The sequence below is a fragment of the Nannobrachium achirus genome, assembly GCF_963921795.1.
Source record: "Nannobrachium achirus genome assembly, chromosome: 14".
Classification (NCBI taxonomy): Eukaryota; Metazoa; Chordata; class Actinopteri; order Myctophiformes; family Myctophidae; genus Nannobrachium; species Nannobrachium achirus.
Genome location: NC_137821.1, coordinates 41,070,751 through 41,345,355, shown reverse-complemented (window position 1 = coordinate 41,345,355; position 274,605 = coordinate 41,070,751). Strand labels below are relative to the sequence as shown.

At 43.6% G+C, this 274,605-nt stretch overlaps 8 protein-coding genes and 1 pseudogene across 10 annotated transcripts in view; 4 read left to right on the top strand and 5 right to left on the bottom strand.

The window, feature by feature from the left end:
- Positions 1 to 10,626, top strand: part of gal3st3 (galactose-3-O-sulfotransferase 3) — a gene marked incomplete at both ends in the record, with an annotated part of 14,414 nt that extends 3,788 nt beyond the window's left edge. The window contains 4 exons of the mRNA XM_080741623.1: positions 3,438 to 3,729; positions 8,130 to 8,573; positions 9,226 to 9,453; positions 10,234 to 10,626. Of these exons, the coding sequence (XP_080597749.1) occupies positions 3,438 to 3,729; positions 8,130 to 8,573; positions 9,226 to 9,453; positions 10,234 to 10,626 (1,357 nt within the window). The remainder of the gene's footprint in view (positions 1 to 3,437; positions 3,730 to 8,129; positions 8,574 to 9,225; positions 9,454 to 10,233) is intronic.
- Positions 10,627 to 51,864: 41,238 nt separating this feature from the next.
- On the top strand, positions 51,865 to 60,293 carry LOC308298059 (tripartite motif-containing protein 16-like; annotated as a pseudogene). The gene is made up of 4 exons: positions 51,865 to 53,223; positions 53,607 to 53,644; positions 55,343 to 55,395; positions 60,095 to 60,293. The product of its transcript is annotated as a tripartite motif-containing protein 16-like (transcript).
- Positions 60,294 to 68,102: 7,809 nt separating this feature from the next.
- rin1b (Ras and Rab interactor 1b) lies at positions 68,103 to 158,290 on the top strand (the record flags this gene model as incomplete). The annotated part of the gene is made up of 13 exons (XM_080741622.1): positions 68,103 to 68,320; positions 114,261 to 114,366; positions 117,545 to 117,694; positions 119,730 to 119,844; positions 120,281 to 120,353; positions 121,544 to 121,635; positions 123,586 to 123,752; positions 124,472 to 124,800; positions 127,025 to 127,551; positions 137,981 to 138,301; positions 148,820 to 148,951; positions 150,278 to 150,450; positions 157,967 to 158,290. The coding sequence occupies 13 exons, from the start codon at positions 68,103 to 68,105 to the stop codon at positions 158,288 to 158,290; spliced, it is 2,727 nt and encodes a 908-aa protein (XP_080597748.1).
- A 5,773-nt stretch (positions 158,291 to 164,063) lies between these two features.
- LOC308298391 (actin-related protein 2-B) lies at positions 164,064 to 176,324 on the bottom strand (the record flags this gene model as incomplete). The annotated part of the gene is made up of 9 exons (XM_080741983.1): positions 176,207 to 176,324; positions 174,927 to 175,037; positions 170,969 to 171,127; positions 170,426 to 170,555; positions 168,756 to 168,892; positions 167,242 to 167,391; positions 165,481 to 165,626; positions 164,879 to 165,011; positions 164,064 to 164,234 (listed from the first exon to the last, which is right to left on the bottom strand). Exons 1-9 carry the CDS (start codon positions 176,252 to 176,254, stop codon positions 164,064 to 164,066), a joined length of 1,185 nt encoding a protein of 394 aa, XP_080598109.1. The 5' UTR covers positions 176,255 to 176,324.
- Positions 176,325 to 178,993: 2,669 nt separating this feature from the next.
- On the bottom strand, positions 178,994 to 187,390 carry six7 (SIX homeobox 7; the record flags this gene model as incomplete). Its single annotated transcript, XM_080741865.1, has 3 exons — positions 178,994 to 179,192; positions 181,565 to 181,728; positions 186,977 to 187,390. 3 exons carry the CDS (start codon positions 187,388 to 187,390, stop codon positions 178,994 to 178,996), a joined length of 777 nt encoding a protein of 258 aa, XP_080597991.1.
- Positions 187,391 to 199,156: 11,766 nt separating this feature from the next.
- LOC308298057 (large ribosomal subunit protein mL65-like) lies at positions 199,157 to 205,620 on the bottom strand (the record flags this gene model as incomplete). The annotated part of the gene is given in 3 exon segments (XM_080741621.1): positions 199,157 to 199,750; positions 204,894 to 205,074; positions 205,076 to 205,620. Coding segments are annotated over 3 exon segments (1,320 nt in total).
- A 14,371-nt stretch (positions 205,621 to 219,991) lies between these two features.
- b4gat1 (beta-1,4-glucuronyltransferase 1) lies at positions 219,992 to 222,382 on the bottom strand (the record flags this gene model as incomplete). Its single annotated transcript, XM_080741929.1, has 3 exons — positions 219,992 to 220,201; positions 220,878 to 221,461; positions 221,851 to 222,382. The coding sequence occupies 3 exons, from the start codon at positions 222,380 to 222,382 to the stop codon at positions 220,010 to 220,012; spliced, it is 1,308 nt and encodes a 435-aa protein (XP_080598055.1). The 3' UTR covers positions 219,992 to 220,009.
- A 10,113-nt stretch (positions 222,383 to 232,495) lies between these two features.
- pfdn2 (prefoldin subunit 2) lies at positions 232,496 to 236,927 on the bottom strand. 2 transcript variants are annotated; one of them, XM_080741989.1, is made up of 4 exons: positions 236,837 to 236,927; positions 235,461 to 235,549; positions 234,823 to 234,946; positions 232,496 to 233,197 (listed from the first exon to the last, which is right to left on the bottom strand). In XM_080741989.1, the coding sequence occupies exons 1-4, from the start codon at positions 236,915 to 236,917 to the stop codon at positions 233,006 to 233,008; spliced, it is 486 nt and encodes a 161-aa protein (XP_080598115.1). In that variant the 5' UTR covers positions 236,918 to 236,927; the 3' UTR covers positions 232,496 to 233,005. The 2 variants fall into 2 exon arrangements, with proteins under 2 accessions (XP_080598115.1, XP_080598116.1); XM_080741990.1 differs by having other exon boundaries at positions 235,461 to 235,537; positions 236,837 to 236,918.
- A 932-nt stretch (positions 236,928 to 237,859) lies between these two features.
- nit1 (nitrilase 1) lies at positions 237,860 to 242,781 on the top strand. Its single transcript, XM_080741749.1, has 6 exons — positions 237,860 to 237,989; positions 238,743 to 238,979; positions 239,596 to 239,699; positions 240,039 to 240,175; positions 241,128 to 241,253; positions 241,773 to 242,781. Exons 1-6 carry the CDS (start codon positions 237,883 to 237,885, stop codon positions 242,043 to 242,045), a joined length of 984 nt encoding a protein of 327 aa, XP_080597875.1. The 5' UTR covers positions 237,860 to 237,882; the 3' UTR covers positions 242,046 to 242,781.
- Positions 242,782 to 274,605: the final 31,824 nt, after the last annotated feature.

Sequence of the window (274,605 nt, the reverse complement as noted above, 5' to 3'; positions counted from 1 at the left end):
GATAAAGTAGGGTGTTAATTTACGACAAAACACAAAAAGTTAAAATATGGAGATAGGTTAATAGTCAGTGGTTGTCCGGGGACCACTAGTGGTCCTTGGGGGGTTTCTGGGTGGTCCCCAGCTAAATGATGGAGAGTTGGTAACCAAATGGACCCTTATAGATCTTTATCTCTTGAGAGAGTAAAATGAAACCAAATGGACCCTTACGGTTCCATTTGGCTTCATTTTGAGAACAGGAGCGCTCGTCGTGCGGCGCGGGGCGGAACAAGCGGTCGATTTGATCCACAACAACGACAACGACAACGTAGCCTCGGCAGGAATGATAGCGCCTCACCCCACGGAGGTTAGGGTAGCATAGTTTTACAGAGGTTACGGTTAGGGTTAGGGTTAGAGTCAGCCATAGTAAGCTAATGGCTAAACACAGCCGAGCTAGGCTAGTAGATAAACAACGAAAGAGGTGTCGCAAACGAGTGACGTCAGGGACTTCACAAGTGAATGGCTGTTGTCGCCATCTCATGGTGAATACGCAGATTTACACAGGTGCGCTGATAAGAGACTATCAAGGTGAATTGATCCAGGTGGTGTTAGGGGTGTGTGGTGAACGACAAAACGAGCGCTCTTACCCCAATCTCACTGAGTTACCCAAACTGACTGTAACATATACATATGAAATTCATCCTCTGCATTTATATCAACTAGTAGCTGTGAGCAGCCATTGGATTCTATGGCACTCAGAGAGTTAAGAGTCCTTCCCAGGGACACACATCTGGCCTGGCCAGGAACCATAGCTGGTACACCTAGGAGCTCTGGTTCCTGAGGCTGCCTCACTAAACACTCAGCTATGGCCTCCACTTTATTGTAGTGAGGGGAGGGGGAATGTCCACTTTTCATCTACAACTAAAATAAATACATATCATTTTGGGGGTCCTTGACAAGAAAAGGTTTGAGAACCACTGACATAGTAGTCTCTCAAGAACAGACTAACTGAGCTCCAGTTAAGTGAAAATTACCTTTTCTTTGATGGCTGGCCAGATTGCTGACATAGAAACATAGGTTTTTCAAAAAACCTTAGAAGGATTCAAAAGACACTTATAGAATCGGGTAAAAATTTTAATTTTCACGATTTTTCAAAAATAGCAGATCTACAATGTGAGCTTGTAGATCTGCTATTTTTCAGTAGTTAAAGCATAAAATAATAATACACAATAATGTGTACCCGTTTTTAAAAATTCACTTGCTCCAGGTGAGGCTCGAACTCACAACCTCGGCATCACTCTACTGGTTACTGTCTTATAAGTACCGCGCGCTAACCGATTGCGCCACTGGAGCTTGTATTAAACAATCTCAAAACGTGTTCGTTCGTGCCGAGTTTCGGTCTTGCGGATCTGGTACTTTTGATGCTTTTGTGTGACGCTGTAGTAGGCCTATGATAAAGTAAAAATAAGCATAGCTGGCCTGGCCTCCTTCCTCAGCGTTTGAAACTAAAGTGCATCAAGCGGAAGTGACATACATTTCTGAGAAATAGAGTACAACTGTGTCTAATCAGGAAATACATTTCTCTCACAATTCATAATATTGCCATTTTTAACAATCAGTGAATAGAAAATCTTTAAATCATTAACAGCTTTTTTTTAATACAGTTTCCACAATCACAGTAGCCTAAAGTGATTTGATTTACAAAAAAACTATTCAGTAATAGTTCTTCATTCAATCCCTTAGGGAACTCTGTGTTTAGAATATGGATCCAATTAAGCCGGTCTCAATCCAATACCCGGTCTCTATAATCACCTCTTCTTAAGGGGTTGACTACTTAACTATTTATGTGAATTCATACAACATCAATCAATCAATCAATCAATCAATCAATCAATCTTTATTAGCGGACTCAGGTCCATAAAACAGGGTACAAGACATAAAGACATAAAACAGTGTACAAAAATCAATGTAAAATAAATAGTACATAACCTGGCCCACAGGAAAAACACACAGGCATTTTAGCCAGTGTACCCTTAGGGTCGTTTCATACCGTTATAAGGAGCCTAACTAATTTCGGTTCGGGAGGACGCCCCGACCCGAAATTATTTAGGTTTGGGGGGAGTTCATCCATACTTTCTTAACGGCTAGTGCCGAAGTTGCTTGTAAATATTGGAGGTCCGTGGCATGACAACGTTTGTGGCCGATGAATGAGCATTGCAGGGGGGATACAAATTTGACTTTCCCTCGCGCTGCACGCTGAATGACTGGAGGTCCAGTGAGTGAGTAGCAGCTCCAGCGGGGCCGGGGTCTCTTCTCTCTCTCACACTCACAAACGCTCGATCGAGCTCTGTAAAAACATGTAATCTACAAGCTCACATTATAGACTTGCCGCCTCCCTTGCTGGCAGTTGCTGCATGCATGTCATCACACAGTCACAACTCGTCGTGGAAAACCTATCAACACGGAACACTAGCAAATAGCAATTAGCAAAGTTGTGTTTAAGCTCTTCTTTTGTCTTTAAAACGGTCGGCGACGCGTTAGCGATACACGCAGCTGTGTGTGTGTGTGTGTGTGTGTGTGTGTGTGTGTGTGTGTGTGTGTGTGTGTGTGTGTGTGTGTGTGTGTGTGTGTCGCGCGCGCGCCTCCCAGTCCACCACTCTTCGTCTCCAGCCACAGCGAGAGACAGCTGACTTGTGTCCGCTCTGCGAAGCCCAATTCACGGCCACACAAGCATTTGAAAGTCGGCGTGTCTCCCTCCCAAACGACCGCTGTTTCCTTGGATTCACAGCCGAGAATATGAACGTGAAGCCGGGCTGAATGAATGAGAAGACACCGCTGAGTACCGAAATTAAGTCGGGAGGTCACAACATTTCGTCAGCACCGTAGAGCCGAATTTAGTCGGTTGACGCCCCCCGAACCGGGGGATGCAAACCATATTTGGGTTTGCCTAGTGCCGAACCGAACTTAGTTAGGCTCCTTATAACGGTATGGATCGACCCTTAGTCTGGATGTACAGCATGAATTGCTCATAAGGGGGCTTGAAAGTGCCACAAGATGCCGTTAGATGCATCCAAACGTTTCATGAATTTGAACTTTAAGTTTCTTAAAAGTGCTTTAAAAGTCCTCACTCCAGTATAACAAACATCTCACTAGCACTGCCCCCTCTGGGTTTTTTAAGGAGTATTCTCATAGCATCATTATATGCAACTTGCAGCCTATGCATACTAGATTTCTTTTTAAGATGACCATAGGTGAGCAGTATAGAGCGGTGTGCAATATGTCTTAAACAATGACACTTTCACTTTAGTAGAACATTGACTGAACTTACGAGCAATAGTGTTTGCTTGAGCATACAATTTTCTACACTGTCTGAAGATATCATCATCATCAGTCATTTGATCAGTAATAAAGTGACCAAGGTATTTGATTCTACATAAACGTTCTCTCTCTCTCCTCTCCAGGACCATGGAGGCGCTGCACCTGGGCTGCCCGGCACTGCGCTCCCACCCGGACCCCGGCCTGAAGCCCAAGCACTCCAACGTGGCCTTCCTGAAGACCCACAAGACGGCCAGCACCACCATGCAGAACCTGCTGTTCCGCTTCGGCGAGCGCAACAACCTGACGGTGGCGCTGCCCGTGCAGGCCTGCGTGCACCAGTTCTGCTACCCGCGCACCTTCGCCGCCCACTTCGTGCACCCGCACACGCTGCCGCCCAACATCATCACCAGCCACATGCGCTTCAACCGCGCTGAGGTGAGGAGAGGGTTTTTGTGTGTTTGTTTCAGCTTTCAGCGCGATGGCGGATGTTTAGACCTGTTAAAACCGGGGAAAGCACCTGCGTCATTTTAGCTTGTATGCGTTCAGTGGGGGAAGAAGTACTCAATACCACGCAATACCACACAGTGGTGTCAGTTCAGAAAAAGCTAAGGTATGGCAACATGACTGGTGTCTTGCACGCGCGCGCAAGACACCAGTCATGTTGCCATACCTTAGCAACAGGCATAATACAGTACATTTATTTTAAGAAGTACATTCAATTTTTCCCCCGTTTCTACGGTTTCTTGGGCTGGATATGGCAGCCTGGAATGATTCAAGTGCAGCTAAACTTGGCATGTTAGTAAACGTGCCACAATTAACAATAATGCATTACACCTGTGCAGCTGACCTGGGAATATACCATTTTGTCAAGTGACCATTTTCTTAAATTTTGCATTTGTAGTTATTTTACTGTAATTTAACAACACAATAACCAGAACAGATAGACAAAGAGACATTCATGGATTTATATTTAAAAGTAACTTTTATTTTCCCCCCTGGACCCAGGGTATGGCAGCTGCATACCCCTGCCATACCCAATTGACGCCCCTGATACCACATGTAACAATACCCTGTTACAAGTAAAAGGCCTGTGTTCAAAATGTTACTTGAGTAAAAGTATTGGTATCAACTATACTTGAAAGTACCAAAAGTAAAAGCACTATTTTCAAAAAGCCTATGTAGAAAATAGGGCTAAAGACAAGTGGTTAATGTATTTTTTTTATTATTATATAATAATGTATATCTAGAAGTTCTAGTAACTAAAGCTTTCAAGTAATTGCGGTGGAGTAAAAGTACAATATTTTCCGAAGAGTACAAGTAGAAGTATTGCAAATTGGAGATACTCTAGTGAAGTCAAAAGTAACTAAAAAGTTTACTTAAGTACAGTGCTTTGTTACTTTCCACACTGCATGCGTTTCTCTCAAGAACAGACTAACTGAGCTCCAGTTAAGTGAAAAGGCCCTTTTCTTTGACAATGGCTGGCCAGATTGCTGACATAGAAACAGGTTTTTCAAAAAACCTTAGAAGGATTCAAAAGACACTTATAGAATCGGGTAAAAATTGAAATTTTCAAGATTTTTCCAAAATAGCAGATCTACAAGCTCGCAGCGCGGCACTCGGTGCGCTGTGTAGATCTGCTATTTTTGAGTAGTTAAAGCATAAAATAATAATACACAATAATGTGTACCCGTATTTTAAAACTCACTTGCTCCAGGTGAGGCTCAAACTCACAACCTCGGCATCACTCTTCTGGTTACTGTCTTATAAGTACCGCGCGCTAACCGATTGCGCCACTGGAGCTTGTATTGACAAGCTCAAAACGCATAGGTTCGTGCAGAGTTTCGTACTTAAAGGAGTAGTTCACCACTTTTCAACCTGTCTTCATATAATAGGTCAGGGATCCTCAAATACAAATCTTGAAGGTCCACAAATATTTTTTTGAAACCGGTCTGGGTCCGGGAAAAAAATAATAATAAACATATATATCCGCTTATTTTTATGTCGGTCAATCTTATATAGTAGGCAAAGATACAAAAAAGTACCAACAAGGGGTTGACACTATGGTCTCAGAGGCACTTGCCCGTCTGGCAAGTACAGGTCATGTTCTACTTGCCCTCAGGTCATGGCCACTTGCCCTCATAATCTTACATTAGGGATACCTTTCTTACATTATTTTACATTTGCTAATGTTAGTTTTTTTAGTAGTTTGTTGATGCAGTAATGGTCTTTTTCCCCATTTCTTTCTTTATTAAAAGTGTCTTTAAATTATAACTTCACTGTCATCTGGCCTGGCCTGGGGACTCTGAGTCCTCCATAATCATTTGGGGACCTCACTTCACTTCACTTAACAACAACAACACATTGAAAGGAGAACAGTAGTAAATCAATGTGGAGCAGAGATATTCTGCACTAGTGTTAGTTTCTCTGGTTTCTTTTAACAAACTGGGATAATCTTCGAATATTTTATGCTTGTGTCGCAACGTGAATATCGATCTGAAAACAAGTTGTTGCGCGTCGGTGACGATTGACGGAACGGCTCGTGGCTCACTCCAGTACTGTACCACCGAGTACTGCGTGCAGCTCGCCATGCAAAAAGAGAGGCTGCCGTCACGGGCCGTGGTGCCACTGGTGCGTCGCGACAAACTCTCCTGAGAGAAGATTACAGTCCTGCAAACGTATTCACGTTGATGTTGATGAGCGTGAATGAAAACCCACTGATTTATAACTAGTTGCACTGTTGCAGGCTGCAGCTAGAGCTAGCTGCTAGCTGCCTACTCTGAAAGCTCCCACGCACGGTCTGTGGTGGTAACAGCCTGACAGCGCGTCGTTGTCATAGAGATGACAGCCCATAATACTATGTATCCCGGCATCAGCCAATCAGCGTGTCGTTGTCTCTCTCTCACACACACACACATGCACACACACACACACACACACAGTCTCAGAGCGCATGCAATGAAGTGAAGGAGAAGTGGAAACGAAACGCCGATATGTTCTGTTTTCTTTTTTTTTTTTTTTTCCTAATTCGTCCTGGGTCCGGTTGGCGGTGCCTCGCGGTCCGGACATGGACCGCGGTCCGCCTATTGAGGACCCCTGTAATAGGTCCTCACTAATGTTCATGATAAAATGTCACAATTTTGTTCTACTCAGTCCAAGTCTCCTATAGGAGAGCTGTGGGAAGTTCAGAATCCATCGTCTTGTGACATCATCATTTTCCCAAAAAAAAAATGTAATCAATATTTTTGAAAGAAATATTTAGATTTTTATTATCGCGAGAACAATGGCTTCCACTTTAAAATTGCAACTTTTCAGGAATAGAAAGCCTGCAGTTTCTATAAGCTGGATTGGCAATAGGGTTGTTCGATTAATCGATTTTTAATCGTAACCCGGTTTTTTTCCTTTGGACGATTTAAAAAAATGGAAATCGTAAAATCGATTTTCACTTTAATTAGGGAAATTCTTACTCATTGGAGCCTTGCACGCGCAAAAAGTACACAGCCCCGTCCTCCTAAAGCAGGACGACAAGGTCCGACACCAAATTAATATACTACTTTCTATCTGATGTGTAATTTATTTGATGCGCGTTTAGCGCACGTCAGACTGAGCAGAGTTCACCACCGCACTGTGCTCACTCGCGATGGTTCAAGCAGCAAACAGAACAAAACGCTGCTGAGCTGGTAAACTTACTTACTTGTTGTAGTTTGAAAGAAGCTTATTAATTCTGTGTTACCCACCTACTGACTGTAGTCTCCTACTGTCCCTGTCACTGTGTTAATTTTGCGTCGGGAAGCGAAGCGCTTCGCCTCCGTTTACAATCAGTCAACATCTCCGTGCATGAGTGGTGCAGGGCAGGGGCGTAGCCAGGAATTACATTTTGGTAGGCGAAATGCCTACCAAAATGCCTCACCAGCCTCCAAGAGCTGGCTTGTTTTGGCTGTTTTGTCACTCACTATTGATAATGAAACACTAAGGACGCTAAGTTGTATGTGATTGTTGCACAACTAAAGTTATTATTATTAATACCCTTATTGTTTTATTGCATTTTGCTATTTGGCTATATAAAAAAAATTAAAAAATGAAACAATAATGATAAAAAAAATCATTTCCTTGCATTTTTTAAATGAAAACAAAATAGTTGAAACAATGTATTATTCTTTTAACAAAAAATCGAAATCGAAATCGAAAATCGGGATTTCAGAGAAAATAATCGAGATTTTATTTTTTGGCCATATCGAACAACCCTAATTGGCAATTGATGATGTCACAAGACGATGGGTTTCTGACCTGCCCACAGCCCTCCTCTGAGAAAAAAAATAAAAAAATAAATAAAAAAGCTATTTTTGAGTGAGGACCAATTATATGAACATAGGTTGAAAAGTGGTGGAGTGCCCCTTTAACTAAAAAGTTTACTTAAGTACAGTGCTTTGTTACTTTCCACACTATATGCGTTGCCTATTCAAGTATAGTAGATATACAGAGCTCAAAACGTGTCGCTTGGCTCCGCGCTGCGAGTCTTGTATATTTGCTATACATAGCAGTCTCATCTACAGCTGACATGCTTAAAAGACACTTGCTCCAGGTGAGGCTCGAACTCACAACCTCGGCATCACTCTGCTGGTTACTGTCTTATAAGTACCGCGCGCTAACCGATTGCGCCACTGGAGCTTGTTTGAAATAAGTCAAAATGTGCCCCTTTATTTCACAGATATACAAAGCTCACAGCGTGTCACTTGGTGCCGTGCTGTGAGCTTGTTTATCTGGTATTTCTGCAAAACATAAAAATCGAACAATCTAAAAGAACAAATCTAAAAACTCCACTATGCATCCACCCCCAGGTGCGGCGGCTCATGCCCAACGACACAATCTACGTGACCATCCTGCGGGAGCCGGGCTCCATGTTCGAGTCCCTGTTCAGCTACTACAACCAGTACTGCCAGAGCTTCAAGCGCGTGCCCAACGGCTCGCTGGAGGCCTTCCTGGAGGAGCCCTGGCGTTACTACCGTCCCGACGAGAAGGACTCCATGTACGCACGCAACACACTCACCTTCGACCTGGGCGGCGACAAGGACCGGCCCGCCACGGACGAGGCGTACGCGCGCGCCTTCGTGGCGGAGGTGGAGCGCTCCTTCCAGCTGGTGATGATCGCCGAGCACTTCGACGAGTCGCTGGTGCTCCTGCGCCACCTGCTGTCCTGGGACCTGGACGACGTGCTCTACGTCAAGCTCAACATGCGCACGCCGGGCTCCAAGAGGAGCCTGACGCCGGGACTCCCCGCCAAGGTAAGGGAAAAGCTTGATATTTTATGTGTCATTAGTTAGACGAAGAAGGGCTAAAGTGGCTAAAGGGTTAGTTTTACTGAGGTTAGGGTTAGGGTGTGGGTTAGACATAGTGGTTAACATTCACCAGGTTAGCATTCACCTGCGTTGACAGGTTAGCAATTTCACCAGGTTAATATTCACCAGCGTCAAACTAATGGGACATCGAATAAATGCTACGTCGCAATATCGACACACTCCCTAAGGTAAACGCAATTTAACTTCACATGGGATCAGTGTTGATTTCATAGACTAAAAACTATGCCGAACACTTTTCATCAACTATACCTTCGACTACTGACTAAAACTGAATGAAAACTAAATAACTAAGCTATGGTGACTAAAACTATAACTAAATATATTGACTAAAAGACAAGTCATTTTATGTTTGGTTGTGATCAGGTGTTAAAATATAATATAATCTATTAATTCAAGTCTACACAGGGTGAGTAATCGATAGGAAAAAAGGTCATTTTGGGGGTGAACTATCCCTTTATCTGCTGTGCCTCCTCTGGGCGACTGATTTTCCTATAATAAAGGCATCTATCTCTCTATCCATCTATCTAAGATTTCATGTGATAATAAAGGCATCTATCTCTCTATCCATCTATCTAAGATCCGGGCCTGGAACTCGGTGGACGCGCGGCTCTACGACCACTTCAATGCCTCGCTGTGGCGCAAGCTGGCGGCGCTGGGCCCGGCCTGCGTGGCGCGGGAGGTGCGGCTGCTGCGGAGCGCCCAGGAGAGGCTGATGCGCGGCTGCTTCGGCGGGCGTATGCCGCAGCTGCGCTCGGCGGCGCAGATCAAGAACAAGGACCTGCGGCCCTGGCAGCCCAGCGCCAAGGTTGTTTTTAAAATGATTTTACTTGTTTATAAAGCTCTCGATGGTCTGGCACCTTCGTACCTCTATGACTGCCTGCCTAGATATGTTCCAAACTGCCCCCTCAGGTCTGCTAGTGCTGACCTACTTCGATGTGCCTACAATGACATAATGTATAAAATATACGGTGAAGCAGCATTCTGCTTCTACAGGCCGATGGCTTGGAATAAACTCCCACTACACCTAAGATCTCTGTGGATAGCTTTAAAGCACAGCTCAAAACCTATTTCTTCACTCTTTATGTTTTTACTTTTCGATTCCTTTCCGCTTTATTGTTAATCATTTGTACATTTTCTGTTAAGTACTTGTGCTTCAAGTTTGCTCTTTAAAGCACTTTGAGCTGCATTCACGTAAATTTTCAATTCAAAGGATCTTTATTGGCTTGAGAAAACATACGTTTACATTGCCAAAGCAAGTTTCAAAACATAATAAAAACAGTTGAAAATGGGGAACATATATACAGTTGGAGGGGGTACAGCATTTTGTAAACAGAGCCATGTCACATTTTGTCGTTATGTACAGTATATACAGGGTATGAAGCTTTTTGGAACAAATATCAGCATTTCTTTTTCCTCAATATGATTTCAATAGTATACATCGAAGGAAGAAAAACATTAAAACATGTTTAAAGGTAGCAGCTCTGTTTATACTGTATGTGCAGTAGGTCAGGATGCCGTTCAATGGTTTGGTCATGTCATGAAAGCATACAAATAAGGTGTATCGTTATTGTTATCATTATTCAAGGTGGACATCGTGGGCTACGACCTGCCCGCCAACCTCAGCCAGGGCGGGGCGTCCTCGCAGGCCCAGGAGCTCTGCCTGAAGCTCATCATGCCCGAGGTGCAGTACACGCGCAACCTGCTGCGGTCGCAGTCGCTGCGCTACAGGCGGAGCTACCCTCTGCGGCCACTGCAGCAGTCGCAGCCCCCGCAGCAGCGCTCCGTGCTGCCTCGCCACCTGCAGGTGGGGGTCCACAACAGCCAGCTGCCGCCGCAGCCCCCCGCTCGCCACCCGGGCCAGGGGGCCGGGTCGGCGCCCGGGTCCACCGCCGCCACCCCGCGGCCCGCCGCCGGGGGACCCCCCCAGGGGGGCCGGACCACCCAGCTTAGATCGTCGCTGCAGACCCAGGCCTCGTAATAATAGGCCGGACATACGAACACAGAGGAGACGTGCTGTAGGTTAGAGCAGTGGTTCTCAAAGTGGATTCCAGGGACTCTGTGGGTTCCTTTACGGGGGTCTAAATTGACCCATACAAGTCTGTAACTCAAACAGTGTACAAATGGAACCAAATGGACCCTGACGGGTCCATTTGGTTCCATTTGTACACTGTCAGAGTTAAGGAGAGACCTTGACGTTTGAAGGTTTGAGAAACACTGGGTTAGTGAACGCCCAGCTGACTGCAGCATCCCGGCCCTCCTTGGTACTGTGAGGTACAGCCATATGGGGGCTGAGGGGTGTTAATTGTTGGAGCTGGAACTTTGAATGTCCGTCTCCTCTCTGTCCCCTCCTGAGTGGTTTCTGGGAGTTGTGGGAGCGGAGGGGAGAGGGGGGGATAAGAGGGGAATATGAGGACAGTACTGTGGAGCTGGACTTGAGCACCCAGCCCTCCTCTGCCTGTGGAAGCGCATCAGGCCTAAAGGACGGAACAAAACCATGGAATGACAATGACATGAGAGGTGGACCTGCTGGGACGAAGCTTGAATGCACATGTCAGAGCCAGAACAGTGGAGGGGTATCGGGAATGGCTCTTTTAGGAGAGTTGTTTGAGACTTTGAAGCGTGGGTGTGTGTGTGTGTTTGTGTGGGCTTGCGTGCGTATGTATGTGTGTGTGTGTGTGTGTGTGTGTGTGTGTGTGTGTGTGTGTGTGTGTGTGTGTGTGTGTGTGTGTGTGTGTGTGTGTGTGCGCGTGTGTGTGCACGTTTGTGTCTGGGGCTCAATTGCGAAGTGGCAAAATCAGGCCCATTGTAAGAGACAGAGTGGGCTTTGTGTGTGCCACACTGGACAAGTATCACGTTTCCTTCTCTCTCTCTCTCTCTCATTCTTTCCCTCTCTCTTTCCCTCTCTCTCTCTCCCTCTCTCTCTCTCTCTCTCTCTCATTCTTTCCCTCTCTCTCTCTCTCTCCCTCTCTCTCTCTCACACACTCACTTTCGTTCGGTGTGTGTCTCTCTCTCTTCCAAAATTATGCCTACTTTAGGTCGGCGGAAAAAGTCGTCCCTTCTCATCTCTTTGCCTCTTCTCCTCTTTTATGTACATTTTAGGATGTGTTTAAGAACGAGAGACAGACAGACACGCAGCGAGAAACCGACAAGGCAGAAAGACAAACATTAGAGGATACGGCGAGCAGATTTATGGTCAGAACAGATGAGAGTGAGAGGAGGAGGAGGAGGAGGAGGAGAAGGAGACAGATGGACGGAGTGAGAGAAAAATAGATCAAATGAGCAGAAAAGAAAGAGAGCGAGGAAAGGAAAAGCGAAAGGGAAAGGAAGGGTGGGCGGTTAGGGAGGGAGGGGGTGGGCGTGGGGGGTCAGCCTGAAGACGCTGTTCTGGCTGTGACTCACACCGCCGAGTGGGAATGCACACACACACGCACACACACTCCCACACACACACACACACACGCACACGCACACCAAGACGGGGGACCTTTAAATATCTCCTTCGTTCTCTCTCGCTCCTTTCATTCCTTCGCCCCTCCGGTTCGGTTCAGCAGATATACTGTTAGGTACGCGGAATAACTCTGACCCCATCGCTTTGTTCATGTCCTGCCCCCCCCCCCCTCTCATAACGTTTTCAAGGCTATGATAGAGCTGTCAGACGTGCAGTTTTGTGTGCGTTATGGCAGTAAGATCTCTGGTCCCGTCTCGTATGGCGTGGATGGAATAATTATTCCACCAGCGAGCCAAGTACCCGGTATTAAGACAGTGGTTCTCAACCAGTCGTCCGGGGACCACCGGTGGTTCTTGAGGGATTTTCCAGGTGGTCCCCATGCAGCTAAATGATGGAGAGTTGGTAACCAAATGGATCTTAGATCTTTAACTCTTGAAGAGGATCCATTTGGGTTCATCATACGTTCTCAAGAGTATTGTTGTTAAACATTTGCATTACTTAATTTACAATTAGAGACAATTGAGAGAATGTGGAAGAATTGTTATTTTTGATCAACGTTGGCGTGTTATCTTTCCTATGGCTCCACATCAATACAGCACAGAATTTTGGACTAAATCATATCCGACAATAACAAAATAGTTGATGTTTTGAGTCTGAGACACAAACAGAATCTCATCAAACGGTGGCCCCTGGCTCAAATGCCGAATAAATAATGGACCTTGATGTCCATGAAAAGGGGTTGGTGGAAACCACTGCTGTAAGATAATCCATACACCACAACAGCAACACAACAACAGCAACAACCACTGCACCATACTGGACCAGACCGGCTCCATGAGCGCAGCAGCAACAGCAGCAAAGCAGTTTGAATATTTAATCACCGTCTCAAGGCGCCTCTTTGGATGCCGGTGGTCTCTGGTTACACGGCAGCAGCCACGGCTTCATTAGGAGACGGCGGAGCAGAGCACCGTGCCTGGAAGATGTGTGGTGTGTGTGTTCTTAAACCAGAATGGTTAGAGTTTCATTATTTCTTTACCATTTTTCCCCCCTCACTTTAAAGCAGTGGTTTTCAACCCTTTTTCACATCAAGGTTCGTTTTTTGTTCGGCATTTGACCCAAAACAGACCCACCCAAAAAAGACCAAAAACTGGAATATTTTGTTGTCCACAATTCCACGCTGTATTGATGTTGGTGCCATAGGAGAGATAACAGGCACACATAACCAAAATAAAATACAAAAAATCTACATTCTCTAATTGCGTATACTTCTCCTAAATTAGGAAATGCAGGTGTTTATCAATAATCTAACTCTTGAGAGCGTAAAATGAAAGTCACTTCCTCTGTGGCAGGGGGCGTGGTCTCTTTCTTTTGGCTGACCACCACCCAGTTGGGCTGGGATGTCAAATTGTCATCGCCCAATAATCGTGATTTATTTTTGTTTTAATACCGGCTGCTCATCTTGAATGTGACAGTTATGTGTTGTCAGTCATTGTGTCCCTTATTCCTCCAAGTGAACTGTTACTGTAGTAGGACTGAATACTGTGTGTGTGTGTGTGTGTGTGTGTGTGTGTGTGTGTGTGTGTGTGTGTGTGTGTGTGTGTGTATGCGTGCACGTGAGCGGCGAGCGCGTTGTTGAATGTTTTTATTATTTATTATTGGGATTTCACAAGTTCCATTGCTGTATTTCTAATGTAATTATTTTTTATTGTTATGAAACACTGGTCAAAGACAAGTGTTTTGCCATTGGTTTAGTGCAACACGTCGACTACATGCCTCTTAAGACGATATGAACTGAACAAGGCAGGTCGCAAACTGTATAAAATATTTATTTTAGAATTACTATGTTTTTTATTGCATAATGCAAAGTGCAAAGGCCACTTCTGGAGAAGAAAAAGAAAACGCACATTGACACAAGTGCACTCGCTTTGAAATTCTCTTTTTCTCTCTTCGTTTCATAAATGTGGAAGGGACCTGGATTGAGGTACTGTACTGTATATGAACTACTTCAGTATAATGCAGTATGGAACTGAAGTGTAAAAACGGTATCATGTATAAATAATATCATTTTAACCACTTAAAAGGAGTAATTCACCCAAAGAATCCCTTATTTTCTACCAATTACACACCATGATGCCTCGAATTCATGGAGATGTTTCTTTTTGGTTTTTGTCGCATTCTTGAGCCAATAATTTTTGATGACTGGGTCATCAGTCTGTAGGAAACTCAATTGAGTCGGCTGTTTCTCAGGAGGTAGAGCAGGTCGTCCAATGATTCGTTGGTCGGTGGTTCGAATCCCGGCTCCACATGTCGAAGTGTCCACATTGCCTCCAATGAGTCGGTTGGTGTTAGCTTACCACCATTGGTGTGCATGATTGAGGGAAATGAGGACGCTGGCGTTGACTGTTCGCCGCTTCACTTCCCAATGTTTGAATGAATGGACCATTGTGAAGCGTTTTGAGTTCGCAACTTGCTTAGAAAAGCAATAGGTATGCGACAAAAACTAAAACAAATCTCCATGCTTCTTGGAGTATATTTTATAGAAAATAAGTATTTTTGGGGGTGAACTACTCCTTTAATTCTGGTAAAACAGACTTGATGTGGCACTGACTGTACTTGTTGTGCTCTTCCCGCCTACCTCCACACCAAATCCCTTCACCGAAAATAGCCGATCTACAAGCTCACAAAGTGAAGCATTGTGAGCTTGTACAGTATGTCGTCTATTGTCGGAGAATGTTCACAGTGGTTAAAGCAGGATGCCCACTAAATAGTTACCAACATGAACATAGATAAATTATTTCTGTAGATATTTGACTTTTTATTTAATTTTTTATCTTACCCGTGTTTGAGGTATGCGGACAGACAACATCTATTAGTGAAAACACTGGATATCGTATATTTCTTCGTTTATTTTTGTATTATTTCTGTTTAACACGGTACAATTGGAACTCCCCATTGGAACGCAGAGCGAAATCTCCTGGTTTATAATCATGGTTTACTCACTGCTACTGCTCAAGGTTTTTTTTGTTCAAATTGTAGGTGAAATATTGCTGCTAAATGACTGGCAAAGCGCGCCATGAAAGCAATGATATACTCCAGGTTGTGATACAGCGGCTACAACACGTACAGTATATACCACCAGGGGCGTCACAAGGGGTAGGAAAGTGGGACTGAGTTACCGGGGCCCAAGGTGGAGGGGCCCTAGTAACTTTAGCTATTGAAAAATAGCAGATATACAAGCTCGCAGCGCGGCACCGAGTGCCGCGCTGCGAGCTTGTAGATCTGCTATTTTTGAAAAGTCGTGAAAATGTGCGAATATATGTATTTTTTAAGTGAACATTTGTAACTCAAAGTTTGCTTCTGGGGGTTCCCTGGAACTAAATATTTTGAGATGGGGGGGGGGGGTCCTTCACATGAAAAAGTTTGAGCATCACTGACATGGAAACATAGGTTTCTTGGCACACATTTTCAAGACTTTTCAAAAATAGCAGATCTACAAGCTCGCATATCTGCTTGTATATCTGCTATTTTTCAATAGTTAACATTCATGGGGGGCCCGCAGTGAATCCTTGTACCCAGGGCCCAGAATTTGGTGTGACGCCCCTGTATACCACGGCCTCTCATGTTTTACGGTTTACTTCTTCATAATGTCTGACTGTACAACACTGTAAAGAAGAAGAAAAAAACAACAACAGGATATTATGGGTCCTTGCACTTTCAATTCAGTTAATCGTGTACAGACAAACTGCCTTTCGTTTCATGTTTTATTTACACATCACTGTGTAGAGAGACCCGAAGAAGAGTGTTAAGCGTGTGTGGGTTAAACGAATAAACCCAGGATTTCTCAATGTGCTTTTTACAGTGTTTACATTTTGAGTCAAATTTACTCAAAAGTTTCTCTGACATGAAAGTGGATTGGCCCCAGACCCTGAAATAACGGGGTGTGTGTGGAGGGGTATGTTTGTGTGTGTATTCTGATAGAACTAGGTCAAACTATTCGGCCTAATGTTTGTGTGACTGCTTGGTTTATTCTGCCTGGAGCGCCAGATGGACGGGGTCTGCCACATCAGAACCACTCAGATCAGCGTTATCATCACGGACCGATTGAACCGTAGTGTGATATGGCGAAACCCCAACGCACCAAAGTGCCATACATTTAAAATTGTGGTGTTACGGTACTATTTGAGCGAGGAACAGCCCGCCGTTTGTCGTTTGTCATCAACCCAATAAGACCTGGAACTCTAACCGTTTAACCATTGTTTTATGCTTTAGCTATTAAAAAATTTGATATACAGATATACAATCTCATAGTGCGGCACAGAGTGCCGTGCTATGAGCTTGTAGATCTGCTATTTTTGAAAAATCATGTACATTTTGTGCAAATCTTTGAATTCATATTTTTGAAAGCGAACATTTGTAACTCAAATATCTGCTTCTGGGGGGTCGGCAGACAAATACATATAATTCTATGGGGTCCTTGACATGAAAAGGTTTGGGAACCACTGACATAGAAACATGCGTGTTTTCAAAAACCTTAGAAGGATTTAGAAGACATTTATAGAATCGGGTTTGAGCTCGAGCTTGTATATCTGCTGTTTTTTTTATAGCTAAAGCATAAAATAACGATTAAAGCGGTTCAAGTCCGATGCGACACAGAATGCGTTCCATGTCTTAAAAGGGCCAGCCCCGTTCATCCGTTGCTTTCTTCCTCCAATGTCGTCTGTGTCCCAATAAGTGCTCTTTGACTGTACAGCTCTCCTTTGCTTGGCTGCTTCGTGTCTTAAACCTCGAGCGACAGTGTGTGTTCTTCATCTTCCAGTGTTCGTCGTCGCTCTTTGTTGTCAAACGCTGAAAAGGGGTGTATTTATTTTAAAAATAGCAAGAGAAACAAAAGAACATGTCATCATCTCCATACTAACTTATCTTACATTGTGAACTTTCTTTCTTAAAAGAGCAGAAGGAGAGGGGGAAAAAAACGCTTAAAGAACTGTCATAAGGAAGGAAAATGCATAGCTTGTTTTGCATAGCATCTACTGAACAAGTTCCTGGATCTCTGCCGACAGAGGTTACTTTTATTATTGATTTGTTTGCTATTCTTTTGTTGTTGTCGTCGTTGTAGCCGCGATGAAGTTTAAAAGGAATACAGTGCATACGGTACATACAGTATACAGTGGGTGAAAATGACGTGCTTGATCATCACCGTGACTTCCATTTCCCTGTGACAGCATCGTCTCTTTATTCTACTTAACCTTTATTTCCATTCTCTATTTATTGAACTGTGTGTGAACTGAAAAGGAAACGTGAACATTTTCAGTTTTTCTTTCTGCTCAGTGAGCATGTTGTGTGGGGTCGTGAGGTGAGGATGTAATGACGGTGGGTGGGGCCTCTGAACAAAAACGGCTCCAGACAATCAGCGCTAGAGGCCCCAAAGATTTGTAAGAGTGGGAAAACGAGGCAAATGATGAACAATAAAAGTTGAAAATGATTTAACAAGTCGCCTGCAAGTGAGTGTTCTGTGGTCTGTGGATTTATATGCCGTTAAAAAATGACTTTTTTTCTCATCCCATGGAAAAAAAGAGGATCATGCCAGGATCATGGCTTTAATTGTAGTCTAAAAGTCCTCTATCTACACATACACACACACACACACACACACACACACACACACACACACGCACCTGATGGTCCGCCATGAATTATAGGCTATGACCTCAAACAATTCTAGAACACACCACTGGGAACACTTCACCCAAAAGTGAATATCCTATTGTAACAACCACGCAAAACACATGGCTGTAACTCGCTCTTACAAGGGAGCTAGTTCCCTTAGCATTGCCTGTTGCTTGCCGGTCTACCGAGTTGGGGATCGGGGTTTGATTCCCGCTCGGCCTGCGAATTGATGGAAAGCACTCGCTGAGGATCAGGCTGTAACATGTTCCGCTAAGGGAGCTAGCTCTCTTGCCTTTAAGAAATATATATATATTGAACTCAAGTCTCCATGGCATGAGTAATCAATAGAAAAAAAGTCATTTTGGGGTAATCTACTCCTTTAGTCATGATGCGGAATATGCACAAAACAGAAAACACATACACACACAAACCTACGCTGATGCGCACGCACGCACGCACGCACGCACGCACGCACGCACACACATTTTAACAATTTATTTATGTCCGCACAAAGTAAATTGCATACAAGGACAGAAATATTTCAGGTGCAGCAAAGTTACATCCACAAAATGAAGGCATATGTCCTCAGTCATGATACAACATGTCGCCCAGCACTCCATGGGCACAAGCAGCAGGGTGTCTGTGTGTGTGTGTGTGTATGCAGAGGCAGCTAAAGCACTCTGCCAGCTTTCCTGCCTCGTTTCTGGCCGTCCCAAGTTGTCGAAACCCCCTCCAACAACCAATCTGTGGGCAAGTCCCAGGCCGGTCCACCAGACAAACACACATATCGTCGTTGTCGAGTGGAAACCTTGTATCTCCAAGTTTCAAATTGGCACGTTCTTTCGCAAAGTAAAGCCCTTATTCATCATGCAAGGCCGTCGCACAAAAAAGTAGCGAAAACAGCTGATCTACAAGCACACAACGCCTCGCGGTGCGAGGCGTTGTGTGCTTGTAGATCGGCTGTTTTCACTAGTTTAAATCATTTTTAAAATGATAAATACAAAACAAACGGTTTTGGACATACAAGGTTTCCACCCGACAACGACGATATAACGCCCGGGATTCAACCCCACATGGAAGTCTAATATCTTATGTTTCAAATGTTTTTATTAATTTGAATTTAAATATAGGGCATGATGTCAGGACAATGGGACGTCTAATATCTTAACCACAAGACCAAAGGCATATATCCCTATGGACCTGGGGAGATATTAGACTTTTTAGGCCATCAGGCTGAGGCAGAGAGTCACTCTGCGCCATGAATTATAGGCTATGACCTCAGCAAATTCTAGAACACACCACTGGGAACACTTCACCCAAAAGTGAATAGCCTATTGTAACAACCGCGCAAAACAAGTGGCTGTAACTCGCTCTTCCTGGGGAGCTAGTTCCCTTAGCATTGCCTGTTGCTTGCTGGTCTACCGAGTTGGGGGTTGGGGTTCGGTAGCCTATTGTAACAACCGCGCAAAACACATGGCAGTAACTCGCTCTTCCGAGGGAGCTAGTTCCCTTAGCATTGCCTGTTGCTTGCCGGTCTACCGAGTTGGTGGTCGGGGTTCGATTCCCGCTCGGCCCGCGAATTAATTTCAGGCGCACCCGTGGAGGACCATGCTGTAACTCGCTCCGCTATGGGAGCTAGCTCTCTTGCCTTTGCGGGCCGGGGACTGCATCCACCTCTTCAGCTTTATTCATCCACCTCTTCAGCTTTATTCAATGACAAACAGGCAGATTTATTTCTTCTTTTTTTACAGGAACTGTAAAAAGAAAAAGGACAATAATATTTTTTTGTATTTGTCAAGACAGAAGACAATAATTTGATTACAATAAATGTACCCCTATTGATTCCGGATGGGGGCCCAGATGCATCCAGGATCAAAGGGGGTACATTTACTATAGAACATATTTTGTCTTAGGAATGTGACAAATACAAAGAAATATAATATATATTGAACTCAAGTCTCCATGGCATGAGTAATCAATAGAAAAAAAGTCATTTTGGGGTGATCTACTCCTTTAAGAGTCATGATGCGGAAATGCACAAAACAGAAAATACATACACACACAAACATACGCTGATGCGCGCGCGCACACACACACCCACACGCACGCACACACACGCACACACACACACACACACACACACGCACACACACACACATTGTAACAATTTATTTATGTCCGCACAAAGTAAATTGCATACAAGGACAGAAATATTTCAGGTGCAGCAAAGTTACATCCACAAAATGAAGGCATATGTCCTCAGTCATGATACAACATGTCACCCAGCACTCAATGGGCACAAGCAGCAGGGTGTCTGTGTGTGTGTGTGTACATGCATTGCAGAGGCAGCTAAAGCACTCTGCCAGCTTTCCTGCCTCGTTTCTGGACGTCCCAAGTTGTCGAAACCCCCTCCAACAACCATATGTGGGCATGTCCCAGGCTGGACCACTAGACACACACACACACACACACACACACACACACACACACACACACACACACACACACACACACACACACACACACACACACACACACACAACGCCCGGGATTCAACCCCACATGGAAGTCAAATATCTTATGTTTCAAATGTTTTTATTAATTTGAATTTAAATATAGGGCATGGTGTCAGGACAGTGAGAAGTATAATATCTTAACCACAAGACCAAAGGCATATATCCCTATGGACCGGGGGAGATATTAGACTTTTTAGGCCATCAGGCTGAGGCAGAGAGTCACTCTGCGGAGTCTGCGCCACACACACACACACACACACACACACACACACACACACACACACACACACACACACACACACACACACACCTGATGGTCCGCCATGAATTATAGGCTATGACCTCAACAAATTCTAGAACACATCACTGGGAACACTTCACCCAAAAGTGAATAGCCTATTGTAACGACCGCGCAAAATAAGTGTCCGTAACTCGCTCCTCCTGAGGAGCTAGTTCCCTTAGCATTGCCTGTTGCTTGCCGGTCTACCGAGTTGGGGGTCGGGGTTCGACTCCCGCTCAGCCCGCAAATTAATGGATGCGAGGCACTTGCGGAGGACCAGGCTGTAACTCGCTCCGCTAAGGGAGCTAGCTCTCTTGCCTTTGCGGGCCGGGAACTGCATCCACCTCTTCAGCTTTATTCAATGACAAACAGGCGGATTCCTTTCTTCTTTTTTACAGGAACTGTAAAAAGAAAAAGGACAATAATATTGTTTTGTATTCGTCAAGACAGAAGACAATAATTTGATTACAATAAATGTACCCCTATTGATTCCGGATGGGGGCCCAGATGCATCCGGAATCAAAGGTGGTACATTTACTATAGTACATTTTTTGTCTTATATACTGTATATATTGAACTCAGGTCTTCATGGCATGAGTAATCAATAGAAAAAAACGTCATTTTGGGGTGATCTACTCCTTTAAGAGTCATGATGCAGAATATGCACAAAACGGAAAACACACACACAAACATACGCCGATGCGCGCGCACACGCACACACACACATTTTAACAATTTATTTATGTCCGCACAAAGTAAATTGCATACAAGGACAGAAATATTTCAGGTGCAGCAAAGTTACATCCACAAAATGAAGGCATATGTCCTCAGTCATGATACAACATGTCGCCCAGCACTCCATGGGCACAAGCAGCAGGGTGTCTGTGTGTGTGTGTGTGTGTGTACATGCATTGCAGAGGCAGCTAAAGCACTCTGCCAGCTTTCCTGCCTCGTTTCTGGACGTCCCAAGTTGTCGAAACCCCCTCCAACAACCATATGTGGGCATGTCCCAGGCTGGACCACTAGACACACACACACACACACACACACACACACACACACACACACACACACACACACACACACACACACACACACACACACACACACACACACACACACACACACACACACACACACACACACACACACACACACACACACACACACACACACACACAACGCCCGGGATTCAACCCCACATGGAAGTCAAATATCTTATGTTTCAAATGTTTTTATTAATTTGAATTTAAATATAGGGCATGATGTCAGGACAATGGGACGAAGGCTCTGTTCCATTCAAATTTCTTGTCAAACAGAGTCAGCCATGCTGATATTGTGCATGTTGGCTCACTGGAAACACTTCTCTGCTACACCAGTGGGTCTCATTGTGGGGCCCAGGGACCCTCATGGTTCCTTGAGGTGCTTCCAAATGGCCCCATTATGGTTGTATGTACACTCTGAAAGAGTGTGCAAATGGAACCGAATGGACCCCATTTGTTCTCTCTCAGAGTTGAAATGAAAAAAGAAAAAAAAACACGGTCCGTTTCGTAAACCGAGTTGGAGCCGAACCCTGGCCCCCAAATCTAGCTCCCTTAGCGGAGCAAGTTACAGCCAGGTCTTTCGCGAGCTATAATGCCCTGCAGGCCCCTCGCCGTTTTGCAAACCGAGGGGGAGTCGAACCCCAACCCCCAACTCGGCAGACCGGCAGGCAACAGGCAATGCTAAGGGAACTATAGCTCCCTCAGAGAAGCAAGTTACGGCCAGGTGTTTTGTGCGGTTGTTGAGAACCACTGTGCCACTTTGAATGGAACAGAGCCTTCGTTAGTATCATTGGTAACACATGTGAAGGAAGGAAGTAAGGAAGAAGGCTCTGGTTTCTTTCCAACATGGCGGCTGCTGCATGTGCACAGAGCCTACATAATGTAGGACGACAGCGACTCAATTAGGATAGCGATTCCAAATGGCTGGCTTCCTCCAGAGGGTCCCAACAGGGAGACGTTTGAGAATTGCAATCAGTCCTTCAGAATTATACCTCCGTGTCCTGGCTCTCTGTTTAAACAGAATGAACAGATTGCTTCCCAGAGGGGAGAGAGCGCTAAATGCAAAACAGGGCTTTTGATAAGGCTATATTTAAACCAATCATGATGCTGAATCTCTTTCTCTTTCTCTTTCGCTCTCTCGCTCTCGCTCTCGCTCTCTCTCTCTCTCTCTCTCTCACACTCACACTCACACACACACACACACACACACACACACACACACACACACACACACACACACACACACACCCTAAGGGTCAAAGCAAAGGTGAGTACTGATGGAAGGAGAGGGGAGGGAACATGAGGTGCATTGTGGTCCATGGAGTATTAGTAATCATGTAAGGAGCAGTCTTCTTGCATTTGTTGGTGGTTAAGACAAACTGAATGTACATAGTGCACTTCATAAAACCTGACATGCTTTACATGCTTTACATGCAACATTATAGCAAAACAAATGTTATCATATGTTTTATATTCAGTAATAATTAAGGAAGAGGACGATTTAAAACGTCTCCTTAATAAGAAATGCAAAAAGAACACAGTATGAGAAGACATTTGAATGCAATAAAGAAGCTAAAGGGAGTCAAAGTCACTGTGCAGTGTGCAGGGCCCAGACTGCTGGCCTAGCGTTCCGGGCGCTTTTAGGCTCTGCGTTGCGGGTTCGAGTCCCGAGCCTGACTGCCTTTACGGCGTGTCTTTCTCTGTTTCCTGTCTCTCTCCACTAATACTATCCAATAGAGGCAGAAAAAGCCAAAACTAAACATAGACTAGTAAAAAAAGAATATATCACAGTGTAGAAAAATAATAAAAGGCAGCGACTAATAAAGATTTTATTCTAGTGTTTTAAGCACACACACACACACACACACACACACACACACACACACACACACACACACACACACACACACACACATGTTCTCTCTGTAATGGACTGTTACCATGGCATCGCCTGCTTTGATGCTGTCCCCCAAAATATTTACCAAAATTGTATTTCAAACAGCCGATCCACAAGCTCAAAATGTAGGGCAGCAAGACAAGGTGTGAGCTTGTATATCTGCTCTTTTCCACCGGTTGTACGACGAAGTATAAACCAGTGAAAACAGAAACCATAATGACAGCACAAGTCTTTGATGGTCCACCTCTCCCTCACCCACTCACTTTCTTCAATCCTCCTTATTAATTTCCCTCACTCACATTCCTTCTCTCTCTCTCTCTCTTTGTTTGTGTCACACGCTCTCCCTGCATCTCTCTGCCCCCTGTCAGCTTCTTCAGTGGTGGAAGAAGTTCTCAATCTTTTTTATTCAAGTAAAAAGTACCAATAGCCAGTGGTCAAAAAAGTAGGACTATTGTAAAAGTATCAATGCTGCCTGCTATATAATACTCCGTTACAAGTAGAAGTCTGGAATTCAAAATGTATTAGAACACCCCACTGGGAATACTTCACCCAAAAATGAATATTGTAACAGCCGCGCAAAACACCTGGCCGCAACTTCCTCCTACAAGGGAGCTAGTTCCCTTAGCATTGCCTGTTGCTTGCTGGTCTACTGAGTTGGGGGTCGGGGTTCGATTCCCGCTTGGTTCGCGAATATCCTGAGGTGGCAGTGCCTCACTCGCGAAAGACCATGGCAGTAACTCGCTCCGCTAAGGGAGCTAGCTCTCTTGCCTTTGGGGGCTGGGGTTCGGCTCAACTCGGCTTGTGTGAGTGAGGAACCGATAAGCTCCCATGTGTACAGGTCCTTAACTGGGGATAGTCAGTCACTTGACTTTGGATTATGGAAAAGACTGTATACACCTCTTCAGCTTTATTCAATGGCAAACAGGCGAATTTCTTCTTCTTTTTTATAGGAACTGTAAAAAGAAAAAGGACAAAATGTAGGCCTATATGCCTACATCAGAGGACTAATTTATCATAATGATAAAGAGTAGGTGACGGTCTACTTCTCAAATTGAGTTCTGTCAGAGTGGCAGACTGGACGAATTATGAATGAATATATGAATTGTGAATAAACTACAAGCAACTACATTCTAAAATTGCGAGCATAATAATAAATAAAATAGTGAAACAAAAATAATATTAGTTTTAATTAAGAAAGTATATCCTATTAAACCAGGATTATGGCTTTACTTGTGATCCAGGATTATGGCTTTAATTGTAGTCTACATGTTCTTAATCTGGGTTGATAGCAGGAGAAAAGAAACTTGAGTCTGGGTGGAAAATGTGATCTCTTAGCCTATTCTATTCCTTTCCCACATGCAGCTTGCCAGTCCAGTTGCCACCAAGGCTATGTTAAACCCCTGTAGTTCAGTCACTTTTACTTTGAAGGGCAAAAAAAATCAACTGTGAGTGAGTAACAGTAAACACAGTAAAGCAGTAAAAAGTGTGCTCCTCAGAGTGCAGATCTCCACCAGGCCGGGTTGTCTAGGATCCACAAAATCAGGAAGACAGTCGCCTGCAACTGAGTGATACACAGTGGTCCTTTGGGGGACTGCCCCATGGTTCGACTTCCGAACAGGTTAAAATTCACCAGGTTAGCATTCACCAGTGTTGGCAAGTTAGCTACTCGCCAGGTTAGCATTCACCAGCGTCGGCAGGTTAGCGACTCACCAGGTTAGCATTCACCAGCGTTAGTTAGCAATCACCAGCGTTTGTTTTAATGAGGTTAGGGTTAGGGTTAAGGTTAGGTTTAGGTGGTCGGACCAAAGGGAGTTCGAAACAATGACATGTTACCATGCTTTGGTTGCTGGACGCACTAACCACGGCGTCCGGCCCAGAATCCTCTGCCTATAATGACACAGTTGGGTCCAAGCACTTGTTTGCAAATGTAGTTGTTAGTGTGTGTAATCAGTTCCATATCTCATACAGTACCATATGTTTTCCACATATTCATGAAAATGAGCCAATGGGAAGCCTGTAGGAAAGGTCACCTTGTGAGTAAATTGTCATAACTTTAACCAGGGAGGACGCCATGACATGAGACAAACATATTTCTCAAACAGAAGGCAACTGCTGCCTCATTTCCCTGGAAATGACTGACAGGCTTCCAAGACAGCACAACTGTTTGGTTTTACAACCTTGCATCTTCAAGCAATTACAGCTAACATTACGTTAGCCACGGTTAACCATTTCTGTTTTTTTAATTTTTTTATTGGGGGGCTTTTTATGCCTTTATTTGACAGGACAGTAGACTGACAGGAAATGGGGAGAAAGATGGGGAATGACACGTGGCAAAAGTCGTCCGGATCAGGAATCGAACCGGCGACGCCAGCAGGCATCATAGCCTAGCATGTGGTATGCGCCTTGACCACTAGGCCAGCAGCAGCCCCTCTGTTTTTTTTTTCTTTTTCTTTTTTTTTAACATGCAATCAACTTAGAACGGCGATTCTCAACCTGTGGGCCGGGGCCCATTGATGGGCTGTTAGGATATTTCGATTGGGCCTCCAAATATAATCGCTTGTAGATGACAAATATTTTCACAAGATTTCCTCTTTCTTAGAAATCTGACAAGTATTGCTTGTTGATTACTTTTGATGCAGTAATGTAATGGCAGTAATGCTTTTCTTTATTTTCATTTTAGAGTTATTAAAAGGGTCTTAAAAGTCCTTAATTGTCACTTTAGAAATGTGCAGATACCCTGCACGTACTTACTGTATGTTGGTTTTGATGGGTTTTGGTTTATTCCCATATTTGTAATTCCTTCAGAATGTTATCCTTTCACAAGAAGACTCAGCTTCTCTCCACAGAATAAAATCACAGTTAGAGTCTCACACAATAAAAGGAGCCCACACAGTGTACGAGTCCGTTTTTCTATTAGATGTATTGAAAATATAGTTCAGAGTTCAAATTGTAGCAAGTACAGTAGAGCAAAATCACCCATCGTAGCTCTCTCCGAGTACAAAGCATAATAATTTCACATATATAGTTGAGTGTACACAGCATAGAAGACTTTCATTGGCCAATAGAAAATAACAATGTAGAACATAACAATAGATATCAGATGTTTTCATGTTGTCGTGGGCCCAGTAAAGAGAAGGACAAGGCCAGATATGGATTGGCATTATCAATTCGTTATCCAGTGTCCTGGGCATTTTGACCTGATTGGCATCTCTCAGCGTCATTCTCCTGCGTTAGTTATTTGTTCAAAACATCATGGCATTGACTTTTAACACTGAAAATGATATCTATACCATATTAAACATTTTAATCTTATCAATCCCCCGTGAGATAGCATTTGAAGTGTTAAAAGGGTCAAAGGAACATAAACAAGGGAAGAAAACATGGGTTAAACTTTTTAAAGGTATTTGAAACAGAACATAATAATTGAACAATTTAAGTCAAAAACATTTCTTTAAGTTTTAAAGAGGAGAGTCAAAATAACTGTATATTTCCAAAGGTATTTAAGTCTTTTTAAAGGTATTTAAATCAGAATACAATCAAAGGTAAAAATATTTTGACAATGAAAGATACAGGACTGTATATTTTGGAATCATTAGGGGGAGTGCGTCAAAGGGCAGTCTGAGATTAAACCAAGGATATTTTCTCAAATAAGGCCTGTTTAATTTGGGGCCTGTTTAAGTTTAGTTAACATGAGTTAGAATATTTTTTATGAGAGAGAGGAGAAAATCACACGTTCCTTAAAATATATTGATAGAAAAAGGAAACCTTTGATCCATCAATAACAAACATTGTCCTGTCGCACCATGACAAACTTTATCACTAAATTTAGAATCTTTCCAAAGTTTCTTCACAGCCTCACCTGGGTTGATGGTGGGATGCACTACAAAGAGTGCCTTTAATGAAAGAGAATATATCTATATATATATATATATATATATATATATATATATATTTTTTTTTTTTTACGTTTTGATTTGTTTAGTGAAGTCGCCTCACCTGAGATTGACGAATGTAGAATTTTAAAAATGTGATTAGTGTGGTGGAGCGGTCATGGTCCATTCCTTGCTTGACCTATGACCTTCGCCAGGGTGTCCCAGCCAGGGTGGACTTTTTGACTCCACAACAGTAAGGTAGGACCTCTGTCCTCATCATTTCAGTAAGGTTTTATAACCAAATATGACATTTCAGTATTTAACATTTCCAAGACGAGGCTATGAGATCTTATCAAAATAAGAGAGTTGTATGTTGTGACAAGACAGCTGTAAATATTAACAAAAATGATATAGGAACTCATGTGACTTGAATCCTCGTACTCACGAAAAATGATCCTTCGTCACAGATCATGGGAAGAGATATGGCACTTAAGTCAATTAATCTGAAAAATAAAATAAACATCAGAATTACTTGGAAGTTAACTCATTCTGTGCCAGATGCCAAAATGGCTCCAAGGTAGCTGTGCCGAGATTTTGTATGTTTTTCTTTACTATGCAATGAAAAAAAAAGATATTTTTTTTATAATTTTTTTCCCCACAGAAACAGACACAGTTGTTGTGATTCAGTGGCAAAAAGAATTTTGGCAATCGGACAAATGGTTCCAGAGATAGAGCTGTTTGAATGAAAAAAAGTGTCCATCCACTAGAATGGACTAGGCCCCTGCACAGGCCTAAAATGTGGGCCCGGGCCGGGCCCGGGCCCATGGGATTCAGTCCAGGCCCGGCCCCTGGCCCGTTTGGTCCCGCTATTCAAAGCCCGAGCCCGGCCCGAGGCCCGTCGCCTTATTTATTTATTTATTATTATTATCTAATTATTTTGAAGCGCACGTAGCAGCAGCTGCGCTCTTGCTGACTTGCGCTCAGATAAAAACAACCCCACAACAAGTCAAGAACACACATCAAACTAAAAAGTACTTGTAGTTCTTAGTTTTATTAACATAACTACAAAATTAGACCGTGTAGTCTACCAGTGAACTGTACATTCATGAAACTGTAACTTTTCCAATGCAAAATTGCACATTTCCACAAGACTTCAATCAATCAAACCAGGAGGATAGGGAACAAAGCAGGCTGAGAGACGCTTAAACAATAAAATAAATAAAAGCAACAACATAAAATAGCTAGGCTAAATCAACAAAGTGCGTGCCACAAACATATTCACTATTAGTCTTAGGCTATATTAGGGACAGTTAAGAATCAATGGCATAGCAGGCCTATTAAATCAAGACAAGTAGGCAACGTGTCGTGGCTCGTGGCTCCAGCCAGCAGCAATAATAACTCAAATCACAGCCTACCTTTGAGCTGAGGTAACACAGGTAAACTCTCTCTCTCTGAAGAACAATACTGAAAAAATAGTCCCAATATCCAGTCCATAGTCCATAGTCCGTACATCACAAACAAATCGTTAATCCTGATTCTGCAGAATCTGCTCACGAGCGCCGTGAAGAAAAAGGATAGCATCAACAGTTTCGGGATTTAATCCAGTTCGCCTTTCCTCCACTGTCCTCCCTGCTGCGCTGAAGACACGCTCGCTGCTGCTGCTACTAGCAGGGATGCTCAGCACCTGGGGAGTTATAGATTACATTATTATTATTATTATTATTATTATTATTATTATTATTTACACAAAGTCTGCACATCATAACTATTTCAAAACATTTAAAAGCACATAGGAAATTCGTTCATTTCATTAACTTGAGGTCTAAAATAAATCACTATGCTATGATTTAACTAGACAATTTGTTACTGAGCGTTCTCACCTGACGGGCAAGCCGTGAAAGAAAAGGAAGGGTGTTCTCGTGCTGACGCCACCAAGCCAGCAAGTCTCGATCATCATCATCATCCATGGTGGGGTTAAGGTCCAGGTATCTTCTGACTTCATCCACGTCTGTGTCGTCTCCTCCTGTAGTGACGTTCTCCCACTCCGCTTCAAAATCAGCCGCTGGTCTCTTTTTTGCTGCTGGCGGCTGGTTGTCTGGCGCACCTGGCTCTTGTTGCTCATCATCACTTGTTTTATAGGTCGCTATCCAGTTCCTTGCGTCCTGCAGGATGGCAACTCTCTCAGTGGCAGTGAACATATGGAGCTGGTTGAACTTTGGCCATAAGAACATTGCCAGTTTATGCTGCGGCTGAATGTCAATCTTTTTATCAATCCACTCCAAGTGGCGCTGGCGGATGATAGCCTGATAAGGCAGGTCTGTGCTTGATGGTTGGCAATGACGCTTCAGCCTCTCGTGCCACCACACAACCAGGTTCAGTGTAGTGTATTTTTCGCCTTCCATCTCCCGCTGAGCGTCATAGAACTCTTTGAGAAAACTGACCAAAAAGTCCACTACATCGGGGGACACGTCTGCCATTTTATCGCCCTCTCCACGGCGGTCCAGCTTTTCCACTAGTTCACCATAGACGTCCTGGACAGATTTTAGTGTAAGATACACAGTGCTAAAACGTGTCTCCCCCATCTGTTGAACGGCCTTGGATAACTGGCTTGCCATCCCACTTTGTTTTACAAACCGGACAACTTTCTTGACTGCCAGCAGCGTTGCAGCAACCTCTGGGACTGGTTCAGACAGCTCCTTGATATCCAATGCATGGCGGAGGACTGTGTTGTAAACATGATCTTGGCAGTCCAAGCGGCGGTACCGTCGCAGCGCGTTGACGATGTTAGACCCCTGATCTGTCACCCAGACCACATTGCTCATCACAGAGGGATCAAACTTGAGAACTGTCACGAGGTGCTTCTGCAATTCCCTGCGGATATTATCGCCTGTTTTGGAGTCCTCGAGGGGAAACATTGGCGTGGTGAGTACAGCACTCTTGAGTTGGAAATCTGGCGTTACGTAGTGGCATGTGATGGTCATATAACTAACCTTACGGTAGTCGTCGGACCACATGTCTGTGGTCATCCCGACTTGAATTTTGAACATCACCCCTTTGATTTCAGCAACAAGCACTTCTCTTTTTTCTGTTGCCTTCGCGAGGCAGTTACGAGAGACAGTTGTGGGATCAGGTAGTAACATTTTTGCCTCCAGTCGACCATAAGTTGCGCCGATGTTAATTAGTTCCTGCGCTAACTTTTCAAATCCTCCTCCAGCCACTGTTAGGAATGGTCGTATGTCCTCGCAGCAGAATTCGACACACCTCTGAGTGATTTTGGATTTCGCAGCTGCTGGCACTGGCTTAGAGGCATAATCATGAATTGCTGATTGTCGTGCAACACTGGCAGTGCCTGTGCAGCCGCGGTCAATATGTCGCACTAAATGAGACGTCCCCGATCCTTTACTGTTATATGTTAGGACGTGCTTGCATTTTCTGCACTGTACACAACCTGCTTGCTCGTTTGTTAGCGTAGTAATCAGATCAAACTGCTTCCAAACCTCTGATTTTCCTGCTACATTTGCTACTGCTTGGAGCTCCCCTCGAGCCAACCTCTCCGTTATTTTATGAGCATCCATGATCCATCATTAATCGTTCCCGACGACAACACGGTGTGTGTGTGACTGTAGCGGCCAACGCTGTTTGTGTGCATGTCAGTGTGACTGTCTGAAGTTCCTCTCTGAGCTGTTGTTATCACGTGACTATACAGGCAGCATGCAGCGCGCAGCCTAGGACATGCCCACTTGAATAGGGTAAAATTCACTGCGCAAAATGATATGGTAATGATTATATTTGAGCGTGTGAGTTCGAGCCCGAGCCCGGCCCTAGGCCCGTTGGTGAGTTCTGAAACGAGCCCGGGGCCGGGCCGGGCCCTGGTCGGGTCCCGTCGGGCTTGCAGGGGCCTAGAATGGACACACATGAACACACATTTTCTCAATCAGCTAAACGAGGGAGCGAACACACAAACAGAGAAAAGCATCTCTCTGATCTCAGGTCATTTTGACATCTTTAGAAAAAAAAAAAAATGATTTTTTTTTTTTTTTTTTTTTTTTTCGATGTAAAAAACACAAAAACCATCATAAGCCGTCATTGGCACACAGGGCTATTGGAAAAAAAACGTCATAAGCAGTCATTGGCACAGAATGAGTTAAGACCATTGGGTGTATTTATGTATAGAAAGGTTTGATTTGTTTTAGATACTAGAAGCGTCTAGTCGGCGACCTGGCCAACTCGGAACAACGTAAATAGGGAATGAATGCCCCGCCCTTTAATGCAAACCCCATTATACCTGTTGTCATAGGACCCGTTTTGACCATCTGTTTGCCTGTGTCCATTTATGCCCATATATGGAGATATCTGTTATCTGTCTGTCTGTCAGCGTCCATTTTATGTCCATATATGGAGATCACTGCAGATATAGTTCTGGGTCCATTTTATGCCCATATATGGAGATCTCTGAATCTGTCTGTCTGTGTCCCTTTATGCCCGTATATGGAGATCTTTGTGATTCTGCGTAAATTTTATGCCCATATATGCCATTTGCGTCCATTTTATGCCCATTTATGGAGATCTCTGTATCCGTCTGTCTGTGTGTCTGTCTGTGTCCCTTTATGCCGTATGAGATCTCTGAATCTGTCTGTCTGTGTCCCTTTATCCATTTTATGCCCATATATGGGGGCATTCATTTTATGCCCATATATGGAGAACGCGCGTGCCCGTGGGACGAACGGTTCTCATATGGGGGCATTCATTTTATGCCCATATATGGAGAACGCGCGTGCCCGTGGGACGAACGGTTCTCGAGATACGCGGATTACCTACATACATACACACTCACAGAGATTTTTTGTTGACTCATGTGGCGTACGTCTGCCCATATATGCCCATATATGGAGATATCTGTCTATTTGCGTCCATTTCACGCCCATATATGGAGATCTCTGAATCTGTCTGTCTGTGTCCCTTTATCCATTTTATGCCCATATATGGGGGCATTCATTTTATGCCCATATATGGAGAACGCGCGTGCCCGTGGGACGGAACGCGCGTGCCCGTGGGACGAACGGTTCTCGGAGATCTCTGAATCTGTCTGTCTGTGTCCCTTTATCCATTTTATGCCCATATATGGGGGCATTCATTTTATGCCCATATATGGAGAACGCGCGTGCCCGTGGGACGGAACGCGCGTGCCCGTGGGACGAACGGTTCTCATATGGGGGCATTCATTTTATGCCCATATGGAGAACGCGCGTGCCCGTGGGACGAACGGTTCTCGAGATACGTGGATTACCTACATACATACACACTCACAGAGATTTTTTGTTGACTCATGTGGCGTACGTGATGTCAGAGCCTTTTATGAAGTGATGTCACAATGAGTCAGAGCTTTCGCCGATTTCCTCAGAAACAGCCTGATGTCAACAATCAACCCCGCATAAGGAGATTCCGAACGTTTCGCGCCGGTTTGGGAAAACCGCGCGTCGGGTCGGGTCGAGACCCGGCACTGCACTCCGTGCCGTGGCCATATATGGGGGCATTCATTTTATGCCCATATATGGAGAACGCGCGTGCCCGTGGGACGGAACGCGCGTGCCCGTGGGACGAACGGTTCTCGGAGATCTCTGAATCTGTCTGTCTGTGTCCCTTTATCCATTTTATGCCCATATATGGGGGCATTCATTTTATGCCCATATATGGAGAACACGCATGCCCGTGGGACGGAACGCGCGTGCCCGTGGGACGAACGGTTCTCATATGGGGGCATTCATTTTATGCCCATATGGAGAACGCGCGTGCCCGTGGGACGAACGGTTCTCGAGATACGTGGATTACCTACATACATACACACTCACAGAGATTTTTTGTTGACTCATGTGGCGTACGTGATGTCAGAGCCTTTTATGAAGTGATGTCACAATGAGTCAGAGCTTTCGCCGATTTCCTCAGAAACAGCCTGATGTCAACAATCAACCCCGCATAAGGAGATTCCGAACGTTTCGCGCCGGTTTGGGAAAACCGCGCGTCGGGTCGGGTCGAGACCCGGCACTGCACTCCGTGCCGCGGCGGGGAACGCGCGTGCCGAATCTGAAGCCGGTGGGACGAACGGTTCTCGAGATACGCGGATTACAAACACACACACACACACGCAGAGACTTCTCGCATTTATAGATAGATACATCACCAAGGGACACGGTTTGTGTCTAATTGTAATAAGTTTGTTCTGTTAGGGGGAAACAGATTTAAACAGGGTTAAGCAGAATGAAATATATATATATTCTGAAATAAAATGAGATGAAAATGTAGTGGAATATGTAAATATGAAATCAGAAAATAAAATATGAATTCAGAAAATGAAAATATGAAAGAAGTTAAAATGGAAAGATATTAAAATAAATTAAAAATGAAAAAATATTAAATTCTCCTTCATTCTCCAAACACATTCCCTCCCGTTTGGCACAGACAAAAATTGGGTGTGACAAAAATTGTAAAATATGGTCAAATGGGAAACAGATTGTCAAGTGTACAGACGTACAGTGATTCTGCTCACTGTCAGAGTTAGAGTGAGCTTCCAAGCCTGTGAGGGGGGAAGTGTATCATAACAAGATAAGCATTTACCAAACTATTAAAATGGTTAGAAAACCAGAAAATGGATGAAACTTAAAGAAATAAAATAAGAAAAATGAAATAGAAACACATAACATAATCATAATGTCATTCTTTTTTTTCTTTTTTTTTTCATATGTGTAATACTGTATAAGCTGTCAATAGAGTCGTAATAATTGTGGGATTTGACTAGTTTTTTTTTTTTTTTTGTTATATATTCTGAACAAGGTCCCCGCCTGCAGTCGGCAGCTGGGGAGTAAGTAACTTAAGTACCTTTACTCGAGTAAAGAGAATGAAGGATTACCCAAAATAAACTGATAGGCCTCTTCCATCTTTAACCCATACTGCAGTTTACGTGTTAAAGATGGATTTCGGCAAATATTGGTGAAAGTAACGTTTTTGGTACATGTCCCTAAAATGTGGTTTAACAGAAAAGGATTACTAAATAATTGAGGATCTATTTTGAGTTGGTTGGGGGATGTTGACATTAATAATAAATCTCACACACACAGACCCTCTAACCTTGAAGGCCTGTCTTCCAGCAGACAGGCACACTATCAGTTGTTTTTTGTTGTGTTTTGAAAGAAATGAAAACAATCTCAACAAGTCAGCCAGCGTTCAGTTGTTACAGGAAATAGTGTCTTTCACGACAAAACAGAAGGACAGAAGAAAACCTGTTAAAAATAAAATTGAAATAAAACAGTCAGTCAGTCAGTCAGTCAGTCAGTCAAGTTGGTTAGCGAGTGTAGTGGAGTTTCCACTATACCTGTCTATCCAGGTCGATTCCATCCTGTCATAATAATGAAATAACTTAAGTAAAAATAATCCCTGTCACCTGTCATTGAAAAAAAATAATTAAGGCAGAGGGAGAAAAACCAAAGACAGATTCAAATATAACCCCAGTGCATTGTTATCCAAAGGTCATATGTACACATAATTCAGACAGGGAGGTAAACCGGGCAGAGTAAAAATGCTTGTGGCCTCTCAAAATAAAATCAGGAAAATGAGATAAAAACAGATTATCGAGCCATTCCAGCAATCCCCTCAAGTTTTTTCAAAATAAAACAATAAAATAACACATAGGCCGTGCCAGCCTATAAGCAGCGTAAGCAGCTCACGCGAGCAGCAGGCATTGAGCAAGCAAGCAGCATAAGCCAAGCACATATTGTACCGTATTGTACACAGAAGTAGCACCGCTCACTTCATACTTGGTTTGATTTTCCTGCTTTCATAATAGACAAACCGAAATGTAACCAGGGGAGGAAAATTGGATTAGAGATGATTAGACAGATAATATATCAAAAACATTTAACACATGGGTTTGTCAGTCAGAACTTGATTTTTTTTTTTTTTTTCTCTCTCAGAAGTCGTACTTAGTCAAAAGTAAACAAAATATATAGTACCATTATCCCGGGGCGTCCCCAGGGTCAAAAGAGTGTTTGTTCTTTTCGGGACATTGTAATCCATGAAAGTCACGTAGCAGATCTACAAGCTCACAACGCGCCCCATCGCGTTGTGAAAGGCAGTGCCAGCCAGGTTCGGCTGGGGGGGGGGCATTGTCAAGCCCTTCAGAAAACATTGTTTGCGTTGTCTGTTCCTTCCTAATGAGGTTTGCAGATCTACAAGCTCACAACGCGTCCCATCGCGTTGTGAGTGAAAGGCATCCAGTGGCAAATAATGTCTGATTTCTCCGCAGCTCCGCACATATCCATTGAAATGTTCCAGGAAATGATTGGGTCAGGGTATTAACATCTCATCCGTGTGGGTCCAGGTTTTACACGATAAAAACACTGCTTCTCGGAGCAGGGGGCTTTTTTAGCTTGAATGGTCATGTTTCTTAAAAATGTTCTTGGGAGCGCTGAGATAAAAAGCTCCTGTATTCAACATCTCAGAGTCGCCTGAGACGGAAATAAAAAATAAATAAAATAAGATAAGACTTAGACGAAAACAAAGACGTGTAAGCATAAAGCAATTATTGGTAAAATAACCACTCCTAACATTGCAAATTCATGCAAACTTCAGTTATCCCAGGGGATCAACCGGGAGAATTGTTGCGTTATATCACTTGACCAAAGATCTCCTACCTAACATTGCAAATTCCCCAAAATCTCCTAACATTGCAAATTCATGCAAACTGCTAACTTACGGTTATCCCAGGGGATCAACCGGGAGGGATTTGTGGTGCAAACTGCTAACTTACGGTTACCCCTGTGGGTCAACCGGGAGGGATTTGTGCATATAACGCCAACTAGTTACGTTTCAGCGCCTGGGCATCAGTCCTAACACGAGGACTGAGAGGATGAATCTTATTGCGCAATGAAACGTCAACTGGGAATGCAGTTATCCGTGGCCAAACGGCTGCAAATTCCAAACGTGTAACAAAAAGCGACAAAACAATAGACTAAAAACCTTAAACAATAAAAACGCAGCTGTGTTAAGAGCTAGCTAGACTCTTAAGACAGCAGGTATAAACGTATGACCTGGGTTTGTGGTGAATTAGGACTTAGTGTGTGAGAATGGAGCCTGCCTCTCCAGTCTCTGTGCGGAGAGATCTGGGGAGAGAGAAACTGTCTGTGTCCGGCTGGGGCAGAAACTCCTGCATGGTTCCAGCTGTCCGAGTTGAGTCCCCAATATGTCCTCTGAGCTGATCCGGCATCGAGCGTGTGGGAGAGAGTCATTTCCGTGATAATCCGTGGGAGTCAAGGGAAACATCTGATAATATCCTCGGCTGGTTGTTAACTGGTTAGCTGGTTCTTTGATACGTATTGTAACACCGACCCACCGTGGGGGAGAGAAAGTGCCTCCTCACCCGACAGTCAACGTTACCTTAGTATGCGGCGACGTAGGACCATTTGATGCATGGGTTTTGGTTTATTCCCATATTTGTAATTCCTTCAGAATGTTATCCTTTCACAAGAAGACTCAGCTTCTCTCCACAGAATAAAATCACAGTTAGAGTCTCACACAATAAAAGGAGCCCACACAGTGTACGAGTCCGTTTTTCTATTAGATGTATTGAAAATATAGTTCAGAGTTCAAATTGTAGCAAGTACAGTAGAGCAAAATCACCCATCGTAGCTCTCTCCGAGTACAAAGCATAATAATTTCACATATATAGTTGAGTGTACACAGCATAGAAGACTTTCATTGGCCAATAGAAAATAACAATGTAGAACATAACAATAGATATCAGATGTTTTCATGTTGTCGTGGGCCCAGTAAAGAGAAGGACAAGGCCAGATATGGATTGGCATTATCAATTCGTTATCCAGTGTCCTGGGCATTTTGACCTGATTGGCATCTCTCAGCGTCATTCTCCTGCGTTAGTTATTTGTTCAAAACATCATGGCATTGACTTTTAACACTGAAAATGATATCTATACCATATTAAACATTTTAATCTTATCAGGTTTGTTAACTGTTTAAGCGAGAAAACAATGTTGCACATTAAGAAAATCATTTCGGGACCCTGACAATCACTACCATAAGGGTCCAATTGGTTCCATTCGTGGCCTAACACTCTCAAGAGTTTTGTGGGTCATTGAACTTCAAATGTTCAGGAACCACTGCCACAGTGGACCGCCCCCACCCAGACATGGACCATCTGGAGCGCCTTGGTGGTGCGACGACAGCCAGATATCAAATATCGCCCCTCCTTCCCAGGTGCACGCCACCTCCGATACAGCAGAGCAGGCTGTCCATAACCTCAAAGCTGACCCACTCGAAACAATACACCTTGTGTGTGTCCTTATCCAGCAGACTCTATGCACAGCAGCCGTTTTGGAGAGAAACTGGGCCTCTTCTTACTTCCTTCACAGGTGTTACCAATGACACTAATGAAGCCTCTGTTCCATTCTGGTCAAACGGGGTGCTCGTATTGTGCATGTTGGCTCACTGAAACACTGCTACACCAGTTGACCTCAAAGTGTCCTTTAGGGGAGCTCCAAATGGCCCCTTATGGGTCTGTAACTCTGAGAATGTAAATGGAACCAAATAGATTTGGTTCCATTTATACTCCCAGGGTTATTGAAATCAAAACGTTTGAGAACTGCGCTACAATAAATGGAACTTAAGCCTTCATTAGTGTCATTGGTAACCCATGTGAAGGAAGTAAAGAAGGGGTCCAATTCATTTCCAATATGGCTGCCACTGCAGACCATCTGGGGGAGCGTTGATCAGCCTCGGCTAGGCTGAACCCTGAACCCGGTTCAGAACCACTTCAACCTCTCCTGTTCTCAGCTGAGGAGCTCTGGTGCTGCATCACAACCGCAGTTACAGTGTCCTCACTGCTATTATCTGTGCTGATGGCTGGCCGCTCATCTGTTCAGTCCAACCCAACCGGCTGGAACCAACCTACCTCACCTCCGCTTTGGCTGGCTGCTGTCATGGATAAATGCACCCGTTTGTGATAGTAGGGACTTTAAGCAAGGATGGCTAAGGCAAAGGCAGTCCGCTCTGGTAACCGGAAATGGATCAGTGCTCGATAGATAAACCTGCTTGCCATATCGCAGCACTTTCTACTATGGCAGAAACTACCTTTCCATGTAGCGTCTACAACGTCTGCTGCATAGACGCGTCACCATGGAAACCAAAGAGTTCAGTAAAAGGGGAAAGGGGAAACGTTAAGCTGTTTGCTTAATTTTGACTGCTACAGTGATTGTTTTAACTCCCCAATGATGCTCAAGAGCTACGGCGGAGATGTGGTCGTCGGGGGAGGATTCCGCTGTGGACCAGGCAGAGGTGTTGACATGGCCCCGGTACCCGGTGTCATTCAGCTTGCAGTTCAGATAGATACCACTCCACTTGGCCTTTCCGACTGAGTTGGTGTTTGGAGGGAGAGAATGAAATATGGCCTGGCATGATGGCATCAGATACACGCACTGTGCCACCTTCCCTTAAGCTGTTTCAACATTGGCGACAGGGGGGGGAGCGGGGCACGGGGGCTGAGGGGCTCTGGAGCGGAACAATCACGTGCGATGTGGTCAGTATAGCAGCCAGGCGTGGGAACATTCATGCTTGCGCTGGCTTTTGAAACGGCTGTAGCTTGTAGGGGAGAGAGATATCCCTGAGAATTATTGCTGCCGTTTGCACTCCCAGCTCTTTCTCAGCCATATAAATGCCAGTGTCGATGTCTGTCCAACAGACAGAGGTTGAAGAGAGGTTTGTTTCCAATGTAGTGGGGCCAGGGGTCATTTTTGTCAAAATTATATTTTTGCCATAGACAAAGAAAATGAAACACATAAAGAGATAGCCCCGAATGACCATAACAGGTCTGTAACTCTGAGAGTGTACAAATGGACCCCACAGGTGATTTGGTTACATTTGTACACTCTTAGAGTTATGGTGGTCCTTTGAGCACCACTAGTAGTAGTGGACTCATAATGTACCTACCATAGTGTCATTCTGTCATAGTAAATTAGTGTCATACATATTATGAAGAAAACCTGGTGTCTGACATTCAGTAATTGGGTATTATGATAAGAATAAGAACATTATAATGATGTGTAAAACAGTCAAACATTTGCCATGGACAAGGCCAGGTCTTTGCCACGGACACATTTGTCCGTGAACGGACATACTGAAGAGCCCTGAGCAGGGCTGCTGGAAACCTCCCTTGAATAGCAGGGGAGGCTGACCGCTTGAATCACCACCAGAGCTGTGAGAGACCAACTTCTCCTGTCTTAGTGCTTAAGCCTAATAACAATTGAACAGGCTATTATATAGGCCTATAAAATAAAAGGACTGAGCCCCAGATCGACTGCCGTCCAATAAAATGCACAACTGAGTGTAAGAACTGTGAGAATACCCTTACGTTAAAACTTGGCTAAACTGAGAAATATGCTGTGCTTGCTTCTGGTTGATGGATATGTCTCTCGCTTTCACTCACTCTCTCTTCCCTATTGTAAGCACAAATAAATAAATATACAATGTATTTGACATTCTGTGCGAGTAATCCCCTTGGGAAGATGTTTATTTCTGACGATTTGTGTAACACTCTCAAGATAGATTAGCCTACTTTCAGAAGAAATGAATTTGGTCACGAGACAAGTGAACTGCTTTCTGAGTCACATTCCATAAACAAAAGAGAACAATTGAACAATGAACGACTCGACGACTCAATGACGCCAATATTTAATTTCACAAGCATATTGTGTGCATGGCCAAAAGGAAGAGCAGAAAAGAGGAATAGATGAATATTCAACAGTCAACTATTTACAATAGGAGTGCAAAAAAAGAATTACCGGTAAGTAAAAACAGAATAATTTTATACAAATAGGCTGATTTCAAATACTGTAAATAGGCCTGTACTGCAAATACTGTATGAACATTTCAATGATTTTTGCTTTTACTGTAATCAGGGTTACGTTTATTACAGATTGTTACATTTTCTATAATATGGGCTTGACATGGGTCATACCCAGAACATCTCACTCACTCAACTCCGTTCTCTGGAGCTCTCTTTCTCATTCAGTCACACGCACGCACGCACGCACGCACGCACGCACGCACGCACGCACGCACACACACACACACACGCAGTTTAATAATTTATTTATGTCCACACACAGGGAAAGCATACAGGGACACAAATATTAGGTGCAGTAAAGGTTAAATGTTTAAACTCCTGGACACACACACACACACACACACACACACACACACACACACACACACACACACACACACACACACAGTGCAGGCAGTGGAGGGGACTGAGTGACGTGCATGTGCTGGATGGAGGGATGAGGGATGAGAGGCGAGGTCATGGTTGCAGGAGGCAGCTGGCTAGCCGGAGGAGACTGGGGGACAGACGGACAGATGGGTAGACAGACAGACAGACAGACAGACAGACAGACAGACAGACAGACAGACAGACAGACAGACAGCCGGGTCAGGGCTGTTATTTTGTTGTTTACAATGGACCATGTGTGTTATGTGTGCTGTGCAGTTGTGTGAGGTGGGCACACAACAGTAATTGATAAAAGAAAAGTGTGTGTGTGTGTGTGTGTGTGTGTGTGTGTGTGTGTGTGTGTGTGTGTGTGTGTGTGTGTGTGTGTGTGTGTGTGTGTGTGTGTGTGTGCGTGCGTGCGTGCGTGCGTGCGGGAGGAGTGGGCTCAGAGAGAGCTGGAGAGAGAGACACAGAGAAACAGAGAGGGAGAGAGAGAGAGAGAGAGTGAGCTGCTGTGATAGGAGAAGGATATCAAATGTACAACCACCTTGAAGACTACTGATCATGGTGTATACTTTCTTGCACTGTCTGCATCGAGTAATCTCCATACATGAAAACTGTTTCACCCCTTTCAATTATACATGTTTCATTTTGATTGTATTATATTGATTGATTGAATTGTACTGTGTACACTTCCGTTTTGGCAATGTAAACGTATGTTTTCTTATGCCACTAAAGCCCTTTGAATTGAATTGAATTGAATTGAATTGAATGGAATTGAATTGAATTGAATTGAATTGAATTGAATTGAATTGAATGGAATGGAATGGAATGGAATGGAATGGAATTGAATTGAATTGAATTGAATTGAATTGAGAGAAGGCAGAGACACAGAAGATGCGAGTGATGTCATTTTGTAGTTGAACCGGACCTTTCCGATGAAGAGTTTGGTGGTCAGAGACAGTATGGACAGGCCTTTAAGTTAAAGGACAACTTTGTTTTTTTACAACAAGGGTTCATATTTTAGATTGTAATTAGAGAAAAGAAAAAGTGAGTGTTAAAATGTTTTCATTTGCTTCGTTCTATTGTTTTAGCGCGTTTACCGTGCTAAAATGTGGGGCATGCGTACGCATGGGGGCATGCGTACAAGTGGCTAAATATGTATTTTTACACACAATAAGCCAGCCGTTTCGTTATTGCTATTTACAGTAACACTTCTAGCTCCCATAAGTCATATCCAACCATGAAAGGTTGCGTTGTATCTTGGGAATGGGCTTATTCTGCGTAAAATGACATATTTAGCCACTTGTACGCATGCCCCCAACCACGAAATAAGAATCTCTAAAACAATAGAAAGAAGTAAATGAAATCAATTTAACACTCATCTTTTATATTCTTTAATTACAATCTAAAATATGAACCCTTGTTGTAAAAAGCTAAAGTTGTCATTTAAGGCATAAGATCTGGTAGTGACAATGGAAATAGAGCCCTCAGTGAGACAAACAAGATACATTTGCCACTCTCTCTCTCTCTCTCTCTCTCTCTCTCTCTCTCTCTCTCTCTCTCTTGTCTCTTGCAAATAAAGATAGACAGACATGAGAGAGAGAGAGAGAGAGAGAGAGAGAGAGAGAGAGAGAGAGAGAGAGAGAGAGAGCAAGAGAGAGACAGACCCATGAGAGAGATGGTGTGTGAGTGTGAGAAAGAGAAAAAGAGATTTACTGTATGGCTCCAGACATAGGCGATTCTAGCCTCTTCCAGCAGGGGGTGCACGACCTCTATTACCTCATGCACGCGCAGCGCGCACGCGAAAAAAATTGCGGATATTAGCGGTTTTGTAATGTTGTTTTAGCGGATTTCTGCAGTTAATTTTGTACCCAAATGTAACACAATATAAACAAAAAAAAGTGTAAAACAGGTGCTTCTTTTTCTAGACACCATATGTCTATCTATAGGATTTATTTACTTATTTTGCAGACAGAGGCAGCACAGCCAGGACATATAAAGCCAAACATCAAGTTAATCATCATTCATCAAGCAATCAAGCAGTCATTTACATTGGTGGTGTGGCACAACCACACCACCAAAGATCCATAACCAGCAGCTACCAATATTTACAAGCAAGTGAAGCAAGCATGCGCGCTCGCTCGCGCGCGCACACACACACACACACACACACACACACACACACACACACACACACACACACACACACACACACACACACACACACACACACACGGAGGAGAAGAAAACAGGCTGGCTAACTCCACAGTGAACAGATAGTTAAATAAAGCCATGTCTTACCTTAAGAAAATGACAAGAAAATATCCAATGTTATATTGAGGTGCCCAGAAGAAAGTGTTATTCCTTGGAGGCACAGAACACATCGTGTAATCCAGCCTCGTTGAGCAGCGCCGAAAACTTTAGTTCACGTATGGTAAATGTAAAAGCTATCCACATGTCCTATGGATGTCTGTAGTTAACCCCAGGTAGCATATTCCACTGTGAAACAACTGTTTAATTCTGTTATTTAGATAAATCTGCAGGTGTCATCATCTGCCGTTTGTTTTTCAGCTGTGCTGTCAGAGACGTTCAGACAGTCACTGTGATTGGTTGAGAAACCAGTAGTCCTATTACCTCCCGCCCCCCATTTGCTGTGATTGGTTTAGAAGTCATGCTATGGGTGCTTCAAAGGGTCAAAAAAGGCGAATTTGAGATGTTCTTCTTCTGTGTGTCTTCCGTGTTTATTATGATCAAAAAAATCAAAATGGCCGCCTGGCGGCCAGGGGGTGCACGTGCACCCTAGGACACCCCTTAAAATCGCCTATGGGCCTCCAGACCTAACAACATTATTTGGATGAGAGCCCTGAAGACACATTAACCGGTACCAACATGGATGGACATCAATCTACAGATCTGTGTGCAGTGTGCTGATTGCTGATATAAGGCACCCCTTGGCACAAATTCCACACACATGCACGCTCACAGACACGTGCACAGGCGGAACCACACCAATTCACCTAGATCAGGGGTTTCCAACTGGGGGTCCTCAGAGTTACTATACTGGGGGGGTGGTATAGGAACCTTTTTTACATGAACCACTTGACCCCTAGCATGCCTACACAAAGTAACGAGGTGTTGTGAGCTTGTAGATCGGCTATTTTCAGCAAAGAGGTTTGGGGTAGGGGGAAAAAAGAGCAGATCAAGTACACGTTTTGGGGGTTAGGGTGGTTAATTGTATGAAAATACAAAGATTAAATTCCAACACAGCGCTATACATTGATAGTTACTTAACAATTCTATACAAAGCTATCTATGAAATCTATGAAAAAGGTTTAAACACAATTCCATACAGTATGTATGCTTCATCTCTCTCGCAGGTAAGGGGTCCTTAATTGGCCTGAAAAACGTTATTTGTTGGCCCCTGACGTGACGTAGGTGAATTGTATTTATCTACACAGCACGCACACAAAATCACACACACACACACACACACACACACACACACACACACACACACACACACACACACACACACACACACACACACACACACACCCTTGCTCACCTCACACGCATCAATGCACAAACAAAGGAATACACAGCATGCTCACGGCAGCACATGCCTCCACAACACTCGTTAAGCCAAGCACTCTGCAGACTCCTTTGTCCTACATCTTCTGTTCTGTGCTTCTATCGGTTTATCTTTAGCTAGCTGTGGTGAATCCACCAACCCTGCCTGCAGTTCACAGCAGTGGATCTCAAGGTGGGGTCTGCCGGGGACCAGGGGTCCTTGAGAGGGTTCCAGCCAGGGCGTCCCCAGCAAAATGTGTCAATACAGCACCACAAAATTCCTATAACCCCATTAAATATCTGCTGTTGATGTCAGATGTCAATTTGCAAGTGTCTTGGCCATAATATGGAGCATGAGGTGTGACAGACAGACGGCCATGAGCTGCAAGTTTTCATACTAAATAGCAACCTACTTGCAATAATGTACACTCCATTTTTTTTCTAATGCACTTTATATTTGATACAAATACATGGCTTAAAGAATCAAGAAAATAGGTAAGTAAAAATAATGAAATGACTAAAATTCAAAGCAATGCTAAGAGACCCGTTCCTTAATACACAACTAAATACAATGTTTTATGTTTAAAAACACACAAAGTCATACAATCAAAATCTCTGGATGTCTTGGATCATATACAGGTATACTGTATAGGGCCTGCCCATGGTAATTATTGCCATGGCAGGCTAGGTTTTCTGCCATTTCATTTTCTTCAGAATACACTTTTTGCTAGTCCTCCTTTCAACTTGAAGTCACACAAATATAAAAATGGTGTCATTCTTTAGTGCCGCTGAATTTGTGCTGAATTGTGACGTACATTTTATAATTTGTGCTGGTTTCATTTTTGAGATATTTTACACACCACAACTGTTCTGCTAAGTACTACTGCTCTACACCGCCCTCTGTAGGTCACTAGACTGTACTGCTGCTAAATTCTGCTAATTCATAACCATTTCAATATATAAATATAGCTGCAAGCAGCGATAAAGTGTCCAAGGCATAAAAAGCAGGAAAGCAAAAAGGCATCAAGGGAAAGCAAAGAAGAATATCAAAGAAAAACTAGAAGCAGTGTTCTTCCGAACAGGACTCCGGCAGGTCAGGTAGGTTTTTTTGGCCTAGTGGTGACTCAATAATAGGCCAAAGTGAAAAGGGTGCCACGTGTTCTTGGGCCTTTCACGGCAATCGGACGCTGCATGCGGGATTTGAAGCATTTTCTTCCAAAATGTGTTTTGCAAAAATTGACCCGCTGGTGGCGCTATAACAGGCCAATCTGAGAAGGGTGGCATCTGTTCCTTGGCCTAGTGGGAATGTGTGTGCAAAATCTCACACACATAGCAGGCTGCGTTTGAGAGATTTTGTTCAAAAAGGAGCAATCCTGCAAACCTTGGAATTCAATGTTAGCCAATTAGATAGAATATGATATCGGACAAATCTGTCATGATTACATCACTGTAGAGATACTGGCCCTCATTTATCAACGTGGTGCAGATCAAAATTTGGGTGTACACCGAAATTTAGGGAAGTCTCGACATTTATCATTTCAACTTGACTTTGACGTTGGCGTAGGGTAGGATCAAATCTCACGTCAAGTCCAGAGGTGGTGTAGGATTCATCCTACACCACTTTGTTCCATTGTAGACGTGCGGAGCAGCTCCAAACCTGGCTGTGCCCAGCCCCGCGCACGCACGCTGCGGATGATTTATTTGGGGGTCCACGGCCCAACTAGGAGAAGACCAGCCCGCGCAGGAACGGTACATGATCGCTAGTTCAAGCACTCAAACGTGCGTTGCGCTCGTCGCCGAAATTGGGTTAAATTAATATCCAAAACGTAACCGTGGGGTCTCTCAATTTATACAGTAGATACTGTACACTATGCTGGAGTTAATGATGAAACCCGACGTGGCGAGCCTTGAGATCATGGCCATGGGGAATATGATTGCTTGTAACCAAATGAACGCGCTCTGTCTGCGCACGCACGGCACGGGTAGGCAATGGTTTAAATTAATATCCAAAAGTATTCATGGCAGTGACCAGTGACTTGTGTCATTCATGTCGGCTGCGGTGCTATAGCCTCCTTGTCAAAGATTGTACCGTTGGTTAATCCCACGTTTCCACTGTCAAAGACTGCTGTGTAAACCAAAATGCTGCTGTTCCAACTCAAGAAACCTAGTTGCGTGTGTAGGTGTGTGTGTGCGTGCGTGCATGCATGTGTGCGTGGTCTGTGTGGGACGCGGACATGGCTTTTCTTTGGTTGTTAGGTCGTATTCGGGTTGTTCTGGTCGTAAAATCGGGGCGTTTCGAGAATAATTAAGGGCATGTTATTTAAATTTCAGCCTGCGCATTTATCAACGCTGGGATCAAATGTACGCCAGGTGTGTCTGTTTAGGAAGCATTGATAAATGCCGTGCACAGACTGCACACGTTGCCCTACGCAAAATTTGGTGAAATAAATAGACCATTTTTTACACTCCATTGATAAATGAGGGCCACTGTGTACTGATTTGTGTGATTTTCGGATAAAATCTGAAGGAGTAATATCGAAGAATGTGTTTTACATACTGTAAGTCGGCCTTCTGGTGGCGCTATAAATGGCAGATGTGAAAAATGCAGGGCACAGGTTTTTCCTTGGCCTCTGGGAAGTGTGCATACAAAGTTTTACACTAATCGGTGGTTATAGGTAAAAGCACAAATTGGCCTCTACACAACATGTATGCAAAAGACTGTAGGCCTATATGCAACAGACATAAAAAACTGTGATACTATGCACCTGGACAGTTTGATGATGTACATAGTAAGCCTTGCTGAGCTATGAAGACCATATGAATCGACCGAGCCATGAATCTCATAGGGCAGGAGCCAATCTCCTGTTTCTGTAGCGTAAGGCAGCTTGATGTACAAGTACACCCCCTGGACATGACGCTAGTATGTCGCAGGGAGTTACCCCCAATCCAACCCTTGATGCTGAGTTTCAAGCAGGGAGGCACTGGGTCACATTTTTTAGAATCTTTGGTATGGCACGACCCAGGTTTGAACCCAGATCTCCCAGTCTTAGGGCAGACACTCAAACCACTAGGCCACTGAGCTGGTTCAGGATATCATTGCAATCCTTGGAAATCACAACATAGGTGTAGACATGACAGTTTGTATTATAATGCTTGTTTCAGGATTTATGATGCAAAATACATTATTTAGTAATGGCGGATATTAAAATACGCATCAAGGGGGGTTGGGGGACATTTTTAGGAAGGCTCCATATCAGACATTGTATAAACCCCAGGCAGGATTCGATCCAACGACCTTCTGCATGAAAGGCACATGCCCTGACCACTACACTAGGCAGCCACAGGATCTGTTAACCATGTTTGTTTAAAAAAAAAGTTCTATGTAGGCTGATTGCCTTGATTTTATTGAGTTCTTTTTTTTATATTTTGGAGGCTTGGGGTGAAATCAATCTGAGTAAATGTAATCTGAGTATTTCTGAAATTTTCGAGTGATCATATTTTCTTTCACTCAGAACAGAAAAATAACGGCCGGTAGAGAAGGGCTCATTTTTAACATGAACGTGATCTGGAGTTAGATCAGACATGTCAACATTAAAGAGCTTGACATACGCACATGCCATGGGCATCCAGGATGTTAACATCAACTCAACCCAACGTGGGGTTTGAACTCACAACCATCCGTATATCAGGCACTGACCACTACACTACGGCTGTCACATATAATGGACCTGTCATTTAAAAAAAAAAAAGTTTCATGTAATGTACTTGACGCCTTCTTTCAAAATGATATAGCGCCCCCCTTTGGTAAGATTGGTTTCAGTGAAATTTGGACTAACCCTCTACAGTAGTTCATCATGAAAATTTTACTTTGCATGTATGTTTTAGAGGCAGAAGAATAATTTGCATAAAACTTGCAATATTGATTGAATTATTAAAAAAGCATGTTTCAATTTTTTTTAAATCCGATCTGACAGATCTTTAGATATTGGTCCAAAGTTAATGTAAAAAAAGTTCCATGCATGTGATGCGAAAATTCCGGAATAAAAGCGGGTTTAAGCGTTTTACAAACTGCTCAAAATGAGCAAAGGGCGGAGCTTACTTAACAAAGACACAGATGTCTTCTGCTTGAGTCAAGGCACGCGTGTAAGCAAGTTGCATGTCTTCAAACGAAACGGGGCATGACTTATGCCCCTTTAAAGTTTGAGTTTTCAAACACTTCGTATAGCGCCCCCCTTTGGCCAATTGGAGTAAGATTGCTTTCAGTGATATTTGGACTAACCCTCTACATATTTGCCAAATGCCATGAACGTGTCACTTTGCATGTATGATTTAGAGGCAGAAGAATAATTTGCATGAAACTGCAATATACAGTGAATTATTAAAAAATTATGTTTCACTTTTAAAAAAATCCGCCGAGACAGATCTGACCGTATTGGTCCAAAGTTCATGTAAAAAAAGATAGATTTTGACTGTTTTTCATATCATTCAAAATTGTGGGAGAAGTAAAGGTCAGAGGTCAAAAGTCAGAGCGTAAAAGTTGTTCGGCATGAGGAGACACATAAGTGTATACAGGTTTCATGGCTGGATCTGAAACAGAGCATGAGCTTTATCTGTTCAAAGTTGGCATTTTTCAAAGGCTTCCTACAGCGCCACCCTTTGGCCGATTGTTGCGATCTTCGCGTTTTAGCCGTTTGGCATAGTCCTCTGCCATACTGCCGAGTTTCGTAAAAAGCGACTGCACAGTCTAGCCGCTAGAGAAAAAGTGGCGGAAGAATAATAGTGCTGAAGTCCAATATCAATAAGTGGCCTTTTGCCACTTCGTGGCCTTGGCCACTAAATATAGGCCTATATAAAAACACAACTGATGATTTCAACGGCACATATTAGAGCCACATCCAGCACTAAAGAATGAGACACCTTTTTCCCGATTTGGAGCCAAAAAATTGGTGGTGCAAAATGCAAAGCTCAGGAAAACTACAGCATAACTTAAAATATCTCAAAAATGATACCAGCACAAATTATTAAATGTATGCACAATTATTCAGCACAGATCCAGTACTGAAGAATGACACAATTTGTATAGGTCTATATGTTTTCATACTGGGTGCCAACCTCACGGAGGTCTTGTAAATCCCTGACCATGTGACAGCATGTAAATCAACACAATTTAGTGAGCTCTTCTTGGAAAACCTCTCGCTGGTTCCTCGCGCAAGGGCACGCTCCACGGCCACGTTTCACGGACGGAGTTGAGCCGAACCCCGGCCCCAAAGGCAAGAGAGCTAGCTCCCTTAGCGGAGCGAGTTACAGGCAGATCTTTCGCGCACCGACGGAGGTGCCGGGATTTGGTTCCCCAAGGCAGCGCGAACCGAGCGGGAGTCTAACCGCGACCCCCAACTCAGTAGACCGGCAAGCAACAGGCAATGCTAAGGGAACTAGCTCCCTCGATCAAGCAAGTTACGACCGCATGTTTTGCCTATTCCCAGTGGCGTGTTCAAAATTTTCTGAGGTCATATAATTCATTGTGTGTGTGTGTGTGTGTGTGTGTGTGTGTGTGTGTGTGCGTGCGTGTGTGCGTGCGTGCGTGCGTGTGTGAGAGAGAGAGAGTGAGTGTACTTCACATGAAGGCAGGTCAGGCTGCAAAAACATGCTTCATCATAGACAGAACCTCTAGATTAGAGGAATAGTTGATAGAAGGGTAAGGCTGTCAATTAATCAGAATTTCAATAACAGACATGGGATTCGACTAACATTACAACTATTTCATTATCGTTGAGTAGTTTTCAGTGGCAAAGTATTCTGTCTGTAGGATTTATGTTTACTTAGAAATAAGGTTATATTCTGTGTCATGTCTCCTAGTAAAAGTATAGCCTACATTACTTTATTGAAAATGTAGACTACTCAAAGTAGCCTAAAAGTACTAGTTGGAAATGACTCAAAGTAAGAGTAGAATTAAGCCTTTTTAAAACTACTTTTTGAATATAAAGTGAAAAGTACCCCCCTCCCCATAAGTGAAAGTACCCCTTTTAACATTATTAACAGTGCCAGGAAGAGAAAAATACTATTCATAAAACCACTTTTAATAACTGTTTGTGTGTGTGTGTGTGTGTGTGTGTGTGTGTGTGTGTGTGTGTGTGTGTGTGTGTGTGTGTGTGTGTGTGTGTGCGCGTGCGTGTTCACTTCCTGCTGGCTGCCAATCACCATGCGTACCAGTGATTGGTTGGAGACCTTTGCAACACCTGTCTGGCAGCATTTGTAGTAATGCTTTCCGCCCACGCATGCACTCTGTGTTCTTTGTCAGCGTGTTTTGAGTCTTTTTGTTATGTGAGAGAAAGCTGGGCCACGAAAGCCAGCTTTTTGTATAATTCCTGTTTTGTTGGATAGATAATAATCAGGGTCTTGTTGTACCTTGTTTTGTTAGTTAGATTAGTGTTCCTCAACCTTTTTTCCTTCATGGGCACACTTTTTATGTCCCAAGAATCTATGGGCACACCAACATAATACGGGGGTGTAAATATCGTCACTGTCGTGAAACCTTGTATCTAAATATAAGTTTCAAATGTGTACGTTTCTTCGCAAAGTAAAGCCCTGCTTCATCATACAAGGCTGTCGCACAACAGTAGTGAAAACAGCAGATCTACAAGCACACAACGCCTTGCACCGCGAGGCGTTGTGTGCTTGTAGATCAGCTGTTTTCACTATAGTTTAAATCATTTTTAAAATGATAAATACAATACTGGCTTTCAAGCAGTTTCAAGGGGCACACTTGGGCACAGTGGTTGAGAAACACTGAGTTAGATTAGTGTCTGAAATATATTTATTGCGACTGTCTGTCTGACTGTCTGACTGTAGACGGGAGACGGGTGACGGGGCCCGAGCATTGTGGCTCGCATACCGGCCCGGTTCTGAATTGTTCCGCCAGTGACGTCACGTAACATCACACTTTTGGCCCTACTCTTATCTCCGGCACCGTTGCCCCTATCCATGCCAAACTTTGCATACACACTCCTTGGCTGGCAAACCACAACCTCTCCCCCTGATTTCTCACATGCCCCTCTTCTAGCGCCACCATGAGGTTGAATGCGACCTGACAGTCGCTTCTCTCCCGATTATGGAGTCTTACTGGTATTGTTCAGTAAACTTGGTATTAAGAGCTTATGTGTTTGTACGTGCCTTAATGGGGCGGGGTGTGGAATATTTGTGCGCAGGTTGTGGGCGGCCAGACCCGTCTGGACAAAGATTACAGGTCAAGTTTTTGTAGGAGTCTAGTCATGACTGCTGCAATGTTTGAATGTCTTATCTACTGTGCCTGTAGTGCACACAAGCTCATAATAAAAAAAGAATCTCGAACCTCAGCTGAGCGTCATCAGATTCCTGCCAAGCCTTTTCTTATCAGCCCAATAAAAGGGAGTCGGGACAAGGTTCAGTGTTGCTTTGTCTTTATGAACCAACCAGAAAGAGTCTCTCATCTCATGTGACCTCTGAGGAACCAACCAGAAAGGAGCACTCATCTCATGTGACCTCTGAGGACATAAAACAAACTACACTCAATATGTTAGACAGACGGACAGACAGACAGACAGACAGACAGACAGACAGACAGACAGACAGACAGACAGACAGACAGACAGACAGACAGACAGTTGTACTAAAATGGCACAGCAGGGAATTCAACTGGATCGGGATCAATTGTGTTGTTCTATCTGTCTGGATCTACTGAAGGATAGTGACTGTTCCCTGTGGACACAGCTACTGCAGGAGGTGTATCGAGGGTTTCTGGGAGCAGGATGATCAGAGATTGTCCACAGTGCAGACACACGTTCATCCCAAGACCTGTTCTGAAGAAAAACACCATGTTGGCTGAGGTGGTGGAGGGCTTGGAGAAGACAGGACTCCAAGCTGTTCCCCCTGATCAGTGCTACGCTGGACCTGGAGATGTGGCCTGTGATGTCTGCACTGGGAGGAGACTGAAAGCTGTGAAGACCTGTCTTCAGTGTCTGGTGTCTTACTGTGACACTCACCTCCAGCCTCACTATCAGTCTCCTGCCTTTAAGAAACACAAGCTGGTCAAAGCCTCCGGCCAGCTTCAGGAGAACATCTGCTCTCGTCACGATGAGGCGAGGAAGCTTTTCTGTCGTACCGATCAGCAGTGCATCTGTTCTCTGTGCTCCGTGGAAGAACACAGAGGTCACGATATAGTCTCAGCTGCAACAGAATGGACCGAGAGACAGAAGGAGCTCTATACGAGTCGGCAGAACATCCAGCAGAGAATCCAGGAGAGAGAGAAAGACGTGAAGGTGCTTCACCAGGAGGTGGAGTCCATCAACCGCAGTGCTGACAGAGCAGTGGAGGACAGTGACGCCATCTTTACTGAGCTCATCTCCTCCATGGAGAGAAGACGATCTGAGGTGAGGGATCTGATCAGAGAGCAGCAGGAACGTCAAGTGAGTCGCGCTGAAGAACTGAGGAGGCGTGTGGAGCAGGAGGTCACTGAATTGAGGAGGAGACATGCTGAGCTGGAGCAGTTGTCACTCACAGAGGATCACATCCACTTTCTACAGCGTTTCACCTCCTCCCTCTCAAGGATCAGTGAACCTACACACCCAGTCAGCAGCAATGTCCGTCCTCTGAGATACTTTGAAGATGCGACTGCGGCCGTGTCCAAGATGAGGGACAAACTAGAGGACGTTCTTACACAGGAAGGGACAAACGTCTCAGAGACACTGAACAGAGTGGATGTTTTACTGTCGACACCACCAGAACCCAAGACCAGAGATGAGTTCTTACGATATTCACGTCCAATCACACTGGATCCAAACACAGCTCATCCACAACTGTCTCTGTCTAACGGGAACAGAAAAGTAACTCTGATGGACAAAACACAATCAGAGCCAGAGGGATGGATTGGGCCGAGGCAGGTTCTGAGTAGAGAGGTTCTGACCGGACGCTACTATTGGGAGGTAGAGTGGAGTGGAAACGATGTTTTTATAGCAGTCTCATACAAAGATGGTGGTAAATGTCCATTTGGATACAATTATAAATCGTGGTCTTTACTGACTCACAACCATTGTTTATTGTCATACCTCCAGACAAGGTCCCCCTATGGGATAACAGCGCCATCTGGCGGTGCAACAGAGTAAAACTCATATACTCCCGTACGAAAAATGTCATTTGTCGGAAGGGCTGTCAATCACAAAACGAGGGCACCGCCCCCGAGTGTATATAAGCCCCCTGGGCTATCATGACTTCCTCTTTCCGCACCTCTGCTCCTGCAACTAGAGTGTCGCGAACTCAGCCATATAATTTAATTCTGTAAAGTTTTTAGCCTAAAGCGACGGCTAGGAAGTCGGCCACTGGCCTTTATAGAATATCTCCTGTACGTATTTATTCTTCAGTTCTTCTCAGTGTCGGCGTTCTCACCTGTTTCCTCGCTGTAAGTTTCCAGCTTCTTCTCTGAGCTTGTTATTGTCCGATAGCCTCTTGTAGCTTAGCCTAGCTTCAAGCTATCGATGTTCCACGGCCCTCGGCTAGCATGCTGCTATCCTTGTTCCCCTGGAAGTGTGCTGGATGCTGGAGACTTATCGCTGGTGAGGACACCCACCCTCGGAATTTCCTTCGATGATCCCGCAGGCTGCTTCATGTGGTGAGTCTTTCGAGTGTTAGCAAGTGGCCTTGCTTGCTCGTTCCTTTGTTTGGTAGCCTCATGCTAGAAGGCCCTCACCCAGGGCACTGCTTGCTAGCGCGCCCTAGCTTGGGTGTCGCTATTGTCTCTACTAACCCTTTTCCACTGTTTGTCCGGTGTTTCTCGTATTGTCCCCGCCGCCCTGGTCTCGCCGACCAGGGCTACGGGCCTCTCCTGGCAGGTTTGTGGGCACGCAGCGGTGCCCGCTGTTTGTGCTTCCTTCACTTAGCCTCCACTAGCCTTGTGGCCTGCCTGGGTTTTTTCCCTCCACCGGACTTTGCTGCCTCCGGGGCTCGCGGCGCTGTACGCCACAGCGCTGCTTCTCGCCCCGGGCCGCAGCCTGCAGCCACTACGCCTATAGGGGGCTCCAGCGCGCCGCTGGTGCCCTACGGCGGACGGCTGCAACATCACGGGACTACTTGCTGGTTCTCGCCCTCTCTCCCGCCGGTTCGGCTGGCCGCCGTCCCAGGGAGGAGAACCTGCTAGCCTGCCCGGCCGCTCCCACGCCGGGGGCGGCTAGCGGCGTGGTTTTTCCCGCCTGCAGCCACGACGCCACGTTGTTTCTGCCTCCAGGGCTCGCGGCGCTGTACGCCACAGCGCTGCTTCCCGCCCCGGGCCGCAACCTGCAGCCACTACGCCTATCGGGGGCTCCAGCGCGCCGCTGGGGCCCTACGGCTGGCGTTCTGCAACTTCACGGGACCACACGCCGGCCCTCGCCCTCTCTCCCGCCGGTTCGGCTCCGCCGTTCCAGGGAGGAGAGCCTGCTAGTCCGCCCGGCCGCTCCCACGCCGGGGGCGACTAGCGGCGGCTCCGGTTCCCGCCTGCAGCCACGACGCCTATTGGGGGCTCCAGCGCGCCGCTGGTGCCCTACGGCTGGCGTCTGCAACTTCGAGGGACCCCGCCCGGCCGCTTCCACGCCGGGGGCGGCTAGCGGCGGCTCCGGTTCCCGCCTGCAGCCACGACGCCTATTGGGGGCTCCAGCGCGCCGCTGGTGCCCTACGGCTGGCGTCTGCAGCTTCGAGGGACCCCGCCTGGCCGCTCCCACGCCGGGGGCGGCGAGCGGCGACGCCGGTTCCCGCCCTCTCTCCCTGGTACGGCTGGCGCCGTTTATTCAGGGGAGAGAACCTACTGGTCCGCCTGGCTGCCCCCACGCTGGGGGTGACTAACGGCGACTTCCTCCTCCTTCCCCTTGGATTTTTCGTTCTCGGCCATGCTGGCTGAGCCCGGATCTTCCTGGCACGCTTATGTTCTGGTGGCACGCCTCCGAACAACGCTGTTAAAAGCGGGGATGAATTTGAGAGTGAGGATGAGAAGGGATGGAATTTGGTTGAAGGCTCTTCTCCCAGTATTCCTCCTACAAGTGAGTCTTGCAAGTCCTCGGTTCCACGAGGACCCTGCATCCTTCCGCCCACCTCCGCCTCTACCCCCTCTCTCCCCTCCTCCATGCAGAAGGAGGGGAATGGGTCGGCGGAGCCCCAGTACATCCCGCTCTCCCCTCCACTGTGCCAGTGGAAGGGGGCCTGGGTCTGCGGCACCCGGACTGTGGTTTTTTCCACATGGTGGGGCTCAAGGAGACCACTTACTTGCGCCCAAGCGCACTGAACACAGCTCTCCCCACAAGGCTTGTGGGAAGTGGGTGTGTTAGATGACACAGGGTTGAGGGCCTAGCCCTCCACGGGGTCTGGGTTCCGTGACGGCACACGGTCCTCCTCCCCCCGAATGCAGACGTTTGAGTTCTGTCCCACGCAGGGGAGAATGAAAATCTCTGTTGCCCAGTAGTTTTTTCCCATGTCATCAGTAAGAGTATGGTAGTCGAAACAAAACTTTTGTTTACCTACCTCTCAGTCCCTAGCACAAAGGACCCTCCTCTCTGCTTACAGCCAGTCAGTGTATAGAGACCCATGCAGGGTTCTTTATTCACTCAAAGGATTACTTATTGTCCCAGTCCTGCAGACTGGTGACAATTAAAAGGTTTTTCCCTGGTTTGCAATGGGCTCCACTGTTTTGCTATTAGTCACAATAACAAAGCTTCTCTTCTGTGCTATTCTCCTTTGTCTCCACTGAGCGGCACTGTCGTGCCGAGTTCAGTTCAGAACAGGAGTATGGAGTGTTGTGTACAGCATCTTAACACTCTTCAGGGACGCCGAGCCGGACTCCTCCCACAGAACCTGTGGGATGAGGTGGCGTAAATGACCTTGGACTGTGGGTACAGGGGTCCCTGACTACACAGGGACCTCCTTCCCCCAGGCGCTAATATTTATTTTCCTTATTCCATGCAGGGATAATGGAAATGGTTACTGCCTCCCTTGTCCCCAAAGTCTTAAAAAAAAAAAAAAAAAAAGTGTTTTGAGCAAGCGTGGCCTGCTCACTCCTACACTTGCACGGACAACCTCTTATCGCTTGCAACCACTCAGTGTAATGAAGCCCATGCAGGGCTCTCTACTCACTCACGATAACAGATTTCCCAGTCATGCAGTCATGCAGACAGGTTATAATCAGAATGGGTTGCAGACATGCTGAGGTTCCCACCCATGTTAACTGCGGTTCACAGTGGTGCGGTTTCTCCTTTGTGCAATTTTCCTCTGCCTACACTAAACGGCACTGTAGTGTCGATTCTAGTGCAGGACAGGAAGTGTTTCACTATCGGTGTGTGGGATTATGAGTTGGCCTAATTTTCCCTGCAAGGAACTATTAAAGGCCTCAGATCTGGTTTAAACGTTCAATCGCAGAATGCTCTTTCTGTTTCTCTTTCCACCACCGTTCAACATGTTGACGTCACGTCCGTTGGCGCGGCCGTCACCGGATAAGGAGGGGAGCTTCCCGGATACGGAAGTGCTAATCCCCAACGTTCCTTCTCCCCCGTGCAACCTAACGGTTTCTCCCTCGTTTCACAGCACGTTAGCACGTTGTGTGAAACGGTTAGGTTCCGAACGGAACCCTTGTTTATTTAATACCCTTGATGGTATTCTGATAAACATTGGAGACTGTGCAATCCGAGCAATGGGTGTTACGTCAGTAACACGTGGCCTTAGATTGCATTTCTTGAACCACCCCCGCTTCCAGCTGGGGTATTTACACTCGAGCCCGCGCTTGTAAGCAGGGGATCTGAGTGAGGAAATAAGCTCGGTACTATGCAATGTTGCTGTAGTAGAGCTCTTGCGAGACCTGAACCAGCTTGGTTTCTGGACTCTAATTTTTCCTGGTTCGGAGAAAAGGGGGGGGGGGGCTGCATCCCTTCTGGATTGGGGATATCACACCAACTTGGTGTTGGCCCACCTGAAGGCCTTGGGTTTTCAACGTCTTTTTGGCAAAAGTATGTTGACGCCCTCCCAGCAGATCTCCTTCTTGGGGATACCTCTGGATTCGACCACGATGTCTGCCCGCCTCTCTCTGGAGGGGGTGGACAGGTTCCTGACGTGTCTTCGCTCCTTTCAATTGGACCAAGTGGTCAGTTACAAGGAGTGTATGAAGTTGGCAGGGCTGATGGCTTCAGCGGTGCAACTTCTTCGCCTGGGCAGGTTTCATATGAGACTGTTCTGGCGGTGGACACTGACGCTCAGGATTCCTCCCCTGCAAGGGTGCAGGGAAGTGGTGGTCAGCCAGGCCTGCATGGACGCGCTAGTCCCATGGCGGGACCAGGCGTTGTTAATGAGTGGAGTCTCCATAGGCGTGGTGGTGTCACGCAAGGTGATCACCACAGACGCCAGCCGCTCGGGCTGGGACGCCACCCACGAGGGGCGCTCAGCCAGGGGTCGGTGGACCCCGGCCACGTTGGAGTACCACATCAGTTATCTGGAGTTAATGGCGGTCTACTTGGCTCTCAAGTATTTCGAACCGTTTCTCCGGGGTTGTCATGTCCTGGTCAGGACGGACGACATGGCAGCCTTGTACTTTCTCAACAAACAAGGCGGCCTCTCCTCGCGCACGCTGGATCAGCTGGCGCGCGAGATGACTCTCTGGTGCGTACCGCGCCTGAGGTCCTTCAGAGCCTCCCATGTTCCAGGCCTTCAGAACGGCGGCGCCGATCTGTTGTCCAGGGGGGAGCCTCGCTACGAGGATTGGTCTCTCCACCATGCGGTGGTGAGACAGATCTTCTCCAGGTTCGGTCAACCTCGGTTCGATCTCTTTGCTTCCCAGGAGAACGCGAAGTGCCCCCTCTACTTCTCAGTGAGGGGACCTTCGCCTCTGGGGGTGGATGCGTTCGCACACGAGTGGCCGGAAGGCCGTCTCTATGCGTTCCAACCGCTGGAACTGATCCTTCCCACACTGGAGAGGATCAGGAGTTCCAACCTGGAGGTTCTTCTCGTGGCACCGTCCAGGGGAGTGTGGAGGTCTCTGATCACCCCACTGCTCTACCGGTCCCCCTGGCAGCTCCCCTTGCATAGGGACCTGCTGCGCCAGGCGGGGGACGATATCTTCCATCCCGACCCCCAGGCCCTAGACCTGTGGTTTTGGCCTGTGAGAGGGAGAACCTGCTAGCCGCAGGCTTCTCAATGGCGGTTGTAGCTACTTTTCAGAGTGCTAAAGCCCCCTCCACTAGGGTGGTATATGATGGAAGGTGGAATGCTTTCTTGGACTGGTGTGAGCTACAGGAGCCACCTGTGGTGGCTCACTTGGCTCCAGCCCAGAAGGCGTTAGTTTTCTGGACCTGGGTCTGGCGTTCTCTACGCTTAGGGGTTATTTAGCGGCTATTGATGCCTGTCACCTGGGGGTGTCAGGCATGGGCCTATCTAAATTCCCTGAGGTGGTCAAGTTCATACACAGTGTCGACCGTTTAAGACCTGTGACTAGAATTTTGTTCCCTGCTTGGGATCTACAAGTGGTTCTTGAGGGCCTTTGCAAGGCACCCTTTGAACCGATTGGGAGGACCTCTTTGAAACATTTAAGTTTCAAGACAGCTCTTTTGCTTGCCTTGTCTACGGCTAAGCGTGTGAGCGACCTTCATGCGCTCTCTGTGAGCCCTGATTGTATGAGGTTTCTCAATAATGACTCCAAGGTTCTTCTTAAACCTCAATTGAGTTTTATTCCTAAGAACCGAGTGGTCCCGAAGGAACCTGTTGTTTTGACGACTTTCCATCCTCCTCCGTTTGCATCGGAGGAGGATAGGCGTCTTCATTGTCTTTGTCCAGTTAGGGCCCTGAAGGCCTACTGTGACAAGACGGTGGACAGCAGGTCTACTTCTCAGCTTTTCGTGGTCATGAATGCCCGTCAGCGAAAAGCGGTGTCCAAACCCACTCTGTCGAGATGGATTGTGGATGCTATTAGGTTGGCTTACACCCGGGCTGGGTCTGAAGTGCCGGAAGCACTTAAGGCCCACAGTACTAGGGGTGTGTCTACCTCTTGGGTTTTGTCCAAGGGTGTCTCCATTGAGGAGATTTGTGCGGCGGCGAATTGGTCTTCGCCGTCCACCTTTGCGACCTACTATCACCTGGACGTTGCGCCTTCTGCTATGGCGCATACGGTTCTAGGTGCTGCTGCCCCGCCTACTATGTAGTGGGGCGGCTCTCTCCCCTTCCTGGGACAGCATGCTACTGTCTCTAGGATACCTGGGGGGGGACCCTGAGTCTTTCCCTTATATTACTGTAGTATTATAAGGCGGACCTGTGTCTGCCCTTAGTGCATAAGGCAGGCCTCGGTCTGTCAGGGTCTCTTTTCTGTCTAAACACGCCCAGGCCCTGTGGGTCTGGGTCAGACCAGTCCTGAGAGGGGTCACGTCGGTTGACGAGACCTCCTTCCGGGGGTGGTCGGTGTACACGACAGTCTTGTCGGTTCATGGCTTCTCGGGGAGTGTATGAGTCCCATAGGGGGACCTTGTCTGGAGGTATGACAATAAACGTATAGGTTCCGGACGGAACCATGTTTATTTAATACCGGAGGACAAGGTCCCCCGAATAAAGCCCCTCGGTTCGCTAGTTGCGGGCGCAGAGGTGCGGCTTTAGAGGAAGTCATGATAGCCCAGGGGGCTTATATACACTCGGGGGCGGTGCCCTCGTTTTGTGATTGACAGCCCTTCCGACAAATGACATTTTTCGTACGGGAGTATATGAGTTTTACTCTGTTGCACCGCCAGATGGCGCTGTTATCCCATAGGGGGACCTTGTCCTCCGGTATTAAATAAACATGGTTCCGTCCGGAACCTATACGTTTTACTTTCATACACAGAGGCATTAAAACTCACCTCTATGTCGGGGGGTTCTCCAGAGTAGGAGTGTACCTGGACCACAGTGCAGGTACTCTGTCCTTCTACCGTGTGTCTGACACCATGACTCTCCTTCACACATTCCACACCACGTTCACACACAACCTCCATGCTAGATTCTTTTTGGGGGGTCTTTGTTCAACTGGACACACTGCTGAGTTGTGTGACCTAAAGATCACACTTTGGTTTTGTCTCTCATGAATGTCATGAGTCAAGAATGAGAAGAATCCGGGTTTGTTTCATCTTAATTCTGCAGAACTTCCCCCCTTGAATAGAACCCACATTTTGGATAACGGCGCCATAGAAATGACACAATTTACCATGTTACCCACTCCCCCTGAATGTACTGTGAAGACAATCAATGCAATGAATGTGTCATGCATGGCCTCGTCCTGTCTAAGGTTCCTGGTGTCCTTGCGCACACTGTAAAACGGCATGCAATCTCTCCACGCTGACATGGGTGAACTCTTGTACTTTATTAGCCTGTAAAGAAGGGAGTTTGAACGTGAGTCTCAATCTCACTGTCCACCGCGTCGTGTCTTGTGAACGGAAGGCCCTGTTGTCCTTGCACGTGTGTCAGTGTGGAGGCCACCGTCTCTGATATGGGCTGATATTTCTGCGGCGTTCCCAACTTACACTGTGACAAATCACTCCTCTTCGCTTTATACACAGAGGAAATAAGGGCCCGATTCAGAGACACAAATAAGTCTGATAACCATGTTAAAGCTCTCTTTACAGGCTCATTTGGTATTGCGCTGCCACATTTTGTTTCACATTCACACAATGGGGTTTTCATACCCATTAGCTGTTATAGAATTTTATGAAATGTAATCTTTGTTTCTTCTTGAAGGTAGTCAGAAGGTCATGTAATTTAGTTTAGTCGTGTCAGGGTGTTTATTCCTAGGTTTGAGAACAACTGTTGTGTGAGTCACTCTTTCACCTGTTACCAGAATGTCATGATCTGTCTAAAGTATTCCTGACTGAAAGCCTTAAAAGGATGTTTGTTAACTTGACTCTTTTTTATTTTAAGTCCCCTCTGAAGTGTATAAAGAGGGCGTGTATAACCTGTGCTCGGGAGTGGAGAGTTGCTATGCCCATTGAGTGTAGTTGCTGTCTGCTCAGGAGCTCCTTTGATGATTAAATATTGATTGTGTTTGAACACTGCTCGAACCTCTCTTTTCTCAAGTATATTTTTATGCAATAATTATAGAAATCCATAACAGCTGGCGACCACGAAGGGACTCTGTCTTCTGTCCGTCCACATCGACGGACCTTCCCGGATCTTGCTGCAGCTACCAGGCAAATACATCAGCTCCAAACGGTTGACGTGCCGTCCGTGGGACGTCCGGGTGTCGGATGGGCAGAGAACAGGGTTCAATAAGGTACGAGAGTGTTTCAAATACAATCTGTTGCATGAACAAATTTTGCATGTTTTAGAGGATATAAGGATTCTGTTTGGGAAAAAAACAGTACCTGTGCAATCCAGGGTGCTATTTCATTATAGCTTCACGGGGAGGACCGTGGTAGATGAATAAGACCTTGCATGATAAGGTTTTACCCGTGGAATTCGGGGGAAAAGCTATTTAATACATAGCTTCACGTGATCGTGGGACCGGTGGTTATCGACGGGGAAATTGGCTGTCGGAAATAATCATTCTGGGTTATTATTTAAATGTGTAAAAACGCATAAACTTAAAAAAGGGACCACAGGGAGCTGTTCAAGTTATTCTCCTGGGTGCGAATCTGTGAACACACATGAGAATTGTGAACAGCTACGAGGGTTTCGTGACATGGTATTAAATGTGAAATTGTTATAAGGTGTGACTGATCAGAAGGGTCACATAGTACAGTATATAAACCTTTTAAAGGGGAAAAGAAATATCTAAAACAAGGTGTGAACAGACTCATTAGGTTTGTAAAGGATGACGTATGTTTGAGAAACGCATGGAATGAGTGAAGTCATCCTAGGATATCAGTCTGTAGTACGGTATCATTTTATGTAACCAAGGACGGTTTGCCAAAGTGTCTGTTGACTCCACTCTGCTCTGATTCTTCTTTTCTTTCTCTTGTTTGTTTTTCTGAGTCTTTCCAGAGCAATGGGGAATGGAGAGAGTGGCTATTCCAGGCTAAGGGCTCTCTCAGGGCCAATAGAGTTCATGGTGGAGAGATGGGGAGATGAAATATTAGAGCCAATCATGTTATGGCATAAACTTACTCAGGAAAAGTTCCCGCTTGCGGGAACATTTAGCTCCTCAAAATTAAGAGCATGTAGGGATGCTCTTGAGCAATATGACAGAAAAGCAGGGAAAAAAGCAAAAGAACTCAATTGGGATTTGTTCAGAAAATGGGAAAGAGAAGCAGAATATAGAGATGAAAAACAGGCTAAAGCCCTTTTAAATAAAGAAGAGGGTGGGGATGAGAAAAGGCATAAAAGATTGAAAAAGTATAGGCAAGAGATGCTCCAGCCACCTCCATATCGCACCCAGCTGAACCCCCCATTGGGCCCACCAGTGCAGCAACCCAACCCGGCAGATCCACACGCCCCAGCGCAGCCAGCACCTGTTCCCGGCCTTCAGCAAGCAGCCCCTCCACCGGCAGCGGCTCCTGCCAATGGAATGCACGACCTACCCCCAAACCCAGCGGGGGAGCTCTACGCAGCAGCTGCCCAGATAGCTCAGCAGGCAGCCACCCACGGAATCGCGGAGAAGGGGGACAAGGACAACATGGACCTGGCCACTGCTGGACTGGAAAGACTGAATATAGCTCCAACAAAAGGAGGGGGGAGTTCTGAGCGGATTGGTATGGTGACACGAAGCATGATGTCGCAAATGCCATTGATACCATATCCAAATCCTCACCCTCCTCCTCCGGCTGACGCCCAGCCGGAAGTTATAAATGCTTACACCCCAATTGTCACAGTCCAGCGAAACTGGACCCCCGATGAACTAAATGACATTATCAAAGACCTACCAAATCCTAAGGTAGACGTTGCAAAATGGTGTAAGGCCATTGAGGAATTGATCCTCATGTATGGCCCATCAGGACAAGAATTAGAGACTCTTTTTCGGAAAGTTTTTGGACTAAGATGGCAGCGACTGAAGGATCCGTTCGATGCAGATGGAGCAAGAAATGACATTCTTACTGGACAATTGCAGAATCAAGGTGGTCTTTTTGACAGAGTAAGGGCTGCCTTCCCAGTCCGTACTGACTGGCCCAGGATACACAATACCAAACAACGACTAGATGAGTCCTGTGATGAGTACAGATCAAGGATGGAAGAAATCTTTCAAAAATGTTGTGGTGTGGCACAAGACAATGTGGCGTACAATGACTTATTGAAAACAGCCATGATAAATAATCTGACTCCGGCTGTCCACGACCGGGTTATGATTTCCTGTGTGGGCTGGGAGACTCAGGCCTTGGATGTGGCATGGTCACATGCACAACACGCAGAAAGGCAGCTGCTGTCGCAAATCAACGAGAAGAAAAAGAAACTGGAGACAGCCCAGTTAATGTTCTACGAGAATAGGGGCCAGGCGCCAAGAAAAGAACAACAAATGACAGATGCGACGCCAAGGTGGCCTCAGGAGAAGAGAGAGAGGGGGGTGCCCCTGCCGGGAGACATTTGTGGACTCTGTCAGAAGACAGGCCACTGGAGACGGCAATGTCCCATGAACGCTAAGAAAAGAAGGACAGATGGCCAACAGGTCAGGCAGGGCAACAACCGACACCAGGGCCGAGGACAGTGGGGGTGGCAGGGAGGACAGCCGGCCACCTGGGGGTATCCATCACCCCCTGGCCCTTGCTATCCGACAGGACAGTGGATCTGGACCGGCTCCTCCCCTCACCTGGCAGCCCAAGCAGGCCCGCAGGACACCAACCGAGCCCGGCAGCAGGCCCTCCCATGGCAGTATGGACCCGCTGCAGACGTGACGGTGTCCAGCCCGGGTCAGCTATGAGATAGGGAGGTGGCTGTGCAAGGGGTAAGACTAGTGACAGAGCAGGAAGTAAAGGTACGTGCTGGTCAATTTATGCAGGTCTCAGTCTCCCCTGATGAAGCCCCAGTGTTGGATCTGCTCGTGAATGGTGAGAACATAAAATTCCTTGTTGATACAGGCGCTAGTCTGTCAGTTATTAGACGGGAAGAGATCCCAGACGCTCCATTATCTAATAAGTCTATTAACACGATTGGAGCGTCTGGTGAGCCCTGTTTAGAGCCAGTGACGTGCCCGTTGGCAGTGGCGCATGGTGACATGAAGGTAGAACATACATTTTTGTCATCAACAGTGTGCCCCGTTAATTTAATGGGACGCGACTTGCTGTGTCGTTTTGGTGTTAAATTGGACTGTTCCAGCGATGGCATTTTTATGTCATGTCCTACGCTGGGCCTTTACAATTTATCTGTCAGTAAGGGGGAACCAACAAACTATTACTATAATTGGGACCTTTCTGACAGAAACTTATCTGAGAAGTTACATAAAATGATACCAGATGATTTCACCAAGTCAGCATTGCTACGTTGTACTGCACATTTTTCACCATTCACAAGAGATCTGACCTATGAAAACTTTTGGTTTAAAATCAAAAATGAGGACGAAATAAATTTAAGTAATATGTACTTTAATGACCAGTTTAGTGCCGTTACTCTAAATTTAACTGAAGAGCAAACAATGTATCACACTTTGACAGATACAGCTGCCTACATCCCCCTAGGAAAGAAACTAGGCGAGGGGGGTGACATAGGCCCCTGGTTAAAATTAGTGATAGAGGCTGTTGATTGGCAGGAGTATGGTTCAGGGAACTGGTATTCACCCAGCATGAAAACATACTGTACTCCACTAAATGTCAATTGCATGATGACAAGAACGTCAACTAGCTCTAACTCAAAACAGGATTGGGAAACATTAATGGTACTAGATACCTCAGAAATATCCCCCTTGCTTGCACAAGTACCAGAGTGTTTGTGGGCAAAAGACAAATATGACATAGGGCAGATAAAAAATGCCAAGCCTATTGGGGTTGAGGGTAAATCGACGTTCAGACCCAACAGGGCCCAATACCCTCTGAGTAAAGATGCGGAAGAGGGGATATCGAAAGTACATGCATCTCTAGTGGAAAAAGGGGCTATTGTCGAATGCCCTAACTCACCCTGTAATTCACCCATCTTGCCTATTAGGAAGGCAAATGGGGCCTGGAGATTTGTGCAGGATTTGCGGCAAATAAATCAGGCAGTGTATACGCCTACCCCTGTAGTTCCTAATATTGTAACCATTATGTCGCAGGTACCGGCAGACGCTTGCTACTATAGTGTGACGGACTTGTCCAACGCATATTTCAGTTTGGCTGTCGACGTGGACAGTCAATTTTGGTTTGCGTTCACTTTCAAAGGGAGGAAATGGACTTGGACTGTTTTACCCCAAGGGTATGCAGCAAGTCCAACGCTGTTCACAGCAGCGTTAGCGACAAATCTGGAGTCTTTTGTGCCGCCCGAAGGCAGCGTTTTAATCTCCTACATTGATGATTTATTATTATGCAGTAAATCAAAAGAAGCATGTGAAAAAGATACTATAGCCTTGTTACAATTCCTGGCTGAGAATGGCCACAAAGTGTCAAAAGAAAAATTGCAATTTGTGAAACAAGAGGTAAAATACCTAGGCCATGTTATTACTCCTGAGGGACGGAGGTTGGGAAAAGAGAGGATAAGTGCTATTTTGGCCATGCCACGTGCAAGCACAAAGGAGCAACTAATGTCCCTATTAGGTATTGCAGGTTATTGTAGGCCATGGATCCCAGACTATGCAGAAATTGTGGAGCCTTTATCTGACCTGATCTATGGAGGGAAAAAATTAGCTATGTCTGACAAAATTGAATGGACGACAGAAGCATTAGGTGCCCTGACCACACTCAAACAAGCCTTAACAGGATCCCCATGTCTGGGTCTACCTAACCACGAGAAACCTTTCAATTTATTTGTTGCAGAAAAGAATGGCTTCATGTCTGCAGTATTAACCCAGAGGCACGGTGACAAACAGAGGCCTGTGGGTTATTACTCAAAACGCTTGGACAATGTGGCCAGGGGACTTCTGCCATGTCTCAGAGCTGTCGAAGCAGCCACGTCAGCTGTGTTAGCAACAGCTGACATAGTAGCAATGCATCCATTAACTGTCCATGTACCACATGCAGTTCATGCATTGATTACGCAGGCACGTACTGCACATTTGACACCCGCACGCCTGCTACACTATCAAAATGTGTTACTAACCATGGCTCATGTTACTTTGAAGAGATGTACGGTTCTTAATCCTGCTAACCTTCTCCCTACAGAAGATGACGGGGATCCGCATTCTTGCATGGAGCTATTAGATGTTATGTCTAAACCGAGACTAGATCTAACTGACATTGAAGTACCTAACTCAGACTTAATTCTCTATGTAGACGGCTCAGCTCAGAGGAGTAAAGATACCGGGGAGCCACTAGTGGCATATGCTGTCTGTTCTGACACTTCTATCTTTGAAAGTGCGAGGTTACCAGCACACCTGTCAAGTCAAGCAGCCGAATTGTTTGCATTAACTAGAGCTTGTATTCTGGCAGAGGGGAAGACAGTGACCATTTATACAGATAGTAAATATGGCTTCAGCGTTTGCCATGACTTCTATGCGATCTGGAAACATAGGGGATTTCTTACCTCAACTGGTAAGCCAATAGCCCACCATGTGTTGGTAAAAAATTTGCTGGCAGCTATTATGTTACCAAAAACAATAGCTGTCTGCAAATGCCAGGCTCACACTAATGCTCTGGACCCCATATCACAAGGGAATGCATTTGCAGATAGGACTGCAAAGAATACTGCTGTCTCACCCTTCTCCCCAGTTTTACAGATGACGGTGCTCCCGGCACAAGTTAATCCTTTCTCTATTGACGACATTTCTTTGTTACAGACAGGAGCTGACGCACGAGAGAAGAAACTGTGGGAGAAAAAGTGTACATTGGACGCCACCAGGAACATATGGGTGAACTCATCTGGCCTACCAGTTATGCCGAGATCAGTTTTCCCATATTTAGCAAAAATCTCACATGGACAAGACCACGCTTCCAAATCAAAAATGATTGAGTTGGTAAACAAATATTGGTTTGCCCCAGGATTTACTACTTATGCCGACCAATTTTGTTCAAAATGTGTAATTTGCATGACACACAATATTGGACGAGGCTTAGTTGTGCCAATGTCAGCACAACCAAAACCAGACGGGCCTTTTGAGTATCTCATGGCCGATTTCATCACTTTGAACCCATGCCAAAACTACAGACATGCTCTAGTAATTGTAGACATGTGGTCTAGATGGGTGGAATGTTACCCATGTCGGGACGAATCTGCTAAAACGGTAGCGGATGTCCTATTACGTCATATTTTTCCACGATGGGGGCTCTGTAGTAAATTGGGGTCGGATAACGGCTCAGGCTTTGTGAACAAAGTTATTCAAAGTCTTTCTCAAAACCTACAATTTGATCTAAAAAGGCATTGTGCTTATCATCCTGAGTCTGCAGCGCCAGTAGAAAGGGCAAACCAATCTTTGAAAGGCAAATTAACTAAATTGCAAGCTGAAACCAAACTCTCCTGGATCCAAGTCCTCCCACTGGCTCTCATGTATATGAGAGGCAGGACTAATGCAACATTAGGTCTGTCCCCTTATGAGATTTTAATGGGGCGTCCAATGAGAATGACAAATATGCCATTCCCACAAAATAAGATGACGTTAATGAATATTGATGACGATATGATTAAATATTGTATTGCACTCAACTCTGTGCTTAAGTCTATTTATCCGAAGGTGAAAGCAGCGCTTCCAGATCCTAAAGCCGGCCAACTACACGACTTAGAGCCAGGAGATTGGGTGGTGATCAAGGATCTAAGACGCCAGCATTGGTATCAACCCAGGTGGCTAGGGCCCTTCCAAGTTCTTCTCATCACGCCCACCGCGGTTAAAGTCACCGGCAGGGAAACCTGGGTTCATGCGTCGCACTGCCGAAGGTTCGGCCAACGTTCACGTTCGTCCACTGTCCCACACTGAAGGTATGAAGATGCAGGTGCCCACAGGTTCGACGTGGGGCCCAAGGATTCCCTGGGCCATGATGGCGTTGGGTGTAGCCCTGTACCTATCAGTGTGGACGTGGACGACAGGGAGGAGAGAATGGTACCAGAAGGAGTACACAGAGTACCAGAAGGAATGGTACCAAATGCACACACAAAAAGAATCGTTGCATACATTACATAGAAGAGACCTCCATCATCCAAACTTGGCCATGTCAATGACACTCAGTTTTGCAGTACAAATGAACTACTCAAATTGTTGGATATGTCAGCACCTGCCTCATAGCGCAACGGCCCCAATATGGATGGCCCTTCCACTGACAGCAAAAGAATGGCGTTTCTATGACTGGCAAGGTTTAAGAGAGAACAATGTTTTGTGGGATTCTGAATGCCATGATCCTCCTGGGAGTCATTACAGGGGGGTAGGGGATTTTATCACTGCTAATCCATGGACCCAGTACAAGAAGATCTTGGATATTATAGAGATTGGGGTAAACAGGCTTGTAGAAGTTGGGAAACACAGACTTAATAAGACTATGATTCACAGGGTGGGAATGTTAAACCAAACAAACATAGCAACTAATGAGTTTGTATTCAAAGTTGAAACAATCCATGTCCAGACAAATTGTACATTTGCTGAAAAAACTAAATGTATGCGAGGGAAGTCCAGTGTCAGCCTAAACTGTTATTCTGAAATTTTCTATTTCTCTGTCTCAAGTGAATTCAAAATGAATAGAATAAAATGCAATGATGTCTCTAACTGCCAAGACCAAGCACAGACTAAAGTAACTTTCCGGTCCTCAGACATGGGTAAAGCTATGCCAATAGTAGAGGAGGGAAATATCAAATATTGTTTCACTGGAACTCTGATCCAGGGAAAGAAATATGTAGACATAGGAGAAAGTCCTTGTGACAAAGAAACCATAATGCTAACCAACCTTACTAGGCCTTCATATCTTCCTGAAACTGTCTATGCAGTGTGTGGAGGGAAAGCGTACACGCACCTCCCAGCCAATAGCCATGGTACATGTTATTTGGCCCATGTCATTCCAATGATTAGAAGGGTGAATAGTTCTGAAATTCAAGAGGCCTACTCTGAACACAGGAGGAAAACTAGTCGTAAAAAACGGACATTAACTTGGTGGCAAAAAGTTCTCGGGGTGATAATACCAAATTATGGAGTCTATAATACACAGAGCGAACTGGAAGCCTTGTCTACTGTCCTGGAAAAACACATGAATGTCTCAGACGCAGCTATTGAAGCTTTGGCCACTGAAGTTAACGAAATCAAGGCCATTACTTTGCAAAATAGAATGGTTTTAGATATCATGTTAGCCAATAAGGGGGGGGCCTGTTCTGTTATCAAGACAGAATGTTGTTCTTTCGTGTCAGATCCCACTAAAGCAATCACTAAACTCCATGAGGATACCCAACTCGGGGTAAAAGAGCTACAAAAAAACCATGGGGGGATGTTTTGGGGTCTATTTGAAGACTGGTTTGGAGGTATCGGGAACACACTGACACGTACACTGATTCTGATTGTCATCACTGTGATCATACTACTCTTAGTTTTTGTTTGCCTATCTGCATGCATTAAAGCGGTAATGTCAAGAATTGTCGGGTCCACCTCTGAAGTAATAATCCAACCAGGAAGATCACAGTGGTCACCGCCATTCAACAACAGTGACATTGTTTAGACGATGTGGATTTGGGCTTATGGGTAGATGGGTGATGGGTCCCTTAGAAATAGTGACATTGCTTAGACTATGGGTGTGGGCTTATGAGTAGATGTGAGGTGTCCTTTAGGAATGGTTTTCTTATATTTGAAATTTATACCCATAAGGTATAAAAAAATGTGTGATGTGCTCTTTAGAGATGTTTTACTATATTCTATCTAGACGTGGGTTTTTTATTTGTTATTTTGAGTTCTATCCCCCTTAACGTCAATATAACTATCTGAATTACAGGCCAAACTAAGGTGGTCGCTAAAGAAAGAGGAAAAAAAAAACTAAACTCTAGGGCCGTCTAGGAATTTTTACCTTAAAGAGATAAATATATTAAATAAGGTTTTCGCCTAGACCTGTTTTCAGATACGTAAAAGACGGAAAAACAAATGTCATTACATTTACTATTAATGACCATATTCTATGATCAAAAGGGAGGGATGTTATAGAATTTTATGAAATGTAATCTTTGTTTCTTCTTGAAGGTAGTCAGAAGGTCATGTAATTTAGTTTAGTCGTGTCAGGGTGTTTATTCCTAGGTTTGAGAACAACTGTTGTGTGAGTCACTCTTTCACCTGTTACCAGAATGTCATGATCTGTCTAAAGTATTCCTGACTGAAAGCCTTAAAAGGATGTTTGTTAACTTGACTCTTTTTTATTTTAAGTCCCCTCTGAAGTGTATAAAGAGGGCGTGTATAACCTGTGCTCGGGAGTGGAGAGTTGCTATGCCCATTGAGTGTAGTTGCTGTCTGCTCAGGAGCTCCTTTGATGATTAAATATTGATTGTGTTTGAACACTGCTCGAACCTCTCTTTTCTCAAGTATATTTTTATGCAATAATTATAGAAATCCATAACATAGCTCAGTGTGTGTTTGTGTGTGGTGAATGGGTAAATGGTGCATTTATATAGTGTTTTTATCCAAAGCACTTTACATAGAATGTGCATTAAATTCACACATTCACACACACATTCATACACCGATGGCGGAGGAAACCACGCAAGGCACCAACCTGCACTTCGGGAGCAATTAGGGGTTCAGCTTGTTGCTCAAGGACACTTCGTCACTAACTCTGGGGGAGACCTCGCGCGCGCGTGTGTGCACTCGTGTGTGCTGTGTAGATAGATAGATAGATAGATAGTGATAAGATTAAAATGTTTAATATGGTATAGATATCATTCTCAGTGTTAAAAGTCAATGCCATGATGTTTTGATCTGATAACTAATGCACGAGACGAGAATCTGCCCCACTCCAGGGACAGAAAGATTGACCAGCGAAATGTCAAAGTGTCCAGGACACGGGATAATGAAAAGCCAAAACATTCTACATCCTTGGCTTCTGAGTCCACGAGACTCAGTCACAACAACATCTGATATCCATGTTATGTTTAATTGTCCAATCATAATGTGACTAATGTATTTTATGCTGTACACATTCAACTATATATGTGAAATGATTAGGCTTTGTACTCAGAGAGCTTACGATGGGTGAAAATGCTCTATACTGTACTTGTACAGTACTTTGAACTCTGACTAAACTTCAACACAAAACGGATTTACGCTGTGTGGTCTCATTTCTTGTGTGGAGTATTTTATTATGATTGGGGAAAACTGTTTATCCATATGGAATATGATTTTAAATCCCATCAAATGGTCCATTCGATTGCCGGATTAGCTCCGAGGAGATATTGGGGACTCAACGTTGTTGGACTCATTTTGTCTTCTCCGCTGCTAGAACCAGTTACGGATTTCTACTGATTTGACGTTTATGGATTCGATACAGCTGGACAGTTTGTTTTGGAATCCCACTTCGTTCATCTCTGCTAGTAACAACCAGCCGAGGATATTATCAGACGTTTCCCCTGACTCCCACGGAGTAACACTGAAAGGACTCCCTCCACGTTTTTTCCTCCTGAGCGCGGCACAGGAAGGCAGAAAACACCTGCCGAAATCTAAACAACCTTTTTACAAACAGAACAACACCTTTGAATTGAAGCGTCTCTTCAAAGCTTGGGGAATGAACTGATAACAGCTTTAATGGCTAAGATAGACAATGAGGAAATGAAACAGGTTGTTTCTAGGTGCCCCACAATTGCACCATTTTTGCCCATATGGAGAAAGGAATTCGGATATGATGACTCTCTCCCACATCAACATATCGATGAAACCTCACAACGGTCTGAAGAAAGCCGAAATGGAGGCGGCCAGGTTTGGCTCTGGCACAACGTTCCACACCAGGAGCCGTTCACGGACGGTCTCTCTCCCCTCATCTCTCCGCACAAGAGACTTGAGAGGCGGGCTCCATTCTCACACGCTAAGTCCTAATTCACCACAATCCGGGGTTCAGACGTTTGTACCTGCTAAGTTAGAGACTAGCTATCTTTAGCCCAAGCTGCGTTTTTATTGTTTAATGTTTTGTAGTCTATTGTTTTATCGCTTTTCGTTGCACGTTTGAGTAACAGAATAGGGACTGCGGTTTCCTGTTCTGAGGACATAGCAGACTGTTGGTCACAGATTCATGCTTGTCCATATTATTAGTTGGTGTTATTTAGCACGAGACTCCAGTTTAGTGTTGCCAGGACGAAAGTTATTTCTGTCCTGAAGGAAATCTTTACACGATTTTGTTTAGTGTACCCAGAACAAAAGCAATTGTTCTGAAGGGAGAATCTCTTGGCCAGTGCATAACCCAGCCACTTAACCACATAACAAATCGCGTGGTTATTTTATCAATAATAGCTGTTTCCAGCTACTTAATCACATAAGAAATAGCGTGGTTATTTTAATTGGTAGATTTCCTTTATGTTCCAGAACAGAACGTTCTGACGGAAATCTTCATGCTTTACGCTTACACGTCTTCGTTTTCGTCTCAGTCTTATCTTATTTTATTTATTTATTTTATTTCCGTCTCAGGCGACTCTGAGATGTTGAATACAGGAGCTTTTTATCTCAGCGCTCCCAAGAACATTTTTAAGAAACATGACCATTCAAGCTAAAAAAGCCCCCTGCTCCGAGAAGCAGTGTTTTTATCGTGTAAATCCTGGACACACACGGATGAGATGTTACAATCTAAACCCAGAACTTTTTTTTTTTAACCCGGACCTCACATCACTCTGGAAGATCATCGGGAACTCCCATTTACCAGCAATACCTAAAACTTTTCCTGGAACATATGTGCGGAGCTGTGGAGAAATCGGACATTATTTGCCACTGGATGTTCGAACCTCATCAGGAAGGAACAGAGGACGCAAGCAGTGTTTTCAGATGCTGACGGGCTTGACAAGGCCCCCCCCCCAGCCGAACCTGGCTGGCACTGCCTTCCACTCACAACGCGATGGGACGCGTTGTGAGCTTGTCGATCTGCTACGTGACTTTCATGGATTACAATGTCCCGAAAAGAACAAACACTCTTTTGACCCTGGGGACACCCCGAGATAATGGTACTATATATTTTGTTTACTTTTGACTAAGTACGACTTCTGAGAGAAAAAAAAAAAAAAAATCAAGTTCTGACTGACAAACCCATCTGTTAAATGTTTTTGATATATTGTCTGTCTAATCATCTCTAATCCAATTTTCCTCCCCTGGTTACATTTCGGTTTGTCTATTATGAAAGCAGGAAAATCAAACCAAGTATAAAGTGAGCGGTGCTACTTCTGTGTACAATATGTGCTTGGCTTATGCTGCTTGCTTGCTCAATGCCTGCTGCTCGCGTGAGCTGCTTACGCTGCTTATAGGCTGGCACGGCCTATGTGTTATTTTATTGTTTTATTTTGAAAAAAACTATGAGGGGATTGCTGGAATTGCTCGATAATCTATGTTTTTATTTCATTTTTCTTATTTTCACTTTGAGAGGCCACGAGCCGTTTCAGTTTCTGTGTGACCTTGCTCTCTCTTTCTCTCTCAAAAATGGGTTTCATTCGCTCTTGTTCTGTATAATCTACTGTTTACATTCTAATACAGGGCTTGATAACAATGTGCTGGGGTTATATTTGAATCTGTCTTATTTGAATCTGTCTTGGGTTTTTCTCCCTCTGTTTGTGTTCTAACTCACTTGCCTGGTTTGCAAAACTAGGAATTATTTACACATATGACTGTCTCTCTCTCTCTCTCTAAAAAGGGATCTCATTCACTCTTGGTATGACTACACTCGTACTGATAACAACCAACGCTTGGGTTTATTTGAATGTTTATATATGATGCCCCTAACGTCTTAATAATTTTTTTTCTCCCTAATGTATTAATTCTTTTTCACCAATGTGGTAGGGATTATTTTTACTTTATTTATTTCATTTTAGGGGACAGGACGGACTCGACCTGGATAGACAGGTATCGTGGAAGGAACTCCACTAACTCGCTAACCAACTTGACTGACACTCAACTTGACGGACTGACGGTTTTATTTCAATTTTATTTTAGCCAGTTTAATTTCATGACTGTTTATTTTATTATAACCCATTTTCTCCTGTCCTACTGTTTTGTCGTGAAAACCGTTCCTCTTGCAGAGAACGTGTAAACAACTGACTTGCTTTCATTCCTTTCTAAAACAACTGATAGTCTGCTAGAAGACAGGCCTTCAAGGTCAGAGGGTCTGTGTGTGTGAGATTTATTATTTAGTAATCCTGTTCTTTTAAACCACATCTTATGGACATGAACCAAAAACATTTACTTTTACCATTCTTAACACATAAACTGCAGTATGGGTTAAGGATGGAAGAGGCCTAGCCCTGCTTTACTCAACCTTTAATTTCTCATGTTGGTTTATTTTTGGTAATACTTTATCCTCTTTACTTGAGTAAAAGCAGGCTGAGACGGTTCCAAAAACAATTTAGATGGCTGGGCTCCATTCAAACCTTCCCAGTCAAATTCCACAATTATTACAACCCTACTGGGCTTATACGGGATTACACATTAAAAAAATAATAATAATAATAATAATAATAATGACATTATGATTATGTTATGTGTTTCTATTTAATTTGTCTTATTTTTATTTCTTTAAAGTTTCATTCATTTTCTGGTTAGAGAGGCTTTAAACAGGCCTCGCTAACTATTGTATGGGACACTTCCCCCCTCACAGGCCTGGAAGCTCACTCTAACTCTGACAGTGAGCAGAGTCATTGTCCTTTACTGTACCTCGGTACCCTACTGTACCTCGGTACCATCTGTTTCTCATTTAACCATATTTTAACAAATTATCCTCCAAACAAAACAATTTTTGTCACACCCAATATTTTTGGCTGTGGCAAACGGGAGGGAATGTGTTTGGAGAATTTCATTTTCTGAATTCATATTTCATTTTCTGAATTCATATTTCATTTTCTGAATTCATATTTTATTTTCTGAATTCATATTTCATTTTCTGATTTCATATTTACATATTTCATTTTGTTTTCATCTCATTTTATTTCAGAATATATATATATTTCACTTTGCTTAACCATGTTTAAATCTGTTTCCCCCTAACAGAACAAACTTATTACAATTAGACACAAACCGTGTCCCTTGGTGATGTATATCTAAAACAAATCAAACATGTCTATACCTAAATACACACAATGGTCTTAACTTCCATGTAATTCTGATGTTTATTCTATTTTTCAGACTTATCTATTTGATAGACGGTCCATATCTCTTCCCATGATCTGTGAGGAAGGATCATTTTTCGTGAGTACGAGGATTCAAGTCACCTGAGTTCCTATATCATTTTTGTTAATATTTACAGTTGTCTTGTCCCAAAATGCAACTCTCTTCTTTTGATAAGATCTCATAGCCTCGTCCTGGAAATGTTAAATACTGTCATATTAAGTGTATAAAACCTTACTGAAATGATGAGGACAGAGGTCCTATACCTTACTGTTGTGGAGTCAAAAAAGGTCCACCCTGGCTGGGACATATCGTCATAGGTCAAGCAAGGGAATGGACCATGACGCTCCACCACACTAATCAAATTTTCAAAATTCTACATTCGTCAATCTCAGGTGATGACTTCACCAAATAAATAAAAAAAAACAAAAATATATATATATATATATATATATATATATATATATATTCTCTTTCATTAAATGCACTCTCTGTAGTGCACCCCACCATCAACCCAGGTGAGGCTGTGAAGAAACTTTGGAAAGATTCTAAATTTAGTGATAAAGTTTGTCATGGTGCGACAGGACAATGGTTGTTATTGATGGATCAAAGGTTTCCTTTTCCTATCAATATATTTTAAGGAACGTGTGATTTTCTCCTCTCTCTCATAAAAATATTCTAACTCATGTTAACTAAACGTTACAGGCCCCAAATTATAAGAGAAAATATCCTTGGTTTAATCTCAGACTGCCCTTTGACGCACTCCCCCTAATGATTCCAAATTATACAGTCCTTTATCTTTCATTATCAAAATATTTTTACCTTTGGTTGTATTCTGATTTAAATACCTTTAAAAGACTTAAATACCTTTGGAAATATACAGTTCTTTTGCTATCGAAATGTTTTGACTTAAATTGTTCAATTATTAGGTTCTGTTTCAAATACCTTTAAAAAGTTGAACCCATGTTTTCTTCCCTTGTTGTTTTATTATCCTTTGACCCTTTAACACTTCAAATGCTATCTCACGGGGGATTGATAAGATTAAAATGTTTAATATGGTATAGATATCATTCTCAGTGTTAAAAGTCAATGCCATGATGTTTTGATCTGATAACTAATGCACGAGACGAGAATCTGCCCCACTCCAGGGACAGAAAGATTGACCAGCGAAATGTCAAAGTGTCCAGGACACGGGATAATGAAAAGCCAAAACATTCTACATCCTTGGCTTCTGAGTCCACGAGACTCAGTCACAACAACATCCCATCCATGTTATGTTTAATTGTCCAATCAGAATGTGACTAATGTATTCTGTAAACTCCATATATCTGTGAATCATTATGCTTTGTACTCAGAGATACTATGGGTGGCAATGCTCTCTACTGTACTTGTACAGTACCTACAATTTGAACTCTGACTAAACTTCAACACAAAACGGATTTACGCTGTGTGGTCTCATTTCTTGTGTGGAGTATTTTATTATGATTGGGGAAAACTGTTTATCCATATGGAATATGATTTTAAATCCCATCAGATAGATAGATAGATAGATAGATAGATACAAAGCAGTGTTGTTTTTGACAGCAAATTTTGATTTAGTTTTAGTCATAGTCTTTTGAATAAAATGTAGTTTTAGTCATAATTTAGTCACCTGAAAAGTTTTAGTTTTAGTCTAATTTCAGCCGACTAAATATCATAAGATTTTAGGCGACTAAATCTACAGTTGATTTAGTTAACTGAAATGTATTTTGGCAGGCCTTGATGGCATCGTAATGACTGATTTTACACTTGGTTGTGTGCTGAAAATAGCAGATCTACAAGCTCACAACGCGTCGCAGCGCGACACGTTGTGAGCTTGTGGATCGGCTATTTTCAGCATGCAACACCTGAGAGTAACCAAACATAAAATCACTCTTCTCCACTAGTCCCGCCCTTTTGTGCAGAGAGCACTGAGTTTTAGTCTAGTTTTTATTTTGTTGACGAAATTGTCAATATATTTAGTTTTAGTCTCTACAACTTAGTTTTTATTTAATTTTTATTTAGTTTTCATCAGTGAAAAAAACACAGTCGACAAACATTTTTCGTCATAGTTTTAGTCGACACAATCAACACTGATACAAAGATATATTTTATTTCGAGTTTTATTTTGCTTTTGTACTGACCCCACTGCTGGATCAAGACTTCCCCTCAAGGATTTGCATACATATGTGTCAACCAACCGTTTGTGATTGTGATATTGTATAGATGTGACATGTGGGGCAGTTTGTAAGCCAGTCCTTTCATGCTCCGTGCAGCTCTGTTGGTTTAGTCCCTGGGTGTGTGAGTGTATTACCATAATGAGGAAGTGGCATTGAGGAGATGAAGACCAGACCCGCCCTCATCTTTAATTCAAGGTTAAGTTCACCTTGAATAAAGATGAGGCAGGTCTCTCGTCTTCATCTGAGGTGAAGTGATGAATTTCAGCCAATGTTTTATGTTGTCTGACAGCAATCTAAATAAATGTTGAATAGATTTAGTTTGTGTGCGTATGAATTTATAGAATCAAGAGGGGTCTATTTGCTACACTTGCATCACAGGTATACGAGCAATGTTGCAGTGGCATTATGGTCTGCAAGACTGCAACAACAATATATAATATAATATGCAACAAGATTATTATTATTATACTGTCACTTGAAAAGCTCAAGATAAAGAATGTCCCCCAAACACTGTAAAAAATAACTACTGCCATTTAAATACGAATTCTCATGAAATGAAGGTAGTTGAGCACTGCAAGGGTTTAAGCGCATGCACAAGGTGTAAGCGCATGAATGGGGCTTATCTATGTGTGTGCAAGCGTATGTGCAGGGGGTAGGCCTGTACAGCATACACGCTTATGCTTGCAAGGTGTACGCTCACGCATGAGGGATATACAGTATATTTGTGTGCATGCAGCGGTGTAAGCATACATGAGATTATGTATATATGGTATAAGGTATAAGCGTGTGCGTGGGGGGTATGTTTGTGCGTGCAAGGACGTGTGACTTACATGTGCACATGACAAGTGTGTGTGCGTGCGTGCGTGTGTGTGCGTGTGTGTGCGTGTGTGTGCGTGCGTGTGCGTGCGTGCGTGTGCGTGTGTGTGTGTGTGTGTGTGTGTGTGTGTGTGTGTGTGTGTGTGTGTGTGTGTGTGTGTGTTGCAGAGCCCTCTAGATGTCCCATCTCTCCAAGTGGCTGATGTCAGTCAGAGGTTGATGGGAGGGAGGGTGTGTGTGTGGGGGGGGTCTCTAGTTTCCACTGCTCACAAAGAACATAAGGGCCCCTCTGTCACAGCGCTCCACTCACACCAGTCCGCTCTCAGTGGACATCGCAGGGGATCCATCTACCCTTCCATTGTCACTTCTCCATTCTTCTCTCTCTTCTCTCTCTCGCCGTTTATCCACTCTCTCATTCTAAAGGTCTTTACACGCCGCCGGAGGGCATCATGGCAAATCCTCACAAAAACGATCTGAAAAAATTTAGTAATTTGCATCAAAACTACATATCGTCATTGTCGGGTGAAAGAAAACCTTGTATGTCCAAAACCGTTCGTTTTGGATTTATCATTTAAAAAATGATTTAAACTAGTGAAAACGGCCGATCTACAAGCTTGTAGATCTGCTGTTTTCACAACTTTTGTGCGACGGGCGGCCTTGTATGATGAAGCAGGGCTTTACTTTGCGAAAGAATGTACACATTTGAAACTTGGAGATAGGTTTCCACCCGACAACGACGAATATGTAGCCTCATTCATACAATTTACAATTTAGGCAGACAGTCTTAATCCAGGACGATTTACAGTAAGCAAGGACAGCACAAGGTAATGCATCAAATGCATAGAAATAGTCATCTAGGCTCATAAGTAAACCAATAACCTTTCATCAGTCTAACAGTAGAGTATCCCAAATAGTCAATAATCGGTACATTAAAACTAGTGTTTCTCAAACTCTCAAATTTCAAGGTCTCCCCTTAAAGGAGCTATAGTCAACTTTTTCTTGAAAAACGGATGCTAAAATAAGAATAATGTTTCGAAAATATTTTATAAAAAAATAAGCTTCATATATGTGTTTCTATTCAAAAATGACCACAAAAAGCGTAAAATAATGATAAAATAATCATTTCGGCCATTGTCAGACCGACACTTTGTTTAAATTCTAGTCTATAGACTAGGATGTAAACAAAGTGTCGGCCCTACAATGAAGAAGTTGACTATAGCTCCTTTAACTCTGACAGTGTACAAATGTAACCAAATGTAACCCATTAGGGTTCATTTGGTTCCATGTGTACACTGTCAGAGTTACAGACTTGTATTGGCCAATGTAGACCCCCATAAAGGAACCCACAGAGTCCCTGGAATCCACTTTGAGAAGCACTGCTCTGATGCCAGGTTAACAATGACCTGGCATATCCATCTACATAACATGCTATCTAAATTACATTTTAGTCTTTTGCATAAGCCTGCAAGGTCATCCAGGCTACGACAAGTGCTACGGCAGTGCTGTGCAGTGGCGTCAGTTCAGAAAAAGGTAAGGTATGGCAACATGACTGGTAGACACCAGTCATGTTGCCATACCTTAGCAACAGGCATGATGCATTTATTTTAAGAAGCACATTCTATTTCTTTCCCCAAAAAACTCTATGGTTTGGGCTGGATATGGCAGTCTGGAACAGTTGTTCAAGTGCTCATGGATTTATATTTTAACTAACTTGTATTCTCCACCCTGGACCCAGGGTATGGCAGCTGCATACCCCTGCCATACCCAATTGACGCCCCTGGTGCTGTGCGGGCTAAAGTGGAGTCTGAAGAGGTGATGAGTCTTCAGATTACTGTGTAAGATTGGGAGTGAGTCTGCAGTTTTAATTGCAACGGGGAGTTCATTCCATAGGTTGGGGAGCCAGAAGGGAGAAGATGACTGGGACGTGTGGTCGATGCCTTTATTCGCCGTGAAAAATCGACCTTGTTGTTCAGAATAAACATTGCGTTGCTTTACTGCCATGTAATACCCGCTCGCTATGGGGATGTACTCGTGAGTCGTGACACATGCGTAAGAGTTCAAAATACATATTTTTTCTTTAATCGTATGAGAAAGACAAATGCCCCTGGACGTGTTTAGGGTCAGGGGTCGTACGTTTTCAGGCCAAGGACACCTTAGTTGAGAGAGAGATGAAGGCTAGCACAATCATCAGCGTATTTTTGATTCATGTCAATTCGTGTTTTCAGATATTTAACCACTTGAACCATCAGTACTTAATAAACTTGACCTTTCTCTGTACTTAGTGTGCTCTTTTTTCCCCTCTACACCAAACCTCTTTGCCGAAAATAGCAACATATTCTCACCCCCCAGGGGGTCCTTGACGCCTTGTCAAGGACCCCCTGTAGTAACTCAGAGACCCCCCTATTTTGTCGTTATGAGAGGCATTTGGGTACAGCAACGTTAGGAGGTCACAGAACACGGTGTTCTCTTCCTGTCTCTGTGTAGCATGATGTGTATGATGTGTAGTGCTAGTTACAGATGGACTGAAGGCTCACCATGTGTTCGTGCTGGTAAAAAAGGAACACTTGATGAGATCCAGATGTGGTCACGACACGCAAGCATGCGAGAAGGTTCTTTATATTGGAAGTATGCTATATAAATGTAGGTGGAGTACTGTACACCTCCACCCAGCTATTCGTTCCCTGCATGTTCCAAGGATGACCGAATGTATCATTACCACATCAAGTCTGACGTTGAAATTTTTTTCGAGATGTTCTCCAAATTGTTACGTTTCTTCATTTTGTTTGTTCAAAAACAGTGTGACAAAGGTGTTGAGCTTATTATGGTTGTGACACCCACCTACCCAACCACCCATGGTCCAACAGCCACTGTCCCCCGCAACTAAATGGCAATTCTAAAATAAGATAACTGATAATGTCTTCACATTTGTATTTTGGCATACGGATTATCATCAAATGAGCTATTTGTTACAAAAAGCTTCATATCCTGTATATACTGTACATAATGACAAAATGTGACATGCTTAGCTCTGTTTACACAATGCTGTACCCCCTCCAACTGTATTATGTTCCCCATTTTCAACAGTTTTTCCTATATTTTTACACTTGCTTTGGCAATGTAAACGTATGTTTTCACATGCCAATAAAGCCCCTTTGAATTGAATTGAAAGCAACATTAACATTCATACAAACTCAAATGTCTCTCTCTCTCTCTCTCTCTACCTTTCTCCATAGTAATTCTCAACCCAACAGACTCTACTATGGTTTACTCTTTGACATGGTATTGCAATCGCCGATTTAATATTTATTCAGATATTGATACACATCAACCTCAGAACTCTCTCTCTCTCTCTCTCTCTCTCTCTGTCATTCTCTTTCATTCTCTCGTGTTCCTTCCATCATACAGCACATCGGGGTCCCAAACCCAGGGAGTCTGAAACTCGAGCCCAAGATAAATGCTGATTGGGTTATCGAATAGAAGAAGAGGGAGAGAAAGAGAATGAGACAGCGAGGGAGAAAGAGAGACGAGCGGAGGGCAGCATGGTACAGATAAAAGCAGGGGGGCCCACTGGGTGGCGAGGAGGGCGGGGGACAGATTTAAAAAACAAATGAGAGGTAAAAAGACAAGAGAGAAAGAGGGGGGTGAGGGGGGCTGCGTGCGGGACGTTTGTGTGTCAGTGTGTAATATGACCCTCTGTCCATTCACATTACACAAGCCTTTAAAACCAGCCCCATCTCACACACACACACACACACACACACACACACACACACACACACACACACACACACACACACACCACTACGCTGGTCCATTTGAGCCCTCTACCCTCCTCTGAAGGATGGCTCTTGGAATTGGATTACGGCCCGCTGAATGGGGCCGGTCCCTCTCGGCTGGGTTCCGTCTCTGACCCCCTGCTGGGACCGGGTGCCCCCCACCCTCTCCCCCACCCCCTCCTCACCCCTCGCCCCTCCCCTCACCTCCCACACACGCACACACACATACATACACACACACACACACGCACACACGCGTACACGCATTCATGCAAACAGGCTCATTTCAACATTATGGGCCTACACACTTTCACAGCTCCGCTCCTCCTTGGTTAATGGGTGGGTGGTGTCCTCCGTAACATCAACTTCAAGTTCATTCATTGTCACTTCAGGTTTTTACAGCAGAGCAGAGCAGCTGAAATTCTTTTGTTTTGCGAGATTCCTCTGAATTAACCACTTGGACCCCTGTTCTGGGGGGGCGGGGATGGGGGCAATCACTTGCAATGCAACGTGCTGTGACTTGTGGCGAAGACATTCTGTGTAGAAGAAGACAAGAGCAGAAGGTTACAACTCGGTTTCACTAGATTCTTCTAGTGACTATAAGAATGAAGTGTACAGACATACACATCATAAAGTCTATAGTTTGCACAAGGCACAAGGATCTTACTAGGATATTATAATGTAATCAAGTGTACAGTGTTCTGCATCTGTTTAGTTAAATATCAAATTTCCAAAACTAATATCAAATGTGTGGGTGTGACAGTGTTCTGCCGTCTCCTTTGTGCAACATATCAAATGACAACAGATATCAACTACAGAATGGAAACACCCGCTCTGTGTGCGTGCGTGTGTCGGTGTGTGTGTGTGTGTGTGTGTGTGTGTGTGTGTGTGTGTGTGTGTGTGTGTGTGTGTGTGTGTGGACTGGGTGTGTATCAGTGTGTGTTTGACCGATCACAGCTACAGATGTGAACTGGGATCGGATTCTGACCCCATTTTACAGCCTACTACACTGTCAGAACTCTCTCTCTCTCTCTCTCTCTCTCTCTTTCGATCTCTCACGTGCACTCCCTGCTCACACACACACAAACGCACGCATGCATGCACACGCACGCACACGCGCACGCACGCACGCACGCACGCACGCACGCACGCACGCACGCACGCACGCACGCACGCACGCACGCACACACACACACACACACACACACACACACACACACACACACACACACACACACACACACACACAGTGCAGTGTCTTGTTCTAGTGAAGAGCATCATCCTCTTGTCTTCGCACTCCTCGGTTTCTTATCGTCAAGTACTTCAGCCTCATTAGCATATTCATCACCATACTGTAACCAATCTGAGAGCTGAAACTTAAAACCCTGGCAGAGAGGGGACGCTAGAACACTGGAGATCCATCTGAGGATGACTGCATTAACCACTTAAAGGCATTGAAACAGATCATTCTAAATCCAGGAATTTCCTATAATGTGAAAAACGGTACTTAGGTTTGATTGATTGATTGACTGACTGACTGACTGACTGACTGACTGACTGACTGACTGACTGACTGACTGACTGACTGGCTGGCTGACTGATTGGCTGGCTGGCTGACTGACTGACTGACTGACTGACTGACTGACTGACTGACTGACTGGCTGGCTGACTGACTGACTGACTGACTGACTGACTGACTGACTGACTGACTGGCTGGCTGACTGACTGACTGACTGACTGACTGACTGACTGACTGACCGACTGACTGACTGATTGTCGTCCCAGGTTCGACTCCTGGCACCAGCTATGTGTTGTGGGTAACCGGTGGAGTCGCTGGAAAGATACTTGCCTGGATTACGCATATCTTTCTGAGGTTAAGATTAGGAATAGGGTTAGGGTTTGGCACTGTTTTACTGAGGTTATAAGGTTAGGAATAAGGTTAGGTTTAACCGTTTTAGGCATAGTTTACAGAGGTATATAAGGATATTAAGGATCTCAATGGAAAATAACAAATAAGCTTTGCCTTACCCGAGTTTCCTTTTAGTCGACATTGTATCAGTGAACTGTACTGTCATGGAACTGTACCTTTTCTTGTCCAAAACCTCTAATAAATACCTCAATCAATCAATCAATCAATCAAAAGGCATACACCATCGGCCCAGGCAAGTTTCTTTCCGGCGACTCTTCTGGTATTCGTGTTGTGGTGTCCATGAGCGAGACACTTGACTTCTGGGTGAAAATAACCTCTGCAGGATTAAAAGGCTCTAAATTATCATAATCGGTCATCATCAAACCATCAATCGATGAGTGTGTCCATCCATCCATCCATCCATCCATCCATCCATCCATCCATCCATCATTCTAGTAGATTAATACTGTGAGTGAGGGATTAGTGATTCTGACACACGCAGGCACGCAGGCATGCACGCACACCTTTGATCCCATCATCACTGATCACTCACTGGGCTGCACAGACTGAGGCCTACTCTCTCTCTCGCTCCCTCTCTGTCTCGCTCTCTGCATACGTAGTTTTACAAATTGACTAGTTTTAGTTTAATTTATATTTTTGGTTAGTTTTTCTGGTATTATTAGGAAAGCTTAGATTTATAGAAGCTGAAAGAGTAGAATGAAAGAATCAAAGAATCAGATATGATGGTGTTTTAACAACATCAAAAAGTTAGTTAGTTTTAGTTTCTCCTCTATAGACCCAATAGACCATTGCACCTGATCTACTCCCCTAACCTCCATCATCAACACAGCTATAACCTCAGGCTGTGTTCCATCTGCCAACAAGGCAGCCAGAGTATCCCCACTCCTCAAAAAACAACTCTTGACTTCTCAGATGTCAAGAACTACACACCAGTATCACTCCTTTCCCTTCTTTCCAAAACTCTTGTTGTCTCTAACCAGCTTTCTCTCCATCTCTCACATGCAGAGCTGCAGAAACAGCTGAGACACTCATCCATGCCTTCATTACCTGTACATCCAGACTTGACTACTGCAATAGCCTTCTTTACCACCCGTTTTGAATGTTATCATGTGATCGAATGGCAGATTATTAGTTCTTATCAGCCCATTGTATAGCGAGTGAGAGAGAGTTCCTCCATGTCTTGCAGCCATGATGGAAGCCTGCTGTGTGCGTGTCAATGTGTGATGTGTGTTTACTGTGTTAGTGGTTTTCAAGTGGTCAGATGTGACCTGAAACATGCTGTATGCTGGTCTCCTTCAGCCAGCTACCAGGCAGCAGGTTGCACTGGAGATAAAGTGCCCTCCAATCCAATCTCCTGGGTCTGGCTCGGAACAGCTGCCCTTCCAACACCTCTCTGCTGCCCCTGGTTGACATGTGTGTGTCCGTGTACACTAGACCAGGGTTTTTCAAAGTGGGTGCTGTCACTGCCGTGGCACCCTAGACCAGGCAGGGGTGCCTCGGAATACTTTGATAATATTTGACTTTGTAAAACCTGAGTTGCACTGCACTTTGTGAGTCCTTTTTCAGTCTACACCAAAGCTCTTTACCAAAAATAGCTGATCTCACAACACGTCACTTTGACACGTTTTTGGCGAATGTTTCCCCTCACAATAGGGATGCTGGGTATAGACGTCAAGTAGAAAGTTATTTTCAGTCTGTCCTAATGGAAACGGATACGTTTTCTGTGTGGCATAATGTATTTTAGGGGGAAAAATGTATATGTACCGTAATATGACATAAACATGAAGTATCAATGTAATTCAGAGTGCCTTGGATGAAAAGGTTATTTTACAGGGGTGACCTGAGACAAAAAAGTTTGACCACTGCACTAAACACACGCGCACGCACGCACACACACACACGCGCGCGCGCGCGCACGCACACACACACACACACACACACACACACACACACACACACACACACACACACACACACACACACACACACACACACACACACACACACACACACACACATGTATCACTATCTACACCCTCTGCTGTTCAGCCATCTGATAACATTACTGTCAATGTCAGGCAGAAACCTCTTATCTTATCTCCATGTTTGAACCTTTTGTGTATTTTAGTGAATTAACTTGATCAAACACAAAAGCATCAAAAGTAGCAGATTCGGCAAAGCTCAAAAGTAAGCAGATTAATTTGAATTTTAATCCTGAAGAGGTAACAGTTTTGTCACATATGAGGGATCCACCTGACAGAGATAAATGGTAATTTTATATTTCCCTTTATATAGTGCCTTTATCCAAGGCGCTTTACAATGATTGTGCATTACATTCACCCATTCACAGTTCACACATGACGGCAGAGGAAACCATGCAAGGCACCAACCTGCTCATCGGGTGCAATTAGGGGTTCGGTGTCTTGCTCAAGGACACTTTGACAGTTTAGGGGAGCTCGGAAATGGGATCAAACTGGGAACCTTCCAGTTGCCAAGCGGCCCCTCCACCCCTGAGACACTGCCGCTACAGATGTTTACTATACACACAGCCCTGTGTGATCCCAGTGCCTGCGTGGCAAAGACATCGAAATCTGCAGTGAACCACTTTCACCATGATGTCCCTATGTTGGGCATTGGTCATTATAGGCAGATGGGACACTCAGTCATTTTAAATTTGTGTGAAAGTTTATTTTTCACTTCCAATTTGTAAGTCAAGACAGTAGATTGAAGAAAAATATATTTTTGCCCTATTTCCAAAATGACCAAAATCAGAATTGTGTTTTTTGAACAATGTCTTAGTTTTCCCACAATTGCTGTGTAATATATATATTTTATTGCTATATCAAGTCAATACTGTGTGAGGAATCAATTGGAGTCAAATGTTTGTTTTGAATATTCTGGTATTGTATGATATTTCACACAAATGAGACAATAACATGGTTATTACACTCATACACAACAATACAGTTACACTTTTTTTCCCCCCTGTACCACAATATAGTGCCATTGGATTTAACAACTACTAGAACAATATCCTTTCCACGTCCCTAGTTTTATGTGAGAATTGTGTCATTCGAACATGATCAACATCATTGCCCACTTTTTTCAGCCTTGGAGATGCTTGTGTTGGGAGTGTCAGCGAGGGTTACAAATTCTTCCATGAGGGATGGCACTTTGCGCATCACCTTGTAGCAGGATCGCTTACCCTGCCATGGATTTGAATGACGATGTGCTGTCTGAGCCAGTGAATGCATGGAAGAGAGCCATGGCCTTGCATGTTGTCATACCCAGGTTTGTGGCGATGGTATTCAAGGAGATCATTCTAGTAATCTTTCCAGCTTTGAAGGAGATTTCCGCGGCCGCATTCAGAGCCTGGATGTGATATCTGTTGAGGAGGTTTCTGTTCAGGAGGAGTTAGTTGTGCCAATTGTTTATGACTTTTGTTATTGATGGTGGAGTACTGAAATTGGCAAAGGTTTCTGGCAAACATTGACAACAAGAAGGAGCTGTACTCATTCCTTTCAAGTAAGTTGTTAACAGATACACAGTTTCCAGATGACAAGGATGTCTACATTACTGCAGGTGATCAAGTCCACCACGTTGGAAACAGTCCACCAATGGATCAATGCAACCATAAGGAAGCTGACACTTGTGCCTATAGTAGGCTACATCTTTTCTATGCCCTCCAAACATCATCACTTGGGATGGTGCATACTGGAGACACAGATGTTGTTGTAGTGCTTCTGTGTAATTTTCATCACATCCAGGCTCTGAATGCGGCCGTCTCTCTCTAGGTCGTCCTCAGACGAGCCTTCCATCGTCGCTTCCAGTCATCCCGGTTTTCCATACATCCTGTCAGCTCGCTGGTGCTTTGCGCTCCTGTGTCTTTCTTGAGTACATCCACATTATGTTAGTGTGGGACGTCCTGGTGACCGGTGCCCATGTGTTGGTTCCCCACAGCACCAGTTTGCTGTCTGGCAGCTGACATGTGCTGACATGTGAACTCTTGCTGATGTTGAGCACTACACATAACATTCTGGTGTAGCACCCGTCTAGAGACTTCTGCAGAGCAAGGTCCAGAATTCACTGCCATATAGGAGAACAGACTCTACTGTCACATAGAAGAAGCTGAGTTTGGTTTGTCGGTTGGAGTTCCATACAGTAGCTATGCCATTAAGGGCCCTCCATGCAAGTGCCTTCCTCACTTAGAGATCTTGCTCTGTTGAGTCGACCTATGAGCCCAGGTACTTGAAGTCCTTGACCTCCTTCAGAGCAGTGCCTCCTGTTGTTGTGAGAGGTTAATGTTCTGTTTGGATGTTATTGGTGATCACCTCAGTTTTCTTGGCATTCAGCTGAAGGCCAACCTTGGCACACTCTGACTCCACTCTGCTCAAGAGCTCCTGTGCTTGCTCTACGTGGTTGGAGAGTAGGCTGATGTCATCCGCGTAGTCTAGTTCTGTCAAGACTACTGCAGGGTGCCGTCTTGAGGCCAAGATCCTGCTCTTGTCCACTGATGGCCTTCCTGAGCGCATAATCCAGGACTAGGGTGTCTCCTTGCAGTACCCCAGCCAGGATTTCAAACTCCTCACTGTTGCCATCTGGGGTCACCACCTTGGTCCGTGTTCCTGCATACATGGTCTCTATTGCCCGGAGTAGGTTGGGAGGGACACCGTAGGCCTTCAGGATCTTCATCATGGTGCCTCTGTGTATTGAGTCAAAAGCCTTTTTGAAGTCAATAAAGCACAATACAGCCGTCAGGTTGTTCTTCTTCACCTCCTCGATTAGTCTCCTCAAGGCCAAGATCTGGGCTACTGTGGTTCTCTCCTCTCGAAAGCCGTTTTAGTTTTCCCTCAGGTGAGGGTCGATGTCATGCCGAATCCGGTTTAGTATCAGCTGTGGAAATCTGGATCTACTTCAAAGCTGTAAAGACTACTAGAATGATCTCCTTGTATACCATCGCCACAAACCTGGGCATGACAACATGCAAGGGCATGGCTCTCTTCCATGCATTCACTGGCTCAGACAGCACATCGTCATTCAAATTCAAGGGTAAGCGATCCTGCTGCAAGGTGATGCGCAAAGTGCCATCCCTCATGGAGGAATCTGTAACCCTCGCCCACACGCCAACATAAGCATCTCCAAGGCTGAAAAAACTGGCGACAAACTTTGTCTGTAGGCTGTACCCTGATGACTCAAATGAGGGCAATGATGTTGATCGTGTTCGAATGACACAATTCTCACAGAAAACTAGGAACGTGGAAAGAATTCCACCACCAACTGATGCTAAAATCACACAAAGCGGTACACAGTATCTCTATAGTCATGTCATCAACATAGATAAGTCCCATTTCCCATATTCCCTCCTGATTGGCTACCTTTGCCTTCTAAAGTTTGTGTATGCGACATGATGGTCGCTTATCTCCCGATTAGGGAGTCTTACTGGTTCATTCAGGTCCATGATGCCCGTCCACAGTCCCACTGATTATGGGATTAGTGACCACTCTGCCCCTTGCCAAGGATATTAAATTGTGAAGTGCACTTGTAAAAGTGCTTGTATGCCAACCTGCACTCGTTGCAGTTACATGAAAGAAAAGTTGAAATGCTCACATCTGTGCAAATCTAGGCCTACTTGTGAGAACTAGCTAGACCAGTGCAGACTGTATATAGGTGTTAGATTTTTTTCTGTCTTTGTTAAAATATTGTTCTAGTAGTTGTTAAAGCCAATGGCACTATATTGTGGTACAGGAAAAATATGTAACTGTATTGTTTTGTATGAGTGTAATAACCATGTTATTGTCTCATTGTGTGAAATATCACATAATACCATAATATTCAAAACAAACATTCCTCACACAGTATTGACTTGATATAGCAATAAAAAATATATACCAGTAAGACTCCCTAATCGGGAGATAAGCGACCGTTGGTCGCTTATCTCCACAAATATCACAACCTCCACCTCTCACGTCATACAGGCAGCCATAGTTACACCTGGAATGTTGAATCTCCATATATGGAGATAACCTACGCATCACACAAAGTCTGACCTCACCAGCCCATACGAGAGCATTCCTCGACTCAGACCTTATCGCCAGGATCAACTAAGCTTATAGCTTATCATCACATCCAACCATCTTAAGATACTCAGCTAGTGGGGAATGCTCTCTTCCCTGGTGAGAATTGCCCCTTTATATAGGGCTTGTTTGTGTATTGTATGACATCACGCCACATCATCAGCTGTGGACTCTGTGATGTCATCGTATCTCCATATATGGCCATCTCCGTATATGGAGATATAAGTCGTCCATGCCCAAGTATGGGCTGGTGAGGTCAGACTTTGTGTGATGCGTAGGTTATCTCCATATATGGAGATTCAACATTCCAGGTGTAACTATGGCTGCCCGTATGACGTGAGAGGTGGAGGTTGTGGATTGGCAGGCAAGGAGTGTGTGTGCAAAGTTTGGCATGTCTTGGGGCAACGGTGGCGGAGATATGAGTTGGGGAAAAGTGTGACATGACGGACAGACTGACAGACAGCCGGTGGAGGTTAATAATCTACAAATTGGAAGTGAAAAATAAACTTTCACACAAATTTAAAATGAAAACCTAAAATTACATGTACACGGAACCTCACTATTAGGGGTTAAAAAAAATAGGCAAATTAACAAAGCTCACATTGTGCCTCGTCCTGTGCGATGCCTCACAGGACGAAGTAGACGGGGGATATAAGTGGAGTAAATCAGGTGTGAGAGTTTTTGACGCCTACGTAGTGTGGGTGTCAAATCCAGCAGGGCACACATGTCACGTTGGAGCAGAGCAGAGCAGAGCAGACGACTGGAGAGGAGATGGAGGAGAGCTGAGAGCAGAGGAGATGGAGGAGAGATGCTCAACTGCCCTGAGGGTCTCTGGGTGGAATATGACATGCAGGCCAAAAGGCACAACCTGTAATGTGAGAGTCTCAGTGTGCGCGCGTGCATCTAAATGGTAAATGGTGCATTTATATAGCGCCTTTATCCAAGGCGCTTCACAGAGATTGTGCATCACATTCACCCAATCACACACACATTCATACACCGATGGTGGAGTAAACCATGCAAGGCACAAACCTGCTCACCGGCCGGGAGCAACAAGGGGTTCAGAGTCTTGCTCAAGGACTCTTCGACACTAACTCTGGGGGAGCCCGGGATCGAACTGGAAACCCTTCGGGAAGCCTCTGTGTTCTAATGACGGTTTCTCTACCCCTGAGTCTAAAGTGAAAACTTGTCATTGTCTTATTCACGGTGTCAGTACCGTACCTAAGCAGAGCATTTTCAGTTTTGTCAGGTGAATGGGTTTATATTTAGACTTTGTGTTTGTTTACATTTTCTCCTAAACTCATTAAAACCATTACGAACCAAGCTAAATAGCTGAGTCAGCGTTGGCCATGACCTGCCAACTGAGTCGTTGCTGAATTTCCGTTGGTGAATCAATCTGCAGGGTCTATTTTCGGCCTCTGCTTTTCAACTGAATCAGCCCTGTAAAACGGAATAAGACACAATTCAATACTATTCAATTCTGTTTTACTCAGTTCTTGTAAGACTGTAAGGTCGAAACATGTTGGTTTTAGATCAATAAACGTTGTTTTATTTTAATCTCCTCGAGTGCTCGGACCTCAACTTCTTTTTTCAACACTATTCAATTCTGTCTTGAGACAATCTATCTCTTGTTGTGATTTGACACTTCAATGTTTTTTAAAGTGTCGAATCACAAGTTGTCTCAAGATGACACTTTACATGTAGAGCAGACTAGAGACCTGACATTGACCCATGCTAAAATCAATCAAACCATGTTTTGGATAATGATTTCAACAGGAAGTGTTGAAGGACAAAAAGTAAACAGAGAAGAATAAACAGTCCACATATCAGCTTTATATATGTAGTTTCAGCATAGAAGGCCACTTGCACATTGAATGTTTTAGAGCAGCAGCTGTTGTGAGGTCTCATTTTATTCTTCCACCAGCTGTGCATCAAGTGTATGTGTCACATGTCGCACACACACACATGCACGCGCGCACACACACAAGCACCCACGCACGGGCACAGAGTGTAGGATTTTGCACTGACAGGAGCAGAGTCCATATGGTCCATATTTACTGTATACTGTGAGTTCATTAAGAGCTGCTGGACCCCTGCAGCGTTTGAGACCACATCACTTTCACCTCCAGCTTCTTCCTTATCTCCACCGCCCCCACAGTCCACACTGTCCCGTTAGGCACCGACCACAGAGCCAGCTTTCTTCACCAGCTTGTTCAGTCTGTTAGTGTCCCATTGCTGGAACTCAGCATGCAACAGTCAGCAAAGAAGAGGGCACATGGCTTCTTCTTCTTCAGCTCAGTAGCATACTGCCAAGTGCACATTAGACTTCTCAACGGGCCTGAAAATGAAGGCCCGGCCCTAACTGGGCCCTAAATGGGCCAACTAATTAGCATAGATTTTAGGCCCTACCCGGCCCGAATTACGGCCCGGGTCGGGTCGAGTATGGTCAAAAGATCTCCATGAACTACAGGTGAGTAATGGTTTCTTCTTCACAGTTACACTACTACAACACAATATCAGGAGCACCCCCCCCCCCCCCCCCATCCCCACTAATATGGTCCAGCCTATTTACACTGGAAGACAGAACGGCACAACTTGAACATTCAATCAATCAAACAAACAAACATAACATTATATATTGCACTTCTCTCTATTGCACTCATTATTGCACTTGCTCTTAAACATATTGCACTGAGACATATTGCACTTGCCCATCAGCATTCACAATCAAACATTTGTTTGTATTCACAGGTGGAACTCATCAAGGCTGAGTGGCCAATATCAGCTGTAGGGGCAACTATAAACTGAAAATGTTCAGCAAAAGTCCAATAAATACTTAAAATCATGACTCTGTGTATTTGTTAACTGTGCAAATTATGCTGTGCACGTAACTAAAGTGGCAATAAACTGTGCAAATAATCCATACTTCAATCACTCAGGTTACAATATATATATATGTGTGTAAAAAAAAAACAGGTGACAGAGGACCTCTCTGTTCTCCGTTAGACTCAGAGAACTTCTGGAGGTGACTTGTCTCTGAGTTGAAATGCAAGTATGAGGTGTAGAGTGTGAACAAGAAGGGTGACAGGCAGCTCTCTGCCCTGGGGTGCACCCGTACTACGGCACACTATAGCGCATATATCTGACTGACAACCCTGCAGTCTGGCATATGGCAGTGGTTCTCAACCATTTTCAGGCCGAGACCCCTGACGAGGTGGGGCAGAGTTGAGGCATTACATTTTATATTTTTTCTATTCTCACAATAGAACATGGTTCTATTGTGAAAATAGCATGTAGATCGGCTATTTTCACAATTTAGGCCTCTAATATTCAGCCCATTCTCACCCCCTCTGACGCTTTAGAGGTGAGAATATGTTGCAATATTTGACAATTTGGCACATGTTTAATTTTAGAGGTATAAAAAGTCCTTAAATAGTAATTTTAGAAATGTGCATATACCCTCTATACACTTAAACCTTATGTTGTTTCGGTTACTGTTGAGTGAGAAAACAATTTTGCACATTAAGTTACTCATCTGAGGTTGAGAACCACTGGGGTACAGTCAGTGATCCAGGTCACCTGGCTGTGGTCCACCTGCATCGTAGAGAGCTTCTGCAGCTATAGGAGTTGTGGTTGGGTGTTGTCGAAGGCGCTGGACAACTCTTCTCAGCTAGGAGTTGTGGTAGGGTGTTGTCGAAGGCACCGGAGAACTCAGAGAACATGATTCTTATGCAGGTGTTTAGAGGCTATATGCACAGCAGCCATATTGATAAAGTAGTCGAGAAGTTGTGTCTCTTCTCACTTCCTTCAAATGTTGTCACCAATGATACTAATGAAGGCTCTGTTCCATTTCATGTAGCACAGAGGTTCTCAAACCTTTTATTTCAAGGACCCCCATAACTCTGAGTGTGTACAAATGTAGGCTACAAACGTGTGTACACTCTCACACTCTCACTCTCACACAGTTACACAACTTTTAGGGGTCATTTGGAACCCCTAAGGAACCATGAGGGTCCCTGGACCACACTTTGAGACACACTTGCTGCTCAGTGCACACCTTCGGCACACAGGGCTTGGTGTTGTCCGGCCTTCCTCACACTGGTTGTGGTGAGCTGACTCCTCACCTGGTTGGTTGGGAGGATGGGTGGTGGAGAGGACCTCCTGATTGTGCATATATAGGAGCATCATTTCGCTGTCCACGCTGGCATCAGAGTCAGTTGCCCATGCTGTTCGGGGGACGTCATCTGGGCACATGCTGCATCCGCTGCTGTGTTGCATGAGACTGTGTATGTTCTTGTTGTGTGCTTATGCAAGACAGCAGCAGAAAGAGGAAACACCCCACTGGTGTGTGTGCGTGCGTACGTGTGTGCGTGTGTGCGTGCGTGCGTGCGTGTGTGTGTGTGTGTGTGTGTGTGTGTGTGTGAGAGAGAGAGTGAGAGAGAGTGAGAGAGAGAGAGAGAGAGAGAGAGAGAGAGAGGGAGTTGAGTATATGTAAATGTGAATGCGTGGATGTATTTGCCTGTTGTTGGTATTGGCAAGTTGTGTGCTCCAGTGCTGAGTGCGCGTGTGCACGTGACCGCCTGCGTGTGTGTGCGTGCGGCGTGCTCAAATTAATTAATTCTTCTGGTGGTTTCCAGAGTGGCTGCTGATGGCCATGCTGACTGCATGGTGGTTTTTCCACTGACCCAATGAATGGAAGAACTGCCCTGAGAGATGTGGCATGTGCAAGATGTACAATGCACACACACGCACCCACATGCACTCTCTCTCTCTCTCACACACGCATGCACGCACACGCACACACACACACACGCACACACACACACACGCACACACACACGCACGCACGCACGCACGCACGCACACGCACGCGCACGCGCACACACACACACACACACACACACACACACACACACACACACACACACACACACACACATAACCACCACTACAGTAGCCTGCCTATACAACGTTATCATATGATCTACAGGCATTTTGTTGGAAGAAGTTCAAACAGGCTAGAGAACTGGAGATGTTAGAACAATTTAGACCGTGGCAATTGAGGTAGGCTAATTAAGGACAGATTATTTGGATAGCAAAGTGCTTCAGATTGCACAGGAAACCAATGGAAATAAGCCCTTAAAGGGATAGTTCAACCCCAAAATGACTTTTTCCCTCTATCGATTAGGCTATCACTAGGGCTGTCACGATTATGACATTTTACATGACGATTAATTGTCACTCAAATAATTGCGATTAACGATTTAATTGTGTTTTTGTCGTTGACAATGACATTTCTGTTTGGCTTTTAGGCTTTGAAGTTGCACATGGTAGATATGACACATAAATATACAAAGAAATTACTGACATATTTGACAACTTTATACTTAAAAATCACACCCGTGTGAACTGAGCGGTGGTTTATCTCCCCCCCGCCCATCCCCCCCCCCCCCCCCCCCCCCTGTGTGTGTGTGTGTGTGTGTGTGTGTGTGCGTGTGTGTGTGTGCCTGGCCTGGCCTGGCCTGAAAACAGCGCCCCTCCCTTAACATGTGTGGTCATAAAAGGTACTACCACAGGCTTGAGGCTACATACAGACCCACCCACATACATACATACATACATACATACATACAAACATACATACAAACATACCTACACACACGGCCACGCTATGGAGACGGTGTGACCACCGCTCAAAAAGAACATTGATAGTGGAAATAGCCGATCTACAAGCTCACAACGCTCGCATCGCGACGCGTTGTGAGCTTTAGATCTGCTATTTCCAATACTTTTTGAAAGTGTTTGAAACATTTCTCAACATGGAAACGATTATGACGATTATGAAAAATAAATTGCGATTACCTAAAATAATTGCGATTAGAGATTGTGTAATAATTGTGTCAGCCCTAGCTATCACCCCATGGAGACTTGAATTCATGGATATTCTTTTAGTTTTTGTAGACACTACACCACTAAGATACCCATGTACCTGACAAGAGGCAGCTCCACAAATTACGTTCAACACAGTTTTGACTCTAAAAAGGGTGCAAATTCGTTCTCTGCTAATAGGCCTACCACTAACATGTAGAACGCCCCTACCGCAAGCCCTGAAGGGGTGTAAATCCCTAACCTCCTTCAAAATCGGTCTGAAAAGTCACCTACAGATGGCTGCTACTCGAAACTTGTAAAAGACTAAGCCCATACTTACCTCCCCTTTTCCACTGTAAATATCTTCCTTTTCTTTTTCTTTTATTTTCCTTTTTCTTCTTCTTTTTTGAATGCCTTTTCCCCTTTTGATATTGATGTTATCCTATGCAAAGTACTGTGTTCTATCCATCTGTCTTTCAATGATATGAGATAAATAAAGCCGAACATCTTACTAGGATATCCTTTTAGTTGACCTTGTACCAGTGATTTGTAGGCTACTGTCATGAAACTGTACTTATTTCCTATTGCAACCTTCTAATAAATTCTTCAATCAATCAATCAATCAATCAATCAATCAATCAATCAATCAATCAATAGCATTCCTGGGCCAGTAATTTGAGGAGGCTCTTTGTGTTTCCATAGGGAACCACTGCTGGTCATCAAATTATTGGCAACAAAAATATAAATATCCATGAATTCAAGTCTCCATGGGGTGATCAATAGAAAGCTATTTTTTGGGTGAACTATCCCTTTAAATCCCTTTGTGGACAGTTGCTAACTGTGGTGGATCAGCATAATATACGGTCTACAGCGCCCTCCAGTGTTCATTCACGGAATAGCAAGTGCTCGCATATGAATTATGCAGCGTCCCTCCCGCTCACACCCAAAGCGCACAGTCCATCCATCCATCCATCTCCAGACCAGACAGTTAAAAACCAATAAATGTATCCAGATAATTTATTATAGAACGTAGAAATGACAAATAAACCTACTGCTTACTCCTAAATATGCTGTTTTATAGACTACTCATGTCAAAGTAAATGAGCAGAATAGATGAAACGCTTCCGGTGCTACAAGCTTTTGTTATCTCTTGAAAATGTGAACTGTCTGTCTGTGTTTATGATATTGGAATAGGCTATATGGGGCAAAAAAGCCGCATCATTTAGGCTTTTATCGATAAAAAAGCCTATGTAGGCTACATATTATAGACTTGGTCTTTCAAAAGTATAATAAAACACAAAAAATAGATTATTTCCTTTGTGGTCCTTTGGCTTTGACTTTAGCCTAAACCCAGGCGCGCGCGCGCACTAATTAGTAGCCTACCCAAATCAGCTGAGGAGGGAAAAACGAAACAAAAAACGGTAGGCTATTATGTCGAGAGAGAGAGGAAGGGAGGGAAAAGGTGGGAGTTTTTTTCCAAGTTACCAACCTGCTGAGGACTGAGCCTGGGGGGCTGTGAGGGTGTGGAGAGGGGTGGGGGAACTGTGTGTATCACTTCACTTCAGATGCTTAGAGAATTAAAAAAAGCACTCCTACTCCTCCTCCTCCTCCTCCTTGCCACCATTCTGCTGCGTTCTCTTGAAAAAAAGGACATTAACGCAGCATGAAACGGGGAGCGAGACACAGACATTACAGTCCAGAAGGCTTCATAATATACTAGTGTCTCCAAAAACACCACGCCAAAAAGTAGCGCACAGGAACTGACTGACGACGCACCTTTGTGCCTCCTCCACCTCGACAGAAAAGGTAAGTGCATTCAGCTACCTGTGTTTGGGTGATGATGAAGGCACTTTGAAAATCATCTTATAAGTTCCTTGTTGAGTAGTCGTGCGCGCAGTGCACGCGTGGGGGCGTATCTGGTGCTTGTTGCGATTGTTATTTTTTGCTCCTCTCTCTCTGAAGATCTCTTCTGCTGCCCACAAGTTCACGGCGCGTTGGCGTTTGTTTTGTTTAAACATAGTCTACGGTCAGTGTGAAAACAAAGCGGTGGTTTGAACGCTGAAAGGCGTTGCATATCTAGATTGTCTTGACATTTACACCATCCTTTGCAATTAGATTTGGTGATGGCAGCGATGGATAAACTGAATGGGATTTTTGACACTGAGCAGTGACTCAAGTAGTGAAGTAGCATAACATTTTATATTTCAGTTGTAGGTTAATTTCAAGTAGCTTATTTAACCAAGGACGCCCATTTGCTATTATAGTTTTCTTTTTATATATTTGGATTCTACACAGTAGGCAAAACGTCTGGAAACATGTGCCACTCTCTGAGTTACACACCTGGTGCATTTGGTGTCTTAACTCAATCATTCACCTGACCCCCTGGTATCCCCACAGGGACCCCCTGGGGACCCTGGACCTCATGTTGAGAACCAAACAGTGGGCTAAAAATGTCAGTGTCAGCCATAATGTTGTCTTTTCATTTCACCATCTGCATGGTTGACACCCAATCTGGTGTTGTGGATTTGATTAAAAACCGACTTTGGGACATTGCCTCCAATTCAACAACAAAGTATTTGAGATTTATCAATTACTGTCAAGCTTCTAACTTTCAAAAGGTCCCCGGCAAAACATGTTAGAACAGCATCATGCAGTGATGGGAAAAGTAGGCTACTCGCATCATATCAATACTGCAATGTAGAAATGGGCCTACTCTATTTACAAATGGCTTAATGTACATTTTGTAATAATAATCCAAATTTACAAAGTATACTAGTTACTAAATATTTCAAATTGTAGTGGAGTAAAAGTAGCCTACAGTATTTGGAGTGGAGTAGAAGTAAAAGTATTGGAAATTGAAAATACTCAAGTAAAGTACAAATTCCTCAAAATTGTACTTGAGTAAATGTACTTAGTTACTTTACACCAATGATTACATATTAGCTATTCAAGAATAGCAGATCTACAAGCTCATGGCGTGTCACCAAGTCTGCTTTTGAGCTTTTCAAACAACCTGAACTGTCATAGGCTGTAAACACACATGCCAAACTTCTGTGACAAGACTGAGGAGGAATGAATGTTTACATTGTATATACAGGATATAACTTTCCTAGATTATATTTTTCTGCCATGGCTCTGACTGCGGGAGTCTAGCGGTGTCTGTCTGTCTGTCTGTCTGTCTGTCTGTCTGTCTGTCTGTTTTGATTTATTGATTGAATACTTTATTAGTCAGAAATGTAAACAGCTCAAGGTACAGTCAGACAGGATAACACTTGGTACTTTTTTTCCATTGTGATCCTATATGTACCGGTACCGATTCAATTAATCAACACAGCATAAAAATATCACAACCAGTAAGACGCCCTAAGAGTGAGAAGCGACACACAATATGTCCATATGGGTATTCCTAGATATGGGCTTTATATTGATAACATCAGGGATCTCCATATATGGGCATAAAAGGGACAAGGACGGACTCCTACAAGCTCACACCACGTAGCATTGCGAGTCTGTGTTGTGAGCTTGTAGATCTGCTATTTTTTTGGCAAATGTTGCACCCCAGGATAATGGATGTTTTGGATATTTTGATTATCGCGATAATATTGTAAATCATATTTCTTTTTGTCACAATAATCGTGACATGAAATCATCATGATATTCCCATCCCTACCACGCACGCACGCACGGACGCACATCTTCTCAGGGTGGAATGAGCTAGTGTAATAATCTCACAGGATGGGACCGTTACATAACTTCCAAACTGAAGTGCCGTCCTGGCTGCGTGGGAGTTGATGTGATTTTACTTCTCCTGCCTCACTTGTTTCTGCCGTCTTACACTTCTGACTGTCTGACGTCTCTCTGTCTTACACTTAATACAGCAGACAGACAGCTGTCTGTCTGCTGTCTTACACTTCATACAGCAGACAGACTGCTTCATGACTGTCAGCTCCATTGTCAGCTGATGTTATTTATTTAAAGGACAACTTTGGTTCAAATCAGCCTTGTGGTGACGCTATAACAGGCAGATTCACGTTTTTGGCCTATACCTCTTTAACTGTAGATCATACAATCAACATCTTTTTCCCCCTTGGATTGTGTGGCCTATCTTCCTTGGCCTAGTGGGGATGTGCATGCAAAGTTTCATGGCAACTGGACGCTGTGTTGCATGATCTGAGGCATTTTGTAAAAAAATGGGCCACTCCTGCAAACTTTGGAAGCCAATCAGGATGGAATATGCAAAATCAGACAGATCTGTTTTGATTACATGACTATAGAGATGGCGTGTTCCGATTTCCGTGATGTATGGACAAACTTTGTAGGGGTAATATCAAAGAATGTATTTTGCGAAAAACTGCCCCTCGGTTAAAAATTGCTACGATAAAAAGCAAGAAATGCTTTTTTCCCTCATCGTTAATTATCATTACAAACAAATGAAATAACTCTTGTAGTAAAAGTTGTCCTTTAATTCACAGTTTAATAGTCTTGGGCAGTTTTATAGCCGCGTAAGGACAACATTTCCTTTTGACGCTGCCTTTGCTCCGATCTTGTTCCTACACACCAAGTCTGTGAATTGAAAGAGTGGGATTATATGGTGCAATATGTCTGGAGGTGGCATAACAAAGTGGTACGTGCACGCGTCTGTGTGTGTGTGCGCACGTGTGTGTCTAGAAATGGAATATGTGTGGGAACTGCATGTGTAGGCATAACAGCATTTTTCCTGCCTGTGTGTGTGTGTGTGTGTGCGTGTGCGTGTGCGTGTGCATGTGCGTGCGTGCGCCCAATCGCCCATATGCGTGTGTGTGCTAGTAGTGCTGTATCCTGCCCTGTGTTGTGTAGGTGGGAGTGCGATCACAGCGCGCTCAGGCATGGCGGTCCCAACTGTTGGTAAGGACACAGGTTTCCTGGGTCATGCAGGCTAGTCCAGTTTCCCAAACAGTGGGTCCCACTTTTGGATCTATTTTTATTGGTCGCTAGTACAGTAAGTAATATGGATTTCTTTGGTTTCCTAAATCTTGTTTTTATTTATTACTATTTCAAAAGATTAAAAAAAAGATTCCCCCCCCCCCACCAAATACTCAATACCAAATGAAAAAAAAGAAAAAAAAAAAGATTGTTAGCAGCTACCCGTACATATATGATTCCAGTCTGGTTAAACTAAGTAACCCCTAATTTATACTTGGTTGCGTGCATAGATCTGCTATCCGCTACTTTACAATTCACTCTCTGATATGCCTATTTAGTAAAAAATTATAATTTAATCGATTCAAATCTTACATTTTCTATTACAAAACATAAAGAATCCTTTCTGGGGATTTTCACCTACGATGATTGACGTGCCGAAAACAGGGAAAGGCCAGGTTGGAAGTAATTAAAACACTACGGGCGTGTATTCCTGCCCTGGTTCCCTCGCTGACTCACTGGAGAAATGTTTTTAGACAGAAGTTCCAACTGAGCTCATGTCAACTGTCATGTGTTGTCATGTGTTTACTTATAGAGAATGATAATGTGGGCTGTTGTCCTCTTGTGGTCACTGTTACACAACATAACAATGGACGATTGCTTCCTCATGTCTGGCTGCTACACTTACTTTCAAAGCAGATGAATGCCATATGATACACTGTGTGGGGCACAGTGTCAGCACGCACAATATGGACTTGAATGGGTTGTGAGAGATTTTCTTTGTTGAAATAAAGTGTTAAGTAGTTTTCTATTCAGATATTAATCACTGCTTGAGTGTTTGTTCAAGTACGTTTCCCCCCCCTCTCGCCAGAGCTTTACTAATACATTTTCAGCTAGCCTTAGTAGGGCACACTAATCAAAATGCTTTAAAGTGTACAATAGGCTTACATTTTAAAGCTGTGCTCCTGAACTATTGTAGTGAATAAAACATGATTTATTTTTACCTGTCTATATAGTAAAGTATTTTAATACAATATAAGCACATCTGCAGTGGTGCTCTGCTCTCTCCCTGCTCTTCGGTTGAGAAACCTTGACCTTGTGGTCAAGGTAGGACAACTAGTCGTTGACGGTTGGTATTGACTGAAGCTCAAAGCTCAATATCTCCCCTGCCCAAGTGGCTACTCTGCCTTATAGCTCAGTGACAGAAATGTCATCTCCCGTACTGGAGGGGAGACCTGGTTTCAAATCCCAGGAAGAACACATTTTAAGGCCTTTAATGCTCCTCTCCTCCCTAAAAAAAAGAACCCAATTGACTGTAAAAGGAATTTTATACAGGTAGCAATACGTTATACACACCCACTTGTCAAGTGCATCTGATATTATCTAACGGTACCTTTCCTATGGAGTGCTTCTTTTGACGATCTGCCATCGGCATGACACTTCTCCCTCCTCTGTGCCATCTGTACGTGCAGTGCAACATGCACTGAGTGCATATATTCTGATCCCTGTATATCGTTGCTATCAGGCTATTTCCATTTTCTACATCTTTGTGTTTTCCGTGTAAATTAACACCGTACTTCAGTGGTTTTCAACCTTTTTCATATCAAGGTCGATTGTGTATTCTGCATTTGAGCCACAGACCACCGTTTGATGAGATGTGGCGTCTCAGACCCAAAACTATGTTGTTATCGTTGGAACTGTCTGCAATTCCATTCCGTATTGATGTTGGTACCATAGGAGAGATAACAGGAAAACGTTGACTAAAATAACAATTCTTCTACATTCTCTAATTGTATAGACTTCTTGATAATTAACTAATGCAGATGTTTAATAATGTAACTCTTCAGAGCGTAAAATGGAACCAAATGGTTCCATTTTACGCTCTCAAGAGTTAAAGATCTATAAGGGTTATCAACTCACTCAATTATTTAGCATGGGGACCACCTGGAACCCCCTCAAGGACCATTGGTGGTCCCTCCCCGGACCACTGGTTGAGGACCACCGCCCTACTTGATCATACTAGTGTCACACAAAAGCATCAAAAGTAACAGATCTGCAAGCTTGAAACGTGAATTTGAATTCTGAAAAGTAACAGTTTTGGACATTGTGAGGTTTCCACCGGACAGAGACCATATGTTATCTTTTATAGAGCGAGCATGCATTGACGTCTAACCCAAGAGTCTTCAACAGGGGGTCCTGGACACCTAGGGGGTCCTCAGAGCTGCTACAGGGGGTCCTTCAAATCTTTTTGTGAAACTTTCTTCTCCTTTTTTATATTAACACCTTCTAAGCCAAGGGGAGCCCCTTAATGTTAAAACCGTACTATATCGCACATACCCCCAGGGACTCTCAGCCACGTCGTACATTCCCGGACTTTGTCTTTAAAACCGGAATAAAAGCTTTTGATCCGAAAATCGGCGATCGTCTAACCTTCCCTAGTCACCACTCGTGCACTGATAGCTCATGCAGACCGTGCATGAAGCAGAGGTGACGTCAGCGCCTCTCCTTCTCCAAGGCACCTTCCACCCATCCGTTTACTGTCTACACACTCGAGCTCCTCCTGCAGCCATGCTTGGGGCTATGCTAGCGAAACTTTTCAGTTCTGTTCTTCAGTCACACATGGACTATTTGCGGGGACATTTACGTGAAAGGATCGCGCACGCGAAACGCACGGGGACATCGACGATCGGCCAAAACCCCCATTCTATCCCAACGGAGATCGAGAAAATCATGGTGAGTTACTGGCCTGGGGGGAAAAAAAAAAGAAAAAACAGCGGCGCTGTTCAAGATGGAGGGGCTGCGGGGTCATGTTTATAAACATAATATTATGTCTCAGATCACAATACAATAATAGAAATTTCACGGCTAATCTACCAACCACCATTCTATTTCGGACTGCAACGTGTTAACCACTTGGACCCTAGCATACATATTCTGAGAACTTTAGCAAAAAATATCTACAAGATCTACAAGCTCACAGCACCTCGCACTGCGAGCCATTGTGAGCTTGTAGATCAGCTATTTTCGGCAAAGAGTTTTGGTGTGGAGGGGAAAAAGAGCAGATTAAGTTTAGAGTGAAAGGTCAAGTTTATTAAGTATTGACGGTTCAAGTGGTTAAATATCTGAAAACACAAAATTGAGATGAATCCAAAATACCATACACTGATGATTGTGCTGTCAAACAACAAAACTATATGGAATCTATGACAAGGTAGCGGAGGTCCCTGCTTCATCTCTCTCACAATTAAGGGGTCCTTGGTCTGAAATCGTTGAAGACCCCTGGTCTAACCACATTATACATTTCCCCGTTTGGGACAAACATAATGGCTCCCTGTTAGGACCCCCTCTTGAACGGCATGCATCTCAAGTTGAGTGGACGTAAGAATAAAATTCTCCCATAGTGGCAAAAACACTGCTTTCAGCCCTGGCCGGAGTCCTCAGACAACCCTTTTCCATTGATTCTGACTTTCCGTCCATTCCAGTGGCACCTCGTTTTTCAAGGGGAAAAATCTATTATTTCCTATGCCTCAGCTTTGCTATTTGACCTGGCATGGCTTGGCATGGGACTTAAACAGCCCTGGCACGGCCTGTAATACATTTGGCAGTGAGAGATGAAGTGTCAAGCACTGATGGTTTTGAATCATAGGCAAAACATTACATGTTGCACAAGACCCCCCTGCCCCATCCCACATTTTGTATGTAAACAATACCCACATGAGTGGGTTGCAACTGATTTGCCTAAAAAAAAATCCATATTGTTTTCATTTTCCCCTTTTTTGCCATGGTATAATTAGATAATGACCATATAAATCACCCGAACTTGCAGTTGTCACCATAATGGAAATTTCCCTTTGTGCTTCAAAGTGCGCTGCCGCTCTACTTCAGCTGCGCGTGGGTGGCGTGGCGTGCCACAGAAAACAGCACAGCGTGAGCTTGTAGATCTGCTGTTTTCGGTGCACCGACTGCACCCATGGAAAACCAATTGTAAGTCAGGCTTATTGCTGCGTGCCAGAGCGTGACAGACAGTTATTTTGTGAATCTCGTACCCCTATTAGAACAGCGTAGCGTACGACGGTAGGCACGTCTCAGGTGGCTGCATCACCCTTTGCCAACTCTGACTATGAAAAGATGCAGGAGCTTTTTTGCGTGAATACTCTTGGGGATGCAGAGCCGAACTTCAGCTAGAGTTCAGTAAGCAGTATGAAGAAAAAGAGACAATATGTAATTTTTTTAGCGAGCATGCATTGTGTTTTGACGTCTTTTACATTTCCTGTTTGGGGACAAACATAATGCCCTTTTAGGACCCCTAAGTAGAATGCATAAGCTTTTGTCAACTCTGACTATTTTTCTGTATGAATTCTCTTGGAGATGCGGAGACAAACTTCAGCTAGAGTTCAACAAGCAGTAAGAAGAAGAAGGAGAAAAAAACAGGACTTTGTTTTTTGTAATGGCCACGTTGTGAACTAACAATATATGAGATAGGGCATTCACCAAATATTCGAATATTCGAATATCAAAGTCACTATTCGATGTTGTTCACCGAAGTCGAATATTCGCTAATCTTTTCTATTTTTATAGTTTTCTCTTTAAAACATATATAGTTTTTAAACTTGGCTAGATAGGAATTCATAAGAATGAGTTGTCAATGCCCCTGGTGGATGAATTTGTTAATGCTATACAGTATACCAGGGGTTCTCAAACCTTTTTAGGCCGCGACCCCCAAAATAGACATATTTGAACTGGGGACCCCCACCCTGACAAGCACTTGGAATTGTAGGTATTACATTTAATGTGACTCGGTTGCGCAGATAAATATTGTGAAAATAGCAGATCTACATGCTCACAACGCCACAATGTTCTCCTCTTTCTTACTTAATATTTGACAGTTTGGCCAGTCCTGTCGAATATTCGACTATTCGAATACTTTGAGGTCGAATAATTCAAATACTAAAAATCACTATTCGTGAATGCCCTAGTATGAGATACTGCTCAGGAGAAGAAAGATTATATTACGTGACAAAGTGTTAAAGTATAGTGGCACACACACCACAAAATATATTTATTCATAGAATTTCCATACATTCATGAAGATATTTAGTACTACGATGCCAGAATCTAATGTTTGAGGAGCACATCACACATTTCCAACCTTATTGTCATCTCCCCTACCTAATGATCATTAACAATCACTAAATCAGTTTTATTGTCACTGGGTGTACAACAAACTTTGAGCCGTTTGTGCCACGATGTTGGCCATAACTAAGCCAGATGTATGCCACACTTCAGTTTACTTAAAGGAGTAGTTCACCCCCAAAATGTTTTTTTCTTCTTCTAATTATCACTCACGCCATGGAGACTTGAGTTCAATAATATTTGTTTTATATTTGTCGCATTCCTAAGACAAAGCCAGATTTTGGAGCTTAGCTCCTGTTCCCAGGTAGCCTCGCAACAGCCAGACGAGTCTGGGAGTCCTCCATAGACAACGCTTTACGATGACGTAGTTACCCACTTTGACTGACAGGTCCAGTCCGTAGTCATCAGTGCATCAAAACATTGTCGGCAGCAAATACGTATTTTCCAGACAGAATTCCAAAAATGCTAACTGTTGTTCTTTTTTAAGTTCTGAGATGCTGTTGATTTCAGATAAAACTTCGCTTAATACAGCTTTTATTTGCGATTTGTAAACTCGCGTCGGGTATGGGGGCCGCCATGTTTGTTATCAAAATGTGAGAGCTGCTGCAGCCGCTCGACCAATCAGGAGCGGTGTGAGGCGGTTCGCTCCAAATGCAGCCATTTGATTGGAAATTAGAACGTAAGTTCTCATAAAGAGACTCGATGGGAGGACCACCAGACCGAGAAAGGAAACACATTGGTGATGACGTAGCTCGGGATGGCTTGCGAGGCTAGTTCCCAGGAGCACCGCTCAAAAAACAGTTCCAAGAAACTGATTCCAGTTCCTCAATGTTGGATCCGGTTAATCCTCTTCCTCCAGTTCCGGATCCCAACCAACCCCATACACGTGACTAAAAATGGCATAAAAACAGCCCTGTTGCTGCAGGCAGGCATCATTCTAAATGGACACATGTCATCAGTCAGCAGGACCCATACAGTACCCCCTGCGGGTGCGTAATACCCACAGCAATTATGCTGCTCCATTAGTCATCCCACACAGTCAGTCAGTCAGTCAGTCAGTGACAGCCTGGCTGCTGTCTAAACTTAGCAATGTGTCATGTTTATATCCGGACAATGGCATGGTCTCCTTGGTAATGGAGCGAGACACTGTGGAGTGATGCTGCTGTTAACATTTAATGTTCTCCATTTAATGTTTTCCTTGGCTTTGTTTTCGGTCTCCTTTGAGGATTTTCTTTTCTATTGTCTGTTCGCGGTGGTAACTACAGTAAGTACATTTGCTCAAGTACTGTGCTTAAAGGACGACTTCACCACTTTTTAACGTATGTTCATATAATTGGTCCTCACTAATGTTCAAGATAAAATAGCACAATTTCCTTCTACTCAGTCTGTGTCCCTATGGAGAGTTGTGGGCAGTTCCAAAACCTAATTTTTTAACATCAACACACACATGGCTTCCAATATAACATTGCAACTTTTCAGGAATAGAAAGCCTGCAGTTTCTATTAGCATGGATTCTCCATCGATGATGTCACTGGCAGAAAGGTTTCTGAACTGCCCACAGCCCTCCTATACTATGAGACACAGAACGAGTAGATTTCTTTCCTTCTTTTTGCTATTTTATCATGAACATTAGTGAGGACCATTTATATGAAGATAGGATGAAAAGTGGTGAAGTCGTCCTTTAAGTACAATTTCAAGGTATCTTTGCTTTAATGGAGTAGGCCTACTATACTTTTACTCAAGTACTAATTATTTGAATACTTTAGTTACTAGTTACTTTGTAGATTTAGATTTAGATTTCAAAACATACATTAACCATTTCAGCCCTCTATACATTTTGGCCATTTGAAATGTAGATCTGCTATTTTCAAAAGATTTTTATACATTTTTATTTGAAAACATGTGAAATGGGGCATTCTGCATAATGAATACTTTCAAATTTTGTCACTAGAAGCACATTTTGATACCAATACTTTTGTACTTTTACTCAAGTAAATCTTGAATTCCATTAGCCTATTTGTATAGATATACAATACTCATTGATCCACGGTGGGTGGCATAGCTCAGGGGTAGAGATACCGTCATTAGAGCACAAGGGGTTCCTGAAGGTTTCCCATTTCGAATCCTGGCTCCCCCTGAGTTAATGTTGAAAAGTCCTTGAGCAAGACACTGAACCCCTTGTTGGAGGAGGTTGGTGCCTTGCATGGTTTCCTCTGCCATCGGTGTGTGAATGTAATGCACAATCTAAGCGCCTTGGATAAAAGCAATATATAAATGCACCATTTACCATTTTATCCACCACTGTCTGTTTGTCAAGTCAAATATTTTCTATGGTGCATTAGGGCATTCACGAATAGTGATTTTTAGTATTCTAATTATTCTACCTCAATAGTCGAATATTCGACAGGACTGGCCAAACTGGCAAATATTAAATAAACAAGAGGCGAACATTGTGAAAATAGCCGATCTACATGCTCACAACGCCTCGCGTTTGCGAGGCGTTGTGAGCATGTAGATCTGCTATTTTCACAATATTTATCTGCGGAACCGAGTCACATTAAATGTAATACCTACAATTCCAAGTGCTTGTCAGGGTGGGGGCCCCCAGTTCAAATGTGTTTATTTTGGGGGTCACTGCCTAAAAAGGTTTGAGAACCACTGGTATAGAGCATTAACAAATTCATCCACCAGGGGCATTGACAACTCATTCTTATGACTTCCTATCAAGCCAAGCTTTATAAACTATATATTTTTTAAAGAGAAAACAAAAATAAATAAAAATAAGCAAATATTCGACTTCGGTGAACAACGTTGAATAGTGACTTTGATATTCGAATATTCGAATATTTGGTGAATGCCCTAGTCAGTACATTGCAAGGCTCAACATCTGTCAGAATAAGTAAATTAGAAAAAGAATAGTGCTCATCTTGTGCTTTGATATCTCTGTTTGGTGTGTGTGAGTTTCAGGGACTTGTTGTGCTGCCCTTCAAACTATGGTGGAGGAGAGCAGCAACAACACGCGCCTAAAAATAACACTTTGAACCTCTCTGCCCACACCAGGTTTCTCCACACAAATGCATCTCTGTATTTTTGTTGTGTGATTGACGATGGTTGATTTATGCCTTTAACAACGGCCTTTTAGCCACAATGTAATGTGGTAATAAGTTTGGGCTGGAATTAAATCGGGGTGCAATTGTTAATCAAACTAATTGATTATTAATAATGTAATACAATTATTGATAAATATTATTTATCTATTTTGGGCATATCATTATAGGCAAAAATGTTCCAACAATTTCAAAAATAGCGAAGATTGCTGATAACATAATACAAGCTCACGACTTGCATCGCTTAATTGTAGATCAGCTATTTTCACTATTTTGCACGACAGCGTGAAATAATGCTTAAGTGGTTAATAGATTTGTTGATATATGTTTTTTTAAAGCAATCGATAGAATAATGAAAACTATCGTCACAGTTGCTCGCAGCCGGCCTAGGATTAAATGACTAATCACCGAAACCGTACAGTACCGTGTCAGTACAAAAGTTAATCACAATTTAGGTAGATATCCCGGCTCTTCCTGGGTTGAGTCCAAGGCTTGTCTAGTCTACTACATTGATGACCTGTTCACCTGTCTTACCTGCTGGCAAATGGTGGCGGTGCCACCGGAGCCCTGGGGTCTGATGAAGCAGGGCTCGCCTCACAGACAGTTAGTTTCCCCAGGCCATGAACTCAGCTCAGTGACATGGAGACTCCCAGACACACCGTCACATACAGTACAGTACACTACTGGCATAATGCATAATGCTCAGTATTAAGTATTACTGCACTGTTCCAATTAACCCATTTAGGCCTAGAATTATTGAATTAACCAGTGAAAAATAGCAGATATACAAGCTCACAGCGCGGCACCGAGTGCCGCGCTGCGAGCTTGTAGATCTGCTATTTTTTTAAAAGTTGTGAAAACGTGTGCAAATCTTTGAACATATGTATTTTTTTAAAGCGAACGTTTGTAACTCAAATATTTGCTTCTGGGGGGTCCTTGGAACTAAATACAAGTTTGAGAACCACTGTCATAGTAGTCTCTCAAGAACAAACTAAGCTCCAGTTGAAGTGAAAAGGATCTTTTCTTTGACGATGGCTGGCCAGATTGCTGACATAGAAACATAGGTTTTTCCAAAAACCTTAGAAGGATTCAAAAGACACTTATAGAATCGGGTCAAAATTCTAATTTTCATGATAAAAAAAAAATAGCAGATCTACAAGCTCGCAGCGCGGCACTCGGTGCCGCGCTGTGAGCTTGTAAATTTCCAATATCCGAACCTTTTGTGTTTCGTAAATGAATGCCCTACTCCTACTGCCTACTTAATCATACTGCAGCGGCACACAAAATTATCAAAAGTAGCAGATTCAGGGCGTGTTTTGAGCTTTTTGAATTTGAACCCTGAAAGGTTTTGGACATATATGAGGTTTCCACCCGACAGGGACGGTATTATTTAGCCATACAGTATGTATCGAGTATATACACCAGGGGTCAGCAACCTTTTTGACACAAAGTGCCAAGTTTTCATTTTGTTGATAGTCAGTGTGCCATATACACATTAAGTTTAATTATGATCATTTACAACTGATTATCCATACGCTATGCAAAACTACTTTTATGTTTTTACATTTTCTTTCACATCAGGATGTAATGATCATTAGACTCAGAGCAATAACCCACCTATCTCCCAGACTCCTCCCCAGTCCGAGTTAGGAGTTTGAATGAATGTATAATTATGAACAGGATGTAATTTATATATAGATTTGAGGGGACTTAATTTAACTGACTAAACTTTTTTGGAATATTTAATAAAAATAAAATAAACTCTCTCACACATGCCAGTGTGCTAGTCATTACCCTACCCTGTGCCAATGTTGGCACCTGTGCCAAAAGTTGCCTACCCCTGATATAGACTATAGTATACACTAATATTACAGCCTCACAATCTGCAGTTGTGCACATGATATTTTGTCTTCATTTTTATTTGATTACAAGCAGAAAGTGCTGCGCTTTGCACAGCACTATCAGCTTGCCCGGCAGCAACGTGAGGCTTCTCCGAGCATAAATCATGCACTGTTCAGGTTTCCGTACCCAGCATCGGCTGGGTTATTGCGTGGGTGAAATGGTCTCTCTCACTCACTCACTCACTCTCTCTCTCTTCTTCTCCTTGCCACCCCCTCTCAATTTTCAATTAAATCCAAAGGGGCTTTTATTGGCACGGGAAGCACACGTTTACATTGCCAGAGCACGTGTGAAATAAAACAATCTACAAAACTAAGAAACGTTCAACAATTAAAATAGATTAAGTAAGTAGTATGTAAACAGAGTTGTGTCCACTCTACCTCTACCTCCTTCTCTCCCTCTTTCTTTCCTCCTCTCACCTTTCCACCCTCTTACCGTCTTTTTTTCCCCCTCTCTCTTCATCCCTCTCTCTGTCTCTGTCTCTCTCTCTCCGATCGATTCGATTTACTAGGCCAGATAGGCCTCTACACCAAATCTCTTCACCGAAAACAGCAGATCTACAAGCTCACAACAGGTCACATAGCGGCGCGCCGGCGTTGATATGCAGGTTTTGCATCGACTGGATAGAAGTGTACTTATTGCTGTCCAATTCTACAAATAACCCTCCCCTGCTGCTGTCCTCAGCTTTTACATCACATACCGTGTGTCAGTCACACAGTGAATCATGCCGTGTGTGCACTGTCAGTCAGTTAGTCCCGGGTTAGCCGGGGCGTTTACACTTGCAAATCCAGAAGTCCTAAAAAATATGCAACCATTCGCATATGTCCAATTCTATGAGTTTTCCGTTCAGTCAGTCAGTCTGTCAGTCTGTCTGCCAGTCAATCACCCAGCTAGCTATTCAGTCAGACAGTCAGTCCAGGGGTGTCGCATCAAATTCTGGGCCCTGGGTACAAGGATTCACTGCGGCCCCCCCATGAAGGTTCTTATTACGCATTATTTTGTGCTTTATTTATTGAAAAATAGCAGATATACAAGCTCACTGCACTCCAGTGCCGCCGCGCTGCGAGCTTGTAGATCTACTATTTTTTCTTTAAACGTGAACATTTCTCTGAATATTTCAAATCACGCGGCACCACATTAGCTTGTATATCTGCTATTTTTCAATAGCTAAAGTATAAAATAATTAAGGCCTCTCCACCTTGGGCCCTAGTAACTCAGTCACACTTTTCCTCCCCTTGTGACGCCAAAAACCTGTCAGTCAGTTAGGTTTTTGCATTTGGGTTTCCTAAAGTACGGGCCTCCTAGTTGAGGCTTTCTCTGCCCACTGGGGACCAGCAGCAGTGTTCCACCTGTGCTGCGGATGGATGCCCACTGCAGTTTGAACTGTACACTTACATTCCATAACGACCAACTCAGGCCTCTCCCATGAGCCTGACTACATGATGATGAGCCGCGGTAATTCAAGGCTCTCCAGTCAGCGCTCCAAGGCTTTCCTGTCACTTTCCTGTCCCTCCTCTGCCCCCCCCCCCTCTCCTTCTCTTCCCCCATCTCTCCTCTCGCTCCTCAACCCCATGTCACCCACACACTCATAAACACTTCTAGAGAGCTACAGTACCACCACTGCTCACTTACTTACAGCCAGTGGTGGAATTCAAATATTTAACTACTGTCAATACCGCATTGTATAAATACTTTGTTACAAGTGAAAGTCTGGATTCAAAATTTACCGGATTAAAAGTACAACATCAAAAGTACTAAAAAGTATCAAAATGTACCAAAAGTAGATAGTACTCATTATGCAGAATGTCCAATTTCACAAGTTTTCAAATTAATAAAATGTATACGGTATCTTTTGAAAATAGCTGAAATGTACATAGGGCTGAAGTGGTTAATGTATGTTTTTGAAATAATAAATGAACTGATACTAAATGTAAAAGGAAGGCAGTAGGCACTGGTTTAAGCCTTTTTGTTTACAGGGTGCATGCAAATAAAGTGACAGCGTCACTACATCGTCAATACATTTTCGTCATCATGGCTTGATGAAGTCGAAGATGCATTGACGTCTTCGAAAGGCTTTACCTTTTTAACAGGCTTTAACGGTCCGAGTTTGCTCCAGTGCCTACATCCTATAACTAATTAAAGTTTTCAGATAATCGTAGCGGAGTAAAAGTACAATATTTGTTTGACAAGTAGTAGAGTAGAAGTAAAAAGTACAGAAAATTGGAAATACTCCAGTAAAGTAAAAAGGAAAAAAAAAAAACTTCAAAATTGTACATAAGTACAGTATTCCGGTAGTTAGTAAATGTACTTAGTTACTTTACACCACTGCCCATCACCCAGACACCCACACATACATTTTTTTTTTTTTTTTTTATTACATGGCAATGGCATTCATGGTATTACAGTATTTAGGCTAGTAGCCTAATAATAGATCTCTCATAATAGATTATTATCCATGTTATAAAGAGAATGCATCAACCCAAATAGCCTAATTGAGTTTCCAAAATATAGTAGGCCTACAGAATTATCATAGGCCTCCTTTTTTGTATAGAATTGTAAATGATTTCTCTGGGATAATTTCCTCTAAACTACAAAAGCCCTGATAAAAACACCAGCTTGGTTTCTGGGCTGCTGTTTTAAACGAGTTAAAAAATTATCTCAATGTAAATAGCGTATAGTTGACCAACTGTACAGTCATGAAACTGTTCATTTTCCTGTGCAAACCTCTAACAAATACTTCAATCAATCAATCAATCAATCAATCAATCAATCAATGGTTCAGCTGGTTGTGCAGCCTGGTCACAGCTGGCCTGGTAGACAGCTTGGTCCTGCTGGATAATTATTTGCTTTCTTTAGAGCTACAGTACCACTGCTCATTTGCTGTACTATGCAGCACCCCCCCCCCCCCCCCCCCCCCCCCCCCCCCCCTCTTTCTCCATCCAGTGCTCTTTCCCTGTCTTTCCCTCATGCTGTGCTGGTTCTATAGTCTCTCACATTAACATTCTCCTTTCCTCCAAATGTCTTCTTCGCTCTACTCTACACACCTCTACTTCTCCCCTTCTGTGTGGACCAGGCAGCATTCATTTCCTTCCGCATCTAATCTCCTCCTGTCCCCTCTTCAGGGTGGAGAAGTGTGGCTTATCCGTGCCCTCATCGGCTCCACTGTTAATGGGGTCTGGGTACCAGTGGCAGCACTGTGTCAGATATACATACATACATAGTGTCCATGCAACTGTTCTTCTGCTGTTCTTCTCACACTCTGTACATTCTGCTGTCTGCTGCTCTGCTAATTCATGTTATGTTTCATCATCACATTGTAGTTCCTTTCTTTCTTTCTTTCTTTCTTTCTTTCTTTCTTGCTTCCTTTACTCATAGGGAATTACATAAGTTATGTGTGTGTGTGTGTGTGTGTGTGTGTGTGTGTGTGTGTGTGTGTGTGTGTGTGTGTGTGTGTGTGTGTGTGTGTGTGTGTGTGTGTGTGTGTGTGTGCGCACGCACGCATGTGTGTGTGTGGGCAGTGTTATGATTTATGTAAGGGCAACCTGGAAATGGCTAAACGGAACACTTGGGCCATGCTCTCTCTCTCACTCTCTCTCCTCTTTTCTCCCTGCTTTCTCTTTATCTTTCTTTTTCTCTGTCAGCTACGCTATTATTCCAAACGTAGGAGACGGTGGGGTAAGGAGCGCTTCTTTTCCGTTCACCAGCGTCGGCTACTCGCCAGCGTCAGGGTTACTGAGGTTAGGGTTAGGTTTAGGGTTAGGTTTAGGCATAGTTTTACTGAGGTTAAGATTAGAGTTAGGGTTAGAGTTAGGCATAGTTTTACTGAGTTTTTACTTTTCGGGCAAGTGGGCATTACCTTCGGGCAAGTAGAACATGACCTGTACTTGCCCGATGGGTAAGTGCTTCTGAGACCTTAGTGTCAACCCCTGCTGCATGAAGAAGTGCTAGCTGCGTGGGTCCGTGATTATGTGATTATTTGGAAAGGGTCTAGTTTCAGGAGAGTTCTGAGTTCATTTCCTGTGTAGGCATCACAGTGGTCCACTCTGAGAATGTAAATTTGCTATTTTAGGCTCATGATGCCGATTTGCGACAAAGCATCATGAGAATTAGCTTATGCTTGTTGACTAGCAACATGTACGTCAGACTATACTTGTCCCACAACTTGAAAATGTTTTTTTCTGTTACATAAATAGCTTACTTTGTCCTAGCGTGTATTACAGGTTGTGGGCCTGTGGGGGCCATCCAAACCAAACGGACATGGTTGTGCGAATGTGCGTGTTCTCCTGAAAGGATGGAGACGTACTCTTTGTGATTAAAACATTGCATAATCCTCCCACTCTTATGATTGAAATCGGTGGCAGTTGATTCTTGACCCGCACTAATGGTGTTTGCTGGCACACAGGGCTCCTCAATGGAGGAAATGTCATTACATAAAATAAAATACAAGACAACGGGTGCTGGGAAAGCAAAAACGTAAGAATTATTCTTATATATTATATATTTTATTCCTTAGTCTTATCCTTTTCTTAGTGTTTTACTTCCTAATAATGTTGATTCTCTTTTGTTGTCCATCCCCCCCTCCCCCACACGCTATAAACGGTACATTTCATATTAGTATTATATTACGATATAATATTCATATTGACTTGTTATCACTGGTAAAGGTATTGAATTTGTTCACTAGGTTTGATCCGCTATACGGTAAAGTCATTGTTCACAAAAATGTACTTTTGCGCTCTGAAATGAGGGCAGATGTATAGAGGAAAAAAGTAGCGAAAAGAAAACCACTGAGTATTACTCTAATGGCATGGCTCATTGTTATTTTTATTTTTATTTGTACTGTGTTTCTGAAGGGAAGAGGAAGTTGCAGAGAAGCTGTCTAGAAATAAAGCAACTCCCCAGCTGCCCGCGAAAACCTGTCGCCACTCTGGTGCTCAGTGTGTGTGTGTGTGTGTGTGTGTGCGCGCGTGCACGCGTGTGCACGTGCGTTGGTGTGTGCGTGCCTCAAGCTGTCGATAGAGAGAAGGGCTGGGGTATTTCACTGAGTGGGAATGCCTGGTTTTAGATGATGTGTAGCCCCTGGTTGGCATGGCAACCATCTGCTGCTAACATTCTGCGAACGCACTCCGGCAGCCCACACAGTGTCACCACGGTGACATCCAGCAGCAATCTGCTCCGAGAGAGCGAGAGAGGGAGAGAGAGAGAGGGGAGAGAGAGGGAGAGAGGGAGAGAGAGAGAGAGAGGGAGAGAGGGAGAGAGAGAGAATGAAGCATGGAAGGTCAAGAGAAGAGAGAGATAAGTGTTCCGGCAAGCAATTGTGAGAGTCGGAAGCTGAAAGTGAAAGAAATGGCCAGCCAGACAGACAGACAGACAGACAGACAGACAGACAGACAGACAGACAGTGAATCCTGATTTGATATATACTTCATCGTATGACAGAGTTGTGTGCCGTTACGAAGTATAGCTGATCTACCATCTTGTACAGTAGTACATTAGTTGAGTATAAATTATGGGTCCGCGATAGTTTTAAAGCTCATTCTGAAGTACCACTTTAGTCAATACATTTCAGTCAAAATAGCACTCAAAAAACAATCAGAATACTAGTAATAATAGTACATGTACCATGACTTTTAACAAGGGCTTTCCGACAAGAACTGATATTAAAGCCGACAATCCATTAATTATTTCTTTCTATTTTCATCGCGCAATGGAGTATGAATTCAACTTAAGCTGGATTTCTTTAGCTCAAAAGTACGTAAAATATATGGTAGGTATATTGTTCCAGGAGGTTCCCAGCGAAAGTTAACATAGCATCACAATAAAGTTTACCACTTAATCTATTTATATGTTGGCTATTCAAAAACACCAGATCTACATTCTCACAACGTGTCCTTTGTGCTGCTCTGCAAGCTTATCTGCTATTTTTGAATGTTGAAATATTGCTTTTAACCCATTAAGAACTGCAATTATTTGATACAAATACAAATAATTTGATAATTTAGCTATTGAAAAATACCAGATATACAAGCTCACAGTGCGGCACCGAGTGCTGCGCTGCTAGCTGCTATTTTTGAAAAATCTTGGAAATGTTGTGCAAATCTTTGAATATATAATTTTCAAAGCAAACCTTTGTAACTAAAATCTTTGCTACTGGGGGTCCCTGGAACGACATAGTTTGAGATGGAGGTCCGCAGCCAAATAACTATAATTTTGTGGGTCCTTGACATGAAAATGTTGAAGAGCCACTGATTTAGAAGAAGGATTTAGAAGACATTTATAGAATCGTGTCAAAAATATTCAAAGTTTTCAAAAATAGCAGACATTGGAGTGACTAAAGCAGGCCTCCTTCCATTGCAGATGCAGGAGGACATTGGTGGTCCGCAGCAGCGGGGGTCCCAGAGGGTCTTCAGCATCTTGGAGCGTCTGCTGGTCACACACCCCGTCTGGCTGCAGCTGTCACTCAGCCAGGACTCCGCCCTCTACATCCTGCTCAGAGAGCCTGTTGGGGTGAGGAGGAGTCAGGACCAATCATATTGCCCGGTCAATTAGCCAATCAATCAATCAATCAGTCCATCACATATGGGCTGACACTTTCATAATAGTTTAGTCAACAAGACGTTAAGTTTCAAAGAGAGCAGGAGAGTTATGATCATAAACGATCCACGTCCAGGTACTCAAGTAGCTCTGGTCCACAGCATTAGAAGGAGTTCTCCTTAAAGGACAACTTTGTTTTTTACAACAAGGGTTCATATTTTAGATAGTCATTAGAGAAAAGAAAAGATGGTTGTTAAAATGTTTTCTATCGTTTTAGAGATTTTGACGATTTTGATTTGCTTGTATGCCCCCAGCATGCAAGTGGATAATTATGTATTTTTAGACACAATAAGCCCATTCCCAAGATGCACCGCAATCTTTCAAGGGCAGATGTGACTTATGGGGGCTGGTGTAAATAGTAACAAAGAAATTGTCAGCTTATTGTGTCTAAAAAGACATATTTTGACACTTGTACGCATGCCCCCAACCACTGAAATCAAAATACTAAAATGGCTAAAACGATAGAAAGCAGTAAATGATTTTTTTTAACACTCATCTTTTCTTTTCTCTAATTACAATCTAAAATATGAACCCTTGTTGTAGAAAAATAAAGTTGTCCTTTAACGCTATGTCACCGAGGAGCCCTTGACCTCACAGCCACGGTAGCCCAGGCTATTCAGCCTCTCATCTGTAGTAAAAGTAAAAAATACACTTTTGCTACTCACCAAAACAAAGACTATTTTAAGATGTTCTATTTTCCTTAATGGGAACACTCTGAGCCACCCACCTCATATCTTAAAATACACTTTTTGGCCTGAAAAGAAAATATTTACAAAATGATACAAAATGTTTTAGTTAATCCACTGTGGTGGCCTCGACGGATCTTGTCAATTGAAAAACTCCATTGAACAGATTTTGCCTTCTGGTTAAATATTTTCTTTTCTGGCCAAAAAGTGTATTTTAGATGTGGGGGGCTCCGAGTCCTCCCACTAGGGAAAGTAGCTTTTGAACTCTCTAAAATCGTCTTTGTTTTGGTGATTGGTGAAAGTATATTTTTTATTTTTACTACAGAGACGATAGGCTGCACAGCCTGGGTGGTGGAGCGCAAGGGCTCATCAGTAACATAGCGTTACGGACCAGAGCTAGTACTCAATGTAACATTTTAAGGCTTTAATTCAAATATTTGCCAACACGTGTCGGTTCACTCCTTCTCCAGGAAATAGAGAAACAAAGAAACAGAGACGTTACCACAGCTGTTTGTTAAACTATAATGACTTTGTTTGCTTGTTTTCTTTCTTTGCAAACCCTGAAGAAACGCAAGCTGACCTGCCTAGGTGTAATTTCTAACATGTACCAGCCGGATAGATGAGTACCTGGATATAGATAAGTTAAAATAGTATTTTATTCATTATTATCTTGCTCCAATGCAAAGCAGCTTGGTTTCTCTTGCATGGAGGCAGCTTTTGATCATCTTTTTACACTTTATGTATTGAGGGCTCATTTGTATTTCTTACAATCTTTCCAAAAAGTCCAAGAGTAGTCTAGTCTAGTGAAACCACCCAATTATCCATGTATTATTTCATGAATCTACCCGTGATGTCTTTCATTCCTCTTCTCTTGAGGAACTGAACTAATAGGCAAAACCAGAGCCATTTAAGGAGAGTTGGGTCACCTCCGTTGACTTCATCGGGCCAGGTCTTCTACAAAGACTTCTATTGGTACTGAACTGGAAGTTCACGGAATGCATTAGAGTCTATGAGCGTTTGCCATTATTTTGAGTTACATGAACCACGTGACCGGCGCTGTTTTCTGCCCCTGGGTTGGCGTAAGTCTCTAACACCAGGGAAAAAACACATATATGCTGGATGATTACCTGATATCTTTGTTCTTATAAGATTGTTAATATAAACGAAACAAAGAAACTAATACATAAAACAAAATATTAAATTCCATCCACCCACTGACTCATCATTGTCGTTCTATGTCTCTGGCATTTGTGTGTTTGCAGACATTCCTGGTACGTAAATGCACCTCGAACCACAGGAAGGTACTGTGTCTCAGAGTGACTTGGGAGCCAGCAGCCTCCTCTGTGAAGGAGTGCTTCATCTGTGAGGAGGACTCCAGTGAGTATGAAACAAGCTAGTGATGCTTTTAACCCATTAATTATATAAAATAAGAGGGAATTATTTGCAGCACTTTTAGAAGATGACTTTTGATTTGTATTCTGTTATAGTACAATAGCCGCGAATGTTTTGAGCACACTGCCATTGTCAGTGTTTCCAGTGTGTTCGTCTCCGCTGCTTTACAATCCTCTGAAAAGAACATTCAAAGTCAGGGGTGACGAGCTGATATTACGTGCCAACCGTTATTACCACAATTATTTGGCACACTCGTCTTGTTAACAGTTGGAAACAATTAAAAAGTAACAAGAGAAAAAAACATTATTTTTATGTAACAAAAGAACAACTTACGCCCACCACCGCTATATTTGAACCAATGGCCCACTGCTTATACAGTGTTGCAGAGCTGTCACTCAAACTCTGCCTCTTCTGTCACCAGCCTTCGCTTTGGAAACGTCTGCCCTCAGCTTCCCTGATCTGTGTCGCCTGGTGGCCTTCTACTGCATCAGCAGGTAAGATAATTATACTATTATTAGGCATTATAATGAATTATAATTGTCACTGGTATATTGTGTCATTGTGTAGTATACAATGATATGCCACATCACAATATATTTTTGTCATATATTTTTCAAATGGGAGTCCGCGGTCTGATGTGTGTCTGTCAATTTAGGGGTCCTTGACATGAACATGTTTAAGAACCCCTGATCTAATCTATAGATCTATATAAACTGTGGAATAAACTCCCTGTCGCACTTAGAACAACAGAGTCCATCCCTAGCGTCCGCCGTGGCCTGAAGACTCACCTCTTCAGACTCTACCTAAGCCCATAGCACTTGCCGTAGCACTCGCCTATAACCTCAATGACCATGCTGTACATGAAAGCTAGATAGCATTTTTAGATTTTATATAAAGTTTTTTACTGATTTGGTGCTTGGTCCATCCATCCATCCATCCATCTTCAACCATCGGGTCGCGGGGGTAACAGTTCCAACTGAGACTTCCAGATTTCCTTATCCTGCGCAACTTCCTCCACTCCCTCTGGGAGTATACCGAGGCGTTCCAAGGCCAGTCTGGAGATATAATCCTTCCATCTGGTCTTAGGTCTGCCACGGGGTCTCCTCCCAGGGACGTGCATCGAGGACCTTCCTAGGAAGGCGCTCGGGGGGCATCCGTACTAGATGCCCGAACCACCTAAGCTGACTCCTTTCCAAGTGAAGGAGCAGCGGTTCTACTCCAAGTCTCTCTCGGGTGATTGAACTTCTCACCCTATCTCTAAGGGAGATACCAGCCACCCTTCTGAGAAAACTCATTTCGGCCGCTTGTACCCGAGACCTTATACTTTCGGTCATGACCCACACTTCATGACCATAGGTGAGAGTGGGAACGAAGATTGCTCGAAAGACAGAGAGCTTTGCCTTACGGCTCAACTCTTTTTTTCTTCACAACAGTGCGATTCAGCGACTGCAAAACCGCTCCTGCTGCTCCGATTCTCCGGCTGATCTCCTTCTCCTTGGTCTACCTACGTTATTTTTTTTGTATTGATATTTCTATGCATTTGATGTATTGATGTATTACTTGCTTATTGTATTGATGTATTACCTGCTAATTGTAAGTCGCTCTGGAGTAAGTCGCGTCTGCTAAATGCCTAAATTGTAAATTGTAGCTACAGTATGTCATTATTTGTTTCTCTCTTCTCAAGGGACGTGCTGCCGTTCCCACTGCAGCTTCCAGAGGCCATCGCTAAGGCCACCACTCACAGGCAGCTGGAGGTCATCTCACACATGGGACAAGGTACTGTCTATGGCAGTGGTTCTCAACCTGTGGGTCGGGACCCCCAGAGGGGTCCCCAAATAAATTATGTGGGGGGGATGTTTAGCTAAATGTAACATTGTTTTCTCACTCGACAGTAAACAGACCAACATAAGCGTATGCAGGGTATCTGCACATTTCTAAAGTGACAACTTAAGGACTTTCTAGCCGATCCCGAGTATACTCGTGAAAAATACTCAAGTATTTAGAGTGCCGATCCCGAGTATACTCGCGAAAAGTACTGTATATGGAGTAACTCCGGTTCTCCTACCCTGTAGCCGGGCGGAAGGTCCTGGCACGATCGGCCTCGCCGATTCATCATCATCACGGATCCACGTGCACAAAATAGTAATCCCATAACATTGAGGCCGACGGGGAATCGCATCTTTAATGTCCATTATCTCCAAACAACACTTTTAAAGCCAAGGATGGCATTAGATTCTCGCTAATAAAACACATGTTGAAAAGCAGCGATCCACCATTACACAACCGCATGTTGATGACGATCACTTCCGGTGAATGACGTCTCTCCGTCATGACGTCAAACCGGAAGTGTTTACGCAATGGACTTCTGGCCTTCAAAATAAGACAATGGAAGCGTATGGGAGCCTGCGGGCGGCACGCTGAACATTTAACCCGTTCATGTCTGGAGCACTAAATGGGTTAAAGACCTTTTTATTACCTCTGGTCAAATATTGGTCAAACTGTCAAATATTAGAGGCCGAAATTGAGAAAATAGCAGACCTACATGCTCACAACGCCTCGCAACGCGAGGCGTTGTGAGCATGTAGATAGGCTATTTTCACAATGAAATAGATTGAGTCAAACTAAATGTAATGCCAACTCCTACAATTCTACTGTAAGTGCTTGTGCGGGGGGGGGGGGGGGTGTCCCCAGTTAAAAGATGATTATGTTGGGGGTCACGGCCTGAAAAGGTTGAGAACCACTGGTCTATGGTAGCCATCATCTCACACATGGGACAAGGTACTGTCTATGGTAGTACATTTCCTCAAGTACTGTACTTAAAGTACCGGTACACAGTTTTCAGGAATCTTTACTTTACTGGAGTATTTCCAATTTTCTATACTTTTACTTCTCCACCAATACGTCCTAGAGGCAAATATTGTACTTTTACTCCACTAGAATTATTTGAAAACTAGATTCAGCCACTTCAGCCCTATATACGGTACATTTCAGCCATTTGAAAATAGCCGATCTACAATCTCTGCAAAACTTGTGAAATGGGACATTCTGCATCATGATTACTTTCTACTTTTGGTACTTTAAGTATATTTTGATATCAATACTTTTTTTTTTTTTTTTTTGTTATCAATTATTTTTATTTTCCATAACATGAAATTAGAGACATACATATGAATAGAACAAGAAAAAGTAAAACATTAATCAAAAGAAAAATGCAATTAACAGACAAACATCAATACTTTTGCATTTTTACTCAAGACAATTTTGAATACAGGTTCTTTTACTTTTTTACAGAGTGCATCTACATTGCAGTATTGCTACTTTTACTTAAGTAATGTGAGTACTTTTTCCACCGCTGAGAACCACTATCCTTCCATACAGATGTGATGTTTCAAGTCTTCAGACTCTGCTGCTCTTTTCCAGAAAGTTTCCTGCAAATGCATTTTTCCACAGGTTTCTTTCCCTGTTTGGCCTTTTGAATTTTTATGGAGAATGGAGCGTATTTTTGCAGAAACCCGCAAATGGCAAGAAACCACTCCATTCCCATTGAAAAGAAGAACCCATCTTCATAGGTAGATTTAATCTTCAAAGTCAGAGAAGGTCATTAAAATAGCAAAAAGAGATGATCCACAAGCTCAATGTTCTGACAATCCGCTGGAAGTCTACTGTCTTGCCAATGGCAGTACGTGTGAAGTTTTGAAATGGCACATCTGTACATCTCCCCTCTAGAGTTCTGGAGCTCACTGAGCCCCTCAGAGGTCCAGAATGGACCAGTGGAGCAGGTGGGCTCAGCCAGGTCCAGAGCGTCAGCCCAGGACCCGTGTGCCCTGCTGACCCGGCCCAGGCAGCTCAAAGAGTGCTTCATCAACCCTCTCTTCCTGCAGATGGAGGTCAGTGTTTGTTGTGGTTTACAACCTGCTCTCCTTACAGTCCTGACCTTACTCTCTTAGAGCTGACACAAGCTGAGACCGCCCACGCACACACACGCACAAACATAGTGTGTCTATACACAAACGCACGCAAGCATGTGGCACTATGTAGTAACACATATTGTGTTCATTGTTTAAGACAAATTGTATTAATTCATTCAGTGTTTTTACCATATTTTCAAGGACGATCTTGTGCGTATGCGTGTGCCTGTGTCTCTGTGGAAACAGTTGTGTGCTAGTGAAAGACAGGAAAAAAAAAACATTTCTCCGGTTGTTGTGGCTTCACCTAGTGTCCACTAAATGGACACTAGTGTGAATGGACTATGGGCGCTGTGGACACCTAGAACCAGAGTTAATTGAATTTACCTGCAGAAGAAGAAGTTGAACCGGATGGAGAAGTGCTTTTTATTTCTGGGTTATTTTTGCATGCGTCCGTCTCCTGCTAGCGACGTGGATCACTCTTACAGTGGCCACGTAAAATACCTAAGTCGGGATCTCCATTTTAGGCACGAAAAGTGAAACAGCAATAGTGTGTTCACACTGTTTCACAAATCACACATTAGGACTTGGCCAGTCAAACCTTTTCAGTCATGAGATTTCAGTCGTGATATTTTACAGTCAAACCTTTTCAGTCGTGAGATTTTATTTTGCATTAATCCATGCATCTGCATTGGTTTCCACAGCAGCAGCAGCAGCAGGTCTCGTCCCACGGGGCCTCCAACAAGCGACACCGTTTCAAGCGGAGCATGAGGCTGCGTCTCTCCAACGACTCCTCGGTCAACCTCTCTCTGGAAGGGAGCGGCTCCTACTCTCCTTCTTCCTCCTCCGCGGTGGAGCTGCAGCCCGGCTGCGCTGCAGACAGCAGGCTGCAGAGCAGCACCAGCAGCAACCCACAGAGGAGGGTCCACCCTGGGGCCGGGCTCCTGAGGAGAACCCCCGCCGTGTCCCCAGGGTCTGCAGAGGAGGAGGCCCTGGTATCACTGACCGCACCACCACAGGTAAACGGTGGTGTAAAGTAACTAAGTACTGCACTTAAAGGGATATTTCACTTAAAAATACTTTTGGTCATTTTATCATCTAATCAGGCATTTGGGAACACCCAGTACAGTTTTTGAATTGCTTGATACAGTATTTAGATATTTGATTGCGACCGTAGGTCGCAGTTACTTTTACACTCTCATACTATCCAAACCTCCACCAGCCGTCAGTCTGTCTGTCTGTCTGTCTGTCTGTCCTTCCTTCCTTCCGTCACGTCACTCGTCACACGTCACACTTTCCCCCTACTCATATCTCCGCCACCGTTGCCCCGATCCATGCCAAAATATCCACACAAACTCCTTGCCTGCCAAACTACAACCTCCAAGGACCCCCGGAGCTCCAGGGACCCCCAGGTCCCTGGAGGACCCCCAGGTGTAAAAAATGCCCCCAACGGGGCTGCTAACGGGGAATTCCCGGGGACCACCGACTCCTGGTGCTCCAGAACGGATGCACTGCAGCTCACATAAAATGCCTTAACTCGGGCTAGGAGCGACCGGGAGAGCCGGGGCCGGTACCTATTCGTCCGCCTCGGCGGCGTGGAGACCCCACCCTTCATTTCTCACATGGCCCTCTTCTAGCGCCACCATGAGGCCGATTCTTGCAAAACACATTTTTGGACACTGCTCCTACAATCTTTGCCCGAAAATCATGCAATCGCTACACAGTATGTCTACACTCATCTCATCAACATGGATCTGTCCCATATAGCGCCACCTTCAGGCCAATTTTTTAAAACACATTTTTGGACACTGCTCCTACAGATTTTGCCCTAAAATCACGCAAATCGCTACACAGTATGTCTACACTCATGTCATCAACATGGACCTGTCCCATATAGCGCCACCATCAGGGCAATTTTTTCCAACACATTTTTGGACACTGCTCCTACATATTTTGCCCTAAAATCACGCAAATCTGCGACATTCGGGGTCGCCACAGCGGCCAAATCAAGTTGGGCTCCCATCGACTTTAGTGATGAAAAGTGATGAGTCAGAGTTTTGTGGGTGCTGTGGTGACCCCGAAGGTCGCCGACTCGGGCGCCCTAGCTAAATCATTAGAGCATGCCCTGAGCTTCATCTGTGCAAAATTTTGCACTTTTAGACTGATTAGCACGAGAAAAAAAACCCTAAGGCCTCCGACTAACATGAATACTCACCCATACGTGTATTGTTTTCTGAGGCCATTTCTAGCCCACGGAATGTTTTTTGTGCAAAACAAATGCCTGCAATGGATTCAGCATCATGACAAACCCCTAGTTAGACCCCTCAGATCCTCCTTAAATACCCAGAAAAAAAATCTTTTTCTGGGTATTTTCCTCCTGGGTGGATTTCTTGTGTTTCAGGCATTAAGGGGTTAATAATAAAAAATGCTCAATGGATATCACTGGTCATCATCTTGAATCCTTAAGAGGTGACCCCAAGCTACAAGAATCAGTTGAGAAAAAAACTTTTACAGGCGAATCCACGTTCACCCCCACGGCTCCCGGACTAGTACACAGTATGTCTACACTCATCTCATCAACATGGATCTGTCCCATTTAGCGCCACCTTCAGGCCGATTATTTTAAACACATTTTTGGACACTGCTCCTACAGATTTTGCCCTAAAATCACACAAATCGCACAGTATCTCTACAGTCATGTAATCAAAACGTATCTGTCCCATCTAGTGCCACCATCAGGACGATTTTGGTAAAACAAACTTTTGGCCTATTTGTGGAGATAAGCGACCAACGGTCGCTTATCTCCCGATTAGGGAGTCTTACTGGTATTCACCCCAGCACGGCCTGCACATGGATTCAGAGGGTGTCAGGAGTCACCAGAAAAAAGGACGGTTGTTTTCATTGAATCTATCAAGGTTAAAATGGAGTTTGAAGTTACAATGGGTGTATGTATAGGAAGCACGAGGAGGAAATGGGGGAAAATGAATATCAAATATCTCAATACTGAATCAAGCAATTCAAAAAAAATGGGAACATACAGTATATTGGAGGGGGTACACAGCATTGTGTAAACAGAGCTACTGTATGTCGCATTGTGTCATTTTATATATATAGGGTATAAAGCTTTTGGAACAAATAGCAGCCTTGTTTTTTCTCAATACAATTTAAATAGTATAAGAAAAAGAAAAGGTAGCAGCTCTGTTTCATACTGTACAGTATGTGCACTACCATGTGCCACTCTGTCTTCATGACCAGGCCAGGCCTCTGGAGGCTTTGCAATCCTGCTCGGAGGAGCCAGACATGGAGCTGACCGTGCTGGCCCTGGGGAGCTGCCCAGCGCCCTCTCTGGCCGAGCTGGACAGCAGCAGCTCCTTCAGCAGCCTGGACGACGAGGAGGACCCGGAAGGGCTCCCCGTCGCCACGCAAACAACGCAGCCTCTACAGCAGCAGCGGCCACCCCTGGTTCGGTCCCGAGGCGGCCGCGGCGGCCTGCAGCGGATGATGAACGCCGCCTTTGTGTGCTTCTTCGCGCCCGAGAAGCGTCTGACCAGGCTGGTGGAGGAGCTGTCCAGGGACCGGCGCTCGGCCTTCGGGGCCATGGTTCAGGACTTCCTGGCCAAGCAGAGAGAGGCGCTGAAGGAGCTGGCCTCGTCCCCGTCGTCCCCGGTGACGTCCGTGGACGTCCTCCAGGGCCTGCGTCTCTTCCTGTGCCAGGCCAAGAGCTGTCTGCTGGACAGCGGAGAGCTGGAGCCTCCCGTCGAGATTCTGGTCACGGAGAACGAGAAAGGTAAGCAGGAAAAGTGTGCGTAGAAACCCACAACAACCTACTGCACATGCCTACTAAATCAGTCGTTCTCAAACCTTTTCATGCCATTGGCCCCCTCCCCATCTGAAAATGTTTCGTGCCAGGGACCCCCAAATAAGAGATTTGTGTTGTAATCATTCAAAATTATTCAATTTCTTTGTACAGTACAAGCTCGCACTTCGTGCCCTACTTTTGAGAACTACTGGTCTAAATCCTATGAGTGTGTTACTTAAATCTAAAATGGCACAGATGCTTTCCCGGTTTTAATGGGTTAAAGGTCTCGGGTTTGATTCCCCCTTTACATTCAGTATACAGTATGCAGCCAAAAGCACCATTTTGTTTTCTCCTGAAGTGTCCTTGAGCACAGAGTCTATTTAAGAGCACTAAATGCATCAAATGCTAGCAGAATAATGTAAGGCAGTAATTAAAGTAGAAGTTTGGTGCTTAGAATTCCTGAACCCTATGAGTAATTTGCTCCGGTAACAACAAAGTACCCTAAGGGTGCGGACATGCATCTGCGTCAGAAGCGTTGTTGTGGCCAACGCAAGCCGATGCTCGGTGACCTTATGCCAATTACGGTATATATTGCTGTTATAATCACACAAAAATGTGTCTAGTCCATTACACTGTACTGTGTAATGGTACTGTACTTGGTGTACTGTAGAAGTTGATATACTGTACAGCAGGGTTCCCCAATAGGTGGCCCGCGGGCCATTTGCGGCCCGATGGGGGCTACTGTCTGGCCCACACCAACCCCAGTAATAATGGTGGTATAAGAGCAGCAACAACACTAGTATATCGTCGTTGTCGGGTGGAAATCTTGTATCTCCAAATTTGTACGTTCTTTCGCAAATCATATACAAGGCCGTCGCACAAAAGTATTGAAAACAGCAGATCTACAAGCACACAACGCCTCGCACAGCGAGGCGTTGTGTGCTTGTAGATCGGCTGTTTTCACTAGTTTAAATCATTTTTAAAATGATAAATTCAAAACAAACGGTTTTGGACATACAAGATTTTCACCCGACAACAACGAAAACTGTTGCTGTCCAAAAACTGTCCAAAATAAATTCCAAATATTATCAAATTATCTCGCGGCACCCCTGGACTGCCGTCGCGGCACCCCAGGGTGCCCTTCACCCAAACCCCTGACTTATCCTATTATGGACCCTGGATCAATTCGGTCCCATGGCTTGAATAAGAGGTATCCTAACAGAGTGCTGGAGATCGTAAACCTTCCACCGCTATAACCGATGGAAGGAAAAAACCCTGCTTACATAATAAGGTTAAGGAAGGGAGACTACCGTGGGAGGTATATTGGCCTGAAAATTGCGGATGCTTGTTGGAACCGGTTTGGTATCATCCATAACAACAGCTCGGTGGAAAAGATGCAATTGTCCCAGATGACAGCGGATCTCATCTGCCGCTCTGCATCCATCTGGTCCTGTGTGAAAATGTGTTATGTCTGTCTAAAAAATTTAAGAATTAAGGACTTACAGTAAGTTGGCATGGCGGTGGAGGACTCCATTCTCCATCATCTTTTATTGTTTACAGAAAGGGAAGAGAATGAGAAAAAAGTGTGTGTGTGTGTGTGTGTGTGTGTGTGTGTGTGTGTGTGTGTGTGTGTGTGTGTGTGTGTGTGTGTGTGTGTGTGTGTGTGTGTGTGTGTGTGTGTGTGTGTGTGTGTGTGTGTGTGTGTGTGTGTGTGTGTGTGTGTGTGTGTGTGTGTGTGTGTGTGTGTGTGTGTGCGTGCGTGCGTGCGTGCGTGCGTGCGTGCGTGCGTGCGTGCGTGCGTGCGTGCGTGCGTGGAGGGGGGGGGGGGTGGTAGGGAGAGGGAGAGGAAGGAGAAAGATTTAACGGTAAAGAAACAAATCAAAGATATGTCTGTCAAAGATAAATTACTTTTGGGCTATTTTTTTTGGTAAAGTCTCTTGTAAATATTGGTAGCTGGTTAACCAGAAGGCTCCCCTTAAAACACGCAGCCAACCTCACGCCAGCCACTCGTGGGGCCGTTCTTCTATTTGTTTTGCTGAGGATAAGGTTAGAAATAACACATAGTTTTACTGAGGTTAAGATCAGGGATTAGGTTTTGGCACCGTTTTACTGAGATTGTGGTTAGGAATAATGTTATGTTATATTTAGCATCGGAAACCCAGGTTTATTTTGGCGATAGGAAGGAAAATAAGCCTGGACGATCGCGTTAAAATCACTGTTGGAGGAAGTGTAGAATTTCCCTAACCAATCAGAATGCAGAGGCGCGTCGCACCGAATTCGTTGACGTCATGACGCAGCAGCGTTCTCTGCGCTGAGCAGAGGAGCAGAGGGGGGTGGGGGGAGGAGAACACATGCTATTGGCCGGAGAACATTACATACAGAAAGTGTCCGCGGTGCCTCAGAGTGTGTTAGATAACTTAGATTTAACCGTTTAGGCATAGTTTACCGAGGTTACGTTTAGGGATACCAGGCAGAGACCGTTCCACCGGATCTACGCCAGAGGTTCTTGTGTTTTGGGCGAGTTCTGGTATTCGAAAGTTGCGGATTGTGGCGTTTTTTTTGGTCTTGTTTAACCTCCACCGGCTGTCCGTCTGTCTGTGAGTGAGTGAGTGAGTCAGTCAGTCACACATTTGCCCTGCTCATATCTCCACAACCGTTGCCCCCATCCATGCCAAATTTTGCACACACACTCCTTACCTGCCAAACTACAACCTCCAAGGTCCCCCGGAGCTCCAGGGACCCCCAGGTCCCTCGGGGACCCCCAGGTGTAAAAAATGACCAAATGTGCAAAAATGACCAAATGACCACCCCAACGGGGCTGCTCACGGGGAATTCCTGGGGACCACCCACTCCTGGTGCTCCAGAACGGATGCAAAAGTGGTGGCGCCCCCAGTGGAGGACCCCCTCCACTGCAGCTCACATAAAATGCCGTAACTCGGGCTAGGAGCGTCCGGGAGAGCCGGGGCCGGTACCTATTCGTCCGCCAAGGCAACGCGGAGACCCCACCCCTCATAAGCCTACGGTCGCTTATCTCCCGATTAGGGAGTCTTACTGTTTGTTTTTTTTACTTAATTTTTATTTTGTCACATGAACACATATTCACAGGGTCAACATTTAAATAGTTTTCATTATCATATTAGAGTCCTTTTCAATCCTCTGTGGTCATTCCTCCGGGTTGTGTATTCAGTCCATTTCTCCCATTTTTCAAGAAACAACTCTTCCTGTATCCTGAGTCTATGTGTAAAACTAATATACATACTTGATACAGTCTTTTTTTCACTCTCTATCAAATGTCTTTGCCAAAAAATAGCCGATCTACAAGCTCACAATGCGTCACGATGCGACGCGTTGTGAGCTTGTAGATCTGCTATTTTTTGGCAAATGTTCCCGCCTCAGGATAATGGATTTTGATTATCGCGATAATAGCGTAAATCGCGATTTCTTTTGTCACAATAATCGTGATATGAAATGTTCATATCGTCCCATCCCTAGTAAGCAATCGTAAAAACAAAACAAACAAACATAAAAAAAAACCCTGTAGATTGTTTTGTGTGTACACACACCAATCAGACTTGGCTCCCGAGCACAGCCTCATGTCTTTGTAGCGACAGAGGAGGATGCAGGTCTGTGGAACAGACAACAAGGCAGTCGTCTTTTCTTTGCTGTATGGTGGTGGGATGCTGCTGCTGGGCGCTTCCCGTGGCACCGTGTTGTCAACACAAAGTAGTTTGCGTCGGCGTTCTACAGCCTCATTCACCGGTGCTCATATTGTCTCTGCTGTTTAGAACGCCGCGCGTTAGCAAAGCTCTGTGCACTTAAGTCGCGTGCACGCACGCAAGCCGACGCGAGAAGTTGCATTTATTATTCTCTGCCACAATGTAGAGCACAGTGTGTGTGTGTGTGCGTGCATTAAAAATCCTGCATTAATGTACATTTCAGTGAAGTTTACACTGAGGATTTTACCGTGCATGTGCTCTGTGCACATACTGTGCACGTAGTTGCGTTAAGTTGTGTACATTTGTGCACCCGGCCGACTGCATACACAGGTGTGTGTGTGTGTGTGTGTGTGTGTGTGTGTGTGTGTGTGTGTGTGTGTGTGTGTGTGTGTGTGTGTGTGTGTGTGTGTTCATGTGCGTACGCACAAGTGTGCATATAGCAGGATGTGGGTGTACAGTATGTGGGTGTGTGCTCGTGTGCGCGCACATGGAGTTATCCTTGTGTGTGTGTGTGTGTGTGTGTGTGTGTGTGTGTGTGTGTGTGTGTGTGTGTGTGTGTGTGTGTGTGTGTGTGTGTGTGTGTGTGTGTGTGTGTGTGTGTGTGTGTGTGTGTTACTATACTTTTGAGGTCCAAACATCCACGCACTAGTAGAATCTGAGAAAAATACAATTGTGGGGACGATTTGCTTGTAAGAAAATGTTTGTTTTATGGTTAAAAAAAAGGTTTATAGTTAGAAAAATATTCCGGCTGGGGTTAGGGGTTTGATTAGGATTAAGCATTTAGAAATTAGTTTTAAGGGTTTATACTAGACAATAGTTGTGTGACTGATTTATACAGTACTTTAGTTCGCGCTTGTGTCAAAAAATAGACGATCTACAAGCTCACAACACGCCGCAGCGCGCACATTTTTTGGTATTTTTCGGATTTAGGCTTATGTTAAACTGCTAAAAATATACATATATAAATATTGGCATTTGATTGATTGATTGATTGAATACTTTATTAACAGTTTGCAAAAAAAGGATAACCCGAAAAAACCTAATATCATGGCTTATTTCCATTGAGGTCCCGTGTATTCAATTCATCGAGACACGTTGATGTCCTCATAAGTATAGTAACATACAAACCTGTGTGCGTGCACATGGAGTTATCCGTGTGTGTGTGTGTGTGTGTGTGCGCGCGCGTGCGTGTGTGTGTGTGTGTGTGTGCACGTGTGTGTGTTATGATAGATGGACTGCGCTTGCAGGAGATGAGGCTTCAGTGCAGCAGAGTGGTGGTCCACGGCGCAGAGCTCTGATTTATCTTGTGATGCGTCGGCGTCACATTTGCATTCTCGCTTTTTTATTTTTTCTCTCTCTCCCTCTCTCATCGTCTCCCCCATCGTTTATCATAAAAAGATATCACAGTCCCACGCTCACTTGAAGAGCAGCACGATTCAGGGCAGGGAGGGAGGGAGGGAGGGAGAGAGGGAGATGGAGGGAGGGATAGATTGATAGAGCAGAGGCTCTCAACCTGTGGGCCAGGCAAAACACTTGATAATATAGAATGCTTTTTGATTTATTGATTGATTGATTGATTGATAGATAGATTTTTTAAACTTTGTTTATTGAATTTTCATCAAAAGTTGGAACTGTGCAGATGCATAATAGCTGCCTCCATTGCAATCCATTACATATACAAAAATTGCCAATAAACATATTGAATTAACCTCCCAAAACGCACAACATACAAGGAATATTGATTTTATACAGGTTAAATAAAAGATTGATTTACGGTACTGATTTGATTGAATGCCTTAACACTTTGCAAAAAGTACAGAGGCACAGTTATACAATAATGCTAAAAGGATAACACACAAAAGAAAAGTTTCCATTGTGGTCCTGTGTGTTCAATTCATCAAGACATAATAAAGACTTACAGTATTGGTAGAAATCATCAATACTAAGAGCGGTAAAAGTATATTTACAGAAGAACAGGGCACAAAATGCTTATTGGCTTTTTTAATTTTTTTTACAACTTTGAAACATTAGTTTTCATTGTGATACCAGTAAACGGGAACTTAAAAGTATACTATGTGTTAGTTCCATTGATCCAAGCTATAACACAATAGATTGATTGATCAGTAAAATAAACATGCTCTGAAAACATATGCGGCCCACCCATCTGACCACTTCTTAACACATTCACCAGCAAAGACTTAGATCTACGCCATGTCCGTGTTTTCAGTGATTCGGCGGAAAACACGCTCTCCCGCAAACCATGAGTGATCCCAGGACTACACATCCCAGAATGCAACCGGACATGATGTCATCTCAAAATGTTTTCCCCCGCCCGCTTCAATGTTATCAGATTTATCCATTTAGATGAATCCATTTATCCCATGATTCTTTTCCCAGATTGATTGCGTTTTTTGGTCTAAACACCCTAAAGACCCTACCTAAAAAACGGATGATCGCGGATACGATGTTTCTATTCCGGGTCACAGAAAAGACCATAGTCCGCCTGGCCATGTGCTTTTTGTTTACATCCTGTCCACATGGTGTGTTCCTGTTGCCTGTGCAAATACGGTAAAAAGACTGAAAACCTGTGGCAGGGGCGGATGAATTAATTCATTAATACCTAGCAGTGACTGTATTACAGTAAGCGGGCTTGGATCCAGAGGAGTTTTGAGGGAGGAGAGTCCTTTGGGTGTGTGTGTGTGGGGGGGGGGGGGGGGGGGGGGGACAGAAGGGGAGGGGCATCTAGAAACGGCCTTGTTTGGAAAAGTTAATCTCAAACTGTAATCAGAATAATGTGAGTTTTTATTTATTTCAGATGTAATTGCAGTGGTGGAAGTGCATTTTACTTAGGTACTGTACTTAAGTACAATTTGAGGTACACAGGAACTTTACCTGTTTAGGTCTTTATATTTTGTCTGATTTATCTGATTACTTATGTATTGTGTTGCAGAGATAGGGAGAGAGAGAGAGAGAGAGAGAGAGAGAGAGAGAGAGAGAGAGGGTGCATCTGAGACTATAATGACAGCACAAAGCTCAGCATGATGAGATAGAGAGAGAAAGCCAAATTCGAGAGAGAAAGAGAGAGACATAATTAGGGTGAGAGATGAAAGGATGGCAGAGGTATAAAAACATAGCGAACGGAGTGCATGAATGATTGATCACGTCAGGAAAGCAGGGGGTGGAGGAGAGCCTGATAGGAGCAGAGGAGGAGGAGACGATGCTGGGTAGTGAAGGATGGAACGTTGACTAGAAGAGTGCACACTGGACACTTTTTACCTGCATGCTTTGTCACGACTGGCCTGTGTGTGTGAGCATGAGTGTGTGCGCATGAGTGTGTGTGCACGTGTGTGAGTGCCACAGTAGGCTACTATTAAATTCATTGAGTGCCTATCCCGGGTATACGCGCGATATATAAAAGGTTGCATAAAGCGCTGATCCCAGGTATACGCGCAATATATTCTGTAAAGTTGTTTGTTGCTTGGACAGGGTTCCCACGGTCATGAAATTCCTGGAAATATTTTGAAATTAGAAAAATATTTTTCCAGTACTGCAATGCAAATTGAACTAGAAGCAGTGCTCTTCCGAGCACAGGTCTCCACCAGGCCGTGCGTCCTGGTGGTGCTACTGTATAATAGGCCAATGTAAAAAGGGTGGCATATGTTCTTCACCTTAGATCTTTCATGGCAATCGGACGCTGCATGCATGATTTCAAGCATTGTGTTCCAAAAATGTGTTTTGCTAAAGTCTACCTGCTGGTGGCGCTATAACAGGACAATGTTAAAAAGGTAGCATTTGTTCCTTGACCTAGTGGGAATATGTGTGGCAAATGTCACGGTAATCGCAAGCAGGATGGAATATGAAATATCAGACGGATCGGACTTGATCACATGACTATAGAGATACTGTGTACCGATTTGCATGATTTTTGGATAAAATCTCAAGGAGTAATATCCAAAAATGTGTTTTACATAAGTCGGCCCAAAGGTGGCGCTATAAAAGCCTGATGTGAAAAATGCAGGGCAAAGGTTTATCCTTAGCCTCTAGGGAGTGCGCTTACAAAGTTTGAAACTGATCGGTGGAGTTATAGGTAAAACCACAAATCGGGCTGTTATAGCGCCACCATGAGGCTGATTAAAAAGAAATTAAGTGGCATTTCTTCCTCGGCCTAGTGGGAACGTGTGTGCGCGATTTCATGATAATTGCACTTTGCGTTTGTGATTTGAGGCATTTTGTTCAAAACGGCTCAATCCCACAAACTTTGGAAGCCAATCTTAGCCAATCAGGATGGAATATGCAAAATCCGTGTCGATCACATGACTGTCGAGATATTGCCTACCGATTTGTAGGATTTTTGGACAAAATCTGTAAGAGTAGTGCACAGAAATGTGTTTAGCAAACATCGGCCACTAGTTGGCGCTAGAAAAGGCCCATTTGAAAAATTTAGGGCAGAGGTTCTAGATTGGCATCCAGGGAATGTGTGTGCTCACTTTGGCAGCGACCGGGCCAACGGCGACTGAGATTTGGCGCTCACAAACTGCGAGGACGCACGGACGGACGGACGCACGGACGGACGGACGGACGCACGGACGCACGGACGGAGAGGAAAACATACTCTCCCCCATGCCTTCGGCTGGTGGAGACAATTAGGGTATAATCCTGACCCCCCCCCCCCCCACACACACACACACATGAATGCAGATGCAGTGCTTCCTCCAAGTCTGCGTCATATATGTGCTGCTACACAAAGGTTGCCCAATCCGTGAACCGGTGGTTTGGGAAGCCGTGTCACTCCCTCCCCCCAACACAAACATACACACAAACTGATTCAGTGCACCCTCAAACGACCCATGGACTGACAGACATATACAGACATCCTCGACAACAAGACAGTTCGACCGGATTCCCGCTCGGCACAAACCATCCCCAGGTCATCTGTGACACACACTCCAAGTCTCAAGTCATTCAGCCGCACAGTTTCTGGAATTTATAGATAGATATGAGAGCACTGTGCCCACTAGGGTACACGCATGCACACACACACTTGCGCACTCACAACTACCCACATGTACACAGAGGTACAGTACACATTTGAGATTCACAGCGAACATGATTTTTATGTGAGCTACTCATCAACCTTCTTCATCGGGTAATGGTTTGCTTCCGTTTTGCTAAGAGATATCTTGAATAGTTATGCAATTATATTAATTTATGAGTGAATTCAATGTTCCCATTGACTTTAATGGGAAGATGAAAAAAGACGACGAAGTTTGGCACACTACTCGCACAGTTTTAAATTGAAATGTTATAATTTTTATTAAGGCATATACTGTAAGACCTACTGTATTAGCCAGGGATCTTATAAAGACATCTACGTGTGCAGGAGCGGTCCCGAATGTTCTGAAGGTGATATGCTGTATTCAGCAGTGACTGAGACAACAAGCTGAAAAACAAAGCAATGTGACAAATGTGTACAGTAAGTGAACACACGAATGTGTGTCTGTGCAATTGTTTGCGGCCCTCATCAAGTACGTTTCGCACGATAATGTGTCCCTCAACCTGTATGATGTAGTGTGTAGCACCTATCGCTCACCTCTCAGTAAAGTAGAGGTAGAGGCCCGGCCCGGCCTGACTAATTAGCATACATCTTAGGACCTACCAGGCCTGAAAACGTCGGGTCGGGTAGGGTTGGGTTCGGGCCGAATTTGAGAACTCTACAGTGAATGCCATATTCATGAAAAGCTGTTTCAAACCTCATTTTAATATCCTGTTCCAAATATCCCTCTAGACTGAATATTGTGAATATTTCCATGGAAACAAAACTTAAGCTGCCTGTGGGGGAAATAAAATGCCTTCTGCTATTATCAGCACGTCCCACATCTTGGCCATCGTAGAATTATTCTCATTATTGGCACATGGGCTCAGACAGATTTGAACCTACATGGGATGTGGCATTTATTTACGAGTGTCCATGACAACTGCAGTACCGACGGGCATGCAAACACACTCAATCCCATCACGCTTGAAAGCTATATTTCCCTTTTATCTTTCAACAAATTACCTCTGAGTCTGACTGGAATGCCATTTTGAATATAATACTAGATTTTCAGGGCTTTGCCACCTGAAAATGTAGTTTACGTTTTTGAAGCCCACTCTCGGTCCACCTACAAGGCAATTTTAGCACATTAAGACCTGACCCGAAATATGCCAATTCTCCATATGTGTTTGTGGGAATGGAAAGATAAATGTCTCTCTCTCTCTCTCTGTCTCTCTCTCTCTCTCTCTCTCTCTCTCTCTCCCTCTCTCTCTCTCTCTCTGTCTCTTGTAATTTGAGCTGCTGCTACTGTATGTAAATTGTCTTTTCTGGCATTTTAACCGACTTGTGTTTGAAGTCTGGTCGGGCGTGCGGTTTACGAGAACTACAGATGGACACACATGGACTGTGTGTGTGTGTGTGTGTGTGTGTGTGTGTGTGTGTGTGTGTGTGTGTGTGTGTGTGTGTTTGTGTAGTACACATTGTCTGTCTGTCTGTCTGCCTGCCTGCCTGCCTGCCTGTCTGTCTGTCTGTCTGTCTGCGTGCATGTGTGTGGTGTGTGTGTCGTGTGATACACAATTCTGTATGTCTATCTATCATATATGTCCCATACACATGTGTATATACAATAGATAAATGTTGTCTCTCATCCCTCCACGTCTCCCTGCAGACCTGGCCCTGGAGAGAGCAATGTTCAGCTGCGTGCTCAGGCCCCTCAAGTCTCCTCTCAGCCAGGCTCTGGCGGCCTTGCACCACCAGGACGGCTCCACCCAGAGGCTCACGCAGAGCCTGCTCCGCCACAGGGGGGCGGGGGGGGATGCGGTGGCCGCGGAGCGGCTGGGCGTGCGGACGGGCGTCCCCGACGGCCGCCAGGTGGAGAGGGCGAGGCAGAAGCTGGCACTGATGCAGCGGACCCACTCGCCCATCGACAAGGTGCTCCTGCTGCTGCAGCTCTGCAAGTGTGTCCACAGCGCCACGGGGTTCTCGCGAGGTAAGTGGCCGTATGTGTGCGTGCCTGGTCAAATATTGTAGAAAAGCAACCTAAAAGTAATGTTTGATTATAATTCCCTGAAAATATCAAACTCTGTGTTCAATCCTTTGTTGGAGAAACCTTATTTTTTTATTAAGACAATGGATTAATTTGTGGTGTGGTCACTGGTCAGACAATTAAACAATTAAAAGTCAACGGGACCACAGTGCAGTGTTGTACCCAAACGCGTTCAAAGAACGATCGTTCATGAACACGTTCATATTTTGGGCGAACGTGAACTGAACGTAATTGTTTTCGCTTGATGAACGATATTGTCGAACGCGGTCATTCTGACGCCCGTGAACGGCGTTCACGAGTCCAGACATGCTCCACCAGACCTAGGTGTTCAGGGTTAGGGTCCTGCCTAAAGTCCACCAGCAGCTCCTTTGTCTTACTGGGGTTTAGGTCCAGGTAGTTATTTTTGCACCACTCCGCAAACCTGTCCATTTCCCTGATAATAAGGTCATTGGAGTTTGTGGAATCAATGATGACCGTGTCATCCGAATACTTTATGAGCAGTAGCTCGGGGTCTGAGCTGCTGCAATCATCCGTATACAGGGTGAACAGTACTGGTGAGATAACAGAACCTTGTGGTGCCCCGGTGGAGATGGTTCTGTTGGAGCTGTAGCTACTGTTAAATCTGACAGTCTGTTGTCGGTCTGTGAGAAAGGAGAGAATCAGCAGAATGAGGTGGGAGTTGACATTCATCTGAAGAAGTTTCTGTCCCATGAGATGTGGTTGAACGGTGTTAAATGCACTTGAGAAATCCACAAATACCATCCTGACAAAGGACTTGGGAGTCTCCAGCTGTGCATAGGTGTGACGCAGCAGGGTTATCACTGCATCATCCGTGCCCCTCTGCTGCTTGTATGCAAATTGGAGTGGGTCTGTGAACCCACTGACCTCCCTCTGTAGCTGTGGTAGAATGAGCCTTTCAAAGCTCTTCATTACCAGAGATGTTAAGGCTACAGGGCGGTAGTCGTTATTGCAGGTTGGGTTGCTTTTCTTAGGGACTGGGCAAATGATGGAGGACTTCCATATGGTTGGTATGGAGTGTTCAGACAAGGAACGGTTAAAGAGAAGACCTCGGCCAGCTGCTCATGACAGACCTTCAGCAGGCGCCCACTGATCTTGTCAGGACCTGGGGCCTTATAGGGGTTTGTTCTCTTAAACACCCTATCCACCTCCCCTGGGTGGAACTCCAGGTTGGTGTCAGTCGCTGCATTACGCAGGAGATTGGTGGTCAGCTCCTCCCTCTCCTGAGTGAAGGTGTGTGTGTCAAACCTGCAGTAGAAGCTGTTCAGGTTCTCTGCGAACTCCACACATTCCTCCTTTCTCAAGTGGGATGGGGGTCTGTTGTTCTCCAGGCCAGAGAGTGTCTTGACACCTTTCCAGGCATCTCTGGCTTTGCCCTCCAGGAAGAGCCTTTCCATCTTCTCCTTGTATCCCCTTTTTGCCTCCTTTATTTCTTTATTTAGCCTTGCCTGAATCACTTTTGCCTCAATCCTATTACCAGAGGTGTAAGCAATTTTTTTCAGATTAAGTGTGTTTTTTAGCTTTTTTGTGATCCAGGGTTTATTGTTTGAAAAGACTTTGACTGTCTTTTTTGGAATAATCATATCTTCACAGAAAAGAATGTAGTCAGTAATGACCTCAGTAGCCTCCTCTAGACTGTTCCCCTCTGTGAACGTGTCCCAGTCAGTGCAGTCATAGCAGGCCTGTAGGGTCTCACTAGCCTCCTCATTCCATTGCTGCACCTGCCTTTTTACAGCTCCCTCTCTCTGTAATGTAGTACGGTAGGCGGGGACTAAATGAATGGCATTATGGTCAGAAGAACTTATATATATATATATATATAGCATGCATATATATATAGACCTATATATATATATATATATATATAGACCTATATATATATATATATATATATATATATATATATATATATATATAGACCTATATATTAGGCCTGGGACGAAATATCGATATGGCGATATATCGCGGTATTACCTCCCGCGATAATTATCGATAAATTGCCGGCAAATATCGACTTTTCATAACACCAGGGATTTCCCATTTAACCTACTGTAATGGTGCAGTAATATGGTGCATTACCGCCAGCCGCCTGCACTGTTTGTAGTGGGGGCGCTAGTGAGATAAATGAGACAGTAGTGGCAGTATTATGCACATGTGAGGAAGAGAGTGTGAAAGTTACGTTGTTGTTCAGAATCAGACCAGAGTCCAGACGCAGACTGTCAGCTGCGCTCTCTCTCCATCAGAGGGGCAGAGAGGAGGAATGGAGAGGAGGATACATTCAATTTACAACAAGGTGAAGTTACTTTGAGCAACACAACTCTGTTTGTGTTTAGTCAGTGGACACACACATAGGCTCTGTACTGTACACATGCAGCCACCATTACAATACACAAATGCACAATATACACAGCCACGTTAATATAATGAATGGAAGTGATACAGACACACACGCACCGCACACTCAAACACAATGATGTTCCCCCTTTGCCTCGATCTCCCTCATATTATTGCAGGGGTCTTCAACAGGGGGTCCGCGACCCCCAGGGGGTCCGCGGAGGTACTGCAGGGGGTCCGCGAAATTATTGGTTAAAAAAGAAAGAAAAAAAAAAAAAAAGATTTCAAAAAATGTTTTTTTTTTTTTTTTTTTTTTACATTTATGTAAAAAAATAAATCATGATTCTATCCATTTTGAATAGCTTGAATACATGATTACTATGCAATTGACAGATTGTTGATATTATTGACATTGGTTCTCAGTTAAGAAGTAGTATGTTTAGAAATGGTAGTGGTACGGCCCACCCTGCTCGCTGTAACTTGTACATGTTTAAAATAAAAAATATGTCGTAGCCCCGACCCCCCCACCCTACGAGGTGGTAGGGGGTCCCTGCTCCATCTCCCCATCAGTTTGGGGGTCCCCGGCCTGAAAACGTTGAAGACCCCTGTATTATTGTATTTATTCATACATCCTCACCACTGATATGGATTTAACTTCATTGTATTTTATTGTATTATTATCAAAGCAATAAGAACATGAAACAAATTGGTTACTTGCACTCTCACTATTGAGAAATCATTTTTCCTCCTGTAAATGTATTTTGCACAATATAGCCTATTTTAGAGGTTATTTTAAAGGTTCCAGTCAGTGTTTTTGCTGTTAAGACAAGAGGAGGCACTTTGCATGCATGCACATTTTTTACATGTGTCAATCTTATTTTAGGCTGTGTGTTTCTTGACAATTAGGCTACATTTCACTAAATGCTTTTTAGTTATGGATTGATTAGTTAGTAGGCCTATACCCATTGTTGTGCTGGACAGACAAATTGTGGGCAGGTTACAAAGTTGCAGTGTTTGTTGTTTGAGGAGGCAAGATTAATTTACTTATCAGCCAATTTATAAAATAATCTTGTAAGATTAATGGAATACATGTATAATTCCAGAGTTTTGCCTTTTATGGTTATTTTTCATTTTCAGTTACAAATATCGTGATATATCGTTGATGACATTTCTTGCAATATATCGAATATCGCAATATATCGAATATCGTGATATTATTGTTATCAAGAGCCTAATATCGTGATAGATATCGTATCGTGAGATAGCAATATCGTCCCACCCCTACTATATATATATATATATATATATATATATATATATATATTATTATTTTTTTCTTTTTTGAATAGCCAAAAGTATAAAAAAAATATGGTTAAAAAAAGAACGAAAAAGAACTAAGTTTGGGGAACCATGAACTTTAGTTCAAAATATAGAATTATGAACTTGAAATGAACTAGTTCATTTTAGAAGTTCTGAACTTGAACTTGAACTAGTTCGTTTTGAAAGTGAACTTTCCCAACACTGCCACAGTGATACATGTAGCTAACAGCTCTGTTCAGAAGGATTTATTTGCTGCAAAAACAAAGGATGGCAGAACTGGACGAGTAAAGCTTATTATCATTGGGAGAAAGTACTGCGAGTATGTTGTTTGTGTTTGGTTCAGTTAATTACAGTAGCAAGTCTAGCAACCCAAACCAGTCTGATGATTGGCACTCAGGCAGCACCTGGAATGAACCACACTCACTGACAGACAGACTGACACACACACGCACGCACACGCACACACACACACACACACACACACACACACACACTCTACTGCCACACTTCCACAGACACGCTTCTGCCACATGTAACAATATCTATAATGACACTCCACAATCATAATCCATGGAAACCCTTGATCTACAGCCTGGGGGTCCACGATCGCCATCAGACCTCCAGCTTGTGATCAGCCTCTGATCAAAGTTAGGAGCCCTGGCATCAAACTATAGTTGTGACCCTGCATTCCTTTAAACTCTGTCATGTGCTTTATCATTATCTAATGACTCATCATGTACTGTACGTACACGTACTGGTAGTTTCTTTGTCACAACCGTGCAACCATGCAATACTTTCTCTGATAGATAGAAAATGTCTCATCAAGATGTCACCAACTATCGAAACGACCTCTGACCCAATGAAACGAAACGTGTGTGTGTGTGTGTGTGTGTGTGTGTGTGTGTGTGTGTGTGTGTGTGTGTGTGTGTGTGTGTGTGTGTGTGTGTGTGTGTGTGTGTGTGTGTGTGTGTGTGTGTGTGTGTGTGTGTGTGTGTGTGTGTGTGTGTGTGTGTGTGTGTGTGTGTGCGTGAGACATTCCTGTTGTTTATTTCCTTGTTCAGTCACTCAGCCTTTTTCCTCAGACTGAGACTCGCTCGTCAGTCAGAGACTGAGACATGACACAAGAAACAAACCGGGAGGCAAATATAAATCAATAAATCGATCAATTAATAGACGGACGAATCATTTAAACAACCTGGCAGACCGACAGACTGTTATCTGATACAATCTCCACTGAGGTAAGAACAGAAAGAAATAAAAAAAGAGCTAAAATTATTACTTTTATGACTACTATGTCACCACTACCAATATAACAACTATTACTACTACTAACTACTTCTACCTACTAGTGATACTCATAATGTTATTGTTGTTATTCCAGAGCAGGTGTGTGACCGGCAGACAAAATGGCTTCCCGTTTGACTGTTCAGGAAGAGGATCTGATCTGTCCTGTGTGTCATGACATCTTTAAACATCCCGTTGTGCTGTCCTGTGGCCACAGCTTCTGCAAAGACTGTCTGCAGAAATGGTGGACGAAAACACCAACAAAAAAATGTCCTGTTTGTCAGAGAAGATCCTCCAAAGACTTTCCTCCTAACTTTGTGCTGATGAAACTGTGTCAGAACCTCTTTGAGGAGAAAGGCCGGAGCTCCTCATCGGTGAGCTCTGAGGTCCTCTGCACCGCACACAGTGAGGAGAAAGGCCCAAGCTCCTCGTCGGTGAGCTCTGATGTCCTCTGCACCGCACACAGTGAGGAGAAAGGCCCGAGCTCCTCGTCGGTGAGCTCCGAGGTCCTCTGCACCACACACGGTGAGAAGCTCGAGCTCTTCTGTCTGGACGACCAACAGCCGGTGTGTGTTGTGTGTCACGATTCAGAAAATCACACCGGACACAAGTTCTTACCAGTGGACAAAGCTTATGCAGCTTGCAAACAGAAGGTCCAGGAATCACTGGAGCCTTTAAAGGAGGTCCTTGATAAAGTTAAAACAGTTTACGGCAAAACAGAAAATCCCATCAAGGTTCAGGCCAGGAACACAGAGACTCAGATTAAGGAACACTTTCAGAATCTTCGTCGGTTCCTACAGGAGGAAGAGGAGGCCAGGATGGCCGATCTGCAGGAGGAAGAGGCTCAGAAGAGTCAGGAGATGAAGGAGGGTCTGAGCAGAGAAATGGAAACCCTCTACAATGCAATCCAAGCTGCTGAGGACCAGCTGAGAGCCCACGACCAAGTCTCATTCCTGCAGAACTACAAGACCACGATGGAGGGAGTCCAGCTCACCCTGCAGGACCCACCGCCGCTCTCAGGAGCACTGATAGACGAGGCCAAACACCTGAAGAACCTGACCTTCAGAGTCTGGGAAAAGATGAAGGACATTGTCTCCTACACTCCTGTCATCCTGGACCCCAACACTGCTCATCCATGTCTCATGGTGTCTGGTGATCTGACCAGTGTGAGACTTGGAAAAGAGGAACAGCAGCTTCCTGACAACCCAGAGCGGTTTGTCAGCTGGCCTCGTGTCGTGGGTTCTGAGGGCTTTAACTCAGGGTCCCACAGCTGGGATGTTGAGGTTGGAGACAATGAAAGCTGGGAAATAGGTGTTTGTGTGGAGTCTCACCAGAGGAAGAAAGACGGAGGGAATGGACACTGGTTTATAGAGTTCTTTAAGGGTGAATACAAAGCAGTCTCTTCATTAGGGCCTGATGATGATGCTGATGATGATGGTGCTGATGAGAGGACTCTTCTCTCAGTGAATCAGAAACCCTGGAGGATCAGAGTCCAGCTGGACTGGGACAGAGGACAGCTGTCCTTCTCTGATCCTGATTCTAACACACACCTACACACCTTCACACACACCTTCACTGAGAGGCTGTTTCCATACTTTTTTAATGCCCAGTATGATGGTCCATCTCTGAAGATGTTACCAGGGAAGATCTGTGTCACTCTGGAAAACCACAGTTAGAACATCTGGCGTCCAATAAAAGACCTACAGAATATATTGATCTGGTATTGATGAGAGGATCTCCATGGTAATCAGAAGGGATTAGTTTGTGGCAGATTATTATTTAGGGGCCTAGCCCAAAGGGCAAAGCCCCGATTTTGTTTATACATTTTATTATTATTATTCCTCTGTTTTATGAATAATCGCGTTTTATCTCTACGTTGCTGTCGGCTGTAAGGACACATGAGAAGAGCAGTGTTGGGTATCGTTACATTTTGAAGTAACTTGTTAGGTTGCCGTGGCGTTGTTATGGCGGTTCTACCGGAGTTAAATGGCCGGGTCCGAATCCACCGTTGTCCGCCGCCGTCCAGATACTGTGGGTGGTATCCACACAATCCGATGATGTAGCTCCACTTTAATACCGTGACGACGCAGACTTTTACACACGGTCAACTAAAGGCACGGACGCTACTAATATCTCCCCGTTGGGAGGAAGGATCAACACGTATATTACAGACGGACGCAGCAGCTTCTGTCGTTGTTTCATGGGACACACGGAGCACCAGAAATCCAGAACAATGAGTGATTTCCTGGTTTCAAGTTGACGCGCGTTGCGGAGTGATTGGCTGACTGGAGTAACTTGTGAATGGCAGTATACGTTTTGTGAATGAAGTGACGGGAGAATTACGTTGCATCAGGGGGGGACCGCCTTTGTGGCAACAGAAAGAACAGGTAATTAAGTGTCTTAAATACTTAATTAACGCCGTTATTTTTTGGGAAATGTAACTGGTAACGATCCTACTAAATTGCAGAAGTAACTCGTTAAGTTAATCCGTTACAGCAAAACCTAACGGTGCTACGTAACGTTGTTAGTTATAGCGCCGTTACACCCAACACTGGAGAAGAGTGAGGACACTGTAAGATTCAGGGCTTAACTCCGCCCACTTTCAGTGCCATCTTTCTTGTTAAGTCTTTGACGCATCAAGACTGCAGTCTGCAGTTCTACTTGTTTAGCAAGCAACACATACTTGTGACTGTGGTGTGTAGACAGTGTATCTTCCATCTCTATTCTGTCTTCGTCTAGCAATGGGATGTAACTGCTGCATTGTGGGATGCAATGTCAACGATTCAGACGGAGTTAGAATGTTCCACATTTCCAACTTGGAAGCAATTCCGTGGAGATCAAATGAAGGAGATAACAAAGAAACGTCATGCTTTTGAGTCATTGTTGTGAATTACCTTGTGGTTTTAATAAATGTTTTTGCATCCTTCCACAATCGTCTTCTTATATTGCATGCATGAGGGGAAATTACTTCAATTATGATACATTTTTTATGTAAACTATACTGTTATTACTGAATCTCAACTTATAACAAAAATGAAGTGGCAGTGTAACAAGTTTGCACTGTGAGTTTGTAGGTTGGCTATTTTCAAATAGCCAGCCAATCCTGCATGCACTTTGTTATTGTTATTTGCAAATATTCAGCATTACAAAAAGGTTACGTGTGGCCACACCCTGGTACTTTGGCCCTCATCAAATAGTTGACTGACAAAGGAATGCCATGAACAGGTGATGAGTGTGGTATTCAGCATCAGAATGCCTGGTTGCTACTTCACGCTTCGTCAGTTGCAGCCCTGCGCATTTCAATTTGACAATCTAGTATTAAGGGGACATTACATATTTAACTAGCCTACAAGTGACACTGTGTCTCTGTACCACTATTAATTGAACAATAACACTCAAAACACAATGGTTAAAATACAATAAACAGCCAACTAAAAGTAGGGAGCGTGAGAGTGTTCATATGGATCAAATCCATCCAGTTGAGTCGTTTTTACCAGGTAGCGTGCCTTTGCGTCAGCGTTCAGCTTATCTACCCTACAGTATTATCTCTCCCACGCTATGCCCGATACATCTTCTGTCTACAACCAGTGAACTGTCATTGTTGTTCTCCAGTGCTCACTTCCTTTCACAAACATTGGCAAATTGGCGCCATAGCACTCAATTGAAAATCCAAACTTTGAACAGGTATAGCTCATGCCCTGTTTGACCTACAGCCATGAAACTTCATTACACATGCATGTGCATCTCCTCATGCCGAACAATTTTAACGCTGTGACTTTTGACCTCTGACCATATATCGCCCACCATTTGAATTATATGAAAAGTTTTCGCACAATGTGCACAAAACTTTTTACACATGAACTTTGGACCAATATCTAAAAGCGGTCTTGGAGAGAGGTTTGTATGTGAATGAATAAAATTGTTATAAGCCAATGAATTTGCGGTTTTATGAAAATTATTCTTCTGCACCTAACATATACAGTACATGCAAAGTCACATTTTCATGAAACTTTTCTGTATGTTAGAGGGTTAGTCCAAATATCACTGAAACCAATCTTACTTTAATTGGCCAAAAGGGGGGGGGGGGGGGGGGCTATAGCAATCGTTTGAAAACTTTAAACGGGCATAAATCAGGCTTCATTTGGCCTACAGCGATGCAACTTGCTTACACACATGCCTTGACTCAAGAGGAGGAATACATCTGCCTCTTTGTCCAGTAAGCCTACCCTAGCTGCTGACAATTCCCTGAAAAGACGTGCTGTGATTGGCCAGTTGTCACTTTGAGTGGTCCTTTGCGCACTTCCGCCCTTCTGTTTCTACAGGTTGCTCCAATGAACTTCAGCGGCGAATGAGGTACCTAGCTTTTTATATCTGTGCTCTGTACCTCCATAAAATCTGAGCTGGCTGTGTGACATCACTGGTCCTGTGAACCTATCACGGTCCATTATGCAAATTAGCCACTTGCTTAACACCTGAAATCACTTTGCGGTGATGAGCAGCAGTGCCGGATGTGCTGCTAGACCTGTGTTATTTGCTTAAATGAATATTCATAGAGACCAAATTTGTCAATGAGGGAGAAAGAGTGCCTGTGCTTTTTTTAAATGCTGTGGTTCTGTAGGAGGCTATAGCCTTCAGTAATAATAATATTTCATTTGAAGTGCACTTTACATTTGAAACAAATCTCAAAGTGCTACATGGGTAAAAACATATGCATAACAACTCACAAGATAAAAGTGTGTGTGTGTGTGTGTGTGTGTGTGTGTGTGTGTGTGTGTGTGTGTGTGTGTGTGTGTGTGTGTGTGTGTGTGTGTGTGTGTGTGTGTGTGTGTGTGTGTGTGTGTGTGTGTGTGTGTGTGTGTGTGTGTGTGTGTGTGTGTGTGTGTGTGTGTGTGTGTGTGTGTGTGTGTGTGTGTGTCGTCCGAGACAGTTTGCCATCCTGGCCCCCAAGCTGTGGAATAAACTCCCTGTCGCACTTAGAACAACGGACTCACTGGCTAGCTTTCGCCATGGACTGAAGACTCACCTTTTGAGACTCCACCTAAACCCATACTGAAACACTCAATGACCATACAGGAAGCTAGTTAGCATTTGTTTTATAGGTTTTTAGAATCCTTTTTCCTTTACTGATTATATTGTTTTTTATAGATTGATATTCAAATGCATTTGTTATATTGTTGTTGATGTTCTGACATGTTATCTTGTTTATTATAGTGATGTATTACCTGCTTATTGTAAGTCGCTTTGGATTAAAAGTGTCTGCTAAATGCCTAAACTGTAAACTGTAAACTGTGTGTGTGTGTACACCGTCAATTTAATTTGGCTGTTCGGTGCCACCGAGATTTTGTGACTCCCCAAACCAAACCGAAATAAATTCATCTCTAAAAAAATCAGCTCTAAAAGTGGAGTATGCATCGGCCCCAAGAAGAATAAAACCCTAACCCTAACCCAACATACATACAGTAGGTTTTATATATAGATTTTCTCTTTCTTTCTTTTCCCCCCCAGGACAGGAAAGGAGCTGGGAGGACCTCCTGCCGTCGCTGTCCTATGTGATGGTGCAGTGCAACAGTCCTCACGTTCTGCTGGAGGTGGAGTACATGATGGAGCTGCTGGAGCCATCCTGGCTCTGTGGAGAAGGTGGGTCCCAGTGCAACGTCCCTCAGGGCTCCAAGCCTAGTGTCTTTTCTCTTTTATGTTATTGTGGGGAGAGCTTTTGGTTTTGTGGAGAACGGGGACGTGCAGAGAATGCTAGAGAGGCAGGGGCTGAAATTTCTAAAAGGGAAATTTTGAAAATAGCAGACCTCCAAGCTCACAGCGTTGTGAGCTTGGAGGTCGGCTATTTTTGGCGCTTGATACCACACTGAACTAATATCAAGTCAATAGGCCTACTGGAGATGTGGCGGACGGAATGGATTTCTACACAGAGAGGGCAATTCTTTCAACATACTGTAAGATGCTGCATTCAAGTTCAGGAGAGTTTGGACAAGGCAATTCTCTTGAATGCTGCCTTCAGGTATGGCATGGAAAGAGGGCATTTGCCTTACTTTCACTACAGTATAAACTGCATTCATGGTCTGGAGAAGTGTGGCTGTGTGGAGAAGGTACAATTTACATTTGGTTGCTGTCGGGCAGAGATATTGGGGTTTGGGCTGAAATAAAGCAACGTTGTCCTTTAGCTGCTCCTGGTCCAGTATTGTGTGTATCTTAATTGTCTTACAGCATGTGTCCTTTTCTAGTCATCCATCACGCTGTACTGGAAGCAGTTTCCACTTGCTCTGGTCGTCATGTACCAATAGAGACGTTAAACGGATCTAATCTAATCTAATCAATTCTAATCAAATCTTGCTGTTGTAAATAGCATAAATTCCAACCAATTATGGACTCGGACTCGATAAACATAAATTAGGTTGAGCAATAACTGCATGTATGTTTGTTTGTTTGTTTTCTTTGTTTTTACAATTTAAATGGGTGTACCTGCATATTTTTATGTCTGGATTTTTTTTATGTCTTATCTTGTTAATATTGTGTAACAGAGGAGACTTGTGGGTAATTTTCCTTTACTGCAGGGGTCTTCAACAGGGGCTCCGGGACCCCTAGGGGGGCCCTCAGAGTTACTAAAAAGGGGGGACGCCTCACAGCGTGAGGCACTGTAAGCTTGTAGATCGGCTATTTCTGGCAAAGAGGTTTGTAGAGGGAAAAGAAGAGCAGATTAAAGTATTTGACAGTTCAAGTGGTTAAATGTCTGAAAATACACATTACTCCAACAGGATCCAAGTCTAAGCTGTTTTAAGAAATCTATGAACAGTTTTAATCTGCAACACAATTTTATACAATATGTAGTGGGGGTCCCTGCTTTATCTCTCTCTCAGCTAAGGGGTCCCTGGCCTGAAAACGTTGAAACCCCGCTTTACTGTTACTGTGTTTTTGAAGCCAGTTGTGTTGCTTTTTCCATGGTGTGTCCAGGCGGCTACTACCTGACCAGTGTGTACGCCAGCCTCTGCCTGATCCAGAGCATGGAGGGTGAGCAGCAGCCTTCCCCGGGTGCTCTGAACCCACAGGCCCAGGAGGCACTGAGGGAGTGGGGCCGCAGGAGAGGACGAGAGGCCCAGAGGCACAGGGACAACCAGCACAGTCAGGTATCTTCAGTGACTCCTCAACTACGGTGGATAGTGTGTTTAAGGGGGCGTCTTCTCTGCAGCTACGGTATTTCTCTTTATGACAACAGGAGGCGGTCCATTGATCTTATGAACTTGTTTTTTTCCACACCCACTCCATCCTTTCTTTCCTTACCAAACAACCCACTAATGTTTATATGAATGAATGAATGAATGAATGAACATTTATGAGTCATTGCCACCATTTTGTATATAATAATAATAATAATATGTTTTGTTTTAGAAAAAAGCTATTTGATTAGACCAGATGTGGTAAACCCCTCCCAACAGCTTACAGCAAGCAGCACTACTAGTCATTATCATTCAGCTACTAGATGCTCATTTTCACTCAGATTCAGAATTGAAAAATATAAGCCATGACAACCATGACAACAAACAAACATACTGTACAGGTCAGAGAGGACAGTACATTACATTATTCATATTAATAGTTATTCATAGCACCAGATAGAAAGCCTGCAGTGCTTGTTTGTCCTACAGAATGTCTGGGGTTGAATAGCTGCTGTGGATGAATACAAGAACACTTGCCCCAAAATACGTTCGCCCTGGGTCAAATGTGACGACCTCAGTAAAACTATGCCTAAACCTAACCTTATTCCCAAACTTGACCTCAGTAAAACTATGCCTAAACCTAACCTTATTCCCAAACTTGACCTCAGTAAAACTATGCCTAAACCTAACCTTATTCCAAAATGTAACCTCTGTAAAACTATGCCTAAACCTAAACTTATTCCTAAACGTAATCTCAGTAAAACTATGCCTAAACCTAAATGTATTACTAACCGTAATCTCAGTAAAACTAATTTAAGAATACAAGAACTGCTGGGTGCGAGCGCGCTGTGGAAATAAATGTGGGTGAGTGTGTTTTGGGGCGGGTGTTCCAGTTACCATGGGGATGATGATGATGAGGATGATGATGATGATGATGATGATGATGACATGGGGCTTCTGGGATGGTTCAGGTCCCGGTCCTCTCACTCTGTATTGCAGGGGTTTTCAATGTAGGTGACGGGGCACCCTGGGGTGCCGCGATGGCAGTCCAGGGGTGCCTCGAGATAATTTGATAATATTTGGAATTTATTTGGACACTTAAAAAAATATTTGGTACAAAATTATTTTCAGCCAGTTCTAACCAAAATGGCTATTATCTCAACGTTTTCCTCGTAACATAATCACTAAAATATCATCACTGTCGGACAGAAACCTCGTATCTCCAAGTTTCAAATGTGTACGTCTTTTGGTAAAGCAAAGCCCTGCTTCATCATACAAGACTGTCACTATTGTATAGATGATAAATACAAAACGAACGGTTTTGGACATACAACGATATGCTATAAATATAAGGTGCTAGGAGTGAAAATTATAATGTAAGGGTGCCTCGGATTAAAACAAATATTTATGGGGTGCCCTGAGACAAAAAGGTTTGGGAACCCCTGCTGTATTGGTAAAGTGTGTGTATGTGTTTTGCTGATAAGGCTGATATGTGGTTGTGCACCGGTGTCCTGCATCAAAAATAGCAGATCAACAAGCTCACAAAGGGCATCAGCGCAACATGCTGAGTTATGCAATGGCTTTTCCTGGTGCACGACACGCATACACAACTCAATTCAAGAACCTTTATTGGCATGAGAAATCAGACGTTTACATTGCCCAAGAAAGTGTCCAAATATATTAAAAAATGGGAAAAATATTATACAGTTGGAGGGGGCACAGCATTGTGTAAACAGAGCTATACCACACTGTGTAGTTATATACATGTTATTCATACAGGGTATATAAGCTTTTTGAAAAATAGCAGAAATCTTTCGCTTTGGAACAAATGGCAGCATTTATTTTTTCCCAAAACAATTTAAATGGTATACAAAAGTGTAACTCTGGCTTTAGCGTCATGAAGAGCATTAATTGTGTCCTCTCTATAAAACAAGGCAATAACATTAGGAGTGGTACTTCAGACAGTAGTAGACATACTGGATATTTAAGCACTTTGAACAACACAATTAATGTCCATTACATTCGTTTTTTCTTTTGTACAGTTCCTTTCAATTATGTTTTTGATAGGGTTATTTTTTCTGAGGTTGACTGAGGTTGACTACTGTTTTACCACAAGTAACCTGCTTCAAATGCACAGTCAAATTCATATCAAGAGTTCTTCTGCTGTTAACCCTTCTAGCGCCCTCTCCGAACTAGTTTTCAAAGGCCTTGCCCAAAGGCACATCAGTTAGGAGATGGTGTTCCTCATTCTGTATTCTATTTCTTTTTTGTAATGATTGCAGCTACGACTTTCACTCATAGCTGCTTCCACCACGAGTCCAGTGTCACAAACCTGGTTCTGCATGATGCTGTTATTTTTTGAATACATTTTTATCCCACAATTTTTGTAACCCATTGTTTTTCCCACCCAGTGTCAATTGTCAAATTGTGTAATCCTGGGCGCTACACTCCCTCTGCCAACCTGGCTATTTTCAACATATTTAATATCCATTTTGGAGGATCAGCTTTAGGGGTAATAATCCACTGATGGACCCGCTGGCTTATAGCGCACTGTTCACCACACATAACACACACACACATACGGTACATGCGCATTCCATTTAAGCTCTATACTTCTTTGTGGGACTAATAGCGAAAATAGCAGATCTATACATCCACTGCTTTTCTTCCCACTATTTGTTTTTTAATAAAAATGTCTTTGTGTTGACATTTTTATAGTTATAGTGCTCAGTGTGAATGGCCCTGTATATACGAGACGATTTTAAGATGACCCAATGTTATTCTCCATAGAGGAAAAACCTCCGCGGCTCAGGGGATTGAACGAGTGACGTCAGGGCTTCGCTACTCGTTGAGTCTATATGCCACGTCTGCCCCGGCCTTGGCTCTGGTTATAATGACCCAGGCAAACTGACACACACATGCCAACGGATGGCATTCTCATCCACACCACAGTGGCTTCTTTTTTTTTGGTCTTCTCATCACGTGGGTTTTCCTCTCTCTCCTGTCTTTGCTGGCTTCAAATAGCCCTATAGAGCTCAGCCCGGCAGCCAGATAGATTCCACTCTCTCTGACACAGGCGGGGATCAGTGAGCTAAGTGCTATGGAGGAGTGGGCGGTCAGATAACATGAAATTTATCGAGCCGCATCTACACATCGAAAGGCAGGCAAACACAATATGCACTCGGACGGTGAGGACTCTGACTCTGTAAGTTTATTAAACGCTGTTGGCCCTTTTTTATGTTTTTGTGTGTGTTTTTTTTGTGGCACTTGCGTGTGTGTGTGTGTGTGTGTGTGTGTGTGTGTGTGTGCGCACACCTGTTGATAATGAGTGTGGCGGTGGTGGTGGTGTTTTGTTGATAGATACTGTAATTGGCCAGGTGTATGTGAAAGTGTGAAGGAGGATGGATTGTGTGTGCGCGAGTCTGTGGGTGGTGGGGGGGTAGGGGTTAGGCAGCATGGATGGGAAAGAAGGGAGTGTGCTTTTAATATTTGTATATGCGTGGAAGGGTTTTTTTTTCTCCCCCATTCTCAAGTTTTGGTATTTGTCTAGTGGAGATTGTGTGCGTGCGTGCGTGTCTGCCTGTGTGTGTGAGTTGTGAAGGCGTTTGTGGGTGGCCAGGCTGTTATATAACCGCTTTTTGTCGTGCGTTGGTTTTGTTCAGGCTCGTGAACGTGGAACGTTACATTTTTCTCCTTTAGAGAGAAATGCAACTGAGTGAACTTTGTTTTTTGAAGCAATGCATGTGATTGTGACGTGTAGCCATTATTGAGTTGCATTCTGGTTTAAAGAGATTTAAATCTTTACTTCAGAGACCATGAAGTTTGTTTTTGGGGGGGGGGGGGGGGGGCAGGTTGGAAATGGATTTCATGGTTTGGTCACGGACCCCCTTTTTGGGATCTTTAAGATTTGAACGATTCCGGCAGCTTTACGATTCCCTTTTAACGGTTCCAAATGGACTCTTACTGTTTCTCAGAGTTATGGTGGTCACCGGTATTGTAATCATCACATCAATCACATAACCAGCTCCCACATAAAAACCGTCTCCCGGAAATCGTTCCAAATGTGATGGAACCGATTTCCGGTTCCTCAATGTTTGATCCCGTTCCTTACAGGTTCCAGATTCCAACCCTACTTAATCCTGCAAGGCCCAGCAATGCTTTTTGGCAACATTTTATAAATATATATTTTTAAAAAATGTTATAATTACTTTTCCTGTTCTTTTTTCACATTAACATCACCATTAAATCCTATTGTTTAGTATTACAATGTCATTGGCCACGATATTTGCATATGAATACCCCCCACAGAGGCTGACATGCACACAACTTCAAGATCTCTGGAGTCCAGAGTCTTGACGAACAACATCTCACTTTTTCACTGAAGCTATTCCTCACAAAAACATAAGTAAAATGCCTGTAATAATGTTTTTGGTGATCATTAGAATGTCTAGAACATGTACATATGTTATTGTGAAAAATATCCTCAAAATGCAAATTAGAGCATGATTTAAACCTTACAAAAACATTATTCATTTCCTCTGATTAGGACTCTTGCAACACCATCTGATTCGCAAGGTTTTGCAAGTAGAAATTAATTCGGGTCTTGCAGGGTTAAAGAGTGAAAAATTTCCACTATGACTCATGATACAGACAGAAATGTTTGGGGGGATTTTGATAAAAAAAGGTTTGCTGATTGTAACGTGTGCGCGCGTGTGTGTGTGTGTGTGTGTGTGTGTGTGTGTGTGTGTGTGTGTGTGAGTGTGTGTTTCTGAGAGGACTCTGAACTGTTTTAATGTAAAACAACTCTTTATGGGAGCATGGTTTTATTCAGATCTGTCATTCATATTGCCAGTATGTATATTTGCATCGCTCTTTCTGCCCTTCTCTCTCTCTCTCTCTCTTTCTCTCTCTCTCTCTCTCCCTACCCCACTTTTGACCTTCCACCATAAGCCTCTTGCCCCTGTGTGTGTGTGTGTGTGTGCAAATGTACAGTTATGTACAGTACATACCCACATGATTACATCATATATACAGTATGCCATGTACTCACGTGTCTCTCCCTCCCACCAGCTCTCTCGCTCGCTCGCTTTCTGTCCGCTAATACCGTATGTTTTAATGGTATGGGTATTGACCAAAGCATCAATATCAAAGATCAAACATTTCACATCAATATTATAGACAAGCTGCTCCTCGTATCAGTGTGTTTCACTGCCTGCATGACATTCTCTCTCTCTCCTTGTCTCTATAGCAGTGTTTCTCAACCTTTTTTCTGCATGGGCACACTTTTCATGTACCCAAGAATCCATGGGCACACCAACATAATACGGGGGTGTAAATATCGTCACTGTCGGGAAGAAACCATGTACCTCCAAGTTTCAAATTTGTACGTTTCTTCGCAAAGTGAAGCCCTGCTTCATCATACAAGGCCGTCGCACAACAGTAGTGAAAACAGCCGATCTACAAGCACACAACGCCTCGCACCGTGAGGCGTTGTGTGCTTGTAGATCGGCTGTTTTCACTAGTTTAAATCATCTATCTATAAATGCGACAAATCTGTCTGTCTGCGTGTGTGTCTGTATGTAATCCGCGTATCTCGAGAACCGTTCGTCCCACCGGCTTCAGATTCGGCACGCGCGTTCCTTGCCGCGGCGCGGAGTGCAGTGCCGGGCCTCGACCCGACCCGACGTGCGGTTTTCCGAAACGTTCGGAATCTCCTTATGCGGAGCTGATTGTTGACATTAATCGGCGCAAGCGCTGACTCATTGTGACATCACTTCATAAAAGGCTCTGACATCACGTACGCCACATGAGTCAATGGGCATAAATGGACACATGCAAACAGATGGTCAAAACGGGTCCTATGACAACAGGTATAATGGGGTTTGCATTAAAGGGGGAACCGGCACTGGATGCAGACTGAGAGATACAGATATCTCCATATATGAGCGTAAATGGACACAGGAAAAAACAGATGGTCAATACAGGCCCTACAGAGATCTCCATATATGGGCATAAAATGGACGCAGACAGACAGATAACTCCATATATGAGCATAAATGGACACAGGCAAACAGATGGTCAAAACGGGTCCTACAGAGATCTCCATATACAGTATGGGCATAAAATGGACGTAGACAGACAGATATCTCCATATATGGGCATAAATGGACACACGCAAACAGATGGTCAAAACAGGGGGCACAGACAGATACAGAGATCTCCATAATGTGCATAAAGGGACACAGACAAACAGATACAGAGATCTCCATATATGGGCATAAAATGGATGCAGACAGAGAGATACAGATATCTCCATATATGAGCATAAATGGACACAGGAAAAAACAGATGGTCAATACAGGCCCTACAGAGATCTCCATATATGGGCATAAAATGGACGCAGACAGACAGATAACTCCATCTATGGGCATAAATGGACACAGGCAAACAGATGAGATGAGATGAGATGACAACAGGTATAATGGGGTTTGCATTAAAGGGCGGGGCATTCATTCCCTATTTACATTGTTCCCGAGTTGGCCAGGGCGCCGACTAGACACCCTTCTAGTTTTTAAAATGATAAATACAATACTGGCTTTCAAGCAGTTTCAAGGGGCACACTTGCCACTTCTCAGGGGCACACCAAAGGTCCCCAGGCACAGTGGTTGAGAAACACTGCTCTATAACTCTCACAAATCTTGTTTTATGTTCTTGATGTCACTCTTTGTCTCTCTTTTGATCTCCAAAGTACAAGCCTTGCATCAATAGAAGTCATCTGTACTGTTGTTATCACTCTGACTCTCTCTTCCATTCTCTCAGTCCATGTCCCAGTGGCTCCCAAACGTTTCAGGTCGAGACCCAAAAGAGAGATTTAACATTTGCCCCGGGACCCAAACTAGTGAAAATAGCAGATCTACAATAGGCCTGGGACGATAAACGTACCTCCCGATTCGATTTGATTTCGATTCATAGGGTGGCGATTCGATTTATATCACGATTATAGCGATTATTACGATTCTTGTCCCACAATTTACATTGCTTTTTTAATTAATTTAAAATGTTTAGGTGGTGGTCATATGTAGGACCACAGCACTTTATTCTCTCACACAACCTTTTTTGTGCAGGCCTGAGTGTGTGTGTGTGTGTGTCTGTGTGTGTCTGTGTCGCGCTGTAAACTACTTCTGAGCAACGTGTATCAAGAGGTCAGGTCACCAATTGACCTCTCAGAGAAGTTCAATAGAAGCTTAACAAGCGCAAATTAAGAGCCGTATTCCATCGGCTGTTTTTCTCTACAAGCACACAACGCGCCGCATTGCGAGCTTGAAGATCGGCTATTTTCACTACTTTTTAACTATTTTGTATTTATGGAATTTCTCAGATTTGTTTGTTTTCTTTAAAATGTACCTTATAACATTTTTATTTTAAATATAAAAAAAATCTTTTGAAATATATTTTCTGTCTCTCTCCCTCTCCCTCCCCCCGATAGAGGTGCGTTCGGATACTCTTCCAGGACGGCGAGCGCAGCGCGGTGCGCACGCTGCAGTGGCGCGCCGGCGAGAGCAGTGCGGCGCTGGCCGCGCTGTGCGCCTCCACGTTCGGCGTGTCGGAGCCCGGCCGCTACGCCCTCTACTGGCGCAGCGGCGGCGAGATGAGGGCCCTGCCTCCGCAGGCGCAGCCCCAGGACCTGGCGGGCCACAGCGAGGGGGGGCCCTCGCTCTCCTACCTGCGGACCGACCACGACTTCAGCAAGATGCGCCGGCTCACCAGAGGTGGCGCCGTGGACCTGAGCGAGTCGGTGTGTGAGGAGTAGAGGGGGGAGGGGAGGGGGGAGGGTGGTGGGCGGAGAGATGAAGAGGAGGATGAGCAGGGGAAGGGATGGTCGACCTCGCGCTCGCTCGCTCTCTCTTTCTTTCTCTTGTTGTTCTGTCCCTCTCTTGGTTGCTGTGTTGTGTCTGGTTGGTGGTGATGGTGATGATGATGATGGGTGAGGACGTTTTGTTTTAAATACCACAGCTCGTCTTTGAGACCAGGAGTTGGATCTCTCACATGATTAACCGTTCCCTACAATGGACTATTAAGTCTCTCAAGCCAGCCTGTTGTCTGTTCTGCAATCGAACGCCCCGGAGAGACGATCTGTAATTTCAAAAGAGGAAGCCATCGTCTTCACAAACGGAAAAAAGCTCTTCAGACCCCGGAAGGTATTTAACCATTTATGACACGGTGCACAGCTTATTGTAAAATATCTTTATGAGATGTACCGGTATTCTTTTTGATTTTCCATTCCTGCTATAGCTGGCAAGGCTTCCACTAATTAGTTTTCCGGTAGTAGGAGTTATTTAAGTGAGGCACGGGGGATACGAACATGGGGGAAATGACCGGATATTCATCTTATTTACTACTCGCTGTCAGAGCTGCTTGATTACAGACGGGTAGGCGGAAGCATTTGGACATTGAGAGAGCCAACGGGTCTGTCTTGAGAGACTACTAAAGGATCTACGCGCAGCACAGAGCCACACCAATGTGGAGACCACTACCAGAAGTTGTGAAACAGTACAGTATGTGTACACACAGTGGGGTTGTAGTCGTCCAAAAGAATGTGTTTGTGTGTGTGCGTGTGCGTAAGTGTGTGTGTGTGTGTGTGTGTGTACAGTATGTGTGTGTGACTGTGCGTGTATAAAATGGTATAGCCCAGCGGTTCCCAACCTCAGGGCCCACTAGTAAGTCTCGAAAGTGTCTTCGCCGCCCACCCATGTGACCACTTAACATGGCACGGAATGGCTGCATGGAATGGCTGCCGTGTTAAGTGGACAGATGGGTGGGCCCACGTGCATTTTCAGAACATGTCTATTGTAATGTTCATACATGTCTATTGTAATGTTCAATCAATGGCTTGTGTTCCGGTTGGATCAATGGAACTGAACATAGTATACTTTTAAGTTACTATTGATCGGTCTCACAAAGAAAACTCAAGGTTTAAATTGAGTTCAAATGGGAATTATTCAATATTAATGTTTATATTATCATTAAAATCGTAGTATTTTGCCAAACCTTTGGGCCGACCAGGCCCACCAGGGCTCCCTGGCCCACAGGTTGTGAATCGCTGGAATAGCCTATGTAATGTTACACATTTAATTGGCTGGCATCTGAGAAATGGACCCAGAGTTGTACAGTATGTATGTATAGGATTGCATCACTGAAATGAGACCAGGCTCTCCTCTTCACCTAAAGAGAGCCAAAATGCTACTGTTGCATGGAAACTATAGCTAGCAGTTTCTGTACGCATGCGGAAAAAAACGAACACAAATTGACTCTGAGGTTGATGTAATCCTTTTCACTTTACAGCCTTGGGTCATTTTAAAAGACGAATGGACGTTTTTACTTAATTCACTTCTACAGTATTGTATACCGGACCGGTCCGTACATGAATGTGGACCCATGTTAGGATTCAGGGATTGAAAAACCCTAGTATACCCTTTTTGGAATTATTTCTATCTTTCATTAATCAAAGCTGGAACAGCTTAGACCAAACCACAATACCAAAGTCAACAGTGTTAGTAAGATTTTAGAAAAGTAAAGATTGTTATTGCTGACCTTAAAAGGACCCCTGGCTAATAAGCCTTACATGCCTTAATACATTATAATTACCCTCTATAACTAAAATTAAAAACACCTGAAATATTTTATTGATTTTAGAAATAGTTAATCTTTCATTAGCCTCGGGATCCAGGCATTTCATTAATCTTTCGCTCAATAGGGACAACTCCCGTCGCAAGTTGATGAGTTTGGAACACTACTTCCCCCCACAGTTTTCATAGCACACACTCGAGCCATATGTCAAATCGTCCGGCTTCATCGGGAATGGTGTGCTTCCATTTTGCTAAGAGATAGCTTGAATAGTTAAGTGATAGTTGAGTGAAAGACGGACTATTTCTAAAATACCGTAAATAATATATTACAATTATAATAGTATTTAGGCATATAAAGCTTATTAGCCAAGGATCCTTTTTATGATTTCAGGCGGAGGAAGGAAGTACCAGGCAGTCAGGGGTAATCGCACAAAATATGACACACATTCCAAAATACATTTTTTTTTGTCATATTACCGGTATATTGTCACTTTATAAATGTGCAGATACCCTGTACACACGTATACTGTATGTTGGTCTGTTGAGTGAGAAAACAATGTTAACATTTAGCTAAACATCTGGGGACCCCCCAAAATAATTTGGGGACCCACAGGTTGAGAACCACTGCTCTAAGTGAGGTCTGGGGATCCCCAGCGGTCCTATCAAATCATTTCCAGGGGGGGTCCCTGGAAATGATTTGATAGTCAGGATTGTGTGTGTGTGAATTCAAAATGTACTTGAGTAAATGTACAAAAGTACCAAAATGTACTTAAGGTACCAAATAAGTACATATTATGCAGAATGTCCCATTTCACAAGTTTTCAAATTATACAAATCATTTGAAAATAGTATATCTACAAGCTTGATGATCTGCTATTCAATAGGCTGAAATGTACGGTATAGGGCAATGTATCTTATGTAATAATAATCAAAATCTACAAAGTAACTAGTGACTCAAGTTTTCAAATAAATGTACTGGAATAAAAGTACAATATTTGCTTCTGAGATGTAGTGGAGTAGAAGTTAATGTACTGAAAATTGGAAATACTCCAATAAAGCTTAAAAAATACACCACAAAACTGTACTTGGGTGCATGTACTTAGTTACTTTAAACCATTGGACGTGAGCTGGGGTTTGTCAGACTGGCACAGAGTAAATTGGGAGAAAACGATCAAAGAGATTTGAAATTGCATTGATTTCACCAGTACGAATGGCTTTCTAGATTTCTCTTGTTTTTCTTGTCACTTGTTTCTTTTCTGTACTGTAAAATCCACATTCCACAGCAACATCAACAACCGAGGACCAATGCCAATGAACTGGGACCTTTATACCATACCTCATGGTGACTGGTTGAATGTAAACTAAGTCGCCCACTATCGGTGGCACACAAACAAAAGACACAAGTCTTCGTTACAAACTGACTGTTCTTCAAGTCTATGTTGTTACTGAGGACCATGTTGTGAATTCAAATTATCTAATCGTTCAAATTGTGGGGTAGATATAAGATACATATATATGGTTTTTAAATTGGCAGAGGAAGTTCATTTGACCAGCTATGGCGTGTTCTGAATATTATTGCATGCTTTTTATTTTTTCCCTTTTATTTCATTTTATGTACACGTGAAGATTCTGCGAATGTGGTTTGTGTGGGGGTGTGTGTGTGTGTGATGCATGTGTTGACTGGAACTCACTATTTCTTTGAATGTGAAACAACACATTACTGTATTTTGTTGAGTAATTCAGTATCGCAATAAAACTGCAATATCTGTTCACCGGTGCTGTTATAGAACATGCTTCTGGAGTTTGAACATGCATGTTGCACTTTGGGGTTGTGACAGGACTCAACCACCGGGGGGCAGCAGAATTCCTTCAAAACACCCTTGTCTCAATGTGTTGGGAGTTGTTCTTATCTGTGTGGAACAAGTCATGTTTTACTTTAGTAAAAGTCGTAATACTGCAATGTAGAGATTCTGTTACAAGTAAAAGTCCGGTATTAAAAATGTACTTTAGTAAAAGTACAAATGTATTGGCATCAACATTTAATTAAAGTACCAAAAGTAGAAACTATTCAATGGATTTATAAATGTTTTATTATTTGCAGAAATCCATAAATGGCAGAAAAGCGCTCCATTCCCATTGCAATGTATTGGCAGAATGCGCCCTCATAGGTAGAATAAAAGTGCATGTGACTGTGCCCTAATACCGTTTCATTGGCCTCTGAGATGATGTGGAGTAGAAGTATAAAGTATTGAAAATTGGAAATACTCTACTAAAATAAATGTACCTCAATATTGTACTTAAGTACATTACTTGAGTAAATGTACTTGGTCTCTTTCCACCACTGGTGGCAAACTAGCTTCCTGACTAGTGTAACTAAGCTATACCTTGAAAATAAGCTACATGTTGCTCATTTGGAAGCCCAAGTGATTGTAGCATGTAATACAGTATAATGTCAAAGATCAATTTCAAGAACAAATGAAATTTTTATTCTGCAACTGTATTGGTAATATTCAGACATAGAAAACGGTTACTTTGTACACATGGCATTTCATATGGATTTAAATTAATTGCACCTTTGACAGTGATTAGACTTTCTTAAAACATTTGAAACAACTATGGTATTTAAAAAAGAATATTGTCCAGGTAAAAAGGAATTGCAAGCGGTGTTTGATAAACTATAGAAAGACTATAAAAGGCGTCTCAGCATAATAAGAGATAACACATAATTCCTTATTACTAACCATTTAGCATCAATTATCATAACATAGGCTACTCTTTGACCAGCCACAGGACAACAATCGTAAAACCCCAATTCCATTGTAATTCCCTGATTCTGTTCGGACCTTAAAACAGTTGTTCTCAAATCATAATTAGAAACCAAATGGACCCTTACAGCTAATAACTCAGAGTGTACAGCTGTCAGCAAGCGGTCCACAGACAAAAAGGAATGGGAGTGTGTTTATGGCCTATTGCACACTAAACTGGGGGTCCTTAGAAAGGGAAACACTTTGAGAAGCACTGCCCTAAACAGAAAAACAACATTTTTCCATAGCTATTCCAAAGTATTCACCCCATTTCCAGGCCTAAGTGTGTTATCAATGCACCAAAGACAGACTCGAGCGAAGGTGTCACATGACAAAAATAACAAATCTATGAGCGTATAAACGTATCACTTAGCACTGCATTTTACCATGTTACATCTTTCACGTACTGTTGGAGAAAAACTATGTATTGTCTCTGTCGGACAGAAACCTCTTATCTCCATATTTGAACTTAGTGTTTTTCCGTAAATTATCGCTGCATTGATCATACTACAGCGTCACACAAAAGCATCAAAAGCAGCAGATCCACAAGCTCGAAACGCGAAGCAACGCAACCCGTTTTGAGCTTGTAGATCTTCAACTTTTGCTATTTTCCAAAACATTTGATTCATTCCAAACCTTTTCCAGGCCTGGAAAACAGTTTTTCTCATTTTAAAATATTTCCAGGAATGTCATGACCGTGGGAACCCTGCCTTAACCCATTTAGGCCTAGGATTATTGACTGCTTTAACTATTGAAAAATAGCAAGTCTTTGAATATATCTACTTAAAAGCGAACATTTGTAACTCAAATATTTACTTCTGGGTGGTCCCTGGAACAACATATTTTGAGATGGGGGTCCGTGGCCAAATACCTGTAATTTTGGGGGTCCTTGACATGAAAAGGTTTGAGAACAGCATGATTTAGGGGAAGGATTTAGAAGTCGGGTCAAAGATATTCAAAGACTTGCACTCATTTTCACGATTTTTCAAAAATAGCAGATCTACAAGCTCGCAGCGCGGCACTCGGTGCCGCGCTGTGAGCTTGTATATCTGCTATTTTTCAATAGTTAAAGCATAAAATAATGGTTAAAGTGGTTAAAATCTAACGCGACTCGGGCGCGTTCCAGGTATTTGAGAGTAAAAAAATAAAGTAGTTATCTGACCCCTCCCCCAAGTTTGTCCAGCACAGAGAGGCCTTTCTCCAGGTAGTCTGCCCTGCTCAGCCAGAAGGACTCCTTGTCCTTCATGATGTTGGCCAGCACCGCTCCGCCCAGGAACACCATGTGTTTACGCCTCGGAGGGTCCTCGATGCGGATCTTAAACTTCTACACACGGGACGAGAGAGAGAACAGAGGTTGACAGGTGTAAGCAAAGTAGACGGCTTAAATGCCTGCCTAGTGTCTACTCTACACAGTTGTTCATTTGAAGCAAGTAAGTTCACACAGACTTAAATTAAGGATCAGGACATTACTGTGCACCTTTTCTTAGGTTCATCTCTCCGTTCCGACATGTCTCCTTTCCGACATGTCTCCATTCCGACACTAACCTTATCTCTTACCCTAACCTTAACCTCTATGGAAGTGTTGCCACTCCGACAATAAGAAGTCACTGTCGGAGTGGCGACATGTCAGAATATTTGTGCGTATAACGGAGGTCAACAAAGCTTAAATGCTGCCTACACAGTGAATTTAAGTTTGAGAGAGTAGTGCCCTCTTCTGTATTTGTTATTTTTGTAATTTTAGTGGGATAGTGCGGATGAAAATGGGGTTCTAACTAAAGCCGAGATCATGTTCACAAGATTATAGTAAAATAAAAATAAATTGTTACCCTCTCAGACTTAAATCAAGGATTAGGACATTTTCTTCTACATATGGGTGCATCTAAGTTTGAGGAAATTCACATTTCACATTTTCCTTGGCTGTCTCTAAAGGACATCGTTGTGTCTCTGTGAAGAAAAAGACTGTCTTACTGATAGCTTGTGAGTGTCTCCGTCCAGCACCCTCTCCAGGTACAGCTGTTTGATCTCTCTCTCCAGTCGGGAGGGCAGGCCTGGGTACATGGTGGAGCCTCCTGACAGCACGATGTGCTTATAGAAGTCTGCCCTGCACACCACAAAATACAGCATGCTAAGAAAAGCAGGAGTTGACACTAAGGTCTAAGAGGCACTTGACCATCGAGCAAGTCATGTCACGTTCTACTTGCCCAAAGCTCAAGGCCTTTTAGTCAGAAAAGTAAATTGTCCATTACAAAATGCTAGGTAAAAATGCTGCGTGATGCATTACTGCGTCACATTCCGCATACTGCTTTAGAAATATAGTAAATACAATTCGAGAATCGTAGCAATGGTTACACAGAAACCTAAGCTGGATGCTTGATATTCATTTTATTGTAAAATTACAACCAAACCCCATCTCCCTTTTGTCCACCATTCATCACCAAGACCACACTCTCATGCATGTGCTAGCACAGAATGAAATATACATCTTGTCCTGTGTTTCATAAAGCAAACGGCTTTAGCATGCACATTGTAGCGGTATAGTGTGTGGTACAACCGTGAGGTGTCTCTCTGACCTGAGGTCAATGTCGGCAGCATTGATGGTGTTGAACAGCAGCTCGGCCACCCCTGCTCCCTCCACGTTGATGAGGTGGGGCTGGAAAAGCGCCTCGGGGGCGCCGAACCTCTCTCCTCCCACCATCACCTGCCGGCCATCAGGGAGCTGCAACACAGGAGGATTGAGAGGACCAGTGGTGGAAAAAGTACTCTTAAATAAAGGTATCAATAGTGCAATATAGACATACTCTGTTACAAGTAAAGGTCCTGAATTCAAAATGTACTTGAGTAAAAGTACAAAAGTATTTGACACCAAAATGTACTTAAAGTACCAAAAATAAAAGTACTCATTATGCAGAATGTCACATTTCCAGTTTTCAAATGTATAAACAATGTTTTGAAAATAGCAGATCTACAAGCTCACAATGCGTCGCGAATGTGGGGGTAGAGTGGGGGAAAAGGCCCCCCTGGGGTAATAAGCCCCCCAGTTGTATTTCTCTACAGAACTACAAGGTGGCAACCTATTTGATTTCAGCACATACCTGGCATCCTTAGCTCTTCATGGATACAACATTTCATTGTCTCACCTAATCCAGGTCATAGTTTTCTCGATTAAACACATTTAAGATAAATTGATCTAATTCTTTGTCACCGTGAACATTTTCCAAACTCTGTGTAAATAAGTTGAACCTCTTCACTTATTTTTTGTATATCATTAGGAAGGCCTTATGATAAATGATCAACTTAAAAAAATTAAAAAATTAAAAAGGTTTAAGATTTTAGATGACACTCTTTGCAATGACAGCGTTGGGGTAATAGGCCCCCCCCTCGTGTGGGGTAAGAAGCCCCCGGAGGCTTTTTGCCCCATGGAGAGAATAACTGCTTATTTTTGTCGGAATCGTTCAGTTAATGACACAAACGTGAAAATTGGCATTTAGCAGTTTCCATGGGTCACTTTGAAATGTAAAATTTCAAGACGACAGCCATTTTTCAAGATGGCTGACACCTAATTGGAGCAGTTATGTGATATAGTGGGTTATTTTGGTGATACAAGCATGACAATTGGCATGAGTAATCTGACAATTAGCCACCCACAGTTACTTGAAATTTCAATATGGCAGCCATTTTTCAAGATGGCCACCACCTTAGTGGAGCACCAAATAAACCATTATATCACTTAACTGCTCCACAAGGTGTCGGCCATCTTGAAATTTCAAGTAGCTGTGGGTGGCTAATTGTCAAGTGACCCACAGAGACTGCTCATGCCAATTTTCATAATTATATCACCAAATAAACCATTATATCACATAACTGCTCCACTAAGGTGTCGGCCATCTTGAAAAATGGCCACCATCTTGAAAATTCAAATTCCTCTGACAATTTTCTTGTCAAGTGACCCATGGAAAATGCTCATGTCAATTTTCATGATTGTAGCACCTATTACCCCAGTAGTGGGGCAATAGGCCCTTTTTACATGTTTTTCTTTTTGTACAATAACATCAAATGGATATAATGTTTCAACATGCTGCCCATATAAGTGTATTGCTAACATGTACATACTGAATTAATATCAAAATGTATTTTAATTGGTCATAAAATAGACATTATCCTTAAGGGGGGCCTTTTACCCCACTTTACTCTATATAGGGCTGAAGTGAGTAATGTATGTTTTGAAATAATAATACAAATCTAGTAACAAAGTAACTAGTAACTAAAATTATTATAATTTGGGGACCCCCCTGGGGGTCTCTGGACCCACAGGTTGAGGACCACTGATCTACCATGTAGGACTCCACCAGGACGGTGGTCTCGGTGGCCAGCCGCTGCTCCTGCTCGATGTTGTAGCCCACGTAGCAGAACTTCTCCTTCAGCATCCGCACCGTCTCAAAGTCGGCCGAGTGGTTGAAGGCGTAGCCTCTCAGCAGCAGCAGCTGAGAGAGAGAGAGAGAGAGAGAGAGAGAGAGAGAGAGAGAGAGAGAGAGAGAGAGAGAGAGAGAGAGAGAGAGAGAAATAGAGAGCTTAAACTGGGGGTTTGAGAAAGTCAAAAGTCCATGTGGCCCCTATTCCACCCAGGGGTTGAATCGGTTCGGTTTCTTTTTCCCCACCTACTTTTGAACCAGTGTTTCCACTGAAATTAATTGGTTCAGAACCCTAAAAGTTGGTTCGGAACTGGAACCAAAATATACATGTTTTTTTCTTGCCCTGAACTGGGAACCAAAGTGGGCGTGTCACTATTCTACAGGTTGGATGATACAGATGGGATATAAACAATTGAAAAGGCAAGTGAAAAATCTTCATTAAAAAAAAGAAAAGAAAGGGGATCTGTATCTGCCAATCTGTCAACTTAAAACGGACAGTTCGACCGAGCATTATTCAACACATTGCTGGCCAGGCCTGGAATCGAACCTGGGGCAACTGGGAACTCCTACACCGCTGGCGGGGCTTAAAACTGGTGGAAGTGCAAGCTGGCTGGTTCAAGGCCAGTTCCATTAAAGTTCTGTTGGTGGAAAAGGGGCCTGGGAGTCTTAAACCTAACAGAGGCTTTTAGACTGTATTCCTGTGATGATCCCACAATGGAGGAAGAGACGAGTACAGTAGCAGGACATGTTCCTTTCCTGTCTACAGTTCGTCCCAGGGACGTGCAGGCCATTGGGAAAAGCGGGACAACTCCCGAATGGCCGGTTCATTCCCGGCCGGTCCAGGCCGGCCATTAGGAAAAAATAAAAATAAAGTGTCGGCCTTCGTTCCATTTTGGGGGCTGGGCGGCCAACAAAGTAAATCGTCACTGTCGGGCAGAAACCTCGTATCTCCAAGTTTCAAATGTGTACATTTTTTTCGCAAAGCAAAGCCCTGCTTCATCATACAAGGCCGTCGCACAAAAGTAGTAAAAACAGCCGATCTACAAGCACACAACGCCTCGCACCGCGAGGCGTTGTGTGCTTGTAGATCGGCTGTTTTCACTAGTTTAAATCATTTTTAAAATGATAAATACAAAACAAACGGTTTTGGACATATATGTACAAGGTTTCCACCCGACAATGACGAAATATAACTCATGTAATTGGCCGACTGGCTTGTCACTTGTCATGATCTGAAATGGCAAATCTTTGAGTAGCTGCAGCGCTATAGAGAGAGATCTCTCTCTATAGCGCAATGAGGGCCTCTCCAACTCTTTTTCCCGGGCTGAATCAGGGGCCCAGCATGTCCCTGGTTCGTTCACCCCCACGCCCCAAACAAAATCCACCTTCAGTTCAAATTCAGGAGACCCTCGATTTTGACGACGTTCCCGTCTCACCTTGATGAGGTAGCGTGTGATGTCACGTCCTGCTATGTCCAGCCTGCGTGTGAGGTGGGGCAGAGAGAAGCCCTCGTAGACGGGACAGATGTGAGTCACCCCATCCCCAGAGTCCACCACCACACCTGTCAGTAAGCCTGCACACAACACCCATTACTCGGAGAATCAACACTTGTCCCTTATCATAACTGGCTGACAATCATTCACTCATCAATGTGATGTAGGCCAATCGTCTGAGTGCAATTACTTAAGATCATCACAATTACTTTTTCATAATCAACAGAATCGTTTTGCATTTATCTGTATAAATGAGTACGTTTAAAAATAGTCATACATTTTCAAAAACTGAGCTTGTAGATTGACTTAAAGTATACAATACAACAATGGCCTGTTTTGACCATAGTACATTATGAATTCATGATTATTGGTAATAATGGTAATTATTGGTAAGTTCTTTGTCACATGCCCCATCCAATGTTTGTTTACAAAGCCTAAAAGACAAACAGAAATGCATGTTTTATTGATATGTTAAAATGTTCAAAAAAAATCGCACCCGTGCGAAGTGAGCGGTGCAAGCTAATTCCTGTAAGGGCGCCTGCGCGAATCAGTGTTGATAGGCATGCATGGCAATATTCTTTGTGTTGTGTATGATGTCAGTCTAGAGGTCTGCTCAGACTATATAAGGTTTTCGTGTGTCCTGACCTTTACACCGGCTCAAAACGAACACCTCCCAGGATTCGAAACAGCAACCATAGACTACAGGGTTTAATGTAGCGTGGTCGCTGTCTTGAATCCTGGGTGGGGGTCGATTTGCGCCAGAAAGGTCCAGGATATGCGGTTGGTCAGACTTTTTCCCTCTAACTTTGACTGACGGCCAACGCCAAGAAGTGCTGGGTTGCCTCTTGGAAACAGATTATGTCGGGAGTATATTATGCGCAACATACCAGCCAGGTTTGTTAGTATCCTTGACCAGACCAAAGGCTAATAACAATTTATCGTGCACATTCATGTGCACATTTATGTGTCACCAGAAACTCCATTTTGAGTAGCTGAGATGCAGGAGAAACTCCTAATTGTCGCTGTCTCACCAGATAGAGCCAAATAGAGCTACTTGTGGGTTATAAAGCAAGGGGGAGACAGAGGGAGAACAGACAGGATGTCAGACAAACAGCCTGGCCATTAACAGCCTGGTGGCAGTCAAAGAGTGAATAGAAGAGAAAAATAATATGCAGTCCAGACCAGAAGCTCAAACAAAACAGACAGAGGGTTTAGGAAAAGTCCAGGATATGAAACAACCTGGCCATTACGCCTGGACCTTTCATGAACTTTAAACCGGTCTCAAGTGCAAGTTTAATGGCCAAGACAGATCTAAATTAGCATGAACAACACAGCATTTGATTGGTCTGTTCTGTTTGGCTAACACATGTCGTCACGAGTAGAACGGTTTCTGATTGGTCGATTCTAATGTTTAGTTAATCAACTAGCCAATCGATGAAGAATGAAAGAATCGTCCCGTGCTAATATGTTTTAGCTAAATAAACCGAAAGTGAAATATAGGAGCGGTTTGCACCGCTCAAAAACTGATAAACAAACTATTATTTGTATGACAATTAATCGTCAACTATAATTTTGTGATCCTTGTCATGATACTGTGGATGTGGAGGGCTTACCCTGGGCATACAGAGTGAGGACAGCCTGGATGGCCACGTAGATGCCGTGGAACTGGTACGTCTCAAACATCACCTCTGTAATCTTCTCTCGGTTTTTGGTGGGGTTCATGGGCGGCTCGGTCAGCAACACCTGCAAGTGCAAAGCATGACTATATAGCAGTGGTTCTCAGGGTTCCTTAATCGGGTTCCTAATGGACTCTTACAGGTCTGTAACTCTTGAGAGTTTACAAATGGCCTTACAGGTCCATTTGGTTCCATTTGTTATGGGGGGTGCCCATAAGTCCTACATCTCATTAGTCCTACATCTCATTAGTCCTGCTTTGGTTAGGGTTAGGTTTTAGGGTTAGGCTTAGGCATAGTTTTACTGAGGTAAGGGTTAGGGCTTGGGTGAGGTTTAGGCATAGTTTTACTGAGGTTATGGTTAGGTTTAGATTTAGGCATACTACTTTTACCAGGTTAACATTCACCAGATTCTGACTAATGGGATGTAGGAACAATGAGATGTCGGACCAATGCCATGGCACCGACTCCCCAGTCTAGTACCTTGCAGTCAGGTGGGTTGAGGTCCAGGCGCTCGGGGCCGAAGGTGTGGTCCCAGAGGTGGAGCATGTCGTCCCAGCAGCGCACCATGCCGTTGTCCATGGGGTAGGACACCTCCAGGAAGGAGCGGCACTCACTGGCCTCATCCCCCACCATCAGGTCCTATAGAGAGCAAAGATTCATTCATAACTCCATAACTACACTCACTGGCCTCATCCCCCACCATCAGGTCCTATAGAGAGGAAAGATTCATTCATAACTCCATAACTACACTCACTGGCCTCATCCCCCACCATCAGGTCCTATAGAGAGCAAAGATTCATTCATAACTCCATAACTACACTCACTGGCCTCATCCCCCACCATCAGGTCCTATAGAGAGGAAAGATTCATTCATAACTCCATAACTACACTCACTGGCCTCATCCCCCACCATCAGGTCCTATAGAGAGGAAAGATTCATTCATAACTCCATAACTACACTCACTGGCCTCATCCCCCACCATCAGGTCCTATAGAGAGGAAAGATTCATTCATAACTCCATAACTACACTCACTGGCCTCATCCCCCACCATCAGGTCCTATAGAGAGCAAAGATTCATTCATAACTCCATAACTACACTCACTGGCCTCATCCCCTACCATCAGGTCCTATAGAGAGCAAAGATTCATTCATTACTCCATAACTACACTCACTGGCCTCATCCCCTACCATCAGGTCCTATAGAGAGCAAAGATTCATTCATTACTCCATAACTACACTCACTGGCCTCATCCCCTACCATCAGGTCCTATAGAGAGCAAAGATTAATTCATTACTACTCCATAACTACACTCACTGGCCTCATCCCCCACCATCAGGTCCTATAGAGAGCAAAGATTCATTCATTACTACTCCATAACTACACTCACTGGCCTCATCCCCTACGATCAGGTCCTATAGAGAGCAAAGATTCATTCATTACTACTCCATAACTACCCTCACTGGCCTCATCCCCCACCATCAGGTCCTATAGAGAGCAAAGATTCATTCATAACTCCATAACTACACTCACTGGCCTCATCCCCCACCATCAGGTCCTATAGAGAGCAAAGATTCATTCATTACTCCATAACTACACTCACTGGCCTCATCCCCCACCATCAGGTCCTATAGAGAGCAAAGATTCATTCATTACTCCATAACTACACTCACTGGCCTCATCCCCCACCATCAGGTCCTATAGAGAGCAAAGATTCATTCATTACTCCATAACTACACTCACTGGCCTCATCCCCCACCATCAGGTCCTATAGAGAGCAAAGATTCATTCATTACTCCATAACTACACTCACTGGCCTCATCCCCCACCATCAGGTCCTATAGAGAGCAAAGATTCATTCATTACTCCATAACTACACTCACTGGCCTCATCCCCCACCATCAGGTCCTATAGAGCAAGGGTTTTCAAAGTGGGTGACGGGGCACCCTGGGGTGCCGTGACGGCAGTCCAGGGGTGCCGCGAGATAATTTGATAATATTTGGAATTTATTTGGACACTTGAAAAAATATTTAGTATCATTTTAAACTTGAAGTACAAAGTTATTTTCAGTCAGTTCTAACCAAAATGGCTATTATCTCAAGGTTTTTCTCGCAATATAATCACTAAAATATCGCCACTGTCGGGTAGAAACCTTGTATCTCCAAGTTCCAAATGTGTACATCTTTTGGTAAAGCAAAGCCCTGCTTCATAATAGACTGTCGCACAAAACTAGAGAAAACAGCCGATCTACAAGCACACAACGCGTTGTCTGCTTGTAGATCTGCTGTTTTCACTAGTTTAGTACATTTTATAGATGATGAATACGAAACGGTTTTGGACATACAAGGTTTCCACCCGATAACGACGATATGCTGTAAATATAAGGTGCTGGGAGTGAAAATTATAATTTAGGGGTGCCTTGGATAAAAAAAGAATATTTATGGGGTGCCCGGAGACAACAAAAATGGGAACCCCTGCTATAGAGAGCAAAGATTCATTCATAACTCCATAACTACACTCACTGGCCTCATCCCCCACCATCAGGTCCTATAGTGTAGAGGAGAGCAAAGCTTCATTCATAACCAGTGTTGCGATGTCTGCTTATTAGTAGTGACTTTGGGCTTGTTTTTCTGTAAAGTTGCTTGTTAAAATAAATATTGGTAGTTGTGGGTAGCGTTTCTAAAATGTAGTTGCTTATTTGGGCTTGCTTCGTTAATGTTGTTTAAACCAGTGGTTCTGCCAACTCAGTAGGAGTAGTATGACAAAAGCTTTGTTACGTCACCATAGATCTTCAGCAGCGCAAAACACGTAACATTTACAACCAAAGGAGGGTGATACTATATAGTCTAAATCTTAGTATAAATCTTCACCACCTAAAGTGGCTTCTTTAGGTTAATCAGCAAAGTTGATAAAATGTGCAGTATTGATAGGTTTTCATCATATATGAATGTGTTCACAGCCCAATGGTTTAACCATCTTAACCCATTAAGGCCTGAGGCTGATTCTACGAATGTCTTCTAAATCCCAACAGTTTTCTGAAACATTTATGTTGCTATAATATTGGTGGTTCTCAAACCTTTTCATGTCAAGGACTCTCAAAATTATGTGTATTTGGCTACAGACCCCCATAGCAGATCTATATTATAAGCTCAGATCTACAAGCTCATAGCGTGGTAGCCTCGTAAACCAGTCTCTCTTCCTGGCACTATGAGCTTGTAGATCTGCTATTTTCGCGAAATGCTCAGAAAATGGCACGTGGCGAGTGGTTAGTGTTTAATATTTCTTTAAGGGATCAGTCTGATCCACTACTGTCTGTCCCATAAAGGGCTTGCTCCTGCCCACGTAGTTCAGCGTGGATTACATGGGTTGAGAGGTCAGGATGACCAGTGTTGACCTCAGTCTGTGTAGAGCACTGATCTGGGATCACTGGTCGGGTCATCTGATTACACAAAACTTAACTCTGTCTTAGGAGGGTCAACAGGTGTCAAAGCAGCGCTCTGGCTCTCTCTGAGACACTTTAACTCATACAAGCTCATGAGGGGTGACAGTAGATCAGGTGCTGGGTCACTGGGCGAACGGGATTTAGTGGTGGCTTTTGTATTCGATACGTGTTGTTGGTGCACACGTAACGACTGAAATAAGTACCTATCCGGTATCCAGGAGTAACTTACTGTACCTAGTGGTTTATATAATTGCCGTCTTATTTGTACCTGTTTTTCCGTGTAGCACCTTCAGATTCGCTTTTGATTTTGCTTTTGATTACAAATCTGCATTCAAAATGTAATGTGTAGCACTGGTTCTGAAATAGGCTATCCATCTAAAAAAGGTCTGTCTGTCAGTACTGTCTGTCTGTCTGTGTGTGTGTCTGTAAAATGGTAAATGGTGCTTTTATATAGTACCTTATATTCAAGTCGCTTTACAATGATTGTGCATTACATTCACCCATTCACACACACATTCATACACTGATGGCAGAGGAAACCATGCAAGGCACCAACCTGCTCATCGGGAGAAATTCTGCGTCTTGCTCAAGGACACTTCGACACCAACTCTGGGGGAGCCCAGGATCAAACTGGACCCCAAGCGAACGCTCTACCTCCTGAACCACTGCCGTCTGTCTGTATGTGCACTGCAGTGCACGCCCACTAGTAGGTTAATGTACCTCCACTAATGTGTTTTCACGCATTTACTCTATAATAATGTTTGAAATATTTCACTTTTAGGTCTATGGAAGTCAAGAGGCCGTCGATTGCCCAGATTTGGACAGGATGACGTGTATACTGGATAATTATGCGATCATCAATGCTGATCTATAACTTAAGCATCGACTATCAAGCAATAAATGCAGTCAAGCCCAAGGCTACACAAGCGGTCAAGCAAAGTGTGTGTGAAGGTGATGCTTTCATCACAATGTCTGACTCCTCTGCAGTGGCCTTACCTTGATCTCAATGTTGCCCACTTTGGTGGTGGATCGTATGATGGGTCGACCCACCATGGCGGGGAAGATGTGCTCGGGGAAGTTGGAGCCCGCAAAGCCACACTTGACAAACTGTGGATGAAATATATAATGTGAATTAAAAGTGTGATGAGGAAATACATGAGGCACAGTGAAAGTTCAAGTTGGAAGATTTCTTTTTCTTTCTTCACGTCTCTCAAATAATTTCAGTTCATGTTTCTTGGAATCGTGCTATCACATTATAAAACATGTTACTGTATCAACATGTGTCCACTTTTATTGCTTTGCATTTGACAACGACTCATATTATTATTAATATACGGTAATATTTCAGCATTTCATCGTGCAGAGAAAATGAGTTAAAAATTATTGATTGGAAAAAGGTTGTTGAAACACTGCTGCAGCCTTGTTTGACAACACGTGATATTATAAAATGTATTTAGCCTACTGACATGAGATTCATGGCTATCCTTTGGATTGTCTCAACTTGTCTATTTGCCTATGAGACACATTCCATAGCCAGAGGGTGTGCAATGAATTCCAGTGGCAGTGTGCATCTACCATCTGTAGCCATGCTAAATATTTGTCTAAACTGTGTTTGTGTATTACAGTGGACAACAGGTCTACTTGAATGGTATAATGCTGTGCAGTAATTTGAATGATACAGTGCATATATAATGGGATAAATCAAGTGGGTTTATGGACCCCTGACACCTGGAATCTCTCTCTTCCTGTTTCTCGGCCAATGGGGGATCACTTCCAGACATCACAGCCATGTATGGAATTGTGCAGGTAGGAGTTTGGACGAATGACAAGTCCAGACAGATGTGGTGGTGGAATCACTTCTCTCCACTGTGTGCAACTACACTGTACTGTCTGTACACGCCCTGTCTCCAACTTCTCCAAAGTAACTTTATGACAAAACCGTCCTGTCAGCAATGTTTTTGTTTTAAATAAAACACATGACCCAAAAACTATTAGGCCTGTATAGGAGATGCATTTCATAAACAATAGATGTACTATTTTCATTAGGAATTAAGCCATCACATGAATGCAGAGATTACATTATGTTTCAATTCACCTTCACCATGCAAAAGTGTACACGAATTACATGGTAACCCTAATTCATAAAAGAGAACATCCACTGTAGAAATTACCTGGCTGCAAAAGTTATAACTATTCTGTAATTCTGAGCTGTCAGTCAGTCAGTTGTAACACAACAAGTTTCAACTTCAAAGAGCATACATATTATGAAACTTTACCCCAGTGCCATTGTCACAGACCACCACCTTCCTTCCCTCGCTGTCCATGTTCAGTGTTGTTGTTCCTCCCGTTTGGAGGACACGGGTCCGGCTAATATTAATATGAATGTGAGAAGTGTTCAAATCACAAACATTGAGCAGCAGAAGGCTTGCTGTAACTTCTTCATGTCATGAATGGGCGGTGTCACACACAGACGCCCCGAGAAGGAGGAAGGGCCAATGCAGGTAGGGAGAGGCTAGTACTACACACTCACGCTACAGCACAGCAGCAGAACCCCCGCATAATATCATGCACGCCTCGTTTAGGTCAAGTTTTTAACTCGCATCACCAGACTTCAGGTCAATAACTGCCGACACCTTCGTGCATACCATGGTGCATACATAGTAGTTTGCAGTTGCACATACTCCAGCCGATTCGTTTGCGAGGGTAACTGTTGGCGTTGGGGGAAAATTAGGCTACAATTACAACTTGGATGCTGTTGACTTGACAAGTTGTTGGTCTTCCACCTGATATTTTGAAGATATTCAAATTCAAGAAAACTGAATGGCAAGTGGAGGATATAAATAATGGGTCTAGGGTTTTATGAACTTTGCAGCCAGGGCGACTTGTCAAGCTACAGTAACCTGCTAGGTTTCCTAATCCAGTGGGGGTCCCCAAAGTATTTTGGGGGGTCCCCAGATGATTAATGTGCAACATTATTTTCTCACTCACCAGTAAACAAACCAATATAGCCTACAGTATAGCCTACTTCTGTATACTGTGTTGTAAGGTATCTCTAAAGTTATAGGGTTAGGGTTACTTTTAAGACCTTTTTAATACCAAATTCAAATTGTCAAATGTTAAAGAGTTCTACAAGCTCACAGTGCCTTGCAGTCAGTTTGTAGTTATAGGCTATTTTCGCAATATTCATCAGTGGGAACCGAGTCAAACTAAATGATATGCCTTCAATTCCACTTGTGCTTGTCAGGGTGAGGGGTCCTGCAGTTCAAATATGATTATTTTGGGGGGTCAGGGGCAGGGCCTGAAAGGTTTGTGAACCTTTGTTCAAGAGGGGATCAAGAGTTATATCCCACAAATTGATACATACAGTAGGCATATAGGTCACACAGACTGCCATTTAGTTATAACAGTGCTAGAGATTAAAACAAATACTCATTCTTATTACGGTCTCTCGTTTTGCTAACTTATAGCCAGGTAAATTAAACATTTTCAATCTGGCATCCAACCTATACTATTTAAAATGTAAAAAACGAAAAAAGAAAGAAAAACATTAAAACAGAAAAAGTACACAATGTTTAAGTGATTAAACTGTTAATTGTTTAGCTGGAGAGAGACCCCCCTGAAGTCCGCCCCCAAGCCAAGGCCCCTGGGGGTCCCTGGACCCCTCCTGCTTGAGAAGCACTTGCCTGCCATAATAGGCAACTGAAAAAATCAAGACATCCACAAGGTTGGATAAAAATAAGTTCATTTATTTACATAAAACGTTTACAAAATACATATTTTCAGTGAAATGCAGCGATACGCGTTATGGTGATGGGTATATAAGACATGAAACAGTTGCAGGCCTGTGTCATTTTGATAAGGTATGACTAATAGGTCTCACTGTGAATGTTAAATAGGCACATTTAAAGTTAGTGCTTCAATCCTTCTCTGTTTCCCCATCATTTGTTGAGATGTTTCACCTTCATTATGTTCACCTCTGCAGGTGTTTGTTTATCATCGGGGAAGCCTTTGAGAAGACAACTTATCAAACAGCGAAGGAGAGGACAACAGATAAAAGTAAGTGTAAAACAATGGGTGAGATTTGATTGGGGTTAGAAATTAGTTTTAATAAGGTATGATCTGTTTAAACCTGAGATGATGGGCGTTACTCATTGTAAAAGAGTTAGTTCTTAGTTCCTCTTTAAGGCAGGTCGTGTTTTCACCGTTGACTTAGCGTATATACAGTATAGCCTATCACTCAAGGCATTGATCATTCAATGGGTGGGCCTGAACTGCTGTCAATAAGAAATGCACTCTTTAATGTACATGACTATTTGGAAAATATCTACCGAAAGAGTTGAATCCAGTGCCCAAACTTAATGTAGCGCCAACAACCAAGTCATCAATACAGACATCCATGGGCATTATTTCTATAAATACTGTATATTTCCTGAGATGTATAAGTACCCACGTAACATTTCTATCTAAACTTTTGATTAATAACCACCACGGTCATTGTTTAGCTCAACCGGCTCTATGGGCCTTTTTCACAGCGGCCATTTAGACATTAAAATAGTATGGTAAACACATTTATTAATGTTAGAAATTAAGGTTGCATTCATTCAGGTCAAACAGAGTGTTCTGCTATTGTGTATGTAGACTCACTTGAAAGGCTCTGCTGAACTAAATGGAATTATGGAATAATATGGAAACGTTATAGCAAAATTGGTAACACCTGTGTCTACCCTACTATTTAGGCCTAATGTTAATATGGCCGTTGAAAATAAAAAGGTCTGTTGTGTATAAAATAATACAGTCACAGTCTGGTGACAATGGCGTTTGTTTAAGTGCATGTCGTTTGTCCGTTTTTCTTGTTCCCTTCATTGTTCGTTCTTGTTCCCTCCACGTCATAGACAACAACAACCACATCGTGTCCCACTTCCTCCCATCTAGAACAGCTTTAGAAAGTCAGTAACGTTCTCGGATGTCAGTCCATCCTTTTATTTACGTGGCCGTGATGCTGTGATGACAGGCGGCCATTAGGGTCCCGGTGAAATTCAAAAGAAACCTCCGCACTCTCCTCTTCAAGGCTCGAACTCGCTGTCGCTGCTGACGGAGATTTCGGGGGTGGAGGCCCCTTCTGTCCGGTGTGGCTCGGTGCCTGTGCTGCAGTCGCTGGCCTCGGGGCTGCCCGGGTGGTGGTGAGGGTAGGCGGGCAGGAGGTGGTGGCGGTTCTGGGAGCTGTCGGGGGAGCTCTGGGAGACCAGGAGGGAAGGGTCCTGTCTGCCAGGGTGAAGGGAAAGAGAGAAGAGTCATGTTTAATAAACATTAATCACATAACCCATTAACGCCTTAGGCCGATTCTATACAAAATGCCTTCTAAAGCCAGTAGTTCTCACACCTTCAGGATTTTTCAAAGAAATGGTCAAAAATAGCGGATGTACAAGCTCGCAACGCGGCACGCTGATAGATGGATAGACAGACAGACAGACAGACAGACAGAAAGACATATTATATAGAGATGTTATTTTACTGTGTGTGTGTTTAGGATTTTAATCTGTCAACTCACGAGTGACGAGCAAGACACACCCATCATGATTATGTTTGATCAATAAAACAGGAGAGCACACACAAAAGGAGGAGCACACACCTAAGTTGGTGAGGTGTTGACCACGCAGATAATGATTGAAAAGAAATGCTAAATATTTATTTAAAACAACCAACGTTTCGACTGCAAGTAATTACCCCCTCCTAGTTTTTCCTGATCCTGGTGTGTTTTTTACTGCTGTGGTGTTTTCCTCTGTGCTATCTTGTGTGTATATTTATATATTTATCAGGGTGCCCTAAAATGTTGTTCCATTTATTTGTTGTCGTTGTTTTTTAATATTTAAAAAAGTGTACAAGTCACTTGGACACACTAGAGCAGTTTACTCAATTGCCAGTGACAAGTAATTATCCACCCCACCCATGTTTGATGGGGAGATTGAGGACACCTCCTTGAGATGACTCCACCTTTTGTTCCCAGTCCCTTTAAAAGTGATGTTGTTTCTTGCATTCTGTTAAACCCTGAGGAAGACTGACAACAGTCGAAACGTTGGTTGTTTTAAATAAATATTTTGCATCGTGGCTGAAGAGCTGTGCGGCCTCTTTTCTTTTCAATCATTGATCAATAAAACAGGACAGATACTGTATGAGTGTGGTGGTGACATCTGAAAGTTGTGAGTCTTTGTCAGTTGAGAACCTGAGACGAATAACAGTCTTAAGTCCATATTTGATTTTTTTTAACACTTATGTTGCAATGATTTTTTCTCTTCAATGTCTCGCGTTGCCATGGTTACCATAGACTTCCATGTAATTGTGCAATTGTGTAAAAAGTGCACGCCCATGCCTAGATGATGCACCACGTGTGTAGATGCTGTTCACAGCTTTCAAACAAAAAAATCCGCTTGGAAATCCGTTCAGGCATTCATGATTTATCAGCCATTATGTTTTCTTCAGATGTAAACAAACATGGCTGCCATGTTTGAAAGAATGAGTTGGTATGGGGGTTAAACATGCAATTTCGCGATCGCGATCATGCCTAATACATTTCTGGAGGTCCAAAAAAAAAATTTGAAAAAGGAAAATTTGAAAAAAAAATTTTTTTTTTTTTCAAAAACGGCCCAAACTCGGGGAAACTCTGGGTTGGCACAGCGGTAGTAGGCCTACCAATACAAACTCGGGAAACTCGGGGTTGGCACCATATGTGTTAATATAGATATTTTTTTGATTTACCAGACTGTAAACCACAAACTAGTCATTTTTAATCTGTTAAATTGTTAATGCACTCCCCCCCTCATTTTGTTATCTGCTCCCTTTGTCTGCTGAATATTGCTTGTACGGACTTATACTGTTGTTCCACAAACTGTTGGAGATATACTGTTTTTCCACTTTCCATAAGTATTATGTCTTATAATTCCTAATATATATATTAAGTAAAAAAATGTAATTCAACAAAATGAGGGGGGAGTACATTAAGAATTTAACAGATTAAAAAAAGATCTACTGTATATCCAATATTTTTAAATACGGACTTATGCCTCATTCCCACTACAGATATATAGTTGAACGTTTAGCTTGGTAATTCAATGTAATCTCAATGGAAACCAGCTTTAAAGCTTTCAAAGCTTTGCTTGGAGCGTCTCCTGTATCTTTAAAGCTGGTTTCCATTGAGATTACATTGAATTACCAAGCTAAACGTTCAACTATATATCTGTAGTGTGAATGAGGCATTATTCGTCTCAGGTACTCAATTGTCACTGTTGGCTTCAGTGGTGCAGTGGTGATTCAATGTTTGGGGGGTCGCGAACGTTGCTCAACACCTACTATACAGGTCTATTGATATGCAAATAGGCTCGTTTCTTTGTTAAAACAGTTGTCGAGGTGTGAACTTGGGGGGGTGCGAGACCCTGGCTCAAAAAAAGATATGGGTCGTCGGGGGCGCGCGACCCAAGACCACGGCAACACTGGTTGGCTTGGTTCGGCGAGCGTTTGAAAGAAGGCCACCCTAATGCATGCAGGGCCAAATACATATACATTTCGGCGTCCTTGACTTGAAAGTTGGAGAACCACTGCCCTATAATGTGCTGTAGTCATCACATTTTGAGAGAACATACCTGTTCTTTGCCGATGCAGCCCGGTCTCTTTGTCGCCGGTTCTTGAACCAGTTGCCGACCTGTGTGGGTGTGAGGCCTGTGGCCTGGGCCAGGTGCCTCTTTCTGGACGGGTTGGGATAGGGGTCTTGCAGGTACCACTCCCTCAGCAGGCTGCGAGTCCTCTCCTATACGACAAACACAGAGAACGGTGGAGGTTTAGATTCCAGGGCTTAAGTTACACTCAGTGGTCAAATTTGTTTTGATACCCTTTTTTTCTTCCAGATACCGATTTCAATACCCATAATTTGCGTATCGGTCGATACCAAGTACTGATCCGATAATGGTGTATAATTGTAAAAGTGATCTATCTCAAAGTGGGGTCCAGAAACACTCAGGTTTCCTTGAGGGCGTTCCAAATGGACCCTCTGAGAGTTCACAAGTGGAACAAGTGGCAGGCACATTTGTACCCTCCTTATCCATGAAATGTAAAAGTTTGAGAACCACTGATCTAGCAATATAAAAAAATATAATTGTTAAAGTGCTGCTACAAGTTGCTGACAGACAGTACAGTAAGAGTATAAAACAGTAGAGCAACATCAACTAAAGTATTACTATAAATATTACTGCCAATTAAATATTGTGGCATCGGATTGACAGACTGTCATATGTTGTGTTGTGACACGTAGCAAGTCCACATGAGCTTGTAGAGCTGCTATTTTCACTATTTGACTTACAATAAAATACTGTATCATAGGGTTTAAGTGTTTAAATGCTTATCAAGTACAGTGAATATTTATAAAACCCACAGACAGGCATTACTTTTATGTTTGGGGGGGAGGGACACATAAAAGGTTGAAGATATGAAGATACAAGGTTTCTGCCCGACAGTAATGATGACAGTGATACCGTAGTTCAATGACAAACAGAACCTCAGAAGTCAGTGGGTGCGTTTATATGCACAGATGTATTCCACTTATATTCGGAATGACTGCTCATTCAGAATAGAAATGCTCATATAAACGTTTAGGAATGGCCATTCCGGTCTGACCCGAATGAATTTTCATTCTGGTCTGAAGAGGTGGTTTATGCCGTTTCAATCGGGATACATTTGTCATATAAACGCTCCATTCGGAATGAACTGCTGTCTGAACTGCCCCCCCCCCCCCTTCTCCGACCTGAAGTAGGCCTACTTTGCGCATGCCCAAAGTTCTATTCCGAATGAATCCTTTGGTCATGTAAACGACAGTGGAATGAGGGATACTTGTATTCAGGTCCCATGTAAACGTTTGGGTATGAAGCTCTATTCGGAATAAGTTCATTCTGAATGCCATTATGAATGTGCATATAAACGCACCCAGTGTGTCTGGAAGCAGATCTCAAGCCGCCATGCGTCTGTGTTGACTCGCTATTATGAAAACCATCTTATCAAACAAACACTGCTCAGAATAATCTCGCCGATGATCTCTCGCCATGCTGGGCGTAATCTCATTAAAGTGGATTTATAAATAGTGTGTTGATTGTAATCTACAGGAGGAGCGGTGTACGTAACATTGTATATCCAGTAAATTGGATGATGCTAAGGGGCTTAAATGGTTGCTGCTGGCGAGGCCGTCCCTACTGACGTTTAAAGAGGGAAGGGAATCCCTTCTCCTTAAACCTTAAGGAGAAGGGTTGCTTGTTTCTGCGAAAAAAGCGACCTAGAACAAGAGCACTTTAAACCTATATACATCGGTTGTTTTCCAAACTAAATCTTGGAACAATAAAGTGGAATATTTATGGAACATTTTACACAAATCGTAGGCCTATATTGGCACAAAATATTTTCAGAAAAGGTGCCACGAACAAATGCATATTCATTTGGGGGTCGGTGACATGAAACTGCTTCAGAACCACTGATTTAAACAATATTAGGAAACAGGCCAACATAAGCAACTACACTTTAGCCCAAGGAAACCAAGCGGCTTCACAGAAAAACAAGCCTGAAGTTACTTTGTGGACATGGCAACACTGGAGGGGATCTGCTTGTCATTGACAATGCTGCATTCTGCCACATGAGGGAGATGATGTGTTAATCAGCTTTTTTTTTTGCATTCTATGGTTTTTAGCCAATTTCAACATTTGATTGATCGATTGAATACTTTACTAACACGTTAGTTAACAGCACATGTAGTACAGTCAAAAGTTGTGCTAAAAGGATAACGCCCCCAAAAAAGGAGAGCTTGTTTCTATTGCTTCCAACTGGCATCCCTATTTTGGGCATGAAGTGTTCACAAATATTCAAATATAAAAACCTCAATTAAAAGCTCAAATAACTCAAACGTATTGTATATAGGGCTATTTTTGGAAAGTAAATGAAACAGGACTTAAATTAACTGACTGGATTTTACTTTGTACACAGCCACACAGAGATTATTTTATTATATGATTAAAAAAATCGCAATGAACTGAAAACTAACTACTATTTGCCTTGCCGCTCACCCCAAAAACTTGCCACATTTTACAGACTTAAACTTCGAACCTAAAACTTTGCCAACAGTTTGCCCTCAGAGCAGTGGTGTAAAGTAACTAAGTACAATTTTGAGGTATTCTTTTTTACTTTACTGAGTATTTCAAATCTTCAGTACTTTTATTCGACTCCACTACATCTCTGAGGCAAATATGATAATTTTACTCCACTACAATTATTTGAAAACTTTAGTTAGTTACTTTGTAGATTGATTATTATTACAAAACATACATTACCGACTGCTGCCCTATATACATACTACAAGCTCACAATGCGTTGCAATGCAGCGCATTGTGAGCTTGTAGATCTGGTATTTTCATAAGGACTTTCGTACATTTGAAATGTTTTGAAATGGGACATTCTGCACAATTTAAATTTTGGTACATTCAGTATATTTTGATGCCAATGCTTTGACTACTTTTGCTCTGTGCAAAAGTGGCTAACTGTAGCATTGTAGAATGTATCATTCCAACCACTTTATACGTTGGCTTTTTATGAAAATATTTGAAAAACATTGAATGATTTATTTTCTATTCTACATAAATCCTCTCTTCTGGGGGTCCCTGCTGGCACAAAACCTTTTCCGATGGGGGTCTGCGGCCAAATATATATATCAATTTGGGTGGTCCTCAGCGGGAAAAAGTTAGAGAACTAACTGCTGTATATTACTAGATCATTCAGTCAGCAGTCGTGCATCATGTGATCCACTGACCACCTCCACGGTCCACCTGAGATCTGTTGCCCCTGGGATGAAGGCTTCTTAGCGCTATGCAACAGATGGCTGGCCTGCCTGCAGACCACCTGCAGTAACATCTTTCAGAGCTCTTAACTGGCTACATTGCCTCAAATAAAGCTCATATCGTCACTGTCAGGCAGAAACCTCGTATCTCCAAGTTTCAAATGTGTATGTTTTTTGGTAAATTAAAGCCCTACTTCATCATACAAAAGTGTCGCACAAAAGTAGTGAAAATAGCAGATCTACAAGCACAACTGTGTGCTTGTAGATCGGCTATTTTCACTATTTTAAATTGTTTGAAAAATTATAACAAAAAAGAAAGGTTTTGGACCCGACAACGACGATATACGATACTGACAGTGGTGGAATAAATACTTTTTTTTTTTTTTTACTGAAAGTAGCAATACCACAATATTTTTCATTTTTAATCTAGCATGTAGTTTGGACACCGATAACACTTGCATGGCAACCAACATCTTTGACTTCATTAGCCAAGAGTCTCTGCAAGCATGTCTGGCGAGGACATGCTGTGATTGGCCAGTCTTCGCTTTGATTGGCAGTTCTGCGTTGGTGCCTTGGCAAATGCCAGGATGAAACTCCCCTCCCCTATACATAGTGTAGTAATATAGTCAAGCCCCTAGCAGGGAATCCCCTGAGTCTATACATTTATGGAAGGATGATTGTTATTGCTTAAACATGTGACTTTATCCAGAAAGGATCTGCTATTTTGTATGCTTGTGTGTGACGCTGAAGTATGATCAAGTACGGCGTTCATTTAACAAAAGGTAACAAAAAGTTAGAATGTGGAGATAAGAGGTTTCTGCCCGACAGCGACGATATGCTTGTTGCATTTTAGATGTTGCCATATGAATGGCGCACAGACTTCAAAATAAACTAGGAAATCTATTATGACTATTGTGCCATGTGGCCTATGCTTCCTGCACATAGTCTTATACATGCTTTTGGCACGTTGCCCCATAAGTAATTGATCTGACCTTCTCCCAGACAGGTCCATGATCACTTTACAAAATCTCCTCTCCTGACATGCAGCAGATCTCTGACCTTGCAACAGGACACCAGCAGGTCTAATGTGCTTTAACCTGAAGCTCAGCAGGCTGACTGCAAGATGGATAACCCGGGGTTCATCGTGGCATTATCATCTTAAGAGCTCAGAGAATGGATAGGCTGCTTGATACCAGAGATGGAGGAAGTTTGTATACTCACATTTCGCATTGATACCCTATTGTAGAAATAGTCTGTTATGAGCAAATAAACTTTTCAAAGAAAAAGTACAATAGTGGAGTATAAAGTATTGAAAATTGGATATATATATTTGATACACCAACGCCACAGAGTCGTCCTGGTTTTAGGCTAATGTTAGACATATGAACCCTGAAATCTGAACTTTTCCTTTCCATGTGAAACTTGTATCGATTTAATGAGAAATGGCTGAGGTTTTGAGCAGTTGGAACTTGGACACTGCATGAAGATTTAAGAAATATATAGGCTAGCCAACTACATCATACCAGTCTAGGTTCTCAAAGAGGGATCCATCCAGCAACATTCACGGTTCCTTGAAAGGGTTCCAAATAGACCCTTACAGCACTGTAACCATTTGTTATGGGGTTATTATTGGGGGTCCTAGAAATTAAAACATTTGATAATCATCCCTCACTGTACTACTAGGCTACTGTTGCTTATTCCTCGATAACAACCATAATTTGAACTTGAAAAGAAGAGGGCAGCGGTATATTTACTTAAGTAATGTACTTAAGTACAATGTTGAGGTATTTGTACTTTACTTGTGTATTTCCAATTCAGGCAAATCATACATTACGGCCATTTGAAAATAGTCGGTCAACGACTTGTGAGCTTGTAGATCTGCTATTTTAAAAAGATTTTTATACATTTGAAAACTTTAAATGTGCATTCATTCTGCATAATGAGTGCTTTTACTTTTGGTACTTTATGTACATTTTGATACCATTACTTTTGCACTTTCACTCAAGTAAATTCTGAATTCTGGACTTGTATTAAACAGCTAGAGTATAGGCTATTTCCACATTGCAGTATCGATACTTTTACTCACGTAAAACATGTGAGTAGCCTACTTTTCCCACCACTGCATATTTTGAACTTGAAAAGAAAAGGGTGGGGGCGCCGGGCGGACGGACGGCATAACTGGACTCACCTTGAAGCAGTGCGTCTTCTGCTCCCCGTCCCAGATGGTGCGGGGCAGGGGGAACTTCTTGCGGATGCGGTACTTCTCCACGGGCCCCAGGGGTCTCCCCCGGAGCCTCTCCGCCTCGCGGTAGTGCGCGTCCAGCCACAGGTCTTGGAGCTTGGCGTGCGACTCGCGCGTAAAGCGGTGCGTCTGGAGGATCTGGTAGAGGCCCTCGAAGTTGCCGCCGTGGAAGGCGACCAGGGCGCGGGCGCGCATCACGGACTCCTGCCGGTTGAGTGCCTCCCCGGCGGAGCCGCCCGGCACGGCGGCGGGCAGCGACCACAGGAAGCGGCCCAGGCGCTCCATGTCGCCCGTCTCCTCCAGGTTCTCGCACACGCGGGCCACCTGCTCCGGCGTGAACATCGGCAGCACTGGGAACATGTTTGTGTGTTGTCGGCTGTCAGTTTGCCTACAGTCCCGCGTTGTTGCTCGGTTCAAAGAGAGGTTGTCTAGTTAAGGAAATTATATTTTGCTTTTGGTTTTAAGACGCATCGCATTGGGTCCACTACCCAACCGCGCGTAAAGCTCTCTGTGCGCACGGCAGCCGCGCACAATACGGCGCGCCTTCTGGACTTTATGAAACCGAGATGGGTTCTTCTACACACTTAAGCAATAATCACATGTAATCGGCATGCCTTCCTTGTGTAAATTTGCTTCTATCCCTTTGCCAGTAGCCTGTAGGCCTATTCGGGCTATAATAACCGGGAAGCAAAGGTGTGGCCGAGGTAACAGGACCAGGTCCTAGGAGTTGTGTCTGGTAGTAAAGAAAGAAAGCCAGGAGTCAATCTGTATTTATAGCTAGATACAATTAGCATCGCTGGAGTTGTTTTGAGAAGGATTATATGACTGGGCCCATTAGCCTCTTAGTGGGGGGTAGTGTGTACAGAGGTGACTGTTGATCAGCTTGTTTGGCTTAGCTTAGTTAAGTTAGCCCCGAGGATACGTTGACTGAGTGACAGGATGATTGTGGTGAGCAAACAGGCGAGGATCGTTTATTTAATTGGTCCGATGCCGATCTGATGGAAATCTGGAGGTATTATCCCTGGATGGATGTGTAGTGAGACATTGTAGAAAGGATTGTCTCCAACTGGAGATGTAGCCTGTTTCTCCTCCTGTTGTCCAATAGGCTATGCTATGTGAAACGTTGCCACCTTTGGATGGTTACAGCCTGATAAGTGATAACCATGATAGATTTATGCAAAATAATAATCAGTGGTGGTAAAATTAAATTAAATAAAAATGTTTTTCTTAAATAAAAGTAACTGTGGAAATGTAATATTTTGAAAACAGCAGATCTACAAACTCACAAAGCATCACCATGCGACCCGTTTTGAGCTTGTATAGGCTATTTTCAAATAGCCAAAGTATATGAATGGCCAAAGTGGTTAATGTAAGTTTTGTAATAATAGCCTATAAGTAAAATGTAGGTCTACATTTGCCTCGTTCTGAGATAGTGGAGTAGAAGTAAAAGTGTTTAAAATTGGAAATACTCCTTGTAAGTACAATACTATTATTAGATTAATTTAATTGACACTCAATCTGCTCTCAAAAGTGTTAAAAGCAGATTTTGGATTTGGAGTGTTTATTATTTCGAATAGCCTAATGTAACAACAACAATCAGCACCCAGTCACACACTGCCATGCAGCTTATGAGTGCAGCCCTCTCACAGCCTCATGTTTTAATGAGTGGTGTCTCTCCTGGTCACTGTCTCTGCCCTCTAGGCCATGAAAACCTGGATCACATGATCATGCTTCTCCCATATGACCGAGAGGACACGTCCAGACGCAGAGCGGCTAAACCGCCACGATCCCCGACAAACTAATACCCGGTAATTAAAGTAGACACGGCTATCCTCCTGCTCCATGACCTCTCACATGCAGCACCAATAGGTATAGGCTAAATGCAGTGGGTCTCAGTGGGGGGGATCCCCAGCTAAATGTGTGCTAATATAGCATCAAGATCAGTTTAGCTTTAATCTTACATCGACTATTAGTCGACTACTAGCAATATTACACGAGAGGGCGTGGGTTATTGGCACGCCTGCGTTAATTGCTGCATGCAGGAACGAGCCGAAAGTGAGTTCCATAAGCAGCGCTGAAGTGCCTATAATCATGATAACACACACTCTAAAGTGTAATATCATACAACAGTTACCCTTAAAAAAATAAACACGTAAACTTCATTTCATTGTAATTAAGATAGCCTATTCTATGAAACGTGTCATTTCTAATATCACATTTAGCTACTATGTCCGTGAACTTCACATGAAAACTGCCCTTCAGCCCTTTCGCGACCAGCCCCAGCTGATTTCTATGTTTGATGAGACCCGTGTGATAATGCTCATTATTCGCACGGGTAGAAAGCTATTTCAACCAATCAGATTGCTTCGTCAGAACTACCTGTTGTATAGTTGAAAATAGCTATAAATTGCCCAAATATGAACATTTCTCTAAATTATTTTCTCCACATAATTATGAAGACAAAAATTCCTTTTGCACACCTACAGAGGGACAGGTGCATCGGCATAATGAACTTGTCTTGAATAATAGTAGAATAGGAGAGTCCTGCACACTGTCTGCATTTATAAGACTTTATGGGTAAAATGTTTCAGTCTCTCAAACCTTCATCAGGCACAATGAAGGTCCGAGTGACCGAAAAGCCAATGAAAGTGACTCCTTCACACAATTATAAAATAATTATTATAATATTGAATTAACTTGTTCGTTGTCGTGGTAAAACTATTAGAAATTGCTGCAATCTACAATTCGAACACCTTTTTCTTTTTTCCTTCTCTCGTATTTTTCCTTTTATTTAGTTTTTTATTTTATTTTTTACAATTCAGAGAAATAACTTTGTAAATTGATTGTAAAAACACATTAGGCAAGTCTAATGTAAGTGTCATTCAATACGCCTTTGTATACTATGCATGCAGGTTCAGATTTTTATTTTTATTTTTTATTCAGAATCAGTAAAATACAACATTGATGATCCAATCTGACACAATCAGAGCTGAATTAATATTGGATTTGACAGTGTAGCAGTAGGTAGCATTCACTAGTGTTTGGGCTATGGATGACAATTCGATTATAAAATTCCCCTGTCCGTGTCAACAGTAGGGACGCAGCATGATACGTGTTGGATCTTAACTCTAGATTAACTCTAGATGGAACAAGGCTAATGGAAAGGGGGTAGGCGTATTGTGTGTGTGTGTGTGTGTGTGTGTGTGTGTGTGTGTGTGTGTGTGTGTGTGTGTGTGTGTGTGTGTGTGTGTGTGGCACACAGAAGGGGAGAAATGAGCTCAGAGTAGATCATGCTCAAGACTAATCTATCCCTTCCCGGGCTCAGACATTTTGCGCCATCTAAATCTTTGCGCCAGTGGTCACACATATGCACACGGGCACGCAAGGCACCCACTCCCACACACACACCACACACACACACACACACACACACACACACACACACACACACACACACACACACACACACACACACATGATCCCCCCCACCTCCCCTTCCCCAGCTCAAATCCCTCAAATCCAAAATCTGGTTTTAACACTTTTGAGAGCAGATTGAGTGTCAATCTGCTTAAGCACTCCCAACTCAAGCCGTAGAGCCGGGGAATGAATCACAAGATGATGATGATGTGATGAGATTGTGTATGTGTGTTTGAGTGAACATGTGACACTGTGTGTGTGTGTGTGTGTGTGTGTGTGTGTGTGTGTGTGTGTGTGTGTGTGTGTGTGTGTGTGTGTGCGTGTGTAACCTTAAGTTACACACACTTAATTATGTCACTTAATTATGTTGTTAATACTCTTTAGTCTCTGACTTGAGATCAGTGTCAGAGACCCATATCATCGTAGGGATGGGACGATATGAAAATGTCATGTCACGATTGGTACCCGTCACGATTATTGTAACAAAACAACGTTACGATTTACGATATTGTTGGGATAATCAAAATATCCCCTATACATCCATTATCCTGGGGTGGAATATTTGTCAAAACGTTTCAGATCTACAAGCGTGAAGATCTGATATTTTTTGGCAAAGAGATTTGGTAGAGAGTGAAACTGTATCAAGTATGTTATTTACAGGTCAGTTTTACCAATTATAAAGGGTTTAAATGGTACCGGATATGCAGCTCGGCAAATAAAAGATAAATTGATCCCAGTGCATGATGGAGGACGATTTCACGGTAAATTAAATCTCCACAATACGATTATTGTGAGTGTTCTTTATCACGATAAACGATAATGGCAATTATCGTCCCATCCATCCATACATCATCGCTGACGGGCAGAAGCCTGTCTCCATAGTCTAGCCTTTTTGTTTTAAACGCCCGACATCACACAAAAGGATCTAGCAGATCCACAGCGCAAAGCAACGCTTTTAGAGTTTGTGGATCTGCTACTTTAGATGCTTGTGAATTTGAATCCCGAAAAGAAACAGTTTTGGACATTTGGAGGTGAGGTGAAGTTGTTTGCATACATTTTTCTTTTCTTTTTAAAGTCACAGCCTTGGACCATGCACCAGTTGATTCACCATTCTTTAAAAAAATATATATATATTGTTATTTTGTAATTGAGTGTGGCGTACCAGAAGGCTTATTATTATCTCTGTTATGCCCTTGGACTTTTTGTATTTAATTGTGTAGTTATGTTTTAAAAAACGATATTTGACAATCGTTAGTCAAATTGTGGGCAGATGTACGCACATGATGTACTCTTATGCACACAAGGCACACACACACGCACATGCACACACACACACGCACATGCACACACACGCACGCACGCACACACCTTCCCGTCATGGTGGAACCCCACGTGGCATAATTAATTAGAGGCTTAAATAGAAGGCTCCTGCTTAAAATTTGAGCTGTTGATTTTGCCAACAGACAAAGCAGGGGGGCGTCTCTCTCTCTCTCTCTCCCCCCCTCTCTCTGCGTGTGTGTGTGTGTGTGTGTGTGTGTGTGTGTGTGTGTGTGTGTGTGTGTGTGTGTGTGTGTGTGTGTGTGTGTGTGTGTGTGTGTGTGTGGGAGAGGGGGGGGGGGGGGGGTATTACCACACTGTATAAATCCACACCAAACACAATTAACAAGCAACTGGGAGGAGAAGTAATTAGTATTATCTGCTTATCACTGCAGCTCCTATTCTAAGTAAAATGGGGTCAAAAACACACAACGAGCTCACGGACACAGACACGCACGCGTGCACACACACACACACACACACACACACACACACACACACACACACACACACACACACACACACACACACACACACACACACAGAAAGAGAACACTAATTCCCTCCAGGCAAATGTGTAGGGGCTAATTACAAGCTCGTTTGCAAGTCAATAGCAGCATCCTCTCAACCGGGTCCGTCCTCCTCGCTCCTCCCTTCTTCGTCTACCGCAGTGGTTCTCAACATGTCCCCACATTTTTTTTGTTTTTCTTCTTTTTTTTGGAGGGGGGGGGGTCATATAAGAACTGTGTTCAAATTATAAACAAATGATCTCAGCGGTTTCACTCATATGGATATGAAGAATCAACTGATGGTGAAAAAACGCTAATGTTACTGTCGCCGAATTAGTTACATTTTCGATAGAAACAGGCTTTATCACTTATGAGTGACTATCATAAACCATACAGAGCCACCTCGCCGACAATATCGCAAAGACCGTTTGTTTATTTTTGGACCACAATGCTTATATGAGACGGTTTAAGATGACCCAATGTTATTCTCCATAGAGAATTACTTCCGTGGAACCGGGGGATGAGCGAGTCACGTCATGACTTCACTGTTCTATAGTCAAATAATATAAGTAAAGAAAGTGGCAAAAAATGCCTCAACTCCTACAAATATGATTAGAAGTGAAAATGTTGAGAAGTGGGGCATGGGGGTCCCCAGCAAAATGTGTTTTGCTGTTTGGAAATATCTGATCTGCATGTAGATCGTCTATTTTCAAATGGTCTTGAAATGTTTGTTTGTTTTTCCTTGTATGGGGGTACCTGCATGGCACAAAATATTTTCAGACGGGAGTCTGTGGCCAAATACATATTAATTTGGGGGTCCTCTCCTCGACATGAAAACGTTAGAGTATGGAAGTCCACTGCTCTGCTGTGATAGCATGCACCTCTCATCCTATAAGCCAGGATCATTCACCAGACAAACACCACCATTCACTTCCCAGTGCTGACACTGCAGGGCGAGAAGGAGAGAATGTTAAAACAATAGATACACTGTAGACGCAGGTAAGCTGATAGTCAGCTCAGACAAAGCTAATATTGGTTGAGGATTTCAAGATTGTGTTGTGTGTGTGTGTGTGTGTGTGTGTGTGTGTGTGTGTGTGTGTGTGTGTGTGTGTGTGTGTGTGTGTGTGTGTGTGTGTGTGTGTGTGTGTGTGTGTGTGTGTGTGTGCGTGCGTGCGTGCGTGCGTGCATGCATGCGTGCGTGTACATATGCAGATTTCATGTGCCAGTGCGCTTGGTATGTATTTAGTCCACTATCAAATTATAGTACTATACAATCTATGGTACACATTGTGTTGGAAATGAAAATGTATATAAAGTACACAGTAAAATCCAGAATGCTCTTTAAATTTTTTGAGAGAGAGTGGTGCTATTTTACTCTCTCAGACTTAAACAAATGATCTTTAGTTTTGCGTGTTCTGACTGCCTGCCTTGGGATTAGGGGTCATCAATGTGTGTGACTGTGCATACACAGAAAAATGTGTCCGTGGCAAGACGTGTCCTAGGCAGATGTTCTCTTTTTTACATAATATTATAATGTTCTTATATTGATCATGGGACCCAAATAGTGAATGTCAGTCTCTAGGTTTACCTCATAATGTCTATGACACTGATTTACTACAGTATGGAGATCACTAGTACAGTTGTTCTCTAAACATTTTATTTTCAAGGCCCCCCCATGCAGAACTCGAGGGGCCTTTTCCACCAGCAAAGAACCGGTTCCAGAACCAGTGCCGGTTCAACTTTCTTGGAACCTTGGTTTGTTCTTGCGAACCGGCTTGCGTTTCCACCAGATTGAACCATGATTGAACCAGAGGAACCAAGGATTTTGTGGTTCCCATTCGGAACCAACTTTTACGGTTCGGAACCAACTCCGGTACTCGGTGGAAAAGCTCACCTCTGGTTCATCCCATAGGCGGGAGAAAGAACCAGAACCGGTTCTTTGCCGGTGGAAAAGGCCCCTCAAAGTTACTGACCAATAAAGGTAATTTAAGGCTATAGTTCTTTATATGCTTCTGGTCCTTATTACACGTAGCATTGTGACATCCTTTTCTACGAAGCCCAGTTATCTAACATTACACTATTTCCAGGGGAAATCCCTGCTGCAGGAATTAACGGGGAAATTAGCGCCTCCATCGTATGCGTGCCAGGAGTTCCAGACAGGAAACAAACACGGTATCATCATTGCCGTTGGAAGGATCAGCTTATCATGAGCTCCTGGTATAGCCGGCAAGTTCTAATTTAAGCCTTTTACAAAATAGCGCAGCAAAACGCTGCTCACTGGTTGTTTACTGGATTAATTGTTGTTAGCTCACCGTGGCACCCATGTGCAGGGTTCGATTTGCTGGCTGCGTGTGGGGGTAATTTTTATGGCCAGTGGCTATGTTTTACATTGCATAATATTTATGTTTGATAATACCCTGCCTAGTTTTGGCTTAATTAGCTGTGAAACAATACAACGCAGCTTACCTACTTAAGAAGATCTAATCTATTCATTTATATCTTAAGATGTATTAAAGATAAGTAATGCTGAACACTTCAAGTAAAAGAGAAAGTTTAAGTTTGATGAAGTTTAAAAGGATCCCTCGCTAATAAAGTATGCCTTAATACATTATAATTGCCCTAACTAAAATTACACATTTAAAACATCTTAAATATTGAATGTATGGAATGTAGGTGCCAACTAAAAACAAACGTAATACTTCTGGTTAATATATGAGCATCAAAACAATATTTGAAATATTTTTTACTGGCACGTGCATTCTAAACATTAGGCTTGTCATGGACAAATTATATCGTCAACTTGCGATGAAGTTGTCCCTATTGAGTTAACTAGAAGTCTAGTCGGCGACCTGGCCAACTCGGGAACGATGTAAATAGAGAATGAATGCCCCGCCCTTTAATGCAATCTCCATTATACCTGTTGTCATAGGACCCGTGTTGACCATCTGTTTGACTGTGTCCATGTATGCCCATATATGGAGATATCTGTCTGACTGCGTCCAAGTTATGCCCATATATGGAGATCTCTGTATCTGCCTGACAGTCGGTCGAGCGTCTAGTCGAGGACCGGCCTACTCAGGAACGATGTAAATACGGAATGAATGCCCCACCCTTTAATGCAAACTCCATTTTGACCATCTGTTTGCCTGTGTCCAATTATGCCCATATATGTAGATATCTGTATCTGTCTGCCTGCGTCCATTTATGCCCATATGGGGATCTCTGCAGACACAGTGCCGGTTCTGGAAAACACTAATGTCAGACATTAGCTCCGCATACGGAGATTCCGGACCTTTCGCGCTGGTTCCGGATAACCGCATATCAGGTCAGGTCGAGGCCGGGCACTGCACTCCCTGCTGCGGCGGGGAACGCGTGTGCCGATTTCTGTGTAATGCAAACCCCATTATACCTGTTGTCATAGGATCCATTTTGACCATCTGTTTGCCTGAGTCCATTTATGCCCATATATGGATATATCTGTTTCTGTCTGTCTGCGTCCATTTTATGGCCATATATGGAGATCTCTGCAGACACAGTGCCGATTCCGGAAGACCCTGATGTCAGACAACAGCTCTGCATACGGAGAATCCAAACTTTTTGCGCTGGAAAAATCGCGTCTCGGGTCGGGTTGAGGCCGGGCACTGCACTACCTGCTGCGGCAGGGAACACGCACGCTGAATTTGAAGCTGGTGGGACGAACGGTTCTCAAGATACGCGGATTACATACATACATACATGTATATACATACATACACACTCACAGAGATTTTTTGTTGACTCATGTGGCGTATGTGATGTCAGAGCCTTTTATGAAGTGATGTCACAATGAGTCAGCGCTTGCTCCGGAACGGCCCGATGTCAGTCATCTCCGCATACGGAGATTCCAAACCTTTCGTGCCGGATCCGAAAAACTGTGTATCGGGTCGGGTCGAGGCCTAGCTAAGAACGTAGGCAAAGGTCTGAGCTATCTACGTGCGAAATTTGGAGTCTGTAGCACCAACCATGTGCTGTCAGGGCTCTTTCATGCGATTCGGGCCAATTCGGATTCGCGTCCATTGACTTCAATTAGTAGTCAGGACTCCGCATATGGAGATTCCGAACCTTTCGCGTTGGTTCCGGAAAACCGCATATCGGGTCGGGTCGAGGCATAGCTAAGAACGTAGGCAAAGGTCTGAGCTATCTGCGTGCGAAATTTGGAGTCTGTAGAACCAACCATGTGCTGTCAGGGCTCTTTCGTGCAATTCGGCCTCGGCTTCAATTAGTAGTCACGACACGATGATTATCGATTACTCACCCCATGGAGACTCATGGATATTTTTAGTTTTTTGTCTCATTCCTAAGCCAATAATTTGAAGAGACTCTTTGTGTCTCCATAGCATAGGGAACAAAGCAGGCTCTTTGTGTCTCCATAGGGAACCACTGCTGGTCATCAAATTATTGGCGTAGGAATGCGGAAGAACAAAAAAAAAGAAAAGAAATCCGTGAATTCAAGTCTCCATGGTGTAATCAATAGGAAAAAAATATATTTTGGGGTGAACTCCTGGGTGAAGCTTAGTTTTTTTGTATAGAGTCAAGAGCCAAACCCAGCTATAATAAACAGAATGGGTGGGCCCATTATCAAAGACAAAAAGAAAAACTCCAAATCCAGAGTGTTAATTACTGTTAGTGTAAAAGGGTCCGTTACAGATCCATTATTACACTCTCAGAGCTAAACCCACACACACCGCAGGATTTGTGAATGCAACAGGTGTTGTTGGAGTTGTATAAGAATCCTACAGGGATTTAAAGTTGTACCTCTTCTCACCTAATGCCATTATGCTCATTAATTCCTGCTTCGGTTGACTGGCCTCCCACTCTGATCCTCTCTCTGGCCACTGTGGCCAGGCCTGTATGCATTCTGCATCTGGGTTACGAAAGGACCTGCCCCCACCTGCCTCTGATTGGCCTACCGAACGTTTGGTTTGCAAGGCCTAAAAGTCAAACATAAACGTAATTGTTATGTTCCAATATTCAATGTCAAAAACACAAATCGTTAATTGCAATGATTTGTAAAAAATAAATAGTATAATTAAAGTAAATTAAAATGCATTATCCTCTGATTCCAATCAGATCCGAATGACTCTGAAAGGACATTTTGAGTATTAGATTATATTGATTATGATTTGAACTCTGGTTATAATTTTGAATACTAAAAACTGCTGAGTTCAAATATAGTACAGTAGATGTGTATTACTAAGGCAGCATATCAGTGCTGATTGCGATCATAGATCAGCAAAATGCAGCAAACCGTTCCATTCTCATTGAAATGCATTAGCAGAATCCACCCTTACAGTATAGGTAGAATAAAAGTGCATTGTGACCGTGCCCTTATTATTAGTGAAAGTGAAAGTTCAGTAAATTAGAAATTTACTTAAATAAAGTACAAAATTCCTAGAACTGTTAGTGGAGTCAAAAGTTCAATACCGTTCACCACTGCATAATATCACCATTATTTCTGACATGCACTGACTTGACAGGTCAGAGTGGGTGGGTGAGTGGGTGACCATTGTGGGTGAGTGGGTGAGCACTGTTGTCAGAGTGGGTGGGGGAGTGACCACTGGCCAGGCACGTGGCTGGAGGACTGATCCGCTGATGGAAGCCTCATCCTCCCCCAAGACAGCTTGTCAATTCTGGATCAAAGCTACACGGAGGTCGATGAGTTATTATTCACTCAGAGGGACAATGTTTACTGTCTTCATGAGCTATATGCAGTGGTTCTCAACCAGTGGTCCGGGGACCACCTTGAGGGGGTTCCAGGTGGCCCCCAGCTAAATGATGGAGAGATGGTAACCAAATGGACCCTTATAGATCTCTAAAACTCTTGAGAGCGTAAAAGTGAAACCAAATGGATCCTTGTGGGTCCATTTGGTTTAATTTGACTGTATGCTCTCAAGAGTTAAATTATTGTTAAACATCTACATTACTTAATTTACAAGGTCTACACAATGACAGAATGTGGAAGAATTGTTGTTTTTGATCAACGTTTGCCTGTTATCCCACATCAATACAGCGTGGACCTGGGCGCTCCCCGGAAGGAGCTGGTGCCAATGCATTGGCCCAACGTCTCATTGTTCTGACGTCCCATTAGTCCGACGCTAATGAATGCTAACCTGGTGAATGCTAACCTGACGATGCTGGTGAATGCTAACCTTGTGAATGCTAACCTGTCAGCGCTGGTGAATGATATCCTGACAACACTGGTGAATACTAACCTGGTGAATGCTAACCTGCTGACGCTGGTGAATGCTAACCTGCCGACACTTGTGAATGTTAACCTGGTGAATGCTACTATGCCTAATCCTAACCCTAACCTCAGTAGAACTATGCCTAAACCTAACCGGGTGAATGTTAACCTGGTGAATGTTAACCTAGTGAATAATAATCCTGACCTCAGTAAAACTTTGCCTAAACCTAACCCTGTAGGACTAATGAAATGTTGGACTTATGGGCATTCCCCGGTAGGCAGGAGGCACCGCTTGCTCCACCTCCCGCCCAAAAACTGGTAATTAAAAGGTAAATGGTGCATTCATATAGCGCTTTTATCCAAGGCACTTTACATAGATTGTGCATTACATTCACCCATTCACACACACATTCATACACCGATGGCGGAGGGAACCATGCAAGGCACCAACCTGCTCACCGGGAGCAACTAGGGGTTCAGAGTCTTGCTCAAGGACTCTTCGACATTAACTCAGGGGGAGCCCGGATTCGAACTGGGAACACTGGGAACCCTTCGTGGAGGGTCCTCGATTCACATGATTATTTGGGGGGGATGGCAGCCTGAAAAAGGTTGAGACCCAGATGCCTTAGGAGTTAGAACCTACACAGTACTTTAGATGGGTTATGGTTTGTTCATGAGGAACTGGACCAGGAGTTTGAGGACGCGGCCGTCCAGGCCCACCACTGCGCCGTCCTCGACGCCCTCGTACAGACGCAGGCTCTCCGTGCCCCAGCACAGGTTCTTACTGGGGTTGTCGGCGTCCGTCTCCACGGACAGAGCCAGAGTGTTGAGCTGGTAGCAGAAGAAGGAGAAGTACTGGCCGTCTGTGATGACAGCCTGGGACACGAACGGCCTGCTCACGTCCTCCCAGTTCCAGAACCCTTGATACATGGCCTGAGCTGCTGTCCATGCGAAGAGACTGGTGATGCCATTGGCCCTGAGGAAGGGCTCCACCTGGTCCTCCTCGTTACGCTTGGCCATTCTGTCCCTGTGATAGCGATCGGGCACCAGGTGGAACTGTGTGTGGCCGTAACATGCTGGGTCTGGTAGCTTGGCACCCGTGAAGATTCTATTTTGGTATTGTCGCCTGAACAACGGCAACATGTCGGGAGACAGGCTGATCTCTGGAACATCAGCTGCGTAGGAATCCTCCAGGGGGGCGAACTGTGGCAGTTGTTGTGTTATCCTGATTTGACTGTGTGGTTTATCATCAATCTGTTAAGTTTAAAGTCTTTGTTGAACCCAAGTGCAGACACAAACACGGAGGCAGATATGCAGTTCTAGAATATAGATTTAATTGCCAGCGAGCAAACAAAAGGCAAAGTCCAAAAAACAGGAAACAAACTTAGGAGTGGCCAAAACTTGGGCCTAGGCTGGCTGTGGCAAGGCAAGGTCCACCAGATCAATCCGGGTCTGGGTACAGAGGAAACACAAAGGTTAGTCAAGGCTCGAACAGAGAATGAAGAGCAGAGCAGGGCTTATATACCCTCAGCAAGATTGCTGAGACGCTGCAGCTGGTGAAGCGCCGCACCCCAGTCCCTAGTCACCCAATCACATGTGGACAGAAAATGGTTAGGATGAGGTAGATGGCACTGGCATGGGCGCTGATGTAACAGTACCCCCTCCTCTACGTGCGCCACCTGGCGCACGACCAGGCTTGTCTGGGTGCTCAGCATAGAAGTCCCTAATGAGAGCTCTGTCCAGAATGAGGCGTTGGGGAATCCAGCAGCGCTCCTCAGGCCCATAACCCTCCCAATCTACCAGGTACTGCCAGCCTCTACCCCGGCGACGCACATCCAAAAGGCGCCGGACAGTGTAGGCAGGATGGTCATCAATAAGACGGGGGGGTGGAGGAGCCGCTGCAGGAGGAGACAGGGGACTAGAGCAGACAGGTTTTAACTGGGACACATGGAAGGTGGGGTGGACTTTGAGAGATGCTGGGAGTTTTAAACGGACAGCAGAGGAGTTAATGATACGCTCAATCTCAAAGGGGCCAACGTAACGGGGTGCAAGTTTCCTAGAAGTCACTTTTAATGGCAGATCTCTCGACGAGAGCCATACCTTTTGACCAGGGGTGTAGACTGGGGCTGGAACTCGGCGCCGATTGGCCTGGGTCTGGGCTCTAGTGGAGGCACGGAGAAGGGCAGTCCGGGCCTTCCTCCAGGTACGACGACAACGACGTAAATGGACTTGGACAGAGGGGACTGAAACCTCCACTTCCTGAGCTGGGAACAAAGGGGGTTGGTAACCAAAAACACATTCAAAGGGTGACAACCCCGATGATGCGTTGGTGAGGGTGTTATGGGCATACTCAACCCAGGGCAGCTGGTCACTCCAGGAGGCAGGATGGATGGATGTAGTGCAGCGGAGCGCTGTCTCCATCTCTTGGTTCGCGCGTTCAGTCTGCCCGTTAGACTGGGGGTGAAATCCAGAGGATAAACTGACATTAATACCAAGAGCAGAACAAAATGATCTCCATACCTGGGACGTAAACTGTGGGCCTCGGTCAGAGACTATGTCCATAGGAATACCGTGCAGTCGGAACACATGGGACGTCAACAGGTCTGCAGTCTCCTTGGAGCTGGGGAGCTTAGGGAGTGGAATGAAGTGAGCCATCTTAGAGAATCTATCAATTACATTTAATATGACAGTGTTACCGTTAGACAAGGGAAGGCCAGTTACGAAGTCTAGGGCAATGTGTGACCAAGGGCGACTAGGTATGGGCAGGGGGTGCAGTAGCCCAGACGGGGGTCTGGTGGTCGTCTTGTTTTGGGCACAGATAGAGCAGGCAGAAACAAACTCTTTGACATCCCTCTCAATAGTGGCCCACCAGAACCGTCTGCGCAGGAAGGCGAGGGTCCGGTTAATACCTGGGTGGCAAGTGAGGCGAGTAGAGTGAGCCCACTGAAGGACATCTGACCGAACTGCATCAGGTACAAACAAGGTCCCCCCTGGACTGCTGCGTGGGTCGGGCTGGCTCTGCTGTGCTTGGCGCACACGGGATTCAATCTCCCAGGTGACTGCGGCAATGATGCATTTGGATGGCACAATGGGGTCTGGCTCAGAACTGCGGCTGTCAGCTGAAAATTGTCTAGAGAGGGCGTCAGGCTTGGTGTTTTTAGAACCAGGTCGATAAGTGAGTGTAAAGTCAAATCTTCCAAAAAACAAGGCCCACCTGGCTTGCCGAGAATTCAGACGCTTGGCAGTCTGGATGTATGACAGGTTCTTGTGGTCGGTCCATACTATGAAGGGAAGCTTGGAGCCCTCTAGCCAATGACGCCACTCTTCCAGGGCTAGTAAAACTGCCAGGAGTTCCCGGTTACCAACATCATAATTCCTCTCTGTAGGGGAAAGTTTGTGGGAGAGGAAAGCACAGGGGTGTAACTTGTGATCACGGGGAGAATGTTGGGACAAAACTGCACCTACCCCCACGTCGGATGCATCCACCTCCACCACAAACTGAAGTTCTGGATCCGGTTCTCTGAGGATAGGAGCGGAGGTGAAACGGCTCTTGAGCTCCTCGAAGGCGGACTCTGCCTCAATAGTCCACCGAAATGGAGAGGAGGTGGAGGTGAGGGCTGTGAGTGGTGCTGCCAGCTTACTGTAGTTGCGAATAAATTTCCTATAGAAATTAGCAAAACCTAGAAATCTTTGCAACTGTTTCAAGTTAGCAGGTGTCGGCCACTCAGAGACTGCTTTAACTTTGGTGGGGTCCATAAGCAGCTGACCCTGGGAAACAATATAGCCGAGGAAGGAAACAGTGGAGACATGAAACTCACATTTCTCCGCTTTGACAAAAAGTTTGTTCTCCCACAGCCGCTGGAGGACCTGACGAACATGTTGCTGATGAGCATCTAGGTCCTTGGAAAAAATCAAAATGTCGTCTAAATAGACAAAAACAAAACGACCAATTAAATCACTTAAAACATCATTGACAAGATTTTGGAAAACACCAGGGGCGTTAGTAAGTCCAAACGGCATGACTAAGTACTCAAAATGCCCCAGTGGTGTCTTGAAGGCAGTTTTCCACTCGTCCCCCTCCCTGATGCGGAGTAGATGGTAGGCATTTCTTAGGTCAAGCTTGGTGAATACAGAGGCTCCGTGAATAGATGCAAAAGCAGAGTCAATGAGTGGCAAGGGATATTTGTTCTTGATGGTTATAGCATTTAAGCCCCGATAGTCTATACATGGCCGCAATGAGCCATCCTTTTTCCCCACAAAAAAGAAACCAGCACCCACCGGTGAAGATGATGGCCTAATAAGGCCAGCAGTGAGGGAGTCCTGGATGTACTTCTCCATAGAAGCATACTCGGGGCGAGACAGGTTGTATAACCTGCTGCTGGGTAGTGGGGCTCCTTCACGAAGGTTAATGGCGCAGTCATAAGGCCGGTGCGGCGGCAGTGACAAGGCATGATGCTTGCTGAACACAGGAGCTAGGTTATGATACACAGGAGGTACTAGTGACACATCTGGAGGTTCAGGGTCAGAGTGAGGGACAGAGAGAGCTGGGACAAGAGCAGAACGTAAACAGTTAGCATGACAGAATGTACTCCATGAAGTTACCTTTCCTGTGGACCAATCAATCTGCGGGTTGTGTAGTCTCAGCCATGGGTGACCCAGAACCAGGGGGGAACCAGGACAGTCCATTATATGGAAGCTCATCCTCTCCTGATGATTACCAGAGAGACGCAGGTTGACTGGCACAGTCTTCTCAGTGACCTTGGCGATGAGTTGACCGTTGAGGGCGTTGGCCTCTAGAGGTGAGTCGAGCGGCACTGTGTGCAGCCCTAGCTGGATAACGATGCTGCGGTCCAGGAAACTTTCATCAGCACCAGAGTCAATGAGAGCAGGCAGGGGAAGGGACTGTCCCTGCCACACGAGGGTGCCATCAAGCTGTGGTCTGGGGACTGAAGGACTGGTGACTTGGCTCAGCAGTACATCCCCGACTACTGCTGAGCCCCCTCTTTTGGTGGGCACAGAGAACAGGCGGAGAGAAAGTGGCCGGCCTGGCCACAGTACATGCAGCTCTTAGTACGAATTCTCCGCTGCCTCTCCTCTTGTGAAAGCTTAGCTCGGCCGAGCTGCATGGGTTCGGGGTCTGGAAAAGACTGAGCAGAAGTGGACTGGGGCTGAACAGCAGGTAAAGAAACAGGCAAAATTGAAAATGTCTCTTTACCTGTTCTTTCCCGCCGGCGCTCACGGCGACGGTTGTCGATGCGGATAGCCAAGGAGATGAGCTCCTCAAGCGTCTTGGGCTCGTCCCTGGACACAAGCTCATCCTTTATGGCCTCAGAGAGTGCGTTCTGGAACACCCCATAGAGAGCTTCATTGTTCCAACCACTCTCAGCAGCGAGGGTGCGAAACTCTATGGCCAGTTCTGCGACACTACGTGAGCCTTGGCGGAGGGACAGGAGGCGTCTAGCTGCGTCTTTACCTCGGACGGGGTGGTCAAAGTTCCTCTTCATCTCCTGTGTGAAGCTGGCGTAGGAGGAGCAGGCGTCGGTCTGATTCTCCCATACTGCAGTGGCCCAGGTGAGTGCCGCTCCACGGAGACAACCAATCAGGTAAGAGATCTTGGCCCGATCAGATGCATAGGTGTGGGGCTGCTGTTCGAACACAAGTGAACACTGGAGGAGAAAAGATCTGCATTCCCCCAGGTTGCCATCGAATCGGTCAGGAGCTGGAACAGACGGCTCACGGACGTGAGGAGTGGGGGCAGAGGGGGAGCCAGTAGCAGGGTCAGAAGGGTCAGTAACTGGTGCTGTAGCACCTCCAGTGGCACCCAGAGCAGCAACTTTAGCTTGTAGATCCAAAAGCACCTTGGACATTCTCTTATTCTGGTCCATGATGGTTCCCAGTGCTTTGTCATGCTGGCTAAGGAGAGTGTTCTGAGAATTAAGAACTTCCTCTAAACGTGCAGCGTCTGCTGGGTTCATGTTCTTGGTTCGAGCCTACTGTTAAGTTTAAAGTCTTTGTTGAACCCAAGTGCAGACACAAACACGGAGGCAGATATGCAGTTCTAGAATATAGATTTAATTGCCAGCGAGCAAACAAAAGGCAAAGTCCAAAAAACAGGAAACAAACTTAGGAGTGGCCAAAACTTGGGCCTAGGCTGGCTGTGGCAAGGCAAGGTCCACCAGATCAATCCGGGTCTGGGTACAGAGGAAACACAAAGGTTAGTCAAGGCTCGAACAGAGAATGAAGAGCAGAGCAGGGCTTATATACCCTCAGCAAGATTGCTGAGACGCTGCAGCTGGTGAAGCGCCGCACCCCAGTCCCTAGTCACCCAATCACATGTGGACAGAAAATGGTTAGGATGAGGTAGATGGCACTGGCATGGGCGCTGATGTAACACAATCTGGAACCGGGTTGTCTCTATTCTTCCTCTCCGGTGACCTCTGGGGATTGTCCTTTGCCCTCTCAGCCAATAGAAATTCACCTGAGGGCTAATATCTAAACATGAATGGAAGAACACCGGGTTGTGTTTCGTCAGCATGTTGGTGAGTCCAGACACCAGATTCCGCAGAAAGGGGGCAGTGCTCCTGGTTTTTCTGCAGGAAAGGTCTGTGTTTCTTCATGTGCCAGTGCTCCTGCAGGACAGCATGTGTGAGATAGGACCTGACATCATCCAGCAGTAGTGCTTCCTCTTCCCCTACGCCAGCGGGGGCTGATGACGCTCTCTGATGCTCCTCTGTCTCCTCCTGACCGTGAAAGTGGAACATCTCCGGCAGGCCAGGTAGGCGCGCCGTCTTCGTCAGGTGCTGGTACCATGTGTCCGCGTTGCGTGCGAACGTCTGCGGGTAAACCACGTACTTCTTCCGCTCGATCTTAGTGAGCAGCTCCAGTCTCTCCTGCACGTCGACGGCACGCATCTTCTCCACATGTTCCATGGTCTGCCGCCGTCGCGCCGATTTGCTCTTGGCCGTGAGAGATGCGACTACAGCCGGATAGACCGCCTGATGCGGGACCACCGCCGGCACCGTCCGGGCTGCCTCAGCACTGTGAACGAGCCGAGTCCTGAACACCAGAGGGTTGTTTTTGTTAAACGCCTGCAAGGGCAACCTGCATGCGGCACACGCCGACATGTTGGTTCTTCTTCTGTTATGTGTCATTGAATCCTTAACCGTTCCTCACCCAATTTGACCCATTCCTCCTCCCTCCTATTATATGACATCACTGATGACATCATCGCTATCAAAAGTCACTGTTTATGTCATAATGCAATGACATCATACTGTCACCGTGTAACTGTCCTTTAAACTGACTTGTCCAATAAAAATATTCTGCTACTTTTAGCGATACAGCTTATATCTTATATCAGTTTTCCTGGATAATTAGGCTATATGCAGTTGGTGACACTGTTTGACGGTGGTGCTGGTGTATGGAATGTTACGTTGGACGGTACATCTGAGAGGAGAACCAATGACCATGTTGCTGTCGCAGTAGAACACAAGCTAACCTAACCCTAACCCATAAAATATATTGTACGTATATGGATACATTATTATTAATAAAGGATAAAATTAAATAAAACGTCCATATATGGTCATTCCAAGAAACAAAATCCCTTTATGCCCATATATGGAGATTTCTCATGTCATCAATCCCAGGCCGAAAATGTTATTATTATGTCCATATATATGTACCGTAATTGCCGGACTATAAGCCGCAGCTTTTTTCCCATAATAGGCAGATTATGGGGAAAAAATGGGCAGATCTTTATGCCCATACATAGTGTTCCGTGTCCAGGACAGTCTGTGATGTCAGTACTATGATGTCAGAGTATGACATCAGAGTAGCATGCAGACTGACGGTTACCATGGCGGCGAAACTGTGTAGTATCAGTGATGTCAGCATGCAGATGGTCAGACGGACGGACGGACGGACATATATTTGCTAATTTAATAGTTACACGGGCATTCATTTTATTCCCATATATGGAGAACACGCGTGCCGGTGGGACGAACGGTTCTCGAGATACGCGGATTACATACATACATACACACTCACAGAGATTTTTTGTTGACTCATGTGGCGTACGTGATGTCAGAGCCTTTTATGAAGTGATGTCACAATGAGTCAGCGCTTGCGCCGATTTCCTCCTGAACAATCAACCCGCATAAGGAGATTCCGAACGTTTCGCGCTGGTTCGGGAAAACCGTGCGTCGGGTCGGGTCGAGGCCCGGCACTGCACTCCGCGCCACGGTGGGGAACGCGCGTGCCGAATCTGAAGCCGGTGGGACGAACGGTTCTCGAGATACGCGGATTACAGACAGACAGACAGACACACACACACGCAGACAGAGACTTCTCGCATTTATAGATAGATTACTGTAGATGGAGGAAGGATGAGAAATAAGGAAATCGACCTGAGTTCTCCGAATTCTCAAATAGAATTCATAGATTCATAGTGGCGATGGTGATATTGAAACATGACTTGGACATTATATGGACTCTGCTCTGGTCTCACACACACACACACACACACACACACACACACACACACACACACACACACACACACACACACACACACACACACACACACACATTGAGAGAGAGATAGATAGTTGGTAAAACAGAATGCGTTATGTGGGTGTGTGATGTCACGTGTCCATAAAAATGGTAGATATTTATATTTCTCCAACAACCCACATCTGATCTTTGTGTTCACTTGCGTGTGTGTGTGTGAGTGGGTATGTGTGTGCGTATATATATACACGCACTTAACTGCCATTTGTGCACACTGCTCACCAGTGGTGTAAAGTAACTTTACTGGCGTATTTCCAATTTTCAGTTATTTTACTTCTACAAATATTGTTCTTCACTCCACTAGGACGCAGAGGGAAAGTTGATCCCATGCCAAAGCGCCCATGCTGCTCGCCCAGAAGTCTGCTGTCACCCAGGTGAATGCATGCACATGGCCATGTGCATGACCCTGCCCTTTAGGGCGAGGTCGCTTCTCGCCCTTAGGGCGTCTTACCGTATTCATGGGTTGCATTTGTAGTCCTAAACCAGCCATATTGAGGACCAACACAGGTGTTCAATTTGTCTGATTGGCATAGAACCAATGTTCTACGTTAATCAAAACACCTATGTTGGTCCTCAAAATGGCTGGTGTAGGACTACAAATGCAACCCATGAATAACAGAGTATTTGTACATTGCGCTGTTGATACTTTTACTGAAGTCCAAAATGTGGATACTTTTCCCACCATTTCACGTGAGTGGGAACTCAACTGCAATTTGTGCACAATGCTCTCCATGCAGGGTTGCCCCACACACGCGAGCGTGTGACACACACACACACACACACACACACACACACACACACACACACACACACACACACACACACACAAACACGGCTTGCAAAGTTGAGTGAGAAGGATTACTCATAAAGTATGTGTTAGGCCTGCTTTCCTCTCCTCTCCTCCCCGGCAGTCAGGCTGTCAGCTCTCATTAGTCCTGCACCCAGACCTGGATCATTAGTCCTGGGTGTGCTTTAAGGATGGGACGTTATGAACATTTCATATCACGATTATTGTGACAAAAGAAATTGCGATTTACGATATTATCGTGATAATCAAAAGTAAAACATTTGCCAAAAAATTGCAGATGAGCTTGTAGATCGGCTATTTTTTTACATTTGAGTGGAGAAAAAAAAAGTCTGTATCAAGTACGTATAGAGGGTTTAAGTAGTACTGGATATGCAGCTCGGCAAATAAAAGGTGAATTGATCCCAGTGCATGACGGAGCACGATATCACAATAAATTAAATCTCCACAATATCATTATCGCAAGTGTTTTTTTATCACGATAAATGATAATATCGCTTATCGTCCCATCCCTAGTGTGCATGTATACAGGGGCTTATGGGCAGAGTGATACAGTTACAGTATTGTCAGTGATTCTTATGGCCAGGGTGATACTGTTACAGTATGTCAGTGATTCTTTTAACTTTTTCCACATCAAGGACCATTCCCCTAGATTAATATGTATTTGACCCACTGACCCCCATCGTATGTAGTTAAATATTTTCCAAAATATTTTTTTTCCAAGATTATTCTGAAAACAGTCAAAGCTCACAATGCCTGGAACCCCCGTAAGGACCCCCTGGGGGTCCGCCTACCCCACTTTGAGAAGCACTGCTGTCTGTGTGCCCCCTTTTATATGTGCAGACAGATAATGGCTCCCAAAGCTGGTGATCTTAGGAAGGCTGAGGCTTAAACACGTAAACGTTCCAAATAATCAGTGTATCTGAGCCAGTTCCTTTTGGAGTGCCGCCTTTTCCACTTCGGTGGTATTTGATATTTGTTTAGGAGTATCTAATGAACCAATAACCTATTGACATCTACACACACAGCTGCAAGCTTGTAAATCTGCAAGCTTGTACATCTGCTATGTTTGAAAATATTTTGGAAATAATCCAAAATGTTCTCTTCTGGGGGTCCCTTGCACAAAACCTTTTCAGATGGGGGTCCGTGGCCAAATATACAGTATATCAATTTGGGGGTCCTTGACAAAAAAGGTTTGAGAACCACTGCATTAAATTAACGGTGAGCCCTGAATCATTCATGTTTTTATGTGTAGCAGTCAGATGAAGCTTTTATTTATTTCTTCCTACAAACTGAGGCATGTAGCTCTGGTTCAGAACCATTTGCTCTAATCGATACATGGGCAACTGGAGGCCCGGGGGCCACATGCGGCCCCCACCTTTACGTGATGCGGCCCGCAGGTTAATATTGGAATACTGATATATTATTGATTTCAGCTGTTCCAATTCCAGACGTGCAACATGTACCCGCTTTAATAACTTCAGTCTACAGTATGTATTAGCAGCTTAATGTATAAAGAAAATGGTCTTTTTTATGTCGAATGTAATTTGTATTTAAGTTCATAAAGTTAACATAAGTATGACTAAATGCATTTGAAAAAACCTTTCAGGATTCCAATTCAAAAATAGCAAAATACAGTAGCTGATCTACAAACTCAAAACGCGCTGCACTGCGATGCGTGTAATGATGCAAGCTTGTATACCGGCTATTTTTGCTACTTTTGTGTGACATAGAATGACAGAATAGGGCTTTCATTTATGAAAAAAGTTAACATAATACAAGATAACAGCCCGATAGTAGCCTATATGCAACGTGGCCCTCTGGAGTGAGTGTGGAAATACTATAGTGGCCCTCTCCATCATTAAAGTTGCCCAACTTGCCCACCCCTGTGTCTAATCGCTCGTGATGCTTTTTTCTTACAGTCAAGCGGCTCCATAAGACACAGCCACTGACGCTCCGCTAATAAGCGTTCCAATAAGGTCCCCATTCATGGCGGGACCTTTGAACCCGCTGTTAACACATGCTGCAGCGGGCCAACAATCTGTTTATCCTCAGCCCAGACTCGTTCTGTGAATGCCCCGCGCACCATGTGGGTCACTGGCTCCATTCCACTGCCCGCCAAGCTCACTGACCCATGTAAAAGACCCTATATGTCTATACGTTGACCTTACGACCTCTCTATCCTCATCCATCGCCCCCCCACCCCCCTCCTTCCTCCAGCTGGCTCGTCGCTCCCCTGTCCAGTAGCGGTGGAGGAGGCGTTTAGCGCTTCAGCTAATCTAAGATGCATGGATTAAACTTTGCGACTGTTTCCCCAAACGGTTGGTCGGGACCCAATTGTGGGTGGCGTACCCATTTTTATGGGTCACGGGTAAATATGTAATTTTTTGGTTTCCTACATTTAAAAACAAAACATATATACAGTATATATTAAAAAAAAAAAGTTTACACAAAAGAAATCACAACTTCAAAACAATTCTAACAGTTTTTCAAAAGTATTTGATAAATGAAATGAAAGGAAAAAAAGAAACATTCATGTAAAAAGGTTTTAAGAAGTAGTGAAAGTAGCCGATCACCAAGCTCACAAAGCAATGCGACGCGCTGTGACTTGTGAGCTTGTAGATCTGCTATTTTCACTAGCTTGGGCTCCGGGCAACCATTGATTTCTCTTTTGGGTCTTGAGCTAAAAGGTTTGGGAACCACTGGATTCTCAGCATGTCTTCTATGGCAGTATGTTGCAGAATTTTCTGGTTATTCATTTCAGATTAGAGCATTTGAAGTGGTCAAACTAGCAAAAATGTGGCGTCTTCCATAAAACCTTAATAGTCTCCGATATTTCCTATAAAAGCACAGGTTAAATCCTCACTCTTGTGGCAGTGTAGAACAGCAGGAACTCCTTTCACACGGTTTCACAAATCACACATCAGCTTGGGTCATCGCCATGCATGCTGGCTCGTGGTGGACAGCTTTGTCACAGACAGACAAAATAAAATGAATGGACAATAATATTACCATGAACACATACTCTGAGAGTACAGACCATTTGGTTCCATTTGAACGCTCTCTCAGAGTTAAGTCCTTGCAAATAAAACATCTGAGAACCACTTGTGCTGATATGATATGCTATAGCGTTGTAGTAAATAAGTGTTATACATATTCTGATGAAAACCTGGATACTTGTCATTCAGTAATTGGGTTCTAATGAAAATAAGAATATTATAACGGTGTGTAAATCTAAAATTTGCCACAGACACATCTTGTCCGTGTACGGACGGACATAATGATCACCCCTGCACATCAGGACTTGGTCATACAAAAAAATGTTGTCATGAGATTTATATTTTGCTTTAATCCATGTAGATGGCGGGAGGCCTATCCTCCTGCTAGCCTACACATTAAGGGAGGGCCGGGCCTTAATTGCTTCTGTCGTAAAGCTCCCTGACCCAAATAAAGCCTTTGGCTCCCCTCAAAGCTGTCAAGATAAACCCACTTTACCTCACCAAACCTGCCTCACACAGCACCCCCTGAAACCCACTAACTCCCACCCACCCTTCTATGGACTGATTTCTCAGAGTGGCAACCATAACTGCAGTGTCAAGCGCCATCGATTCGCACAGCGACACCGCAGGCTCCGCAGCTACATGGCAGCGCTCTGGAAAAAGGTCTATAGGCCTACCATGGTTCCACAATTAGTTTTCCCCAAGGGCCGAATTATGTCTACGGTACCGAGCCGAGGGCCACAACATTGCAGGGGGCGACGCCGGCGTTCCCGCAACTCCAGCGACAGTTCAGATATCGTCGTTGTCGGGTGAAAATCTTGTATGTCCAAAACCGTTCGTTTTGCATTTATCATTTTTTTAATTATTTAAACTAGTGAAAACAGCCAATCTACAAGCACACGGGCGTTGTGTGCTTGTAGATCTGCTGTTTTCACTACTTTTGTGCGACGGCCTTGTATGATTTGCGAAAGAATGTACAAATTTGGAGATACGGGATTTCCACCCGACAACGACAATTATACTAGTGTTGTTGCTGCTCTTATACCACCATTATTACTGGGGTTGGTGTGGGCCAGACAGCTATACATTAAAGGCCCATTTACATATCCCTGAGCGCTGAAAATGATGTGCTTTCGATGGCAAAGAAGAGGTGCTGATGTGAGGAGTTGGAGTACTTAGTATTTAGACCGGGAGGCGAGATCGATGTTGTTGCAGTTGTTCAGACAAGACCATGAAGCAGGTGTGATGATTTCCAGTGGTTATATTTTGTACCAGTGAGTTGACCATCATCCTGGGAGCGCAGTGGTCGTCCAGGGATGTAGGGTTATATAATTGGTCCTCACTAAACTCATTAAAGGTGGTACCATTTATTCCGTCTACTCTGTCTGCGTCTCAGAGGAAGGCTGTTGCCAGCTCAGTAACCTGCCTACCAGTGACATCATCGGTTGGCAGGCATATTCATTTTTCCTATTGATGCTGTCATTGGTTGCTCTGAACTGTCCATATGCCAACAATGAGTGAGTAGACGGAAAGAAATATACAGAAGTTGTGCCATCTTAATTGTATAAAGAGCATTAGTGAGGACCGATTATACTAAGATGCGGTTGAAAATGGGTGAAGTGCTCCTTTAAGATTAAGAATAGCAAAAATAGTCATTCTACAACTACAAAGTGCTCCTTTAAGATTAAGAATAGCAAAAATAGTCATTCTACATCTACAAGCTCACAACGCATTGTAGTGACTTCTTTTTGCTATTTTTGAAAATGTTGGACAATTTTCACTTATAATGACATGCACAAAATGGTTAATATGAAGGCAAATGCAGCAGTTTTAGTGAAAGAGCAATTAACTCTAAATCCATGGCTATGGTGTTGCTGTGTGGCGTGCTATTACCTTCTTGCGTGTCATTATTGGGCCCCAGTAATGCAGGCTTAGCCACAAAATACCACAATGAGGCGGGTAGTGGTCAGGTGGTGAATCTCACACGTGTTCTACTTTACAAAACAGATGGTCACTTGGTCAGCCCGTTGATGGACACTAAATACTCTAACAGCTAAAACTCTGTGTTGTATGTGTTTTATGTCCAACACTGATTTTCTCAAATTGATTATTTATTGTATTATTATTTTTATCAGTAAAGGAATGTACTTTTAAACATAATAAATAAAGATGTGTGTGTTATAATGATTGATAGAATGCATGAGGAATCAAATGTCACAGGTAAACCATCCTTGAATGTGGCACTCCATCAAAAAGTTTAATTTTATCTGGAGACAGAGTAATACTCTTTTTCAAACAAGAGCTCTTAATTTCATGGTTCAAGATCTCTTAGAAGAACGGAGAGTAACAATGTATTTTTTAGTTGTTTGATTTTTTTAACGTGAGAGAGGTTTTTCATCCAAAAGTCGAGGAAAGTTGACAACATAACTTTTTAAAGAATGGAAAATATAATTATTTCTTCTACCTGCAGACTGTATTGTAAATGATTTAATAAATAATTTGCTGGGCCAGGTATTATTATTGCTGGTGGGCCAGTTCTGACCTACGGGCCTACCACTGTCCTATTGACTAAAGCTTGCAGATCTGCAAAGCTCTTTTGGCAAAGAGATTTGGTGAAGATGGTAAAATGCAGCCCAAGTGCACTAGTTGTAACTCAGGACAAAGGGTTTAAGTGGTTGCTCTCTGAAAGTGTGTCAGGCTCTCATAAGGTCCCGCTGAAGTTAAGGAGGCCAGGGCTGACACAGTCAAGGAGATGATTTCAGTGGACATGCAACCTAATGCGTCCCATGGTAACCTAATGAAGATCCTTTCACATGTCCACACTTATTTATTCAATCAGAGTTTTTAATTGGATGTTGGCCCCGGAACCACCCTTTAATCACACCTCGCCTGCGATTGGTTTAGAACAGTGGTTCTCAATCTGTGGGTAAGGACCCCCAGGGGGGTCCCCACTCCCCACATGATTTCAGGGGGGTCCCCAAACGACAGTGAAGTGATAATTTAAGGACTTTAAGACCCTTTTAATATACCTAAAACAGTATACTTTAAAAACTGGTCAGACAATGGTAAAATTGTCAAATATTATAAGAAAGAGGCAGAAATGGTGAAAATATCTGATCTACAAGCTCACAACGTGTTGCGAGGCATTGTGAGCTTGTAGCTATTTTCACAATATTTATCTGTGGAACCGAGTCAAACTAAAATGTAATGCCTCAACAATTCCAAGTGCTTATCAGGGTTTGAGGTTCCCCAGTTCAGATATGATTATTTTGAGGGGGTCACTGCCTGAAAAGGTTGAGAACCACTGATCTAGAAATGCCCTTTTCCCCTGCCAGCAGCCAGGTGTGTTCAGAGAATGTCAGCTGTTCCAAATGCAACGATAACACCACCTGACTTAAAATCTATGCGTGATCATATTTAATTTCATTATCTGAAATGAAAATAAAACACTTAAAGGGATAGTTCACCACAAACATTACGTTTTTCCTATCGATTACTCACCCCATGCAGACTTGAATTCATGGATATTGTTTTGTTTTTGTTGCATCCCTAAGCCAATAATTTGTGTCTCTTTGTGTCTCCATAGGGAACCACTGCTGGTCATCAAATTATTGGCGACAAAAACAAAACAAAATATCCATGAATTCAATTCTCCATGGGGTGAGTAATCAATGGAAATAATAATAATAAGTAACTATCCCTTCAAATAAACTACAACGAAAAATGCTAAGCTAAAACTTTTAGATAAATATTTAATAAACATGTTTTGTAAATCATATCTGTCTTGTCATGCATTCTTTCATCCTGACGTTTTCAGCTTCTGTAAAGACTTTCCTCATAATACTTTTTTTCTTTTCTTTTTGTTTAACCAAAATGTTAAACTAATTATGCACTCTTATGCAAACCAAGTGAAACACCAGACTATAGTGGTAAGTCAAAACTTTAAGCTGACTCAGCTTCTTTCACCATGACTTGGCCTGACATTTTAGACTTTTTCCCCTCTATATTCACAATATTCCCCCTGTCTTATTACACTTATATCACATCACATCACATCACATCACATCAGATGTATTCAGCCATTCTACCCATTTTCTGGACATTAATCATTTGTACAAACTAAGTTGTACTGTAGTTTGGAATCTGAAAAGACTTGGGTCCCTGATCTCTAATGTTCTATAGACCTCTGCTGGCCAATGTGAAAACAACAACAATGCTGTAAGAAGTGTCCAATCTAACACATACAAGACTAAAAAGCATATTTGTTTTTCCATTAGAAGTCATTCAAGGTTCGAGTTCCATTGTATCTATTGGATTTGAGAGATACATACTTACATGCTCCACTACACAGAAAGATTGTGACCTTTGCATGTCCTTATAATAATGCACTCTGATGCATTTTATTGATTGGTGCACAAACATTCTTAGATAACAAAGGGGTGGCTGTGGGTGATGCCACTGTATGACTGGTGGCAACATTATTGATGTATTCAATATTCATGCTCACCATACATTGCTAGAAGTATGAACCGCTGCTGTCAGCAGAAACATTCATTGTATCAACATATTTCGCCTTTTCACCTATTGTGGGTTAACCCTTTTCATATCTAGTGTTAGGCAATATTACTCAGGAGAGTAATGTGTTACTTATTACACATTACTCCTTAAAAAAGTAATACCTTTACTTATTACTTGGAATAAAGAGTAATATTACATATTACATTATATCACTTTTGTTTAAACATGATTTAAAACAATAATATACAAGGCTTCCCCTGGCAGCAACGAGTACAGGATCAGGAGTAGTCAGGAATCCAAAACACTGTAGATTTAATAGAAATTCATACATCAGACATCATCTTCTGTCTATACAGGAAAAACTAAATCTTAAAACAAAAGAAAAATGCATTCTCAAATGTTCAACTAAAGCACCTCAAAATGACATCACACACCATGATATAAATCTAAGTGGATTTGTGAAATCTTAATCCAGATTACGCCTATATAACCCATAGTGGTTTTAAACAAATAGAATAGTGTGCTACAATGTTACTCTCAGTGGTCAACAGCTATCACTCATTTAGTTCAAGCAAAAAAGTATTTGTTCACAATATAAATATAATAGCAATACCCTATAAAACAGCAAGAGGTGGATGCTTACTTTTTACAACTCTCAAAAAAATTATAATAACTGAAATTATATTTGAACTAGGGCTGGGATGCGATTAAAAATTTTAATCTAATTAATTACAGGCTCTGTGATTAATTAATCACAATTAATCACATTTTAATCGCACATCGATATTTGACCTGAGAAGCATTCTTTTTCAAGTAAAACACATTTTGTTGTACGAGTGAATCAACAAGTGAGTTTTTTAAATCTAAATTTCGCATCCACTGGGCCAAGCAAAGCGCTCTGATCGGCTACTTCTCCCTTTGTGTTTGTTGTCTCTTCTTGGTTGGTGCATCGCTATGATCGGTATGCCCGAAACTGAAGGTTCTGTTGTGCAAAAACTAAGTGCGACTAAAATGCGTTAATTTTTTTAATCGCGTTAATTTTCTGTAATTAATTAATCGCAATTAATCAGTTAAAGTCCCAGCCTTAATTTGAACACTTGACACCTCAAAGCAAACTTAATAAAATAAATATATACTGTATATATATATAGTAGTCAGAGAGTCAAATAAATACTTAATACTCGAAACTTGGCATACACTGGCAAGGTGGAAAGGGACTTATCGAGGTTCGACCTTTAGTACAGGTGAGGCTCTAGTTAGTGCATTCAGCACAGAACAATGGCATGAAAGAGGCAATGTCAGTCTTTGTATCGCAGCTTACAAAATAATTCATGAGAAGATCTTGACGTGCGCCCACACAACGTAAATCTTTCATACCTTGGCAAAGTGTTAAGCATAACTCATTGTGTCGCACAGCGGCAGTACGTGCGCCGAAAATAGCTGACCTACCACTTGTAGGTCAGCTATTTTTCGTCGAGCAACGCCGTCGTGTGACAAAGTATGAACGGGGCTTTTCGGGTGGCACAAGGCTTGTTCATGGAGTGTTCAGTGCTCAGGAGGTGGCACTGTGGCAGGAAGAAGCTTTTCAGACATTGTTATTACAGGAGTAGTCATTGTAATGAGGACTCATGAAATGTGCTGACATTTGTACTATAGTCTAACTCAGTGGTTCTCAGAGTGGGGTCTGGGGTCCTTGAAGGAGTTCCAGGGGGTCCCCAGCTAACTGATAGTTAGGAACCAAATGGACCCTTATGGGGTCTGTAACTCAAGACCTTTTTACAGCTTGTAGTCTTCAGAGATATAAACATTTTAGTTTCTTGTCCTGTTAAACTATGATACATTGGGAGTAGAAATTAGCGACTTGAATCTACAGCTCAACAGCGATGGAGCTCCCACAACAATGCTGACATAACATTTCCCTCTGGTTCTTTTCTCTGATAGCTTTTTTAAAGGTCCATTTGGTTCGTTCCATTGGTACACAAGTTAAATTAACATTGATTTCACAATAACAAATTGGGGTCCCAGAAATAGAAATGCCATTAACTGCGGGTTCTTGAAATTAAAATGGTTGAAAAACACTGCTAGAGACGTACAAATCTTCTCCTATGCCTGGGGCCTTGGCACATCTTTTCAAATGGGGGTCCGCGGGCTAATAAGTTTGAATTTGGGGGTCCTAGACATGAAAAGGTTTGAGAACCACTGGTCTAAGTAACACACAGTTAAAACCATCCAACAATATTAGTGTCTCGCAAACCAAGCTACTCATGTCCAGACAGTCCAGTATCCACTTGGTTCCTCAGCCAATGCCAAACGCACACTTTGGAACCTAATCTACCATCTAGTGGTCAAACTGCATGCACACCTTGGCACTGGAATCACAGAAAGAAAAAAGGGAGTCCTGTGTGCTTGAAATAAACCACCATTGGGGTTCAGAAATTATTTACAGCTGGATGATTACACAAAGGACGGCATATTAAACAAACCCTTCATGCAGGGATGGAAGACCAGCTGTCTAGAGTACTTAAAAACAGCTACAATACTGTGTTTTGGGGGCACATTTTGTTTCTCAACCCGTACAGTACATGCATGCATTTAAACAGAATTGTCTGAACATAAGGAGGATTGCCATGAGCAGGACTAGCCTGGCGTTGCTCATACTAATTCCTCACTGCGTATCGGATATTAGTCTGGACTCAGAATTTTCATTTCCAAGGGGTGGGTTAAAAAAATGGCTCTGGACACGATTGGTTAGACCAGACCAATGCTGGGCCCTGATTGGTTCCCCCAAATTTTGGGGGAGAGGAAATTAAATCACAATTGAGCGGGGCCAGACCCATACTCGCCAAGGGCACGTTTTTTTGCCCAGGCGGATTGGTCTGATTCCAGGCTAGAGCAGGACAGGTAATGTGTGTTGTGCATGGGTTTATCGGACTTGTGATGTTTCCGGATAATGGTTGCCAAGTGGTTGCAGTTGCAAGGTAGTTGCACTGATGTGGATTGTGGACTGGCCTAAAGCCACTTAAACCCTATATATATACTTAATTGACCGGGGTATTTTCCCCTCTATACCAAATCTCTTTGCAGATAATAGCAGCTCGACCTTAGCCTATTATGAGATGCCCAGAACAGGGACATCGGTCCGTTCATGTGGTTAAACTGCCTGTCTAGTGCAAGGTAATTACAGTAGCAAATACACCACACACACACTGTACTAGACTTAAGTAAAGGCATGGGCCTTTACTCAGTGCTACAGTTTGAGATGATAAGGAGATGCCCATGGCAATAAGTAGCTTTATATTATTACGTCATTTCTGATTGCCTCCTGGAATACTGATGAAATTGTTTATGACCATATACAGTATCAGTATCTTACGCCAGAAGATATTTCCAATATAGAATATCCTGTGACCTTTTTGTTTCGAACCTTTAGTGATTTGTCAGTAACGCCGCTATGTCATATGTCTCTGTTTTGCTCACAATATAAATGATTTGCACAAAGATTGTGTTAAGCCTAATTTATACTTACCTGAAAATAGCAAATCTACTAGCAGGCATTGTGAGCTTGTAGATCAGCTATTTTCAGTGTGCAGAACCCGTAAGGAACATGGCATAACTCGGGCTTTGGGGGTTGCAGATCAGCTCAACAGCGGTGCTATGGTAGTCTCTGTACTAGTCTTCTCAGTTAGGATTTTGGCTGCCACTTGCACTGACCTTACAGTGTGTAAACAGTCAAACTAGCTTCACTTCCCACAGTTTGCCAGCAATTCTGACAACTAATGAGAAAGTACTCTATGAGACATTTCACCCAGATCTCTCTATAGTTCAGTTGGGAGAAACTAGTTGACACTAAAACATGATCACTAAGATGAACGTGCGCATTCACCATTTCTGCTAAAATACCAAGGAGTGTCTTAGCGACGGGTACAGGCAGTGTACAGTTAGTGAGCAATAAATGTATGTTCTCTTTGACTCAACAGTGCCAAGTGGAGGACGGGTAATTGGGTCTTCAAGCCTAAACGCTGACGCCGGCAGCTATATTTGCTTTGTAATAGGCTCTATGCACAGCAGCCATATTTGAGAGAAATTGGGCCCCATCCGTACTTCCTTCATAGAGAAATTGGGCCCCATCCGTACTTCCTTCATAGGTGTTACAAATGATACTAATGAAGGGTCTGTTCCATTTAGTGTAGCACAGTGGTTCTCAAACTTCTTAATTTCAAGGACCATCATAACTCTGAGTACAAATGGAAAATTGGTTCCATTTGTACACTCTCAGAGTTACAGACCCATAAGGGGCCATTTGGAAACCCCTCAAGGACCCACTGGAGTAGCAGCGAGGTTCAAGGCAGGTCGCCAACCTGCACACTATCAGCACCCTGACTCTGTTTGACCAGAATGGAGCAGAGCCTTAATCAGTTATCATTGGTTAACACCTGTGAAGGACGTAAGGAAGGGGCCCAATTTCATTCCAATATGGCTGCTCTGCACAGAGCCTATTATTGGCTACACTGGTGTTGACACAATTTCACTCTTCACTGCTACCGCAAAATGTGCAGCCGGCGGCGAGGAAGGCCGGGAGTTTTTGCGGGTGACTGCGACTGACTCCGTAGTTCTTCTGTCTCAGCAGCGCCGGGCGGAGGTGGGGTACTTGGTCTTCAGGCCCTCCTTGAAGCTGCGGAAGAGGACGCGGTTCCGCTTGTTCTCCTCGTCCTTCTGTGCGTGGAACTCCCCCTGCACCTTGAAGCCCCGGTGCACCACGAAGGCCGAGCTCAGCACGGAGAACCTGTATCCGGACACGTGGAGCTCACACGCCTGGGGAGAGGAGGAGAGGAAGAGAAGAGACCTGATTGATTTGAATACTTTTTATACATCAGAAATGTAAACTGTACAGTACAGACAGTTAGGGCCCAATTTTCATCCATGCATTACCCCTACTTATCCCTACTCTTTTGCCATTTTTTACTATTTTGGAAAACATTTTTAAATATTTCACATAGCTGATCTACAAGCTCACAACGTGTCGATATAGATCGGCTATTTGTTTATAGCCAATCGAATATTTTGTGGAAAGACATGAGACAACAAATTCTGAACAGAACCGGTATCTTTTTTTATTGGCTAGTTGTTGTGAGTTTGTGGCTGACCACCATCTATGAGGATAACAATTGACAAAAGTACAAGATATTATCATAAAATATCATCGACTTTGTAGCGGGCCCTTGTTTTCGAGCTCCAGCCCTAGTTAAGATTCATACATCCTCTTATGATCCCTAGGATTGTGCCAGGCGCCCGCTGGCCTAGTGTTCCAGGCACGTACCACATAATGCCTGACCGCAAGTCCCATTCCCGACGACCTTTGCTGCGAGTCTCTCCCAGTCTCGCTCTCTCCCTCTTTCCTGTCTATCTTCATTTGAACTATCAATAAAGGCAGAGAAGCCTAAAACAAATCTTAAAAACGAGGATAGTGCCACTTTAAAATATTACCCACCTGGCTGATACGATTGAAGCCGTACTGCTTGAAGTTCTCGTCGTACAGGGGGACGGAGCGGGGCCCGATGTAGAAGGGCTCCCAGGGGTCGACCCAGCCGAGTGTGTAAGCCACCTCCAGGGGCCCCGTCCCCCTGGCGTGGCTGTTGACCCACCGGGAGTAGTTGGTGGGGGCCTGGCACCGCGGGCACAGCTCCTCGTAGAAGGGCCGCACCTCGCCCACCTGATACAGCTGCACCAGCTCGGACTTGGTGGCAGGCATCTTCCTCAAGTGGCGGATCTCGAAGGCCGGCAGGACGAAGACCTCGTCGCTGGTGGGCTCGCGGCTCATGACCATGGCCAGGAACTGCGGGTGCAGGTCGGCGCTGGGCACCATGTCCATGTCGATGACCAGCACGTAAGAGGACTCGGTGGTGCCGCGGGCCACGTTGCGGAGGAGGTTGTTGGGGTACGAGACGTTCCCGCCGATGGCGTAGTTCTTCTGCTTGTCCCGGTGCTGGGTCTCGAGCCTGGAGAACACCGACGCGCAGTCCTCCAGTCCCTCGAAGTGCTCCCGGTCCTGCTCGGGGAAACTGGCCAGCTCACCTGCAGTGGTGTAAAGTAAACTAATTACATTTACTTATGTATTGTAGTTAACTACAATTTAGTATTTAGTATTTCCATTTTCAATACTTTTACTTCTACTCCACTACATCTCAGAAGCTAATATTACATTAACCACTTCAACCCAATACATAGCCGGCCTACAAGCTCAAAATGCGTCGCAATGCGACGCACCGTGAGCTTGTAGACCTGCAATATTCAAAAGATTTGTATACATTTTAAAACTTGTGAAATGGGACATTGTGCATAATGAGTACTTTCAGTACATTTTGATACCAACACTTTTGTACCTCTACTGAAGTACATTTTTAATTCAGAACTTTTACTTGTCAGAGTCTTTCTAATTGAGCACTTTTTCCACCACTGCTCACCTGACAGACAGACCAGGTGGAAGTCCACCAGGGACTGCACCTGAGGGCAGAAGACGCTGAGGGCGTACACCAGCGCCGTGGCGTACTTGACGTCCTGCCCGTGGGCGAATATGGCCACGGAGAGCGGGTTCTGCCACCGCTCCAGGAGCGAGTCCAGGTGGTGCAGGTTGTTGATGGTGGTGTGCGTGGCCAGGGCGAGGACGTTCACGTTGGCGGAGTCCGCTCCCGGGTTGTGGTTGGTCGTGTAGTCGCTCTTGATCAAGTTCTTGTAGACGCGGTACTGCCCGCTGTGGTCAAAGATGCCGCCCGTGGACAGAGAGTACCTCAGGCGTTCCTTCCGGGGGTTTTTCTCCGGGTGTGCTGCTCCCGCGTTCTTCTTGCCGGAGCCGCCGAACAGCTCCGAGAAGCGGTACCGCTGCTGCTTGCCGTGGAACTTGGACAAGAAGGACAGGTAGATCAGCTGCAGGAGCGCCACGATGAGCAGAGCACTCAGCACCACTTTGAAGACGGAGCATTTCTTGGAGAGATGCATTCTTCTACAACTACTGTAGTAGGCCTTCCAGGATGTGTCAGATGGTTCTCTGCACGAGCCCCTTCCTGCTGTAGGGCCCTATGGAGCGGTGGTCAAAGTACTAATTTTGTGCACCCTCCTAAGGAGAAAGAAAAGGAAATAAAATAACATTTAGGTTGACAGAAACACTGTGTTATCCTGATGGTAACAACAGATCATTCACTATTTCTTAGAGAAATGCATTCCAGGAAAAAAAAGAAAAAAGAAAAAGTGCAGATCCAGTCAGTTACTCTAGGACAGTGGTTTTCAACCAGTGGTACGGGGATCACCAGTGGTCCTTGAGGGGGTTCCAGGTGGTCCCCAGCTAAATGATGGTGAGTTGGTAACCCTAGATCTTCAAGAGTGTAAAATGAAACCAAATGGTTTCATTTTACACTGTAACACAGTTAAATGATTGTTAAACACCAGCATTGCTTAATTTACAAGAAATCTACACAATTAGAGAATGTAGAAGAATTGCTATTTTTTATCAACGTTTGCCTATGACCACATCAATACAGCATGGCATTGTGGAATGTGGACACATTTGTATCTAAAGACAACAAAATAATGTAAGTTTGGGGTCTGATAAATCTCGTCAAATGGTGGTCCGCGGCTCAAATGCAGAACAAAATAATGGACCTTGATATGAAAAGGGACAACAGCTGATTCGACACAACAACATGACTGACCCCATAATAACTTGGCTTTTGTTTGTCACGAGCTTTCGTGCCGTCCGCCGAGCATAGATGTAACGGTGCGAGCCTCATTCAGATGTTTAGAATGTTGTTATAGATGATAATTCTTCTATCAATGGGATGAGTGTCTCCTCTCTCCTCCATCACAACCAAAACACAAGCTGCAAGCCAATCCCCCTCTGCGCATGCGCTGTTCCAGCTGCGACGGCGGCGCACGTCGATGCGTCATTGTTGCCAGGTTTTGCGAGAGAAACAAGCAACCAGGTCTAGGAAAACAAGTCCCAAAGAAGATTTGATTGATTGAGGTATTTTAACTATTGGAAGTTTTGCATAATTAGGAAAAGGTACAGTTTCATGACAGTACAGTTCACTGATATAAGGTCAACTAAAAGGTAACTCCTGTAAGGCAAGCTTGTTTCCGTTGAGATCATTCTCATTTATATAACATTGAAATAACAGACGGATAGAACAGCCTACTATGCAGTAGATATCTTCAGCCAAAAAGAAACACTTGTATTAAAGCAAAAGGAGAACAAAAACAGTTCAAAAAAAGTGAGCAATCAACCATACATTATGTTCAAATATGTCCAAATAGCTGATGAATGAACATCGCAACGCGTTATGTGACTGAGAGCTTGTAAATCTTTGATTCATTTATTCATTTGAAAACTTGAAATTCTGCATTATCCATTATGATATAGCCTATACTTTACGGATAGTTTTACTCGCACATTTTGAATTCTACTTTTCCTTGTTGTAAGGGTATTATAATTTCTATATTGTAGTATTGATACTTTTACAAGTTAAAACAAAAATCAGATGGGGGTCCGTGTGGACACTGGACAAATACATATTCACTTGGGGGTCCTTGACATGGAAATGTTTGAGAGCCACCGGTTAAACAAGCCCTGCAAACCACAACCCGCAAGGTTTACAAGCAACTTTCATAAAAAACAAGACCAAGTCGCTCATAATAAGCAGACCTGGCAACACTGGTTGTTTACCGTACTATGGGAAGTAGACTCGAAGCCGAAATGGGTCCGTATTTACTACCGTAATGTTGACAGTAGATGCGATGCGAAATGGAAATCGACCTGTTGTTTTGCGTCAGTCAGACGCAGACGCTTAACCTACGCGTCCTCACGTGGCTGTAGCACCAATACAACGGTAGACTACTGCTGCCCTGAAGTAAAACATATCTGGAAGGAAATGTGGGATTCATTTATTATTTTATTAGTAATAGTGTGATATGAGCGTTCATTCTTTGAAATCGCCACTAGATGGCGCAGTGATATCACAGCCACGGAGGCAGCCCAAGCCCCAGCGCTGCCGCCATGTTGGAGTGACGTTTCATATAGTTGTTTTGATCCATTCACTACTAATGATAAGGACTAAATAAAATTAAATGGTTAAAGTGGAAAGCATTTTATAATGCTTTTCCGCTGTAAAACAAATACCTCAACTGGTTGTGGTGGTGTTGAGACGGACTCAGTTATCCTATTACCTGTTTATTTCAGTCTCAACACCACCATAAAGGCATTGAATGTATGACAAGAGTGGAAATTATTTTGTATTGTCTTTTGACAACAGCGCTGCCTTTTTTGGTTGTCGCTTTCACACCACCATGGTGGAAGTGGACGTCTCTCAGTGCTGTTGCCAGATATGCCACAGGTTTCTTCGGGAAAGTCCCGAAAGCGCGAAGCCCGAAAGCGCGAAGTGGGGAAATGTCTCCTACCGCACCGTTAGCGCGAAGTGGGGAAATGTCTCCTACCGCACCGATATTGTATGGTAGTACAGCTCCTTGTGAACGTTGATAATATGCAGTGCTCGATATTGTATGGTAGTACAATGTCTCTCTTTTCATTCACATGCTCCACTGTGCACGCACTGAGCACGAATATGCAGTGCTGTCTGCACTCAGCTTGTCTCGCAAAATAGCTGATCTGCAAGCTCACAACACGTCGCATCCACGAGACAACGTGAGCTTGTAGATCATTTCTCTGCCTTCAGCCCTTCACAATAAGGGTCCAGGAAGATATATTGTGTGGTAGTACAATAGTTTCGACAGGGGGCACCCTTTTTCATTTAGTCAAATATATTGTGTGGTTGTGTAGTTTCTTACGGCTTAAAATGTCCTCACGCCTCCCCTCTCGTTCGCGCTAACGGTGCGGTAGGAGACATTTCCCCACTTCGCGCTTTCGGGCTTCGCGCAAAAGGTACGCACCCGTTTCTTCGCTTGGATTCAAGCTCTTTGTGGTATAAGCTTTATAGGGTCACGTGACTCGGAAGTGATTCTCATAGGACGAGGTGGCCGAGTGGTTAAGGCGATGGACTGCTAATCCATTGTGCTCTGCACGCGTGGGTTCGAATCCCATCCTCGTCGAATAACATTTATTATTTTACATCGTATTTGTTATGTTTAGATCGTCTTAATGGTTGACTTCATTGATTTGACGGTTAATCAACATTTTAATAAATATATAATTATTATACACACAACTACTTCCAGACAAAAGAAAACGTGGGGAACTCTCTTCTGACAGATAGGTGCATATAGCTGGCATTGCCAGCTATGATTTGCCAGGCAATTTGCATGGTAATAAGTGTTGACATTTTACATGGATTTATGCTCCTCAAATTTTCGGAATGCACTGGAATCCCTCTTCAAGTTATTTTTTGAATAGAATGTCATATTAATCAATCTGTATGGTAGAGTAGGCTATGTTATACACAATATGTATAACTAGAAAGATGCAATTCTGGGAAATTCCAAGTGTGGTTGCCTATTTAAAGGCTGGGATAGCCAAAATGTCATGTGAAGCTCGACCAATCCTCAAGCTTACACCAATCCTGGCTGCATTGACCTCAATGGACTTTCTGTATTTTCCTATGTATAATAGTCTGGATTGTTTATCTAGAAAAAAAATGAAAAAGCGACACTAGAACTATATAGGCTATGTGTTGCTCCTGTTGGGCAACCACACTAAACAGTCAAATATGAGTTTAAAAAAAGGATCCCAATGTAAATAAGCCATGTGCTTTCCTGAGCATATCCTTTTAGTTGACCTTGTACTAGTGAACTGTACTGTCATGAAACTGTACCTGTTCCTATGCAGACTTCTAATAAATTCTTCAAACAATCAATCTGCAATGGTTCCTGGTTGACAAGTAGTAGCCTACTGCCAAGGGACATTAGGACATGGACGTTACCTGTCGGCGATTGGACTGCAAACAGTCGTCCTAGCGCTTCCTAATCCCAACAACATCTTTACAGGTCCTAACCATTATTATAGCTCTATGGTCCTAACACGGCGGGAAAATGATTCTGCATCTAGCAATACAACCCAAATTCAGACATTTTTTAACTTGAATCTTTGCTTCTGGGGGTCCCCGGAACAAAATATTTTGATATGGGGGTCCGTGGCCAAATACATTTGGGGTGTCCTTGACATGACAAAGTTTGAGAACTGCATGCCCTTACTGAAGTCGACCCCAGTCAGGGTTCGAACCCATGACCCTCCACACGACAAGTGAGTGCTCAAACCATAAAATGTCCACCCGGTGCGGTTTCAGAACGCACCCCTAGTGAAAATATGTGCACAGATTACAGGTAGGCCTATTTATTTGGTATACTCTAATTTATTCCTGATCTGACCAACATTCAGTTATCCTATTACCTGTTTATTTCAGTCTCAACACCACCACAACCAGTTCAGTCAATATGTCCCCGCCAGGATTCGAACCCACGGCCAAGTAACTCGTTTAATACTGCCCAACACTGCCTTCATTGGTACATTTTCAGCAAGCCGTAGCTTACCAAGATGCTTTATACCAAGATGCTTTATTTTGACTGTTCACAGAGGAAAGGTGAGCAATGACAATAAGTGTTAACCACTTATTTAAGCCTCACGCTATACCTCGTTTCCTACAGAGGATCGCCCCGATGGTCAATTTCAACACACTGAAGACCATAGCTGGTGCAATAATCCAGCCCCTCTTTGACTACGGAGTCCACGTATGGTATCGTGACGCCCCACAAGCCCTGAAAACTAAACTACAAACAGCCCAAAATAAACTAATTAGGGTCCTGCTTAACCTTCCCTATCAGACTCACCTCACCGCTACTCACCAGTTAAAAGTGGGGTGGCTCAGAGTAGATGACAGAGTACAGCAACTTGCAATGGGCCTGGGCGGGGTTACTTGCACCAGCTGTTACTAAGTTATAACGTAGCCTAGTTGTAACATAAATGGCTTCTAAGTCAAGACTTACGCATTACTAAAATGTCAGGTGTTGCACCACACAAATTAGTTCTTACGTATCTCTAAGTAACAACTAAATATTTACACCACCCCTTGGGCAGCACTAAAGTCTTTACTAAGTAACCTATCTCTATGGGAGTAGAGCTACTTCACTACTAACGTGGCAGACAGCATTATATTGGCTATTTAATTAATTCAACAATGAAACGACCCATCTGTTTAAAACATACTTTAAGCCCTATATATATTTTGGCCGTTTGAAAATAGCCGATCTACAAGCTCACGATGTGTCTGCTATTAATAGAGTATTTCTATATTGCAGGATTGATACTTTTTAATTCATTTGAGTACTTTAGTTTTCAACCACTGCTGCATACAGCACAACAGCAAATTGAACGGTGCACTCTCCCCTGTGTCTCCTAATATGCGTTGCTCTGCGTTACTTCACAACGGGGGATACAATCCGTTTGCAGGGCAGTGCGCTGCGCAGGGATGCGCTCGCCCTGTGCGCGCATATCAGTGACTTGTGTACTGTACTGCACATGCCAGTGGAGAGACGGAGGTCTCTGTTGACAAAAGACGATACAAGCTTTATTTCCTTACTAGAAACAGTTCACTTTCATTGGATTCGGGGGCTATGACGTCATTTTATGCGACTATACATTACTTTAGGAACAGTCTACGCATTACTAGTTACGTTATGCCTTAACAAGTCGTGGTGCAACACCTGTTAGTAACTCACTTAGTTACAAACTAACTAGTAGTTACTAAGCCTCTAGTAAGGACTTTACTCCCTAACTTAGGGCAGAACTTACGTTCTGGTGGTGCAACTGACCCCTGGTGTACAAGATACACTACACCACTATGATACCCAAGTATACCTATCAAAATACTTTATAAACATTAAGGATGTCCATAATTACAACACCAGAGGCAGCGCCACAGATCACTTTCAACCCAGAGTCAAAACCAACAAAGGGTCAAACTTTTTTTCTGCTATACCACCAAAATGTGGAAAGCCTTACCAAAGGCCATAAAGGAGTGTGGATCACTAGCATCCTTTAAAATTGCCCTGAAAAACCACTTACAGGCAGCAGCCGTTCGCAACTGGTAAAAAATGAACTTAGCCCAACCCTACCCTCCCCTGCCCCTTCTTTGTATATGGGTGGGTGACGTGACGTAGCGTTTTCGCTGTCCTCGGTGTCAAACATGTATAAATAAAAAATATATTTGTCAAAAACCTTCTGAATATTGTGCAGGACATTAAGCTTTATGTGAACTTACTCAAGATTAAAACATTTCATTCCTCATTTCTTCAGAATCTTCAACCAAACATGGTAAATGTCATCTGGTGTGACTGTCCCGACCTTGTTTCTCAAAGTGGGAACTTGAATAAAACTAAGAAAAAGAATTGCTAAAATTCATTTAAAAATGAATTTAGGCAAAAAAAAATGTCTATTTGTGAGCCTATATCTTTTCAAAGTCCAAGCATAATGTTTTCAGTCATTTCTGATCAAAAAGATTTTGTCCCCCAAACCAAAATCATCTGGTGTGACACTAGTTTGGAAAAATTAAACAGGCAATAATTTGGACACCTACTGGGCTAGAGAGGTCCTTCTTCTGTAAGGCTATTCAGGACTCCCAGCACAACTGCAAGACAGGTGTCTGAGGTGAGTTATGATTTTAACATTTTCATGAAATGCCATCTTGTTGAAACTTTGACAAGTGTGGCACTTCTGGATGTCATCTGGTGTGACACCTTTTTCATTAATAAAGCAAAAGTTATTTGAAACTTTGGTCATAATTACATGTAAATCTAGGTTGTTTTGTTATAGCTAGCATGTTGTTAGCATGCTAATGTGTACCTGGTAGCCTCAAGGTAGTCCTAAATGCAGAAAACGTCATCTGGTGTGACACTTCGTCATCTGGTGTGACATATCTGCTTGTCACGCCAGATGACTTGATTGTCACACCAGATGATATATACTGTATTTTCCTACAGACATAACAATAAATAACAAGTCCCATGTTTCTTTTGTCCATTTAAAACATTTTAACATGTTTAAAACAACGTTTTAAACATTTTTACATAATTTAATTTAGCTTCATTCGGTGATACAGCAAATTCATCAGACAGAGCAGAAACCCCTTCACAGAAACCTAAACCTTATATTGTGGTAACACTTTTCAGTGAGTATAACATACTTGGCAAACTTGAGGACTTGCTAGTAATTACATTTTACTACTAAAAACAATCTACCTGACAAATAAATTACATTTAAATGTCTCCTCCTGAAGGTCTTCTACTCAGGTGCTGGACACAAGTGCATCTATTGGAGAGGCCCAAGCTGAGGATTCAGACACCTCCTCAGATGAATACACACAAGGACAGTTTGTCATAATCAAATATGAGGGAAAGCCATATGTGGGGCAGATTGTTACCATTAATAAGGAGGGGCTAGAGATAAACTGCATGAATCAACTTGGAAAAATGAAAAATGGTTTTGTCTGGCCAAAGGGGCGAGACTGCATTTTCTACAAAGAGCAGGAAGTTGTCTGTGGCATAGCAGAACCGCAACAGGGCAAACGGTTTGCTACCCTCACCAAATGTGACTGGCTGATGTACAATACAGTCTAAATGTCTATACCCTCACCAAATGTGACTGGCTGATGTACAATGCAGTCTAAATGTCTATTCTAATCTAATCTAATACTTTTGTACTTTCACTCACTGGACTGGACAATGAGGTAAGGTAGGACCCGAGACAAACATAGCGAAAATAGCTGATCTACAAGCTCTCAACGCATTGTGCTGCGAGAGCTTGTAGATCAGCTATTTTCGGAGTTGCACAACCCAGCACTCTTTAGCTAGTGGAGATGTGGTGTAACGACATGATTCGTAAATAAATTTGTTCAACTCAAAATGCTGTGTTCAAGTTCAGGAGACTTCGGAAAAAAGTAATACACCTGAATGCTGAGTTGTTTCCAATAATTGGTGTTAATAAAATGTTGCCTTGGCTCCCAGTGTGGCTATGCACCTTATTGTCTCTTTAAGATCCTTCTGCCGTGGGCCGGCAGAAGACTTAGGTGTGCGTAGCATTCCTGTGCACATCCTCATCATCCATCTACTACTACAATTCTTTGTTATCCTATGTTAAGGCCCAACAATACTATCCTGTTCAGAAATATTAAGGCCATGTTATTTAATGTTAAAGCAATTTTACTGTTGCTGTTTTTCCTGGGTAATTGTTTAATCAATCAGAAAAGTTCAGTACTCACTAATAGGTAGGTTAAAACACAGTTTGCTTTGACACATGAAGATATGGTCATCTGGTGTGACACTAAGTCATCTGGTGTGACATTCCAAATAGTGAGAAATCATACCTTTATTAATGATGAAACCGAAAAAATGTGTATGGTTTACATAGAAAATAGTATCAGGAAGAGTCACAAATATTTGTGTAATTTTAAAGAAAGTTTTTGTCAGAATAAAATTAAAATATGTTGAAAGATCGACAACATGGGCCTCACACAGAGTGTTGATTATGAAAAAAATATACAGATTCAATTAATTTTCACAAAACTATAGTGGATCACAGGTTAGTTATGATAAAGGACTTTGATAAAGTGAGTAACTTAAGAAAGGTGTACTCCATTTTCATTTTATGAACAATTATTGTCATGTCACACCAGATGACGGTTTTAGGCACAAGTACAACAAACTGCTCAATAAAGTCTGATTCCAATAAAATATCTAAAAACAAAATGTGTTTCCATAAAGTTGAGAGTGAGTAGAACAAAAGTAAATAATTTTTATGCCTGCTATTTAAAGTTTTTTAAAAAACATGTTTTTTGGGGCGTCACGTCACTGACCCATATACTGTTTGTTTTAGACTTACTGTCTTCTTTTTTGTTTTTCTTTACATATCTACTGCATAGTACTGTGTTCTATTTGTCTGTCATTCAATGTTATATGAGATACTTCAATGGTTTCCAGTGGAAATAAGCTTAGTCTTTTCATGGATCTCCTTTTAGTAGACCTTGTACCAGTGAACTGTACCGTCATGAAACTGTACCTTTTCCTATGCAAACTTCTAATAAAGTCTTCAATCAATCAATCAAACCTTCTACAAGCTCAAAACTTAGATATACCAGCTTCCCCACGTTTGAAAATGTAGGAGTATAATGTCGAAAACAGCCCAGGTGTTGAAAGTAGTTCAGCAACTTTTGCCAACAAAAATGCCTTTCAGGAACTGTCAGATGGTTCTCTGCACAACTTCAAGCCCTCTACTGTAGGGATCTATGCAGTGGTGTAAGTAAAAAATAAAATAAAAGTATCAATACCACTTTGAAGAAATACTCAACTTACCTTTGCTAAAAGTCCAGAATTAAAAATGTGCTTTAAGTACCAAATTAAGTAAAAGTACCCATTATGCAGAATGTCCAATTTCACATGTCTCAAATGTACTGTATACAGATCCATCTAAAAAAATTAGAATATTGTGTAAAAGTTCATTTTCTTCTCTAATATAATTCAAATATTGAAACTTGAAATAAAAACAGCTCATGGCTAAAAAAAAGAAATACATAATTTATTTATAATACAGAAATGTCAACATTCTGAAGTCAAGAGTTGCCAGTATTAAGTTTCCAGTCGGTGATGATTTGGGGTGCTATGGCATTAGCTGCTTTTTTACACAATATGCTTTTAGATGGATCCGTTTTTGAAAATAGCACATCTACAAGCTCATAACGCATCACAGCGTGTTGCGAGCTTGTACATTGTCCATTTTCATTTTCCCTTATAATTTTTATCCCACGATTTTGTAACCCTAACCGGGCCATTTTCAAATGGCCGAAATGTATATAGGGTTGAAGTGGACAATGTATGTTTTATAATAATTAAAATCTGCAAATTAACTAGTAATTAAAGTTTTCAAATAATTGTAGTGGTGTAAAAGTATGTGTCTGAGATGTAGTGGAGTAGTAGTGAAAGTAATGAAAATTACTCCAGTAAAGTAAATACCTCAAGTGTACAGTACTTGAGCGTACTTACCGGTAGTTACTTTACACCACTGCATTTAGCTCAAATGTAAAACATGAGAAACAAACGAAGACGCCATCATATTGCACACACTTCTGTTTTCAAAATGCAAACATTTTATTTTAGGCTGGTCATGCATGTAATCTTTTCACCTAGGCTACGGAGCCAAACTGCAGGAGCAAAAGAAGAAATAACAGTTTAAGATGTAAATAATTAGCCGTACTTAGAAGCTTCCATCTTGTCATTCTAAATCTATGCCAAAAACATGTATAAAAAAACAACTTTTGAAGCAGCGGTTAAGCTTCACTGAAACAATAATGACATTCAGATGTGCAGACATGCGTGGGAGGGAGGCAACATTAACGTTGTATTAACAAGGTCCTGCTCTGCTTATAGAGAGAATGGCCTCATATTATGTTACTCAGGCTGAATGTGCTGCCATTTCTTCCGTAAAGACTTCTCTCAAAACGTACAAAATTCCACGTCATTATGCATTTGTCAGATTTCCATTTTTTTTACTCTGGATTGTGTGGTTTCGTCCATGTTTTATGCACTACAGAAATCATAGGGCCCCTAAACAAAGTGCTTTCGTTTCTTCACACACTAGGACACCAAAACTCCTGCGCCGCCTTTAGACCCTCCTCCTTCACTCTCCCTGGAGGACGCTGCCGATTGGCTCTGTGCCTCTGTGTCGCCTTCTCCCATCAATCGGATGTTGTAGCGTTCCCTGTACTCTGTGAGGTCCCTCCCTTTCGACTGCATCTGTGTGTTGAGGGACTCTATAATTTTTGAGATCTGTGAAAGGAGGAAAGAGTGAGATTTTCAATTCTCGTATATACAGTATATATGTCACAGTTTTTTTGAGTTTCAGTGAAATTGAGAACAGGAGCGCTCGTCGTGCGGCGCGGGGCGGAACAAGCGGTCGCTCTGATCAACAACAACGACAACGTAGCGTCGGCAGGAATGATAGCTAGGGATGGGTATCGTTCACCTTTGAATCGATACGATACCTTTTTCGATACCTGGGAATCGATACGATACCTTTTTCGATACCATTTTCGATACTTATTAAGCCAGTTATTCAGCCATTTTCATGTTAAGTAGGCCTAGTAGTAGAGTAATTGGCTATGTATATGTATAATTATAGTGTTTGTCTACAATAGAATATACTACGATGATGATCACACAGTGTGGCGGAGCGGAGAGTATAGACGTTGGATAATCATCATAATAATAAACATTATAGGCTATGGTCGGCTATTTTCACAGTAACGAGTGTAGCCTACTAAAGCAGTCATTGAACTTTCATTAGCCCAACTGTTACAAATGTGACCGGCCAGGGGTGTGTTCAAGAGTATCGAAACAAGGTATCGTTCTTTTTTGCGTGAACCGATACTCGATAGTATCGAAGTCATGCGATCGATACCATTAAAAGTATCGATGACGATACCCAACCCTAATGATAGCGCCTCACCCCACGGAGGTTAGGGTTAGGCATAGTTTTACTAAGGTTAGGGTTAGAGTTAGGCATAGTATGGCTAAACACAGCTGAGCTGGGCTAGTAGATAAACAACGAAAGAGGTGTCGCAAACGAGTGACGTCAGCGACTACACAAGTGAATGGCTGTTGTCGCCATCTCATGGTGAATACGCAGAATTACACAGGTGCGCTGATAAGAGACTATCAAAGTGAATTGATCCAGGTGGTGTTAGGGGTGTGTGGTGAACAACAAAACGAGCGCTCTTACCCCAATCTCACTGAGTTACCCAAACTGACTGTAACATATATATAAAAAAAGATCAAACCGATTAGTCAGACTGAACATCTATGGTGCTTTCACACTACGCTGGCTTGGCACATTTTCACACACATTTTGTGCTGTCCCAGAACTTAGTCAATGTCCTATACTCAAAAATGTTCAATAGCAGCTCTCTTTGTGCCACGCTGTGAGCTTGTATATCTGCTATTTTTGAATAGCCAACTAAAGAAAATCAATAATGAAACAGATGCCTTCCCGGTTTCAATGTTTTAAACCGGGAAGGCATCATAATGGGTGGGGGTGGATATCAATGTCAAAATGAATGCTTCTACATAGGCTTAATAATGTTATGAGAAATAGTATGCATTTAAATTAACCTATTTTGGTGAAATATTTATCTACTCTTGTTGCCATTTACACATGTTTTGCTGCTCAGTCACCCAAAGTATTACTCATTCTGATTTACCTTTAACTATATAATACATAAAAACAAATAATAATAAAAAAAAGGGAGAAAAAGACTGACTTATCTGGATTTATCATAACTAGTCACAAAGTCGTCTAGGGACACCTAATCGATGTTCTGCCCTCCACATTCAACAGACATGTGATCCTTTCAAGTGATAAACAAATAACCTTTGTTTTTTAGTACAATTATTACCTGTTCTTTATTGTTTTCCAATGCCGGTAGCACTTCTTTTACTGTCCTCTCTACCAGAACACCCCCGACCAGCCGAAAGCACTTCCTAGAGGAGTCCACTTCTTTCAAGGTTTCAATTACTAAACTGGATAGAGGAAAAAGTAACAGAAAAAAATGGTTGTGAAAAAGAAGGCAGTATGTCCACAGATAGGTAGCTTTCTGGGAATCATAACTCACAAATCAGCTAGCATGTATTTCAAAGCTTCATACTCAGTGCTTGTGTATAATAACTCACAAGAGTCACAAAATTGTCATAATATCACAGCCAAGGGGCATTGTTCTACACCTTTGCTGTGAAAGGACAACATACCATGTGGACTTTAGTGAGTCTTTTCTTTCATAAAACAGTTAGCAAGTTTGTCAACAAAACATGAAATTCATAAAAACAGAAGTTTGATTGATTGAAGTTTAATGACAACATGTCCATATACATGACTATGTACATACACTACATACTACATACAGTATATGTCAAAAGGATAAAACACAAAGATCTTGAGAGGAGATCTCCTATTATGACATGTGCAGGATGGAGATGCTAGGGTTCATGGTTAAGTGATGGAACAGAGATGAGGGGAGCGGTTACTCCACCAACCAACCTGTGCTCGTTGATTTCCATCTCAAACTCTGCCGCTTTAGAGGCCATGCCACGCTGTTCCTGACGCATCCTCTGGAACTGTGCCACCACCTCGACACACACACACACACACACACACACACACACACACACACACACACACACACACACACACACACACACACACACACACACACACACACACACACACTAAATTATTTAAACCATATATAATATATACTTCATTGACCCCTCAGGAGTCTATACTTGCCTGTTGTCCCCCTCCTTTTTTCACTACACAAAAATAGCTCATCTACAAGCTCATACAATGCGTAGTGCTAGTGAGCTTGTAGAGCTGTTATTCGCTACTTATTACGACATGCCCAGAACGGGAAGGAACACTTCGTGTGGTCGACTGACATATTATAGCAGGCCTACTGAATGACATCCCCACAAACTGCTGACAAATGAGATTTTAAAATGTAAAATCAAGCATTTCCTGGCTTACACTCAAATAGACAATAATAAATCAACCACTGACATAACGTGGAGTAGTCTACTAGTCCACTCTACAATGACAAAAATAACCTGCCCACCCAAAACCAAGGAAAGAGACCATCACTTCTAATGGAATTAGCCTATATAAATGAGTAAATATATAGCTTAAATCTATAAAAAGCTTCAACAGACTGCCTATAAGGGGTTCAACCAAAACACAATTCCTTTTTGTAACATGTAGTCTACATTTTTGCCTGTGATCTGCATCAGTGGTTCTCAAGGTGGATTCTAGGGACTCTGTGGGTTCCTTTAAGAGGCTCTACACTAAATTGGCCCATATTGATTGATTGATTGATTGATTGATTGAAGAATTTATTAGAAGGTTGCATAGGGAAAAGTACAGTTTCATGACAGTACAGTTGACTGGTACAAGGTCAACACAAAGGAGATCCTAGTAAGCTTTTCGGCTCATTTACACAGGAACCCTTTATGGATCTCATATAACATTGAAAGAAAGACGGATGGAACACAGTACTGTGCATAGGATATCATCTGTACAAGTCATACAAAGCTATAACTCTGACAGAACCGTCGGGTTCATTTGGTTCCATTTGTACACTGTCAGAGTTACAGACGAGACATTGAAAGCTTGAGGAACACTGATCTGCACCATGACCAATGGTCTATGACCATGACATGCCCAAAATTGGTGCTCTCGCCAAGGGGTGGCTGCTGACAGTCACACTGCACAATGATGTTAGCATCGTTAGCTGCACTGTGGCTAGCTGGAAATCCGGCTTCAGACTGTCGCATTGGCGATCATTGGGGTCGCTTGACAGGCCCGAACCGCGACCAGGTTGAGCCGTGGACCGGGGCAGAAGGTGACAGAAGGGACGGTACCTGCTCGGCGGACGGCCCGGGCTGTTTGGCTGCTCCACTGTTGCTGGATTTGCTAGCCGCGCTGCTGCTGTTGGCTGCCATCTTGGAAGGGTGTTGCTAGAGGGGATGGTGTTTTTTACTGGTGTTTCAGTCCGAGTGTGGGGAAAGGGTGCGTTCGGAAATGCGCACCGGACTGCGCGGGCGTTTATCGTGGGCTTGCCCAGGCCTTACGGCCTGGGCATAAATATAACGATTGCATTCACCACGGCTTCGTAACTCGCGCGGCGCTCGGGGGCGAAGAGCAGGACCAAGGTCCGCTGGCCTTCGCGCCGCTTGCAATGTCGTGGACAATAAAACGAGCGCACCCTTTCATACACTCTGACTGAATCACCAGTAAAAAACACTCTCTCGTTGCTAGAGAGAGTGGGGGGGATAAGGACCCTGGCAGACTCTTGAGAGGCGACCTGGCGTTTCCCAACGGGTCTGAGGCCCTAAGCTAGATGCAGAATAGACCCTGAACATTTTTAACTAAAATCTTTGCTTCTGGGAGTCTCAACATATTTTGAGATGGGGGTCCGCGGCCAAAAATATATATAATGTTGGGGGTCCTTGACATGACAAAGTTTGAGAAACATTGCAACATTTCTTTTTTTAGAAAGTTGTTTGGATTTAGAAGACATTTTCGGCCTAGAAAATATCGGTGGTTCTCAAACTTTGTCATGTCAAGGACCCCCAAAATTATATGTATTTGGCCGCGGACCCCCATCTCAAAATATTCTGTTCCAGGGACCCCCAGAAGCAAAGATTTTAGCTAAAAATGTTCTCTGAATTTGGCTCTAGCCTTAAGCTAGATGCAGAATAGATACACGCAGCTCAGACCCGTTGGCAAACGAAAGGTCGCCAGACAGATGTCCTAAAGCTGCCCGGTGGCATCGCCTAACTTTAAATGCGAAATGCCTGCTGAAATAGCAGGTTGTTAGTTTTTTTAATCATTACATCGGGACTTGTTTTATACACACTCACTACTAACTGTCTGCAAGAGAGTTCAGAGTACAGGAAAGCTCCACATGCTGCTCGCTCTCAGGACCAGGTGTGCGTTAGGTGCTGCTACGAATGCAAATCATTCCGTCTGTCATAATTCAGCCTGGAGAAGTAGAACTGTCTCGCGACACAGGTATGGACTACAATTAATAGATCTACACATGTCAAGATGTTATTCACACGTTTTGGTTTGAGGTCCGGGACCTTGTGGGTTCCACAAGAATTCAACCCTGCTTATGCCTCTGTTATTCAGCGGTTACAACAATGTGTACATACAATGGACAAGTTTAGAGTTCAACCATGCAGTAGCCTACTGAACTGAACTGAACTGAACAGAACACAACGGTTTATTTTCTGATCTGTTTGAATGATATGAACGTCTGTCTGATTTTGACCAATTTCTTCTCCAGCTGAGATGTACTGTAGAGACAGGCCTGGCTGTTATCACAACAGTTTTTGTTTTAGTGAAACAGTTCAGTTCACCCACATTTTCAAAGGAATATTACTCTAATTAGAAATTGTTATTATACCATTATGAATGTTTGTTATCTCTGAGTTTAGTTTTTTTTTTAGAAAAAAAAAGAAGATATGTTACCTATATAGTTATTATTACAGCATCACACTTAAGCACTTAATCCATTTATACATTGGGTTACTGGGTATTCAAAAATAGCACACACTGTAAATCTGCTATTGTATTTTCATCTATTTGAAAAATATCAAAACTCAAAATGTGTCTGAACAAGTTTGATACTAGTTTAAAACTTTTCAGATGGGGGGGTCCTCCTCGGCCAAATACATATCAGTTTGGGGGTCCTAGACATGGAAAAAGTTTGATAACCACTGGATTAAACACATGACTTATTATCACCATCCTGTACCCCAGAATGTCCACCTCGCCGTCTGCCCCGCTGGCTGCAGTATGTCAGGTGACGGTCACTCCAGACAAGGAGGCCAACTACTCAGCCTGCCAGCGGCTGGTGGAGCGAGCCAAGGCCAGTGGAGCCAGCATGGTGTTCCTGCCAGAGGGCTTTGACTACATAGGATCCAGCCGAGAGGAGACGCTGTCTCTGTCCGAGAGTCTGAGCGGAGACACCATCTCACGATACACTCAGCTGGCCAGGTAGGCATCACGTTGAAAAAGAGAAGCCACATGGCCTACTTGTGCGCAAGCAGAGCATGCCATGAGGTGCGCTCACCACTGGCATCACCGCTTCCAAAGAAATCTGATATATTATGACCAATGACATCACCACTGGCTTCTCGAGGAATATGCCAGAGATGCTGGTCCCTGATTGGGCTACGGTCTTCAACAAGAGGAGACACCGACACACACACACACACACACACACACACACACACACACACACACACACACACACACACACACACATATACCCATCCGATCGCTGTACTTGCGTGCTCTGCTTGCGCAAGTAGTTAGCAATATGTTATGTATTATATATTTTTGATATGAGACTAGATATCGTCTGGGATTTTGGAATTCTGGTCTTGTCTGGTCTGGTGTTGGAATTGGATAAGATAAGCCATTATTGATCCCATGGTGGAAATTCTGGCGGCAAGGACAGTACAACAGTTAAAAACAGAAGATTAGAGGGCAAGGAAAAAAGTGCAGTACATACAGCATGAGCACATCGCAGTCACGGCAACACCATCAGTAAAGTGACAAAACGAAAAGAAACGTACATGAATCATTGTAATATAATGTCCGTCCCCAGGAAGCTTGGGGTGTGGCTGTCTCTGGGAGGATTTCACGAACGAGGTCATGAGTGGGAGTCTGACAGGCGAATCTACAACAGCCACGTTATCGTTAATGATCGAGGTATTATCAATTCAGTGGTCTCTAAAAGCTGTAGCTTGATCACTCCCCTACCTCCCTCAAATACAATTGATCACTCCCCAGTCCCCACCCTAAAATACAGATTTAACACACATACTGTAAACTGCTCTAAGGACAAAATGTATCATTATGTAGAATTTATATAGACTAATGCACACGCACAGCCAGATACAGAGATGCAGTGTGTGTCATTATTTTATCATAAAGAACAAATTATACAATGGTGGCCTGGTAATGAGAGGCGGTCAGGGGCAAAATAAATCATGCTCATACATGCATACTGTACAATCACAACACTCATTATATTCATTATTCCCACAGGTGACATAGTTTCTGTGTACAGGAAGACACATTTGTTTGACGTGGAGCTGCCAGGAAGGGGCGTGTCACTCAAAGAGAGTGCCTTCACCATCCCTGGACCCTGCCTCGTGCCTCCTGTCCAGACTCCCATCGGCAAGGTTCACCCATCTCCTTTCACCCTTTTCACAAGAGCACGGATGTCTCACTACATTTACCCTTTTCCGAAGAGCACTGAGGTCTCACTCCATTCACCCTTTTCCCAAGAGCACTGTTACTCAGACTGCAAAGAGCTAGGCTGACTCACCACAGTTTAACCACTTAAACCCCACATGGTTGAGCGGAGTTAAGCAGGGCTCTATGCTAGTGTATTTTCAGTTTTCTGTTATTGTGGGGAAAGCTTTAGCTGAAAATAGTCGATTGACGAGCTCACAACGTGTGAGCATCACAATGATGGGGTTTCAGTGGTTAATCACATGAACCCTAGTGACTCCATTCTGGGACATGTCATGATAGGTAAACATTTGGCCAAAAATTGAAGGACAATTGGGTAAACTATTTTTGCTATTTAAAATACAACAAAAGGGGTACAAGTGGTTAATGATCGGAACCACCAGGGGTGTTGTATTTAATGTGGGAATATCACTGACACAAAGTCAACATAATAACAGGATGTAAATAGACCTGTGATAAAGCACATAAACTATAACCTCTATATCAGGTACAGTGGTCCCAAAATGCCATTAGGATGTACTAACTCAGAAACTATGTAAATGTGCATTTTAGTGCATTTTCTTTCACGAGAAATGAACGCTATAGCTCTGAAGATGCATTGTGTATCATGTGTTAGGCCTCTAATCTCAAAAGTTCACCTTGATATAACCTTAAGTCACAAGTCTCACAACATGTTGTCCCTATTTTGGGCGTATAGCAGAACATTTTCAAAAACCTTTGACCATTGTCATTCAAAAACTTTTTCCAAAGTTGCAAAAACAGCCAATCTACCCAGCCCAGAACATGTCACAACACACACTAATCACTATTATTCGTCAGTCCGTCTGAAAGTTGTTCATTTGTGTCCATTGTCTTTGTCCTGATCATACAACACTCTAGGTGGGACTGGGTATCTGCTATGACCTGAGATTCCCTGAGTTATCATTGGCTCTGCAGAGGCAGGGGGCAGAGATCCTGACCTATCCATCAGCCTTCACCGTGGCAACAGGAGCTGCACATTGGGAGGTGGGTTTAAACCATTAAGACCCAATTAAGGCCCATTCTACAAATGTCTTCTAAATCAGTTTTCTGAAAAAAATCATATGTATTTGGCCGCGGACCCCCCATCTCAAAATATTTTGTTCCAGGGACCCCCAGAAGCAAAGATTTTAGATAAAAATGTTTGCTTTAAGAAATATATACGTGTCTATATATTTAAAGATTTGCACACATTTTCGCCAAATTACAGATCTACAAGGTCATAAAATAGCTGTTCTACTAGCTTGCTTGTGGATCGGCTATTTTCACGATATTTATCTGTGGAACCGAGTCAAACTAAATGTGATACCTCAACTCCTACAATTCCACATGCTCGTCAGGATGAGTTAAAATATGATTATTTTAGGGGGTCCCTAGCTCAAGTATGATTATTTGGAGGGGGCGGGGGCAGTTTGATTATTTGGGGGGTTTAATGGCCTGCAAAGGTTGAGAACCACTGACAGACACGTTGTGTCGATCATTAACAGCCTTCTCGTCTCATCACAGGTGTTGCTCCGTGCGCGGGCCATCGAGACCCAGTGCTTCGTTCTGGCGGCAGCGCAGGTGGGCCGGCACCACGAGAAGCGCTCGTCGTATGGACACGCGCTGGCGGTGGACCCCTGGGGGACGGTGCTGGGCGACTGCGGAGGGGAGGAGGCGGGCACCATGGCCCTGGTGGAGATCGACCTGGAGAAGCTCCGAGACACCAGGAGGAACATGCCCGTCCAGCAACACCGCAGAGACACCGGCTTCTACCATGGGCTGGAGGAGCACACCTGAGCTCCTTTACCATGCACAACAGGCACACATACAGTAGACATCAAAGGGGGCTTGAGCCCCTGCCCTTTTATCTGTCTGTAAAAAACTGCCCTTTCCAGACCCATAAATGCAGTTTTTACTTTGGTGAAAGAAATGCAAATGCCCTCTTTCCATGGTATACCTGAAGGCAGATCTGTGCCGCGCTCTGAACTATCTGTATATCTGCTATTCTATTTTTCAATAGCAAAAGTATAAAATGTGGTCATAGTGGTTAATATGATTGTGACGCTGTATTAACACATTTTGCCGCAATTGCCGGGGACTCCCTCCCTGGTACCCACCCAACCCAAGGACCCCATGGGGTCCCCGAACCATACTTTGAGAACCACTAATATACATGGAAGAAATGTATAGTTTCAACATTTTATGATTATTGACCCACCACACACATGTACGCAAGAGAGACACTGGATGTGCAAGTTTTTTCCCGATGCACTTGTGGCTCTTGTCAATTTTGGATCAGAGATGGATATTGTTGGTGATACTCAGATGATTAAGCTTAATGTGTAGAATGAAATCAACTTATTTGTATTCCTGCTTCTACTGCAAATATGAGGTCCACAAACGCGGTATGCAGGGTTTGATTAGCTGAGCGTGATGGGAAATATAGGAAGAATGACTGGGTTCACACATAAAAAAGGAAAAGAAAAGAAAAACGAAATAAAAAAATGTAGTTTCGCAATTGTTTTAAATTGTTGATTATGAGTGAATGAATATCATTGTATTCATAGATCAAGGGGCTCTGAGTTTACATTAATCCATCTTGTTACTCATGATAACCAGTAGATGGTGCTGTTGGCATCGGGGGAAGTTTTAGAAATCACAAGATTATCCAATGCTTTTGAATCACGGGTGACAGGCAGTCAAAGCTCAAGACAAAAAAACAATCACAATCTCTGTGAGGTTTAATATAATGGATATATGGTACATTTTATTACAAAGCAAATGAGTGTAATAAACACTCAAAAGTACCCACTGGATTGTATCGATTCCTTTTATAACACATTATTAGTATTTATTGCAAAATAGCTTTCAAATACAAAATGATATATGCCTACCGGTAGGCCTATCATATATTTACAGTTGATCAAAATTGAAATAATTAGTGGCATATTCATTTTTTCTATTCATTTTGTTTTTGTTTTACCTCCAATAAAATATATCAAATGTAGTAAACAAGATAATGAAATAGAAGTACATGTTTTGCAGTTTGCAACTACTTGGGACAGCAGTACAAACAACATGAGAGAAAAAGGGTGATTGATGATTATAGTTTTTGTAAATCACGACAATACACTGGTACAGTACTGTTCACTGGTGTTGTTGCACACGCCAGCTCCACTCCATGCCCACCAAGGTGATGAATTATTAAAGACACATTTACTATGCATCTGACTGTGTGTGTGTGTGTGTGTGTGTGTGTGTGTGTGTGTGTGTGAGAGAGAGAGAGAGAGAGAGACCGGAAGTAAACGTCACTGACACAGGAATGGGACTGGTAAAAAAAAACAAAAAAACACATCACCATGATGATGATGATGGGGAGAATGTCAAATATGTTACTGTAGGAAGCAACGATCCGGCTCTGAACTCCGGGAAAAGGATGAATTGTTGTGTCCGGGCAGGAACCGAGGCTTTGGGAAGAAGGTAACGATGATGTTTCATCTCTCTGGCTAACATGATGTTCATGCTGTGTTTCTTTCAAGGCCATTCTCTTCTCTCTCTCTCCCTCTCGTCAAATAACGAGAACTCACACTCACAGGTTGATGATGATTTGTACAGGATGATCGCTGTCAAAAAGACACTTTCCCTTTTTTTGAGAGGTGTTATCATGTGTTCTGCTTGTTAGCAGCACCGTGATAGGGCTTTTTTGTTAAATTACTGGGCCGGGGGGTCGCTATGTGTGCTGGGTCTGGGTCAGAATGTGGAAAAGAAAACTGATGCTTTGGTGGTGTGGAGCAGAGCTGCATTCAAATAGAATCAGGCCCACATGCAGCTGCTGCTGCTGCAGCCCAGATAAAGTGACACTATATCGTAAAAAACCCTCTCAGCAACATGCATGCAAATTGCAATATACTGTATGACCACTGTTTGTGTGTATCTGTTTAATTCATCATGCATGCAGTGCAGATGGAAACATAGCACAGTCCTATTCTTCTGAATACTAGAGAAGAACAACAGTTGGGTGGTTCAGCATTATACATCACTGGAGGACTGATTGATTTGACCGAATACTTTATTAGAAGTTGGCATAGGAAAAGCACAGTACAGTTCAGATACAAGTTCTACTAATAGGATTGTAAACCCAAGAAAGCACAATGGCATGGCTTGTTTACATTTGGGGGTCCTTTTGTACTCAATTCGTAGAGTCAGGGGATGTGCCTTCATTTACTTTCAGCCCAGACAAAGTCAGGATTAGCGATGAACTAGTTGTTGTAAGGATTGTTCTTATTATCATGCTAGCTGGTATTGTCATGTGTTTTGGGTAGTATGGCTGAAGACAAGTGAGTCATACCATGATGCTACATGTCACAAGTGAAATAGGTTGCTGCTCACTTGCATAAGTTGTGTGCTGCTGCTAATACAAATGCAGCCTTGTATAACATCTTGGAACAAGCATGGCCTCATTGGTACAGTAAAAAGGCTTTGTGAACTCAAATTACCCGGAAGAAAAACAAACTTTATCTGTGGTCACTGGTCAGCATCTCATAAACTCAGAACTCTGATCATTCTCAATCCCTTTTTAATTTTGATCAATAACAGGTTTACTAACAACCCTCGGTGTAGGCTAGATACAATTAAAGGCACTATGATTTATTTTAATGTTTCATTTGTCATCGCTGTTCATTTATAGTGTGGGTTGATTGAGTTACTGCCTGGGCCCATTTAAACTAAGAGTATCCATTAGTTTTCCATTCATCCACTTGTGGTGAGGGTTGATTTATGATAGTCTGTTCAAAAGAAACACATTTCTTATATTAATTATATCACAAACATGCTTGCAAGCTGTAAAGTCAATAATATTACCTCAGCTTTAATTTGTAAGGCAATACAATTTGTTTGGGACTAGCTTCTTTTCTTCTTTAGACTTCAAAGCATATTATTACCACAGCATTTGTTTTTATCTTCCTTGCCATGAATTAAATAAACTATTTTCTACTTTGGACTGAACAGAGCTACCTTGGATCCTTTCTAAGTTCCCTCATCATTGCACTTTCTTGATAACTTTATAACGGAATGGAACTTGATTTTTTTGTCCATATTATTACCACCTTTTGTTTCACTACAAAGGCGTTTCGTAGCAAATATTCCCAATTTATAAAACAAAAAGCGAGTTACTGTGAAATGACACGGCCACTGCCTCTAAGAATATTGGTTTGAAAAGTAACTTTTAATTTGATTGTTGTGCTTGGTAGATCCCTCTACACATCTTCACTTCACTTCACATATTTTGGCAAACAATATTGAAGATACCTTTGAATGAAAGAAAGGGATTAGTTTGTAGGTGCCGTAGACTAAATACTTGCTTGTGATTTTATGGTCTGAAATGAATCTTTAAAACTTTTTGTACTTCAGACACCTTTTCCTTCTTAAACCCAGTGTGATAATCAATATAACAATAATTGTAAATAATGTAATGATGATGTGTACTGTAATTTTGCTCAAGGTGCCTTGCATTACTGAGACATTCTTTATAAAAAAATGTTTACCCAGGTTTCAAAAGAAAACGAAGAAGAAATAAAACAATATTACAATCACAGTCAGAAAGTGCATTTTCACAAGTCTTGTGTGTCTGTATGATATCATATCTCAAAACAATATTGTGTGTAACCAAGTAAACCAACCTCAAACTGCCATACCAGGACAGCATCTGTGTCATTTGCATTGGCTATTCAAAAATAGCAGATACACAAGCTCACAGCGCGTCACTAAGTGCCCCGTTGCGAGCTTGTACATCTGCTATGTTTGATCATTTTTAGAAAAATATTGTAAGTGTGAAAAATAACTACTGATTTAGAAGGCATTTGTAGGATCAGCCTGAGCAGGTCTAAATGAGTCAAAGAGCTTGTTGTAACTAAGTGAAGGTGATATTAATTAGCGACGTCAAAACTACATCCTGTTGTTGGCTGTTTACATACGAGACGATCCATATATTGACCAGCGTTTGAAGGATGCATGTCAGGCCATTGGCTGGGGTTCGGGTGGTGAGTGTGACTGTGACCAGGGACGTGCAGAGAATGTTAGAGAGGCAGGGGCTGAAATTCCGAAAAGGGTCTTTTTGGTGGAAATGGCGACCTCTGAATATATCGACCACCGAAAATAGCCGACCTCCAAGCTCACAACGCGTTGCGCTGTAGGTCTGCTATTTTCAGTGCGTGATACCACACTGAACTAAGCATTATCAAGTCAATACTGGAGAAGTGATGTACGGCATGGATTTCTACACAGAGAGGGTAATTCTTTCAACATAAGATGCTGCATTCAAGTTCAGGGCAATTCTCTTGAATGCTGCCTTCAGGAATGGCATGGATAGGGGGGCATTAAAAACTGCATTCATGGACAGGGCACTTTTTTACAGACGGATAAAAGGGCAGGGTCTCAGGCCCCCTTTGATGTCCATGTGTGCATGTGCCTGACTTTGGCTGTGCGCTCCAGAGGGGGGGGTGTGTGCCGTGGGGCGGCTGAAACGCTGACTCATGTCCCAGCAACTGTCGCCGGGGCAACACCTCCATGGTGATAAGGTCCACTATCTAGCTACTGTCTACCAGTGTTGCCAATGCCAACTGGCCATGTATGCTTTTTAGAAGCGACTTTGGGCTTGTTCCTCTGTGAAACAAGTGTACACTCTCTTGAGTTACAAACCCATAAGAGTCAATTTGGTTCCTGACTGTCATTTAGCTGGGTGGGGGGACCCCCCTGGAACTCCCTCAAGGACCCCTGCTTTACCAATGCTTTAGTCTAGTACAGTAGTAGTGTAACAGTAATTTGTATTTTGTCTCCTGTATGTATTTGCTTTTATCCTGTGTTCTTTGAGTCTTTAGCATCCCCATTAGCTGCCAGCCACTAAGTTAGTCGTTACACTTCCAACAGTCTGCAGACTCCGCACACAACAATTACGTAATGAGTCTCAATAAAAACCATGTAACAAGTCAAGACAAGGGAACTCAAAGTCAAGTAAAAAACGAAAATGACAAAAAATTCAATGATCATAGTTTGTTAAGTTGGTTAAGTTACATTTCACATGATGATCTGCATCTGTTCTGGATTTTGGTTGAGCTACTAAAATCACAGATCTCATTTCAATGTCATTATTTTGACTACTTTCAAGTTTCAACCTGACATCCCTATTTTGGACATTATTGTCCTACCCCTGAAGTAGATGACACCATGTACATTGGTTCTCACAGTGGGGTACCAGGGCGTCCCCACTCCCCAGCGTGTTAATATAACAATGGAGCGGTCTACCTAGTATCCCTGTGTCCTCAAATGCTTGAAATCCAATATGTAGGCTAGTAGCTCTTTTGTACTCGGTACTCCAGTTTCCCTGATACAATTATAGCTCTGAATCGCCACCAATGGAAAGACAATGAAAATAGATATAATATAGTCTGTCATAATTCTACATTTTTAGGCTATAATCTCGTCTTCACTCAAAAGAACATTAAGGTAAATCATTGAAAAGCATCTGTTTAAATGGGAGACTGCAGCACAGAGCAGACACGTCAATTTAGATTATGCTGTGATAAAGACAGGCCTTCAAGCGAACCTTATTCTATCTGTTAATTGCACACATTTATGTGTGATTTTCGCGCTCTCCTCTGTGGAGTGAACAGGCTTTAATGTGTTCCATTTTAGGAGGACAAATGTTCCATCATGAATCAGCATAATGGACGTGCTTGTTCTATTATGTCCTCTTTTTGAACATGGTTTTGAAGGCGCTCTGTTAAGACAGCAGAGTGCAGCAGAGAGATAGGAAAGTGAAGGCACAGCATGAAGCATGTCGTTTATTTTCTGATACAAAATACAAAAGTTGAATTTCTATAGTTTTATTGTTGAAGGACAATGAGTGTGCTTTTAAAACTGCAAAGCAGCAGAACCCAGTCAAACTCCTGCTGTGAGAGTCCACTCTGACTATGTTAACCCATTAAAACGGTAACCGAGAAAGTATCTGTCATTTTAGATTTTAGAATTGGCTATTCCAAAATAGCAGATCTACACGCTCACATCACGTCACTTTATACCACGTTGCGAGCTTGTGCATTCAAATCTTCTTTTCTTGGGTCCCTAGCATAAAACAGATGGTGGTCTGTAGCTAAAAACATATCATTTTGGGGGTCCTTGGCACAAACCATTACTTAACGGGTTAAAATTGTCCAAATCCTAGCAGCTGGGAGTCCAAACTCAAGATATCAAATATGTATGGTTCTCAGACCCCCCCGCCCCCGCCTCCACTCCTTGGTGTTCCTCATGCAAACAATCTGAATAGAGTTTCCTGGCTGTGTTGAATTGATACAGCGCTAAGGGACACTGCCACTCACAGAGAGAGAGTGGATGTGGACGTTTCTTTTTTCCGGTTTGTGTCAGTAAGAATTTGGGGTCTTCTTCAGTTTCACCTCTGGCATTAGGAAACGGCTGTCTCTCTGGCTGCTCAGAGCACGATGGGATGATCATTGTCATAACAATCTTGTCAGAATTCATTTAGATAAACAGGCGAATGGGGGTTCTTTCTACCAGAACAGCAAGCAACGGTTGAAATTACATCTGTTGTCATTGCTTGTCCTATGACGTTTCATGTCAAGGAGGAGATAGAAAGCTTAACAGTACAGAATCCAACTAGAACTGCATTCTATCGAGGTGCCAACTTGCTGCTTGTGCACTCATAGTCACTTTCTGAAGAAAACGACAAGTGCGACCAGTAGAGCGTGTAAGTAGGGGTGATGAGTGCTGTCTAGTTGATTTTTACATTTTATTTGACAAGAAACAAGTTTTAATATTTTGAATAAACAACCTGTGTCTTTAGAAGTCCTGTTGCTCATTCCTGTCTATTGTAAACCTATTCTACATGGCAGATCAATGGCAGAGAGTTGGAAGTCTATCTACGGTATATAAACAATATAGAGTAGTTTGCCTCTTACTAGTGTCAGTTACAGACTAGAGTAGTTCTTGAGAACTACAGGTCACTTGGAGAGATAGAGGTAGCGAAGCAAGGCAAACCAAAGCCTTCTCTATCACTGCCTCAATCTGAAGCTCTCTTTACTCGCTCTTTTATATGCCTATTATTTCTTATAGTGTGTGGCTCAACACCATGCCCATATTAGGTTGATATTCTCCCATATTAAAAATCTAATTATTAATAGTATTATTACATGTTTCCTTCAGCCTGGTTGAGATCATGTTAGCCGATTGTTGCTGTAGTGTGTAACTTCACCACGAGGTGGTGGCATGTGAGAGAGAGAGAGGGGGGGGGGGGGGGGGGGGGGGGGGGGGGGGGGGGGGGGGGGGGGGGGGGGGGGGGGGGGGGGGGGGGGGGGGGGGGGGGGGGAGGTGGGGGGGGGGGGGGGCGGGGGGGGGTGGGGGGGGAGAGGGAGAGGTGAGGAGAGAGAGGTGGAGAGGGGAGGGGGGAGAGAGTCAGTGGTAGAGGGGGAGATAAAGGGAGAGATGCAGAGAGAGTGATATAGGTAAGAGTGATACAGAGAGAGAGAGATCCCCCAGGGGTCCTTGGGGGGGACGGGGGTTCCCCAGCAAAATGTATAAGCTTTTCTTTTTCTTACCTCAAAAACATCAGATATACAAGCTCGTACATCCGCCTAGGCGCCTATTTTAGATGTTCAAAACAAATCTCTACACAGAGAGAAAGAGAGAGATGGTGTTCCGCTTTCCTCAGGCCAGCATTGCTATTCTCACCGTCACCCTGTCTCTGTGTACAGGATGCACTGCTCACGTGGTCTGTGGCAGTACCACCTAATCCCCCCGTCTAAAAATAACACTTCTTCCCGGTCCGACTGCATGGTTCCTGCATAAAGGCTGATGACACAAAGTGGCATCTCCAGTGGATAGTATTCAAATGTGTGTTTACACACACACACACACACACACACACACACACACACACACACACACACACACACACACACACACACACACACACACACACACACACACACACACACACACACCACGTGAGCCCATTTTCTGTGTATGCTGCTTAGTTGACTTTAGTTAGTTGACTGTTAATTATTAGGAACTAGCCCTTACCCGTTCAAAGATATGAGCTCCAAAATGATGTGCAGTGTGTGGGTTATGGGATGTGCACTGTGCACACAGTATATGAGGGATGAAACCCGTTTCGTTTAATGGCTACAGAGATACTGCCCCCCCCCCCCCCCCCCCCAACCCCCCCCCCCCCCCCCCACAGCCCGCCCGCCCGCCCGCCCGCCTGCACCACACACACACACACACTCCCCCCCCCCCCCCCACCCCCCCCCCCCGTGTGTGTGTGTGTGTGTGTGTTTGTATGTGTGGGTTTGTGTGTGATTGTGCATGGCGCCCCGCCCCGCCTGCACACACACACACACACACTCCCCCCGTGTGTGTGTGTGTGTGTGTGTGTGTGTGTGTGTTTGTATGTGTGGGTTTGTGTGTGATTGTGCATGTAATACAGTATCTGGCCTATACTCCTGTTCGCAATTTGGTGTGAGGGGAGTTTCTCACCTGAACTGAGTCAGTGGGTCCCTAGACATGAAAAATCACAGAGGTGCTCGTCCGCCATAGATGGCACGAATGGCGCAATGGCCAAATCAAATATGCCACCATCGGCTATAATGAAAATCCAACTTTTGTGTATATGCACAAGCAATACCTCATTCTGACTAATTTGGGTGCGGGGAATTCATTTCTGATATTGTTTTGACCATGTTGGGTGATTTGGACCTGAAAGGTCATGGTCAAGGTCATTTTGTAATTCCGAAGACCATGGCCACAACTTGGCCATTGTTAGGAGTAAAAACAGGTGCTGTAGGTCTAAATCAACTAATTCTGACATGTATAATTCATTTCTGCTATTGTTTTGACCATTAAGGATAATCTTGTCTTTGAAATATCAATATCAATGCCATTTTTCAAAAAACGATTTTGTCTTTACTAGCACTTTTTTCATAATAGTTTGTTTTGTTTATAACAAAAGACATACTAGTAGAAATAGAAGTACACACCACCCATTTAAACTTTAAAGGGGGACTTTAAATGGGTGTTTAAATGAGCAAATAAGGCTATTTACGAATAAAAGTGACAAATAAGAACACATAACATCACACACCAAAATTAAATAACAATTTCCCTCAAAGTGCACCATATTGTGATTGTGTATTATGATGCAAGTTAGTATGATGTGTTTTTACAGGATGGACTTGCTATTGTTGCCATGGCAAAATATGATGCACAGAATTCCACCAGCCCAGCAACCATATCGACGAATGTCACGCTTCAGACATGGGAGTGTACTAAAGTTCAAAGTGTTCCTTCCATCCATCGATGTTCCATTGGTTCTAGTCTTTCCCCGGATTCATTGGCTGTTGCATGCAGGTGGCAAGAAATGCACTAGGAAGGTGCCCTGTTGGTCTCAGCAGTTGTACTGTACTTCTCTGCTACCATGTTCTGTCAAGGTCTTTGCTTCTCCTAATTTTTTTTAAGATATTGTACTGTACTCGGTCAGAAGCCATAGCTGCATGCTTAGTCCCCACCTGGCTCATGCAGTCATCTCCAGTCTCCAAGGCATATGTGCCTTGATCACTGTCTTGGCTAGTGGTGCTCCAAGATGAGAGACTGATTGATGCAGTGGAAGCATGTGCCATAGAGCACCCCTAGTGCCATTCTGCAGCCAGATCTCCTTCATCCCCAGGTCTTGAATGTTTAGGGTGTAGTATAGCATTAATGCGAAGGAGACTACGACAACTCTATGGGGTCCGCTCATAATCCTGACGTTAGGGTTATGGATAGGTTTAGTTATAATGGGGCCAATTGACTCCACATGTAACACCAGCCTCCTCAATCTAGATCGAGGTCTGGGATCTCTTCACCACCAGCCCCTTTTGCAGGGAGCCCCTCATCATCAGACAACAGAGCTGACAGACACACCCAGAATGCTCTGATGAAGGCTCATAGCCGAAACGCTTAAGAGTTCTTGTTGGTTTGTGCCAATAAAAAAGTGGAAACGTGAGTACTTTATTCTCCACTGATTTAAAGTTTTGGATGTGCTACCTTTTTGATGCCCTGTTAGGGTACCCCCTCATGCTCATATATGGGGATCCCCAGACATCAAACCCAGGCCCTAACTCGCCAAGGCCCTGCTTGGCTTTTAACATATGTTTTATGCCCATATATGGATATCCCTGTCCCAATGTCATCAATATTAAGGACATATCTGGCATGTTTTGACATAACATTGTTGACCCCTGATCATGCAGGGGTCTCCATTATGTGTAACTGGTCCGATACACATCACTGGCCAGATGGCCAAGAATTGGCACGCATGTCACCCTGAGGCGTCTTACTAGTAGACACATCCATCCCTCAGCAACTTTCCAAATTCTGGGTGTCTGAGGAGAACAAACAGTTCTCCTGTGTGTTCGGAATATGGTGTCCAATCAAGCCTGTGGCAATGTTACCATCATTGTCGGACGATAGTGGCTCAGTATAGAGCGCCTGCCTTGAAATCTGAAGGTTCCAGGTTCGATTCCCAGCTCTTCCTGGTTATGTGTCGAAGTGTCCTTGAGCAAGACACTGAATCCCTTACTGCTCCCGATGAGCAGGTTGGAACCTTGCATGGTTTCATGGTGTGTGAATGTGTGTGTTAATGGGTGGTTTGTAAAGTGCTTTGGAGAAAAGCACTATATACTGTAAATGCAGTCCATTTACCATTGTCTCTGATGAAGATGACAAAGGTGGAGTAGAGATCCCAGACATCTTGAATAGGATTGAGGAGGCTGACACATGGTGCGTGTACTGACTCCATTATAACCAACCCTAACCTTCACTAACCTAATGGTCGGAATAATGGGATGTCGGAATTATGGCGGACCCCAGAGAGTTGTTGTCTCCTTCGCGTAACTGCTATACTACACCCCATATTTACAAGCACTGGCTGCAGAATGGCACTGGTGAAAATTGGAAATGCTTCCACTGCATTGATCTTGGAGCACCACTAGCTAAACAGTGATCAAGGCACATATGCCTTGGAGACTGGAGATGACTGCATGGGCCAGGTGGGGATTAAACATGCAGTTATGGCTTCTGACCAAGTACAATATATCTAACAAACTTTGGAGACTGAGAGGCAAAGACTTTGACAGAACAAGACACAGCAGAGAAGTACAACAGCTGAGACCAACAAGGCACCTTTCTAGTGCATTTCTTGCCACCTGCTTGCAACAGCCAAGGAACCTGAGAAAAGACTAGAACCAATGGAACATGGATCAGGTCATGACATTAGGCTTGTCCTTTGTGCTGTATGCAGACTATGGACTGCCCTTATACTATACTATGGAGTGGAGGGAGCAAGGAGGGTCATTAGCAGTCCTTTTGTTATTCATTCTATTTCAATGTCTGACTCAGTTTAACCGGACAAGTGACTTTTGTGCCCAGACAAGTGAATGAGAAATGTACTTGTCCAAAGGATAAGTGCCTCAAAAAGTCAATGTCAAGCCCTGATGGATGGAAGGAAGACTTTGGCTTTAGTACACTCCTGCCATGTCTGAAGCGTGACACTCAACGTTATGGCTGCCTTGCTGATGGAGTTATGTGCATCATATTTTGTGATGGAACAATGGCAATCCATCCTGTAAAAGCACATCACACTAACTTGCATACACAGAATCACAATATGGTGCAATTTGAGGACAGTGAGAAAAGGGAAATTGTTATTTAATTTTGTGTGTGATTTTGTTATGTGATCTTATTTGTCACTTTTATTAGTAAATAGTCTTATTTGCTCATTTAAACACCCAGTTAAAGTCCCCCTTTAAAGTTAAATGGGGGTGTTTACTTATATGTATTACTAGTATGTCTTTTGTTATAAACAAAACAAACTATTATGAAAAAATAAAATAAAAGTGCTAGTAAAGACAAAATCGTTTTTGAAAAATGGCATTGATATTGATATTTCAAAGACAAGATGATCCTTAATGGTCAAAACAATAGCAGAAATGAATTATACATGTCAGAATTAGTTGATTTAGACCTACAGCACCTGTTTTTACTCCTAACAATGGCCAAGTTGTGGCCATGGTCTTCGGAATTACAAAATGACCTTGACCATGACCTTTCAAGGTCCAAATCACCCAACATGGTCAAAACAATATCAGAAATGAATTCCTCGCACCCAAATTAGTCAGAATGGAGGTATTGCTTGTGCATATACACAAAAGTTGAATTTTCATTATAGCCGATGGCGGCCATATTTGATTTGGCCATTGCGCCATTCGTGCCACTATGGCGAACGAGCACCTCTGTGATTTTTCATGTCTAGGGACCCACTGACTCAATTCAGGTGAGAAACTCCCCTCACACCAAATTGCGAACAGGAGTATAGGCCAGATACTGGAGTAATGGCCTGAACAACAGCGTTATGTTTGGGCATGGTAATGAGCATGATTCTGCAAACAAATCTATTGTACACATAAGGGGGATGGGGCGAAACACCGGTGTGTCTGTGGTCCAGTAATCTCTCGAGACAGCCTCTGATGCTACGCAAGTCAGAAGAGGGACACACAGAGTGGGCATTCCCTTTTCTTTGACGATGGCTAGCCAGATTGGTGGTCCAGAGATCTTTGTATGGCTGTTGGCCTTTTTCCGCCTCCCTAGCAGGGAGAGATCCTCTTGTCTCATTCATATGTTGAAATGTCATGTCGAAACTGTATTAAAATCCTTTTGGAGTCTGTGATTACTTTTATTTTACTTTATTTTTTATTGTATTCACTGTTTGCTGTGTGTGATGTGATTTCTGTTTCACTGTCTATGATGTATGTCGATGTCCGTTTATCCTAAATACGTCTTTCTTGCTCTCTTCTCTCTGTTGCATTTACTTGTGAGACTGCATACTGTATGTCAGTGTACCTACTTATAAGCTACAATCTTGTCTGTTTTGAATTGTGTGAATTAATAAGATCATTCGCATAAATCTAAATGTTATTTGATTTTGAACCAAACTGGATAAGAAAACCAACTGCTGAAAAATGTTAATAGTTATTAACAAGTTTAGCCTACTACAAGTTACTTGAAGGTGTACTATAAGTTACATTGATGTTGTGAGTTTGTAGATTGACTATTTTAACTATTTAAAAATGCTTTTCAAAATATTGAAAAAGGAAAAGAAGTTTAAGGATAAGTTTTTAAGGCAGTAAGGCACCAACGAAAATGGGGCCCTAGATACGCCACTGTCTGCCTTTATTGTAGTTCTGACATCGTTGCAATCACCTCTCTCTGTTGTAGAGAGAGAGACAACAAAATTAAAAGCAGGATTGTAGCTTTAACTTGTGTGTGTGTGCATGTGTGTTTAACACTTTCTTTACCTCAGGGCTGGGCAATATAAAGATAAGTGTATAGAGAGGGTATCTACACATTTCTAAAGTGACAATTTAAGGACTTTTTAATACCTCTGAAATGACAAATTAAACATTGGCCAAGTTGTCAAATATTAGAGGCAAATATTGTGAAAATAGCCGATCTACATGCTCACAACGCCTCGCAACACAAGGCGTTGTGAGCATGTAGATCTGCTATTTTCACAATAGAACCCGTTGTTATACAAAATGTAATGCCTCAACTCTTAGTGCTCGTCAGGGTGGGGGGGGGGGGGGGGGGGGTCCCCAGTTAAAATATGATTATTTTGGGGGTCGCGGCCTGAAAAGGTTGAGAACCACTGCTGTAATCAACCTTATGATATTGCCCAACTCTACCTCATAGACACTGTGTAGCCTAACACAAAGCATCCTCACAACCTAGCATGTCTATATATTTCCATTCCTTCCTTCCTTCCTTCCTTCCATTCTACAACCCCCCCTCCTCCCCACCCTGGTCCAGGGCACCGCTGGCAGCACCGCGTGGCTAAATGGAGTCGGAGCAGCTGTACACCAGAGGCCACTGCAGGAACAGCTACAACAGCATCACCAGCGCCAGCAGCGACGAGGAGCTTCTGGATGGAGCCGGCGCCGTCATGGACTTCCACACCACCGAGGACGACAACCTGCTGGACGGCGACGCTGCCTCCCCAGGTAGGAGGGAGCTCAGTGCTCCCCCACTCGGGGACGTGCAGAGAATGCGTAGAGAGAATCGGGGGCTGATATTCCCTAAAAGGGCACTTTTGGCAAAACAAAATAGCGGACCTACATTAAGCTCACAACGCGTCGCGCTGCGACGCGTTGAGAGCTTGTAGGTCAGCTATTTTGCGGAAGCTTGTAGGTCAGCTATTTTGCGGAAGATGCGGCTTGCTGCGTGGATTTCTACACAGAGGAGGAATTCTTTCAACGCAAAATGCAGCATTCAAGTTCAGGAGAGTTGGGAGGGGCGTTTGCATTTCTTTCACTACACTAAAAACTACATTCATGGTCTGGAGAATGAAGGCAACAGACGGGTAAAAGGGCAGGGTGGCTAAAGTCCCCTTTGATGTCTTACTGTATGTGTGCACGTGCCTGCCCGCACTATGATCTGACCCAAAGGAAAAGGCTTGCCGCCACTGGACACCCCAAACCACCACACCACTCCACCCACCCACTTGTCCTTGAACTCTTTAACTTGGTCCCCAGCTCCCAAGGTCTTGTCTTCTAGGGGTGGGATCCTGGAAACCAGAGGAGGAACCTGAAGGAACCGGATCCAACGAACGCTGAGGAACCGGGAACGGTTCCATCACATTCTTTTTGGAACCGTTTCCGGGACCAGAGTTTTGTCACACTGTCAGAGCTGGTTGTGTGGAATTCGTCTGCTATCCAGTGGTTCACTCATTTCAAGGAACACCAAAACTCTGATAGGGTATAAATTACAGGTTCCATTAGGTTCCATTTGTACACTCTCAGAGTTACAGACTTCCATTTCATTAGGTCATTTTGGAACTCCCTATAGGAATCATTAAAGGGAAGCATTAAGGAATCAAACCGTTAGGAGGGAATCGTTAAGGAAACATTAAAATCCTAGAGGATCCCAACCCTAGCGTCTGTCCATCGTTTTTTTTATTTCTTCCTGTTTTCCTTCACCATGGAAAAAAGAAAGAAAACACCTCTCACTGCAGTGTTCGCTACAAATGTGGATTCCCCTTCCCCAGCGGATCAGTACTCCATCCTGTCCATCAGCTGGTGCCATCTTCAACAACAAGGCGTTTTTATTTGTTTCTTCATAGCTGGCACGGCCCCTGATTAGCTAGACGAAGTGGGAGAGGAGGAGGGGGTCGCTTTGTTTAGATTCAGCCCACAGCTGATGACAAGATAGGCTGGCAAGACACCCGTTGCTTCCTCGCCTGCGTGTTCTGACTGAGTGACTGCCTTGGTTCTCCCCCTGTGATGTGATGTTAAGAGTTAAGATCTGTTTATTTGACAGGGACCTTGCTCATTAATGGACATGTCAGTTTTCACTTCAATGTAAATGAGCCAGATTTAGCCCGCTGTGGGCTAATTTCCATCTGCAGTCCCTGGACCCCCATTGGTGGTGATCAACCCCCCCAATCCAACCCTTGATGCTGAGTGCCAAGCAGGGAGGCATTGGGTCCCATTTTTATAGTCTTTGGTATGACCCGGCCGGGGAATTGAACCCCCGACCTCCCAGTCTCAGGGCGGACACTCTAACCACAAGGCCACTGAGCTGGTCAGTCAGACAGACAGACAGACAGACAGACAGACAGACAGACAGACAGACAGACAGGATCCCCATTGGTGGTGGTGATCAACCCCCCCAATCCAACCCTTGATGCTGAGTGCCAAGCAGGGAGGCATTGGGTCCCATTTTTATAGTCTTTGGTATGACCCGGCCGGGGAATTGAACCCCCGACCTCCCAGTCTCAGGGCGGACACTCTAACCACAAGGCCACTGAGCTGGTGACGCCCATTCCCTCTTCCTCTCGCCTCCATCCATCCATGCCCATTGGGTCTCACCCTCCAACCTGCTTGCTGCCCAGTGCGTGCCTGCCATGCCACCAACCACCAAGTTCCCTCAGGCATTTTGTTTGGCTACATTGAGATGGAGGGAGGGCGATCTCTTTTGGCGTCCCAGTCCCGGAGACGCGTCACAGCGGTGGGAGTGCTGTCAGGTAGCACCTGGAGATGGGGACGCGATTCTCCTGTGGGGTTGCTACTTGCGAGTCGCGCCCCCAGCACGGGAGAATCGTGTTCCCGTCCCCTCCCCACGGGACGGGAGGATGGAGCACTGCCAGGTAGCACCTAAACCAAACCTTAACCCTGACCCTAACCTCAGTAAAACTAACGCTGGTGAAATGCGAACCTGCCGACGCTCCACCCCCCCCCGCGCAGGTGAAATGCTAAACTGCCGATGCTGGTGAAAGCTAACCTGGTGAATGGCTAACCTGCAGACGCTGGTGAAAGTTAACCTGGTGAGTGCCTAACCTGCGTCCCCTATATGTGGGCACGCGAATAGAGATCGCCCTTGTTGAGATGTTTTTGTATTTATTTTGCATATTAAACATTATGTTATTTTTCTTTATTCGGGCTCCAACCTTGTTTGCCATGTCTCTGTCCACAATTATGACTATTGCTGGTCTTCTTTTATGATCTGGCTTTGTAACCCATCTTTTACAAGTTATAGGACTGGGCAATCAATATCGATATAGTGATACTGATACACAGTAATGAGACTAGATTTTGTCTGGATTTTTGATATGGCCTAAGTGTAGTCTTTTCCTGTTTTTAAAGGCATCATTACAGTCAAACAATTACTTTACTCTTCAGGCTGTTCTGTTATTTGCCTACAGTATATGCAAGCACCATTAGTCATTTCCACAGTACTGTCACAATATCGATATTGAAGTATTTTGTAAAAAGAAAAACTAAAAAGAAAATGGGGAATAAAAGTGATATTTGGTGTTGTCCTTAGTGCCCACCAGCCCTAACTTGTTATTCAATTAAATTCAATCTTTATTTCAGACCCAGGGAGATCCATATGATAGTTAATACAATAAAACAATACAAATTAAGTCTGCTGGTTTCATAACCTGTTACAGCTTCTTTCCTTTCCATCTGCCATCTTGATTTGGTTCCCCCTCATGTATCCTGTCCTGCTATTGTACTGTCTGCTACACAGATTATGTTTGCACTTTCACTACCTCAGTCCTTTCTCCTTATGTTGTGTTTGTGTGTGTGTGTGTGTGTGTGTGTGTGTGTCATCATGGCCTTTGTCTTTGATTTCTACGCTATTTGGATCAATGTAGGCTAGGCGGGACTGCCTGGTTGGCAACGGACGAACAAGTGCAAACCATTGTTTTATGTCTGCTGATTTAGAAGGCATTTGTAGAATCGTAGAAAATAAGCTTGATTTTCTTTTTTATAAAATACTTTGTAGGAAACTTAAAAAAAGGGATATTTGTGACCTACAGTATTCTAGTAAGACGCCTCTACTCCAGTACCTGGCTTAAAGTCCTGCTCGCAATTTGGTGTTAGGGGAGTTTCTCACCTGAACTGAGTCAGTGAGTCCCTAGACATGAAAAATCACAGAGGTGCTCGTCCGCCATAGTGCCATGAATGGCGCAATGGCCAAATCAAATATGGCTGCCATCGGCTATGATGAAAATCCAACATTTCTGTTTCTGGGTGTATAGTACCTCTATTTGGACTAATTGGGGTGTGGGGAATTCATTTCTGATATTGTTTTTACCATTTTGGGTGATTTGGACCTTGAAAAGGTCATGGTCAAGGTCATTTTGCTATTCCAAAGACCGTGGCCATAACTTGGCCATTGTTAGGAGTAAAAACAGGTGCAATAGGTCTAAATCAACTAATGCTGACATGTATAATTCATCGTTTTGACCATTAAGGATCATCTTGTCTTTGAAATATCAATGTCAATGCCATTTTTCAAAAACGATTTTGTTCATTACTTGCACTTTTATAGTATTTTTTCATAAGTTTGTTTTGTTTATAACAAAATACATACTAGTGAGAAATACAACAAGTAAACATCCCCATTTAACTTTAAAGGGGGGGGGGTTAAGTGGGTGTTTAAATGAGAAAATAAGACCATTTACGAATAATAGTGACAAATAAAATCACACAACAAAATCACACACAAAATGAAATAACAATTTCCCTCAAAGTGCACCATAATGTGATTGTAAGTTAATATGATGTGTTTTTACAGGATGGATTTGTCATTGTTCCATGGCAAAATATGATGCACAGAACTCCATCAGCAAGGCAGCCATATCGTCGAGTGTTACGCTTCAGACATGGAAGGAGTGTACTTAAGTCAAAGTGCTCCTTCCATCCATCAGAGCTTGACATTGCCTTTTTGAGGCACTTGTCCTTTGGACAAGTATATTTCCCATTAACTTGTCCGGGCACAAAAGTCACTTGTCTGGATAAAAATGTTATACATTGAAATAGAATTATTAACAAAAGGACTGCTAATGACCCCCCTTGCTCCCTCCACTCCATAGTATGGGCAGTCCATAGTCTGCATACAGCACAAAGCTGCTAGGAGCGGCACAGAAAAAGTGAAACCAAGAGCCACTTGTCCTCATTTTTAATGCACGGACAACAGAACATGCCCTGTTCCATGTTCCATTGGTTCTAGTCTTTCCTCAGGTTCCTTGGCTGTTGCAAGCAGGTGGCAAGAAATGCACTAGAAAAGTGCCTTGTTGGTCTCAGCAGGTGTACTTCTCTGCTACCAATGCTGTGTCTTGTTTTGTCAAGGTCTTTGCCTCTCCAAAGTTTGTTAGATATTGTACTCGGTCAGACGGTCTTAGCTATTGGTGCTCCAAGATGAGAGACTGCTTGATGCAGTGGAAGCATGTGCCGATTCTCACCAGTGCCATACTGCTGCCAGATCTCCTTCATCCCCAGCTTGGAAATATGGGGTGTAGTATAGCAGTTATGCGAAGGAAACAACAACTCTCTGGGGTCCGCTCATAGTTCCGGCATCCCATTATTCCGACCATTAGGTTAGTGAAGGTTAGGGATAGGCTTACAGTAGTAATAATGGAGTCAGTACATGCACCAGGTGTCAGCTTCCTCAATCCTATTCAAAATGTCTGGGATCTCTTCTCCATCAGCCGCCTATGTCATCATCACCAGAGACAACAGAGCTGACAATGGTAAATGGACTGCATTTACAGTATCGCTTTTCTCCAAAGCACTTTACTATGTATTTCACATTCACCCATTAACACACACATTCACACATACATTCACACCATGAAACCATGCAAGGTGCTCATCGGGAGCAGTTAGGGGTTCAGTGTCTTGCTCAAGGAACCTTCCACACATAACCAGGAGGAGCCGGGAATTGACCCTGGAACCTTCAGATTCCAAGGCAGCCGTTCTACCTACTGAGCCACTGTCGCCCAAAAATGTGGGTAGCATTGCCACAGGCTTGATTGGACACCATATTCCGAACACACAGCTGGTGTTCTCCTCAGACACCCAGAGTTTGTAAAGTTGCTGAGGGATGGGTGTGTCTGTCGACTCTGTTAGCTCTGATGATAAGGGGCTGGTGGTGAAGAGATCCCAAAGATTGAACTAGATTGACCCACACATGTACCACCACCCAAGCTGGTGGTACATGTGGAGTCAACTGGCCCCATTATAACTAAACCTATCCATAACCCTAATCTATTGGACGGAATAATGGGACGCCAGGATTATGAGTGGACCCCAGAGAGTTGTCATAGTCTCCTCCTTCGCATTAATGCTATACTACACCGCATACTTCCAAGCACTGGGGATGAAGAGGATCTGGCAGTAGTATGGCACTAGGGGTGCAGTGGCACACGCTTCCACAGCATCAAGCAGTCTCTCATCTTGGAGCACCACTAGCCAGGACAGTGATCAAGGCACATATGCCTTGGAGACTGGAGACGACTGCATGGGCCAGGTGGGGACTAAACATGCAGTTATGGCTTAGCTACAATATCTAACAAACTTTGGAGAGGCAAAGACCTTGACAGAACAAGACACAGCATTGGTAGCAGAGAAGTACAACTGCTGAGACCAACAAGGCACCTTTCTAGTGCATGTCTTGCCACCTGCTTGCAACAGCCAAAGAACCTGAGGAAAGACTAGAACCAATGGAACATGGATGGATGCAAGGAACACTTCGATACTCGACGATATGGCTGACTTGCTGATGGAGTTCGGTGCATCATATTTTGCCATGGAACAATGGCAAATCCATCCTGTAAAAACACATCATACTAACTTGGATGCACACAATCACAATACTGGTGCACTTTGAGAGAAATTGTTATTTAATTTTGTGTGTGCTTTTGTTGTGTGATTTTATTTGTCACTTTTATTCGTAAATGGTCTGTCTTATTTGCTCATTTAAACACCCATCTAAAACCCCCCTTTAAAGTTACATGAGGATGTTTACTTGTTGTATTTCTCACTAGTATGTATTTTGCTATAAACAAAACAAACTTGTGAAAAAAGTAATGAACAAAATCGTTTTTGAAAAATGGCATTGACATTGATATTTCAAAGACAAGATGATCCTTAATGGTCAAAACAATGTCATAAATGAATTTACATGTCAGAATTAGTTGATTTAGACCTATTGCACCTGTTTTTTGCGGATGACTTGGTCCTGATGGCACCATCGGTCCAAGACCTTCAGCTCTCACTGGATCGGTTCGCAGCCGAGTGTACAGCGGCCGGAATGAGGATCAGCATCTCTAAGTCTGAGGCCATGGTTCTCAGCAGGGAACCGATGGATTGTGCAGTCCAAGTAGGGAATGAGACATTACCCCAGGTGAAGGAGTTTAAGTATCTCGGGGTCTTGTTCACAAGTGAGAGAAAGGGGAAGACGGAGAAGGAGATCAGCCGGAGAATCGGAGCAGCAGGAGCGGTTTTGCAGTCGCTGAATCGCACTGTTCTGAAGAAAAAAGAGTTGAGCCGTAAGGCAAAGCTCTCTGTCTTTCGAGCAATCTTCGTTCCCACTCTCACCTATGGTCATGATGTGTGGGTCATGACCGAAAGTATAAGGTCTCGGGTACAAGCGGCCGAAATGAGTTTTCTCAGAAGGGTGGCGGGTATCTCCCTTAGAGATAGGGTGAGAAGTTCAATCACCCGAGAGAGACTTGGAGTAGAACCGCTGCTCCTTCACTTGGAAAGGAGTCAGCTTAGGTGGTTCGGGCATCTAGTACGGATGCCCCCCGAGCGCCTTCCTAGGAAGGTCCTCGATGCACGTCCCACTGGGAGGAGACCCCGTGGCAGACCTAAGACCAGATGGAAGGATTATATCTCCAGACTGGCCTGGGAACGCCTCGGTATACTCCCAGAGGGAGTGGAGGAAGTTGCGCAGGATAAGGAAATCTGGAAGTCTCAGTTGGAACTGTTACCCCCGCGACCCGATTCCGGATAAGCGGTTGAAGATGGATGGCACCTGTTTTTACTCCTAACAATGGCCAAGTTATGGCCACGGTCTTCGGAATAGCAAAATGACCTTGAACATGACCTTTTCGAGGTTCAAATCACCCAAAATGGTCAAAACAATGCCAGAAATGAATTCCCCACACCCCAATTAGTACAAATAGAGGTATTACATGTGCATATACACCCAGAAACAGAAAAATTGGATTTTCATCATAGCCGTTGGCAGTCATATTTGATTTTGCCATTGCGCCATTCATGGCACTATGGCGAATGAGCACCTCGGTGATTTTTCATGTCTAGGGACCCACTGACTCAGTTCAGGTGAGAAACTCCCCTAACACCAAATTGCGAGCAGGACTTTAAGCCAGGTACTGGACTACTCAGGGCGACATCCGGCGAGGTTGCGTCAATTCTTGGCCATCTGGCCAGTGATGTATATCGGACCAGTTACCCATACAGTATATGGAGACCCCTGGTACCCACCCAGATCCATGTACTGTATAGGGAGATATGCTGTGAGAGCCCAAACATGCTTACTCAGTTATTCGTTATGTGAAAGTCCTATGATGTCTATGACATCTGACATCATACCCTTTTATGCCCATACATGGAGATCCCTGTCTGTAGAACGAGCCACACAGATATGGGCTGTCTTGGCCATCTGTCTTTGCCATATATGGAATCTGTTAGTGTGGTATGTGGCCGACGTGGCCTCCATATATGGGCATTCCCATATGAAGTCCTGTTAGATATGGGCTTAATATTGATGACATCAGGAAACTCCATACTGTATATGGGCATCAAAGGGATTCTGTTAGTGTGACATCACAGTGAAGCAGAGCGTGATGTCACAGCGGCAAACCCATTCTGTTAAGAGTGGTTCCCCTGAAATCAAACTGATGTCACATGTGATGTCACAGTGATGTGTCAGGGGAACCACAGTGTCAGGCATTAGAGACAGACAGACAGAGATATGGTCAAGCTGTGACCGTTCACATACTAAACTTACATATACTAAATGACATGATTTAGGGGCGGGGGCCTACAAAAGGTAGGATGTGTAAATGACGTCAGACTTGTGTGTTCTGTGACTTATGTAATGCACCTCCTCCCTCCGTCCCTCTCTGTTCCCTCCTGACTGTCATGCCTGCCATTCCTGTGTCACCTGCTGCCTCTGGCTGACAGCGCCATGCCTGCTCCATTCAACAGCTCGGTGTCACTGACTGTGGTGATGTGGTGTATCTGGTGTCCCTCCTCCCAGCAACATGTGATCTGTACACATCCTGTTCCATTCCTCTGCTCTGTGGTGCTGTGGTGAAAGGTGCCGATTCAGGTCTTGCCATTCCAACTTCCTCCCTCTTGAATCCAGCTTTTGCTTTTGCTTGCAGCTCCGCTGAGCTGACCAAACAGAAATTGTTGCTCACAGCAAGCGTTATGCTGCTGGTTCACTAGAAGTGAGTAGCCACAACAACTGGGTAATGATGGTTGTCGCTTTCACACCGACATGGTGGAAGTGGACGTCTCTCAGTGCTGTTGCCAGATATGCCACGGGTTTCTTCGTTTGGATTCAAGCTCTTTGTGGTATAAGCTTTATAGGGTCACGTGACTCGGAAGTGATCATAGGACGAGGTGGCCGAGTGGTTAAGGCGATGGATTGCTATCCCATTGTGCTCTGCACGCGTGGGTTCGAATCCCATCCTCGTCGAATAATATTTATTATGTTATATCGTATTTTAGATCGTCTTAATGGTTGACTTCATTGATTTGACGGTTAATCAACAGTTTAAATATATCATTATTATACACACAAATACTTCCAGGCAAAAGAAAACGTGGGGAACTCTCTTCCCCATGTTAGCTGGCAAATCAATTTGCATGGTAATAAGTGTTGACATTTTACATGGATTTTATGCTCCTCAAATTTTCGGAATGCACTGGAATTCCTGGTGCCTATTTAAAGGCTGGATAGCCAAAATGTCATGTGAAGCTCGACCAATCCTCAAGCTTGCACCAATCCTGCATTGACCTCAATGGACTTTTTGCATTTCCTATTTATAGTCTGGATTGTTTATCTAGTTGACCTTGTACCAGTGAACTGTACTGTCTGTCATGAAACTGTACCTTTTCCTATGCAAACTTCTAATAAATTCTTCAAACAATCAATCTGCAATGGTTCCTGGTTGACAAGTAGCCTACTAGGGATAGGGATTCATAAGAATCCACGTTAGGACATGGACGTCGGTTGCTTACCTGCCGGCGATTGGACTGCAAACAGAGTCCTAGCGCTTCCTAATCCTAACAACATAACAGGTCCTAACAAGGCGGGAAAATGATTCTGCATCTAGCAACCCAAATTCAGACATTTTTTAACTTGAATCTTTGCTTCTGGGGGTCCCCGGAACAAAATATTTTGAGATGGGTGTCCGTGGCCAAATACATATACATTTGGGGGTCCTTGACATGACAAAATTTGAGAACTGCTGTAGGCCATGGCTGAAGTCGACCCCAGTCAGGGTTCGAACCCATGACCCTCCAGACGAAAAGTGTGTGCTCAAACCATAAAATGTCAATAGGGGCATCAGTATAGTAGCGGGGCTGTTAAGGAGAACAATACTTCAGTTCTGGAAAGAAGCACCACAATTTTACAGAGTGTACCTCTTGGGTCATTCTTTAGAAAAATCACATTAGACACTTAATTTTCAAAATGTCCGCCAGTTTTAAAGATGGCCGCCTTTTCGGATATGTTTTACAGTACGCCAGCCAGTTAATATCGAATTTTCATAATATTAGAGTTGTTTTGTAGGTTTTAAAACATCCTGAGTTCATTTATTACACTTTTAAAGCAGCCAGAATAACCTTTCTGACTTTTGGTTGGGGTCTTTCCTCACCTGGGACCCCCCAGACAGACCCCTGAGCCTATTTCAGTAATCGCTCTGCTCCTGCACCAGAACAATGTTAAATTAGATCTGAAATATGCTCTGAAATAAAAAATGACTAGTAGCAAATAACAGAGGTCTTCCACGGGGGGTCCGGGACCCCTGGGGGGGTCCTCAGAGCTATTACAGGGGGCCTGCCAAATCTCGATGAGATCTTTTTTTTTTTCTTTTTTTTTTTACATTTGAAACTTTGAATGTTTTTATGTATCCTGGTTTTATGTATTGTACTTTGATGGTTTATTAGTATTCTCAGTATTATTTATAATGTTTTTTGTGTTAAAACAGTTATGGTTGACAGCTGTTACTGCAGGGATTGCAATAATGAAGGTATTGCAACTTTTCACTTTGGGTGCAGAACAACATTTCCATTTATTGCACTGCACTCACACTGACAACACATACACACACACACACACACACACACACACACACACACACACACACACACACACACACACACACACACACACACACACACACACACACACACATTTTAACCATTTATTTATGTCCACACAAAGGAGATGCATACAAGGACACAAATAGTATAGGTGCAGTAGAGTAACATTTACAAAATCATGGCATTATGTCTTCATGATACAATAGCAAGGCACTTGGTACTCTACGGGTATAAGTAACAGCGTCTCCGCCATATGTGGCGGCTGCCGATTATAGCGGAGACGGAACAATACTTTGCCAGCCTTTTTGCCTCTTTTTTAGGCACTCCAAGTTGTTGAAACCCTCTAACAACCAGCCTGTGGGTATGTCCTAGGCTGCCAAATATGAAAACAAATAGTCTGCACCTGTACCCCAGCTCTGAGATCGTATTTAGGAGAGGTTGGTATTTAATGACCTTGGTCATGAAAGCTTCCTCTAGGCTAGGGTCAAAGGTGCAGGCCATCTCCAATACAGACACTTCCCTGGACTCTTCATCAACCACAACAACATCTGGTGTATTAGCTGTCAAAGATGCAAACATTTCCAAGTTATCACAGAGATGAAACATGGATGGAATGACACGGGAATGTTTGTACACACACACACACACACACACACACACACACACACACACACACACACACACACACACACACACACACACACCTCTTTGTTATTGTCACCCCAAAACCCTCACCTTATCCTCTTATAGAGCCCATGGTTAATTACGCCCAAAGAGATTCACTACACTACAGTAATTTCAGACATGCAGGATATATTCGTCTTCATCATCATCATCATCTTCAATGTCCAACCTAATAGTGTTGACACAGTCTCCACCATAGCATAGAGTGAAAGGCAGGTTATTTGAGCAGCTGCACCGTCCCTTACAACCTGCTTTGCAGACACATTTGATGGGCTCAAGTACTGCCTTTGGAGCAGGGAGAGCAAGAAAACTGAAACCTGGAATATACCCTCCACTCTCTGAATTCCATCTATTTTCTTCGATTGGTGGAAGCACAGGGAAATTTGTCAGGTATGATTTATCCTGCATTGTGACGGAGTTGGCACGGAGGTAATGTGGTAGCAGTGCAGCACGAGTTGGAGGTAGCATCTCACCCTCCAAGTTATTTGACAGAAATAGTTCCCATCTGAGTAATCCCAGGGTTGTTGGACCTTTTGAACTGTAAACATGGCATGCAAAATGTTCGGACTGCAATGTTGATGGAAGCTCACAATTTATAAGCTCAGGAGGAATGGCCAATGACCTTGCCAAGGTCCTTGAAGCGGTTAGTGGCTTGGTCATCATCATCATCATCATCATCATCATCAAGTAGGCATTGACCCATGTCTTTTTGGTGATTCCAACAAATGTTCTTCCCCAGTCAACACCTGAAAAACGCAAAGGAACCCTTGACATTTGTAACATCAACTTGAACTCACTCGAATATATCAATTTCCTTTTTTTGTACCGGAGGCAAGGACTTGATAAGGAATCGGGGTATCAGCCTCTTCATGTGTTTGCACTTCCTCAAAATCATGTCCCTTGATGAAGGTATCGTATTATGATGCCTACTTCGTCATACCTGACAAATTGCCCTGAGCTTCCATCAATTGAAAAAATAGATGGAATTCAGAGAGTGGAGGGTATGTTCCAGTCAGGTTTCTTGCCATCCCTGCTGCAAAGGCAAAGCTCATCAAATGTGTTTGCAAAGCAGGTTACAAGGGACGGTGCAGCTGCTCAAACAATAACCTGCCTTGCACTCTCCTCCCTGCAAATGATATAGTGGAAACTGTCAACATTATTAGGGAGGACATGTATAGTAGTGAATTTCTTTGGGTACAATTGACCGTGAGCTCTTTAAGAGGATAGGGTGCGGGTTTTGGGGTGACGATAACAAAGAGGTGTGTGTGTTGTGTTGTCAGTGTTAGTGCAATGCAATAAATGGACATGTTAGACTGTGCGCCCAAAGTGAGAAGTTGCAATACCTTAATTCTTGCAATACCTGTGAACCTGTCTGTCTAACACACAAGGAACCGCGCTATGTGAAGTTAAGTTTTCCCCCTGAGCCCGGTTGGCAGAACTGTTGGCTCTTGGCTCTTGGCTCTCATCAAGATTCGGCAGGCCTCCTGTAGTAACTCTGAGGACCCCCTAGGGGTCCGGGACCCCTGTGGAAGACCCCTGGGTATTTGCTACTACTCATTTTTGCTTTCAGAGCCCAGTTACAACAACTTTAATGCTTCAGTTATGATCTAATTTAACATTGCTCTGGAGCAGGAGCAAAGCGACTACTCAGATAAGCTCAGGGGTCTGTTTGGGGGGTCCCAGGTGAGGAAAGACCCCAACCAAAAGTCAGAAAAGTTATTCTGGCTGCTTTAAAAGAGTAATAAATGAACTCACGATGTTTTAAAACCTACAAAACAACTCTAATATTTTGAAAATCGGACATTAACTGGCTGGCGTACTGTTCTGAGGCAGCCATCTTGGAAACATGGCAGCCATTTTGATTTTTCAGTGTCTAACGTGTTTTATCATAGGAACAACCCCTAAGGAGTACTTGTGAAAAGTTTTAGGTTTCTTTCCACTTGTGAAGTATTTTAGTGCAAAAATGCATTTACCTGCCCCGCTATAGTCAGTGTGTGGATATCCACTTCTCCTGTATGCATTCTTTTTGCCAGTACCTGTGTGCAATAATACACATAGTGAAAATATGTGCATAGATTACAGGTATTTGGTATACTCTAATTTATTCCTGATCTGACCAACATTCAGTTATCCTATTACCTGTTTATTTCAGTCTCAACACCACCACAACCAGTTCAGTCAATCTGTCCCCGCCAGGATTCGAACCCACGGCCAAGTAACTCGTTACTGCCCAACACTGCCTTCATTGGTACATTTTCAGCAAGCCGTAGCTCAGTAGTTATACCTTAGTGTTTCATTTACAAGCTCAGAGCTTGTACATTTGCTGTTTGAAAACAAAATCATTATTCTTTACATACATCTTCTCTTCTGGGGGCTCGCTGGCACAAAACCCTTTCAAATGGGGGTCCGTAGGCTAATATGTGTCAATGTGGGGGTCCTTGACACGAAAAAATAAAAATTTGAGAAGCACTGCTTTAGGCTTTGAGTGAGTTGGTCCTAATGTGTGGCTTTGATCATTGAATCCACTGCCATTTAAACCTGGGTGCCTTTTTTGTTGTTGACTTCTGTCAGTTCGCACTTGACATTCTCTGTCATGCTAGCCAACGTAGTGTGTGTGCACACTGCACACTCATTTGAAGTGCCTGCACACTCTGAGAAGGTCATTTATTGCTCCATGATATACTGTAATGGTCTGTTAGTTGCCTGCGGTTGTTTTCTTTTTTCATTCCCAGAGTCGCGTCGCAGGGCCTTAGTTATTAAGAAGAGAAAGAGAGATACTTCACTCAATATTCTCATTGTGTGTGTGTGTGTGTGTGTGTGTGTGTGTGTGTGTGTGTGTGTGTGTGTGTGTGCGTGTGCGTGTGCGTGTGCGCGCGCACTGTGCATGTGCACTCTCTCACGCTTGCATTGTGTTTATTCAGGCACAAATGCAATGCAGCAAAATGAACTGTTGAGTACCAGGCAGATTGTCTTCCATTAAACACGGCTGGATTGAACCAACAAAATGGTCATTGTCTAGGAATCGATGAGGATACTTTACATACACAGTGTATCTAGTATGTGCCGTTTCAGTGGTGTGACTTGAGGCTTTCCTCACCCAGGCAGCTAGCACTGCGGGCAAGATCGGCCATTTGCAAAGCTTAATGTGTTTGTATTCCTGTGTATTACTGTAACTAAGGGTAATACTCAGTTCTAATGTCAAGTCAAGTCACATGTTCAACCTGTGACTTGTAGGCCTGTGTTATTTAGCTCCTAACACAACCAGCTTCTGTTTGTTGTTGCTGCTTGTGTTGCTGTCTCGGAGGATAATGGAAAGAAAGGAAAGGATATGAGATGGTTATATTCTTTTTCTGCTTCGTAGCAACACTAATTATCATCAAATAACCATAGTGGGAGATTAACGGCAACCAAAATAACAATTATAGCTTATTGTGTCGTGTAGTAGTCTTAATTGTTACCCGACTGATGTCAATTTAAAACAAAAGGTGCTGGCAAGTTTCCTGCCCTGTTATTAATCTGTATCCTATCGTGCTATTCTTGTGAGGGAGGATAGCAATGGAACACGAGAGGGAGTGTGTTATAGTAGATTACATTACTTACTGAAACCGGGAAAGATTTTACAGTTGGATATTAAAAAATGGCAGATACACAAGCTCACATCGCATCACTTAATGCCGCGCTGCGAGCTTGTACATTAACATTTTTGAAAAAGTGTGAGAACTACTGATTTTAGAAGTCATTTGTAGAAGTTTAATGGGTTATGTTTGTGGTTATGTCACTATAATAACTAATTTCAATATCTTTATTGTCAAGCACAGGATAACTTAAGGCATACATTTTCAAATCACCTCAAGTGTTCTATTCCTTATATACAACCGTTTTCTTTATACACATTTCATATACGTATTATAGCTAGGTGAGATATCAAGTTTTGGTGAAGAGTTCAAATCAACTCTGTAGTCTGTACATATACTGTATGTGTTGCTAAGCGCAGTGTGTTATTATTATAGCACACAACGCAGATATCAATCGCATTGCTTTATCAGAACCAATTGTATAATCTGACATAATAGGTTCTGTGTCTCAAGAGCTCACTTTGTAGGCGTTGAAAAATCTCTGCTGGCCTACGTAGTTTTTCCTGGTTTTCTACCTTCTTCTGTTATGTCAGATTTTCACATCCTCACAACAATAGAATCATGGCAGATGGGATCCAGGTTAAACATAGCCAATATCATCCTTTAACACAGCATGGATTTGTATCTTGTATTCTTGACTAAATAAATATGAAGGGAACATTTTATATAAATCATATTCATCATAAGTAGATCAACACACATACTGTATGCCATTCACTGTCTGCTGTGGTTTGTTGTGTAACATGATATGTGTATGGTGTGTACCAGTGACTAGTAGAGAGATTAGACCTGGCCAGTGCATTATTGATGGAGGAGACTACAGTTTAGTAGAACGTACTGTGCTGTCTTGTGGACACACCCACTCCCAGTCTTGCCAGTCTTTTGGCTTGGTGTTCGACGGCCAGAAGGAGAGCACCTAAACCAGTTTGGCAGCCTGACAGACCACGTAGCATGAGATCAGCACTTCAGGAAACGTGTAGACGCATACTAGACTCTTGTAGCATTATCATGAGCTACATGTAGAATACATAGTCCAGTGCTACTGGCTCCTTGTCGTGTCAGAGGGGCTATTTTTATCATGCCTTGGTGTTGGGTGGGTTCATACGAGCCATATCTAAAGCCCCCACACTTGTGCATGGCAACAGGGTGTGAAAGTAGCTTGAGGCAAGCTAGCTTGGAATAGCTGCAACTTAAAAGACGAGAAGAATGGAAAGGAAACGATCGGAGCAAAGGAGTGCCTTGGGACATTCTGGAATTGTGATGGAACCATAGAATTGTGTGTGCGTGTTGGTTAATATTTCCGTGCGCTGGACTACAGTGACTCTGTTGCGATTCCTGTCCCAATAATGCGTGACGGTGACCGCTGCTTTTTTAACTTGGCTCTGATGGGGACATCTGTGAGGGCGACAAAAGGAGCGAGCAGCAAACCATGGCTGACATCACCAATGCCATTGCTTAGCAACAGCATCTCTGCAGAAAGGTAAAAGGGCCACGCTGGTCTGAGGTGGCACTCCAGAGGGGAGGGGAGCGGGTGCAGTTGATATCATGATGTGAAATATCAGGTTGTTAAAGTGATGTAGTTGTTTTAGTCCAGTAACTACAGAATACTAAGGAAGCCCTGTCTTTTAATTGGATCAACAGGTGTATCCAAGTGAAGGCTATAATCCTATATTTAAAAGTGATGTCTGTGGAGGAGACAGACAGGTTTAGGAAGGGTTGAGATTACTTAAAACAAGACAGGGTCCAATAACGGCGTGGCTTCATGGGGTGTGGACTTCTTACGTCATGTGGCCAGTCTGTGACGTCGGTCATCCTACTGTATATGACGCAGACATTTGGTAACGGTTTCAGCTCGAACCTACTTCTATTATTATATTATAATAATATTAAAGTTAAATGATTCAAATAAATATTGAATGTATGTGAAAAGAAATACTTGAAGTTATGATACTTCCTTGGCTTTCTTGCAATGTGCACAACTTTGCCTACCAATCAATCCAGTGGTTTGCGAGATTATCCCTGGACAGACACAGTCAAACAATGCAGACAGCTAACCTCTTACACCGTAAACAAAACATGGAGTGTGTAATGAGGGTCCAGCTTTGTCTTAAGAGGGTGTCCCACACATACTCAGAGTCTAGATAATGTGTCCAGATAAACTTGTTAAATATCCTGTCAAGCTGTGAGACAGAAAGAGAACCAAAGGAGACTGAGGAGGGTGTGAGCAGAATGGAAAACATTAACAAGGATATGGAGAGGAAAGGCAGACCTTTTGTCAGTCCCATTGGGGGAATACAGTTACTGCTGCACTGCTCCACCCAGTTGATGGCTGCTCAGACGGATGTGTGTGTGGAGGAGGGGTCAGTTAGGGTTATGTCTTGCTCAGGGACACTTGGAGGGGCTGGCAGGCGATCAGGTGACTTTCTGATTACTGATTGAACACTTTATTAGTCAGTTACACGTAAACGGCACGAGGTACAGTCAGGCATTAAAGCTTAAATGATGACACAAAAACGTGAGTTGTTTCCATTGTGGTTCTATTCATCAACATAGCTCAAAAAACGTAATTGATTGAATACTTAATTAAAAAAGTACAGCAGCAAAAAGCCCTGAGGACTTGTTGCAGGGGTGTTTGCTATGTTCCATAACACTGACCTGGTCAGTGTTGAGTATCACTGTACTATCAATACATTTTACCAGTAAGACTCCCTAATCGGGAGATAAGCGACCGTTAGGTCACATACACAAACTTTAGAAGGCAATGGTAGCCAATCAGGAGGGAATATGGGAAATGGGACTTTTGATTTTAGGGCAAAATCTGTAGGAGCAGTGTCCAAAAATGTGTTTTGCAAGAATTGGCCTCATGGTGGTGCTAGAAGAGGGCCATGTGAGAAATGAGTGGAGGTTGTGGTTTGGCACAATTGGCAGGCGTGAGTGCCCGCGAAGAGCGGGCAGGGCCGCCGGCCGCGCGAGTTACGAAGCCGTGGTGAATGCAATCGTTATATTTATGCCCAGGCCGTAAGGCCTGGGCAAGCGCACGATAAGCGCATGAAAGGGATGAAGCCTTATCGCTACTTCGCCTTATCGCTACACCGCCCAAACGGGACTAGCCCATATGAGTAGGGTAAAAGTGACTTGACGGACTGACAGACAGACTGACAGCCGGTGGAGGTTTTGATAGTAACTGCGAGTTGCAACTACCCCTTTCATTCCACTGCAGTGCATATAATGGAACAACACCTGTTCTTGCTCGGAATGGACTAATCAATTTCTGCGCTGCTAAGTTCC

Coding starts and splice junctions, on each gene's coding strand:
- pfdn2 (XM_080741989.1), bottom strand. CDS start 236,917: ATGGCAGCCAACAGCAGCAGCGCGGCTAGCAAATCCAGCAACAGTGGA. Junction 234,947..235,460: donor ATGGAAATCAACGAGCACAG/GTTGGTTGGTGG, acceptor TCCTCTATCCAG/TTTAGTAATTGAAACCTTGA. Junction 233,198..234,822: donor TGGAAAACAATAAAGAACAG/GTAATAATTGTA, acceptor CTCCTTTCACAG/ATCTCAAAAATTATAGAGTC.
- nit1 (XM_080741749.1), top strand. CDS start 237,883: ATGCTGCTCGCTCTCAGGACCAGGTGTGCGTTAGGTGCTGCTACGAAT. Junction 238,980..239,595: donor CGATACACTCAGCTGGCCAG/GTAGGCATCACG, acceptor GTCCGTCCCCAG/GAAGCTTGGGGTGTGGCTGT. Junction 240,176..241,127: donor TCCAGACTCCCATCGGCAAG/GTTCACCCATCT, acceptor ACAACACTCTAG/GTGGGACTGGGTATCTGCTA.